Source organism: Hibiscus syriacus, unplaced genomic scaffold (assembly GCF_006381635.1).
Source record: "Hibiscus syriacus cultivar Baekdansim isolate YM2019G1 unplaced genomic scaffold, ASM638163v2 tig00111779_pilon, whole genome shotgun sequence".
Classification (NCBI taxonomy): domain Eukaryota; kingdom Viridiplantae; phylum Streptophyta; class Magnoliopsida; order Malvales; family Malvaceae; genus Hibiscus; species Hibiscus syriacus.
Window position 1 is genome coordinate 1,244,664 of NW_024063176.1, and position 264,494 is coordinate 1,509,157.

A 264,494-nucleotide genomic window follows, 5' to 3' on the forward strand; every position below is an offset into this window, starting at 1 on the left:
GCAAATAATCAAAAACAAAACCAAAACAAAACTACACTAATAATTTAGTGACTGAATATGTAGATTCTGTATTCTTCTTATCTTTAATTATTGTGTGCTAGAGAAATTCGCGCCTAAGCTGTTGGGGTGATTGTTTGATTGAAATGACTCAAATACCCTGCAAATTAATCGTGAATACAATGGGGTCTAATTCTAGTCTTAGTCCTTCTACTATTCTCAAGATGATATTTTAATTGTCTAATTAAACTTGACATAATTGGACCCATCCACTTTTATAATGTCAGTAATTAGTGGTGTTCAAATTTCTAATATTACTTCTTAAATTGTTATTGGTTGACATAAAATTTCTCATCCGTCTCTATTACTCATATAGCATGGTTTTCTCTTTTTTTCATAATTAGATTTTATATCGCATCTTTAACTGGCGTTTATTTGATCATCTTTTTATCCATCCCTTATATAGAGTATGACGGATTTCGACTTGATCCAACATTATAAGATCAATTAAAAAATTAAGTTCAGATCGAATTTAAATTTATGGTGAAAAATTCTGACTCGACCCATCCCCAAGATAAGAGTTTAATTTACTTCCATATATTTAGGGATGACCGTTACAATATCATTCTTTATTTTTTCAATTATATCCTTATTTTATCGAATAAAAATATATTTTTTATATTTGTGTTAGCTAAAAAAATTATACTTATAATTCAAATACACCATATGAAACATCTTCGAATCCAATGAGTTCCGAATGAAAAATAATGCTTCTCGGGTCGGGCCATCCCTACTCACACGTCACACAAGCTAGTTTTAGGTTTAATATAAAAAATGTCGAAATTATACATCTTTTCTCATTTAGAAACTTATTTTTTTGACAAATTTAAGTGTCTAACATTTTCAATGTTATCACTTAGGTGCCTCAGCCGTTACAAGCGTTAAAAAATCTCGTTAACCACTTAAAATGTCACACTTGACATCTTTATAAATTTTAATTTTTTATTTTAAAGGAAAAACTTAAAATTATTATTATTATTCAAAAAATTAAAAAACAAATTATAAAATATCAAAAAAAAATCCCTAAATCGTTAATCCTAAAGCATCTACCCCACTTATTGACCGTCCACCACCACTGCCGCCCCCCACCGACTGCCTTCTATCCATCCAGCAACAGCTATCGTGGCTTCAAACCCCTAAAATTCCTAAACTCAAACCCTAAGTCCCAAAATTCCAACACCCATCCATCACAACCGGTGAATGGATGGTCAGTGGGCTAATGGCCGAGAGGTGAGTCAATGATTGTTGACGGTGGTGGTGGTCCGCACCCAAATTGAAAATCTTGAGATATTTTATGAAAAATAGAAAAAAATCTATTTTTTTAAATATGAATTTTATTTTTTAAAAAATTAAATAAAAAAATAAACCATGTGTCAAATACTAATTGGTTAACTTATTTTTGACGAAATTTTTTAACGGTTGTTACGACGTAGGCTGATAATATTAGAAACATTAGACACTTAAATTAACTAAAAAAAAAGTTTAGATACTTACCTGAAAAGTGGTCTAATTTGGGCAATTCATTTTATATTAAGCCATAATTTTAATAAAAAAATGTTAGTTATTTAAAAAAAAAATATGAAAAGGAATAAGAAAATATCAATGGTCAGAAAGTCAATGTAGAAAAACAAGACGTAGAAGTCAAAATGTTCCCACGTGCATGAATATATTATAATATATTCTCATCTTTCATGTGATCCAGAGAAAAATGACAGTTATATTTTCCAATTATTTTTACCATTTTATTGAATCAAAAATGGATTTGATATATTTTGTAAAGAAATCATAAAAATGAATAATAATTGAGATTTTTAAAAAAGTTTTAAAATATGTAATTTAATAAATTTAAATTCTCTAATTTAGGTAATAAGATAAACATTAAGAAAATTGAAAATTAATAATACCACAAATTCAACGGCACACCAAAATTCACAATGTTTTATGAATGTTTCTAAAACTACACTTCAATTTTTAACGTTTGAAAATTTAAAATCCGTTAGAATTTTTAAATATCAATAATACTATAATTTTCTATAAGAGGGATTAATCCAAAAGCGAGACACAAGACCTGAACTCGATAATTTATGATCTGACCCGACATAATATAGTCGGAGTTCTTTTTAAAGTAATTCGAGTTCGGATTCTGTAGAATTTTTTAGATTATAAGTTCGAGTTGGATCGGGTTCTTGTTTAAGGTAAAAAATATCCGATCCAAAAAATAATGTAACTATATAATATATTTAGAAATAATTATAATAATTCTACTCTATATACTATTTCTTTTCAATTAAATACTTATTTTATTAAATAAAATTAAGAATTATATATATATATAGTTGTATCAAATCGGATCTAATTTGAGTTTTATCTCAAATGACGGATCGAGTTTTGAGTCGAATGAAGTTATCATAAACCTAGGTCATGTTGAGTTTTAAATGAAATGTGTATTTTTATCAAGTCGAATCGAGTTATCAAAAAATTCAATCCAACCCATTTCTATTTCTAACCATCACATCAAAATTTATAAGGTATGTGTACAAACCCATAAAAACTTTTGTAGGGTTTACATATGTATATCTATCCTAAAAATATTTATAGATCTATCATTATTCACAATTGTTTGATTCTTTACAATTTGTTTTCTTCCTGACAACTTCTTTTCCTTTATGCTAGTTCTCATACAGGACGATAAGTTTAGATAATTTCCAAATTCCTTATATTTTCCTGTAAAATTCGTCACCTTGAACCATCATCAGGTTTCCGAACCATCACCGACTAAACCCCACCATCATGTTCTTCGGATGCTTTATTGTAATGGCACAAACCATGTTCAGTAAATTACAAAATATTCGATTCGTTTGGCGTCACCGGAGCATCACTTCTGCTGACATCAAAGTCGGAGATCCACAGTCGATAGCTTTAATAACTTGACGGCAGCGTAATCTACATTGAATTATCATCTAAAAGTTGAACCTATAATCAACAATGGGCATCATCAGAAATAATAAATGCTTAAAAGGTTTCAAAACAGAAGATTGCAACAAAGTATATAACATATTAAACATAATTTTTTCAGTCTTAGTGACTTAATTGTTACAATCAATAAATTGATCAACCTAATTATAGCTAAATATAAGAATATATGTTTCATTTTTAGCGGTGACCTAAATGTGGCTTGGGAGTAAAAAGGGGATCGGGGGTCGCCGGAGGAGACCGGAAAAGGGAAGTGCAAGCGAGGGGAAAAATTAGATTCATCGTTATTTTTTTTTCTTTCATTGATTTTGGAATGGACGCATGTAGTTGTTTTATAGTATTTTGGTGCCCATTAGCCGGCAACAATTCTGTTACATGCTATAACTAATCTCTATTAAAGCCATGATATTAAACCAATTTTTTTGGTGCCTTGAGTTAGTTTTCGTTATATCTCCCTACCTTTTTATTGGACACAATCCTTAAAAGGTCAATTTAAGTTCGAATCGGATCAAATTCGTATTTAGAATGAAAAAAATATCAATCCGACTCGAGATGATGATATATATATTTTTTATAGTATATATTACCCCCCAAAATTCAAGTCAAGCTTCGAGTTAAGTGAAAATCCCTTTGACCTTTGGAGAGGAGAGGACAGAGAAGAGAGAAGAGGTATTATGCTCGTCAAAATCCCCTATTTATAAATTTTAGTGGTCATTAGATTGTTGACACATGCTAACATCTTAGCCATTTAACATTACAAATATCTAGTTTCTTCTAATAGATAATTTTAGACATAATATTAAATAATATAAATATCTAGATTATTTTATGGATATATCTACACATATACTCTTTCTATATTAATCTAAAATATTCCCAAGATCTATATCCTAAATGATAATTATATATTTACCTATAAGTTGTATTGGATTTCAACAACAATGTTCAATCAACCTTATCTTCAACTATTTAATCTTTTAGTCCCTAAATTTAATATGATCATGCTAAAATGCATTAAATACCTAATAAACTATCATATAACATGCTTAAAACAAAGTATAACATGTATCTAATCTATGTATATAACACATGTATCCATCATGTCTCATAATATACCATCATTAAAATGTATTTATCCATTTATTTTGAAATTCCATTCTCATTCCTATTTCATTTATGTCAATAATTTTGGGCATGCAATATTACTTATAGCTCTAGAAATTTGGGTGATAAATTTTATAATTGCGTCTATAGCAAAGTTAGATGATAGTACACTTGCTTTCGACTTTTTTCCGGTGGTACTCCTCATGCTTCTTCAGTGTTTTTTCTAGATCCTCCCTAAGCTTGTGAATTTCCTCATTTGATGCCTTTTGGGAAAACTTAACATGTATTTTAGCCTTTTTACATGCCACTTGCTCCTCTTTCAACTGCCGTCTAAACCTCGTAGTTGATTTCTTTATCTTTAACTCAACTATGAAAATACTATTATTCATTCATTTATGCTTACAATTTCATGAATAAATTATACACGTTAACAACAATTTATAAAAATGAGATGTAAAAATAGGTTAAATAAGCATCATCAAAATAAGATTTTTTTTTAAATTTTTCTTAATTTTGAATTTGAGTAAATTAATATTCCTTAATTTTTTTAAATTTTATATATAATTTATAAGGGTAAATTACAACTCTAGTATCTCAACTATCATTTTTGTTTTGTTTTAGTGACCCAACTATTATTTTTTTTCAAAATTATACATAATATTGCATTTTTATTTCATTTAAGTTATATGACGTTAAAAAATTAACAAAACTGTTGACGTTTTATTTCTTTTAAAAACTTTCAATGATGTCATAACATTACTTTTGAGTGGTATGTCAGCATCACCGTTAATTTTTTAAAAAATTATATATAATCAACATTGTAATCAACTGTCTATAACTATTTAATTTTGAAAATAATGGGAACTAAATTAATTCTCTCATTCTTTTTAAGGGAACCATTTAACAATTTAAAAGGGGCCTTAAGAAATTTGAAAAATAATGGCACACCAAAATTCACAACGTTTTATGAATGTTTCTAAAACTACACTTAAATTTTTAACGTTTGAAAATTTAATATCTGTTAGAATTTTTAAATAACAATAATACTATAATTTTCTATAACAGTGATTAATCCAGAAACGAGACACGAGATCCAAACTCAATAAGTTATGATCTGACCCGACATAATATAGTCAGAGTTCTTTATAAAGAAATTCGAGTTCGGATTCAGATCGGTTTTTAGAATATAAATTCGAGTTGGATCGGGTTCATGTTTAACGTAAAAAATATCTGATCCGAAAAATAATGTAATTATACAATATATTTAGGAATAATTACAATAATACCTCTCTTTGTATTATTTATTTTTGATTAAATCCTTATTTTATTAAATAAAATTAAGAATTATATATACATATATGTAGTTGTATCAAATCAAAATGAATATGAGTTTTATCTCAAATAACATATCAAGTTTTGAGTCGAATGAAGTAATCTTAAACCTAGGTCAAGTTGAGTTTTGAACGAAAGATGCACTTTTATCAAGTTGGGTCAAGTTAACCAATAATTCAATCCAACCCATATCCATCTCTAACCATCACCCCTACTCACATTCATCACATCAAATTTTATAAGGTATGTGTACACACCTATACGATACTTTTGTGTTGTAAACACATGTGTATATTCACCCTAAAAAATATTTATGACTTCATCATTATTCACAACTGTTTAATTCTTTACAAATTTTTTCTTTATGTTAACTTCTTTTCCTTTATGCTAATTCTCATATATGGCGTGAAGTTTAGATAATTTTCAACTTCCTTATTTTTTGCGTAAAATCCGTCACCTCAGGCCATCATCGGGTTTTCGGACTATCACCGACTAAAACCCACCATCATGTTCTTCGGATGCTTCATTGTAATGGCACAAACCATGTTCAGTAAATTACAAAATATTCGATTCGTTTGGCGTCACCGGAGCATCACTTCTGCTGACATCAAAGTCGGAGATCCGTGTCTTATGGCTCTAATATCTTGATGGCGGCGTAATCTACATTGAATTATCATCTAAAAGTTGAACCTATAATCAACAATGGGCATCATCAGAAATAATAAACGCTTAACTGGTTTCAAAATAGAAGATTGCAACAAAGTATATAACATATTAAATATAGAAAATATTAAAAATCACTAAATTATTAGTAAAATTATAAATGAATCATTTTAAATTAAGAAAGATTACAATCATACTTACAGGTTTTTCTGTCTTAGTGACGATTGTCACAATCAATAAATTGAACAACCTAATTATGACTAAAAAGTTAATATATGTTTCAATTTTAACGGCATAGTAACTTATTTGTAATTTTTTAAAATCTAATAACTCATTTGTAATCTTACAAAAAATGAGGGACTTACAGTGTATTCCACCCTTAATACAATCGAATAACCCAGCTATAGCCTATAGTGATACTCCTCTTCCTTGTTATTTTTTCTCGTTATAATCATATTATATATATATTTTAACAAGTTAATAATTTATTTTCTCAATTTCTCAAATTTAAGGAAAATATTAATTATAAAATTGTATCAATCCTGATATGTTAATAATTTGATTTATGCAAATTTTACATGTATTTGTATCATATTATATAATTATATTTTAAAATAGCCATTCAAAATAATTACAAGTGAACCGTTAATAAAAATTATTGGTATCTTTATATTTATCTTGTGGAAGTGCTAAAAAAATATGCTCATTTTTATCTTAATTTATATATATAATACGCAAGTAGTGACTTAGATTAGTTATTAAGATTATATTTATATTATTTTATCGACATTTTACTCTAAAGATTATCTTGAGATATTTTACATAATAATAATAATAATAATAATAATAATAATAATTTCTTTGTAATTTAGATTAAAAAATAAAAAAATGTTTTCATTAACATATTCCATGCATTCATACTACGAATAGTACTTTACCCGAAGTTTTAACTGGACACAATTATCATAAGGTTAAGTTCGAACCGGATAAGTATGAAATTCTCAATCCGACTCGAGACAATGATATACTTTTTTTTTTATATATTTAGTGATAACTACTATAATATCCATCTATATATTTTTTTAATTAAAATCTTATTTTATTAAATAAAAAAATCATTTATGTTTTTTAATTAAAATCTTATTTTATTAAATAAAAATAAAAATCATTTATATATGTCGAATATATGTTTTTACCAAAAATTCAAGTCGAACTTCGAGTTAAATGAAATCTCCTAAACTAATATTGGATTTCAATTGAAAGAAGGTTTGCTTCTCAAGTCAAACCTAGTTCAGATTATTGTCTAAATTAAGATTGCGTTTTACAAATCAATTATCACTTAAATTAACTTTGGGGGTTGTTATTATAGCTAATTGGTGTTGCGGAAGACGGCTATCGGATAGAGCAAAATCGCAACTGATAATTTGAGAAAATAAAAATGATGATAAAAAGAGACACAAAATTTACGTGGAAAACCCCTAAATAAAATAGGGTAAAAACCACGGGCAACGGTAGAAGAATTTCACTATGAGAAAATAGGAATTACAACTTCTCTCGATCTACCAAGGAGAAAACAATGATAATTCTCTCTTGATAAAAAAAAGGAGAAAACAACTCTCAAGAAACTCTTAAATTCTCTCTAGTATTGGAAGAAAGCTAGAATGCTTTGGGATGGTTTTGAAGCTAAATGAGCTAGGGTATTTATAGTTGAAACTTGAGGACTAATCTTGTAAATACCCTAAAGTTTAGGGACTCAATTTGGTAGTTATGCCTTTATTATTTCAACAATTTGCAGTTACTTTATTGACTCCACAATTCCACTTGCACACTTGCACATTCGGTGCATTAATGCACCGAATAATTGGTTAAATTTCAACAATCTCCCACTTGAAGATTTGATTGGAGCAATCATATCTTCACACCATTTTTTTACCTTGTACCATCATGTTGCTTACGTCTCTGACAGGCCACAAGAGGATCGACACCAGGTAAATTTATCAGCGTTGATCGCCTTCGTCATGAAATCTGCTATGTTGTCTTTGGTATGGATCTTCTGCATATCTACCGTCCCTTCTTCCACCTTTTCACGAATGAAATGGTACTGAACTCGTATGTGCTTTGTCCTTGAATGAAATGCTGGATTTCTTGCTAGATGCAAGGCACTTTGACTGTCACAAAACAGAGAGACATACTATTGATTGTGCCCAAGCTCCTCCAATAGCATCTTCAACCAAATTGTTTCTTTACTGGCTTGTGTAGCTGCTACATATTCTGCTTCTGTTGTGGATGTAGCCACAACTGACTGCAATTTTGAAACCCAGCTTACAGCTCCACCAGCAACTTTGAACACATATCCTGTAGTAGATTTGCTTTTATCCAAATCCCCTACATAGTCAGAATCGACATACCCATTTATAAGTAAGTTTGATCCTTCGTAACATAATGCAACATTTGAGGTCCCTTTGATGTATCTTAGGATCCTCTTTACAATATTCCAATGCTCTTTGCCTGGATTCTCCATGTACCGACTAATCACTCCCACTGCTTGTGCAATGTCTGGTCTTGTGCATATCATAGCAAACATTAAACTTCCCACTGCTGATGCATACGGCACTCGAGACATCTCCATCCTCTCTTCTTCACTGCTAGGACTCATACTGGAGGATAATTTGAAGTTAATAGGAAGAGGGGTAGAAATTGGCTTACAATCTTGTATGTTGAATCGTTACAAGATCTTCTTCAAATAATTCTTTTATGAAAGCCAAATCTTCCTATTACTTATGTCTCGGTGAATTTACATCCCTAGAATCTTGTTTGTCGATCCCAAGTCCTTCATTTAAAATTCCCTAGCCAATTGTGCCTTCAATTCTTCAATATGATCTTTGTTGGGTCCTGCAACCAACATGTCATCCACATACAACAACAATATAACAAAATCGTTATCACCAGACCTCTTGAAATAAGCACAAGGGTCAACATTAAGTCTGTTGTATCCAAGGCACATAATGAAGGAATCAAATCTCTTATACCAACACCTCGGCGCCTTCTTTAGACCGTACAGAGATTTGTTCAACCTGCAAACCAAGTTCTTCTTTTCTTTTTCTTCAAAACCTTCAGGCTGGAGCATATAAATTTCTTCTTCAACATTTCCATGAAGAAAAGCTGTTTTAACATCTAGCTGCTCTAGATGTAAGTCCAATGTAGCACACATTGCCAAAATTACTCGAACTGTTGTTAGTCGAACCACAGGAGAAAATATTTCATTGAAATCAATACCTTCTTTTTGAGCATATCCTTTGACCACCAGTCTTGTACGATACCTCTCAACTTGATCGTCACCATTTCGCTTGATTTTGAAGACCCATTTGTTACCAATTGGCTTCCTTCCTTATGGTAGTGGCACAAGGTCCCATGTATTATTTTTATGAAGGGCTTCGATTTCTTCTTGCATCGCCATCATCTACAGTGAAGCATCTGAGCTGTTTATTGCCTCCTGGTATGTTGATGGCTCACCGTCCTCTGTTAAAAGACAGTATGCAATATTACCTTCTATAACATAATCTGAGTGCCAATTGGGACGTCTTCTCACACGATCTGATTGACGAGTTGTTGGAGCTTCAGAATTCTCTGGTTCTTGTTCATCTTGTGTTAGTTCTGCTTCAGAATAATCTGTGTAGTCTCTGACTTTTCAGTGCTATCATCGTCTTATTTTCTTTGTAGCTTATCTTCTACAAAGATGACATCCCTACTGATGATCACTTTACGGGCAGTGGGATCCCATAAGCGATACCTCTTTACTCCATCAGCATACCCCAAGAATTTGCATTTCCTGGATTTTGGATCCAACTTTGAGATTTCTTGGGAGTTGTACATCACGTACACAATACTTCCAAATATATGGAGGTTTGAATAATCAGCTGGTTTACCAGTCCACATCTCTATTGGTGTCTTCAGCTCTATTGCAGTTGATGGAGCTCGATTCACCAAATAACAGGCGGTATTGACTGCTTCTGCCCAGAATGATTTTTCTAGGCCTGCATCCCTCAACATTGCTCTTGTTCTTTCTAACAAGGTTCCATTCATCCGCTCTGCCACTCCATTTTGTTGAGGAGTGTTCGCCACTGTGACCTGTCTTTTGATGTCTTCTTTCCTACAAAAGTCATCAAATTCTTCGCTTGTGTATTATCCTCCATTATCTGTTCTGAAACACTTGATCTTATTTCCAGAATCAAGTTCCACCCGCGCTTTGAAGATTTTGAAAGTGGAAAACACATCTGACTTCTTCTTAATAGGGTACACCCAACATCTTCTGGAGTAGTCATCAATAAATGAGACAAAGTATTTTGCTCCACCTAGGGATGTAACTGGTGCTTGCCATACGTCAGAGTGAACCAATTCTAGAACACTTTTGCCTCTAGAATTTGATGTGTTGAATTTCAACCGGTGCTGCTTACTTGTTATGCAATGCTCACACAAAGGAAGTGATACCTTTGTTAAGCCTGTAAGTAGATTTTGCTCCACAAGGACTTTCATTCCTTGTTCTGACATGTGTCCAAGTTTCTGATGCCATAGCATTGCCGAATCTGAACTACATGAGGCAACAGAGGCTTCTACTTCTACCAAAGTCTCTCCCTTCAGCATGTACAAGTTTGCAGCTATCTTTTCACCTTTCAGCACCACAAGCGCTCCACGGAACATCTTCATGATTCCTTTCCGTGTTTCAATCTTGCTTGCATTATTATCCAACAATCCGTAGAATAATAAATTTTTCTTCAGGCCTTTCACGTGCCGCACATCTCGAACAACTTTAATTGTTCCATCATACATCTTCAATTTGATGGTTCCCACGCCAATGATCTCTAAGGCATGATCATTGTAACTATACACAGATCCTCCTGAGACAGGTTCATAATGATGGAACCATTCTCTTCTTGAGGTTATGTGATATGTTGCTCCCGAATCAATGAGCCATATGTCTGCATATCTCTTTCTACCTTCCACGGTTGTTGACGCTTCACAAAATAGAGCATCTCCATCATCTGAAGTGTTTGCGGTATTGCCTTGTGGATTGGAGTTTTTATTTAGACTCCAACAATCCTTCTTCAAATGACCATTCTTTCCACAATTGTAACACTTTAAATTCTTCTTGCTCCTCGACTTCGATCTACCATATTTTTGACTGCTGCTTTGGCCACGTTCTGTTGATCTCCCTCTCATCGTTGTCATCGTTGTCAATGCTTCTGCTTGTTGCAGATTTACTTGCCTGTCTTCCTTGTTCTTGCGCCGATTTTCTTCTTGTAGAACAACAGCTGTAACGTCATCGAAGACTAGACTGGTGACATTACTATTTGTCAAGTTGATGATGAGTTGATCATACAAATCCGGTAGACTTTGAAGTAGAAGTTCAGCACGTTCTTGTTCTCCTATTTTACAGCTTAAGGATGTAAGTTGAGAAAATAAAGTGTTCAGCGTGTTTAAGTGCTCCGTCACTGAAGTAGATTCTGGCATCTGGAGAGTGTACAATTTCCTCTTAAGGAAAATTTTATTGTGCAATGATGTGGCCTCATACAATTTGGTGAGATGATCACATATCTCCTTAGATGTCTTCTTCTCCTCGATGCTTGACAATACTTCATCTGCTAATGCTAGATGAAAGTTTGCCATAGCATTCCCGTCCATTTCGATCCATTTGTTGTCATCTGTGAAATCCACCGGCCTTTCACTAATAGCTGCTAGACAACCGTCTTTCCTCAGGATGGCATTCATCTTCAATTTCCACAATGAGAAATTTCTCCTATTGAATTTTTCAATATCAAATTTCTTTGCCATAGCTTCTTTTACGGATAGCTCCCACTATTTCACTATCGTGAATAGTTCTCTAGAACCTTCAAAAAATGGGTAATAACTTCTTATTTTCTTATGTTGGATGATCCACCTTTTGGTGGCAACCACAAAGACAATAAGCAGATATTACACACTCAAATCTGGCTCGGATACCAATTGTTGCAGAAGAAGGCTATCGGATAGAGCAAAATCGCAACTGATAATTTGAGAAAATAGAAATGATGATAAAAAGAGACACAAAATTTACGTGGAAAACCCCTAAATAAAATAGGGTAAAAACCACGGGCAACGGTAGAAGAATTTCACTATGAGAAAATAGGAATTACAACTTCTCTCGATCTACCAAGGAGAAAACAATGATAATTCTCTCTTGATAAAAAAAGGGGAAAATAACTCTCAAGAAACTCTCTAAATTCTCTCTAGTATTTGAAGAAAGCTAGAATGCTTTGGGATGGTTTTGAAGCTAAATGAGCTAGGGTATTTATAGTTGAAACTTGAGGACTAATCTTATAAATATCCTAAAGTTTAGGGACTCAATTTGGTAGTTGTGCCTTTATTATTTCAACAATTTGAAGCTACTTTATTGACTCCACAATTCCACTTGCACATTCGGTGCATTAATGCACCGAATATTTGGTTAAATTTCAACAATTGGTATATCCATTCATTATTTAATTGCACTAATATCAATGGATAATATTCTAAATGATAAAATCCATTACCAGATTCTTTTTAAAAAATTAATACTCGAATCTTAATTTTTAAAATTAGATTTTCACCCTATAATAAATATGCAAAAAACGATAAATTATATTTGACCCTAGAAAATTAAATATTATTAAGACTTTTTCTCAAGTGAGAAAAACATAACATACTTCAACTTTGATATGTCATGTGAAAAGGCTAAACCTAAATTACTTAATTCTAAAATATCAATATTTAACAATAAATATTATCTTTGGCATCATTATTATATAAAAATAATAATTAACTAATTAATCTAAAATGTGCTCAAATTATGACACGGGATAAGATTCACTAACTCGTCAATTTTACATGAAAATGTACTAATTAGATAAATCTAAATAAATGGTTGAGATTAAAATTTTATTATTTCATTATTTTCATTGGATAATACTAATGCACACGGTTTTAATCTCAATCATTCATTTAGATTCATCTGATAGCTATATTTCGTGTAAAACTAATAAATTTTACAGTGTAAGTGAATTTCACCCCAAATGACATTATTATTATTATTTTACTTTTATCGGATAATTCAAGTAGAACTAGCAAAAAAGTTCAAGTTTTAAGTTTTGTCAAAGTTGGATATAAAAACATTACATCTAATAATATCCTACTACATCAAATGTTATGAAGAAAGCATTCATGTGAACTAATAATTTTACATATATGTTATATATAAGTTTTTTGAAACTTAACCTGAGTATGCACTCCTCACCCACTCCCCCCCGTTGTAAATCCCAAACAGAATAACACCCAGACAAATTCATTCCAACAAAAGAGCCTGAAAAGTCTAATAAGGTAAACGATAAGTCTCTTAAAGCCTAAAAGTAGAGTAAACACTTACACTAGAAGATCCTCCGTATCCGCCATAGGGTTGGGACGAAAGTGAAGATGTGCTGTTGCCCAACTGCGAAAACGGGGACCTATAACTCGAGTCTGTGTAGTTGCTCCTTGTAATTGGATACTGGTGAATGTTCATGAATTCCTGCATTAACCAAAAAATCATGAATCTTAATATCTAAATAAATCCATCTTCGTAAGTCGAACTTGTGTGAATGTTATAAACAATTATGTTTAATTTTTCTCAGGATTTCCTGTATCCAGAAAGTTCTAAGATCATATATCAAGAACACATGTCCAGGTGTGCATCAGACAGAGATGGCAAACACAAGTCCTTTAGTTTAAAAAAATGAAGCCTTTGAGTCATAGAAATCCATAGAGATCAAAAACCCATTGAAGAGAATATAAAGCAGACAACTTACAATTAAATTAAACAAATAGGTTATTTCTTACTTGAATCAGTTGTTGAGCCAACTGAACCAGCATCGAGGTGCCTTAAATTTCGACGGTTATTTCGTCAGATAACCCCCCACTTTCTAAATATATATAAAATTGAAAAAATAAAAATATATATATATATATATATATATATATATATATAAATCAGATGAAATGATGATTATTCTAAACCTAATCATTTAATATAAAGTGTAACACCCCACCTGTATCCAACTCGGATACGAGTCCGATGTGTCTCAATGACTTTTCAAATCATATACTTGTACAAGATAATGAAAATTCCAACTTTTATCAAATAAAACTGCGTAATTTATATAATTTCCACAAAAAGGTTTACAAAACTTATCAAATCTTTTATTTACATGCCAACTACATTCCATATAATAAAATATATATTAATCAAATACTTTTATGATCTTTGGAAAGGAGAAGCTGACCTGACTTGCCTATCTTTGCTCATCTTCTTGTTTCTCGAAACCTACGTGTGAAACACTCACACGCTAAGTCTATGACTTAGTGAGACATATAAAACATATAATGGAACTTTAATTACTTAACAATGTATGAACAATCCACATTTCATATAAGAATATTATACAAACATCATATAACAGTTCATATAACAAACTATATACATGCACATATATCATCATTATCCTAATCAAATCATTGTCATTATCGTTATCATTAATCCATTTAGGACATATAATCTTGTAGTTAACCTTTGTAAACTTTATACCATACATTTCACAAACAAAGCACATAACATCACACAAGGTTTCTTTATGTTATCTCTTTTATTGAGAACTAAAGATATGTAAGTACATTGAGATTGTGTAGAAATGTTGTCACCACAGGTCGTATAAATTCTCACTGAGGGTCATATAAAATTGTTCTGAAGAACCACGTAGAAATATCCCGAAAGACCAGATATATGTCCCGAAAGACCACATAAAATTCTCCTTAAGGACCATATATATATTCCAATGGACCAAATAGGTATACCGAATGACCGCATATATGTTCCAAATGATTACATATATGTCTCGAAGGACCACATAGTACCCTCGACTCTTGGCATGCCAATTATACCCTTAGCTCTCATCTCACATAACATGAGAATTATCATTATATTTGTCACATATTCACATATTCATATCACATAGGCATATAATCTCATAGCTTCTTATCATATAATTCACGTCACATGGCTTATATCTTGTGATCATGTAATCACATAACTTATTATCACATAGCTCATAGTCACATGACGTATCTCATAGACATGTATTTACATACTTTATAATAACATAGCTTATACCATTTCAAACATAGTCACATAGGTCAATATTTAGCTTATTTCACTTTTCATATATTCACATAGTTCATTATCACATAACATGTATCATATAGACTTGTATAACAATGTATATACATAATTACATATGCATGCACTCATGTACAAAAATAAATCATATTAATAATTGGAAATATACTCATCACAAGTCTTATTTCCTCCCAACATTATATACCCAATAGTATGCACTCACGTTAGCCTCACTAGTCCAAGTCATACACGTATCTCTTTCTTGTTCGATCTTATCTTGTTGACTCATCAGATACTCACTTTCGATCGATATCTACACAATTATACGACTTATATGAATATCGGAGTTCAATCGCTTATAACTAATCAATATAACTTAGGCTGAAAGAACCACTTATTTTACCATTTCAAGCTTAATAATATCGGTACTCTAACTATAGTATTGATACTACCCTCTTATGGTATCGATACCCCCTAGGTACCAATACTATTTTGACATTCTATATTTATAACTTGATAATGGTACCAATACTAAACACTTGGTATCGATACCCCCTTTAACCAATACCGATATTACTCTTTAGGTATCGATACCTCTTAAAGATTTCATCCGATTTAATCTTATAGTATCGATATTGTTCCTTCAGTATCGATACCCCAAGCTCAAAATCTACTCATTTTGCTTTGGAAGTATCGATACTTGATGAACAATACCAATACCCCATGCCCAGAACTTATTTATTTTGACCCGAAAATCAACCATACTCAGCTAAATTCCTTATTTTACTCTTCTTTCAAGCCCTTAAACTCAACCACACTTATTCAAATCAACTTATCTCACTTTAACTCATCTTAACATCCCATATTTAACTAGTACTCTTCGATTCAATAATCATGCCAATTAATCACTTATTAATCCACACTGTCATATAAGAATCAATATAAACCACAATGACATATTAACATGCAAACCTGTACACACCGTTTATATCTATTATAAGCCCATGCGCTCTATTGAGAACTTAAGGTATACGAGTACTATGAGGTTGTGCACACATATGCTGTCACCACAGCTCGTATAAAATCCACTAAGTGGCATATAAAATCTATGTCCCGAAGGACCTATCCATATGTTCCGAAGAACATATGTAACTGTCCATATGTCCCGAAAGACATAGGTAAATTATCCATATATCTCGAAAGACATAGGTAACCCTCAACTCTTGGCATGCCAACTATACCTATAGCTCTCATATCATATAATATGGGCATTCTCTTTCGTATCATTTCACATATTCGCATATACATTTCACTTTTCATATGATTTTATAATCATATGTCACTTAGCTTATAACACTTCTCTTGTGTTCATATGGCATGTATATCATTGTCATCTCTTGTTCACATATGATTCCCATACAACACAGATCACATAACACATTTATATCACATATTATGTAATATTCTTATGGAGCCTCATATTTCATTATCATATCTCTCATATCACATGGCTCTTAGTCATACTTTCATATGTTCATATAGTCACCTAGTTCATTTCACATAACCTCTTATGTTCATCTCATATAATATATAAACTCCTAGTTTCTTATCCAGTATAATATAATATGCGGGTAAAATCTCATAATCAAATAACATTTAATAAGTTTAGGCCATAATCCACTTAAGCATATCAACTTTCCTATATAACTTATTTGACACATTTGTATACTAATTTATGTCAGTATCTTTTAACTTATATTCTATTTTCCTTTTTCATTTAATCACTTAGACTTAATTCATATAATTTATACATTGTTATCATATAACTATTTATATATCCTTATCACACCAATTAACATATAACCTTTATTAATCTATCCATATGTTCATGCATACATAATAGTCATGTCAACCACATATACTAACATTTATATATTTATATAATCAAATATTGGAATTAGACTCAATGCGAGTCTTATTTCCATACACATCATTTACAATTAGTATGCACTCACCTTAGCCTTGTTTGAATTGAATCGATTTTAATTATTTGATTCTCAGGAAGAAATTTACGTTCAATATCTACATAATTATACATTGATATAAATATATCAGTATTCCACTTGATATACTCTAATCTTCCATCTCTTATACTAAAACAAAAGTTGATTTCATCTTTTATTTAAGGTATGCATCGGTACATTCCTTAACATGTGTATTGATCCACTAACTATGCATCGATACACAAATTACATTCGATGTATTCATTTTAAGGGGTACATCGATACACTTCCTGTGCATCAATACACACTGAATAATTTTTGAAAATTTACCCTTGATGCATCGGTACATGTTGAATGTGTACCGATGCACACTAGCACAAAATTCACATTTTCTGCACGAAAATCACTCAACTTAGCTCAACTGTGCCATATTTCAACCCATTTCATATCCCTAACTTACATGCTCTTACTTAAACCAATTAATACCCATTTATCACATCTTAAATCTCAAAATCTTATCCAACCTTGGAATTCAAAAAGTAAACTCAATTTTTCATCATGTTCTAAATCCACTTCTAACACCTCATATCTCTTAATTCATTCATTGACAAGTCAAATTTAATCTCCAATTCTTATTGTGAACTCTATTCCAAAATTCCATTCAATAGCTCCTAATCTTTAATCTCTCCTAACTTCAGCATCCTTTGATTTTAAGATAACTTAAGCCTTCCTTAGGTTTAGTTATCATCTAATGATCATAACCCAAACTTAAATTCAACAAGAAATTAACTAATCAGAAAACTCACCTTATCAAGCTTGAACTCACGACAGGAATAAGGAAGGAGAAAGAAAGCTCTGGAGGCTTGATGTTTTTCCTTCCCCTTTACACGTGGAACCATATATATATATATATATCCTCTCTCAATTAAATTATATTTCCTACCAAATGACCATTTTGTCCTTCAATTCTTCCCTATTTATAATTAAATCCTATACAACATTTTTCATATAAGTCCCCAAACTTTTCAATTTATATACTTTGACCAACAAATTCTGAAATATTTCAATTTAATCACTGACTTGATATTGATGATGTTACAAATTTCCCTCCTTAAGAAAATTCGTCCTCGAATTTTCACTGTATTAATATATTAAGCCATTGTCTACGCATCTCCTTTTCATATTCACATATTACCTCTTTAGTTGATCTCTCTGGTTATCATAACCTGACTTCCATTATTTTTTCCTTTATACATTCCCTACTCTTTTCATATCACTTATAATTATCCTTAAGCAACACTCTTATTGTAATTTCAATAGTTAATACTATGTACACTAACTTTTCCTTTGTAAAATCCTTATTCCAATCATAAGATACTTATCCCTTTCTATTATCTTAAAAAAAAATTAGCTGACCCTATTCCCATATATAATGGGGTGAGTGGGAGGTAAGGTAGTAGGCTGCCCCCAACGCCAGGTTGAGAACAGCTTCCGTGGAAGACCTCTGGCAGTCAAAATTATTAATTGCCTACCATGGGACTCGATCCCACGACCACAAGGTTAAGAACCTTGCGCTTTACCAACTGAGCTGGACGGGCAATTTTTTATTATCTTAAACTTTCATGTAAATCTTTAACTTCCGTCAAACATACAAATCCTTTAACTTTAATACATTCGCTATCACATTACTTTGTTATTAAACCTAATTCTCTAAAGCAAAACGTAAACCTTCGTCAAATCATCCACATATATATCCTTTCTAATCAAAATAACTCATCATTTATTTCCTTAACTTATTAAACCTTCATTTTTACTTATCCCTAATACTATTTCCTGGATTCACATTCAAATATTCCATCTACCTTTATCTTTTAAACTACTCACTAATATACACATTCTTAAACTCTTCCAAAACCATATTCTCATCACTTGCTCTTTTAATATTTTTCCTCATAACAACTATCCTCTAACACTGACATTTCTAATTCGTCTAAGCTGATTAGTTGTACCCCTTTCTAATTTACAATCATCATTTGCATACTAACTATATAACTAGTCCATTTCCAATATTACTTCCAATCCCTTGAAGAATAACTCCATTAGATTAACAGAGAATTCAATTCCCTAAATCCGAATATAACACCTCCAACATATCTTGTTTACTTTAGCACTGTGCCTTAATGGATTTGTTACTATAATATTACTACAATTGACTTCTAACTAAATTCTCAATTCTCTTTCCCATTCTCTACTCATATATGGGTATGCAAGCTCAAATCAACCAATAGCATAACATATTTACTGTACAATAAAAGATACTACTATTATCTCTGGATCATCACAGTCTTCATTGATCTTGAGATTATATACTCTAGCCGTAGAGCGTATTTCCTGTTGAGTAGAAGATTCTGTCTGATTTCTTCCTCTACTTCTACCCCGTCCTCTTTTAGATATCAAAACAGATTGTTCCGGCTGTACAGACTCTTTTGTTCCTAATTGAAAATCTCTCATGAAATGTCATGTTTCCCCACATCGGAAACAAGCTCCAGATTTAACTCTATATGTCCCACCATGATATCTTCCACAAATCTGACAATGTCTTTGTTGTGCTCTTTCATCACCAGACCTTACTGATTGAGTCTTCCAACTCTTATTTGATTTGATCCTCTAGCGGACGATGCCATCGATTTAGACCTTACTTAGGATCGAAATTCAGAATCTCTTCCTTTCTTGGGTGGTGCAGAACTTGATGAAGTCCCAATTCTTTTAGACGGTTGGGCTCTTTGCTCCCCAAATTATTCATTTTAAGCTATCTCTAGAGCTTTAGCACGATTGATCACCTCTTGAAATGAGGACATGTTTAACACGATTAACATTTCCTTAAGCTTTGGGCGCAAGCCCTCAATAAACCACTCACATGCATATTTTTCTGTAGGCAATATATCTGTTGCAAAGCGACTTAATTTATTGAACTCATACTCATACACGGTGCGATTCATTTGCTTCAGGTTCAGAAATTCTTGCTTCATTTGTTTGATAAATTGATCTCCTATGTACTTGTGCTTAAACTCATCAAGAAACAGAGACCATGTTACTTGATCACTGGTCATCCTCATAGTAACATTAGTTCACCAAATTCTTACTTTCCCACGAAGCAAGAAGACGACTCCGTCTAACTTCTCCACATCAGAACAGTGGAGTTCCTCTAACATGATCTTTACATTGTTGAGCCAAAGGTCCGCAGCAACAGGACCTTCCTCGACTTCACCTTTGAACTCTGGAGCTCCTAATCCCTTCAACTCCTTCGCAATATTCATTCTCGGAGTTAAAGTAGCAAGAGGTTGGAAATGCGCTAATACCGCGTCTAACGTCCTGAAGAACATATCTTGATTACTTACAGGCACTCCAGAAGGTGCATGTTCTTCACCTTGCCTGGCTAGGGTAAGTGAATTATTGCTCTCAGCTAATCTCTCATCTCCCGCTTCACTTCGGGAGCTATCTTGTCCGGACATCTAATAAGACATAACCAAATATCTCTATTAGCTAAACAACATACTCATTACTCTTATCAGATCAGAAGTTTTTACTACTATATTGGTAAGTACACTTTTTAAGACACTTTGGACTTCGGTTTATGCCGAGAATCGACTAAACCGTAGCTCTGATACCATTAAATATAACACCCCAACTCGTACCCGACTCGGATCATACGTAAATCTACATTTGTTTACATACCAACACCTTTAATACAACAAAATACCTACTGTGCAATTTATAACTTCTGATATGATCTCTTGAGAAGGTATGTTGTTCTGCCGGTCTCAAGTCTGGTCCTCGAGCTTCTTAGTACCTATGTGTAAAACACTTACACGTTAAGTCATAGACTTAGTGAGGCATAAACATATAATAAAGAATTTCTATAATCATAAACATATAATCTAGTATTTAATAATAATTGTGCATATTACCTTATAAATCCACACTGTCATATAGGAATCAATATAAACCACAATGACATATTAACATGCAAACCTGTACACACTCTCTACATCTTTTATAAGCCCATGCACTCTATTGAGAACTCAAGGTATACGAGTACTATGAGTGTAACATCCTCAATACCGGGTTAGTGATTGAAGTGTAAGATTTTTAAATTCAATGACCAAATTAAATAAATTAAAAAGTGAAGGAATTAATTAAAAGATGTTCGTGTAGGATGAATTAATAAGTGAATGAGAAGTAAAAGGGCAAAAGGGTCATTGAGCAAATAAAAGAATAAAATAATAATTAGTGGGTATTATAATACCCATGTGAATCATAATTGAGGAAATAAGTTTCCAGAGACTTATCTTATTCATCTTCTTCTTCTCCCAAGCGTGAAGCACCCAAGCCCAATGTAAGTTTGATTTCTTTTGATTAATCCTTCAAATTCAAGCATGGTTTTGATTAATGAAGCTTTAGGAAAGATGATGGATATGAAAAAGGTCATAAAAATCTCAAAGATTTGTAAGTTATGAAGGATTAAAGATAGGAAGTGGATAAGTGAAATTTTGAATAAGGATGTATAAATGGATTTAGAAGTTGAATTTAACTTGTCATAGGTGTGAATAAGAAGTTATAAGTGTTAAATCAAAGTTTGGATTACATGGAAAATTTAGTAAGATTCTTGGTTTTAAGAACTTGGATGAGATATGGGAGATAATAAGATGTTGAGATGATATAAGTTAATTAAAATGGTTGTAGATGAGTGTAGTAGCATAATAAGGATTTTATACATGAAAATTTAGGTGAAGTATTGATGAATTTCGGGTGAAAATAGTCTATATTAAGCCAAAAATGATTTGGTTAGTTTAAAGAAGACGGCCGAAAATTCTTATCATTGATTTATGAAAATTTCTTATTTTAATTTTATAATATCATTTATTTACAATTTGGTATTAAAATATACGAAAAAATGGAGTAACGTTTTCGGCAATTGTTAGCGACTTTGTCACAGTTTTCCTCGTATTTTACCAAAGTCATCATCATCTATCGACAAATTTACCAATCACTATAGAAACATCTCTATTTCCTTAATTATTTCAATGTCACTATCAAATCCTTAATTTATTTTTTCAGCATCCATTTCTCCTTAATTTTACCCCCCAAAAAATTATGTACCACGTTGAAAAAATAAATATAATTTAGGTGGTGATTTTTCAATTGAACTTTTATATTATCATAGTCACAAATTGAACTAGTGTTACTGGTAGTGTTTTTATTTTTTTAATTTTAAATAAAATAATTATAAATTATTCATCTAAAGATTAAATTCATGTTAAATAAAGTTATATATAAATATTTTATACTTCACTAATAATTACAATATATATATATATATATATTGATATTAAACCCATAATTATGATATGGTGGTAGACACTAAAAAGAACTCTATTATAAAGAATATATATTTATTTAGCCCATATGTTTAAAATTGTGCAACTTAATTGTGATTTTTATATTTGTTCTCTAAATTTATATCGCGAGTCAATTATATGACAAGTTTATATAATTAAATATAATAATTTATAATTGAATAATTAAATTAATTGATTATAATAATTAAATCATTATAATATTAAATCAACGTTATAATGTTGATTTAATATTATAATGATTTAATTATAATATTAATATAATAATGTTGATTTAATATTATAATGATTTATTATAATTAAATCAATTATAATATCAATCAACACTATTATATTAATAATATCCATTTTAAAATTACTTATGTAAATAGTAAATAGAAGTGTTTATTTTCGAATATCAGATATTATTTGACCTGAAATTTCAGATATCGAAAAGTTCAAATCACTAAAATTGTGATCAGTATTTGATAATAAAAAAATGAATGTATGATTTTTCAGATATTCAGAATTTTATATTAAATATCTAGATATTTGAATCCGAACATAAACTTAATTTGATAAAGAATTTAAATTTAAATTTTATATTTACCGACTGTATGCAAGATATAATAGATATTCTATACAAAATATAGATATAGGATTAGAGGTTTAGTGGGCTACTCACTTATGGAGTTGAAGGCGCTTAAATTCTAAAAGCATTATTAGAGTTTTGGATAATCTAAAATTAGAATTTAGACGAGATGTATCTAATTTAATTATCCAATTTTTATATTTAATTCAAAAATATATATCCAAAAACGAATCAAATATTTAAATTTTCAAATCATATCAATGAATCATTTAATCAAATGGGTCGAAACAAATTTTTTACACTTCCCTAATAATAATGGTAAAGTTAGTTTTTCAACAAACCACATGACGTATCTCTATAAAAAAAGTATTAATTTCTTAAATATTTTTTCAGATATTATTTGCAAAAATAAATTCAAAAACTAAAATTAACTTAATTACAAAATAATTAATAAATTAATTTTTTTAATAATCTGAAACAATTACAAAGATAATATCTATTTAGAACATTTCTTAGTAATTGACAACATACACTTTATAGATATAACTATTTAAATCTACGACAAAATTAATTTTAAATGATATAATATTTTTATCTTGGTTTTTTCATAGATTCTTATAATCTTAGGTAAAATACACAAATGGTATACCAGCTATGAGATGTTACGTTGTTGAGTTCCTTAATTATTAAAAATTATAAAATGATATCTCAACTATTAAAAGTTATAAAATAGTCACTCGACTATTTACATGTTTGAAACTCATCATTTTTCGTCAAAAAGTTGGCGGAAGCTAAGTTGTAAGTTAATATGTTGACTGAGATATGATAAAATATAATCCTAGAATCTTAAACGACTATCACATCTTAGTCAACACGTTAACGTTCAGCTCAGACGATCATCGATTTTTTAACGGAAAAGGATGAGTTTGGAACATATGAATAGTCATGTAATTATTTTATAACGTCTAATAGTCGAGAGACTCGACAAAGCAATGTCCTATAATTGAAGGATCATTTTGTAACTTTTAATAGTTGGGGACTCAATAAACAGCACACTATAGTCGGGGGACCATTCATGTACTTTATCCTATAACTTTTTGGCGGCCTAATGACGTGGAGGCCGGAAGTGTCTACTCCACTGACTCCGACGAAATAGATCCTTTTGACATCCCACGCAGGAATGTTGCCAGCGTTCGCCTTCGCCTCTGGACGGTAATCCCCCAATATCTCACTTGTGGAATTATCTTTGATTTTAGGGGTTCCTAAATATGAATCAAGAGGGACAGTGAACTGTTTTTTTTCTTCACTTGTTCCGTTTCATTTCAGAAATTTTAATTTTGTTCGTCCTGTTGATTTTTCTATTTGCTGTCTGTTTTGTTTTTTTGTTGGCTTATTAAAAGGCAAAAGAAAATGGTATATTAAACATTAGGGTAAAGTATAGTAATGGTCACTGAACATTTCTGAAACTTGCATTTAGGTCCCCCAACATTTAAAACTTGCAATACAGTCCCCCAACATTTATTCCGTTTGCAATATGGTCCTCAACTTAAACCACAGTTAGAAAATTAGGATAAATTATATAAACGGTCATTGAACTTTTCAGTCACTTGAATTTAGGTCCCCCAACTTTTAAAACTTGCAAAACAATCATCAATTTCATTCTAAACCCCAATTTCCAAAGTAATTCAATTTTATTCTAAACCCTAAATTCCAAAATACTTAAATTAAATTCAATTATGTCAAAGTTATTATTATTTAATTTCATCTTATTTCATGTGATACGTATTTTTTATATAAATATAATAGTATAATTCTTATCTGTTGAAGACATTTTTAATTAAAAAAAGTAGTTAGGATATAAAAGAGGTTGAAAATAATTCGAATTTTAAATTTATAAAATGTTATTTTGACGTATAAATAAAAGTGTAAACTACTCGGTTGACAACTTAACTATCTAGCCCTTTTTACTTTTGTCATCGATCTTTTAAATTTATCAATCATACCACATAATTATTTAACTGTTTCAACTAAGCCACTAGTCGTTACCAATTGATAAAAATGATGATGTGGCAGTTAAAAGGAATTGACATTATTATACATTCAGTCTTTATTATTTATATAATCAATTTGGTCCTAAATTAAATAAAATTTAATAAATTAATCATTTAATTAGGATCTGACATGTGTTAGCACATGATCATGACACGTGTCATTGGTGACACGTGTTACCACCTAATTATTTATATATGCTATCAATTTGGTCCTAAATTAAATAAAATTTAATAAATTAATCATTTAATCAGGATATGACATGTGTTAACACATGATCATGATATGTGTTATTGGTGACACATGTCACCTCCTAATTAGAAGAAAATTAAGTTACAAAGAAGTAAAATTTGGGTCTTGGGCAAACTCAAACCTGAGTCACGCAAATGAAAGATATAGGGTGGAGCCACTAAGCTAACACCATCGTTTGTGTTAAGAGATATACAATAATACATATACTAATAGTATGACCAATGCCAGAAAAAAAAAGAATATAATGTAAAATGGAAATAATGAGATTTGAACTTCGGCAAAAAATTTGAAAGCAATAAATGATGGGAAAATATTATATTTTTTACAATAAAAAATATTATATTTGATAAATTGTTTGATAGATTTAATATATTTTTTAAATATTAGTTGATACAATATTTTAAAAGAATAAATTTAAGATTTATATATTTTTAAACTAAATTTAATAATTATATTTTTCATATTTATAATTCATGATTATATATATAATCTTAAGTTGAGTATTTCTAATATAATTAATAATTTTAATTTCTTATTAAAAATAAAATATTCAAAAAATATAAATGATTCATACATTAATATATGAATATATTTTTTATTTATACATCTAAATATAAATATACATTTATATAAATATATTTTTATTCGTTGTGTCTGTGCCTTGAACTCTTTCTTCAAGCCTATATTACCTTAAATTGAAGTATTTTAGAATTTAATTGAAGTATTTTAGAATTTAGGGTTTAGAATAAAATTGAATTACTTTGGAAATTGGGGTTTAGAATGAAATTGATGACTGTTTTGCAAGTTTTAAAAGTTGGGGGACCGAAATTCAAGTGACTTAAAAGTTCAATGACCGTCTATATAATTTATCCTAATTTTCTAACTGTGGTTTAAGTTGGGTTCAGAAATGTTCAGTGACCATTACTATACTTTACCCTAAACATTATGATTGATTAAAATGTATCACCAACTTTAAACATTCGAAATGACTCAAACCAAAATCACCCTCTCTCTTTTTTCACTCTGAAGTAATGCTCCTATCCCAAAATTTTGTTCTCTGCTCTATTATGTTATGTTTGGGCTTCTCCTCTGTTTTTATTTTACTACTCTGAAGGTGATAATTCTCATAGGTACTGAAACTCAACAGTATTTGATTTCCTGTTTATCTTTTGTAGCAAGCTGCACTAGTGCTTAATGCATCTCGTAGGTTTAGATACACCTTAGACTTGAAAAAGGAAGAAGCGACGAGGCAGACTCAAAGGCGGATTAGAAGCCACGAGCAATGCATACGAGTGTGCTATACTGCTATCCTTGATTTTGGGTTTTCTCTCATTGGATTGAAGTTACATCTTTTTCCTCTTAACCTTCTGTTTTGCTATGCTAGGCTGCCTGGCTTTTCCACCATGCTGGGGTACGAGTATGCAGAAGGTTGGTCTTTAAGTTTACCTTGCTTTTTCCTCTTAAACTTTTGTTTTTGGCTATGCTAGGCTGCCGATCTTTTCCAACAAGTACTAAGACGGCCGGTCTTTAAGTTTACATTCAGAAGGAAAAAAAAAGGGTAATTTATCCTACTTATCCTATCCTTGGATTTGTGGAATAATGTTTAAGGATAATGCTTATATTTTACAACTTCGGTTTGATGTTTGGCCTTTTCTTTTTAACTTGGTTATACGGTGTTTGAGAGTCATTAGACAGATGCAGCATGTATTGATAAACTGAAATGATTATATGGTTGCAAATTTCACATCTTACAAAACTGCTCTATGGGTATTATATCTTTTAATGAATGTTTATGTGAAACAATCTTTTGGAGGAAACATTACTAACTGGTTATTATCATGCTACTTATCAGACCTTTCTTTACCCCTTACCCTTTCAATAAACGTCTCAACATTTGTTCAATACAAATGTACCAAGTCATTGATTACGTTGGTCTTTTTTTATCAAGTTGATTTTTTAGTAGTTGTACAATTAAATTCATACAGTTCACTGTTAGGTCTTTTGTCTTTTTTTTTTTTTTTTTTTTGCATGTATCCTGTCTCAGAAATTTGGTAAAGTGTTGAATCATATGTTCCATTCAATGGTTTCTTGTGCTGCAACTGCTTATAAAAGCTCAAGATTTCTTGTGCTACTTCCCAGCGCAGATTTTCCTATTGTACCAGAGCATCTAGCTTTGGTGACTAGAGAACACAATTTTGAAGCTCTGCAGGAATATGGAGGGGCAAATTCTTGAAAATAAAACTTGTTGCTATTATATTTTGGTGTTATTTTTTTCCAGATGACTGTGGTTGAAGCTTATGTCGGTGGAAGAAAAATTGATCCTCCAGACAGCAGTTCAGAGTTACCCGGTACAGTAACTTCATTGCTTACCGAGGACATTGCTGTGAATGCGAATGGAAGTGTCTTCACTCCAGAGGTATGTCTCAGTAACTTGCATTTTTCCTGAATTATGTTTATTAAGTTGTCTTTATTAAGTATCTTCTGTTTTCATTTTATTTTGTTTCATTAGGGAGGTGGAGATGTAGAGGTCTCTGGATCGCCAACAGAAAAAGCAATTCTTAATTGGGGAATGAAGGTTACATATCCAACTTTGTGTTATCTTCTTGTCCTTGCTTGTTTCTAATTGTACTAATCTTTATTCTTCGAATTTTAGTTTATGTTTTAACCCATTTGACTTCATTCCTTCACGTAGTCTGCTATCGAGATTTACTTCCAATTACAGATGCGCATATGAAGACTGCATATGAAGACTGTTCAACCATGTATTTATTTATACATGCATTGCAGTTTATCTTTATTTAAATTTTTTTGACTGCCGGAGGTCTTCCACGGAAGCTGCTCTCAACATGGCGTTGGGGGCAACCTACTACACTACCTCCCCCTTCCCATAGCATATGGGAATAGGATTTTGTTGTTGTTGTTGTTTATTCTTCGAATTTTGTAGCTTGGTATGGATTTTGATGTTGTTAGGTGTAGCTCGTCTATTCTACATGTATTCCCCTTCAACACAAAGAAAAAAAGAGGCGGTGTTGCAATAAGATTGGTAGTGTTACTATATTGTTAGCTTTAATGGGCAATTTTATTATTGTTGTCTGTATTTTGAATGTTGACTCCTTTTTGTGTTTGATTTTCAAGTAAGGATAAAATTAGAAATTCAATGATACGTGACCCTTCTTTTGGATGGATATTTGTTATCTTCCTTTAATATCTATTTGTACTCTTTTCTTTTGAGTTTTAATATGTGCATGCATATAGATTCAATTGGAGTTCCATTCAGATTGTTTATGTTGCTAGTTTTTATTTTTATTTGATTTATTCTTGTTTATTTATCTGGGTGGGAGGGGGTGGAGTTTCTGAAGCTCGGTTAGTGTGGTTTCAGTCGAGTTTATGGTAATTGTTTGAGAAGTCTCTGGGTAACTGGTGTCACAGCCCAATTTTTTAAAAGAAAATTAGAAATTTAATAAATGAATTAATTTGGTTAAAATTTGGGGACCAAAATATAGGATTTCAGAATTTATAGGCTTTTTAAGAAGTTGCAGGAAAATCCAGGGACGTTAACCCGAATTTACCCAATTTTGTTATCCAATGAAAAATAAACCCCTATCAGCAACCCAAATTAAAAGAACCAAAATTAAAATCTCTAATCCCTAATTCTCTTTCCCGCCAACCCTTTTTTGAAGCCACATTTCGTCGCCATCCAGCCATCCCAGCTTGAGCCATCGCCACCATTAGGCTCACTTCGAACGGTGTATCTTCGTCGTTTCTGGTCACGTCCGACGTTGTTTCGCCTCACCGCCGTCTCCACTGCACTCATCGGTGTCGTTCACTCAAACCCGACCAGTTTTGTTCAGCGTTGACTCACCGTCGCCGATCGCCGGCGTGGGTAAGTTACCAAATCGGTTTTTGGTAATTTGGTATGATTTAAGTGATATTGGATTAGATTTAGATGTATTTGAGGCCATGATAGTGTCGGGAGTGATCGGCCGGTGAAAATGGCCCCAGTCGTCGCCGCACACGCTGCCACGTGCCGGTAATGCGCGTTGGGGTCTTCGTCCGGTCTAGGAAATTTCTGGAACCGATTCGGGCAGAATCGACCCGCCTGCCCGACCCGTTGACTTTGGTCATAGTTTACCGTTGACTTTGACCGGTATAACCGTTGACTTTGATCGAAAAAGTTAAAATTTTCAAAAAGCTTTATTTTATGTTTTTAATGTCTTGAGCTTTGAAGTTCGTTTTGTCAAATTCAAACCCGAAAGCCTCCGAATTGACCCATAAACCCAAAAACTGCATATTTATTTAAGTGATTATATTCAATTAATTTAATCAAAGGGTCAAAGACTAATTATTGTTATCGTATATTTAAGGTACTCGGGGATATCCAGACCGTTCGACTACTCGACCCGGTTCCTCCCGATCCGCTCGTCCGCAAGAGGCTGTGAATACCCGTATAGTTCTACAACCCTGTTAGATATTCTATTTATAATATTAATCCGTATATGACCCTGTTCTGATATGGCTTAGGTTCCAATTTAGTCGAAGAGCCTAGTGAAGCCAGTGCTTGTTAGATCTTCCAGACTGATCCATTTTTGCGAGGTGTGTTCCTTGTGTGCAAAATAAATGTCTTAAATATCTGTTTGAAATCTCATGTGCACATGATTGTTTTCTCTGATTTGAAATATAATGTTTGATCTGATTTGACTATTGTATAATTTACACGATTTGAAGCCTGATTCTTGATTTACTGAGATTTAAAACATGATTGCTTGACTTATGATCTATGGTTATTGTTTTACTGAATTGATTATCTGTCTGAACTCTGATTTCCTGCTATCACTGGTTACTGTCTGAAAAATGTTTTCTTCAGGGTACTCTGGGATCTGGTATAAAGACTCTGGCAGGTTCAATCGCTACTGGTAATTCCTTGTATAGGTTCAGCACTGACTGGTAATTCCTTATGAACTTAGGACGACTCTTGGGTGAGCTTCTGGGCCTAGTTGTAAGACCTTATGGACCCTAAGGTACTCCCTTAAGGTGACTCCTCTACTGTGTGCATTGGGTAAGTCCTTATAGGCCTGAGGGCACTCCCCTTAGGTGGGCACCTACGTTTCGGCTAGGGTAAGACCTTATGGACCCAAGGTGCTCCCTTAGGTTGGCACCTACGCCCTTCGGACCTAGGGTAAGTCCTTATGGATGCACTTCTGGGGAACTGCATATAGTGTTCGGTTGGAGGGCAATAATGATGTTTTCACGATTTGAAACTAAATTGATTTTGGGAACTTTACCGATGTTTCATGATTTTATTGATGAACTGATTTTGAAATCTAAAATATATGTTTTATTTCTACACGGTTGGAACACACTAAGCCCCTAGCTCACTTTTCAAACTGTTTTACCCTTTTAGATATACTTGGATTGGCACTCCGTATCAGACACTTGGAGGATCGACACATTTAGTACAAATCCTTTTGTTGTAATGTTTCTATCTTCCAAACTGCTTTAAATTACAGTGACATGTGCCTTTATTTTGAACTATTTATCTTTTTATAATGTTTACTGCTTTTGCTACTAGTATTCAATTTATTGTGCTTCAGATTTATTAAATGTTTTATTTTACTTAGTCGTTTTTAGTTTTATATTTATGAGTTGGGTTTTTATGGTTATTTATTATACTTATATAATTGTTATTTGTAAAATGATTTTAAGAATCTTTAATGTAATCCGTTAGACTTAGTCGAAATTATAAGCTGGGTCTAGGGGGTTACAACTGGTGACCGTCAGGTGGCTTTTCTATCAGAAGTCGGTACAAACCATTCTGGTTTAGTACTGGACCAATCGATAGTGAATTGAAACATTACTAGTGTTAATGATAAAGACAGTTATAGGAAGGTTGGTGGCAACAGCTGCTGAAAAAAATAATTCATTTCTTATCTCGAAGGGTTATTTTATTTTATTTCAAAAAAGACTTAGGACTTCAGATTAAATTTGTTAAGAAAAATAATGCTGGATAGATATTCTTTCTAGATCTTTTCACCTTGTATATCAATATATCATATTAGTTAGAACAACATCAATTGTGTAAATGTAGAAAACACATTACAGGCTGTAACTGTATCTAAAAGTGTATTGGATCGGAAGATAATGGAGAATGCTTTAAGAAATAATTATTGATAACTCCGTAAAAAGGTCATATTTGAGACCTTTTCACTTAAGTTATTGATTGTCTAAAAGCCCATTTAGGATCATATAGATGCATTTAGGAGCATATAGTTGCATGTGGTAAAAAAATTTTTGTCGCGACATTTTATTTTGTAATCAGTGTTGCATTATGGGGAAGGTGTTTTGTTTAATGATGTGTAGGATTTGGGAACAAGGAAAAGCAAAAGGGAAATTCCATGAAATAAGGAGACTACTGAGCAAAATGCGATTGTCGCGACATCTCGGACGGCATTTCTGGGAAGAGAAAGTCAAAGAATATATTTTTAGTAAGAGCCATCTGTCATGGCATAAAAAGTGCTTTCTCCAATCAGCATTAAAAGAGGGGCCAGATACCATCTTTGCACCAACTCTTGCATAAAAGGAATGAACTTTAGGGTGCAAGGGTAATTTTAACACAAAACCCTAGGTTCATTCTCCCCTATAAATAGAAGAAGAAGCCTGACTTTTTAAGGAGATTTGGAGATTTTTAGACAGCCACCAAGAGCCTAAAAATTCTGAGAAAAAGTTCTCTTTTTCTCGTCAATCGTTTTTGTCGTGGCATTCCTCCATTGATAGGCTATAGGGAATAGCGAACTAGGCGTCCGAGATGAGCTAGATCACTGGGATTGTTTGTGGTGGCCGAGGGAAGCTCCGACAGTGCACGTCGAAGGCTTTTCCTCCTTCCCTTTGCTCTTTGCTTTCGTTATTTATTATTTGGGTTGTAAGGAACGAATTAACTTGCTTTGTGCTTGCTTATTTCGAACCCCATCATGAACTAATCCTATTTGGTGGGAGTTTATTTTGGATATTTAAGATTTGCTTTAATAAATGATTGTTTTTCTATGTTATAATCTGTTTTGCTTATGAATTTTAATGCCTTAAGGTTGTAGGAACTATGAGAGTAACCATTCCTTAGGTGATTACTTAGTGTTCGAGAGAATGCCTAAGTAGCATATCCTTAGTATTCGAGAGAAACTAGGGAGGAACCACATAAGCAAGGGGTTCTAGATAGTAACTAGGCCTAATCTACCTTAGAGATAAGGCTAGGATTTCATTCGATTAAAAGGAGTTGTGCATGAGCGATAGGTTAGATGTTAATGCTACCGCAAAAAGGTATTGCCGAGACATATCCTGTTATCTGGACCAATATGATCCCTGCAGTAGCTAACGCCAATCGGTTTTGCCAAGGCATCTTCAATCTGTCGAGTCCCTTAACTAGAGATAGCATAGGGAACCCTTAGTAAACTCTGTCGGGCAGTTAAGGCATAGAAGTAAAACCATTATGAGAAGTGGACTTAGATTTTCCTAGGTAACTCCCATCACTCATTCCCATAGTAGCTTGTCGTGTGAGGAGTCTAAAGTTCTTATAAGCAAATCCAATATTTACAGTTTATTTTGCCTTTATATTTTTATTTGATCGCACTACACACAATCCATTTTGCCACAACATATTCATCTGCTACCGCATTGCCATCGTTCCATTTCCATATCATCCATTCATTTTGCCACAACATTATCATTTGTATATATACCATCTCTAACTTTACTTAGGTGACAGAGTAAAGTCCTGTGACAAACTTATTTGATTTCCCCCAATCCCTATGGAGAACGATACTCACTCATCACTTTATTACTTGTTCGATTGTGTATACTTGCACACATATCCGCACCATTTATAGTACTCACAAACAGCGGACAATTTTTTGGCGCCGTTGCCAGGGATTGGCATCTGGAAGTTAAATTATTTTGTCATAGCATTATTATTTTACTTGTTTATTTATTTATTTAATTTTTTTAAATAGTTTTACTTTTTATTTTCCTTATCTTTTTCAGGTTTTTATGCGGTGTATGACTATAAGACATTTGGACGAGCCATTAGAACCGGTTGAACCTGAGATCGAGAGGCTCTTTAGGAGAAAAATACGTGATCAACGTGCAAATATGTATCAAATCAGAAATCAAGGCATTGGTCATGAGGATGATCAGAATGTCGGGGCAATTCCAAATGCTGGGAATGCAGCCAGACCTCGTGCCATTCGTGATCACTTAAACCCGATCTTAGATGATTTAAATCTTGGAATTGTGGCACCAGAAATTCAGGCAGCCCACTTCGAGCTTAAACCTGTCATGTTCAATATGCTGAACTCCATAGGGCAATTTGAGGGCATGCCAAATGAAGATACCAGGCATCACATTCGTAACTTCTTGGAGGTTTGTGATTCCTTTCGCCAACAAGGAGTGCACGAAGATGTCTTGAAATTAAAGCTATTTCCGTATTCTCTGCGTGACCGAGCAAGGTCTTGGTTGAGTGGCGTTCCAGCGGGTTCAATAGAGTTATGGACTGATCTGTGTAAAAAAAATTTGCTACGGTATAATCCTCCGAACATGAACACCCAACTGAGGAACGACATAGCTTCTTTTCATCAAGCTGATGACGAATCAATGTATGAGTGCTGGGATCGATACAAGGAATTGCTTCGCAAATGTTCAAATCATGGTTTTCAAGATTGGATGCAAGTGGTGATGTTCTACAATGGAGTTAATGCACCCACGAGGATGATGCTAGATGCCTCGGCAAATGGGGCGTTATTTGACAAATCACCAGCAGAGGCATTTGACATTTTGGATCGGATTGCCACCAACGATTATCAATTTCCATCCACAAGGCTTGGACTTGGGTGAAAATCTCATGGAGCTTTCGAGCTAGATTCCAAAGATACGGTGTCCGCCCAACTTGCTACTATCACGAACATGTTGAATAATTTGCAAAGGCCAAGTGAGGTGAGAGAAATGAAGGCAGCCCATTCAGCATGTTTATTATGCCACAACAATCACAATGAGAGTGACTGCCCGACTAATCAAGAATCCATCAATTATGTTGGCAACTTCAATCGAGGCAACAACAACCCCTATTCCAACACATATAATCCTGGATGGCGTCAACATCCAAACTTTTTATGGGGAAATCAAGGATCCAGCAATACTCATCAACCAGCTCAGCAATAGAATTTCAATGACTCTCAGGGATTTCAATCGAATATGCCATGGCATAATTCTCACAAAGGAGGGTCATCTTCATCAAACACCAGTTCTTTGGAAGCCACAATGCAAGAGTTTATTGCAACAACAAAGACAATGCTGCAAGATCATACGACCTCCATCAAAAATCAAGGAGCCCTGCTTCAGAGCCATAGTTCGTCATTAAGGGCGCTAGAGAGTCAGGTTGGTCAAATTGTCGCGGCATTACAAGAACGCAGACCAGGACATCTACCGAGTGACACTGAAGTCACAAAACCTCATGGCAAAGAACAGTGCAGTGTGTTAACTCTACGAAGTGGTACACAAATTAATGTTGAAGATAAGTTTGGGGGAAGACCAAAGGATGATTCACCCCCTGTAATCGTGCAAGTTGAGCAAGAAGTGCTGGAAGAAGCACCAGAGGAAGAGGACAAGGCTGAGGATTTATCAAGTAAAGAAACTGAAGGGGAAAATAAAAATGCCAAGGCAACTTCTGTTCGCACCCCGTCAGTACAGGAAGCCTGACCCCTATCTCTTTTTCCGCAAAGACTGAAGAAGCATAGCGAAGATATCCAGTTTAAGAAGTTCGTTGACATTCTGAGTCAACTTCAAATCAATATTCCTTTTTTGGAAGCCATTGAACAAATGCCAACTTATGCTAAATTTCTTAAGGAGATTGTTACTAAGAAAAGAAAGGCTGAGCAGTATGAGACAATTGCCACGACAAAAGAATTTTGCTCTTCCTTAAGCAAGCTGCCACCGAAGAGACATGATCCGGGCAGTTTTATCATCCCATGTTCGATAGGAGATAAATTTGTTGGGAAGGCACTATGTGACCTTGGCTCGAGTGTAAACTTGATGCTTAAATCAATTTTCGTAAAGCTTGGGATAGAAAATGCGAGACCCACATCTGTCATTTTGCAATTAGCCGATCGTTCACATGTGCGTCCTGAAGGGCGAGTTGAAGATGTCATCGTGCGGGTTGACAAATTCATTTTTCCTGTCGATTTTCTAATTCTGGACTGTGAGGTTGACGCCACAGCACCCATCATCTTGGGGAGACCCTTCCTAGCTACCGGTCGTATTCTCATCGACTGTGAGAGGGGCGAGCTGACTATACGAGTGGCCGATCAACATGTCACTATGAATGTCTTCCGATCTCTCAAGTACATGGATGATTCTGAAGAATGCCAGAGCATTTTAGAAGTGGATATAGTAATCACGAAAGAAGCAGATCAATTTTGCCAGGACAATTTCATTCAGCTGGAACCTGATGAGGGGCTAATCGAAGACTTAAAGGTTGGAGAACCTAATGATTTTTTATCCGAGTAACATAAGGCTAGCTTCCTCAAAGCTAACCTAGGTACGTGCTTTGAACCTCTTAATTTTGAAGAGTTTGTTCCTCCCAAGCCCTCATTACAACATGCTCCTACCCTAGAACTTAAGAATTTGCCACGACATCTTAAATATGCTTATCTGGGTAGTAATGAAACTTTACCTGTGATTATTTCCTCTGCCCTTACTCCTAACCAAGAATCTAGTTAGCTAAGTGTTTTGTCATAGCATAAACGAGCGTTAGGATGGACGATGATAGATCTGAAGGGAATAAGTCCAACAATCTGCATGTACAAAATCCTGCTGGAAGGATGTCACAGCAAATCCATAGAGCCACAACGCAGACTAAATCCAATCATGAAGCAAGTTGTGATGAAAGAGATTCTCAAATGGCTTGACGCTGGTGTAATATACCCTATTTCTGATAGTTCTTGGGTGAGTCCCGTTCAATGTGTGCCAAAGAAGGGAGGCATGACCGTGGTGACGTGTGAAGACAACGAGTTGATACCTACTCTCACGGTCACCGGGTGGCGGATTTGTATGGACTACCACAAGCTCAACAAGGCCACCAAGAAGGATCACTTCCCTTTGTCGTTCATCGATCAAATGCTGGATCGACTTACTGGCAAGGCATTTTATTGTTTCTTGGACGGATACTCGGGGTATAATCAGATTGCCATCGCATCGGAGGACCAAGAGAAGACAACATTCACGTGTCCTTATGGCACGTATGCTTTTCGAAGAATGCCTTTTGGACTCTGTAATGCCCCGACAACTTTTTAGCGTTGCATACAAGCCATATTTTTAGACATGGTTGAGGACTTTCTGAAATTTTTATGGATGATTTTTTCAGTTTTTGGAGATGATTCTCAAAAATGCCTCAGCAATTTGACGAAGGTACTGAAGTGATGCAAGGAGGCCGATCTCGTGCTGAACTGGGAAAAATACCACTTCATGGTGACCGAGGGCATTGTTCTTAGCCATAAAATTTCTGCAAAGGGCATTGAGGTGGACAAAGCAAAGATCGAGGTGATCGAGAAGTTACCCCCACCAAATTCTGTCAAGGGCATTCGGAGTTTCCTTGGACATGCTGGATTTTATCGAAGATTCATTAAGGACTTCTCCATAATATCCAAGCCCTTGTGCACCCTGCTACAACAGAACCAGTCGTTCGTTTTCGATCAGAAATGCCATGGAGCATTCAAAGAGCTGAAGCAAAGACTTACCTCTGCACCGATCGTGGTTCCCCCATATTGGACGGCACCGTTCGAATTGATGTGTGATGCAAGTGATTTTGCCGAGGGAGCTGTACTTGGGTAACGTAGAGGTAAAATTTTTCATGTTATATATTATGCTAGACGTACCTTGAATGAGGCACAATTGAACTATACTACCACTGAGAAAGAATTACTTGCCGTAGTATTTGCATTTGACAAGTTTAGGCCATATTTGATAGGGACCAAAGTCATTGTTCACACTGATCACTCAGCTATAAAATATTTAGTGAACAAGAAAGATGTCAAGCCTAGACTTATTAGGTGGATATTACTATTGCAGGAATTTGACTTAGAGGTAATAAATATGAAAGGTACTGAGAACCAGGTTGCAGATCATTTATCTAGGCTAGAGAACATTTCATAATGCCATGACATTTTCGATATTAAAGAAGAATTCCCTGATGAGAAAATTTTATATGCCATGGCAATTCTGTGGTACGCTGACCTTGTCAATTTTCTTGTTAGTGGTGTTTTTCCTTATGAACTAAACAACCAGGGCAAGAAGAAGTTTCTGCATGATGCCAAGTTCTATTTTTGGGACGAGTCGTACTTGTTCAAGCAATCTGCCAATCAAATGATTCAACGGTGTGTCCCCGAAGAGGAGCAACGTGATATCTTATATCATTGCCACACCGCAACCTGTGGAGGGCATTTTAGAAGTGCAAGGACTGTTGCAAAGGTCCTCCAATCAAGCTTCTATTGGCCATCACTATTTAAGGATGCCCACGCATTTTGTAAAGCGTGCGACAGATGTCAGCGCACTGGAAACATTTCCAGATGAAACGAAATGCCGCTGCAAAATATTTTGGAGATAAAACTCTTTGATGTTTGGGGCATTTATTTCATGAGAATGTTCCTATATTCTTTTGGAGACTTACACATTTTGCTTGATGTGGATTACGTCTCAAAGTGGGTTGAAGCGATTGCCACACCGAGGAATGACTCTAAGACGGTGCTCAAGTTCCTTCACAAGAACATCTTTACTCGATTTGGAGTACCGAGAGCCATCATCAGTGATGAGGGCACCCACTTTGATAACAAGCTAATTGCCAAGGCATTACAGAAATACGGAGTGCGACATAAAATTGCCACGGCATATCACCCACAAACAAATGGGCAAGCTGAAGTGTCCAACCGTGAAGTCAAGCAAATTCTCGAGAAGGTGGTGAACCCTCGAAGGAAAGACTAGTCCCCAAAACTTGATGAAGTGCTCTGGGCATACCGGACGGCATTTAAAACACCTTTGGGAATGTCGCCGTTCAAGATGGTATATGGAAAAGCTTGTCACCTGCAAGTTGAGCTAGAACACAAGGAATACTGGGCAATCAAGAAGCTAAACTTCGATGCGCAACTTGCTGGGGAAAAACGACTGCTCGATCTGAATAAAATGAAGGAGTTTCGAGCACAAGCATATGAAAATGCCAAGCTCTACAAGGAAAAAACCAAGAAGTGGCATGACAAAATACTTTTTCCTCGACATTTTAAGGTGGGTCAAAAAGTGTTGCTGTTTAACTCTAGGCTCAAACTCTTCCCGGGCAAATTAAAGTCACGTTGGTCGAGACCATTCGAAGTCCACCATGTTTACCCGTACGTCGCTGTTGATATCAAGAACATGGACGATAAGTCTATCTTTAAAGTCAATGGACAGCGCCTGAAGGCTTACCAAGGAGTCCCACCATTGCGTGACAAGACTGCACTTCTCTTGCATGAAGTTAATATTGGCCCAACATCTTAAGGATGCCGTGACATTTTAGTTTTGCTCATGTGCGTAAATAAATGGTTATTTTGTTACTATTTTTATTCAGTTTCCTTTTAATTTATTATTTTATTTTTCTTTGCAAGGTTAGGGTTCATCCAAATTTCAACCGTACCAGTATCAAATCATGAATAGTCCAGCTCTACACAATTTCAAAAGCGCACACGTCGTACGACCGCCGTACCACCACAAGCGTAAAGTCAAGGTATCTTGCATTGCATTGCATGTCATAACATGTAGTTTAATTTTCAATAGTTTTTTTAAGCATTGAGGACAATGCTTCTCTCAAGTTTGGGGGAGGTAGGTTTCTTAAACCATTGCATGATAGTATTAGTAGAATGAATATGTCATGACATTAGTAAGTGGTTGAATGGGTTTTCTGGAATAAATTAATGATGCCGATGATGATGAACTCTTGATGGATAGGATTGAATGTACATGACTGTTGAGGATGATAGAACCAACTCTAGGATTTGCTTCTTTGAAACCTTTGAATACACGATTGTATATTTTTCATGCTTAAGGAACTTGAATTTTTTTTATAAAAGAACTCTTGCATGTCTTGGCATAAACGATGAAAACCCCACTTTGTAAAAAAATGAAGCTGTGAATAAATGCTTCGGCATATCTGTAGAGGGACACTCCGCTATGCCATGGCATTTCCTGGAAACTACAAATAAATAAATGGCATCTATGGTATATGAGTGAATGAAAGTAGTCACGAGATGACTCTACCTGACTAGCTTGGGGGTAGAAGGTATGCTCCCTTTCACTTAGAGTGTGGAATGGTAGGTGTGATGGCCTAATGGGCTGACTCCTCTCGTAGTAGTGTTAAAAAAGGAAAAAGGAAAAGAAAACAATGTGGGAGTAAAAATTGTAAATGTCGTGGCAAAACAAGAAAACTTGCGTAGAAAATTTTTAGGTTTGTTAAGCATGGACTGGATACAAACACGCACATACCACACAAAGAATCTTGCCCTAGGGGACATTACTTGATTTCTCAAACTAGTCTAACATGTTGAAGCCAAATGTTCTGAGGGCTGAAATTCTATACCATATAACTATTCTGCTTCTGAACTTGCCAGTGTATTTTTATTTTGCTTAATACTATCCATTGCTTGAGGACAAGCAATAGCTTAAGTTTAGGAGTGTGATAACTCCATAAAAAGATCATATTTGAGACCTTTTCACTTAAGTTATTGATTGTCTAAAAGCCCATTTAGGATCATATAGATGCATTTAGGAGCATATAGTTGCATGTGGTGAAATTTTGTTTGTCGCGGTATTTTATTTTGTAATCAGTGTTGCATTATGGGGAAGGTGTTTTGTTTAATGATGTACAGGATTTGGGAGCAAGGAAAAGCAAAAGGGAAATGCCATGACATAAGGAGACTACTGAGCAAAATGTGATTGATGCGACATCTCGAACGACATTTCTGGGCAGAAAAAGTCAAAGAATATATTTTTAGTAAGAGCCATCTGTCATGGCATAAAAAGTGTTTTTGCAATCAGTATTAAAGGAGGGGCCAGTTACCATCCTTGCACCAACTCTCGCATAAAAGGAATGAACTTTAGGGTGCAAGGTTAATTTTAACACAAAACCCTAGGTTCATTCTCCCCTATAAATAGAAGAAGAAGCCTGACTTTTTAAGGAGATTTGGAGATTTTTAGACAGCCGCCAAGAGCCTAAAAATTCGGAGAAAAAGTTCTCTCTTTTTCTCGTCAATCGTTTTTGCCGTGGCATTCCTCCATTGACAGGCTATAGGGAGTGGCGAACTAGGCGTCCAAGAGGTCCTAGATTGCTGGGACTGTTCGTGGTGGCCGATGGAAGCTCCGGCAGTGCACGTCGAAGGCTTTTCCTCCTTCCCTTTGCTCTTTGCTTTCGTTATTTATTATTTGGGTTGTAAGGAACGGATTAACTTGCTTTGTGCTTGCTTATTTCGAACGCCACCATGAACTAATCCTATTTGGTGGGAGTTTATTTTGGATATTTAAGATTTGCTTTAATGAATGATTGTTTTTCTATATTATAATCTATTTTGCTTATTAATTTTAATGCCTTAAGGTTGTAGGAGCTATGAGAGTAGCCATTCCTTAGGTGATTACTTAGTGTTCGAGAGAATGCCTAAGTAGCATATCCTTAGTATTCGAGAGAAACTAGGGAGGAACCACATAAACAAGGGGTTCTAGATAGTAACTAGGCCTAATCCACCTTAGAGATAAGGCTAGGATTTCATTCGACTAAAATGAGTTGTGCATGAACGATAGGTTAGATGTTAATGCTGCCGCAAAAAGGTATTGTCGAGACATATCCTGTTATCTGGACCAATAGGATCCCTACAGTAGCTAACGCAAATCGGTTTTGCCAAGGCATCTTTAATCTGTCGAGTCCCTTAACTAGAGATATCATAGGGTACCCTTAGTAAACTCTGTCGGGCAGTTAAGGCATAGAAGTAAAACTATTCTGAGAAGTGGACTTAGATTTTCCTAGGTAACTCCCATCACTCATTCCCATAGTAGCTTGTCGTGTGAGGAGTCTAAAGTTCTTATAAGCAAATCCAATATTTACAGTTTATTTTGCCTTTACATTTTTATTTGATCGCACTACACACAATCCATTTTGCCACAACATATTCATCTGCTACCACATTGCCATCGTTCCATTTCCATATCATCCATTCATTTTGCCACAACATCATCATTTGTATATATACCATCTCTAACTTTACTTAGGTGACAGAGTAAAGTGTCGTGACAAACTTATTTGATTTCCCCAAATCCCTGTGGAGAACGATACTCACTCATCACTTTATTACTTGTTCGATTGTGTATACTTGCACACATATCCACACCATTTATAGTACTCACAAACAGCGGACAATTATACATATACTTTTTATATTCATAATACTTTCCTTCTAAGCCAATTAAAGGGTTTTTCTTATGATTCTACCATTTTTAGGGATTTATAAAGATGAGTGAGAGAGAGAATTTGAAAGAAAAGCTAGTTTTCGATGAGAGTTGGTCGGTTTTTGTCGATAATCTCAGTAGGAGGGTTTCTCGACGTACTTTAAGGGAAATATTCTTAGTACATGGTCCTATTATGAGAGTCTTTATTCCCAAAGAAACTAAAAATACAAAATACAAATTTTTCACCTTTGCTTTTGTTCATTTCAAGAGTGAGGTTGGTTTGAAGAGGGTTGTGGATGATTTGAATGGTATTGTAATAGATGAAAGGAAGATCACTGTTAGTGTGGCTAGATACAAGGATGGGCGTCCAAGGTTTGGGGGGAAGCATATTTATTCAAACAAGGTTTATAGTCAGAATAATGCAGAGTCCTCAACGTCAAAAACAGTAGGAAACTCTAACATAAGCATAAGGGATGACAAAACTTATAGAGATGATTTGATGTCACATAGAGATGCAATGGGAAAAAAAGGCATGCTTTCCGATGATCACCATAGGAGGAGTGTCAATAAAAATATTTTGGAAATGCATATTCCATCAGAAAGTTCAAGTTGGGCAAAGAGGTCTTTAACGAGGATTATCAGACATTCTTTTCATGTTGAGTTTATTCAGAATGAATTAGTTAAGGATGGCTTTGATGTCCAAATTGTTAGATGGGGATATGTATGGAACTCTTGCGCTATAGTTTTTAAAACTCACGAGGAGATGCTGGATATTTGGGAGAACAGGGAAGAGGCTTTTCTACAATGGTTTGATTGAGTGGAACCATTAATGAATGATGAGGGAGTTCCAATGGCTTTCTGTCTGGTGGAATTATTAGGGGTTCCTCTGTTATACTGGAATGAATCTTTCTTCGAGAAGACAGCTGGTAGATGGGGTAATGTGGTTGATATGCATGATGCAACAAGAAAAAATGAATACCTCACATTGGCAATAATTTTATTAAGGGTGGCTAGCCATTTTGATGTTCCAGATGTGATCACTCTTGGATCTTATGGAAGATCTTTTGATGTTAGTATCAAGGTCGGATCGGCAAACGAATACTCAAGTTCTTTCTTCAGCAATTTTCCGGTGAAAGGTTCCGATGGGGGATTTTTTGAGACGACGTCTGAGGAAGAGGATGACAGAATGTTGTCAGATAGTGGGGTAGGTGCAGCAGGTGAAGTAGGGAAATATCGTCTGACAGTGGACAATTGGATTGACCAGGGACTTTTTCCTAGTTCTGGAGGAGTTGGTGAAGATATACAGCTATCAAGACTTTCCTTAGAGAGGAAATATATTAAATGTGGGCTGCTAGAAAGTTAACATGTTGGGAGTATAAAAGTAGGAGAGTTTGTAGGTTTGGGGATAAGAAATTCAAATTTTTTGGATGTTGGATCTCAAGTTCAATCTGAGGATTCTGGGCAATCTGTGTAACATCCTCAATACCGGGTTATTGACCAAATTGAAATATTTCAGAATTTGTTGGTCAAAGTGAAATAGTTAAATAGTTTAATGATTTATTTGGGGATATTTCCTGAAAGTTTTTAGTAATTATCCAAATAATTAAAGGGCAAAATGGTCATTTGACAAGAAAGATATTTTTCCCTTATATGAATGAATCACGTGGGGGAAGAGTTATCTTCTTCTTTCTCTTCTTCATTTTTTTCTCCAACTGTGGAAGCTAGACAAAGGTAAGAGTTTTCTATTTTGTTGATTATTTGTTGAATTAAAGGTTGGGTTTTGATCATTAGATGATAATTAAGCTTAAGGAAAGCTTAATTTGTTCTAAAACAACAAGATGAAAGGTATAGGAGAGATTAAAGATTTTAAGTTCTTGAATGAAATCTTGAAATAAAGTTGATAAGTTGAATTTGACTTGTCATCTATGAGAATAATAAGTTAGAAGTGTTAAAATTAAGTTTGGATAATATGGAAAATTTGGTATGATTATTGATTTCTATATGGAGAATAGAATTTTGAGGTTTAAGATTAAATAAATGGATATAAATTAGTTTAAGTATGTATATTCAAGTTAAGAATATGAAAGGGGATGAAATATGAAGAATTGAAGTTGAAATATAGAATTTTTGTGAAATGAACAGTGATTTTTGGGCTTGAACGAAAATTTCAGATTGTGCAAGGGGAACAGATTCCCCCTGGGGGTATCGATTCCCCCTTAATGAAAAATAGAATTTTGGTTCATTAAACCAGCTTAAGTTATCAACATCAAGTCTCAGGTTTAGGCTTTTGATAGTTGTTTTGAAATGTTATATTTATGTAGATACTGAGCCTAAACAAGTTCTGGAATAATCAAAGGATTAAGATTGAATCAAAGCAAGGCTAAGGTGAGTTTAATTTAATTGTACTTATGCGATCGAAAACATTGGCTTGCGATAAGCCAGTGACGGAGTTACTATGGTAAGAAGTGACTCCTAAAATGTTATATGATTGATATGATTCTTATGAGTGCATTTTAGTTTATAAGATTATAAGGAATTGGACTTGTAATAAGTCTATTTCCAATAGTTATAGTGTATGGAGTATTGATTATAAGGATGTGAATGACATGAAATGTGTGTATACTTGATTATATGAACTGATATGTGCAATGTGATTTATGGGATATGCCATATGTGAAAATAAAATATGAACTATAGAAAATGATTATATGATGAATATATGAACATATGTGAACAAAATATAACATGCATGTTTACATGAACGCATGAGATATAATATAAGTTATATGATACGATTTATATGATTACATGCACATGTGATATATGTTATATGATATGAATCTATGTAACTACATGAGAAAGAATATATGTATATGAGAATACATAAGAACAAGGTATAAGCTATATGACATGTGAATATGAATCATATGGAAATGTTCTACGTGTAAGTGAACTATGTGCCAATATGAATATGTAATAAATATGAAAGATAATGCCCATGTTATGTGTAATGAGATCTAGAGGTATAGTTGGTATGCCAAGAGTAGAGAGTCTACGTGGTCCTTCGGGACAAATTCTACGTAGTCCTTCGGGACATATATGTATTCTTTGGAACATGTATGAGGTATTTTGAGATACCTACTTGATCCTTGGTATATGTATATGATTCTTAAAGAAGTTATATGTGGTCCATATGGACAATCTTATATGGCATTACGGTGCATTTCTACGCGGCACTTCAGTGTAAATTCAACGTGGCACTACGGTGTAAATTTATACGAGCTGTGGTGACAGCATAGTGCACAACCTCACAGTACCCACATACCTTGAGTTCTCAGTAATGTACATGGGCATATAACAGACATTAAAAGTATTTATAAGATTCATATGTGATAATGTGTGTATTCTTAAGTGAAATGTATTTGTTATATGAGATTGGTAATTATTTATGCAATGGTGTGATTTAGAGTTTACATTATATGCTAATATGGTATATAAAGAAATTAGTGATGATAAAATGAGAAATGATAAGCATGTTAATGATGTTATGTTACATAATATGTGCATGTATGTATATATTACAGAAAAGAATATATGCTTTGGTATGATAAGGTAATATCAATGTTCATGCATTATAGAAGTTACAATTAACATATAATTATGTTTTATATGTCTCACTAAGTCAACGACTTAGCTTGTGATTGTTTTACGCGTAGGTTTCGAGAAGAGGAATGTTGGTAAAAGTTATGCAAGACAGGTCAGTTTCTCCTCTCCAAAGAAAAGATCAGAAAAGAAATGTATAGTATGTATTTTGTAATAGGATAGTGGTTGGCATGTAAATAAAGGATTAAATCTGATATGTTCTAATTGGTTTTGAAAAGTCATATGATTGAGTTTTGTAATGTTTTAAATGCGTATATGTAATTGATAAATTTTATACGGATGAAAACTTAGGTTTTTATGAAGTTATACGTATTTTACGAAAGTACTGTAGCAGGGTATCAGTTCCCTGTAGCAGGGGAATCGGTTCTCCTCTGATATTCTGGAAAATTTTAACATTCGGGTACTGTTCATTATTGTTCATACGGTACTATTCACTGTTCATAAAGTATTTTTACTGTTAATAAAATATATATTTTCTTAAATTGGTTATAACAAACATGATTCAACAATATATTATTGTATTTTTCTTAAAAAGAGTTCAAATGTTCTGATAATTTGTAAGAATATCATTTTTAAAAGTCAATGTGACATCTCTGACTCGTATTCGGGTCAGCTACGGGTTGGGGTATTACAGTCTGGGTCCAAATGAATTATGATTTTACCTTCTGTGCCAGCATTTAAAATAAATAAGTTTGGGGAAATGTTTCATAATCTAGACTTAAAAGAGAAAGACAGTAAAAAGATTGAAGTTTTTGAAAAGAGCCCAATAGAAGTGCAGTTGGTTAATGCTGAGATAGAAGTAGAAAAAGAAGAATTAAGGCCGGTTGAATCAGTTACATCTGATTCATGGAATAATTCAAGGGGGAGACAGCTACACCGATCCAGAAGACAAATTAAATCAAAGAGTGATGTGTTAGAAACTAGAAGCATGGGCAGGTGTAAAAGGGTCTATAGAAGGTCGAGGGAAAGGAGATATTGGTATGAGGATTTGTTGAAGTTTACGCCTGTAGCTGATGGGGTCAGAGCTAGTTAGGAAAAGATTGATGCGGTTTTTAGTGCTAATAAACATCTTTGTTTACCACCAATTTTGATTGCAAATGGGAGCAAAGTTTCTAATATTGTCAGTGGTACAGTGGATGTGAGTGAGGATAGGGAGATTGATGGCTATTTTTCAGAAGGAGACTGTTTAAGATTCAAATCTGGCTTGTTAATTAGAAGGACAAAATGGAATTTATTACGGGATGCCCTTGAACAAGTAAGCATTGATACAGCCTCCTCTTCAACCTTCTCAGTTCTAATGGAAAAAGCTCTAGCTACTTGGGAGGTGAGTGAGCTTCTGGGGGTGTCTTTTAAGGAATGGAAAGAAGCATTTCTGGAGAAAACCATGCCTTTAGAGAAAAGTTTGAATGGGGTTAATTAAGGTGATGTTGGTAGAGGTTTTCAGTTTGTATTTTTCTCTTTTATGATGAAGTCAAAGTTAGTAATTTATTTATGGAATGTTAGGGGTTTAGGGAAAAAAGAAAAAAATGTTGTTCAGAATTTAGTTTTTAGTATATATCTCACTTTTCTTTGGCTGTAAGAAACCAAGTCAAAGAAAATCCATAGGTCTTTTTTTCAGAAGAAGTGGGATCAATAATCTAAAGGGTGTTTTAGAATCCCCTTCGATCGGATTATCAGGGGGTTTATTGTGCTGTTGGGACAACAATATTTTTGAGCTGGAAAAACAGTATGTTTGCAGGAGATTTATAGCAATTTTTGGTAAATTTCGGGATAATAATTACAGTTGCGATTTCATCAATGTTTATGGTCCATCAGTGGAGGAGGATAAACCTAGCTTCTTTGAAGAATTAAGCATGTTCCTTAGAGGGCAGAGTTATCCTCTTTGTGTGGGAGAGGATTTTAATGTTTATTTACAAGAATATGAGAAGGTGGGAAGAGGTCAAAATAGAAGTTCTATGGAGAAATTTAGTCAGTTTATCCTTCAAACTAGTCTAATTGATCTTCCTATGAATGGGGGTAGGTTTACTTGGTGTAACAACCAAGATAATCCCATTTTTGTAAGATTTGGATCGGTTTTTGGTCGAGAGTCAGTTCTTGGTTTCGTTTCCGGATATTATCCAGTCATTACTCCCTAGGTCTGCGTCGGATCATAATGCTATAGTTCTTGTGAATAAAGGTATTGAGTGGGGTCAAAAACCGTTCAGACTTTTCAAATATTTGATGGAGGATAAGGGTTTTGAGGATCTGGTTAAATCATCAATTCAGAATTGCAAGAAAGCTTATAAAAAGGTTGGTGTGTTCAGTTTACTAAGAAGTACAAAACATGCAATTAAAAAGTGGGCTAGGAAGATAGGTCAGTATCCAGCAACCATGATTTCTAAATTAGAGAAGAAAATTCAGCCGATAGAGGTTGATATTCAGCAACAGCAAGGTGTTATTGACAATGGAGTTTTAGCAGAATTGTGGAATCTTTATAAAATTCAGGAGCAGATTTGGTTTCAGTACTCTAGATCGAAATGGATAGAAGATGGGGATCGTAATAAAAAAAATTTTCATATGTGTGCTACAGTCAGAAAAAAGAGGAATGATCTGGTTTCTCTTAAATTTAGGGGTGATTCAGTTGAGGACCCGACAACTATTAAGGCCATAGTAAAAGATTATTTCTTTAAGATTTACAATGAGAGATCTACATCAGAAATTGATGATATAAGGCTGGATTTCTCCAGAATTACTGTGGAGCAGAGTTAGATATTAGAAAAGGAATTTTCTGAGGAGGAAGTTTGGGAAACTTTGAAGTCGTGTGACAGCAACAAGGCTCTAGGGCCTGATAGTTTAAATCTGAGATTTTTCAAGAGGTTTTGGCAGGTTCTTAAGGAAGATATTATGAAATTATTTCATAATTTCTACTTGGGGAAGGAATGGGAATATGGAATAAACTATACTTTTATCACTCTCATTCCAAAGAACTCTAACACTGGTGGCCTAGAAGATTTTAGACCTATTAGCTTAGTTGGTGGGCTATACAAGATCTTATCTAAGTGTCTATCGAGGAGACTTAGGAGCTGTATATCATATTTAATCAGCCCTTCTCAATTCTCTTTTATCCCCGTTCGACAAATTTTGGATTTCTCCTTAATATCTAATGAATGGATCGATTTTTGGAGGAAGAATGGATTAAAGGGCGGTGTTTTCAAAGTTGACTTCAGAAAGGCTTATGATACAATCGATTGGCCTATTTTGTTCAAAGTAATGAGGAAAATGGGCTTTGGTAATACATGGAGAGGTTGGATTTCGAAATGCATCACAACAACTACTGTTTCAGTATTGGTGAATGGGGTTTCATTTGAGGAATTCCCAATGGCTAACGGTCTTCTCCAAGGTTGTTCCTTGTCTCCTTTACTATTTAATATAGTGGGAGAACTTCTGAATTTATTGATTCTTAAGGCATTTTCAAAGGGGCTATTTTCAGGTCTGGTCATTAGCAGGGAGGAGGGGAATTTTAATTTAACTCATCTTCAATTTGCTGATGATCTCATTATATTCTGTGGTGCATCGAAAAAGCAGATTTTGAATGTGAAGAGGGTGTTCCGAGTGTTTGAAATTATGTCTGGTCTTCAGTTAAATTTGAAGAAGTGTAAATTGTTTGAGATTAACTCGAATGAAGAGGAAATTAAGGATTGGGTAGCTGCGATTGGATGTTCAGTGGGCAACTTTCCTTCAGAGTATTTGGAACTTCCCCTTAGAGCACACAAAAATTCTAACCAACTGTGGGATACAAAGTTTTAATAAAAGGTTAGCGGGTTGGAAATCATCCACTCTTTCAGTGGCAGGGAGGCTGGTTTTAATTAAATCAGTCCTATGTTCTCTCTCTACATGTTTTTTGTCATTGTTCAATGTCCCAGTTTCGGTCTACAAGTCCCTTAATTCAGTTATGTCTAATTTCTTATGGGGAGGAGGAAATGGGAAAAATAAGATTCATTGGGTGAGCTGGTCAGAGGTATGTAAACCAAAGATTGAAGGAGGATTGGGGATTCCTAATTTAAGTGTGGTAAATAGAGACTTATTAGAGAAATGGGCTTGGAGGTTTGCTAAGGAGAGGAATGTGGTTTGGGGGGAAATGATTTGTACTAAATACAAAATGGACCCATCTTTAATGCAGTTTGACAGTAATGTTTCCTCTAAGTTATCTTGGATTTGGAAAGCTATGGTGAGTAATCATTATAAAGAAGATTATGTTGGCTGTAAAATCAGGAGTAAATACAGTTATAAAATTGGTAATAGGAGAATTATTCGATTTTGGCAAGACGTTTGGGCTATGGATAATCCTTTAATGGTCATTTTCCCTAGATTGTTCGCTATTGTAGTAAATAAAGCTGGTAAATTATTCCAGTTTGGGGAATTTAGCACGTGGGGCTGGTTTTGGAATGTTCAATTGAGAAGGAATTTGAATGACTGGGAATATGAGCAATGGACAAATTTAATGGTTGTCATTTTGGTCTTCTCTATTTCTGATGACTCTGCTGATGGGCTGATTTGGAAGGGCTTTGGAGATGGGGTTTTCTCTGTTAAATCTTGTGCTAATTTATGTTATTCGGGGAGTTCAGATTCGGAAGAAGCTCATTTTTGGAAGACTGTTGTTTGGAGGGGTCTGCTGCCTCCAAGAGTGGAGACTTTTCTATGGCAAGTGATTTTGCAGAAACTGCCAGTGAAGACAGCTTTGGTTAAACGAGGAGTAAAGGGCATAGATGATATGTTATGTCCTTTATGTAAGTTAATGGAAGAGTCCTCCTCCCATTTATTATTTTCTTGTTCGGTTGTTTGGTCAATATGGAAAAATTTCATGTGCTACTGGAATATTCAGTCTGTTTTTCAAGTGGATGCTAAAAGTTTTCTTCTAGCCTGGGTAGAATTGAGGTCTAACTCTCTCATATGGTCATTTATTCCTGGAGTGGTTCTATGGACAATATGGAAAACTAGGAATTCTATTGTGTTTGAAGGAGGAAAGCTAGATCGAGCTGAAATTTTCTTTTTAGCAAGGTTCATGCTTGCTTCATGGTTTTTAGCAAAAAATTTCTCAGATTTATATCTCTAAGGATTGTCTTATTGTTGATCCTTCCTTAGGGGATTCTTGCTTATCTTATTCTAATCGGATTTTATCAAAGTTTCTGTGGTCCCCTCCTACCAAGGGATTTATTAAACTAAATGTGGATGCTGCTACTACTAGTGTTTGGAAGAGGAGTGGTTTAGGTGGTGTTCTTAAAGACGTATCTGGTTCGATCCTAGCATCTTTCAAAGAGTCTGCTGGTCCAGGGCCTCCTACATTGATAGAATCGAAAGCTATCCTAAAGGGTCTGGTTTTCTTTGAATCTATTCGACAGAGATATAAGGAACGTTTGATTATCGAGAGCGATAGTAGGGTGACTATCGACTGGGTTAAGGACGTTGTTCTATGTCCTGATGTTTATGTTCATATTGTTAAAGATATTATTCAAAAACTCGGAGATTGTGAAGGCGTCATTAGATGGGTTAATATGACTGCCAACCTAGAGGCAGATGCCCTAGCTAAGGCTGGTATTGGTTAATCCTCATGTTATTTTTAAAAGGATGTTTCCTTTTGGGTTTTTTATCTCCTTAAGGGAGTTAGGTGTTGTATTTCTATGTTGATATTGTTGTTAATGAAATCCTAGGACACTTTTTCCTCCTTCCGCTGATTAAGGAACTATTTCTCAAATTTATTAAATCATGAAGGGGGTTTTAATGAGGCCTAATATTCTCATCAAAAAAAATTCTACCATTTTTTATGATATTTTGTCTCCCAGCCGGACTCTAAAGTTCGTAATCACTGGAAAGGGGCTGCTGAAATAGTGTTAGCTGCATGCACTTGGTACATTGACACTAATGGTGAAACTGTAGCAGTGGACGAAGAAAAGGTTTGAGAAACTCTGTCTGTGGGGAAATGGTGTTGTTTTCCTTTTTCTTTAGTCACTTCCTTTTGGATCATGGTTACTGTATTGTTTTATTTCTTGAACCTTTTTTCTATATTTCAGCTATGTAGCTTATAATGCTTGTAATTTGATGCCGTTAGGATTGCGGTTGCTAACTTTTGGAGCATTTATGTTTCTTGAAATTCTCGACTTCAGGTGGCCCTTTTTGAAAAGGCAATTGAAACTATGTCTGCTGGTAGTATACGTTGTGTAGCTATTGCTTACAGATTATATGAAAGTGAAAATGTTCTAACTAATGAAGAGGAGCTTGCTCGATAGGCTCTACCTGAAAATGACCTTGTTTTATTGGTTGTTGTTGGTATAAAGGTATCTATGTCAGGCAATAATTATGCACTGTTTTCATGTCTTCATTTAGTTCATATTTTACTTATTATTTGCATGAGGAAAGAGGTTAGTAATGGTCCTTATTGTTTAAGGTAGTTTATGTTTACTTCAATGCTCATATATGGACAGATTAGACGATGTGATAGAAGCACCAACATTGCCTTATCATTCTCTACTGATTATCTTCTTGAAATGTTTGTCCATTGCCCTCGATATCATTCTTATTGTGTCTTCATTTTCTGCAGATCTTTTTCATTTCTCTCGATATATAAAGTACTTTTCCTTATAATAGTATGTTTCACTCTTTGTCGATTTTGCTTTTCAAGGAAAACACCCAAATTCGTTAGCAATTAATGAAGTCTTTATGCTATGTTCTGATCTTTACTACTCTCTGCAGCATCTTTTTTTATCATTGATTTTTCTATTTAAGATAATGCCATTTTTTTTCTCATTTATGGTATTTATTTCCTCAACCTGCCTTCATTTTTGAATTGTTTATGCAGATTTTTTCATTCCTCTTGATGTATGAAATAGCTTTCGCTAAAATAGTATGTTTCACCCTTTGCCAATTTTACCTTCAATGGAAAACACCCAAATTTGTTAGCAATTAACAAAGTCCTTATGCTATATTCTGTTCTTTACTACTCTCTGCAGCTTCTTTTTTCATCATTCTTTTCTTATTTAAGATAATGTCTTTTTTTCATTTATAGTATTTAGTTTCATACCCAACCAGTCTTCATCCTTGAATTGTAAATTTATGTCTTGTTGTTAGTGATGTGCTGTCTTCACCTGAGCTAGATTACAAATGCAAGTGTTAAATGAAATGGAAACAACTATGAGACCAACAATGCGTATGACTTTGAATGTTGGATGGCTAAGTATTAACATTCCCAAAAAATGAGCATGGTGGAGGAGGTGTAGTTAGGAATAAGTGCACAAGGAAGAAACAGTAGGTTGTATCCACTGCTGACCATATCAGGAAACAATTTTATTTTGTTGGAAACTGTAAAAAATGACTTTATCTTTATTGATCTTACTGAAGATATTTCTCTGAGTTGAGTTGGCCTCATATGATTCATTTAGCTAACCCTATATATCGACAAAGGCTTAGATTTTGTGGACTTGTAGCTTAAAGTGTATAAAATAGAGATATAAAACCTATGTTTTCTTTGTTCCAACTGTGAGATATTTTATGTTTTAGATTATTATTATTTAAATAATAGTGTTTTACCTTATCACTAACTCTAGTAGTCTACTTCGTAGATAAAGATAAATTTTAAATTATCTAGTTGATCATCACTAGTATAAAACAAAACCTCTGTTGTATCTTTTCCTCATTGATGTGAATACAAGTTTATTTCCAGAAAACTCTATTTCTACATTGTATCAGTTTAGGTTCTATCCTACCTTGTCTTCTCCCGACCATAATGGTCATTCCCACCTCTTCCGAGGTTCTTCCCGAGGCTCATCAGCTAAAGGTATTCAAACAGGTTTTTGGTCAATTCCAGTTTTCTTTTGAGCCCAAACACGTCTGTATTGTGCATGAAGGTATCCCTAATTTTACTCCATTATCTTCTTCGCTTGGTTTTGTTTCTTGGATTGTTGATTCAGGGGCTAACGATAATATGACGGACGATTTCACACTCTTTCAGATTTTTAATAAAGTTGTTTCCTCTTGTAGTGTCCAAACGACTGATGGTTCACTTTCGGCTATTGCGGGCAGTGGCTCTATTCGAATAAATCGACATATTGTTTTATCATTTGTTCTTTACGTTCTGAATTTCACTTGTAATCTTCTTTTGGTTAGTAAATTGTTTGCGGATTTTTCTTGAACTTCCCGTTTTAACTATGATCTTTGTGAATTTCAGGATTTGAGCTCGGGGATAGTAATTGGCAGTGCTAGGCGTCGTGGTGGACTTTACATCCTTAAAGCCCCTCCTCCAGTTCCAACCCAAACAACCTCTAGTATTGTGTCCTCTTTTGTTTCGATGTCTCCATATCCTACTGATGTGCATGTTGAGATTGTTTTATGGCATTTTAGGTTAGGTCATCCTAGTTTTATTTATCTCGCAAAGTTGTTTCCTAAACTCTTCACAAATAAAAATCCTGTTTTTTTTTGTGATATTGGTCATCTTGTCAAACACATTCGCAGTCCATATCATTCTCCATATCACTCTTCCCAACCTTTTTCAATTATATATAGTGACATTTGGGCTCCCTCTCGTGTCAAAACTTAAATGGAGTTCGTTGGTTAGTTTTTTTATTGATGACCATTTTCGTACTACATGGACTTTTTTCATGCAAGATAAATCTGAGGTTGGTAGCATTTTTAAGCACTTCCATAAAATGATTAAGAACAAATTTCATAGTTCTATTGTCATTTTTAAGTTTGATAATGGTAGTGAATACTTTTCTCGCTCGTTAGGGTCTTTCTTTTAGGAAAAAGGTATTGTCCATCTCACTTCTTGTGTCGATACACCTCAACAAAATAGGGTCACCGAATGTAAAAATCGATATCTTCTTGAGGTAACCCGGATACCTTTTTTTTCTACTAATGTTCCTAAATATCTTTAGGGTGAGGCTCTCTTAACTGCTACTTATTTCATTAATTGCATGCCCAGTAAAGCTCTTGGCTTTAAATGTCCTCGGGATATTTTTTTCCAATTTTTCCTTAATTTTAAACCATTCACTATTAGTGTTCATCTTCGTGTCTTTGGTTGTACTACTTTTGTTCATGATCATAACCACACTAAGTCTAAGCCTGATCCCCGGGCAATCCGGTGTGTTTTTGTTGGGTAGTATTCTCTTCAAAAGGGTTATCGGTGTTACTCCCCTTCTACTCAGAAATTGTTTACTTCTATAGATGTTACATTCCTTGAACATAAACATTTTTTCTCTAAGTATGAAATCTAGGGGGAGAGTGAGTGTGAATTTCATCTTTTACCGATTAATATTGAACTTGTAACACCACAACCCGTACCAGACCCGGATATGAGTCCGAGGTGTCACATTGACTTTTCAAACTTTGACTCTTGACAAAATTCAAAGAAAATTTAAAACTTTCCTTAGAGTAAAAGCAGTTTAGTTACATAATTTTACCACAATAAACAAAATCGATCAGAACATATTTAACTCAATCAATTAGTACATGCCAATTATATTCAAAATAACAAAAATCATTTAACTCATCTATTTTCTGATCTGAAATATTGTAAGGGAGATGCTGACTTGTATTGCTCCTCACAGCTTCCATATTCACTTTCTGTAACCTGCGTGTGAAACACTCACACGCTAAGTCGAGGACTTAGTGAGGCATAAAGAAAAACACATCTAATGGAATTCATACCCACTAATCATGCATGACTGTTTTATGCTATCAAATTATACAACTCATTTACATATACATCAACATATATTCATGTATATTATGTAACAGATACCATAACCCCTATCACACATATATCATATCATGCACACATCATATCACACATCATATACATATATCACATAGCATCTCATATCACCATGATATATATGCACTTCTACCATGTCACGAGAAATACACATATCATTATATCAAACTATGTTCTCTTTTCAAAGCCCATGTACACATGTGAGAACTATAGATATGTGAGTCTATAGAGGTTGTGCACTATACTGTCACCATAGCTCGTATAATTGCACCGAAGTGCCACATAGAATTGCACCGGAGTGCCGCGTAGAATTGCACCGTAGTGCCATATAATAATGTCCATAAGGACCACATATCATTCCTTAAGAATCATATACATAAACTAGGGATCAAGTATGTGTCTCACCAGACTTCACACATGTTCCAAAGAATACATATATGTCCCGAAGGACCACATATCATTCCTTAAGAATCATATACATATGCCAATGATCAAGTATGTGTCTCACCAGACTTCACACATGTTCCAAAGAATACATATATGTCCCGAAGGACCCCATATCATTCCTTAAGAATCATATACATATGCCAAGGATCAAGTATGTGTCTCACCAGACTTCACACATGTTCCAAAGAATATATATATGTCCCGAAGGACCACATAGACCCTCGACTCTTGGCATGCCAACTATACCCCTAGCTCTCAAGACACATAACATGGGCATTTTCTTTTATACTTATCATTTCACATAACACATAGTTCAATTACTCATAGAACATTTTCATATGAGTCACATTTACATGTCACATAGCTTATATACTTTCTCGCGTAGTTACATAGATCCATGTCATATAACATATATCCCAAAGTGCATATAATCACATATATCATATCATATAGCTTAGATCATTTCTCAGATATTCATATAAACATACATATCATATCTTGTTCACATATGATCATATATGCTTCATATAACACATAGAAACACCTAGAACACTTTCTCATAGCTTATATCAATTTTCAGAGTCATTTCATATTACCTGATGACATATATCATATAGATATATAATAACTGATATCATATTATCTACCTTATGCTCCATTTCTTTGTATTCCCTTTTTTATATCATCATACATTTATATATTCTTATATGCCCTATCAATATCCTATAAACTTACTCATATTCTCATATATCATATTTCAATATAATTTGTATAGTAATACTCTATAATTGTATCATATAATGATTTTACCCAAGTACTCCTTTATAAAGTTTATATTACATGTTCAATTAGTCTCATGCTATCTTATAAATAATTTCCACTTATTTTATATCATTTTCCTTTTCCACTCACATAAACCATCTATTTATTTAGTTCAATTTCTCATGACTTCCACAATACTCTTTAATAAAACTTTGTAGCTCTTCACTATAATACATAAACCATAGTTTCCTTTAATTTATCAATCTTCCCTATATAACTTATATATCCTTATTTATGCCCTCGAATTCATACTATTCTCTTAGAGTCTCCTAACATTTCTCGTATAATCACTTATACCATATCATATAACTTATACTTGATTATCTTATTCTCTCATGTTCATTTCATTTCTTATGACTCTATCATATAACTTATTCCATGTTCTTCCATTATTACATAATAAAGTAAATAAAGTCTTACATAAATCATATAGCATATACAAAGCATATCATTATCTTTAGTCATGCATACATACAATCAATGTAATACAGATAATCACATATAATTATAACCACACATAATCATGTCCATGACTTCATGCATATTACTCTAGGAAATAGACTCATCGCAAGTCTTATTTCCATTAAACACTACATATCACTAGTATGCACTCACCTTGGCCTCACTAGTCAATTCCAATCCCTTATCTTTCCCTTGATCGATCTTACTTGCCAAATGTTTCGGAATTGCTTTACGCGCAGAATCTACATAAATGTACATTTTGAGGCAATCATTAGATACCTACACCTTGTAGTTGGATACTAGCAACTTAAACGAACTTATTAAACCAATATTCACATTTTTCCTTTAGGGGGAATCGGTTCCCTACTAAGGGGGTATCGATTCCCTCATGACATTCTGGAAATTTTTGTTCGTTTGAAGGGGTATCGGTTCCCCTTGAATGGGTACCGATTCCCCTTGCCCAGAAATCATATTTTTAGCTCGAAAATCACTTCATTTTCAGCTCAACACTTCATACTTCACTCTCTTTAATATTCCTAATTTTCATACACATACTTAAACTCATTTCTACTCCATAATCACTTCTTTAAACTCAAAATTCTATCATTTACATGGCATTCAAGAATCACACTAAATTTCCAACATGTTCTAAAACCCATTCTATCACTTCATATCTCTTAATTTAACCATTGACAAGTCAAATTTAACTTCCAATTTAAGAAATGAACTTTATTCCAAGATTTCATTTATAAACTCTAAATCTTTAATCTCTCCTATCTCCACCATCCTTTGCTTTTAAGATGATTTAAGCTTTCCTTAAGCTTAGTTATCATCTAATAATTAAAACCCAACCTTAAAATCAACAATTCAATTATAAACAAAGAAACTTACCTTTGGCTCTTGGCTTCCACGTGAAGAAGAAGAAGAAAGGAGAAGAGAACTCTGGAGAATTCTCTCCCTTTCCACGTGCATTTATCCTTACCAATCCCATTTTTAATTCATTTCTTGGTCAATTGACCCTTTTGCCCTTTATTTCCTTTAATAATTACTAAATAACCTTCATCATATATATCCAATAATCATTGAACTATTTCATTCTTATACTTTAGTCGCCAAATTCTGAAACTTTACAATTTGGTCACTAACCCGGTATTGCGGATGTTACAGAACTACCCATCACCTTATCTCCCACTAAACCAACCAAAACTCAACCACCACTGAAATACCTACTCAAACACCACTTAACATCACTGCCATGCATGATACTAAAGACCTACACCAAACTGTTAACCTGATGGGTTCTCCTCGAACACCAAGTTCATCTATGTTACCTTTTATTTTCCAAACCGATCTTCTTACACACAAACGGTGATCCAAACATGTCTTACCAGTCCCCACACATCCTGTGCATTGCCAAGAACCGGAACCAGGTTTAAATTCCTTAGAAAGTGAAGAAGGTGATAAGCGTAAGTTAGATGTTTTGGTTGATAATAGTGAGTTACCGATTGCTCAAAGAAAGGGAGTACGACGGTGTACAACTCATCCTATTAATAAGTTTGTTGCTTATGGTAAAACTAATATCTGGTTTTAAGAATTTTACAAGCCCTGAGTGGAAGAAGGAGGTAAAAGAACAACTTTAGGCCCTTGAAAGCAACAAAATATGAGTTATTGTTGACCTTCCTAAAGCCAAGAAAATAGTTGGCTGCAAATGGGTTTTTACCGTGATATACAAGGCAAATGGCAGCGTTGAGCGGTATAAAGCTAGACTTGTGGCAAAGGGGGTTCACTCAGACTTATGGAGTAGACTATCAAGAGACTTTTGCTCTGGTTGCGAAACTCAATACTATAAGAGTACTATTATCCTTAGCAGTAAATGAGGATTGAATACTTTATCAGCTAGATGTCAAGAATGCATTCCTCAATGGTAATCTTGAAGAAGAGGTTTATATGCGAGATCTATCGGGAATACAGATGAAATCTGGAAATTAGCAAGTATGCAAGTTGTTGAAGTTTTTATATGGTCTTAAACGGTTTCCTCGGGCTCGATTTGATAGGTTCACGGAGGTAATTTTGCAAGACGACTATAAGTAATGCCAATCTAATCACACTCTATTTATAAAGACTGCTCCAAACAATTTTCCTGGTCCCCTCTCTTGCGAGTTAGAATAAAGCTAAACGTGGATGATGTTGTCAATAGTAATTGGGAGGCTAGTGGTTTTGGGTGTGATTTTAAGAGATGAGTATGGCACAGTGTTGGGTTATTTTCAAGAAGTTGATGGTTCGAATCCCTCTGCTTTTATGGAACTGAAGGCCATTAAACATGGTTTATTGTTCTTCGAATCTTCTAAATAGTGCTCTAAGGGACGATTGATTGTGAAGTGGATAAATGCCCTATCTTGTATGCCTCAATTTCGAAAGAAATTGCGGATAAGATTAGGAACTTGTAAGGCATTATCCGCTGGATAGCTAGGTCAGCTAACTTAGAGGCAGACGTTTTAGCAAAGTCTGGAATTGACTAAGTTAGGAAGTAGGGTTGGGGTTTTTCTTTCTCATTTTGTGGTTGTATCTATTGTGTTGAAAATTTTTTGTTGTAATTTTTGATTTTGTATTATTCTTTTATTAATAAAATTTAAGACAATCTTTTTCTTTTTTTTTTGTTGATTTCTGGTATATCTTATGGTGTTTTAGCAATCATGTAAAATATTTTTAACGAGGTCTTCACTTATATATATATTAAAAATCTTTATAATATGAAAATTATGTTCTTTACTTCCATCTATGACGGAATTAGGATCAAATATGGACAATCGCTAAAGTTTAAATAGATAGAGATTCATTAAATATTTAATCTAAAATATTGGAAGAAACCATGACTTAATTTGACACATTTTGACAGGTGTCGGAGCTCTTCGCAATCTCTATGTATCTCCATCCATGTGTCTATCCTAGATGTGTCAGTTTCAACCCGGACTCCGAAACTTGACAAAACTCGATTTAATCATAAAAGTCAATAGTTTGAATCCACTCACCCCCGAACTCGAAAATGTTTGATTATTTTGTGTTTTCACACAGATCTTTGAGGGAATCTGTTTCTTAGGATATTGAAACAAGCAAACTTGCCTATGAAGCGTGAACTGATGTGCTTCGCCATTTCCCCCCTGCATTTCGGAAACTGACGATGTTAACACAAATCTCAACATAGAACACAGAGAAGTTGATGACGATGCCGACTTCAATTTCTTCGGATTCTTTTATTCTTTCTATATTAGCCAAGTTGTGGTCAACATCTAATCCAAAGAGAAGTAGGATTTGGCTCCATTGGTACAATTTCAGTTTTAGCCCTTTCAAAATTTTACTACTTTAATTTAATCCTTTTAACCTTTTAGTTTACCAAATAAATTATATTTTTAGTCCCTATTAATAATTAACAATTCAATTTCAGACACTTTAAAACAAACAATTTTAGCTTTGTCCCTTTTTTTAATTTTATCTCATCCCAAAACAAAAATCTTGACTTCAGCTTTCTCGATATCATTGTTGTTGCACCAAACTAAACCCCATAAATTTCAAGAATTTAAGTTAGTTACTCAGTCATTAAGCTGGATGATACTTGAAAAGAACCTTCCCAAACAATCAACACTTCATATCTCCTTTATTTCAGGATTTTCTGGATAGTGTCGTCTTATGATCTCGTAGGGAACAAGAACTTTTGAATGAAGGACTCAATGAGACCTAACGAATAGTAGTGTCTAACTGAACAACTCGGTCACAAGTGATACGAGAACATGTGTCCTTGAGTATTTCTCCCAAGGAGACATTGTGTCATCGCTTGGTCCTAACATCCGCACACCTAGACCTCTCATAAACCTGGGAATATATCGCTTACACTAAGATAATTGCGTGCTAGGGAAAGTGAGGAGGTTCGAAAGCATGAAAATCCGAATCAAAATCAAATACTTGAAATGAATGTTTATCAAGTGATGTAGATTTTAGGTTACATAGAATGCAGTAAAATGTTGACATTTTAAAAGGAGATAATTCCATCTTTTTCCTTTTTAGTATATTACTTTTGAAATTATTCGAAGAATCAATTCCTTGTTCATATTCGTTGCTAAAGGATTAAGATTAAAGACTTTGGTGAACAAGAAGATTTGAATACTTTGTTGAATATACATATTTATGTCTAATGTAGGGACTAGGGAGGCCGAATAGAATCAAAACAAGAGAACAAAAAGATTACTTTATAGAATAATAAAAATAATTTCAAACTATTTGTTTTTAAGGGCCAGAATTGAATTTTCCCCTTTTTTAGAGGATAAAAAGTATATTGAAATTTTCAGGTTTAAGAGGGGCTAAAATTAGAGTTACACCCTTTAATCAATGGATGCAAGGCGCATCCCTGCCTCAACAATTCAATCGGTACCCTTGTTAGCTTTCCTTTCAACCGAACCAATAAATTTTTTTTATTATGTGACCAATTAGAATTCTCAACAATCAAATATTAGAATTTTTAGCATGAAGTAACTTACTTCAGTGGTTAAAGAAATTGTTATTATTCCTAAAGGTCATGAGTATGAGCACCAACGACTGTAAGGGTGACTGAGCGTTCATTGTCAAATGGTTGAGAATACTAAGAACATATACTACTTTATAATTACCTTTAGCTTAATCAAAAAGATATAATTTTTAAATTTATTGAACGTTCTAATAATATAAGAGTACTATTCTTTTGAAGTGTGTGTTCAGGGATGGACACATGATTTTATGTTTGAATGGGCGAACTTATAAAATTTTAAGTAAAGAATGACTTATAAAATTTTAGGGGAGAGCCAAAACATATTTTCAATAGAAAATATAAATAAAATATCTAAAATATATATGAATTTGAAATTTTTAGGGGACAACCGCCCCCATCCCTTCTAAGTTCATCCCTGTGTGTTTGTTATCAATAACTAAAAAATATTCTGAACATATAATATTCTATTTATCATGTAATTGATATCAAAGAACGTCTCGAAGAGACCTCACATAAATTTCTGGATCATATAATCTCCCCTCCTAAGTTATTTTATAAAAATAGAGAGATGAAATCTCAAATATTTCATAATAATTTTGTATAAAAAATAGTATTATATTATTAAAAATTTCGACCGATCACGCATTAGAAGATATCTCAAAGTATCAATCCTATTTTTCCTACCATAAAGCATGTGACGAGTAAAACCATTAGTGTTTTTTAGGAGTCCTCTATCTATATATTAATAATTAATAAAATTAATAATCAATTGATTTAGTGGAATTAGACACCAAATTCTTAAGTGAAACAAGAGATTCAAATTTTGATATCATAAATATAACAAATTCAATTAAGAAAATCATTCCATAATAAAATTCTATTATATTTAATATAATTAATCAATTAATAATCAATTGATTTAGTGGAATTAGACACCAAATTCTTAAGTGAAACAAGAGATTCAAATTTTGATATCATAAATATAACAAATTCAATTAAGAAAATCATTCCATAATAAAATTCTATTATATTTAATATAATTAATCAATTAATAGATTATATATTTACCATTAAACTAAAAATAACAATTATATTCGTAACAAAAAAAGAATAACAACTATAAAGAAAAGGTTATCAACACGTTTCCTTCTTGTAACCGATTGTGTTTTCTTCAAACAATATTTCATTAGACAAAACAAGAGACACGAAGCTTCGCGAGAACATGCCACGCCTTGCATTCTTTCCCTTGTTGCTTCCCAACACGACCCCACTACTTCTATCGGTTTCGCCGTTTAGTCAAATGGTACTAAATTCTTTTCTCGTTGTTTCTAATTCGAGTATAATATCTATAAAAAAATATTTAATTATTTATTATTAAATAATTAAATTATTTTAAATATATATTATCTTATAATTATCTCATACTAATACTAAAATAGATTATATTAAAAATTTTAATTTATTATCCAAATATCAGTTAAAAACTTCGTATATAAGCAATATAAGGTTTAAAAAATCAATGATTAAACATACCGATTTTGAGCTATCCAAATGTGAATTTTGAACTTGATCAAATCAAATGTTAATCTCGAAAATAATTTCATTAAGATGATATTTCAATAAAAAAAAGTTTCTAATTTTATTTGACTCGATCAATAATTATACATATACTAATTTTTTATGGTTAACTTAATAGATTTTTACAAAAAAAAAATATATTTATATTTTATTTTATTTTAGAACCAATTAACCGTCGTTATCGATAATAAAACGCATAATAAATATAATAAAAATAAACATTGGGAGGATTATTTTATGTGTGGCATGCTCGTTGGGCCACGACTACCATTCTTTTTTTAGCCCTTTAATGCGTCGGCATGGCCGAGACGTACTTAGAGACCAATGCGGCACGTCTTGTTGTCTCCACCGACCGTCGATTAATAGATTCTCAACCAGTGAGATCAAGGAGGTGAATGAGATATTTTAGATATTTTTAAATATTCATAGATATTTTTTTAGATATTTTAGATATTTTTCAGATATTTTTTATTGAAAATATGTTTTGACATTAAAATTTATAAGTTCGTTTCTTTTAAAATTTTAAAAATTCGTCCCATAAGATAAAATTCTACTTATATCTAGTATTTTATTTTTGGTAAGAATATGAAAACTACGTAATTACTTAATTTTAATTACCCTCTTCATACAAGAGATGGCTTATGTTACAGTAACACTAACACGTTATATTTAAATGAAAGAGAAAGAAATCACGAGCTAAATATATGAAAAATCATACAAATTTTATCTAAAATAAATAAGTACGTGCGACTCGTATTAAAGACAAATAATTGTATAAGTATGAGTCATGGCATACTATAATTCGTATGTATTAATCTTAAATTCAATCATCAATAAATATATGCTCAAGATATTATATTTAAACATTTGAAAATCCACATATTTAAACAATGTTTGTTCAAATATACAAGTTTTCAAGTGATTAAATATAATTTTTTAAATATTTTTTATTGATTGATTTAATATAAGGTTAATACACGTGTGTTACCACTCGACTGGTGCAATTACATATCTTTAACATGCATCACACATGTTTATTCTTTTTTAGATAGAATTCATATAATTTTCTTTCATATTCTAATTTGCATCTTTTTTCATTTTAGTTCAACTTTAAGTGTTCTGGTCTTTTTGTAAAAACGTCGTGTAGAAAAAAAAATCTTACAAAAATCCCTTTACGTTTACGTGTACGTTTATTACAATGAAAGTTATTTTAAATGGGGTATATTTTAGTAAAATGCCCATTTAGAGATAGTAAGGTGCTGGTTGGATTAAATTTTTAATCATTTTGACTCGATTAATATAATCTTTTTTTATTTTAAATTCGAATTGAATTTAAGGAAAATTCATTTGAATTGATTTCGATCTGAATTTTAAGGTAAAATCTTGTATTTGATTTGATCTGGCCGATCCGATAAACATATATAAATTTATTTTATTTGATAAAATAGAAACCTAAAAAAAATCATAAAGAAATATGTATTATAACGATTATCCTAAATTTTACTATTATGCCAGTCAAATCAAAGATTTATCATCTTAAGTTTTACTTGTAAAAAGAAAAAGAATATTAAATTTATAAGAATTATTATTATTATTTTATTTAACATATTAAATTTAAATTATTTCTATAATAAATACACATATTTATAATTTAAATTTCTGTATTTTAAATATATTTCATATAAATTTTTTATCGCTTCAGATCTAAACCCTTGAAGGAGTATATATATTTCCATTATGACTTGATGTGTTATAAAGAAAAAAGCAGATCCAATTCGCTGGAGAATTGGAGGATAAGAATCAATTATAAAAGGGTAAACTACGTTAAAGTCTATTGAACTTACTAAAATGATCGTTTCGGTCACTAAATTTTAAGAAAATATTGTATATATTATTAAATTTATTGAAAGATTATAAAATAATAACTACTTTTTTTAACTGTTATAATCTGATAATTTTACAAATAATTCGATAAAAAAATTATAGTCGTATTGTAACTTTTGAAAATTTAGTGACCAAAATGATCTTCTGAGAATATTTAAGTGACCTATTGTGTACTTTATACATTATAAAATAATATGTATATTTGTTTCCAGCGTACAAGTTTTGTTTGTAATTAATGGAGAGCAACCGTTGCATTCAAATTTCAAATTAACATCCAGAGAAAGCAACCAGAGAAGCATTACGTGAGAGGATAAAGAAAGAAAGCAGAAACTGAAAACAAATTGCTTTCGGCGGTTTCTTACAGAGAAGAAAGCCAGAAAATAGTAAGGCAGAGGTACAGTTTTAGATTTTGATAAAACGAAATCACCATTTTCAATACCTTTTTTATTATTTGTTTTTCCGTGTTCGATGATATGAAACGACCGTGCATGGTGCTACGGCTGATGCGTCGGCCTCGTCTGTCTCGTCGGTCGGTTTGTCGTTTTGTTTCTTTCGACTTTTGATTGTGCTTAATAAAAAAAAGAAGCGTCGGTTAAAGTTTTTTTTATATATTATAAAACGGTTCTCTGTGCATAAATCGGAGTCCGGAGATTGCCTTTGTTAATTTGTCAGGATATCAGGTGATTATTATTCTAATATATTTTATTTTAAATAAATTTTAATCTTAGTTTTTAGCATTTATTTGTATAATTAATGTTCATATAAGTGTGAACTTGGTTTCTTCGTCAGTGACAATTTTTTTCGGGAAGAAAGAGTGGAAAATGATATAAAATTTTAAAAAAACATTAATCACTTAGCTTATTTTTTTTTCAAAGAGCCATCACATCAGTTGCCGGAAGTGCTAAAACGTAGAAATTAAGTTTAGTGGCTGAGTGGAGTAAGTTTTCTGAAATAGATTTTCTGCTAATCAGTTTTGAACTTTTGAAAAAGAAATTTCAAATATCCATCTATTTTCAGAGAGAGAAAGGGAAAAAAAGCAAAGAAAAAGTTAAAAAAGAGTGGAAAATTCGATACTGCAGCTTGAGAAAATAGAAGAAAGTTGATGTTGAATGAAAAATATTAGTAGTTTTTCTGAGAAATAGAGTGACTGTGCCATCTCTCCCGATACATAAACAGAGTGATGAGTAGCATATTCAAGGGGTCGCCGTACCGGCGGCCTAATGACGTGGAGGCCGGAAGCAGCCGCTCCGCTCACTCCGACGACGAAGATCATGAGCTTTCCCCTGATCCTTTTTACATCCCGAGCACTAAAAATGCTCCTATCGACCGCCTCCGCCGCTGGAGGGTAATGCCCTAATCTCTCTCTCTCTCTCTCTCTTAAATATTATTTGATATATTCAGTGCCTTTGTTATTTTTATTTTATATGCTGAATCTAGTATATTATTTTATGGCTTTGATATTGACGGTTTAGGTTACTAATTTTAGGAGGATTAGAGACAAACAGTTATATCGAGGGTTAATCGTGTATTATATTTAGGGTTCCTGCAAATGAATCGAGAGGACACTGAACTGCTATTTTTCTTATTGTTTTTTTACCCTACCGTTGAATTTCTTTCATTTCTGTTCCTATCCCGTCATGTTTTTCTCTTTCATTTTGGAAATTTTAATTGTCATCTCCATTCCTGTTCAAGAAAATATAGACCGGTCTCACCTGTCTACAATTACAGAGCAGTGTTTTAATTGCTTCGCTGGCTTGCTCTCGACTTGTTTTGCTTTTCTATTTGCTTTCTGTTTTTCCCCCTTTTTTTTGCTTATTTTAAAAGCAAAAGGAAACCATATAAACCATTATGGTTGATTAATATGCATCACCAACTTGTAACATAATTATTCAAAAATTTTGTATTTTGTTCTTTTTATTATTATTTAATTTAAAAATATTTGTTACTTCTGTATACAAACAAATCTTTTAGTCTTTCCTAAGTAAACACGTGTGACTTGTTCGCTTGAACATGGTTGTCAAATACCTTAAACTCTCTAGTTCCTAGTGGTTGTTGTGACTTGGTGGCTTGGGCATGGTTGCTTTTCCTGTTATTTTTATTCCGAGTATTTTTGGATCTCTGCAATGTTGAATAAAACCCAAATAACATGCTCAAACTCTCCTAATGTGATCAAGAAATGTTAACAGTATAAACCCACCCAATTTGAACCAAAATGACATGAACTTGAATCAACCAAAATCCAAAATTACCAGGCATCATGAACAATAAAAACATGCCCCATTTAAACCAGAATCAACTTGAACTAACTAGAATCCAAACTTACCTAAACAACCTCAACGTCATAAATCCACCCAGTTTGAACCAGAAACAATCTGAACTCTAATTAACTAGAATGCAGAATTATCTAAACCTGATCAAACAAGACAAAGTAAAACTCACTAGTATGGACTTAAAAAGATGAGAACATGATTTGAACCGTAATAACATCCAAATTGACTTGAACCAAGATGAGCCTAAAATTTCTGCAACCTGAATTAATGATCTCATCCAGATCCAACTAGATCTGCCCACTTGCAACCCTAGGTGTCATATATGTTTTGTTTTCTCTGTTCTTTATGATGTTTGGGCTTCTCCACTTTTTCTTTACTATTGAGAAGGTGATAATTCTCATAGGTAATGAATAGTTTTTGACTTCCTTTTTTTTTTCTTTTGTAGCAAGCTGCACTAGTGCTCAATGCATCTCGTCGATTTAGATACACCTTAGACTTGAAAAAGGAAGAAGAGAAGAAACAGATTTTAAGCAAGATTAGAGCACATGCGCAAGCTATACGAGTATGTCATCCTTGATTATATTGTTCTCTCATTGGATGAAGTTGTGTCTTTATCCTTGTAACCTTTTGTTTTTGGCTATGTTAGGCTGCATATCTTTTCAAACAAGCTGGGGAACAAGAAAATGGTAATTTATTTATTCTACTTATATCCTTAGCATTGTAGAATAATGTTTAAGGATAGTAGTTATGTTTTACTACTTCGGTTTAATGTTCAATCCTTTACATGTTTCTATGTTTTTGGCAGTTCTGTTCGAATTATACTTGGTTATATGTTGTCTTTGCTCTTTAGTCTTCACTATCTTGCTTTACCTCACATGTATCTCTCATATGCATGAACTTTTTCTACCTTTTCTTTTTAATTTAGCAATATAGCATTTCAGAGTCATTAGACAGAAGCAGCATGTATTGATAAATTGAAATGATTGTATAGTTGCGAATTTCACATCTTAGAAAAACCGCTCTATGGGTATTATATCTCTAATGAATGTTTATGTGAAATAATCAATGGGAGAAAACATTACTAACTAGTTATTATCATTGCTGCTGGTCAAACATTTGTTTTGTTCAGTGCTAATAAGCAAATCCATTGGGTTACGCTGATTTGTTTTTATCAACTTGAGCTTTTTCTTAGCAGTAAAATTAAATTGATATGGCTCTGTTAGGTCAGTTTTATTATTTTCTTGCTTGTATCCGTTTCAAAAACTTGGTAGAATGTTGTTTTCTGTTCTACACAATGGTTCTTGTGCTGCAACTGCTTATATAAGCTCAGCATTTCTATGTAGATGTTCATCGAAGTTCTTTGTTTTGTAGGAGCAAAAATCGCACAACCAATTCCCTGCGGTGATTTTTCAATTGGACCAGAGCAACTTGCTTCAGTGTCTAGGGATCACAATTTTAATGCTCTGCAGGAATATGGAGGAGTAAGTTTGTGTAAATAGAACTTGTTGATATTATGTTTTGTTGCTTTTTCCACTTATTTAGGTTTTGTGTTTCTAATTCAGGTTCATGGGCTATCAGAATCTCTAAAAACAAATTTGGAGAAAGGTATTCCTGGGGATGACTCTGATTTATTGAAACGGAGGAATGCATTTGGTTCAAACACATATCCTCGGAAAAAAGGGAGGAGTTTTTGGGTGCGTATTTAGATATCTTGGTTTCATTTTCTCTTTCTATATTCCATCTTTGTTGTTTTTCTGGTTCCCCCGGCTTGTTCATATAATGTTCTTAAAAAAACTTCATTTGTTTTTGGTTCTGAGTAGAATATTATGCTAATCTCTTATTTCTTACACACAGAGGTTTGTTTGGGAAGCATGCCAAGATCTTACTTTGATGATTTTGATGGTAGCTGCTGTGGCATCTCTGGCTTTGGGTATAAAGACAGAGGTGAGCTTTTCTGTGTATGGTCAATTAGATTTACTTTATTATCAAAAAACACTTTATATAAGTAATACAAATAGAAGGACCATCTTATGTTTCTTAAAATCATACAGGAGGATGATAGTCATTGTTTGTGTAATGCTGGTCTTTTGTGACATTGCTTTAAAGATTTGGATTATCTTGGTCTTGGACGTACTAGCATTCTACAATTAGAATGTCGCAGGGATTGGATTATATGTTCTTAAATAGTTATTAACATGAGGTCCAGTAGCACAGCATTGCTAGAACTTTCTTTCAGTTGTGGTATATGATGGTCAACTGTACATTTTTCCCTGCACTGTAGAACTAACATCAGTTCTTGAGCGTGATCAATAATTATTGTAAGAGTGCTTTTTCTGAAGTACATTATTTTTTCTTCAAGTCTTTCTTTTTTCTAAGCCTTTAGGCTTCGTAAATAAGACTTTTCAGTTTTCATCCACTATGTTGCATTCTTCATTTACAGGGCATAAAGGAAGGCTGGTATGATGGAGGTAGCATAGCGTTCGCAGTGTTGCTTGTTATTGTTGTGACAGGTGCTGAACTGTTTGTTTAATGTTTTGCATAGTTTGTGGATATTTTCTCCCGTTTTCCCTTATTAATATGAGTTTTTAAATTTGCAGCTATCAGTGACTATAAACAATCTCTTCAGTTCCAAAAACTAGATGAAGAGAAGAAAAACATACATTTGGAGGTTGGTAACGACTGTTTAACCACTGAATTGAGTATAACAATATGCTTCTGGAATTTATGCTTGAATGCAACCTGTCAGGTTGTTAGAGGAGGCAGAAGAGTTGAAATTTCAATATACGATATTGTTGTTGGTGATGTTGTACCCCTTAACATTGGTGATCAGGTATGTGGCTTTATCATGTTCTTTTTATCGTCTTTTGAATGCATTATTTGTCTGATTTTCTGAATCTTCTCTTAGGTCCCTGCTGATGGAATTCTAATCTCTGGTCATTCACTTGCAATAGATGAATCCAGCATGACAGGGGAGAGTGATATTGTAAGCTTTACTACCCATGCTATTCAATGAAACTCATAACTTCTTTATTTTTTGAAATAATGGAACTATTATTTCATCTTGATATAGGTTCACAAAGATGCCAAGCAACCTTTTTAATGTCTGGCTGCAAAGTGGCAGATGGAAGTGGGACTATGCTGGTAATCTTTACTCCTTTATCTTATCGTTAAATCATTATATTGTGTTTTTTACAGTAATCAGCCTGTTCCAGTTCCCATATACACTTGCACACTGGATCTTAAAGTTATTAAACTTAATTCCATAAATTCATCTGTTTTTTCAACTAACTGTATTTATGTATTTGAGGACATCGGCCCTCTTCTTGATAATTGGTTTCCACGTTTTAATCATAAACATTTAGGTTGTAGTTTTCACGTCTTCTTTAGAAGCAAATGTATGTTCAAGCAGATGAACTATATTTGGCTATTGACATTTAGAAGTTCGCCATTATTGTTCTCTCTCTCTCTCTCTCTCTCTCTCTCTCTGCTTTCGTTCCTTTTTTTTAATGAGACCTAACTTTTATAAAAAAAAATCCTTTTTTTTAATTGTGCAGTGAAACCTTGTATCTGTTTATAGCTCAACTATAATATCTTTGTTTAAATTCTTAGGTAACAGGAGTTGGGATTAATACTGAGTGGGGTTTGCTCATGTCTAATCTTTCAGAAGACAATGGTGAAGAAACGCCATTGCAGGTTTCCTTTTCCCCATGACAGCAAATGATGAAATTTTTAGGCTTTTCTTGTTATCTTTACCTCAATTAAATTTTTAGGTGCGTTTGAATGGGGTGGCGACTTTCATTGGTTTTGTTGGACTCAGTGTTGCTTTTGCTGTCTTGGTTGTTCTCTTAGTTAGGTAACTTTTGGCTTAACGACAATATCTTTTGCTTCCCCCACTTTATGTTTTTCAGTCGCTCTGCTATTTGATCTGTTCTTAATTTTTTTTTTTGGATAGTGTTCTTAGAGTTCTTTGAATGATTTAGGTACTTCACTGGCCATAGCCAAGACCCATATGGAAGAACAGAGTTTGTTGCAGGCAAAACTAGTGTGGGTCATGCTGTAGATGGAGCAATTAAGATCGTCACTGTTGCAGTATGTGCTCCTTATCTATTGCCCTTTGTCCCATTGCATGTCTCATGTGCACATTTAAGGGGATATTTGTTTTTGTATGTATAACATTTTGAACTTTGTAGGTCACAATTGTAGTTGTTGCAGTACCCGAAGGGCTTCCTTTAGCTGTCACCTTAACGTAAGTTTGCTTTCTATGTATAAGTTTTTTGAAATCCAGAACACTCGTGGTCCCTAGTTGGAAATTTTACTAGATATCTTGATATCGGGTTGCAATTTATATAGAGGCCACATTTAATTTCTTGCCATATTATCTCTTACATTTTTATTTGTGTCTGTCTTTTCTCCTCGTTGTTTTTAGTTAAGTTGCGGTAATGCTTTTTAGTTACTCTTGTTGTATCCGTTCCAACTGCTTGCGTCTCGTCTCATATGGCAGATGCTGCAGTTTATGAAGTGTAATTGTTTACATAATTGTAAAAAAATATGTTCATATACATAAGTCTGGTTCATCTGTTCCCTTTTGTTTTTCAATATAATAGCTGTTTATATGATTATGATGCAGCCTTGCTTACTCAATGAAGAAAATGATGGCAGATAAAGCTCTGGTATGTATAATGGGTGATTTTTATGTATTTTTTAGACATTGATGTGAAATTAATTCTTGGGAACATATTTTTTCATGCTGCTTAATATAAGTTGGAACTGCAGGTGCGCAGACTTTCTGCTTGTGAGACCATGGGTTCTGCAACAACAATTTGCAGTGATAAGACTGGAACCTTGACATTGAATCAGGCAAGTTAGGATATGTTTTCGTTAGACACAAGGAATTTATGGGGTCTTGTTTTTCTTTGTTGTTGAACTACTTTAAGAATATGAGAACATCATTCCTTTTGATAAAATTGCTTTTAAATATTAAAAAAATTAATAACATGTATAAATTGATGTCAGCATGTGGGACTCTAAAATCTAAACCTATTTGCTGAATAAAAAGGTGCTCTAGTAATTTACAAGCATAGTGCTGATACTGTGCGGAATATTAATTTTCTATTGTATGTTTTTTGTCCTAATTTTAAATTATTGAACAATTATTGAAGTCATTACGGTGTCAAGTTACTTCAATTCATATTGAATAAAAAATACTTAACTAAATTTGCTTGCCGGGTTTGCCTTAAAACATTAGACAACATGTAGAATTAATTATAGTAAATATATGCCAAAACGTAAATGATTGCTAAACAGACAGGTGCCATTAGGTGGGATAGGATGTTAGGAGAATCACCACGGTAAAATCTCTCTCTATGTATGTTTATCAATGGATAATGTTTATTTTCTGCACAGATGACTGTGGTTGAAGCTTATGTTGGTGGAAGGAAAATTGATCCTCCAGACAGCAATTCAGGGTTACCCGACACACTAACTTCATTGCTTATTGAGAGCATTGCTGTGAATGCGAATGGCAGTGTCTTCACCCCAGAGGTATGAATCAGTAACTGCATTTTTCCTGAATTATGTTTTTTAAGTTGTCTATTGAATGTCTTCTGTTTTCACTTTATTTTTCTTTAGGGAGGCGGAGATGTAGAGATCTCTGGATCACCAACAGAAAAAGCAATTCTTAATTGGGGAATGAAGGTTACATATCCAACCTCGTGTCATATTCTTTTCCTTGATTGTTTCTAATTTTACTAACATTTAGTCTTTGAATCTTGTAGCTTGGTATGGATTTTGATGCTGTTAGGTCTAGCTCGTCTATTCTACATGTTTTCCCCTTCAACTCAGAGAAAAAACGAGGCGGTGTTGCAATACGTTTGGTATTGTTACCAATTGCTATCCCAATTTTATTATTTTTGTCTGTATTTTATGTTGACCCCTTTTTATTCTAGTGGAGTATCTGTTGCTCGGTTGCTGTGGTTTCATTTGAGTTTATGATAAGCCTATCTATACTTTAGATGAGATAAGACTTAGACTACTTCTAAACTACCGACTCCTAAATACAATAATTAATAGCAATTAACAGTAGATATTTACACATTCCAATCTACAATGATCATTATTTGAGAAGTTTCTGGGTAACTGGTGACACATTTAGGTGGCTTTTCTATTAGAAGTCTGGGCAAATTTCAGGATTAGTAATCGGTTGTGAATCCTAACAGTAATAGTTGAACCTGGTGTAATGTTAATGATAAAGACATATAGGAAGATTAGTGGCTACAGCTGATGAAAAAAGTAACTCCTTTTTCACTTTGAAGGCATATTTTATTTTTAAAAAAAACTTGCGAATTCTAGAAGGAATAATAGACCAGTATTATTTTTTTCTTAACAAATTACTTGGAACAACATCAATCGTGTAATTGTATATGAAATATTCTTTCATCATTCCTGGCTGCAACTGTATCTAAAAATGTATTGGGTTGAACTTGAAAGATTATGATGTTTTCTTTAAGAGATAATTATAGACATATTTTTATTCATAATATCTTCCTTCTAATCTAATAATGTGCTTTTCTTCTGATACTACCACCTTTTATGATATTTGGTCTCCCAGCCAGGTTCTGAAGTTCGTATTCACTGGAAAGGGGCTGCGGAAATAGTGTTAGCTGCATGCACTTCGTACCTTAACACTAATGGTGAAACTATATCGATGGACGAAGAAAAGGTTTGAGAAACTTTGCTTGTGGGGATAACAGTGTTCTCCTTTTTTATTTAGTCACTACCTTAAGCTATGTAGTTTATAATGCTTGTAATTTTATTTGGTTAGGATTGCAGTTGCTAACCGTTGAAGAATTTGTATTTCTTGAAATTCTTGTCTTCAGGTGGCCTTTTTTGAGAAGGCTATTGAAACTATGGCTGCTGGTAGTTTGCGCTGTGTTGCTATTGCTTACAGATCATATGAAGGTGAAAAGGTTCCAACTAATGAAGAAGAGCTTGCTCAATGGGCTGTACCTGAAAATGACCTTGTTTTTTTGGCTGTTGTTGGTATAAAGGTATCTATCCAGGGGAATAATTATGTACTGTTTTCGTGTCCTCATCTTAGTCCATATTTTATTTTTCATTTGCATATGGGTAAGAGCTTTAGCCATGTCATGGTCCTTGTTGTTCGAGTTACTTTATGCTTACTTCAATGCACATATGGAGGACAATTTTATTTGCAATTAAGGAATTCCTTATGCCGATCTTCACTAATCACTACTTTCTGCAGCTTTCTTTTTCACCATTCTTTTCTCTATTTAAAATAATTTTCATCCCAATGTTTGAAATTTGAAGCTGATTCATAAAATCAATGTTTTCTTTGTTTCAACATTCATGTCCTGATATGAATTTAGTTTTTGCATGATTTGTAAAATGCTCTTTACTTTGAGAATTTATGCAGGATCCTTGTCGGCCTAGTGTAAAAGAATCAGTGCAGTTATGCCAAAAGGCTGGCGTAAAGGTATAATTTTTTACATGCTATAACAAATCACTATTAAAACCATGATATGAAACCAATTTTTTTTGGTGCCTTGAGTTAGTTTTTATTATATCTCCCTACCTTCTATGAGATCTGATTATTATACAGTATAGTCATTTTGCTTTCAATGACATTATATCTTGTATTTTTCATTTTGCTTACATGGGGATTATCTGTCTCTTTGTGCTCTCCTTTCATCTTTAAAGCTGATATGATGTTGGAGGTTGATTATGTTAATACGAGTAATTTAGAGGTTTTCAATCTGTGTCATAGGTACGCATGGTCACTGGTGACAATCTTAAAACAGCAAGGGCAATTGCTTTAGAGTGTGGAATACTAACGCCAGATGCGGATGCTTCTGACTCTAATCTCATTGAGGGGAAAGTTTTCCGTTCTCTAACTGATTCACAAAGGGAAGAAGTTGCTGAGAAATTATCTGTATGTTCTGCTTCTGCATTCATTTTTTGGAATTGTCTTGTGGTCTAAAAGCTTGAACAGAAAATCTAAACTAATTATGTTATTGATACATAGGTGATGGGACGATCAGCGCCGAACGATAAGCTTCTGCTTGTGCAAGCATTAAGGAGGAGGGGACATGTTGTTGCTGTAACTGGAGATGGCACCAATGATGCTCCTGCTCTACACGAGGTCCGACATTCTGTCTTCTTTTTCTCGGTCATCCAGATAAATTATTAACAACAGAATCTTTAAAGTACTGTTTTGTTAATATGTCATTCTAGGATCTTCTACTTTTTATCTTTTAAAAAAGAAATTTAAGTCGAAATTATATAGGCCAGTCCATTCCACCAGTGCAATGCAAATTATATAAAATTTTAATTACCAAAAGATGGTTTACACCAGCTTTATTTAACATGATTGCACGCGATTATCATTGAAGTGCTGAATTTGTAGTCTCTGGATTACAGGCTGACATTGGTCTTGCAATGGGTATTCAAGGGACCGAAGTTGCAAAAGAGAGTTCAGATATATCATTTTAGATGATAACTTTGCTACAGTTGTGAAGGTATTATATTCCTTCTCATTGTAATTACTTATCATCAATGTTAAAAGTTTCTCTTCTTAAATCAACATAATAATGAATCTCATGAATTTTAGGTTGTCAGATGGGGTAGATCTGTGTATGCAAATATCCAAAAGTTCATCCAGTTTCAACTTACAGTTAATGTCGCAGCTCTTGTTATAAATGTTGTAGCCGCTGTTTCGTCTGGTGATGTTCCACTGAATGCCGTGCAGGTTTGTCTACTGTGTGCTTATATGCAGTACTTCTATCAACTCTTACAAATATTCAAGCATAATTTTCTTTCACTCTGTGCAGCTTCTGTGGGTCAATCTTATAATGGATACTCTTGGAGCATTAGCATTAGCTACTGAACCTCCAACCGACCACTTGATGCACCGAACACCTGTAGGTCGAAGGTATACGATTTGAATTAAATCTTGATTCTTAACCTACCTTAGCAGGTGCCAAGCAAATCTCGTCTTTAGGGCTAGTACATAGCATTTGTATTATTTTGTCTATATTTTAGTTCAAGGTTTATGTTAAAATTGATGGTTTGTTTTTCAGGGAACCTCTTATAACTAATATCATGTGGAGGAACTTGCTTATACAGGTAAGCTTTGATATAATACTGATTTCTAGATGTTACTATTTTGGCAATTTTATTTAATTCCCTTGCTCTCTGGGTTACTGTGGCTCATGGCAAAGGATGGTGATTTCACTAAGCTGGTATTGTCAATGGAAATTTCAGGCTGTATATCAAGTGACGGTCCTGCTCATTCTCAATTTTGACGGCAAGAAGATATTGCGCCTGGAACATGATAGCAGTGAACATGCTACCAGAGAGAAGAATACACTGATATTCAATGCATTTGTCATTTGTCAAGTAAGCAACCACTACTCAAATAAGAAGTTAACCGAATTTAATACTGCTTAGAGGGATTATGGTTTTTGCATGCTGCTAGAACTTATCGTCAACCCACATAAACACTATTGTTAGTGTTAGAATAGAAAATCTTGTGTTCAATATTCCGGTAATGACGGCTATATTGTTATTTTTATTCGGGCGATCTTCTTTGTGGTCTTTTAGTGACCCAAATGAGCTTGAACTTGAATATGCAAATAAATATAATGGATTGGTGGAAATAATACTTGTGTCAATTGCAGATCTTTAATGAGTTCAATGCTCGTAAGCCTGATGAAGTGAACATTTTCAGAGGACTAGGTAAAAACTATCTGTTCATTGGAATTGTGGCAATAACCGTAATACTTCAGGTGAGATTTGTTTGCCAGAAATCAATCTAATCGGCATTTGTTTTCTAGATTTTTCTTGGTTCTACATTCTTCTTTTTGTTGTTGTCCAGGCTATTATTGTCGAGTTCCTCGGGAAGTTTGCCAAAACCGTGCAGCTTAGCTGGCAGTTGTGGCTGGTATCGATTGCTATTGGTTTTATCAGGTTAATAGCTTTTAAAGTTTAAAATTTGATTACATTCTTCACAGTTCATCATCTAATTACTGTTTTCGTTTTCAAATCAGTTGGCCACTTGCTCTCATTGGGAAGTTTATACCTGTTCCAGAGACATCGGTCAGCAAGTACTTTTCGAGAATGTTTAAATGTCGAAGAAATGAGAGTAAGAATCCAAAAACCTGATCCAACTCAATTTATAACCATGGTTGAAAGTTGAAACGACTCGAATTCAAATGAAAAACCGACCTGAAATTTGCCTCTATTGGAGATTATGGTATATTCCTATTCGAGATCATTTGATTATATGCATTAGTTGTCTGATTATTTTTGGTTTTTCACTCAGATCTTTCAGGTAGCCAAAAGCATGACGATTCCAAAGCTGCATCTTAAAGATACGGAAACAAACTTGTCTATAAAGTGTGTACTTCGCCGTTCCCCCCCTGCTTTTCGGGACTGGCAATATTAACACAAATCTGAACATAGAACATGAAGAAGTCGAAGGTAGTGCGGCTTCGAATGTGTTTCGTACTTTTTTCGTTTAATTTCGTAGCAGGTGTAGTGTGCTTTTTAATACATCAAATATCTTAGTTAGAGCTGGTGAATGTTTATATATATCCCTTTTCAAAATCATTTTGATTCTTTTATTGTTTTAAAAGGGTAAAAAGAAAAGAAGTATAGATGTGGTGCTGATTTGCTTAAATTCATTTTTGTCTTGGAATTGTTGCTTGGGATGAGTTTTACTTTTGGATATTGAAAATGTCATTTTTTAAACAAAATTGGTAAAGGGAGTGATTTGGGCTTCAAGTTCGACTTCCACTTTAGTCTCTATTATTTTAATTTAAAAAAATTAAATTTATAATGTGCTTTTGAATAATTTGTGTTTGGGTTATTTCTCCCGAATTTTTGTTGGTTTTGTTTTTTTATTAATTTTTTAGTAACATATATGCCAACTCAGATTTTGATTACACTTTTATTCTTCCTCGACATTTTATTTTAAGACAATTTTTAATAGATAAAAATTATTAGATAACATAAGATTAATGCTCTAAAACGAGAGATGTTTTAACAAACTAAAACGATGGTTAAAATGTCTTAAAAAAAGTAATAGACATGTTAAATGTTTTTTTGTCTTAAAATAAAATATTATAGATAAATTATTCAACAAATAGAATAAAAAGCATTATGATCATTTTAATGGGGTCAATTTTAGGATTATGCCAGCTCGTTATCCTGTCACCATTGTTAATCCAACAACTATTTACCTAGCTGGACACAACCCACTTTATCACCACCTTCGACATCAACTGCCACCGTCTTTGGTGAAACACTTTCAACAAAACCTAGAAACTAAGATCAAATATCCATCGCCAATCTAAAACGAAAAAGGAAGGACTCAAACCCAAGGAATTAGAAACAAAAGAGAATCAAGATGGGTGAAAACAAGAAGCAAAAGAAAAAGAAGAAGAAATACTTATGTTTGTGATTATTTTGGGTTCTCAAAGTTCTTGAGGTTTGTTGGTCGAACCCAACGGTGAGGCGATGAAGGAGATAGAGAAGAAGCATAGCTTTCGGAATTGGTTCAACGTTAGATACATACAAATTAAGATGTATTTGATTAAATAAACATTAAATTCGCATTTAGGAGGACAAATCAATTCTGGTGAAAATTTTGGGGAGTCATTTTGACAGAATATTTTTCAATCATAACGGTGGGTTATCGAAGGAAGGCCGGGGACAATGGAGGCTTTTATCATAATTTATTTTTCAATCATAAATTAAGATGTAATATAAGAAACGATGGAGGCTTTTATCATTTTTAGTACTAATTTTGTTCTTTTGCCTTTGTTTTGTACATATTGGTGTGTTTTTCTTCTTGTTAGGGTTAACCATTAAGGTATGCTTTTTTAGTTTAAGTATATACTTGTTGAGTTTTCAGTCGTTGAATTTGAGTGCAAAGAGTGCGGGTGCAGTAAACAAATGGGGGTCGCATTTTGAGTCATAAAAGTTGCGGAAATCAGTACGCTAACTCAAAGATCTCTTGTGACGATTTCTTCTTAAGTTCTCTAGAAAAGTTTCTCCGATTTAACCAATCATTCAATCTTCGCTGACGTGAACTTCCTACACGTACCCAAGCTAAACTATGTTGTGTTTTACCATCCAGAAGTAGAAGACTGCCACGTCAGTTACACAACTTGTGAATGTGAATTTTTTTATTGTTTTAAAATTGCCACGTAATACTGTCGTTAATGGATTAACAGAAGTTAATGGCCCATGGACTTAAACAGGATGAACCGGTAATGTTAGGGACCAAACACACTTAATTAAAAAATTGGTGACTAAAGTCCGTCAGGCCGAAAATAAATGGGACTATTGGCATAGTTTACCCATTTAGTTTTTCTAATATAATATTGTTTTGGTTTCATTTGTCGTATCATATAGTCATTAACTATTTATATAATCGAGTGACCAAAATAAAGATATTTCAAAAGTTTAATAATTAATCAAAAAATTTAAATTTTAATGACTAAAATAAAAAAGAGAAAAAATTGAGTGATGAAATTTATAATTGACCCATTTTATTATATCTATATTATAAGAAAATAAATAACCAATTGTGTTATATTTTCATTTTTATTTACTTAACGTATTTTCAATTTCTAGAAAATAAGAAATAAGAAATATATTTTAAAATTGAAAAAAAATGAAGTTAGCTAATCTTTTCGAAAACCAAATGAGCCTAAACTCGTAAAAAAAAGTAGGGTAAAGTATACAAATGGTCATTAAACTTTTCAAATGCTTGCATTTAGGTCTCTCAACTTTTAAAAATTGCAATACAATCACCAAACATTTATTTCGTTTGCAATATGATCCCCGACGTAACGGTCATTTTACTGTCGTTAGGGTAAATTATATAAATGGTCACTGAGTTTTTCAAGCGCTTGCATTTAGGTCCCCAACTTTTAAAACTTGCAACACAATCATCAATTACATTCTAAACCCCAAATTCCAAAATGCTTCAATTATATTTTAAACCTCAAATTCCAAAATACTTCAATTACATGGTCAATCCCAAATTCATAATCTATTCTCGAAATCTGTCATAACAAATTGAACTTGAAACAACAACCCTAAACCCTCAAAACATAACCCTAAATGCTAAATTTCTCCACCAATTAACCCAATATAATCAACAACATTTAGTTCATTTTGGGTCCATAACAATAAGTGATTATGTTGGGTTTAGGATTTAAAAGTTAGATTTAACCAACTATAAGTGAACAATACTCAATTAGATTCGAAAAAATTAATTTTCGACTTGATTCAAAAAATTTGATACAAATTGACTTTGAGTTGTAATTTCATTAACTCAACTTTAAAAAAAATTAAGTTAAAATCGAGTTGTAAAATACAACTTGAATATCTCAAAATTTTTAGTAATTAGTGGATTAATTTTTAAGTTTGAGTCAAGTCCCTTGACTTGTATGATATATGTATACCACACATGGAAAAAATATGAAGAAATATATGCATTGCATATGGTTAAAAAACTATTTAAATTAGAATCAATAATATTATAGTATTATAAATATTTATAATTAAATTTAAATAGAAACTCGAAAATTCAATTCGACTTGATTTAAATTTTATAAACTCAAATCGAAATTTTTTGAGTCAATTATTTTATAAACTAAACTGAATTAGAATCAAATAATATTATAATATGATAAATATTTATAATTAAATTTAAACATAAACTCGAAAATTCAATTCAATTCGACTTGATTTAAATTTTAAAAACTCAACTTGAAAAAAATTCGAGTAAACTATTTTATAAACTGAATTGAGTATTTAGGTCCAACATAACCCTAAACCCAACATAATCACTTATTCTTCACTTATAGTTGGTTATTTTTTTTAAACGGTTATGTTTTGAGGGTTTGTGGTTGCTACTTCAAGTTCAATTTGTTATGGCAGATTTTGAGAATGGATTATGAATTTGGGATTGAGCATGTAATTGAAGTATTTTGGAATTTGAGGTTTATTATATAATTGAAGCATTTTGGAATTTGGGGTTTAGAATGTAATTAATGACTGTGTTGCAAGTTTTAAAAGTTGGGGATCTAAATGCAAGCGCCTGAAAAGTTTAGTTGACCATTTATATAATTTACCCTAATGATAATGAAACGACCGTTACGTCGGGACCATATTGCAAACGAACTAAATTTTGGTGAATGTATTGCATGTTTTAAAAGTTGGGGACCTAAATGCAAGCATTTGAAAAGTTCAATGACCATTTGTATATTTTACCCATAAAAGTAAGACAACTAAAATATAAATATGTAAAGAATAAAAGACTTTTAGTGTATTTTAACCAATGATTTGATTAAACTTTCAACGGTTAATCGGTTTATTAATAATACAAACACGCAACTCACCATTTAGAATTCAATTTTGAAAATTGCGGGAACAAAATAACTAACTTTGATTGTCAAAAATCAAAGTTAATGATCTAATCAACAAGAGACTGATCAATCGGGTTCTGCATATCTCTGATCATTGTTGATGGTGACGGTGAATGACCGGTGATTATCGATTACGTTAACAAATGTTCGAGTTTCTTTTTGAAGAACCGGTGCCACTTCCAGTTATGGCGGCGCTGGTCTCCATTTTTACCGTTCTCCGCTTCTCTTCTCCGCGCTGCGCTTGCATCGTCGTCAACTCAGTCACCAAGTCGACGTCGGAACCGCAAAATGCCTCAACCGGGAGCGCGATGGGCTCTCCTTTTGACCTCCTTGATTTTGGTGATAATCGTTCACTGCCTTTCCTCGTCGCCGTATTCCACTACAGCCGCCGTGGAGAAAGGTCCGTGTTTGGATTTTTATATGGTTTTGCTTTCCATTATTAATCTCGTTTTGCTTTACTTGGCGCTCAAACAGCGTAGCTTACGGAAATCTTTGTTCTTCTACTGATTCTGTGAAATGGTAGATCTTAGGATTCATCATCAAATCTATAGGTTTTCGTTATAATATTTATTATGTTTGTAGCTATACATTTGAATGTTACGTTAAGGTTTGAGCCTAATTTTATGTTGGTTTAAAATTATCATATAGAAATTTTATTTAGATTTATATTGATATTGATCTCGATATATTTAGATTATTGATTTAATTATAAGTTATATTGATTATTTTTATAATTATATTGATAGCACTTTAAAATGTTTTAGAATCAATTATTAGTTGGTCTAACGAGATAAGATGATAAGTCTTTTAAATAATATCAAAAATTCGAATTTAACATTATGAATAGAGAAAACTTAAATTGAAACGATCATACGTTTCTATAGGCCAAAAACTAAGATATCATCCTTCTTATTATGGGGTGACGGAAGAATCATACCATTAGAACTTTTTTTTTTCATGCTTATTGTAATAAATATGTTTTTCCTATCTTTCCTAAAGGAAGAACATAATTTCCCCCTCTTTTTTACAGGATCGAGAGATTAGATCTAGCTGTAAAAAGAATGTTAAAATTCATTTTCTGATTCAAATTAGATAATTAATATATTGAATACTTATAATTCATATATGTTTGTTCCAAATCTCTTTACTTTTGGGCATTTATAATTTAGTCTATTTATCAATTTATAAAAAATTATTTTTTTATATTTAAAAATAAACTGAAATGTTAATATCAGATTCTTTTATCAAATGCAAGTCCTGTACATTGTTATATTTTGTTACATGGCTTTCAACTAAGTTCCCTTTTATTTCAAAATATCACATCAAAAAATTGAATAAAAAAATTAATGATATTAACAATTAGATTTGAATTTCTAAATTTAAAAAGTAGAGGACTAAGTTTTTAAAAATAAAATAGGGGGACCAATTCCAAATGAGTATAGGGACTCAAAGCATATTTTAGCCGTAAAAGAATCAAATCATTGAAAGGAAAAAATAATTATTAATTTCAAATAAATTTAATAAAAAATTAACGTTATTAAACAATTAGACTTAAATTTGTAAATCTAAAAACAATAGAGGACTAAATTTTTAAGAATAAAAATAAGAGGACAAAATTCCAAACAAAGAGTATAGGGACTCAAAGCATATTTTTTCCATAAATGAATCAAATAAATTAAAAGAAAAAAAGTAAATCAATAATAATTTCAGTGGGATTTGGGGAAATCATCTTCTACCTTTAATCCTTCAATCCTCTCCGTGGCCATTTTCAAATCTAATCTCTTCTCCACATCCGATTCACAGCAGCTCAACCCAATCCTCAACAACTCAGCAATCAACTCTCTATCACCATCACTGATTCCCCCAATTTCTTTGTCCAAAATCAAATCAATTTTCGACCCATAATCATCAGGATCATCGCCCACGATGGATTTCACAAACACCGCCAAATCCTGATCGTCTTTTCCTTTTCCCTTCTGCAAGAAATTAGAAGGGAATTTGGCTGTTAAAACCTCGAGGATCAACACCCCGAGGCTCCACACGTCGGTTTTCTTTGTGATTCTTCCGGATTTGATGTGTTCTGGTGATTTGTAAGCCACCATGAGTTCTTGAGCGTTTTCTTGGTTGATCACCGGGATGAGACTGTAATCGGTGAGGAGGGGTTGAAGCGATTGGTTGAGGAGGACGTTTGAGGATTTGAGGTGACCGTGCGGTGCGATCAAATGTGGTAACTCTTTGTAGAGGTGGTCGAGGCCTTTGGCCACTCCTTCACTATGCTCAGTCGTGTTGGCCAATCGAGTGGCGGCCGCCGCAGAGCCTGGTGACCTGCAAAACAAAAAGGCTATTAGATTGTGAACTAGTAGCAAAATTCAGAGTTAATTGCCCAAAACTATAAACATTTTAAATTGACCTTCAAACTATGACTCTTATTTTAAATTGATCTCTAATATTTTAAACATTTCAATTAGATATAGCAATAAGATGTGGCGGGTTTTTGGCCGCTCCGACCAAAAATTTAGGAATCTCGACAAATCGACCTCGATTTCGAAATACCCTAACCTTAAACCCCAATTTCATCTCTAAATTATATATATATATATATATATATATATATATATATATATATATATATCATGTTTCTTGTTAATAGAACTATTAATTGTCAAGTAAATACTAATGTGCATATATAATATTATGTGTGACATAATATAATTAATATTGTATCATAAACCCTTAAATCAGTATTTATAATAAATTGAAAAGTTCTTTAGTGTTTATTTTATTTCTCTCAATTTATTTATATTTCTTTCTATGTTAAAAGTTAAATAATTATTTTATTTAAACAACATTAATCCTCGTTTATGCTACATGATACCATTACATAATACACATAAGTATTTATATAACAACTAATAAAATTTATAACGATTTTATTAACAAGACATGACTAGCTTATAGTAATAGTTTGAAGATGAAATTTGATTGTTCATATCTTTAGGGACCAATTAAGAATGAGTGTCATAGTTTAAGAATGAATTTGGAATGTTTAAAGTGTAGGGACCAATTTAAAATGAAAATCATAGTTTAAGAATGAAGTTAGAATGTTCAAAATTTTAGAGATTAATATAGAATGAAGATTATAATTTGGGGATGTGGTGTGCAATTAATTATAAAATTAATGATTTTCAAGTAATGAGTTACTAACAATGGAGATGAACGGCCAAGCTTCCAGTGTGAACAAAATCAGAGACAAGAAGCTTCTCCTCCCTCCTATAGAAGTAAGCAATTATGGGAAGCAAGTTCTCGTGTCTTAATCTCCCCAAGATTTGCATATGTCCATGGAAATCATCTTTCGCGGCGTTGTTCATCTGCTGGAACCTCTTCACCACCATCGTCGGCCCCCTCGGTGTCGCCGCCTTGTACGAAGACCCGAAGCTTCCACTCCCCAACACCTCCGCCGACGATTTTAGCAACTCCATCAGATCAAACTTCTCTCTATCGTCCATCAAGAAACAAAGTTTTACCGAGTCCGTTCTCTTCTTAAATTTCGGGGGTGGAGCCTCCACCGATGACGGGGGTTGGGCTCTGTTCTGTCCGAGTAAGAGGAGGATGAGTGAGGAGAATATGAATAATGCCCCGGCTAAGAAAATGATGATAATAAGCCATATTGAAGATGACGTCTTGGGGTCGAGTGTGGTGGCCGGCTCGGAGGAAGGGACGGTGGGGCTGGGGGAAGGGGAAGGGGAAGGAGGGTTGCATTTTGTCTTCAACGGTGCTCCACAGAGACCTTTATTGCCTGCATATAACCAAAGAAAATGGCAGGGTTTCTAAACTACATAAATAAGTTGTCGTGCCATTATTATCATGTGGTTTGAGACGAAACATATACATTAATACATTATTACGAGTCTTATCTTCAAATATGGAAAGATATGAGGTGGGGAGGGTCGTTTTTTTGTCCGAACGATCCTTATCATTTGCCTAACGATGTTCTATCTACACCGAATTTATTTTGAATTTTAAGTAAAAATTATGGATGGTTATGAGTTGGGCTATGATTGTTGGTTCATCTAAATCTAATCTAAGTGTAACATGTACCCAATTTGATACAAATATTGAATTTTAGGTGGTGTATCGTTTGTACAATTGAACTTTTAATTATAACACCGAACTTTGATTTTGACTTCAATTATATCACTAGACTGTTAGATTTTAACGGCACGATAACATGGACGAATCTTTTCGTCACTGTGTTTACATGGACAAAACAACGTCATTTTGACACGGCTACAAATGCCTAAAACGATGTCGGTTTAAGCATTGGATTCTAAGGTGTATCAATGTTGCCACTAAACTTTAAAAGGTTTAATTTTTGGCACTAAACTTCTTCGCCTGTCATTGTTGCCTCTCGTAGCAAGATTAATATCAAAATTTTCGGATTTCAGCCATCTTTCTTCACCGAAGATTAATTTTTCACGAAACTCACTCAGTATCAACAAAAATCTATTTAAAGGTTCGACATGTTAATACTCCGATCTCCTCTTATGGACGTTTGACGAAACTAGTTTTGAAATATGTTGTTTGTCTTCTCGAAATAATGTTTCTCAATGTTTAGATTCCAAACCCCTCAAATCTAAGAAAGTACCTAGAGCCCTAAAAATTATGGATTTTTGTTTAATTTCATATATTTTGAGTGAGTTTCGGTAACGAATGATTAATATATATTAGTAATGATCTTGTTACAAAAGACATCCGATGACAGACAATGATTAACTAACGGTGGCAGTCGGAAAAGTCTAATGCCAAAAAGTGAATTGTTTAAAAGCTTAGTGGCAAAGTTGATCCAACCCTAAAGTTTAGTACCTAAAACGACGTCGCTGTAGGAATCAATAGTCGCACTAAATCGATGTTGTTTTGTCCATGTCATCACACCATATAGATTTTAACGGTCCAATGACATAATTGACGTTAAAATCAAAGCTTAGTGCTATAATTGAAGAAATTGAAAAATCAATAGTATAAATGATACACTACCTAAAATTCAATTATATCTGTTGTAGTTTAACCTATATATAAATCTCATTTTTATTAGGAAAAATAGAGACCTAATTGTAAAAAAATATATAGAGAGAATGATTTTATAGTAATTATAATAATTATTTGAGTTAGGTTGAGTTGAATGTTTTTTTTACTTTAAATCTAACTTTGCTTTAATCCCAACTCTTTGCTTCATATAATCTACTGAATTAAAAAAAAAAACCTTATAAATAAAGTCAAAAGTGGAGTGTTTTGAAAGTCTCTATGTAAAACTCGTCCTCCTTCCCCAATTATGATTGTTGATTCAACTCATATTCTATGTAATTCATGTTAGTGCATGACGAACATTTATATGAATTCAATCACTCACCCGAGAACATGGTGCTATCCATCTTTCTAAGCTTGTCAGGTATAGGACCCTCCAATTCATTATCGGAGAGATTCACCACTCGTAGGTTCGTCTGTTGAAAATCCGGTATCCGACCCGAAAATCCATTCCGATCTAATTTAAGCTCCTTAAGCTTAGGAAGACCTAACGTCGATGAAGGAATCTCACCCGTAAACCTATTTTCCGATAGATACAGCTTCATCATCTTAATCAAACCTTGGAATGCATTCGCCGGAATCTCACCGGAAAATCGATTCTTCGACAAATAAAGCGATTTCAAGGTTGTAATTTTTCTAAAATCCGGCATGGAACCCTCGAAATTATTGTTCATAAAACTTAGGGATTTCAAGTTTTGAAACCCGGACAATGCACCGACGTCAATGGTGCCCGATAGTCCCATACCCTCGAGTTTCAGACCCAAAACGGAGCTGTTCAAGCAAACGACGCCGACCCAACTCGAGCGGTGGGCAACGCACGGCGGCTTGTTGTTGTTTTCCCAATCTAATCTCTTGGCGTTGGTTAAAGAAGATTTGAATTTCAAAAGGGTTCCGGATTCGGATAACGAATGAGAAGAAGAAACGAAAAGCATTGATAATAGTATAAGTTGAAGGTGGAAGGTGGTTGTCATGGTGGAGGCACGGTGATGGAGGGCGGCGCATGCGCGCCCTTCGCCAGGAACAGGCAATGCGGAAGAATGGTGGGATTTCGAGCTATGGGGATGGAACCAAAAGGGGGGAAATGGAGAATCGGTGGGATTTGGATGGCTTTGAAAGAGCTGAAAGATTAAACAGCTAAGAATAGATGGGAGTTGTTAAAAGGGTGTTTTTCAATGAAAGGCTCTGCATGTGTTACGTTCTTCATGACGTCAACGTCTTCGTCTTCGTCTTCATCCGTCATTTCCCTCATGGTAAAATCAGTTAAAAGTCACTCGGTTATGACGAAAACGATAGTTTTCGGTATTAAATTTTAGAAAATTATAAAGTGATCATTATAAATTTTAGAGTAAACTACCTATTTTGTCACACGTCTATTACTTAATTTCCATTTAGTCACTCAACTATTATATTTTTTTAAATCATACAAATGTTACATTTTGGTTATGTTTCGATCACACATTGTTAAAGAATTAATGATGATGTTCACGTGTAACTATAAGGTAATGCAAAGTCATTATTAAAAATAATTAACAATATCACATCAAAATTACCGTTAATTTTTAACGACGAGTGACTGAAATAAAATCAAAACTTAACGTTAGATATATTTAAAAAAATAATTAGATGATTAAAACAAAAACTAAGTACTAGGTGATCAAGTAAGTATTTATTCAAATTTTTAAAGCAATTATTAGAGAGATGAATCCATTTGGTACACAATAGGTGGAGTTTGGTTCGCATGAATCTCTTGAAATTAAGGGGAATTGAAATCCAATTCTACCACTTTCCCATGTTTGGTTTAAGTTTTCAAATGGATTAGAATCCCTCATGACTTCAACTTTCCATCAAATGAGGGAAAGTGAATTCTATTAATTCTATAATGGAATTCAATTCCCTTGTTGGAAGGAATTGAAATTTGATCATACTACCCTTATCAATCTTTTGGTAACTTATTCATATATTGAATAAAAATATTTTTTATTATTTCGGGTCGGGTCGGGTTTCTAATTCATATATTCGGGTCGGGTCCAGTTTGGGTTTAGGAAATACCCGACCCGAAAATGTATATAATTTTACCTTATATATTTAGGAATAATTACAATAATACCCCTCTATATATAATTCTTTTCCAATTAAGTCACTGCTTTTATTGAATAAATAATTTTTTTATTTCGGATCGGATTTCTAATTCATATATTTGGGTCGGGTCGGTGAAACTTTATTTTGGTCAGGTCGGGTCGGGTTTTTTAAGTGTGATATTCGGGTCGGGTCGGATTCGGGTTTAGAGTGAAAAATACCCGACCCGTCCCAAAAATATATAATTTTACCTTATATATTAGGAATAATTACAATAATACCCCTCTATATATATATATATTTTTTTCAATTAAGTCACTATTTTTATTGAATAAAAATATTTTTTTATTATTTCGGGTCGGGTCGGGTTTCTAATTCATATATTCGGGTCGGGTCGGGTGAAACTTTATTTTGGTCGGGTCGGGTCTCGGATGGAGGTTCCCTTGTTCTCGGGTCGGGTCGGGTAGACCAAAACCCAACCCGACCCAAAAATATATAATTTTACCTTATATATTTAGGAATAATTACAATAATACCCCTCTGTATATAATTTTTTTCAATTAAGTCACTATTTTTATTGAATAAAATAATTTTTTATTATTTCGGGTCGGGTCAGGTCAGGTTTCTAATTCATATATTCAGGTCGGGTCGGGTGAAACTTTATTTTGGTCGGGTCGGGTCTCGGATGGAGGTTCCCTTGTTCTCAGGTCGGGTCGAGAATACTAAAAACCCGACCCAACCCGACCTATGGTCATCCCTAATTGGGATGATTTTAACTTATGATGTTTATTAGCATATTTTTATAATTTATTGAAATGAATAATCAATCAATAAAATTAAAATTTAATATTTAATATTTTTAAAATTTTTATAATATATTGCTACATGTAATTTTATAAAACAAACTAAAATTAAGCAAAAAAAACAAGAAGGACAATCCCGTCATTTTACATTATTGAAATCAATTCATCTAACATGTCTGCGAACCAAACAGAATATGGAATTGGATTCCAATTCAATTTGCTGTCAACCAAACAGAATATGGAATTGGATTCCAATTCAATTTCCTGCCAACCAAACAGAATATGGAATTTAATTTCAATTCTTGACAGATTCTAATCCCTTCACAGATTCCAATTCCCTCATAAACATTCTAGCGAATCAAATGCCACCTAAGGGTTGTAACGCCCCTGATCCCATAATTTTTTTTCATTCAATTTATATAAAATGTAAATTTTATACGATTATTATAAATTACCCCTACTTAAAAAAATTATACTTTACCTTTATTGAATTGGAATCCTTGAAAAAGAAATCAATTAAACCTATGATTCTTTTTACACCCAATTGAGTTTAATACTGGAAAACTAAATCAATTAAATAATTAAATTTAAAAATTATTAATTAATTAAGTTTTTTAATCGATTTTGATTGTTAAATCTTAATAATTTTTCTGAAATATAATTATTGTATGACACATTATGATTCTATCATATTGAATTTTTAATATTTCAAAAAATTCTAAAAAGTTATTATATTTTTAAAATAATTCTTAAAAAATAATTAATAGAATTTTAAAAACATCATTCATATGTGACACTAATTGATTTAAAGAAATCGATAGATTTTATGATCAATATTAGTTAAAGAGGTTTTTATTTTAGATTCAAAGAGATACTTTTAAATTTGGGTGAAATTAATTTTAAATAATGTATATTTGGATCAAGTCGAGTTAAATTTAATTCTTTTGGATTAAATTTTAGAGTAGAAGACAAATTAAAATATTTAATTTCCGTATCGAATTTAGACAGACAAAAAAGCTGAGCTGATCCAACTCATGACCATACATGGGAAGCACACACTATGAACGGATGAATCATTAAAAAAAAAAATCAGAGTTATTGTAATTATTTGTTTGTCTTGAATCAATCAATTATTCGAATTTAATCAATTCTGATTCTCAGTGAAGATAAATTCACTTGCGTTTTCGTACCAAGTAAATCCGCTTGCCTCTATTCAACCCGCTAGCCGATGGTAGGAGGTGAACCAAGACAAGTCGAGATGGGCGGGTGCCGATGAAATGTTTTAATCACTGCTTCTGCAACTTAGTTGTTTCTTCATATTCATGTATCCTCACACTCCATACAGGCATTGTTTGTTATCATTAACTGCCATTATTTTGAGCTTTCTTGGTCACATTACCTTAAAACAATCATACAAGGAAACAAATAAAAGGAAAATATATTTGTTTTAGAAGTTGAAAGCTTGTGTTTGAGGTTTGAACTTTGATGCCTTTTCTTTTGACTACTTTTTTCATGCTTAAAATTGGAGTCGAAGACGTCGACAACTGTCATCGATTTCAGACAAAATCATTGTATGTCGTCGCGACTTCGATATCCCCTATCGCAAGATGACTTTGCCTCAAATTTTTTTTTATCATAAGGTGATTTTGTCAAATTGATCAACATCTAGAGACGATTCTGGAGTTATTCCCACACCTGTGTATATACATCGCAGATGTTGAAATTGAGCGGAGTCATCACAATATCATTTAGCAAAGGATACCCAACGCCTTTACTAGATTTGTTTCATTTTAGTTTAATTAATTGGGCGAAGTTGTTTTTTAAGCCCACATATATTTTTGCGGCGAAGTCTCAACGCTCTTAGGATATTCTCATTTTGAACATACTAATAACATTATAAAACGAAAAGTATCATATTATATTAAATTAAAATAAAGGGTAAAGATAAATGTTCTCATGATTATAGGACGGTTCTTTGTTAAGTCCATTGATTATTACAAGTCACAAAATGATTCTATGATTATAGGGTATTATTTTATTGAGTCCTTTGACAATTAAAAGTTATAAATAGTCACTCGACTATTAATATATTCTAAACTAGTCATTTTATATTAAAATTTGACGACAGTTTGAGCTGAATGTTAATCAGCTGACTGAGATATGCTAAAATCTGATACCAGAATCTCAAACGACTATCATATCTCGGTTAATATGTTAACGTCCAGCTCAGGCGACCGTCAAATTTTTACCAAAAAAGATGAGTTTAGAACATATGAATAGTTGGATGACCATTTTGTAATTTTTAATAGTCGAGATACTGAACAAAGCAACGCCATATAATCAAAGGATCATTTTGTAACTTTTAATAGTTGGGGACTTAAAAAGCAATACCCTATAACTAGGAGACCATTTGTGTATTTTACCCTAAAATAAAAAGATTAAATCTCAATTTCTTTATAGTATAAAGACTAAAAGCGAAATTAGACCTGACAAAGCCATGTCGATTTCGTAATATCGGAAACGTTAATGTCTGAATGTGCAAAGCCAACAGTCGGCCGCTGCTGATATACAGAATTCCATATCTTTTTCTTGCAGAAGAAACTGATTAGATCCAGCAACAAATAAAGTTATATATAAACAGGTATTATATTGTTTGCCTTCGACGATTCAAAGAACAATTGTACTGTTTAAAGCTTTTACCTATGAATCTAGCGTTTTGTCGAACAATTTTTCATTAATTTATTGCGTTTATTGTCGTTTTGTTTCTTGAATTTGATCTTTTGCCTTGGGTTTTGAATTCTTTTGAATTTGGTTTATTAGTTTTTAAGATTTTGAAAGGAAGTGGAGCAAATGAGTTCGTCTCTGGCCGACGCTTTTCCAGCAATGCGGGTAATGTTCCCAGCTAACTACTTTAAAATCAAATTGAAATCTTGCGGAAGAAGTTTCTGCATTGAATGGATTTCTTAATATATCTTTGAAACCAATTCGCCATTATGTATTGACAGGAAACTTTGCTGGAGTTTCGTGCTGGTAAAATGTTGTTGGAAGGGAAAAGGGTTGTACCTGATACGCGTAAAGGACTCATTCGCATGGCTAGGGTATTATTTGATCTTTTGGATATGTGTTTAGATGGTGAAATTTGATATTCTTCAGAGTGTCTCTTTTAACAATTTTTTTTTATCTGGAACTGTTGAAAGCTTACCGCCTTTCTGTTCCAGGGTGAGGAGGGACTGGTTCATTTTCAGTGGCTTGATCGGACTCAAAATGTTATTAAAGATGTATCCCGCTTACTATAGTTTGCTTTGTTGCTTAACTTTATATATATATATATATATATATATATATATATATATATAAAAGAAAATAACTTGAGTGACCGAAAATGCCTTATAATATATGATTTTAACCAATTTTTTTTGGGTTTGTAAAATTAACCAACGAATTCGCAACACGAAATCCAAATTCGCAACATAGTTTTCAAATTCGCAACAAGAGTTTGCCAAATTCAGTTTTTAAATTCGCAACTCGAATTTGCCAATTTCGCAACTCAATTTTCGAATTCGTAATTTGAATATAGATTTCGCAACTTGAAAATCGAATTCGCAACTCGAAATTCAAATTCGCAACTCGAAACTCAATTCACAACTCGAGAATCGAATTCGCAACTCGAATTTCGAATTCGCAACTTAAATTTCATTTTCGAGTTGCGATTTTCATTTTCGAGTTGCGATTTCCGTGTTGCGAATTCGACTTCTGTGTTGCGAATTCCAAATTCGAGTTGCGAATTCGGAAACTTTGTTGCGAAATTGGCTTTCGTGTTGCGAATTCGAAATTGAGTTGCGAATTTGGCACTCCACCTCTGAGCCTTTTCTGCATTTTCTTTGACACTCCACCTCTGCGCCTTTTCTATCCTACCATGCTTGGGGTTGGATGATATTTTGAAGCCAGATTTAATAATTCCATTGATCGAGTCATTGTCATTGGAAGAGCGATTAGCATCATATATGCCTGAGGTATAGAATTGTTTCATTGTTCAGTTTTCTTTCTATAGTTTTATGTTCTCCGGATTTGAAGTTATTGACGTTTCAGGGTCAGTGGATACCGGAGGATTTGCTAGAGTTGCTCCAGAGCTCTCCTTTCCGTTAACAAGTAGATTCATATACATATGTGAGGAATTAGAACCCATCCTATTATTTGTTTGTTATTTCACATGGCACTATTCAATTTCACAAGGTGGGTTTCTCCCTGTTATAGGTACTTCGAACCGGACAGATAGATTTGTCTCAGTTCGGTATGGATCCAAGTAAATGTGAGTAGTCTGCGGTTCCAATTATGTATACATTTGATAGTGATGTTAGTACGGACGATGCGATGGTGCTTCATGGTTAATTTATTTGACCACCAATTCGTTTTCCTTTGCAGACACGTTCACTGTTTTATCTTTCTTCGAGGCACTTGAAGATACTGTCTCAAAAACGTCGGGGTCCGGAGAAACACAGCAAGATGGCAAAGATGTAATACCTTAATCATGTAACCGTAACGACCCCATGGTCATGGATGAGAGTAAGTGATGGAGATAACTTCATCCGTTACCGTTCCCCCTCACCCTCTTTGTTTTATCGTAGGGGAGGAGAAATGTTGATCCCTGTTTTAATTTAGTCTTCACGGTTTAGAGAGTATTCCGCGAAAAAGCCGAAAAAAGGCAATGAAGAATAGAAATGGCTTTTACTGTTGTTCAAACTTTAAGCTATTGTATCATACAAACCCAGATTGAGGATTAAGTGGATAATTTATTGGTTTTTAAGGACCATTTTTAGCACCTTCTGAACATATACAGAACGCATTGAATTGGTGAAAAAACATGTGAAGATTGAGTGTATGTTTTGTTGGATTTTGTTGCCATTTGGAATCCCTATTGGATTTCTGTGTTTTATTGCTATGGTTATGCTTTTTATTAGACCTATCAATTAGGTGGATTGAGTTGGTTTTCACCATATCGGTTAACGTCCAGTAAATTTTTAACATAAAATGATAAGTTTATAATATATGAATAGTTGTATATCATTTTGTAACTTTTAATAATTTGAGGAATCAATAGAAAAAGACCATATGGGGGTTATTTTATAATTTTTAATAGTTTATTTAATAAGTAGTGTCCTATAATCGGGAATTATTTTTGCATTTTACCCAAAATATGTTAAAATTAGAGATTAGTGTAAAATATATATGAATGTACTATACAAGTTGTTATGTCAAATTTATTAAATTTTAATATTTTAATCAATATTTTTCATTGAAAAAGTTTAAGGCTAAATTTAATATAAAAAATAAAAATTAAGCATAATTTATGGTTTAATTATAGTGTTTTTCTTATGACGTACCAGTATGTCCAATGAACATGAACTAACAGTTGTCTAATGGGTAATCAGAGTCCCTAATGAATTCACTTGGTCCATTGCATCCATCAGTGGAAGTGGTCACTGCTTCGGCATATTCACTGCCGTAGTATCGCAAAAAGCTCAACGATTCGATTCTGGGCCGTCCCGCTGGAAGACTTCCTTCCAACATGCGGACCACATACGACATAGTCGGCCTCCGAGACGGCTCCATCTGCAGGCAACATAAGGCCACTCGCACGAGCCTCTCAACTTCCTCGCTCTTCGCTCTTCCTTCCAACCTCGGATCCACAAGCTCCATATATCTCTTCTGCTCATGCATTTCCAATGCCAGTAATGGAAAGTAAAGTCTCTGGAGTTTCGGAGTCGATAACGGCGAACAATGTGAACCTGTGGTTCGTGGTTGTATTGAGAAATTCCTTCCTCCTCTCACGATTTCGAGTAAAACCATCCCATAACTGAAGACGTCGCTCTTGTCGGAAATACCAGAGCTTGTTAGCCATTCGGGAGCGAGATATCCTCGTGTTCCCCTCAATGTCGTAAGCAGGTTCGACTGTTCAGGAGATAGAAGCTTCGAAATCCCGAAGTCCAACATCTTCACTTGTAAATTTTGGTTTGAATGTACATCAACGTGTAGCAGAATGTTTTCTGGTTTCACATCACAATGGATGATCTTGTGTTGGCACCCACTGTGCAAATAAGCAAGTGCCCGTGCCGTTCCGATAGCAATTTCCGATCTTTCTTTCCATTCGAGAACCGGTGATTCATTGTCGAACATAACACGGTCCAATGACCCCTTGTTCATGTATTCGAGTACTAAAAATCGTTGCTTGCCTTTCAAGCAAAATCCTTTCAGCTTAACAAGATCGACATGGTGAATGTTTCCTATGATGGCAATCTCAGTGCAAAAATCTTTCTTTCCTTCAACTCCCAAATTGGTGATCTTCTTCACTGCCACCACGGATTCGTTCGGTAAAACACCTTTATAAACGGTTCCGAAGCCACCGCTACCGATTTGTGCCTTGAAGTTGTCGGTTGCAGTTGCAAGTTCCTCGTATTCAAACTTCACTGGTAAATCTGCAATAGATAATAAATCGATCTCATCCGAAACCGAGTTCTTAGAACCTAATCTTACTACTGCAGCCCCAGCATGCCTTTTTCTTCTTCTCCGCCATAAGAATCCTACAACAATGACAATTAGTACAAAAACCCCTGATGAAGTTAGTAAGACCAAACCTGTAACCGATAATTTACGAAGAGCACCGGTCTTAGAACTCGGGTTTACATTAGAAGCTTGAGTCATGGTCTTTATGTAGCCTGAAAAAGCATCATGCCCTAGACCAAAGATGCTAGAAAAGATGGATCCGACATTGTTCCGAACGTGATAACAGGAACCAGAGGAATTTCCGTAGAGTACGCCTAAGCAAGAACAATTCTGAGAGCATAGCAGTTGGCAGTAGGATACATTGATCTGTCGAATTAGGGGCTCGACAAAATTTGTTGAGAAATAGTCGATGGCATCCCCGGTTTTCATATAGGAAATCTGATCACTGGTTTCATTACCATAAATATTACTTGTATTGCAAGCTTCAGGCAAAGTGTAAGACGGATTGATCGGCACGCAACCGTGGATTCTGTTATGGAAACCGGATGGACACGAACACGTTCCGGCAATGTCACATAAACCGAGTCTCCCACAAATGGATGGAATTCTGCAGTCTTCAGCTGGAAGTTGTAAGTTCCGAACCAATTCGTTGTTCCCATCAAAGCTGCTGATTATGAACTTCCCATTGGATCCCAACTTGGCAAACACGAAACCCGATCCTATAACATCAATAGGAGTCAATGTCACCATGAAGACAACCGTCGAACCGTTGTCTCCGAACCAAAACATACCACTTCCGTTCACCAACACGAAAGCCGCCGGCACATTCGAGTCGGTGAATGCCTGATCGTCCATCGAAAACCGCCAATAAGTCATCCCATTCCACTGCAAAACATCATCAAATCCGGTGAGCAAAACCCGGTATTCACCGGTAAACAAGTCTACTCAGATGGGCAATCTTTGCCCCATCACAAGAGTGTCAGTAGGGTAATCAAAGCTTTCCCACAACGAAGCGTTTCTTCCATCGAGCAGAACGAGATTGCCGGAGTCATCAAGTTGAAGGAACGCAACCGGAGAATTGAAGCAAGAACGAGATTACCGTACACCCATTCATCGTTGTCTATCAATGGACTAACCACCACTATTGTCGTCTTCTCAAATCCCTAAATTACCAACCCAAACTTAAATACCTAAAATTTCAAAAACTTAATCCTTAAACTCTAATTAATAATCATCGTCGGCTGCCAGTGGTAAGTTTGGTGTCGTGCATGGCTCTGGAGTCTCCCAATTTTTTTGCTTTCAATTTTAGTTTGAGGTTGGATGTGGAGTTTCAATCACTCATTCATGTTTGTGTAAAGTCGGTCGATGATGTTGCTTTTTCCTATTTCAATTTTACTTTTTCTATTTCGACCCGATATTAAAAAAACCTTTAAAAAATAACTACCCATATGATCTAACGACAACCACGATGACAAAGATAGAGACGGTTGATAAAGGTGGCAATGGTGGCTGTGGTCGTAATCGGCAATAGAGGTAAGGTTAGGGTTAGGATTAAAGATTTGGTGATTTTTTTTTTAATAATTTAAGAAAAATTAAATTTTTTTAAATATAATAATATTTTAAAAAAAATTAAAGTAATTTTTTTAAAAACATCACGTAATATATGTCATTTAACGGTTTTTTAATAACAATTACGACAAAAAAAATTAAAATTATACTATTTGTAACATTAAACATCTAGATTGACAAAAAAAAATTTATACACAACTTTAAAAAAATAGTATAGTTTAGATAAACTTTTTATATTAAACCTTAAAAAAACCTTCAAACTTATTTAATATATATATATATATATATATATATGAAAAACTAAACTCCCAAAAATGTTAATTTCAAACACATCATTATCATTATACCTAAACGAAAAAAATGTATAATTGGGAGAGTTTTTTTATTGAGAGTTAAATAAACAAAGGGGTTGAAGGTAAAGCAGAGGAAGATTCTAGGTTTAGCTTAAGAACCCATAATAACATTGAAAGAAGCTTCCAGAAATCAATTTTGATTTAAACTATAGTAAGTCTTGTCCATTCTTCGATTCTCTCTCAGATTAATCAATATTCATCGATCATATCTACAATAAAATTCAGGCGCCAAGTTGATTGGATCCGTACAGTTAGCTTAAAAAGAGATGGAGAATGGGGGAGCGGAGAAGAGCAATGGGCAGGCGGCTGCAGCAGCGTCGTACACTTATTGGGTTCGAGAAACGACGGCGGACGCCGCTCCCCTCCCTCTTCCCAAGAAACTCACCGCTCAAGACTTGCTTTCGAATCAATCTCAGCCTGCGACTCTTGGTTCTGCTTGGAATAAGGTGCTTTGTTTCCCTTCAATTCGTTTTATTCTTTTTCGTACATTTTTATTTGTGTTTTTATGTTTATACATGATCTGATCTAGCCGATTAAGTCTTAGTTCCATTGTCATCGTTGCTTTTGTAACATCTGTAGAATGTGTGGTTCAAGCGAACATTAGCTTCCGATCCAGAGTTGACTCGATACTAAAAACTTGACTTTGGACTCGAACAACTCATAATTTTTATTAATTAGTGAATTGATTTTGAAGTTCGAGTCAGAGTGTTGAACATGAATGAATATCGCACATGAAAAGAATCTGGAAAATATATATATATATATATATTATATAGTTGTAAAAGTCTGTTCGAATTGGAATCAATTAGTATAGTAACATTATAAATATTTACCATAAAATTTAAATAGAAATTAGAACAACTCGACTAAAATTTCATGCTAGGTTTGAGTTCTAAAACATCACTCAACTTGATTAAATTAAAATTTTTTACTCCACTCGATCAAATAATCATCCCTAATTGTAATCTATGGTTTTATTAGGGGGTATTTTCAAAATTTCCTGCAATTTGACAACCTGGTTTAATTTCTGCTACTTGTTACTCGCAGGCTGGAACTTGGGAGGAGAAAAACCTTAATAACTGGGCTACACAAAGATTAAAGGTCTTTATACAAAACTCTGCTTTCTTTTATACACAATGCGTGTGTATGTATATCTATATTTAAAGCTTCAAACGTACTGAAAACCCAATTTTATTTTCCAGGAATTGCTTAAATCAATGGGCACATTGGACTTGTCTCGCGGAAAGGCGGAAATTTCTGATGTAACCAAGTGTGTTGGTGATGTCAGTTTTTTAACTTCATTTTTTCCGGTCTTATAATGTTATTTGACACCATTGATGTAGCTGAACTAAACTGCATCTATGGCTGTGCATACAGATAACAATCTTATTTTCTGGTGAATATTACCGATTGTGTAGGCATTTTTGGTGACTGTACGAAACAAGAAGCGAGTAGGCTATACATATGAGTTGACATTGAAAGTTGATGGTAAGTTGGGTCTATATGTGGTGTTACCCTTTATACTTTCTAAGCTTATTTATCGTTTTGCTCTGATCAAATTGGGACTGAACCAATATCAGGCGAGTGGCATATACAAGAGGAGAAAAAATCTGTTAAGGGCCATATTGATATCCTGGAATTCTCATTTGGCGAGCTCGATGACTTGCAGGTACGATTGAGTTGTGTGTTAGTGATATCTATTTGGTGCAGAAGAGTTACTAGGATAAACTTGTTGAATATATCTAGGCATAAATTCTATGACATGTTATGATGCATGGGCCTAAGGTACAAAGTACAAACACGATGACTTCTAGTGCTAGGATTGTGGTTGGTGTAGAATATGTCTTGATTACTATTTATTTAGCTGATGTTTGACTTCCAAAATTTGGATTCTCTACTTGATTTTGGTTGAAGAAAAGCAAGTAGAACACAGTTTAAACCCCAAAATAACATGAACAAATAACATGGACAATATATAAATGGTGGAATTTGTCGGAAGCTATATAACACGAATTATTAACGTGATAAAATTTATAGAATATATTACTATGACACTGTTATAGCTTAATTTATTTTCAATTTTGCCCTTATGCTTTTTTTGAGCTAAATTTGACCCTCAATCTTAAATAAAGTCAAATCACATTTTTAACAAAAATGTTGACTAAAATATTGATGTTTTAACAATTTGGAAGTGACAACTCATATGGCACTCCACAAGGACTTCATGCTGACATAGAACTATATGTGTTATATGCCACGTCAACAAATAATTTAAAATTATAAAATTTTCAGAAAAATTATTATGAGTTCCAAAAAAGAATCTATGAAGTATACATGGAGTAACATGTGAGACTCCGTGTCAACTGCGTTAAAATTTTAACATTATAATCAGTATTTCTGTTTAACAATAGCGACTCAACTCTTTTTTTAAAGGCCGAGGGCCTAATTTGACTCTTTTTGAAAGGTTTAGAGCCAAGAATAACTCAAAAACAGAATAAGGGCCAAAATGACAAAAAATATAAATGTTGAGGGCTAAGCTTATTTTTTTGTCTTAAATTTTTTATGGGTTAAGGTTCAAATTGACACAGGACCTTGTCTTCTTGGTTCAAATCGGTTAAAAACCCCCAAAGCATCAATTCGAACCAAGAAGTTCAGATACCAAATCAAATTGAACCTTGAAATTATTTTCAAGTACCAAAATGTATTTTTATCCCCAAAAGAACTAGAATGGAATAAGAATACATGATTTTTATATCTAGGTTTAAGTAAAACGCATGATATTTAAAACGCTAAACCTAACCATAGGGGAGTAAAATTATTTTTACATCCCATAGTTACAAGTGAGGCATTGGTAAGCTATCGACTTTTTTTGAACCATGATGAGAGGTTGGCAAAAATGATTGAAGCTACTAAACAAATGTTCTATATGTTTTCTTTTTGCACAACCATAGATGGAAGTGAAGCTAAGTGAAGAGAAGGATTTCGTGCAGCAAGATGAGCTGCAAATTATCCAGGACTTGAAGAAACTATTTCTGCTGCCCGTCCGGGAGAAATTGCTTAAATTTGAGCAGGAACTCAAAGATAGGTAGCAAGATTCGTCTTTCGTTTCATTTAAACTTTGGTTTTTGATGAAATTCATTACTAGACTGGAACTGTATTCTATATGTCCTGTAAGCCACTACTTTTAATGGAACTTTAAGTAGTGGGAGATAAGATTGTTAAGGAGGCAAAGGGTTCCACAGATATATGCTTAAATGTGAACTACTATTGTTGAGACAGTGCTTGATTGCCTGCCTGCAATTGTAACACTTAAATTCAATCTTCCATTAGGGGGAAAAATGTAGTGCACGGTCCTTCATAACTAGTGTTAATTTTCTATATGATTTATATTTCAAATGGTTTGGTTGCTTATAGCAGGTTGATCAAGATTATGAGTACATGGATTCAGAATGAGAAATTAAGGTTCAAAGTCTAAGAATGCCATATTTTGAAGTTTTTATTAGCTCATATGAACTGTTACATCCCTTGACTGGAAATTGTCACTCTCTTCTTGTAGCGTAAGGCAGCTCCTGGATTTCTTTCGTACATTGAACTTGAAGGTTTTAGATCTTTCCAATAACATGAACGGGAAGAATTTCGGGTGTTAAACCTTTATCATAAATTTCTGACCACTTTGGAGCAATTTTCCAGAAAAGAGTATGGAATGGTTGACCTTCATTCCTCTCAACTTGCTTGAATCTTGTTATCTTCAGAACTCGAGTTTTAAAGTAGTAATCGGTTGCTTATGCAAAATTGGACAGGTGCTAAATGTTATATCGGTCTTTGCCTCCGTAATCATCACGTAACAACCTATGTATACACTTGACAAAAGAACGGTCAAAACATTTATCCTTAAGTGTACGATTGGTCCGAGGAAAAGATTATTGTCAAGAAAAATAATTTTTTTCGAAATTGTATTTTTATGTTTGGTCCACGGAAAAGATTATTCTCCTTGGTAATACTATTTTCTCGATAGTATAATTTTTTTTGGCTAAAATGATGCAATATTATTATCTTCAAATTTTTAGTAATTACACAATTTCTATAATTTTGGACAAGAATATCCTTAGACTAATGAATTATTTTTATAATAATCATTATCAATTTTTATTTTTTGTGTTTTACTCAAAATTATAAATATAATAATACTATACAAAGATTTTGATTTACTAAAATATTAATAAATTTGAGAATTAAAAATATGTTATATTTTTAATATTCAATATATTTATTATTTATAATTTTTGGGGATGAAAAAAATAATATTATTGTAAACATGTAATTATTTAAAATAATATTTAATTTTAAGTTATTAAAAAACAAATTTTATATATTGAAAAAATATCTTTATCCACTCAATATCATAATATTATTTTTTTATATTATATTATATTTTATATAAATAAATATAATATGAATATTATTTAAATATAAATTTAATATACTAATTATATTAATTATATATTAAATGTATTTTTTTATCAAAAGTTAGATGATATAACGATTAAAATATTTTTATGAAATTTCATTCAAATATTTATAAATTAATATTAAAGATTAACCTTAAAAAACATATATCACAAGGATAATTTCGTAAAATATATATCCAAGTAATATTATATTCTTCCAACCAAATAATGTAATCTTACATTTCTGTTAAACAAACCAAAGAAGTTAATATAACATTCCTATAATATTATTATATTCTAATAATATTATTCTCATAGATAATTTTACATTTCGTGAACCAAACGTCACTTAAAAGCGGTGTATGTTGCACCTCTTCAAAAAGTTACAAGAACGTGCACCTAAGTAGGCTTTTGATTCCTCACTTCGCCTGTGTTATTGGAGGCGTTTTTTATATGCCTAGGTAGATGCACATAGTCGGATTTAAATTCGATTTGGATCGGATATAAATTGATCCGGTTTTTTCACTAAGTCAAAAAATCAGTTTATAAAAAAATCGATTCGGATCATAACCGGTTTGGAGGGTCGGATGATGTAACCGGTGTAACCGGTTTCGGTTTGAAAAAAACCAGTTTTTTTAAAAAACCGGTTTTTAATCAGGTAAAAAATCCTGTCATCTAATTTTTTAAACCTCAGACCGGATTTTTAAACCCTAGACCGGATTTTTTTCCGGATAAAAAATCAGTTTTTTATCCGGTTTTTTTCAAACCGGTTTTTAATCCGGTAAAAAATCCGGTCGTCCAATTTTTTCCCAAACCGGTTATACTATCTGGTTTTAAAATATCCGATCCGGTTTAAAAAAAACCGGTTTTTCCCAAATCCGATTTCGTATATTTTTTACGCAAAATCAGATATCCTAGGTGTCTTGTGCTTTAGGCATATTTAGGTGCATTTTTTAAAACTAAGATTGAATCGACTTAAAAATAATTATATAATTGACCATTATATATTTATTGATAATTGTTATAATATCATTTTATTTATATTTATTAATAAAGTCTTTATTTTATTAAATCAAACTAAATAATTATATATATTTATATCGGGTGGATTTGAGGGTAAGTGTACACTTAAAATTCAGATAAGATATTGGGATGAGTAAAACTTCTTTAAATTTGAATCGAGTTGAATAAAAAATAAAGAGATATTTCATTCGAGTCAGGTTTATGTGAACCAACAATCCATCCCAACCTGACGCTATCTAATCAGATGGTTTGAATTTTATCATCCTATGTCGAGTCGAAATGAGACAAAAGACCGCCAGCCGCATCCCATCCCATGATCACCAGACCATATTAATATACCTCTCAATTATTCAATCTCGGCATTCTCGTCTTATGAGTCACTGTCACCCCCGGCATTGCACCATTTTTCTACCTTTTTTTTAAAAATAAAAACATAGTCAATGGCCGTTTGTTCATGTATTGCAAGGAGAATCCCAATCAAAAGGTTATGAATCTGCCCCCCTTTGGCCTTTAGAATCTCCGCCTACTCTAAATATTTGATTATATAATAATTAAGACAACCCACAAACTGTTTGTGAAATTCCTGGGAAACTTCATTTCCAATGCCTCTTACCCCCATCGGTGAAATCAGCAGCCGTGTGCAGCTGCACCAGCTAATTATTTCTTTATTCAAATCCCCCAAACACGACATTCATCAAAGGCTGTATATGCAGTAACGTTATCCTGAACCCCATAGCAGAAGCTGAAGAATCTCTGTGGTTTCTCCCTGAAATTAAGCTTTCAACTTCAAAGGTATGATTTCCTCTCTTCATATATTAAAGGAACTTATGTTCCTCGAACTCTTCATTTTTCATGTTTGACACTTAGATATGGAGATATGACCTCTAGGATACTTTAAATATAAAGAAAAACTTTGAAAAATCTAGCCAAACATTTGTCGGATGCATACCTCTGTCCGACACTTGTACGGGTTTAACAGTTTTCAAGTCCTGGGAGTCTAAGAACAACATATCACTTTTCTGCAAATTCAAGTCCTTGTATTTTGTTTTGGTTTGCAGCAATGCAAACTAGTTACCATTGACCCTATTCTATTGATAAGTTCTCCAGCAGTGAGCCAATGGGGCTTTATTCAGCATATGAAAACTCACCAACTCCTAATTTTCTGCCTCAATACCAACAACCAGAAGCCCCTGCACAACCACCACCACAAGCATCGATGTCCCAGCCCCATGTTGTTCCTTGGATTTCTTATAACACAAGTCATAAGACCAATAGGTTTGATACCGGTTCAAACTCGTCAATGTTATTAAGTTCATATACTGGAAACTGCAATGGAAACCGAAGATATTGTCAAAAAGTTCCAAATTGTGGTCAACTCATTCATTCGGAGTCTGCTCTCGACTGCTCATCTCTTTCAGTGGAAAAAGATGATTTCATTGCCTTTGGTCATGTCCCAGCACCAAGTCCCCAAGGTTCAGTCTATGCAAAGCAGAATTTGACATTGAAAGAGCAGCTGCAACTTCAATATTTGTCAAAAGAGCTCGAGATCGAAGACGAAAATCTTGGTCTTGATCAGGTGAGTATATATGTATACTGTCATGTTGCATTGATTTTTCAAATATAGATTGATCATCAAGCGCTTGTTCGAATTTTGACTTCCAATCTTAATTAGGAAACTCATGGTGCTCCACAAATTTCTTCAGTTCCAGGGATTCATCAGTTGGGATGTAAAAGAAAGCTTCTTTCTTCAGCTGTTAATATGGATGGTTGTAATACACATTTAATGAATCAACATCCCAATGTCGTAGCTGCAAATAAACAAAGAATAAGGTGGATACCTGAGCTCCATGAACTTTTCTTAAATGCAGTGGATCGACTTGGTGGCCCTGAAAGTGAGATTAAACCGTCTTCCGATTGATCATCACAAGCAAAACTCTGGGTGTTTATTTGTTTTTAAAACCTAACAAATTTTTCTATGAAATCACAGGTGCCACACCAAAGAATATTTTGAATCTTATGAATGTTGAGGGTTTGAATATCTATCATGTCAAGAGCCATCTGCAGGTAATTTTGAGGTATATTCGATGGGATCTTCGTGAAAATGTGTATGCTTATGTATGTATGTATATATATGAGTTGATCATATAAAACTCATCCCTGTATATTTTACTTGCAGAAGTATCGACTCGCCAAGGATATTACAGAGCTAAAGCACGGTAAAAACCCAACTTCTCTACGAAGAAAAGTTTAAGTTCCGATCACGATTACACGAGTAAACTGCACTTACCCATTTTACACTTTTTAGATAAAAGTTCCAAATTTGAAGAAAAGAAGGCTACTTTAATCCAAAGTGATGGCAATATAGAAAGGTGATACAAATTCAACCTAAACTGTTTCGAGTCATTGATTCATGCACAGATTAAGCTCTGATCATCTTTCCAATGGTATATATAGAGATATGAGCAATAACATGCAAGTGGTAGAGACTTTGCAAATGCAAGTTCAAGTTCAGAAGCTGTTGCATGAGCAGCTAAGGGTGTGTTAACGTTTCGTTCTGTCGTATTCGATTGTTATAGTCGGCTCTGAGTCTCTTCTTTTATAAGTATATGTGTCCAATATTCTTGTTCGACCTATTCCCAAGCACGAGCATCAAGTAAACACATTTGACCTTTTGCTTTTTGGGGTTTGATAGGTGCAAAGGGAGCTTCAGCTGCAAATAGAGCATCAAGGACAGCTTTTGAAAAAGCTTATGGATGAACGTCTTAAATCTGGATCAGCTTCAGCTAATAAGAAAACATCATCTCCAAATGATAAACCCGTTTTGTCTTCACCAGACACTGCCAGCCTTCTCCAGAAATCCAGATCGGTTAAGTCCATTATTGACTGTTCTTCAACTTGTTCACCAAATCACAATACCTCTCAAACTACTGAATCCAAACACGGTCGAAAGCAGCATAGAGGAGAAAGCAGCACAAAACCAACATCCGAAACCAAGTAGGAGTTTAAATTGTTTTTGTTCTGCTAAAAATATTTGTCATAATTGAAAAAGGTTCAACTTCTGTTGAAGTTAATGGCAGACTATGTCGCCAAATATTTCTGTCAATAAATATTCGAAGAATCGAACGAAAACCAACCTATGGTTTCATTGATACCAAGTAAAAAGCATACCAAAACTTTCATATGGTTCTTAAACTTAAAGTATATATATCAACGGAACACAATATCAAACAATAACAACAACTTCACAAGGACGCCCGGGCGCTACTACATCGAACCACCTTTAGTTTTTTTCTTGCGTGACCCTTTCAAGGAGGCCTTAGTTTTAGCCCATTCTTTTAATGAAGCAGAGCTTCTCATAAATGAACAAGTTTCCCCTGTGCTAGTATCTACACCGAAACCTTTGTCTGGTTCGGAGTTGCTTAAATTCTCAACTGCCAGATCAGAAGCATCCTTATCGGCATTGATGGTTTGATGATTGCTTTTCAGAATACTCTCAACAGAGTCTCTTTCTTTTCCGACACCTGAAGCTGTATATTGCTCAGTTATGTTGCTAAGATTTCCGGCAGCAGACAGCAGAGCATCCTCGCCAACGGGCTTTGCAACCTCGTCTAATGCAGTAGTGCCTGGCAAAATTTCTGAGATACTATAAGAATTGCTCTTATTACTTACCAGTTGAATCCAGGAGGACTTGTGGAGCCATGCAGAACCTCTTCCTGCGTTATGTGAACCCGTGGTAGGTTGGTTTGGTTGAGCTTCATCAACCACATTCGCTATTTCCGTTTTGCTTGACATGCCTTCCACGTTTTCAGATGTCAACAGCTTCTCATTCTTGCTATCAAGAGAGTTGTTCACTTTGGGACCATAAAAAATATGCTGCTTTTCCTCGGTGGTGTCGACATTTTGCAGAACGTTGGAGAGACTGAAAGCACTATCATTTTTATCTCCAACAAGTGCCTTCCATGAAGACTTCTGAGACCACAAACTAGTACTTGATTGGGCAACAAAGGGTCCCTTCTCAGCAGGTACAATAGAGACAACTTCATTTTCATTCCTTTCCTCGGAAGAAATTGGTTTCATCTTCTTTTTAGGAAGTAAATGATCTTTTTCCTCATTGTGATCATCCTCAGCTGATCTATCTTCAGAAGTTCGCGCCTCGCCAGATTTGAACTTCTATACGTCATCACAAAAATATGAACTAATTAGGACCTGAACCTGATATTAGTATATAAGAAACAAACAACTTCTATGTGCCAATTGAAAAAGAGGGCAACCATTTTCGATGATACCTTAGCACACTTCATACTTCCTGACAAACTCGCCCCTTTATTTCCTGCAGATGCCACATTAATTACGATGTCGTCTTCATCAGTTTCATTCTCCTCAAAATTTGCTTCACTCTCATCAGACTGTGAATTCCTTCCCACTAGAGGTGAAACAGAAACAATTTCATGTTTATTGTCTTTATTTGGTAGTGGTTTCCTCCTCTTCTTTTCAGGATGCAAAGTACTCTTCTTCTGCAAATTGCCTGGATTCGGAATCACTCCATCCTTCGAAATTCTGTTTTCACCGAGTCTAGTTTTCTGTGTGTTTAATACAGCAAGAGAATAAAATTAATTACAAGGATAACAAAACACCAATAGACCATGAAAACTTCGCAATAAAATTGTACCTCGGTGGAAATTTTTTCCGGCTCCCTGGTCCTAGCTGTTCGGTTATTAGCATTAGAAACAACATTAATTATGATATCATCATCATCATCATCGTCATTTTCCTCCACATCAGACAGCAAATCCTTTACTGGTTCAATGACATCATCTCTTTCCTTTGCTATGGCAGCCCTGCTAGTGTTGGAAACATTTTCCCTCTCAAAGAGCTTGTTCATTACCGAGCTCATCATACTAAGCTCTTCCTCATTCATGGCACCACCAATTTCTTCATGATGTTGAACGACTTTTGGTTTCGTAGCATCAAAACGACCAGAATGCTCTTCACAATCACAAAAATGAATCGGGAGGGCAGAGGTTTGAACACGTTGGAAACTATACCTATGCTTTCCAGTCCCGCTAAATGGCAACGATTTGACCTGCACAACAGACAAGCTTCTCATGCTCTCTAGGGTTTTTCTAGAAGCTAACAATACCCAATAATATAAAAAAGACCAATGTTACTCGGATTTGGATGTGAGTGTCCGATATGGACATCTGTCCAAACGCCGGTATCTTGTGAGTTCATGATTTGTACAGTTTCAGCTGAAGCTAACAATTCCAAGTAACATAACAATGACCAATATTATTCGAATTTGGATGTTAGTATGAAAACACACACACACACACATATATATATCATGATGTCTGTGGTTTCATCTGAAGCTAACAATTCCAAGTAACATAACAAAGATCGATATTACTTGAATTTGGATGTTAGTGTTCAATATGAATACACACACACACACATATATATATTCAGTTGAAGATAACAATTCCAAGTAACATAACAAAGGCCGATATTACTCGAATTTCGATGTTAGTGTTCGATATGAATACACACACGCAAATTATACCAGAAAATGTTTTAATGAAAGCCAATTGTAGCGAAACAAACACTCTTATATTTAAAGGAAAATAAATCTAACCTTTGATAATCTAGGAAAGAAGATCCGAAGCTGGTTGTTTTGGGAACCTTGAACCTTGTTTTTCCCGTTGGGGCTATCTGAAGAAGATTGCTTGGCTTGATGGGTTCCTTCTTCAGCTTCAGCTTCAGCTTCATCTTGTGTCTCCTCCCATTCCCGTTTCATGCGAGCAAGAAAGTGCTCTTTGGCCTTTTCGAGCTTCAGCTTGCCGCCTTTCCAAGCGCACCCATTATACTGTATAAATTGCAGACACACACAAAAAACAAATTAAGCAATAAATTTCTGAATCAGTAACCTAGAAATTACAATTTAAAAAGATTTCCCACCATGCTAAAAAGCTTGGAGATTGAGTTGGAAGAAGAGGGGAGTATGTCGACGTAAGCGAAACTGCGGCCTTTGGTCCTTACGATGTCCACTCCTTCCACCGTTCCCACGGCGGAGAATATTTTCCGCAGATCATCGCTGCTGACGCTCTGCCCCAAACCTCCCACATGTATTCTTGTTCTACTCGTGGCTGCGGAGCTGCCGCCATTGCCGTCTCTGTTATTCTAGTTCATTAGTTTCGCTACTAAAGAGCATATTTTTGGGTATTTCAGGGCTTATGGGCCTCAAACCTTTTGTGTTTGGGCTTCCCAACTAAATATAAAAAAGGGAATGATAATGATATTAATTTAATTACATATTAATTGAATTATTCTTTGATAAATTTAAAATTTAATTATAAAAAAAATTAGTGTTGAATTTTTAAAGTTTAATTAATATTTATAAAATTATTTGATAGGTTAGTAAAAATAAATTATTAAATATATTTTTTGTTCAATAAGAATAAAGATAAAGTATATTATAGGACACTCAATTATGTAAACATAATTTTTTTTATTTGTGATCTTTCAACTGTTACAAAATGATAAGTGATTGTTTTAAACGATTACAAAAGAATCCCTTGTAACGTTAAAATAATAATAAATTTTAATGAGTTTAAAGATCATTTTACAATAGTTTTTTTTAACATTTTTTAACTAGAGGGAATTTTACTTCTTGAATTCACATCTAGGGGAGAGGGGGTGTTAACAGAGAATTTTTAACAACTTGTTCTAGATATTGTTGACACCATTTTACAATAGGTTGATAAGTTCTAAAATCATTTTATAATAGTTAGATAAATTTTAATGAGTATTTTATAATCGTTGATCTTATTAAAAAAAGTCAAATATTTCATTTCATTAAACGAACTAATTTTAATACCTGTGTTTTTTATATTTTAATTAGGTCACTACACTAATTGTTAAGAGATTAAAAGTGTCATAAAAAAACACACAAAAAAAAGTGAGAACATCTCAACTTGCTCTGATTTCCTTAGCTCCATTTGAACCAAAACGGGCCCAACTCGTCATTAAAAAAGAAAATTGTCACCTTTTAAGTTGCTTTACACAAGAATAAAAAATAAAAAAGATCATTTATCATGAACCAGAAAGAAAAGTAGGTGAAAAAGGGAACAATTAACTTTTTCACCAATAATCAATTAATATAGTGAGATGAGATATTGGATCTCGTTAGAAGTTCAGATTCTAATATTATGAATGAAGTAAATTAAGTTGAAAGTGTTGTCTCATAATGTACATATGAAGTACACGATCTAGATTATTTCTTCGATTAGGTATTTTTCAATGTGAAAATTTCTCATTTTGCATACTCCACACTTGATATGCATTTTGAGTAAAATTTCAAAAACATGCAAGTCATATTAAGTTCGATAAATGCTCGGCCGCAATACAATTCTCCAATATATAATACCAACTAAACTACTCATATGGACAACTTTTGAGTGAAAAAGCTAAATCAAGAACAAATATAATCTCTAGTTACAACTTTTGGACAAGCCAAGCCGAAGTTCAGATAAATCAAATATATACATATAGATGCCTAGACAAAAAATGGTTCCTGATATTTTTTTTTCAATCCGATTTGGGATCATAGCTGTTCGTATGGTAGATGAAATCAAATTAAAGTTCTTTGGAATCGAATGAATTACTATATAACTCATTATGTGCCAGTCTCAACAGACATAAGGAAGTGGTTTACTTTTTAGGGACTGTATTTGGAATACTTATTTCTTGGTTATCAGGCGTTACAGTTGGTACATTTGGCAATGGTTTATCCATAAGAGTTTCATCTGGTGTTGGTTTGTCGCTGGCAGATGTGGCTGGATTGCTTTCTAATAAAGCGATCATATGTTGATTTCTCCCTGATGTGGTATTAGGAGCTTTATCACCTGAAGCAGGTTCACTTGCTTTTGATATAGGTGGTGGTGCTTCTATTAGCGTGCCGAGTGTTGCAGTTGATGCATCAAGAGGTGGCTCTCTAATTGATGTGTCTGATGTTGCTGCTGGTGCACCAGGACGCGCTTAACATATAGGTGTACCTGGTGTTGCAGTTGTTGCACCAGGAGGTGGTGATCCTATAGGTTTTTCTGATGTTGCAGTCGTTGCACCAAGAGATGTTTTTCGTATTGGTGTGCCTGATGTTGCAGCCATTACACCAGGAGATGGTGCTCGTATTAGCGTGCCTGATGTTGTAGCCGATGCACTGGGAGATGATGCTCCAATAGGCATTCATGGTGTTACAACTGGTGCATTGGGAGGTGATGCTCCTATTCACATGCCAGGTGGTGCTTCTATTGGCTTGTCTTGTTTTGCAGTTGGTGCACCGATAGGCGGTGCTCCTATTGGATTGCATGATGTAATATCCAGTGCATAGGGAGGTGGTGCTCCTATTGGCTTGCTTGATATAGCATCTAGTGTATCGGGAGGTGGTGCACTAGTTTGTATGCCTGGTATTGCAGCTGGAGGTGATGCTCTTATTAGTTTTCCTGGTGTAGCATCTAATTTTGTGGGAGGTGGTGCTTCTGTTTACACGTTTGGTGTTGCAGCAAGAGGTAATGCTCCTATTGGCTTTTCGGGTAGATGATCTCGTACATCGGAAGGTTGTGCTCCTCTTGGCATGCCTGGTGTTGCAGCTGAAGGTGGTAAACTGAATAATATGGTAAACTGAATATTCTCAATAAAATAGGCTTGAGTGTGAATGTTGAACATGTGCATGTAAGAAAGTATTGGAAATAGCACCAACGTACACTAAGGCATGTCAACTCTCCATGATTTGCAAGGCGAAGAGCAAGTCCTCTTAAATCATGACTCGGTAAAGCTCATTTCACTGAACCCGCAGTGGCTAACCTTTTAAGAGCTTCGCGAGCAATGTCAACCTGAGCTGTAGCATCGACTGCATCGATAAGGTCCATAAACTCCTAGGCGAATTTTACGATTCCTTGAACAGACTCGACCAAATTTTCCTTCTTAGCGGTTAGATTAAGGATATCTTTCATATCAAGCCCTGGATTATCCTGTCTTATGTCCCTGCAGTTGCTCATTTTAAGAAGACATTGAAGAGCTCTTTTCAAATCATTACTCTTCATGGCTAAATCAAACTCCAACCTGTAAATATGGAATACCAATGAAATTGAAGAAAACGAGGATCAAACTGCAATGTAAGAATAACATATGGTTCTTGCTGTACTTTAATCAACACAAACACTGACAACAATGTATTATACTTATCGAGAGTGATTCATCCATGTAAACTCGAACAATTATAGTTGTTTGAGCATAAACTTTCTTGAGCAGACAGAGGGACTGCTACAGGTTAAGTTACAGACAGCCACACACAAAAGGTAGCGGATATTAAAGCAATCCAGAATGCAAAGGCATGCATGTATGCGTAAGAGAGCGAGAAATCTTAACATTGATTTTTTTTTCAACTGAAAGAAAAGTTCATTACAAAGTAAAAAGTAAAAAAATCTCACCATAACCATAAAAAGACCGAGCAAAAAATAGGTAAGGCGAACCTCTTAGATATGCCAGGTAAATGAAGTGCTTCAGTGGCATATCCCATTCCGAGTAAAAATTGTGCTAAATCATCATGATGTTCCCTGGCAAGCCGAATTGCCCTGCAAAGGAAAATAATGAGATTGCACAAAATTTCTGATTTGAAATAGAAAAGATTTTTTTTTTTGTGTGTACCATTTCACTGCACTAACGGCATCTCCATAAGCACGAGGCACCGACAACGAATGCCTGGATGACTTAGGGACAAGGCATGCACAGTCACATACCTATAAAGAAATAGTAGAGTGATTAATTCTTTAGCAAGACATTGCATATCTCAAAGTAGCGAAACATGCTACCTATCAATGAGCCAGAGAACTCCATCTCTAATACCAACCACAATTAATGGTCTGACTGGTCGCTTTTGCTCAGTTGAAAAATGAGTAACTGCTACTGTGACCCCTCCACCACCAACAACTATCTCATTAACCTTTTTTTCTTCTATGGCATCCCCCAAAACGTTAAGTTGCTTTGGAGACGACAAAAAAGCTGGCACAGAAGGAGCGTGCTGGAAAGAAGCTAATCGAACCACTTGACAAGTAAACACAATGATACAAGATAGAGACCCTTATTCAAGTTGTATATGTAACACCCCAATTTAAGGGTTAAATTTAAAAAATTATAAAGTGGTGAATTTAATTGGGATTTTGGAAGGAAATTGAGGATTAAATTGAAAAATTTCAAAGTTGGCATACCATTTTAAGAAGTACAGAAAGTTTAATGACTAAACTCATGGTTTCCCAATTTTTATTATAAGTTGAATTATAAACTCTCCCGTGCGCAGGTTCAGTAGAAATTTTTTTCCAGTTTTCCCTCTCCAACAACCCTCCTTCCAACTCCGATCAACTCGCCGTCTGACCTCCGATCGACGAACCGAAATAACCATCGTGTTCGTTGTCGACCAAGGAACAAATCTCCTCAAACCTTTCGTCGTGAATCATCACCGTTCGTCGTTAATTTTAGTCAGAAATATCATCGGTAATAACTCGATTTCAGTTGGTTTTTCGTCGATTCACGACAATTCAGTCATCCGTTTACAACACCTCCTGCACCATCGTGTTCCTTGCATCGTTCCGAGTCCACCGGTGTTCTCCGTTTCTCCGTCGTCGCCGGCACGTAGAGGGGTGAGACCGTCAAAGTTTCTGACGTTTCGGAATCGAGCTCTTCGCCGTTTAAAATTGTGAACCGAGTTTGGTAAGTGTCTCAAAATGTCTTAAAATAATTTTTAGGAATTTTTCCGAGAATTTTCCGACACCGTGTTACTGTTCACGCGCCCCACGCGCCAACCCTGAGAGTGAGCATTGTCTGGTTGTAATTAATTTCTGTTTGGGTGTTATTTATGTAAATTTCAGGTGTTAGTTTCGTAAATATTTACAGAATGTGGCTGATTTTGTAATTAATTTCTGTTATGGTGATATTTGTGTAAAATGGTCGACTGTTGAACGTTGACCGGCGTTGACCACAGTTGACCAGAACATTGACCGAGCATTAAACGACTTTTGATTTTGACCGCGTATACCTATCATGACGTTTTTCGATGTTCCAAATCCGATTCTGTAGTCTGTTTTTCGAAATTCAGACTCGAATGCCTCGAAATTGCCAGTCAAACCCGTTTACCTTGATTTTGACCAAAAATTTCAAATTTTCGAAAAGTCATATTTTATGCTTTCGTCGTCGTGAATCCGAATCCGAAGTCTGTTTCGCCAAATTCAAACCCAGTAAGCTATTTTCACTAATTTATCATCCGATTCGATCCGTTTTTCAAAAGTAAGCTCCGTTTTTTATGTAATTTCTGTTGATATGGATCCGAGGAAATATTGGAAAATGATTTCAAGATCGAGGGCGTTCGAATGGAATTTAATGGTCGATCAGTATTACACGGAAATCGAGATAATACTTTACTACCTCTTTATGCTTTATGGAACATGTGAATATTGGTAAATGCATGAATGTAACTGTTTGGTCTAATATGTGTAATTAATGAAGTTATACACTTGATTCTAATATAGTAAAAACTCGGTATCTGAATATGGCTCAGATGACTATTATAAAAATTGGAGGACAGTTGGAATTAAATTTCAAGTTATGGAATTAAGTGATAAAGGAATCAACCATGGATATGTAGATTATAATTTATCTCATTAAAGGTACTTGGATAAATTATGAGAATATTTCGATTTGGTAAAATTATGAAAATACCCTTATATTGTAGGATGACAAGAATTGTCTCTGGAAGATGGTTAATAACTCTGAAAAGACATATTGATCCAATATAATTACAGATGTGCATAAGAAATGATAGTTTTGTTTAGAAAATTTGGATAACTGGTTTTTAACGCCAAAAAGGACTTGCGCAAGATGTTAGAAGTTTGTTAAGGAATAATTTCAAGATAAGAGAATGTTCGGGAAAGCAATTGACCATATGATCTTTAAATTATAATTATTTTTGTTAAGAGATAATATCTGGTTAGGAAATTACGAAAATACCCCTGAGAGGTAAAATAGTCCGAGTTGACCCTGAATGAGAAACTACTTTGAGGATTTGTACTTAACTCGATTAAGTACAAATTTGATTGATAAGATCCTGACTTAGTGCAGAAAAATTCATGATATTTCGTTTGTAAAATCTGATAAGGCACTTTACTCGAAAATATTCGAGTTATAAGTAAATACATGAAGAATGATTTATCAATTGTGCTCTTTTATCAGAATTGTTTGAAATGACTGAAGTAAATGATAAGATTAAATTAAATAATAAGATCGGATGGAAGGAAAATATTGAAATACCGTAGATCTATAAAATGACCAAAATACCCCTATAATGGAAATGACTCAAGAATATCACCAAGCTCATGAATGATTGGATATCTTCGCGCTCTGAAATAAATGGAATAAAACAGAGTACCATAATTACCAAAATACCCTTATGGCCTAGACTAAGTAGATGTTTTAAATTAATTAAGGAATCCAAGTAAATATGGGTGTTGTACTACCCTTAAAAGTTACGGAACACAACTTAAATGAGTCGATCAACCTTAATGATATGTTAGTACCTGAACGACATATATATTATTTGAACGCGTGTTCGTCTTCTCAAGTTTGGTTCGATGATAATTTTGGAAATATTCTACTCAACAACTCTAGATCGCATTCAATACTAAGAATTTTCTATTTGTTCGACAAATCAACACGAAGACCGAACTGAACAAAAAGGAAGTACAATACGTATCCGAAATTCAGAAATGTCTGGAATTACTCTGGAAAATTCCGAAGTAGTTGGAATAGACTTGACTGCTAAATGAACTAGGTAACCTCAAGGATTGAGGATTAAGTAAGAGATTGGAATAAGCCTGAAAACTCGGATGAACTTATGTGATGTATCATCCCTATGGATTATGGACCATAAATCATGTACGTCGGTATTTCCTGATATAGTTGACACATGGAAATGAAATGAAGACCATTAGAATATATGTTAGTCTCCTTAAGATCTGTTCAGTGATGACTCAGAAGGGGATCTATTGATAAGAATATTCTGGGAAATATTCATCTGGAGTTGTTCGATAATTTGATCAATCAACATAGATTGTAAAGGCCCTGAATCTTCGTTATTCCTTATCAGCTCAAATCACTCTAGTCATGTATGAAAACGTAAGTAACTCATATGTAAAGGATTTTGAATCCCTTCGGATTACGTAGAGCTTCCAATAAATGTCCGAATAAGATAATCATGATAAGCATATTATGAATAATTGATGATTTTGTCAGTTAACAAACTCTTCTAATAGTGATTCTAATTTTCGGCATTCTATCGGTAAACTGAAGATTTGTGTTTCTCTGCTCGATAAGATTATCATGTATCTCTAAATAATATCTGGAAACTCTAGTGTGTTCCCTACTTATATGAATATTTTATCTGATTTCTGATTTGAATTCTGTTTTGTCATCTGATCTGAAATCTGTTCTTATTCCTAACCTGGATTCTGTTATGATATCTGATCTGAATTATGTTTTGATTTTTGATATCTCCGTTTACCGACGGAGAAATGTTTTATCTGAGGGTTTATTGTTGGAGGAAGATTATTTGCAGACTCCTCGGCTTTGTGCTCAGGGTCTAAATGGCATGTGCGGTTGGGTGTATAGTTATGGGGAACCTATACATTTATGATGTGAACGGATTGGGGTATATATATATATGTTTTAAAAGATCTGTATTTTTTTACTGGTTTTACGGGAACACACTAGAAAACCTATTATGATCTCCGGAACCTAGACATCCGAAATATTTTCATCTGAAATGAATACTATCTGTTACTACCTGCGATATCAATGGACCTCAACTCAGCCTAAAAATCTGTAGATATATGAACCAATAAGAAAATGTATGTTTATCTGTATCTGCAAGTTCTTCAGCATCATCTGGTCGTTCTGTATTTCTGAGCTTTCCGAAGCTCACTCTATTACTCAATATTGCAGGTTAAAAGAATTGTACCAGTACAATTATCGACATCAGTAAGGGAGTTCTTCCAGTGTTGTTGCAGAGTATGGTACATGTGATTAGGGGGCAAGTAATTGTATTTTGTTTTAATATTTGAGTCTGAAAATTTGTTTTATTTATGTATACTGATAAATCATTTTATAAGTTACATGTTTTAATAAAAGTTTAAATTTTCCGCTATTTTTACAATGGGTCGCTCCGGTAGCCCTAATGTGACACTCCAGATCGGATGGAGTTTATATTTAGTGGTATCAGAGCTATGGTTGAGTCAAATTTTTTTTCAAGATAGACCGACCGGTCGATTTTCTAAACGATGTCTGATCAATATATACCCCTAGACTAGAATCGTACCTCTCTGAGCTGGAACTCCAGGACTGAGTCTCTATCTGTAACGAGTAAACCGAAGTTTCTATTCGTTAAGGCTATACTTGTACAAAAAAAAATACCAGTAATATCTATATAAACGTAGTGATGTACCTAATGAGCCATGTGAGAGTTATTTATCTGAAAAATTCTGACTCGACTCCGGAAATGAAATTGGGGTATGCTACTGCTCTATGAGTCTATTCTCATGACAAAGACTGAATTGATTACTCAAGGAAATTTTCATTCGGATTCTTTTATTGAAATAAGGAAAAGTTATGATAAGAATGTATACTCAACAGGTTAAGGATTAGTGGATGATCTGTACTTTTGTAAAAGCTACTTAAAGATATGAGAGAACTAATGGAAGTTTTATTTCTGCAATAATGTGACAAGAATTAATTTCGAGGAAGAAATTCTTTTAAGGAGGGGAGAATTGTAACACTCGAATTTAAGGGCTAAATTTAAGAAATTATAAAGTGGTGAATTTCGAGAGTATGCATCGTCTGGTTGTAATTAATTTCTGTTTGGGTGTTATTTGTGTAAAATTCGGGTATTCGTTTCGTAAATATTTATAGAAGGTGGCTGATTTTGTAATTAATTTCTGTTAGGGCGATATTTGTGTAAAATGGTCGACTGCTGACAGTTGACCGACGTTGACCACAATTGACCAGAACTTTGACCGAACATTAAACGACCTTTGACTTTGACCGAGTATACTTATCCTACCATTTTTCGACGTTCCAAATCCGATTCCGTAGTCCGTTTTTTAAAATTCGGACCCAAAGGCCTCCAAATTGCCAGTCAAACACGTTAACTATGATTTTGACCGAAAGTTTCAAATTTTTGAAAATACATATTTTATGCTTTTAACGTCCTAAATCCGAATTCGAAGTCCGTTTCGCTAAATTCAAACCCGATAAGCTGTTTTTCAATGATTTATAATCTAATTTGGTCTATTTTTCAGAATTAAGCTCCATTTTTTATGTAATTTATGTTGATATGTATCCGAGGAAATATTGGAAAATGATTTCAAGATCGAGGGCGTTCGAATGGAATTTAATGGTCGATCAGTATTGCATGGAAATCGAGGTAATACTTTACTACCTCTTTATGCTTTATGGAGCATGTGAATATTGGTAAATGCATGAATGGAAATGTTTGGTCTAATATGTATAATTAATGAAATTCTACACTTGATTCTAATATAGTAAAAACTCGGTATCTAAATATGGCTCAGATGACTATTATAAGAATTAGAGGACAGTTGGAATTAAATTTCAAGTTCTGGAATTAAGTGATAAAGGAATCACCCATGAATTTGTAGATTATAATTTATCTCATTAAAGGTACTTGAAGAATAAATTATGAGAATATTTCGATTTGGTAAAATTATGAAAATACCCTTATATTGTTGGATGACAAGAATTGTCTCTGGAAGATGGTTAATAACTCTGAAAAGACATATTGATCCGATATAATTACAGATGTGCATAAGAAATGATAGTTTTGTTTAAAAAATTTGGATAACTGATTTTTAATGCAAAAAAGGGTTTGCGCAAGATGCTAGAAGTTTGTTAAGGAATAATTTCAAGATCAGAGAATGTTCGGGAAAGCAATTAACCATATGATCTTTAAATTATAATTATTTTCGTTAAGAGCTAATATAGAAATTATATGGTTAGGAAATTATGAAAATACCCCTGAGAGGTAAAATAGTTTGAGTTGGCCCTGAATGAGAAACTACTTTGAGCATTTGTACTTAACTCGATTAAGTACGAATTTGATTGTTAAGATCCTGACTTAGTGCAGAAAAATTCCTGATATTCCGTTTGTAAAATCGGAGAAGGCACTTTACTCGAAAATATTCGAGTTATAAGTAAATACCTGAAGAATGATTTATCAATGGTGCTCTTTTGTCAGAATTGTTTGAAAGGACTGAAGTAAATGATAAGATTAAATTAAATAATAAGATCGGATGGAAGGAAAAGATTGAAATACCGTATATCTATAAAATGACCAAAATACCCCTGTAATGGAAATAACTCAAGAATATCACCAAGCTCAGGAATGATTGGATATCTTCGAGCTCTGAAATGAATGGAATAAAACGGATCACCATAATTACCAAAATACCCTTATGGCCTAGACTAAGTAGATGTTTTAAATTAATTAAGGAATCCAAGTATATATGGGTGTTGTACTACCCTTAAAAGTTATGGAACATAACTTAAGTGAGCCGATCAACCTTAATGATATGTCAGTACCTGAACGACATAGATATTATTCGAACGCGTGTTCGTCTTCTCAAATTTGGTTCGATGATAATTTTGGAAATATTCAGCTCAGTAACTCTAGATCGCATTCAGTACTAAGAATTTTCTATTTGTTCGACAAATCAACCACGAAGACCGAACTGAACTGAAATGAAGTACAATATGTATCCGAAATTCAGAAATGTCTGGAATTACTCTGGAAAATTCCGAAGTAGTTGGAATAGACTTGACTACTAAATGAACTAGGTAACCTCAAGGACTGAGGATTAAGTAAGAGATTGGAATAAGCGTGAAAACTCGGATGAACTTACGTGATGTATCATCCCTATGGATTATGAACCACAAATCAAGTACGTTGGTATTTTCTGATATAGTTGACACATGGAAATGAAATAAAGACCATTAGAATATCTGTTAGTCTCCTTAAGATATGTTCAGTGATAACTCAGAAGGTGATCTATGGATAAGAATATTTGGTATTAAAGAGTAAATACTCTGGAAGGTTAATGAATTTGACAAGTTGACAAGTATTAGTTCTGGGAGCTATCCATATGGAGTTGTTCGATAATTTGATCAATCAACATAGATTGTAAAGGCCCTGAATCTTCGTTATTCCTTATCAACTCAAATCACTCTAGTCATGTATGAAAATATAAGTAACTCATATGTAAAGGATTTTGAATACCCTTCGGATTACGTAGAGCTTCCGATAAATGTCCGAATAAGATAATCATGATAAGCATATTATGAATAATTGATGATTTTGTCAGTTAACAAACTCTTCTAATAGTGATTCTAAGTTTCAGCATTCTATCGGTAAACTGAAAATTTGTGTTTCTCTGCCCGTTAAGATTATCATGTATCTCTAAATAATATCTGGAAACTCTAGTGTGTTCCCTACTTATATGAATATTTTATCTGATTTCTGATTTGAATTCTGTTTTGACATTTGATCTGAAATCTGTTCTGATTCCTAACCTAGATTCTGTCTGATATCTGATCTGAATTAAGTTTTGATTTTTGATATCTCCGTTTACCGACGGAGAAATGTTTTATCTGGGGGTTTATTGTTGGAGGAAGATTATTTGCAGACTCCTCGGCTTTGTGCTCAAGGTCTAAATGGCATGTGCGGTTGGGTGTATGGTTCTGGGAAACCTACACATTTATGATGTGAACGGATGAGGGTATATATATATGTGTGTTTTAAAAGATCTGTATCTTTTTACTGGTTTTACGGGAACACACTAGAAAACCTATTCTGATCTCCGGAACCAAGACATCCGAAATATTTCCGTCTGAAATGAATACTATCTGTTACTACCTGCGATATCAATGGACCTCAACTCAGCCTAAAAATCTGTATATATCTGAACCAATAAGGAAATATATGTTTATATGTATCTGCAAGTTCTTTAGCATCATCTGGTAGTTCTGTATTACTAAGCTTTCCGAAGCTCACTCTATTACTCAACATTGCAGGTTAAAAGAATTGTACCAGTACAACTATCGACATCAGTAAAGGAGTTTTTCCGGCGTTGTTGCAGAGTATGGTACATGTGATTAGGGGGCATATAATTGCATTTTGTTTTAATAATTAAGTCTGAAAATCTATTTTATTTTTGTATACTGATAAATCATTTTATAAGTTACATGTTTTAATAAAAGTTTAAATTTTCTGTTATTTTTACAGTGGGTCGCTCTGGTGGCCCTAGTGTGACACTCCAGATCGGATCGGGTTATCCCCATCGGTATAAGGGGGTTGCATTTAGTGGTATCAGAGCTATGATTGAGTAAATTTTTTTTTCAAGCTAGACCGGTCGATCGAATTTCTAAACGATGTCTGATCAGTACATGCCCCTAGACTAGAATTGTACCTCTCTGAGCCGAAACTCTAGGGCTGAGTCCCTATCTGTAACGAGTAAACCGAAGTTTCTATCAGTTAAGGCTATACTTGTAAAAAAAATACCAGTAACATCTGTCTAAACGCTATGAAGTACCTCACGAGCCATGTGAGAGTTATTTATCTGAAAAATTCTGACTCGACTCTGGAAATGAAATTGGGGTATGCTACTGCTCTATGAGCCTATTCTCATGACAAAGACTGAATTGATTACTCAAGAAATTTTTTATTCGGGTTCTTTTTTTGAAATGAGAAAAAGTTATGATAAGAATGTATGCTTAGCTGGTTAACGATTAGTGGATGATCCGTACTTTTGTAAAAGCTACTTAAAGATATGAGAGAACTAATGGAAGTTTTATTTCTGCAATAATATGACATGAATGAATTTTGAGGACAAAAATCTTTTAAGGAGGAGATAATTGTAACACCTCAATTTAAGGGCTAAATTTAAGAAATTATAAAGTGGTGAATTTAATTGGGATTTTGTAAGGAAATTGAGGATTAAATTGAAAATTTTCAAAGTTGGCAGACCATTTTAAGAAGTACAGGAAATTAAGTGACTAAACTCATGGTTTACCCATTTTTATTATGAGTTGAATTATAAACTCCCCCGTGCGCAGGTTCAGCATAAAAAAATTTCCAGTTTTCCCTCTCCAACAACCCTCCTTCCAACTCTGATCTACTCGCCGTCTAACCTCCGATCGACGAACCGAAACCACCATCGTGTTCTTTATCGACCGAGGAACAAAATCTCTCAAACCTTTTTTCGTGAATCGTCACCGTTCATCGTTAATTTCAGTCGAAAGTATCGTCGATAATAACTCGATTTCAGTTGTTTTCTTGTCGATTCACGACGATTCGGTCATTCGTTTACGACACCTCCTGCACCATCGTGTTCCTTGCATCTTTCCGAGTCCACCAGTGTTCTCCGTTTCTCCATCATCACCGACGCGTGGAGGGGTGAGACCGTCAAGTTTTCGACGTTTCAGAATTGAGCTCTTCGCCGTTCAAAATTGTGAACCGAGCTTGGTAAGAGTCTCAAAATGCCTTAAAATAATTTTTAGGAATTTTTCTGAGAATTTTTCGACACCGTGTTACTGTTCACGTGCCCCACGCACCACCCCCGAGAGTGAGCATCGTCTGGTTGTAATTAATTTCTGTTTGGGTGTTATTTGTGTAAAATTCAAGTATTCATTTCGTAAATATTTATAGAAGGTGGCTGATTTTGTAATTAATTTATGTTAGGGTGATATTTGTGTAAAATGGTCGACTATTGACAGTTGACCGACGTTGACCACAATTGACCAGAACTTTGACCGGGCATTAAACGACCTTTGACTTTGACCGAGTATACCTATCCTGACGTTTTTCGACGTTCCAAATCCGATTCCGTAGTCCGTTTTTCAAAATTCAGACCCAAAGGCCTCCAAATTGCCAGTCAAACACGTTGACTATGATTTTGACTGAAAATTTCAAATTTTTAAAAGACATATTTTATGCTTTTGACGTCCTGAATCTGAATCCGAAGTTCGTTTCGCTAAATTCAAACCCGGTAAGCTGTTTTTCACTGATATATCATCTGATTCGATCTTTTTTTTTCCAGAATTAAGCTCCGTTTTTTATGTAATTTCTGTTAATATGTATCCGAGGAAATATTGGAAAATGATTTCAAGATCAAGGGCGTTCGAATGGAATTTAATGGTCGATCAATATTGCATGGAAATCGAGGTAATACTTTACTACCTCTTTATGCTTTATGGAACATGTGAATATTGGTAAATGCATGAATGGAAATGTTTGGTCTAATATGTATAATTAATGAAGTTCTACACTTGATTCTAATATAGTAAAAACTCGGTATCTAAATATGGCTCAGATGACTATTATAAGAATTCGAGGACAGTTGGAATTAAATTTCAAGTTCTGGAATTAAGTGATAAAGGAATCACCCATGAATTTGTAGATTATAATTTATCTCATTAAAGGTACTTGAAGGATAAATTATGAGAATATTTCGATTTGGTAAAATTACAAAAATACCCTTATATTGTAGGATGACAAGAATTGTCTCTGGGAGATGGTTAATAACTCTGAAAAGACATATTGATCCGATATAATTACAGATGTGCATAACAAATGATAGTTTTGTTTAGAAATTTTGGATAACTGATTTTTAACGCCAAAAAGGGTTTGCGTAAGATGCTAGAAGTTTGTTAAGGAATAATTTCAAGATCAGAGAATGTTCGGGAAAGTAATTAACCATAGGATCTTTAAATTATAATTATTTTCGTTAAGAGCAAATATCGAAATTATATGGTTAGGAAATTACGAAAATGCCCCTGAGAGGTTAAATAGTCCGAGTTGACCCTGAATGAGAAACTACTTTGAGGATTTGTACTTAACTCGATTAAGTACGAATTTGATCGTTAAGATCCTGACTTAGTGCAGAAAAATTCCTGATATTCTATTTGTAAAATCGGAGAAGGCACTTTACTCGAAAATATTTGAGTTATAAGTAAATATCTGAAGAATGATTTATCAATGGTGCACTTTTGTCAGAATTGTTTGAAAGGACTGAAGTAAATGAAAAGATTAAATTAAATAATAAGACTGGATGGAAGGAAAAGAATGAAATATCGTATATCTGTAACATGACCAAAATACCCCTGTAATGGAAATAACTCAAGAATATCACCAAGCTCAGGAATGATTGGATATCTTCGAGCTCTGAAATGAATAGAATAAAATGGATCACCATAATTACCAAAATACCCTTATGGCCTAGACTAAGTAGATGTTTTAAATTAATTAAGGAATCCAAGTATATATGGGTGTTCTACTACCCTTAAAAGTTATGGAACATAACTTAAATGAGCCGATCAACCTTAGTGATATGTCAGTACCTGAACGATATAGATATTATTCGAACGTGTGTTCGTCTTCTCAAGTTTGGTTCGATGATAATTTTGAAAATATTCAGCTCAGCAACTCTAGATCGCATTCAGTACTAAGAATTTTCTATTTGTTCGACAAATCAACCACGAAGACCGAACTGAACTGAAATGAAGTACAATATGTATCCGAAATTCAGAAATGTCAGGAATTACTCTGGAAAATTCTGACGTAGTTGGAATAGACTTGACTACTAAATGAACTAGGTAACCTCAAGGACTAAGGATTAAGTAAGAGATTGGAATAAGCCTGAAAACTCGGATGAACTTACGTGATGTATCATCCCTATGGATTATGAACCATAAATTAAGTACGTTGGTATTTCCTGATATAGTTGACACATGGAAATGAAATAAATACCATTAGAATATCTGTTAGTCTCCTTAAGATATGTTCAGTGATAACTCAGAAGGTGATCTATGGATAAGAATATTTGGTATTAAAGAGTAAATACTCTGGAAGGTTAATGAATTTGACAAGTTGACAAGTATTAGTTCTGGGAGCTATTCATCTGGAGTTGTTCGATAATTTGATCAATCAACATAGATTGTAAAGGCCCTGAATCTTCGTTATTCCTTATCAGCTCAAATCACTCTAGTCATGTATGAAAACATAAGTAACTCATATGTAAAGGATTTTGAATACCCTTCGGATTACGTAGAGCTTCTGATAAATGTCCGAATAAGATAATCATGATAAGCATATTATGAATAATTGATGAATTTGTCAGTTAACAAACTCTTCTAATAGTGATTCTAATTTTCGGCATTATATCGATAAACTGAAGATTTGTGTTTCTCTGCCAGATAAGATTATCATGTATCTCTAAATAATATCTATAAACTCTAGTGTGTTCCCTACTTATATGAATAGTTTATCTGATTTCTGATTTCAATTCTGTTTTGACATCTAATCTGAAATCTACTCTGATTCCTAATCTGGATTTTGTTCTGATATCTAATATGAATTATGTTTTGATTTTTGATATCTCTGTTTACTGACGGAGAAATGTTTTATTTGGGGGTTTATTGTTGGAGGAAGATTATTTGCAGACTCCTCGGCTTTGTGCTCAGGGTCTAAATGGCATGTGCGGTTGGGTGTATGGTTATGGGAAACCTACACATTTATGATGTGAACGGATAAGGGTATATATATATATATATGTGTGTTTTAAAAGATCGATATCTTTTTACTGGTTTTACGGGAACACGCTAGAAAACCTATTCTGATCTCCGGAACCTAGACATCCGAAATATTTCCATCTGAAATGAATATTATCTGTTACTACCTGCGATATCAATGAACCTCAAATTAGCCTAAAAATCTTTATATATCTGAACCAATAAGGAAATATATGTTTATCTGTATCTGCAAGTTCTTCAACATTATCTGGTAGTTCTGTATTTCTAAGCTTTCTGAAGCTCACTCTATTACTCAACATTGCAGGTTAAAAGAATTGTACCAGTACAGCTATCGACATCAGTAAGGGAGTTCTTTCGACGTTGTTGCAGAGTATGATACATGTGATTAGGGGGCATATAATTATATTTTGTTTTAATATTTGAGTCTGAAAATCTGTTTTATTTCTGTATACTGATAAATCATTTTATAAATTACATGTTTTAATAAAAGTTTAAATTTTCTGTTATTTTTACAGTGGGTCGCTCTGGTGGCCCTAGTGTGATACTCCAGATCGGATCGGGTTATCCCCATCAGTCTGAAGGGGTTGCATTTAGTGGTATCAGAGCTATGGTTGAGTAAAAAAAATTTCAAGCTAGACCGGCCGATCAAATTTCTAAACGATGTCTGATCAGTACATCCCTCTAGACTAGAATTGTACCTCTCTGAGTAGAAACTCTAGGGCTGAGTCCCTATCTGTAACGAGGAAACCTAAGTTTCTATCAATTAAGGCTATACTTGTACAAAAAAATACCAGTAACATCTGTCTAAACGCTATGAAGTACCTCACAAGCCATGTGAGAGTTATTTATCTGAAAAATTCTGACTCGACTCTGGAAATGAAATTGGGGTATGCTACTGCTCTATGAGCCTATTCTCATGACAAAGACTGAATTGATTACTCAAGAAAATTTTTGTTCGGGTTCTTTTTTTGAAATGAGGAAAAGTTATGATAAGAATGTATGCTCAGCTGGTTAAGGATTAGTGGAGGATACGTACTTTTGTAAAAGCTACTTAAAGATATGAGAGAACTAATGAAAGTTTTATTTCTGTAATAATGTGACATGAATGAATTTCGAGTACGAAATTCTTTTAAGGAGGGGATAATTGTAACACCCCAATTTAAGGGCTAAATTTAAGAAATTATAAAGTGGTGAATTTAATTGGGATTTTGTAAGGAAATTAAGGATTAAATTGAAAATTTTCAAAGTTGGAAGACCATTTTAAGAAGTGCAAGAAGTTAATTGACTAAATTCATGGTTTACCCATTTTTATTATGAGTTGAATTATAAACTCCCACGTGCGCAGGTTCAGCAGAAAAAAATTTCAGATTTTCCTCTCCAACAACCCTCCTTCCAACTCCGATCTACTCGCCGTCTAACCTCCGATCGACGAACCGAAACCGCCATCGTGTTCTTTGTTGACCGAGGAACAAAATCCCTCAAACCTTTTTTCGTGAATCATCACTGTTTATTGTTAATTTCAGTCGGAAGTATCGTCGATAATAACTCGATTTCAGTTGGTTTTTCGTCGATTCAGGACGATTCGGTCATCCGTTTACGACACCTCATGCACCATCGTGTTCCTTGCATCTTTCCGAGTCCACCAGTGTTCTCTATTTCACCGTCGTCGCCAACGCATGGAGGGGTGAGACCGTCAAAGTTTCCGACGTTTCGGAATTGAGCTCTTCGCCGTTCAAAATTGTGAACCGAGCTTGGTAAGTGTCTCAAAATGACTTAAAATAATTTTTAGGAATTTTTCTGAGAATTTTCCGACACCGTGTTACTGTTCACGCGCGCCACCCCCGAGAGTGATCATCGTCTGGTTGTAATTAATTTCTGTTTGGGTGTTATTTGTGTAAAATTCGGGTATTCGTTTTGTAAATATTTATAGAAGGTGGCTGATTTTGTAATTAATTTCTGTTAGGGTGATACTTGTGTAAAATGGTCGACTGTTGACAGTTGACCGGTGTTGACCGCAATTGACCAGAACTTTGACCGGGTAATAAACGACCTTTGACTTTGACCGAGTATACCTATCCTGACGTTTTTCGACGTTCCAAATCCGATTCTGTAATCTGTTTTTCAAAATTCGGACCCAAAGGCCTCCAAATTACGAAATTATATGGTTAGGAAATTACGAAAATGCCCCTGAGAGGTTAAATAGTCCGAGTTGACCCTGAATGAGAAACTACTTTGAGGATTTGTACTTAACTCGATTAAGTACGAATTTGATTGTTAAGATCCTGACTTAGTGCAGAAAAATTCCTGATATTCCGTTTGTAAAATCGGAGAAGGCACTTTACTCGAAAATATTCGAGTTATAAGTAAATACCTGAAGAATGATTTATCAATGGTGCTCTTTTGTCAGAATTGTTTGAAAGAACTGAAGTAAATGATAAAATTAAATTAAATAATAAGACCAGATGGAAGGAAAAGATTGAAATACCGTATATCTGTAAAATTACCAAAATACCCCTGTAATGGAAATAACTCAAGAATATCACCAAGCTCAGGAATGATTGGATATCTTCGAGCTCTGAAATGAATGGAATAAAACGGATCACCATAATTACCAAAATACCCTTATGGCCTAGACTAAGTAGATGTTTTAAATTAATTAAGGAATCCAAGTATATATGGGTGTTGTACTCCCTTAAAAGTTATGGAACATAACTTAAGTGAGCCGATCAACCTTAATGATATGTCAGTACCTGAACGACATAGATATTATTCGAACGCGTGTTCGTCTTCTCAAGTTTGGTTCGATGATAATTTTGGAAATATTCAGCTCAGCAACTCTAGATCGCATTCAGTTCTAAGAATTTTCTATTTGTTCAACAAATCAACCACGAAGACCGAACTGAACAGAAATGAAGTACAATATGTATCCGAAATTCAGAAATGTCCGGAATTACTCTGGAAAATTCTGACGTAGTTGGAATAGACTTGACTACTAAATGAACTAGGTAACCTCAAGGACTAAGGATTAAGTAAGAGATTGGAATAAGCCTGAAAACTTGGATGAACTTACGTGGTGTATCATCCCTATGGATTATGAACCACAAATCAAGTACATTGGTATTTCCTGATATAGTTGACACATGGAAATGAAATAAAGACCATTAGAATATCTATTAGTCTCCTTAAGATATGTTCAGTGATAACTCAGATGATGATCTATGGATAAGAATATATGGTATTAAAGAGTAAATACTCTAGAAGGTTAATGAATTTGACAAGTTGACAAGTATTAGTTCTGGGAGCTATTCATCTGGAGTTGTTCGATAATTTGATCAATCAATATAGATTGTAAAGGCCTTGAATCTTCGTTATTCCTTATCAGCTCAAATCACTCTAGTCATGTATGAAAACATAAGTAACTCATGTAAAGGATTTTGAAAACCCTTCGGATTACGTAGAGCTTCCGATAAATGTCCGAATAAGATAACCATGATAAGCATATTATGAATAATTGATGATTTTGTCAGTTAACAAACTCTTCTAATAGTGATTCTATTTTTTGGCATTCTATCGGTAAACTGAAGATTTGTGTTTCTCTGCCCGATAAGATTATTATGTGTCTCTAAATAATATCTAGAAACTCTAGTGTGTTCCCTACTTATATGAATATTTTATCTGATTTCTGATTTGAATTCTGTTTTGACATCTGATCTGAAATCTGTTCTGATTCCTAACCTGGATTTTGTTTTGATATCTAATCTGAATTATGTTTTGATTTTTGATATCTCTGTTTACTGATGGAGAAATGTTTTATTTGGGGGTTTATTGTTGGAGGAAGATTATTTGCAGACTCCTCGGCTTTGTGCTCAGGGTCTAAATGGCATGTGCGGTTGGGTGTATGGTTATGGGAAACCTACATATTTATGATGTGAACGGATATATATATATATATATATATATATATATGTTTTAAAAGATCTGTATCTTTTTACTGGTTTTACGGGAACACACTAGAAAACCTATTCCGATCACTGGAACCTAGACATTCGAATATTTCCATCTGAAATGAATACTATCTGTTACTACCTGCGATATCAATGGACCTCAACTCAACCTAAAAATCTGTATATATCTGAACCAATAAGGAAATATATGTTTATCTGTATCTGGAAGTTCTTCAGCATCATCTGGTAGTTCTGTATTACTAAGCTTTCCGAAGCCCACTCTATTACTCAACATTGCAGGTTAAAAGAATTGTACCAGTACAACTATCGACATCAGTAAGGGAGTTCTTTCGGCGTTGTTGCAGAGTATGATACATGTGATTAGGGGGCATGTAATTGTATTTTGTTTTAATATTTGAGTCTGAAAATCTGTTTTATTTATGTATACTGATAAATCATTTTATAAGTTACATGTTTTAATAAAAGTTTAAATTTTCTGTTATTTTTACAGTGGGTCGCTCTGGTGGCCCTAGTGTGACACTCTAGATCGGAACGGGTTATCCCCATCGGTCTGAGGGGGTTGCATTTAGTGGTATCAGAGCTATGGTTGAGTAAATTTTTTTTTCAAGCTAGACCGGTCGATCGAATTTCTAAACTATGTCTGATCAGTACATGCCCCTAGACTAGAATTGTAGCTCTCTGAGCCGAAACTCTAGGGCTGAGTCCCTATCTGTAACGAGTAAACCGAAGTTTCTATCAGTTAAGGCTATACTTGTACAAAAAAAATACCAGTAACATCTGTCTAAACGCTATAAAGTACCTCGCGAGCCATGTGAGAGTTATTTATCTGAAAAATTTTGACTCGACTCTGGAAATGAAATTGGGGTATGCTACTGCTCTATGAGCCTATTCTCATGACAAAGACTGAATTGATTACTCAAGAAAATTTTTGTTCGGGTTCTTTTTTTGAAATGAGGAAAAGTTATGATAAGAATGTATGCTCAGCTGGTTAAGGATTAGTGGAGGATACGTACTTTTGTAAAAGCTACTTAAAGATATGAGAGAACTAATGGAAGTTTTATTTCTGTAATAATGTGACATGAATGAATTTCGAGTACGAAATTCTTTTAAGGAGGGGATAATTGTAACACCCCAATTTAAGGGCTAAATTTAAGAAATTATAAAGTGGTGAATTTAATTGGGATTTTGTAAGGAAATTAAGGATTAAATTGAAAATTTTCAAAGTTGGAAGACCATTTTAAGAAGTACAAGAAGTTAATTGACTAAATTCATGGTTTACCCATTTTTATTATGAGTTGAATTATAAACTCCCCTGTGCACAGGTTCAGCAGAAAAAAAATTTCAGTTTTCCCTCTCCAACAACCCTCTTTCCAACTCCGATCTACTCGCCGTCTAACCTCCGATCGACGAACCGAAACCGTCATCGTGTTCTTTTTCGACCGAGGAACAAAATCCCTCAAACCTTTTTTCGTGAATCATCACTGTTTATCGTTAATTTCAGTCGGAAGTATCGTCGATAATAACTCGATTTCAGTTGGTTTTTCGTCGATTCAGGACGATTCGATCATCCGTTTACGACACCTCATACACCATCGTGTTCCTTGCATCTTTCCGAGTCCACCAGTGTTCTCCATTTCACCGTCGTCGCCAATGCGTGGAGGGGTGAGACCGTCAAAGTTTCTGACGTTTCGGAATTGAGCTCTTCGCCGTTCAAAATTGTGAACCGAGCTTGGTAAGTGTCTCAAAATGCCTTAAAATAATTTTTAGGAATTTTTCTGAGAATTTTCCGACACCGTGTTACTGTTCACGCCCGCCACCCCCGAGAGTGAGCATCGTCTGGTTGTAATTAATTTCTGTTTGGGTGTTATTTGTGTAAAATTCGGGTATTCGTTTCGTAAATATTTATAGAAGGTGGCTGATTTTGTAATTAATTTCTGTTGGGGTGATATTTGTGTAAAATGGTCGACTGTTGACAGTTGACCGGTGTTGACCGCAATTGACCAGAACTTTGATCGGGTATTAAACGACCTTTGACTTTGACCGAGTATACCTATCCTGACGTTTTTCGACGTTCCAAATCCGATTATGTAATCTGTTTTTCAAAATTCGGACCCAAAGGCCTCCAAATTGCCAGTCAAACACGTTGGCTATGATTTTGACCGAAAATTTCAAATTTTTGAAAATACATATTTTATGCTTTTGACGTCCTGAATCCGAATCCGAAGTCCGTTTCGTTAAATTCAAACCCGATAAGCTATTTTTCACTGATTTATCATCTGATTCGATCTGTTTTTCAGAATTAAGCTCCGTTTTTTATGTAATTTCTGTTGATATGTATCCGAGGAAATATTTGAAAATGATTTCAAGATCGAGGGCATTCGAATGGAATTTAATGGTCGATCAGTATTGCATGGAAATCGAGGTATTACTTTACTACCTCTTTATGCTTTATGGAACATGTGAATATTGGTAAATGCTTGAATGGAAATGTTTGGCCTAATATGTATAATTAATGAAGTTCTACACTTGATTCTAATATAGTAAAAACTCGGTATCTGAATATGGCTCAGATGACTATTATAAGAATTGGAGGATAGTTGGAATTAAATTACAAGTTCTGGAATTAAGTGATAAAGGAATCGCCCATGAATTTTTAGATTATAATTTATCTCATTAATGGTACTTGAAGGATAAATTATGAGAAATTTCGATTTGGTAAAATTACGAAAATACCCTTATATTGTAGGATGACAAGAATTGTCTCTGGAAGATGGTTAATAACTCTGAAAAGACATATTGATCCGATATAATTACAGATGTGCATAAGAAATGATAGTTTTGTTTAGAAAATTTGGATAACTGATTTTTAACGCCAAAAAGGGTTTGCGCAAGATGCTAGAAGTTTGTTAAGGAATAATTTCAAGATCAGAGAATGTTCGAGAAAGTAATTAACCATAGGATCTTTAAATTATAATTATTTTCGTTAAGAGCTAATATCAAAATTATATGGTTAGGAAATTACGAAAATGCTCCTGAGAGGTAAAATAGTCCGAGTTGACCCTGAATGAGAAACTACTTTGAGGATTTGTACTTAACTCGATTAAGTACGAATTTGATTGTTAAGATCCTGACTTAGTGCAGAAAAATTCCTGATATTCCGTTTGTAAAATCGGAGAAGGCACTTTACTCGAAAATATTCGAGTTATAAGTAAATACCTGAAGAATGATTTATCAATGGTGCTCTTTTGTCAGAATTGTTTGAAAGGACTGAAGTAAATGATAAAATTAAATTAAATAATAAGACCAGATGGAAGGAAAAGATTGAAATACCGTATATCTGTAAAATGACCAAAATACCCCTGTAATGGAAATAACTCAAGATTATCAACAAGCTCAGGAATGATTGGATATCTTCGAGCTCTGAAATGAATGGAATAAAACGGATCACTATAATTACCAAAATACCCTTATGGCCTAGACTAAGTAGATGTTTTAAATTAATTAAGGAATCTAAGTATATATGGGTGTTGTACTCCCTTAAAAGTTATGGAACATAACTTAAGTGAGCCGATCAACCTTAATGATATGTCAGTACCTGAACGACATAGATATTATTCGAACGCGTGTTCGTCTTCTCAAGTTTGGTTCGATGATAATTTTGGAAATATTCAGCTCAGCAACTCTAGATCGCATTCAGTTCTAAGAATTTTCTATTTGTTCAACAAATCAACCACGAAGACCGAACTGAACAGAAATGAAGTACAATATGTATCCGAAATTCAGAAATGTCCGAAATTACTCCGGAAAATTCTGACGTAGTTGGAATAGACTTGACTACTAAATGAACTAGGTAACCTCAAGGACTGAGGATTAAGTAAGAGATTGGAATAAGCCTGAAAACTTGGATGAACTTACGTGATGTATCATCCCTATGGATTATGAACCACAAATCAAGTACGTTGGTATTTCCTGATATAATTGACACATGGAAATGAAATAAAGACCATTAGAATATCTATTAGTCTCCTTAAGATATGTTCAGTGATAACTCAGATGGTGATCTATGGATAAGAATATATGGTATTAAAGAGTAAATACTCTGGAAGGTTAATGAATTTGACAAGTTGACAAGTATTAGTTCTGGGAGCTATTCATCTGGAGTTGTTCGATAATTTGATCAATCAACATAGATTGTAAAGGCCCTGAATCTTCGTTATTCCTTATCAGCTCAAATCACTCTAGTCATGTATGAAAACATAAGTAACTCATATGTAAAGGATTTTGAAAACCCTTTGGATTACGTAGAGCTTCCGATAAATGTCCGAATAAGATAATCATGAAAAGCATATTATGAATAATTGATGATTTTGTCAGTTAACAAACTCTTCTAATAGTGATTCTATTTTTGGCATTCTATCGGTAAACTGAAGATTTGTGTTTCTCTGCCCGATAAGATTATTATGTGTCTCTAAATAATATCTAGAAACTCTAGTGTGTTCCCTACTTATATGAATATTTTATCTGATTTCTGATTTGAATTCTGTTTTGACATCTGATCTGAAATCTGTTCTGATTCCTAACCTGGATTTTGTTTTGATATATAATCTGAATTATGTTTTGATTTTTGATATCTCTGTTTACTGATGGAGAAATGTTTTATTTGGGGGTTTATTGTTGGAGAAAGATTATTTGCAGACTCCTCGGCTTTGTGCTCAGGGTCTAAATGGCATGTGCGGTTGGGTGTATGGTTATGGGAAACCTACATATTTATGATGTGAACGGATGAGGGTATATATATATATATATATATATATATATATGTTTTAAAAGATCTGTATCTTTTTACTGGTTTTACGGGAACACACTAGAAAACCTATTCCGATCTCTGGAACCTAGACATTCGAATATTTCAATCTGAAATGAATACTATCTGTTACTACCTGCGATATCAATGGACCTCAACTCAACCTAAAAATCTGTATATATCTGAACCAATAAGGAAATATATGTTTATCTGTATCTGGAAGTTCTTCAGCATCATCTGGTAGTTCTGTATTACTAAGCTTTCCGAAGCCCACTCTATTACTCAACATTGCAGGTTAAAAGAATTGTACCAGTACAACTATCGACATCAGTAAGGGAGTTCTTTCGGCGTTGTTGCAAAGTATGATACATGTGATTAGGGGGCATGTAATTGTATTTTGTTTTAATATTTGAGTCTGAAAATCTGTTTTATTTATGTATACAGATAAATCATTTTATAAGTTACATGTTTTAATAAAAGTTTAAATTTTCTGTTATTTTTACAGTGGGTCGCTCTGGTGGCCCTAGTGTGACACTCTAGATCGGATCGGGTTATCCCCATCGGTCTGAGGAGGTTGCATTTAGTGGTATCAGAGCTATGGTTGAGTAAATTTTTTTTTTCAAGCTAGACCGGTCGATCGAATTTCTAAACGATGTCTGATCAGTACATGCCCCTAGACTAGAATTGTACCTCTCTGAGCCGAAACTCTAGGGCTGAGTCCCTATCTGTAACGAGTAAACCGAAGTTTCTATCAGTTAAGGCTATACTTGTACAAAAAAAAATACCAGTAACATCTGTCTAAACGCTATAAAGTACCTCACGAGCCATGTGAAAGTTATTTATCTGAAAAATTCTGACTCGACTCTGGAAATGAAATTGGGGTATGCTACTGCTCTATGAGCCTATTCTCATGAAAAAGACTGAATTGATTACTCAAGAAGTTTTTGTTCGGGTTCTTTTTTTTGATATGAGGAAAATTTATGATAAGAATGTATGCTCAGCTGGTTAAGGATTAGTGGAGGATCCGTACTTTTGTAAAAGCTACTTAAAGATATGAGAGAACTAATGGAAGTTTTATTTCTGCAATAATGTGACATGAATGAATTTCGAGGACGAAATTCTTTTAAGGAGGGGATAATTGTAACACCCCAATTTAAGGGCTAAATTTAAGAAATTATAAAGTGGTGAATTTAATTAGGATTTTGTAAGGAAATTGAGGATTAAATTGAAATTTTTCAAAGTTGGCAGACCATTTTAAGAAGTGCAGGAAGTTCAGTGACTAAACTCATGGTTTACCCATTTTTATTATGAGTTGAATTATAAACTCTCCCGTGCACAGGTTCAACAACAAAAAAATTTCCAGTTTTCCCTCTCCAACAACCCTCCTTCCAACTCCGATCTACTCGTCGTCCGACCTTCGATCGACGAACCGAAACCACCATCGTGTTCGTTGTCGACCGAGGAACAAAATCCCTCAAACCTTTCGTCGTGAATCATCGCCGTTCGTCGTTAATTTCAGTCGAAAGTATCGTCGGTAATAACTCGATTTCAGTTGGTTTTTCGTCGATTCACAACGATTCGGTCATTCGTTTACGACACCTCCTACACCATTGTGTTCCTTGCATCATTCCGAGTCCACCGGTTTTCTCCGTCTCTCCATCGTCACCGGCGCGTAGAGGGGTGAGACCGTCAAAGTTTCTGATGTTTTGGAATCGAGATCTTCGCCATTCCAAATTGTGAACCGAGCTTCGTAAGTGTCTCAAAATGCCTTAAAATAATTTTTAGGAATTTTTCTGAGAATTTTCCGACACCGTGTTACAAATCACGCGTCCCACGCGCCACCCCCGAGAATAGGCATCGTCTGGTTGTAATTAATTTCTGTTTGGGTGCTATTTGTGTAAAATTCGGGTGTTAGTTTCGTAAATATTTATAGAAGGTGGCTGATTTTGTAATTAATTTCCATTAGGGTGATATTTGTGTAAAATGGTCGACTGTTGACCGTTGACCGACGTTGACCAGAACTTTTACCGGCTTTGACCGGACATTAAACGACCTTTGACTTTGACCGATTATACCTATCCTGACGTTTTTCGACGTTCCAAATCCGATTCCGTAGTCCGTTTTTCGAAATTCGGACACGAAGGCCTCGAAATTGCCAGTCAAACCCGTTGAATTTGATTTTGACCTAAAATTTCAAATTTTCAAAAAGTTATATTTTATGCTTTCGACGTCCTGAATCCGAATCCGAAGTCCGTTTCACCAAATTCAAACCCAGTAAGCTGTTTTTCATTGATTTATCATCCGATTCGATCCGTTTTTCAGAATTAAGCTCTGTTTTTTTATGTAATTTCTATTGATATGTATCCAAGGAAATATTGGAAAATGATTTCAAGATCGAGGGCGTTCGAATGGAATTTAATGGTCGATCAGTATTACACAAAAATCGAGGTAATATTTTACTACATCTTTATGCTTTATGGAACATGTGAATATTGGTAAATGCATGAATGTAAATGTTTGGTCTAATATGTGTGATTAATGAAGTTCTACACTTGTTTCTATTATAGTAAAAACTTGGTATCTGAATATGGTTCAGATGACTATTATAAGAATTGAAGGACAGTTGGAATTAAATTTCAAGTTCTGGAATTAAGTGATAAAGGAATCACCCATGAATTTGTAGATTATAATTTATCTCATTAAAGGTACTTGAAGGATAAATTATGAGAATATTTCGATTAGGTAAAATTACGAAAATACCCTTATATTGTAGGATGAAAAGAATTGTCTCTGGAAGATGGTTAATAACTCTAAAAAGACATATTGATCCGATATAATTACATATGTGCATAAGAAATGATAGTTTTGTTTAGAAAATTTGGATAACTGGTTTTTAACGCCAAAAATGGTTTGCGCAAGATGCTAGAAGTTTGTTAAGGAATAATTTCAAGATCAGAGAATGTTCGGGAAAGCAATTAACCATAGGATATTTAAATAATAATTATTTTCGTTAAGAGCTAATATCGAAATTATATGGTTATGAAATTACGAAAATACCCCTGAGAGATAAAATAGTTCGAGTTGACCCTGAATGAGAAACTACTTTGAGGATTTGTACTTAACTCGATTAAGTACGAATTTGATTGTTAAGATCCTGACTTAGTGCAGAAAAATTCCGGATATTCCGTTTGTAAAATCGGAGAAGGCACTTTACTCGAAAATATTCGAGTTATAAGTAAATACCTGAAGAATGATTTATCAATGGTGCACTTTTTCCAGAATTATTTGAAAGGACTGAAGTAAATGATAAGATTAAATTAAATAATAAGACCAGATGGAAGGAAAAGATTGAAATATCGTATATCTGTAAAATGACCAAAATACCCCTGTAATGGAAATAACTCAAGAATATCACCAAGCTCGGGAATGATTGGATATCTTCGAGCTTTGAAATGAATAGAATAAAACGGATCACCATAATTACCAAAATACCCTTATGGCCTAGACTAAGTAGATGTTTTAAATTAATTAAGGAATCCAAGTATATATGGGTGTTGTACTACCCTTAAAAGTTATGGAACATAACTTAAGTGAGCCGATCAACCTTAATGATATGTCAGTACCTGAACGACATAGATATTATTTGAACGCGTGTTCGTCTTCTCAAGTTTGGTTCAATGATAATTTTGGAAATATTCAGCTCAACAACTCTAGATCGCATTCAGTACTAAGAATTTTCCATTTGTTCGACAAATCAACCACGAAGACCGAACTGAACTGAAAGAAAGTACAATATGTATCCGAAATTCAGAAATGTCCGGAATTACTCTGGAAAATTCTGACGTAGTTGAAATAGACTTGAATGCTAAATGAACTAGGTAACCTCAATGACTGAGGATTAAGTAAGAGATTGGAATAAGCCTGAAAACTCGGATGAACTTACGTGATGTATCATCCCTATGGATTATGAACCACAAATCAAGTACGTTGGTATTTCCTGATATAGTTGACACATGGAAATGAAATAAAGACCATTAGAATATCTGTTAGTCTCCTTAAGATATGTTCAGTGATAACTCAGAAGGTGATCTATGAATAAGAATATTTGATATTAAAGAGTAAATACTCTGGAAGGTTAATGAATTTGAAAAATTGACAAGTATTAGTTCTGGGAGCTATTCATCTGGAGTTTTTCGATAATTTGATCAATCAACATAGATTGTAAAGGCCCTGAATCTTCGTTATTCCTTATCAGCTCAAATCACTCTAGTCATGTATGAAAACATAAGTAACTCATATGTAAAGGATTTTGAATACCCTTCGGATTACGTAGAGCTTCCGATAAATGTCCGAATAAGATAATCATGATAAGCATATTATGAATAATTGATGATTTTGTCAGTTAACAAACACTTCTAATAGTGATTCTAATTTTCAGTATTCTATCGGTAAACTAAAGATTTGTGTTTCTCTGCCCGATAAGATTATCATGTATCTCTAAATAATATCTGGAAACTCTAGTGTGTTCTCTACTTATATGAATATTTTATCTGATTTCTGATTTGAATTCTGTTTTGACATTTGATCTGAAATCTGTTCTGATTCCTAACCTGGATTCTGTTCTGATATCTGATCTGAATTATGTTTTGATTTTTGATATCTCCGTTTACCGACGGAGAAATATTTTATCTGGGGGTTTATTGTTGGAGGAAGATTATTTGCAGACTCATCGACTTTGTGCTCAGGGTCTAAATGGCATGTGCGATTAGGTGTATGGTTCTGGGGAACCTACACATTTATGATGTGAACGGATGGAGGTATATATATATATATATGTTTTAAAAGATCTGTATCTTTTTACTTGTTTTACGGGAACACACTAAAAAACCTATTCTGGTCTCCGGAACCTAGACATCCGAAATATTTTCATCTGAAATGAATACTATCTGTTACTACCTGCGATATCAATGGACCTCAACTCAGCCTAAAAATCTGTAGATATCTGAACCAATAAGGAAATGTATGTTTATCTGTATCTTCAAGTTCTTCAGCATCATCTGGTAGTTCTGTATTACTGAGCTTTCCGAAATTCACTCTATTACTCAATATTGCAGGTTAAAAGAATTGTACCAGTACAGCTATCGACATCATTAAGGGAGTTCTTCCGGCGTTGTTGCAGAGTATGGTACATGTGATTAGGGGGCATGTAATTGTATTTTGTTTTAATATTTGAGTCTGAAAATATGTATTATTTTTGTATACTGATAAATCATTTTATAAATTACATGTTTTAATAAAAGTTTAAATTTTCCGCTATTTTTACAGTGGGTCGTTCCGATGGTCCTAATGTGACCCTCCAGATCGGATCGGGTTATCCGCATCGATCTGAGAGGGTTACAGTATACGATAAGGCATACTGCACTGAATCATCTACAATCTTCAGCCCATAAGAGGAAGTAATTACAGCAAACGAAGCCAACTGAGTGCTAGCTATTAGAGTGCATTTCTGTTCTTCACTTCCATTTTCAACTAAAAGTTGCACGCCAATAATATTATTTAATTTTGTATTTACTTAAATAGAGATTTTCTTTTACAACAAAGAATAGCTATAAATATTTTTTAATAAAAAAATTAAGAAACCAAAGGACAATTAAAGTCGAGCATACTTCTCCGCACCTTTTGCCTTGAAAGAATTCACATAGGCGCAAAAAGCATGTGCCTCATCAAAGGTGCCTTGTCTGAAGGGGAAAAGCCACTTTGCTCGTTTACGTTGTGCCATAGTGCCTTGGCATATGCCTCGACAATACTGACAGGGAGTGCACAAAGCACAATCTAAACTAATGACAACCAACACAAAATTTATAAACAAGTTATATAAGAATTCTGACCTGTAACATAGGTGGTCTCGGTGTTATTTTTTTATCTTTAGCAGTTTGGGGACCATTTACAAAGATAAGAGCCAACTCTCCATGAGCCGCGACTGCTCTTGCTTGTGCCTCTTTTATTTTCATCTCTTCTTTTCTCTTTCTTGTTTCTATGTCAATAGGTGCAACTCCAGTATCCACAAGGACGCATCTGAAAATGCATCATATTTGATATGCACTGCAGAATTACTACTCTGTCTGTCCAGCATTCCAGAAACTGGTAAAAACGAGGAATAGGGGCATCAACCATCATGAAATTGAGCATTATGAATAGAGCTTTTGATGCCTTAAGTGACATAAATGCTCTAATGGGAATCGATTTCATTATATTGCTTAAAGAAGGAAAGAAGGGGATAATTATTCAGCAAAGCAATGTAAATCTCAACTAGACAAGTAAAGTTCCATAAACTTAATCGTCCTTTAATCATTTCCATTTCGAAGAGGCTATAACAGGCATAAATCATTTTTCATTAAAAAACGGATTTACGAAAATGAGGAAAATAAAAAAGTGGAGAAAACCAAGAATTCCAACTAAAATATAAATAAAGATTCTGAAAGTAACTGCATCTTACTCGATTGTAGTTGGTGTAGCCACAAATAATTGTCTCTTTTGCAAAACTGCTCCAGTGGCATAAGCAATTGCAATATCTCCAAGGTATCTAAACTGGGGGCGCAATGTACAGATGACAATATAATGCTGATAAGAAAAAGCACAGTACTCAACGGTTTGGTCCCAAGCAATCCATTGTGGCTGAGTGAGAAGATTACCAACTGGTTGAGAAGTTTCCCAACAGCATATTATCAATTCAATCAATTATTATGCTACATGTTATCTTTGTCTTCTTATGGTCAAACTAAAATATGCACAAAAATACAGTGAATATTAGGCAACATAAACACTATTTCTGTTAAAAGTCAAATAATTTAGGCACCAAATTAGGCATCAAATGGTGCTTTGTCAAAGTCAAAAATTAGGCACCTAATTTTTGTTGAAATTGGGTAATGGGATAATTAATTTTAGTCATTGTAATTTAGGGTATTTATAAGATTAGTCCTTAAGTTTCAACTATAAATACCCTAGCTCATTTAGCTTTAAAATCATCCCAAAGCATTCTAGCTTTCTTCTAATACTAGAAAGAATTTAGAGAGTTTCTTGAGAGTTGTTTTCTCCTTTTTATCAAGAGAAAATTATCATTGTTTTCTCCTTGGTAGATCGAGAGAGGTTGTAATTCCTATTTTTTCATAGTGAAATTCTTCTACCGTTGCCCGTGGTTTTTACCCTAAATTGTTTTAGGGGTTTTCCACGTAAATTTTGTGTCTCTTTTATCTTTATTTTTATTTTCTCAAATTATCAGTTGCGATTTTGCTCTATCCGATAGCCGTCTTCCGCAACAATTGGTATCAGAGCCAGATTTGAGTGTGTAATATCTGCTTATTGTCTTTGTGGTTGCCACCAAAAGTTGGATCCTCTAACATAAGAAAGTAAGAAGGTATTACCCATTCTTTGAAGGTTCCAGAGAACTATTCACGATAGTGAAATAGTGGGAGCTATCCGTAAAAGAAACTATGGCAACGAAATTTGATATTGAAAAATTTAATGGGAGAAATTTCTCATTGTGGAAATTGAAGATGAATGTCATTCTAAGGAAAGACGGGTGTCTAGCGGCTATCAATGAAAGGCCGGTGGATTTCACAGATAACATCAAATGGAACGAGATGGACGGGAATGCTATGGCAAACTTTCATCTAGCATTAGCAGATGAAGTATTGTCAAGCATCGAGGAGAAGAAGACATCTAAGGAGATATAGGATCATCTCACCAAATTGTACGAGGCCACATCGCTGCACAATAAAATTTTCCTTAAGAGGAAATTGTACACTCTCCGTATGCCAGAATCTACTTCAGTGACGGAGCACTTAAATACACTGAACACCTCATTTTCTCAGCTTACATCCTTAAGCTGTAAAATAGAAGAACAAGAACGTGCTGAACTTCTACTTCAAAGTCTACTGGATTCGTATGATCAACTCATCATCAACTTGACAAACAGTAATGTCACTAGTCTAGTCTTTGATGATGTTGCAGCTGCTGTTCTACAAGAAGAAAATATGCGCAAGAACAAGGAAGACAGACAAGTAAATCTGTAACAAGAAGAAGTGTTGACAACGATGACAACGATGAGAGGGAGATCAACAGAACGTGGCCAAAGCAGCAGTCACAAACATGGTAGATCGAAGTCGAGGAGCAAGAAGAATTTAAAGTGTTACAACTGTGGAAAGAAGGGTCATTTGAAGAAGGATTGTTGGAGTCTAAATAAAAACTCCAATCCACAAGGCAATACCGCAAACACTTCAGATGATGGAGATGCTCTATGCTGTGAAGCGTCAACCACCATGGAAGGAAGAAAACGATTTGCAGATATATGACTCATTGATTTGGGAGCAACATATCACATGACCTCAAGAAGAGAATGGTTCCATCATTATGAACTTGTCTTAGGAGGATCTGTTTATAGTTGCAATGAGCATGCCTTAGAGATCGTTGGCGTGGGAACCATCAAATTGAAGATGTATGACGGAACAATTAAAGTTGTTCGAGATGTGCGGCACGTGAAAGGCCTGAAGAAAAATTTATTATCATACGGATTGTTGGATAATAATGCAAGCAAGATTGAAACACGGAAATGAATCATGAAGGTGTTTCGTGGAGCGCTTGTGGCGCTGAAAGGCGAAAAAATAGCTGCAAACTTGTACATGCTGAAGGGAGAGACTTTGGTAGAAGCAAAAGCCTCTGTTGCCTCATGTAGTTCAGATTCGGCAATGCTATGGCATCAGAAACTTGGACACATGTCAGAACAAGGAATGAAAGTCCTTGTGGAGCAAAAGCTACTTCTAGGCTTAACAAATGTATCACTTCCTTTGTGTGAGCATTGCATAACAAGTAAGCAGCACCGGTTGAAATTCAACACATCAAATTCTAGAGGCAAAAGTGTTCTAGAATTAGTTCCCTCTGACGTATGGCAAGCACCAGTAACGTCCCTAGGTGGAGCAAAATACTTTGTCTCATTTATTGATGACTACTCCAGGAGATGTTGGGTGCACCCTATTAAGAAGAAGTCAGACGTATTTTCAACTTTCAAAAACTTCAAAGCGCGGGTGGAACTTGATTCTGGAAATAAGATCAAGTGTTTCAGAACAGATAATGGAGGAGAATACACAAGCGAAGAATTTGATGACTTTTGCAGGAAAGAAGACATCAAAAGACAGTTCACAGTGGCGAACACTCCTCAACAAAATGGAGTGGCAGAGCGGATGAACAGAACCTTGTTAGAAAGAACAAGAGCAATGTTGAGGGATGCAGGCCTAGAAAAATCATTCTGGGCAGAAGCAGTCAATACCGCCTGTTATTTGGTGAATCGAGCTCCATAAACTGCAATAGAGCTGAAGACACCAATGGAGATGTGGACTGGAAAACCAGCTGATTATTCAAACCTCCATATATTTGGAAGTATAGTGTACGTGATGTACAACTCCCAAGAAATTTCAAAGTTGGATCCAAAATCCAGAAAATGCAAATTCTTGGGGTATGCTGATGGAGTAAAGGGGTATCGCTTGTGGGATCCCACTGCCCGCAAAGTGATCATTAGTAGAGATGTTATCTTTGTAGAAGATAAACTACAAAGAAAAGAAGACGATGATAGCGCTGAAAAGTCAGAGACTACTCAGATACATGTGGAAAAAGAGTTTGAAGAAGAAGATTCTTCTGAAGCAGAACCAGCACATGATGAACAAGAACCAGAGAGTTCTGATGCTCCAACAACTCGTCAATTAGATCGTGTGAGAAGACGTCCCAATTGGCACTCAGATTATGTTATAGAATGTAATATTGCATACTACCTTTTAACAGAGGACAGTGAGCCATCAACATACCAGGAGGCAATAAACAGCTCAGATGCTTCACTGTGGATGATGGCGATGCAAGAAGAAATCGAAGCCCTTCATAAAAATAATACATGGGATCATGTGCCACTACCACAAGGAAGGAAGCCAATTGGTAACAAATGGGTCTTCAAAATCAAGCGAAATGGTGACGATCAAGTTGAGAGGTATCGTGCAAGACTGGTGGTCAAAGGATATGCTCAAAAATAAGGTATTGATTTCAATGAAATATTTTCTCATGTGATTCGACTAACAACAGTTCGAGTAGTTTTGGCAATATATGCTACATTGAACTTACATCTAGAGCAGCTAGATGTTAAAACAACTTTTCTTCATGGAAATCTTGAAGAAGAAATTTATATGCTCCAGCCTGAAGGTTTTGAAGAAAAAGAAAAGAAGAACTTGGTTTGCAGGTTGAACAAATATCTATACGGACTAAAGCAGGCGCCAAGGTGTTGGTATAAGAGATTTGATTCCTTCATTATGTGCCTTGGATACAACAGACTTAATGCAGACCCTTGTGCTTATTTCAAGAGGTCTGGTGATAACAATTTTGTTATATTACTGTTGTATATAGATGACATGTTGGTTGCAGGACCCAACAAAGATTATATTAAAGAATTGAAGGCACAACTGGCTAGGGAATTTGAAATGAAGGACTTGGGATCAGCAAACAAGATTCTAGGGATGCAAATTCACCGAGACAGAAGTAATAGGAAGATTTGGCTTTCACAAAAGAATTACTTGAAGAAGATCTTGTCACGATTCAGCATGCAAGATTGTAAGCCAATTTCTACCCTCTTTCTATTAACTTCAAATTATCCTCCAGTATGAGTCATAGTAATGAAGAAGAGAGGATGGAGATGTCTCGAGTACCGTATGCATCAGCAGTGGGAAGTTTAATGTTCGCTATGATATGCACAAGACCAGACATTGCACAAGCAGTGGGAGTGGTTAGTTGGTACATGGCGAATCCAGGCAAAGAGCATTGGAATACAGTGAAGAGGATCCTGAGATACATCAAAGGAACCTCAAATGTTGCATTATATTACGGAGGATCAAACTTACTAATAAATGGTTATGTAGATTCTGACTATGCAGGGGATTTGGATGAAAGCAAATCTACTACAGGATATGTGTTCAAAGTTGCTGGTGGAGCTGTAAGCTGGGTTTCAAAATTGCAGTCAGTTGTGGCTACGTCCACAACAGAGGCAGAATATGTAGCAGCTACACAAGCCAGTAAAGAAGCAATTTGGTTGAAGATGCTATTGGAGGAGCTTAGGCACAATCAAGAGTATGTCTCTATGTTTTGTGACAGTCAAAGCGACTTGCATCTAGCAAGGAATCCAACATTTCATTCAAAGACAAAACACATACGAGTTCAGTACCATTTCATTCGTAAAAAGGTTGAAGAAGGGACAGTAGATATACAGAAGATTCATACCAAAGACAACATAGCAGATTTCATGATGAAGGCGATCAACACTGATAAATTTACCTGGTGCCGATCCTCTTGCAGCCTGGCGAAAATATAAGCAACATAAAGGTACAAGGTAGAAATAATGGTGTGAAGATATGATTATTCAAATCAAATCTTCAAGTGTGAGATTGTTAAAAGTCAAATAATTTAGGCACCAAATTAAGCACCAAATGGTGCTTTGTCAAAGTCAAAAATTAGGCACCTAATTTTTGTTGAAATTGGGTAATGAGATAATTAATTTTAGTCATTGTAATTTAGGGTATTTATAAGATTAGTCCTTAAGTTTCAACTATAAATACCCTAGCTCATTTAGCTTCAAAATCATCCCAAAGCATTCTAGCTTTCTTTCAATACTAGAGAGAATTTAGAGAGTTTCTTGAGAGTTGTTTTCTCCTTTTTATCAAGAGAGAATTATCATTGTTTTTTCCTTGGTAGATCGAGAGAGATTGTAATTCCTATTTTCTTATAGTGAAATTCTTCTATCGTTGCCCGTGGTTTTTACCCTAAATTTTTTAGGGGTTTTCCACGTAAATTTTGTGTCTCTTTTATCTTCATTTTTATTTTCTCAAATTATCAGTTGCGATTTTACTCTATCCGATAGCCGTCTTCCGCAACAATTTCAACTTTCAACCTTAAGCAAAACTTCTACTTAAAGGAATTTTCTTAAGTCAGTTTTGATTATTTGTTATCTTGGTTTTGAAGTTCTCAAATAAGTATACGATTAAGAGCTATGAGCAAAAGCACATCAATCATATCAATATATGGAGGAAAATCTAATAAAGTTTAGCAATTTTGTGAAGCAAACCTATTGGCGTCGATTATTTGCACCTGAAAAACTGAAAGTTTTGAGGCACTGCCTTAGCGGTAGATCTCTGAGAAGAAAATCCATCATCATAAGAACCACTACTTCCATATCCTGACGATAGCAGAGTGAATTGTTGAAGAACCAGGGGTAACTGTACGAGGTATTCGATAGGCAATACCAAACAGTGCCTCTCCATACGGGCCAGTGACCTGGTAGAGAAATTTACAAGTTACGAGAGGAGTCTAACCGTGTGCAATTCAGAAAAAAAATGGAGGGTACTGAGAAACACATCTAAATCTAACAATATGAAATCCTATCAGTGCTATTTAATGATGGAAGTATAATTCTTTCAGTAAATCTTTGAAAATTGTGGAAATAGCTGGCAGCAGCGAGAAATATCATCTATCCAGTGTTTCTTCCCTCATTAAAAGAAAACAAAATAATTTTGTTGAAAGAAACATAATCTGTATAAAAAAAAGTATTCACTTCTCGGCAAATCATCTCTCATATTTGAAGAGCTGATGCATCCCGAATGAATCTGATTCTACTGAAATGAACTAACAGATGAATTAAGCAAGGAAATTAAGATACCGGCTCACTGCAGGTACCTATGGACCTCCTTAATATGTTCGACGTTCCATCATCCAGCAAAATGCGAACTTGAACATTAGCAAAAGCAGAGTTAGCTGCTGCTGCTGCCTGAGCTGCCGCCACCGCTGCAGCTGCTTCTTTAGCTTTTCTTGATGAACTTCCCTTGTGAATAATGGTCATTCTCGGAGGTACTGTGGACTCTAATATAGCAAATCTGTCAGAGCATGTATCCCAAGCCAGAAGCTTAGCACTTCCTGAATCAACAATGGACCAACCGCTGACCTTGTAGATTGAGAAATGAAGAATATCAGGCCACACAATTGCAACATACCTGCACAGAAGTTCTTCGGTAAGATTGTAAGAATGATGCCTCAATTTAAAGTAGAATGGTTCAAGGACAGCATATTCCAGCTGAAATTTCTCCCGACACTCTTTAACCTGAAAGGTACAAGAGCATAGTGTTCTAATCTGAGAGGAAAGAAAAAGAGGAACTAACTATTCAAATTGCAGATGAAATAGCATGTACACAGAGGCAAAATTTTGATGTATGTCCACATCCAAAAAATCATCTACCACCCTATTGTTGAAACAGGCACTCAGTTAAGCAACAAATCCAGAAGAGGATTTCTCATTCAGTTGAAGTGAAAGGAAAGAGAACAGAGAGCAAAGGAAATGGGGATATTTGAGCCATACAGAGCAATAGGATACATAACCTGCGGAGTTCCCTTCTCCGTTCAGCGATTGGGCACCGAAACTTTCGTCACTGTCACCGTTGGCAAAGCTTTTCAGATTTACAACGTCAGTACCAATCTTTCCTTCTTCTTTGTTTTTTCTTTCAACAATGTGAAGTTATTCATCTCCTCACTTTCAGCTTCCTTTTGCAGTGCTCCAAGTTCAATCTGGTGCTTATTGGTGAGATTTTTTCTTTTTCTTTTTTAATTTCAGCTTTTGGTTAAAAGCTGGTTTTCTCCTAATGCTGTTATGTAGGTCCTCAATTACCCAAGAAGATTCGAGCTCTTGCTTCGTACCGTGATTACACGTTTGCCGCCTACGGGACTGATATTGGTGTATTTAAACGAGCTCACCAGATTTATCTTTAGTCTTTTGTTTATTTCTCACTGTCTTGTATTATTTATGTAGACCTAGTTTTTACCCTTAAAATTTTGTTCTTTTGGATTTTGGTGGTAAGATTAATTCATGTGCAGGTAGCAAATTGGCGCAGGCACAGTGCTAAAGTCAACTTATTGCTTTTATTCGGGGATCACATTCTAGGTGTAGACGCTGATGGCAGTGTTTTCATATGGTCGTTTAAAGGAATTGATGATAATCTTGCTCCAATTGGACATATCAAGATAGATGCCAAATTCACTCCTACTTGTATAATGCATCCAGAACTTACTTAAACAAGGTAACATTCCCCGCTTTGTTGCTAATATGGTACTAGGTGAATTTTAAATGTTATGATAAAATGGACATGTAGAACTAAGAAGAGTTTGAACAGGTTCTTATTGGGAGCCAGGAAAGTCCTTTGCAGCTTTGGAACATCAGCACAAAAAAGAAACTTTATGAATTCAAGGGATGGAATTCCGGTGTCTGCAGTTGTGTTTCATCACCTGCACTAGATTTTATTGCTGTTGGTTGTGCTGATGGAACAATTCATGTTCACAATATACGTTATGACGAAGAAGTTGTAACATTTAAACATTCTGCAAGAGGCACTGCCACTGCCTTATCTTTCAGCACAGGTATTTTCATTATGGACCTTTTTTGAGCGCCTTTCCTGATCTTGGGCTTGCTTTTTCTGTTGATATGTTGGAATTTGCTTAGGCTGCAGTAGGGGTAATTGAGCCAAGCCAGCACATGGCAGAATTGAACTTGGTCAAGCATTATTTTCTTCTGCTTGGGTGTGTCACAAAAAATAATCCAGCTACTCAAGCTGAAGTCACTTAGACTCAATAACTTCAATTTTAAACAGTGGTAGATGTGTACAGTAGGGCTTTTGCCTGGCATTTTCTATTAGAGAAATACCTGTTTACTCAAGCCCATCACCGTGCATATTTATACTGATGTCTGTTCTATATTCTGCAGATGGACAGCCCCTTCTAGCATCCGGAGGTTCTTCTGGCGTGATAAGCATATGGAATCTTGAGAAGAAAAGGCTTCAAACAGTCATAAGAGAGGCTCATTGAATTCAATTATTTCACTTCACTTTTTTGCTAATGAGCCTGTATTAATGAGTTCATCAGCTGACAACTCAATTAAGGTAATGATTAATGTACTTTTAATCTTTTTCCCTCTCTAGTTATTTGATTAAATTTTATGTCTATGAAGTTTTAAGTGGTTAAAGTGAGTGAACATGCTGCATATGCATTTAGTTGTGTAATATCACAAGTGATAATAAAAATATTTGAGGTTTGAAACTATCTTGTATCATATTCAATGTTTCAGAACTATGGCATGAATATTGTTGGGATTTATTTGAAATTTGACCTTACACTAATCTATCCTATGCATATCGCCAAGTCTGATTCTTCCCCTTCCTAACCAAGAGGTTCTGTGCATGCTTGCTATATTCTTTTTCCCCCTCTTTTCAGGTCAGTGTGGTCTTTGCACTGTGGTCTATGCTGCACATGCTCATTTCTGATATTGGGAAATGCACTTCTGATATTTTATTTTTTTGCCTTTGCAGATGTGGATATTTGACACAAGTGATGGAGATCCTCGTCTCTTGCGGTTTCGAAGTGGACACAGTGCTCCTTCACTTTGCATCAGGTAATGGCACTCCATGAATTTCATCCATGTGCAACTTTCTACGTATTCATTTCACCCCTAATATCTTTAACAATTAAAAGTGTATTAGAATGTTATTGCGAATAAGGTTAATACAATTCAAGAACGGTACCTGCTAAATTATCTTGCAGTACTTCGCCATATGACCTCTTAAATTTTAATATTAAATTATCTAGCCCGCACTTCAGTTATTTCAAAACTTTTCTCTGGGAGATCATTTGCACGTGAAATACCTAATTGGAATTTTACCTACTTTGGTAGGTTCTATGCCAATGGAAGGCATATCCTGTCTGCTGGCCAAGACCGTGCTTTTCGCCTTTTCTCTACCATCCAGGTTTGGCATCTATAATCAGGAGTTTTCTCTTCATGAATTTTGATATGCACGATGTTTCTGATTGACCATTGTTTGAACTTATATTCACCTCAGTGGGACCTTTTTTTTACAAGTTTGCAGTTTCTGAGTGTTGTTTGGTGGCAATGATATATTTTTTTTATAAGAAGTGGAGGCCTCGTTAAAACTCCCTTCATGATTATTAAAACACCCTAAGGTGTTCCATAATCAGCGGGAGGAGGAAAAAAGTGCCTCAAATTTTATTAATAAAAGATCAGTACATAGTATGTGAATACAACCAAGCTCACCCCCCTTACAAAAGAAAATCCGTAAACCAAAAGAAAAACATCCCAAACACCAACTCCCAATCTTAGCCAATACCAGACTTTGCTAAACCGTCTGCCTCAACATTTGCTGGCCTAGTTACCCAACGAATAAAACCCTCTAATTTTCTTAACCTATCAGCAATTTCCTTAGAAATAATAACATACAAACTTGAACGTTTATCCAAATTCTTAATCCACTCCACTGACGACTTACTATCACTCTCGATGATCAAACGTTTCTTGTAACACCACCGAGAAGATTCAAAGAAAATTAAACCCTGTTTAATAGCCTTTAATTCCATTAAAGAAGGAGGTCCCGGACCAGCAGCTTCTTGAAAAGAACCTAGAACCGAGCCAGCTTCATCTCTTAAAATCCCGTCTAATCCACTTGTCTTCCAATCACCATTGACAGAAGCATCCACATTCAACTTTAGAAAACCCTTAGGGGGAGGGGACCAAGAAATCTGTTTAATTATCTGGTTCTTTGGAGCCGTACAAATATCTCCAAGAGAGGGATCATTGATGAGGGAATCCTTTGAGATGGAGACGTTGAATTTAGATAAAGCAATGATGTATTTAATCAGATAACACATACCCCTTGATCTCATTATAATGTTCCATGCTTGTTTAGTACAACGTTCAGTTCTTTCTGATTGATAAAATTGTCTGAGCTAGATCTGGACTTGAATGTGATATAAGCCTTTTTTTCTGATTCTAAGACCTGATAAAATCCTTTATTTATCTAATCTGTAATTTGAAAAGAGCTTTGGTTCCTGGGTATACTACTTACAGTTTGTTCTTATTCTCACCCTCCATCCATGGATTTCTATATATACATTCTACATCACAATTAATATAATTTTCTAGTTGGTCAAAACTTGTCAACTCTGTTGTGATAAGGATCAGCAAAGCAGAGAGCTGTCGCAAACATATCGAAGCGAGCCAAGAAACTAAGAATGAAGGTATGGCTGGGATGAAATGTTGATACTTTTCTGGCTAAATTAGCATGGACACCTCAATACTTTTATATGCAGATATTACTAATTTCTTCTGCAACTGTTCCAATTTTTGTTGAGTGATCTCTTTCTTCAGCTTGGTTTCATATTTTTCAATTTCAGGAGGAACTAAAATTAAAGCCTGTTATCACATTTGATTGTGGTATGATCTGCTATATGCTCTTTTATCATTTAAATATGTTTTTTTATGTCAAAGTGATCCAAGTTTTGCTGTTGCGCTCTCTCTTTCATTAAAAAAAGCTGAAATCAGGGAACGGGATTGGTGCAATGTGGTTACATGCCATATGGATACCGAACAGGCATATGTGTGGAGACTTCAAAATTTTGTGATTGGTGAGCATATTCTGAGACCATGTCCTGAAAGTCCCACACCTGTGAAGGTTATGCTCAATCTAATTCCTACCATTTAGTATTTGTTTATTTCCATAAGTTTTATGCATTGATATTTCTATTTTCCTGCTCCAAATGCAGTGAATACATTCAATGCTCTTGTATTTATAGAATATAGCCTAGACGGTGTAATTATTCCTCTTCATTTAAAACGTTAATTAAACCATTCATAGATGAGAAAGCCCTGCTATGAACTAGTTTTTCTTCAACTATATGAATTGTAACTGATGATTTTTTTCTTCTGGTTACAGGCCTGTGCAATCAGTGCGTGTGGTAACTTTGCTGTTCTAGGGACAACAGGTGGTTGGATTGAGAGATTCAATCTTCAATCTGGAAGAAGTCGAGGTAGTTATCTGGACAGGCCAAGAGAAAGTGCTCATGATGGAGAAGTTGTTGGAGTTGCATGTGATTCTTCAAATACCTTGATGATAAGTGCAGGGCAGGGTTTCAAAAACAGGTCCGCGACCGTGATTTCGGCCGCGATATAGCGGTTTCGCCGTCGTCCGAGTTACCCGCGACGGCCGCAATAGCGTCCGCGACGGCCACAATCACGGTAAATTCGAAATAACCGAAAACGCGACCTCGACCGCGATTTGAAACCCTGGTGCAGGGTATCATGGAGACATTACGGTATATTCTTTCCCTGATACTCCTGTTTTCCTATTCTTAAGTCTTAACACAGACTTCTAAGAGTAACATGTGATTATAGCTTTCAACATTCCTCTGTTGGGTATAGCTGCAAATACCTTGTTAAATCATTCCACCTTGATTTGTGCTTTACGTCAAAATATATTCCAGCCAGTAGTGAGAAGGGCTGATGATAACTTAATTAATAATACTTACTTTTAAGCATGGTGAACAAAGTGAAGATTTTTATTGATTTTCTCCGGTGTGTAAGTTGATAAATTGATTTGATTCTTTGTGTAGGTATGGGATTTCAAGGGACGTGACGTAAAATCTAGATGGGAAATTGGATGTACTGTAGTTAAGATTGTTTACAATCGCCTTAATGGTGAGTGCTTCTTTTGGTATTTGTTGTTATCAGCCTTGAACCTTGGCTTTCTCTCTCTCTCTCTCTCTGTCTGTCATTGAGCATGTACTCATGCTTCTCTATGGTATCTCCGTGTCTGCTTTTCTTAGACTTTTAGTGTTTTCAAACATATATTTATCTACTGTTTTTATTTTTTTTACCGTATTTGGCAGGTCTTTTGGCCACAGTAACAGATGATTTGGTTATACGTGTGTATGATGTTGTGGCATCAAGAATGGTTCGTAAATTTGAAGGCCATACAGACCGTATTACTGATTTATGTTTCAGTGAGGATGGCAAATGGCTTCTATCATCCAGAATGGATGGGAGCCTGAGAATTTGGGATATTATCTTAGCAAGACAAATTGATGCTGTACATGTCGATGTAGCTATCTCAGCATTGTCCTTGTCACCAAATATGGATGTTTTAGCAACTACCCATGTTGATCAGAACGGGGTTTATCTGTGGTAAGTGTTCAATTGTCTCACCTTTACCTCATGGGCCAAAGAAGTTTAGCTATTAGGTCTAATTATCTTTGTGATCTTCTATTCACTCTAAATAGCTGGAGAACTTAAAGGCGAAACTTAATTTGATTAATTACTTCTTTGTAAACAACACGAATGACAATTTTCATAGCTGGAACATGGCTACAATAAATCTCATGTATTTCGGTCATTCAGTGTACAACAGGCAGGTTTACATGTAACTGCAATTTGGTTTTAATTCCTTGTAAGAAAAACTAATTGGATGCAATCTTAATCAGGGTTAACCGGTCAATCTTCTCTGGAGCTTCAAATGTGGATTCTTTTGCAAGTGGAAAGGAAGTTGTAAATGTCAGATTGCCATCCATCTCATCTATGGATGGACCACAAACTGAGGATTCTGATGAACCCGTTACGGACAACTCAGTTCCAAAAGATGCTTCTGTCTCTGCAACATTCATTAAGCAGATTCCAGAGCTAGTTACTCTCTCACTACTGCCAAAAAGCCAATGGCAAAGCTTGATTAATTTAGACATTATAAAGGTCGCTATTTACTGTCGCTTTTATTTCAAGCAGTTAGGTTGAGTTTCTGCAAAGATCGACTCCATAATTGCATTATAATTGCAGGTTCGCAACAAACCAATTGAGCCTTCCAAGAAACCCGAGAAGGCTCCTTTCTTCCTGCCTGCTCCATCTTTTTCTGGGGAGATATTATTTATGCCTAGTGAAGCTAATGGGAATAATGATGCAAAAGGCAATGAAACGGAAAATAATGATAGGAAACTTGACATGCCACCATCCGCATTTTTGCAACATCTTCAGTCCTCTGCGGAGATAAAAAACTGTAAGTTCCATTCTGAACTTTATCGAATATCCGTGGTAAACGCCTTTGCAGCTAATATTTGTGTGCCTTAACATGTTGCAGTTTCTGCATTTACTGATTATATTAAATGCTTGTCTCCTTCGGCTTTGGACATGGAGCTTCGGATGCTTCAGATCATTGACGATGAGAATGTGGAAGAGCTTGATAGGAAACCTGAGATGGTCTCAATCGAACTGTTATTGGATTATTTTGTTTCTGAGCTATTCTACAGGAACAACTTTGAGTTCATACAAGCTGTTATCATGTTATTTCTGAAGGTATTGTTCTCGTACCTTATTTTAAGGAATTTCATTTTATGGTTAACGATGCTTTTTGCAATAGACCTTCGGATTTGTAGATGTCCCAATTCTGACCCGAACCCAATAGAACCAGCCAATTCTCCAGAACTCAAACTCAATCCACAACCTATCTTTGCCCCATATGAAGTCAACAGCCCAAACTTATCCAACATAACTCGAATATGTCCCGAAAAAGAAATGATTTGAATCTAGAATGACCTAAACCTGGAATAATCCAAAACCAAAATGATCCAAACTAAAACCATCGAAAATTACAAGCCTCAGGAAAATCTTAAGAGACTTTGATCCTTGATTAATATATTTTGATTGACAATTGGCTGTGTATCTTCTCTAGTGTTCTGCCTTGTTTTCTTCTGTTATTTGCAAGTGCTTATTAATGGTGGCTTTTCATTGATGTAATTGTCCATCATATTTGTTCAGATTCATGGCGAAATTACAACAAAAGGCAAAGAAGCTCCTTGAAATCCAATCGGACGTATGGCAGAAGATCGATACGATGTTCCAACAAACAAGATGCATGATCATAAATATTTTTTTAGTTATAAACGTTCTTATTTATTCGCATTACGTAAGTTCTGAATTATTTGTTGGATGTAAAAAACTTTTAAACTGTTATAAATATATAATTTTTAAGCCTTGATATAAAAAGAATCTCAAACTATTACTCTTTTTCCATTTAAGTGTCTAATTTTCCCCTAATCAATATGGGTATCTAACGTTGTAAACGTTACTATTTTAAGTATTTAATGACGGACATTAAAAATAATATATTGATATAAGCTAGGATATATTGAGAGAGTGGCCACACCCTTTCAAAATTTTAAATTTTTATATAATTTAAATATTTTCTTTGTTTTTTTGTTAATGACTTAGTTTCACATCTTTATATTTTTTAATAAATATTACATTTTAAGTTTGTATTCTTGACATAAAATTAAGGTTTAATATAAGAATAAGTGTTCAAATTATGTATCGAAAAATATTTTAGTGTTTAAAGATTTTTTTTGTTAAAAATAATTGTCTAACGTTTTCTCCATTACCATTTTAGGTGTCCAGGTGTTAACCGTCGTTAAATATCTTCGTTAAATGACACATGTCACGTTTTGGTAATTTTGAGAATTTTTATTTAAAATAAAAAATATATTTATTATAAAAACTTATTTTTTTTTCAAATCTTAAAAAAATTAAACTTTAATTTTAATCCATTTGCCACCGTCATTAATCGGCCAAAAACCAAACGACGTGTGGTCGAATTGAAAATTTTCAAATAAAGTTTGAATCTTAAAACATAACATGTCAATTCGACTAACTCCAGTTTTTTTATTTTATTTGATTTGATCAAATACTCACCCTTATTATTAACAATCACTCATAGCTACAGTTTCATTGGTTAAATGATAATCTTTCGTCATTTCACCCATTAAGAGGGTCATCATTTTTCTCTGAGAGTCAGTGGAGGATGCATGTATACTCTAAGGTAGGCATGAGCCCATCTTAAAATCTGAATTTCTTTATATTTGTAATTAATTTTACAGTATGTAATTACCTTGAAATTTTATTGATGTCTATCTTATACAAAAAATAATAATAATTAATACATATATGTTTATCATAAAATTTATTTGTAATCTGCAACTGTCGAGAACTCCCCATTACTCGAGTCTCTCATTACATATCTAATGACTATAAATTTAAATTAAAGAAGAGGAACTATATCACCAACATTTATAACCATTATCCCTTCCGTTAAACATCAACATCATATAATATCTAACTTAGTCAATATTTAACTAACCTATACAACAACAGGGATTTAATTGACTATTTAGCTTTGTTAAGCCAACAAAATTCCGGTACTTAAAGTTCAATTAATAACAATTTAATTAGATATAAATGAAAGAGAGGAAATGGTACTTAGACAATTAAATTAACAAGTTATGACCAACAATAAGTTGGTCTAGTGAGATGAGTCACTAGATTCTTTAAGCAATGTCAAAAGTTCGAATTATGGCGTTTGCAAATTGAGCAAATTATGTTGGGAGGGTCGTCCTCGCCTCGGCAATATCCAATCTGATAGTTGATCGATAGATCGGATATAGATGATTAATTAAAAAAAATTAATAAGTTATGGTTTACTTCCGGTATTTAAAATTCAATTATTAATCAATTGTGATTGGTAGATAAGTTTACAACTTGATTGACTTTGTGTGAATGTTGTAAATTTTGTTCAATCGAAACGGTGATTAGAGTACGATTGTTAAATTCAAATTCATTATAAACGTAAATCTTTTGTTATATAGTTATCAAGTTATATTCTAAATTTGTCCCAAACATTTAAGCATTCCAAATTCATCCTCGATTATGACTATCATTTTAAATTTGTCCTCAAATTTTTGAATGTTTCAATAACTTCCCCAAAATCATCGAGAGTTCGGGGATAAATTGAAATATTTAAAAGTTTAAGGATTAAAATAGATTGAAGGTCACATAGTTTGGAGATTAATTTAAAATAATTTTTATAATTTAGAGTTTGAAGGCATATAGTGTAATTAACTCTAATATCTTTTAGTTGTTCAACCCCTTGTAATTTTCATACTTTTAAATTTTATTTTCAGAAATCTAGTCCCTTCACTTTTTATATTTAAAATTTTAAATATGATTGTCAACATCATTAATCCTTTTGTTAAATTCTCTGGAGCGACAATTCGAATTAAAAGAAAAATAAAATAACTTGATAACTATATAACAAAAGATTTACGTTTATAATGAATTTGAATTTAACAATCGTACTCTAATCACCGTTTCGATTGAACAAAATTTGCAACATTCACACAAAGTCAATCAAGTTGTAAATTTATCTACCAATCACAATTGATTAATAATTGAACTTTAAATATCTGAATTGTTCGAATGGATAAGGGATAATGGTTATAAATGTTGACTAAGTTAGATATTATATGATGTTGATGTTTAACGGAAGGGATAATGGTTATAAATGTTGGTGATATAGTTCCTCTTCTTTAATTTAAATTTATAGTCATTAGATATGTAATGAGAGACTCGAGTAATGGGGAGTTCTCGACAGTTGCAGATTACAAATAAATTTTATGATAAACATATATGTATTAATTATTATTATTTTTTGTATAAGATAGACATCAATAAAATTTCAAGGTAATTACATACTGTAAAATTAATTACAAATATAAAGAAATTCAGATTTTAAGATGGGCACATGCTCACATTAGAGTATACATGCATCCTCCACGGACTCTCAGAGAAGAATGATGACCCTCTTAACGGGTGAGAGGACGAAAGATTATCATTTAACTAATGAAATTGTAGCTCTAAGTGATTGTTAATGATAAAGGTGAGTATTCGATCGAATCAAATTGAATAAAAAAATTGGAGTTAGTCGAGTTGATTTGTTTTGTTTTAAGATTCAAACTTTATTTGAAAAAATTCAATTCGACCACACGTTGTTTGGTGTTCGGCCACATGTCGTTTAGTGTTCAGCCAATTAATGGCGTTGTTGGCGGCCAACGGTGGCAAAGGGATTAAAGTTTTAAAAGTTTTGGGTTTTTTAAGATTTGAAAAAAAAATTAAGTTTTTATAATAAATATATTTTTTATTTTAAATAAAAATTATCAAAACGTGACATGTATCATTTAACGAAGATATTTAACGACGGTTAACGCCTGGGCACCTAAAATGGTAATGGAGAAAACGTTAGACACCTATTTTTAATAAAAAAATCTTTAAGCACTAAAACATTTTTCGATACATAATTTAAACACTTATTCTTATATTAAACCTTAATTTTATATCAAGAATACAAACTTGAAATGTAATATTTATTTAAAAAAATAAAGATGTGAAATTAAGTCATTAATAAAAAAAACAAAGAAAATATTTATATTATATAAGAATTTAAAATTTTGAAAGGGTGTGGCCATACTCTCTCAGTCTATCCTTGCTTATATTAATATATTATTTTTAATGTCCGTCATAGATTAAATACTTAAAATAGTAACGTTTACAACGTTAGATACCCATATTGATCGAAAAAAATTAAACAATTAAATGGAAAAAAGAGTAATAGTTTGAGATTCTTTTTATATCAAGGCTTAAGAATTCTATATTTATAACTGTTTAAAAGTTTTTTACATCCAACAAATAATTCATAACTTACGTAATGCGAATCATTTGATAAAATAATTAAAATACAATTTAAAAATATATTAATATAATTTTCATATCAATTAAAAAACTATATTAATATAATTTTCATATGAATATGTTAAAATTTATATAAAGTAAATATTATATTATTAAAGATTCTTTAAAAATATAATTATAAATAATAGGGAAAAAAATAAATTACGAGATTTATTTCAGGGCCGTGGTTATGGTTCGATGACAGCAAGCGCGGAGGAAAACGACGAAGATATATCTTTCTCTCTCTATTAAAATATTTTTGAATTCTGAATTACTATATAAATACATAGTAAGACTGTCTACTTGCAGTGTGCAGTTCTCATTTCAGCTGAAAAACTGCGACGGCATGCAATTGGCATTCTCTTCGAATCTGCTCAACGCTGCTTTTTGATTTGAATTCCGACTAGGTTTTATACAGAACCGGTGAAGTGAAAAATGTGGAAGCTGAAATTCGCCGAGGGAGGGAATCCATGGCTGAGATCGGTGAACAATCACGTGGGGAGACAGATTTGGGACTTCGATCCCAACCTTGGATCGCCGGAGGAGTTATTGGAGGTCGAGAAAGCTCGCCTCGACTTCACCAACGACCGATTGAAAAAGAAGCACAGCTCAGATCTACTTATGCGCTTGCAGGTATTTCCATACATATTCTTCGTTATATTTTGCTTATGTATTTCTCATTGCGTTCCATTGTCGTTAATTCCATTAAGACAATAATAGTAAAGTGGTAGGTGGTAGGTGGCAGTGGCATTTTGAAATTCAGCAGTTTCTAATTCATTGCCCCACTTGCTTTTTTTGCTATATTTGGGTAATAACTCATGTTTTGATAATAGTTTTTTTATCCAGTATAGAAGCATTCAAATTGCTACTAAATATCGGTCTGCGAAAGCAGTCTATTGAAACATGGCAGTATTAAGCTTCAAATCGTTACAAAGTACAGTGTTAATAGTGTCTGCTTTGATTTTTCCAAGATCACACTCTCGTTAATCTTTCCAAGCAGCCTGCATATGATTGTTATCAGTGCCTTTCCTTTGATGTGGGAAATGACCCAGCGTAATTCCTCCTAAATCTTGATAAACTACCACTTTTACGAAACCGTTTTTTCAGAACTAGCTTCATGTCGTCTCAATTGGTTATCAGATAGGTTTAAACTTTGAAATTAAGATTTGCTGCTAGTAGCGATGAGTATTTGAAGCTTCTGGGGCTGGACGAAATTTGTGGGAAATGGATAGACAGCTTGTTTAAGCACAGTAAAAAAAACTGAAATAATTACACGGAGTACAATTCAACAAGAGCTGATGAATATGTGGTAAGGTTATTGTCAGCATGGGAGCTTTTGGATAGGAACTTTTCTTTATGAATGGTGCGGTTAATGCAATTTTAATGTTTAAATATCATCTGTGATCTGTGTCTTTTGCTTTCAGTTTTAAGGTAGAAACTTTTCATAGCTTTCCTGATTCTGTACTGTTATTTGGATTATTGAACTTTCTTCTTTTATTTACAAAGTACGCTTAATGTTCTCTAGTTATTCATTTTATTATTTAATCTCTTTCCTCCCATAATACAGTTTTCCAAGGAGAACCCAGTACCTGAAGTTTTGCCTCAGGTCAAAGTTGAGGAAGCGGAAAATGTTACGGAATGGATGGTCACCAATACTTTACGAAGAGCTATAAATTTCCATTCATCTCTCCAGGCCCATGATGGGCATTGGCCAGGTGATTATGGAGGTCCAATGTTTCTTATGCCCGGTTTGGTAAGTGATGATTTTTTTTATGGAAGGCGTTCTGGATGACATCAGTTTCACTTATATTGTCTTACGTGGGTGGCCTAAAGGTTTTCATTTACCTTATCAAAATCTTGTTACTAAAATAAATATCATAATTTTAAAATAAATAATTATGTAGTATTCGTATATATTTTTGTTTTGTTCATGCGATGCATCAGGTAATTACTCTGTCGATCACTGGGGCATTGAATGCAGTCTTATCAGAAGAGCATAAGAAGGAGATGCGTCGCTACCTTTATAATCATCAGGCAATTTAAATATCTTTTATGTTGCTCTTTTAGCAAGTTTAATAGCTCCTCAAGTTTTTTTTTATTCCGAGTGTTATGCATCTTTTTCTTCTTGCCCTTGGGCTGTAAAGTTTGTGAACTATGGTTACGCATATGCAATTGCAGAACGAAGATGGGGGATGGGGCTTACACATTGAGGGCCCAAGTACAATGTTTGGTTCTGCCTTGACTTATGTCACTCTAAGATTGCTTGGTAAAGGACCTAATGATGGGGAGGGGGCAGTGGAGAGAGGAAGAGATTGGATTTTGAACCATGGTGGTGCTACTGAAATAACATCATGGGGGAAGATGTGGCTTTCAGTTCAGAACCTAACCCTTTTTATGTTGGTTTCAGTGTTTGATTTAGTGTTCTTGATCTTCACACGAGCATCAGTTTAATAATAGTTGCATGCATTGTTTGGTGGCAACAGGTGCTTGGAGCCTTTGAATGGTGTGGCAATAATCCCTTGCCCCCTGAGATATGGCTTCTCCCTTATATGCTACCATTTCATCCAGGTTCTTGTCCCTTCATTTCCATTTAGAAACTTTGTTGAATTTGCATTCGGACAAGTTCTCTCCCAAAGAGAATAAAAGAATTAAGTTTTTTCCCCTCGGCAACAGGTAGGATGTGGTGTCACTGCCGGATGGTCTATTTGCCTATGTCTTATTTATATGGAAAGAGGTTTGTTGGCCCTATCACACCAACAGTTTTGGCTTTGAGGAAGGAGATTTTTACTAGTTCATACCATGAAATAGATTGGAATCGAGCACGAAATGCTTGTGCAAAGGTTAGTGAAATTGAGAGTTTAGATAAATGATGTGCCTCTAACATTTATATACTTCTATAAATGATTTTAGATGGCCATACGGTAATCAGAGCAAAACCAACTTAAGCTCTTTTCTATGTTAAGCTTTCAATCCGGAATCAATTGGTAATATTTAGATTGCCATACCCTAATCTAAGCCCATAACTGATTTTAAACTTAGCCATTGCTGACTGATGACACCGGTTAACGAGAATCATAGGGACCATAGGTTTTTCTCATTAGTTCTTTCCATAGATTGTTGAACAGTTCACTCTTGGTGTTCTTGTAGATTTTCATTTAACATCAAGAACCTTTCACTTTTTCTTGCAGGAAGATTTGTACTACCCTCACCCATTGCTGCAGGATATTCTTTGGGCATCACTTCACAAGATCGTTGAACCTATCCTAATGTGTTGGCCCGGAAAGAAGTTGAGAGAAAAGGCTCTCCAAACTGCAATTGAGCACGTACACTATGAAGACGAGAATACTCGTTACACCTGCATTGGTCCCGTAAACAAGGTGTGCAGGGAAAACAAACTCCTAAATCTCAAAAAGTAAATAAAAATAAAAAGCTATGCATGTTTCTTTGGTTATTATACAGGATTTTTGCATTTATCTGGCGTGTCCAAGTCTTTCAAAATTCAGATTACTATGCAGTTTGTATTCATTTTTTTTCTCAACTCTGATATTTGCCATAACGCATGTGATGTGATTACTCTGTACCGAATGCATCCCATGCAATTATTCTGTAATTTTTATTTGCTTAGCTAATTATATTTTTTGCTTTGGGAAAATATATTTTGCTGATAATAGGTGTTAAACATGCTTTGCTGTTGGGTGGAAGACCCAAATTCAGAGGCGTTCAAGTTGCATCTTCCAAGACTTTATGATTATCTATGGGTTGCTGAAGATGGCATGAAAATGCAGGTGAGTATACCTTCTCATCCTTTATGTTAGTTGATAATAGCCTTGACCATCAGTCAAAAAAGAAAATTTATTTACCAGATTTGTGGTATTAAGGTATTTTTAACTGATAAGACAATATTAGTGAATAGCTGCTGCTGCTAAACTTGAATCGTTGATATCTGAAGGTGGCTTCCGTTTCATTTGGAAAACATAACTTCTGCTTTATAAATGATGTTCTACTAATCCATGCACTGTAGTTGTGCCTATCTTTTGGGTTTTACATTTTTACTGCATTTGCAATATCTTAATGACCATTTTTCTGTGGGTATAATGAACTTGTTGCAGGGTTACAATGGAAGTCAACTATGGGACACTGCCTTTGCAGTTCAAGCAATTATTTCAACCAACCTTACTGAAGAGTACAGTTCAACTTTGAGGAAAGCAAACATGTACTTAAGGAACACACAGGTGGTTTGTGTTTCAGAAACACATTGGAGTTTATTCATTGGGAAGACTGCTTGCTATTGAATGTTTTATATGTTTTTTTCATTATTTTGAAGGTTCAAGAAGATTGCCCTGGGGACCTCAACTTTTGGTACCGTCACATTTCCAAAGGTGCTTGGCCTTTTTCAACTGCAGATCACGGATGGCCTATTTCAGATTGCACAGCAGAGGGATTAAAAGTAAGTAGTTCTGAATTCAGAGAATTTTCCTTATGTTTTCTTAACATTTTACCCTCCTCCAGGCTGTTCTTTTATTATCAAAAATATCCCCAGAGATTGTTGGAGAACCATTAGAGGCAAATTGGTTATATGATGCCGTAAATGTTATCCTTTCACTTCAGGTAATTCATTTTCTGGTTATGATAAACTGAATCCATATATCTATAGACACACGTGCAACATTAGTAAATATATTGTTAATACCAGGTAACCATAGTCCACAATAGATTATCATATTATATTTTAAACCATGAAAACCCTCCTCTGACCTCACCATTGGTCATTCAAAATCTTGTTTTATCTTGAGATCGGTGTTGTCAATGAGCTCAGATTGTTGCTAATATTTATTCGATTTTGTTTCCATATCTTTGCAGAATGCAGATGGTGGCTTTGCAACGTATGAGCTCACAAGATCATACCCTTGGTTGGAGGTATCCCTTGTTACTCTGTTCATGCCACTGCTTTTCAACAGTAGTTTTAGTTAATTTTACATTTGTGTAACATCAAACCTTAATTATCTAAAACCTGAAACTAAATAGTTTGATGTGGTAAGCTGTAGACATATAATGGCTTACCATATTGTTTTATGTTTACAGCTGATCAATCCTGCTGAAACATTTGGTGATATTGTTATTGATTATCCGTAAGATTCCAGCGTTTGAGTTAAACTCTCTGTATTTTTCTTTTTTATTTTTTTTCTTGAAGTATGTAGTTTAATATCAATTATGATGGCTGTTCAGTTATGTTGAATGTACGTCAGCTGCAATTCAAGCTTTGGCAGCTTTCAGAAAGTCACATCCTGAACATCGTCGACATGAAGTCGACCAATGTATCCAAAAGGCAACCAAGTACATCGAAAGCATACAAGCCTCGGATGGCTCATGGTTTGGCCCTTTATTTAGAACCAATTTTTATAAGAAGTTTTTGTTGTTAGTCTGTGACTTCTGTCTATAGCTAAAATTATTGAAGTATTACAAGCCTCATACAGCACATGGAACTCCTGCCGGTGTCATTAGTACCTGAATTTTCTTCTTAAAACAACTAAAATGCTTCAATCCTGTCTTTTTTCCTAGTTTTGAACTTAATTCGAGTTGTTTATGCTATCCAATTAGGTACGGCTCTTGGGGTGTTTGCTTCACCTATGGTACATGGTTTGGGGTGAAAGGATTGGTGGCTGCTGGAAAGAGCTTCAATAACTCTTCTAGCATACAGAAGGCCTGCAATTTTCTGCTGTCCAAACAGCTTCCCTCAGGTGGCTGGGGAGAAAGTTATCTTTCATGTCAAAACAAGGTCAGGTTTATTAACCTGCCATGTAACAGTTATTAATTTCTACTCGATTATATACAGAACATCTAAATTATATAATCTCAGTTCTAATCTAGGTGGACTTTGTATATATTCGTAGAATATACCTAATACGGGTATTTGGGTATTGCCTAACACTTGTATATTGTATAATCTCATTAGTTGACTGTATAATATTCACACATCTCGAACTCCATTATGTTTGGGTATATTGTTTACAATGAATTAAATGCTCCCCTGTACAGGTTTACTCAAATATTGAGGGAAACAAACCGCATATGGTAAACACCGGCTGGGCTATGCTGGCTTTAATCAATGCCGGGCAGGTAAAACGTCATTCTCTATTGCAGTAGCTTCTAAATGTTGAGATTGGACTATGCTGCTACGGAGGTCATCGTCTTCTTGAGTAGCACTTCTTTTTGCCATGATAGTTGCTCTTTGATAATATGGAAGTGGAACCTTTCCTACGTATTCATAACAGAAAATCATGAAAAGTTGAATTATATTAACTCGATAATTTATGTGCCTGCATGTGTTTGTGTGGAAAATGTTTCAGATTGAGAGAAACCGAATGTAAACACGCATCTCTGTCGCTTTAGAAGTTTCTATATATTTTCAGGGTTTCATTGTTTCTATTTTAAACTTATTCAAACAGGCTGAGAGAGATGCGACACCACTGCACAAAGGAGCTAGATATTTGATAAATTCCCAAATGGAGAATGGGGATTTTCCGCAACAGGTAAGTTTTTCCAACGACGCCGGTGCGGGAAACTTTCATCTTAAAATGATGCATATTCTTTGATTGAAATTCGTAAACTCATTACATGCAGGAAGTCATGGGAGTGTTTAACCGGAATTGCATGATCAGTTACTCCGCTTATCGCAACATTTTCCCTATTTGGGCATTAGGCGAGTATCGTACTCGAGTATTGCAGCCGGACCGGAAAACATCGTAGGACAGCGGTTATAACTTTCGATGTTGCTTTGGCTACTACTATACGTTCACCTTGTTAACTAATACTTCCTTTTAGTTTATGGACAATGCATAAGACCCATGCAGTGATAATGCATCATGTACAAAGTCGAAACTATCTTATGAGTGAGAAGGGATATGCCTCAATTTTTTCTTTTTAGGTTTCCCATACTTTCGAAAACTAAGAATATTAAATTTTATTTCTCCAATTTTTTAGATCAAATTACTTTTAAGGTCCTTCTTATTTTTTAAACTAATCAAGTATTGAGCTCATGCTTATTTTAAAATTAAATTCCATCCTTATTCTTTCTATTTAAATATTAATTAAATTCTTATTAATTTTAAAATTAAACAAACTAAGTGTCATACTCATTTTTTAATAGTTTGAGGTGATTATAAGGTAATATTTATTTATAAGTCCCTAAATAATTTTTTTCTAATTAAATGAATAATTATGTTTTTTTAATTAATCATTGGTATCTGATTTATTGATCGACTAATCTAGATTGGGTACTACAGAGACAAGGATGACCCACCCAACTCAATTTACTTCATTCGCAAACGACAGGGTTTGAACCCTTAACTTTACCTAAGGAATCTAGTGCTTCATCTTATTAAATCAACTGATTGTTGATAAAGAATTATAGTTTATTGATAATGTCTGAGACCCATGCAGTGATAATGCATCATATACAAAGTCGAAACTATTTTATTAGTGAGAAAGGATATGCCTCAATTTTTTTTAAGTCAAATTATTTTTTAGGTTTTTCATACTTCCGAAACTAAGAATATTAAATTTTATTTCTCCAGTTTTTAGATCAAATTACTTTTAAGGCCCTTCTTAATTTTGAAACTTATCAAGTATTGAGCTCATACTTATTTTAAAATTAAATAAATTAAATTACATCCTTATTTTTTCTATTTAAATATTAATTAAATTCTCATTAATTTTAAAATTAAACAAATTGAATCATAACCTATAGACAAAATAAGTTTCATACTCACCAATGTAATATTTATTCATAGCTTTCTTAATCTATTGACAACACACACCTTACAGATGTAACTGCTCGAACCTAAGAGCTATAAGGAGAATAGTATTCCCTTAGGTCACTTGATGGCTTCAAAACACTACTCATTTAAAATAAAGTTTAAAATAGAATTGTGCAGTGGTGGGCGATAAATGACCCGTTACAAACCCCCCACCTTAGGAGTAAAGCTATAAATGAGATAAGACAAATTATATATTATTTGAGTTTAACTCAGTCAATGCTTGATTTTAGTAAATTTGACTCGAGTTTGAATTTGGTTCAAAATAAATTACTTTATATCTGACTTGAAAAATTCACGAATAATTTGAAAGAATACTCTATTAAAATTTTAATATAATAAAAACTTGAAAAGCTCGCGCCTGATTGCACATGCTAATTTTGTTCACGTCATGCTTCAAAAAGTGGCTTCACCAACATAATGAAAACTCCATTGTTATCATCTTCGTGATCACTCAATTTTGATGCCAAAACACCCATTGTTTCATGACAAGTTATGTTATTCATCAATATTTAAAATGTAAAAGGTAAAAAGAAAAGAATAATCAGGTAAATGAGTTTATAAACGAGTCGGTAAATGAATTTATTCATAAACATATATAAATGAATCGAACACACCAATGTTCGTGTTCTTTTGTTTATTAAATGAATATAAAATATTTATTCATACTCTATTATTTAACTCAATAAACAAACATAAACGAACGTTATATAAATATTTTAGAAATGATTCATCGAATGTTCTCTTCATTTCATTTACACCCCTTTGTGTACCTTCATCGTTTTATTGGCTATCCATTTGACATGGTTGAAACAGTTTTACAGGAAGCACCATAGCTTGTAACATGAATTTGCAAAAAGAAATAAAATAAAATATAACATTTCATTCATTTACCTAGTTAAAAATAGTATCACAAAATGGAAAATAAGCACCGTTTTCACTTTTCAATTCCATTCTAATTAGAATAGTGAAAATCTTTGTGAATGTGGGAAAACATGAACCTTTTCTTAGGGAAAAAGAATCCATGTCCTATCAAACTACAAGACCTTAGTTCAAATAGAAGACGGGAAGAGACATATTTCAAATATTCACTCAACAAAACAGTCATTGTAGTATAGTTAAGATCCAATTGAGATTTACATAAAAATTTATAAATTATCCACTAAGAGAGACAGTATGGTAGGATTCAAAATTAAACTTACAATTTCAAATTCCTGAATCTCAACTCTTTGTGTCAGCACTCATTAGCCTTAGTTTTAATTATTTAACACAAAAAATAATTATTTTTAAACGTTTTTATACTCGATAAATATAAAAAAGCTCATTTTACATTACCAACACGAATATGTGTGAACACATATATATATGCCGCAATAAGGGTCATAAATGTTTATTTTGTCCTTGTTGAAAATAAATGTTTTCACATATATAAATGACTAAATGGGCAGATATATATAGGTACACGCGCGGGAATGTTCCTAATCTAAATTTGGATTTTTCTTTATATTACGCGTAAAGATAAACACAATCATAAAATTACTTTTCAATATTGATGTAAATAACCACTTTAATTTTTATTCTCTTTTTAAAACATTTTATTCTTTTAATGTTTTAATTTTTTGTTAAAACATATTTTATAGGACAAAAATCGTTAATTGATTAACAATTAATCAATATTATTAAAGAAACACAAAATATATTATTATTTTGAATGATGTGACATATGTCACATCATTAATGACAATATATATTTATATAATTATTGGATGATATGACACAAATTATATCATTATTTTGAGTAATGTGATATATTTTACATTATCATTTTGAGTGACATAATACATATTATATTATCATTTTAAAAGATATAATAAATGTTACGTTATAAATTGAATAATGTGAAAATATCACATCAATAATATGAATTAATCTTTTATTAACTAATAATTTTTCTCTAATAAAATCTGTTTTGACTCAAAATTAAAATATTGAGAGATAAAATACTAATAATATATATATATTACTGCAAAAGTTAAAAGCAATTTTATGGTTATGCCTATTCTTTTCCAATTTCAACTTTTACCAGTATATTGTGAAAGCGTTAAATATAGTTACAGGTTAGTAGTTAGCGGTATTGATGTAAGCATGAATCTCAACTTTCACGTGTCTTGTTTTCTTCTTACACGGTAGCAGTGTAATTTCCCTCTATAAATCATCCAGACATGGCTACTGAACTCACCTCATGCATACAAGAAAATCAAAAACACAAATCAGAGAAAATATAGTAGAGAGTGATGGTTTGCTCCGTCGTAACCGGTTGGAAAAAACTAAGCGGCGATAAGAACTGGGAGGGTCTCCTTCAACCTCTAAGCCCCGATCTCCGCCGCTACTTAATCCACTGTGCTCAAAGTGCCGGAGCCGTCGGAGACCTCTTCAATGGCGAAACCCACGAACCCGACGCCACAAAACAAGATTTCTTCTCCAAGGCTGGTCTTGTAAAAGGAAACCCATACAAGTACGATGTTACACACTTCCTTTACGCCGGCTGCGACCAAGTTGAGCCGTCGTGGTTCGGGTATGTGGCGGTGGCCACCGATGAAGGAAAGCATGTCCTTGGCCGGAGGGACATTTTGATCGCTTGGAGAGGAACCGCAACATGGTCGGAATGGCTCAACGATGCCCATTTATTATACAAAGAGACGCTTCGGACCTATTCCCCACTGCCAGAGAACACAAGGCTACCGTTCACTCGGGTTTCCACTCTCTCTATACCGGTACCAGATCGGATTCTCCTCATACCAAAACTAGTGCCAGACAGCAGGTTCGTACCTACATATACATATATACATACATACATACATATATATACTTAGATCCACTTGAGTAAAAAAATAAATGATTGAGATTCAAACATTTAATCTCAGTATTGATTTTTCCTTATCAACGATTCTAAAAAATATCTTAAAAGATTTTACAAAAGTTTTACATTAGATGTAAGTAGATCATATATATATATATAAACTTCGTATTTTAAGTTGAATTTGATCAAATTGAGTTGAGATTTTTCCGCTTGATGAGGTGGGTAGAAACTATTTTGTCCTACTTTATTATGGGTAATTATACGTTACATATATCACATCATCATTTTAGACATATTATATGTGTCAGCATTACATTATCATTTTGGGCATATGACATCAATTACATCATCACTTGTGTAAATGTGGTTTGTATTGCATCATCACTTTGTATACGAGGTATGTATCATATCATCACTTTAAACATAAGTCTTGTCACAACAACGTAGAGTGTCAAATTTTAGTTAACTAACAATTTTCATCCAATCAAAAGTTATTTTATCCTAAGATAAAACATTAAGGGTCAAAGTACTTTGAAAAAAAGAATAAGGACTAAAGTGAATATTTTATTAAACATCATATATTTTTTTAGCATTATACCAAAAATCAATGTATAAAACATTATAACTACGGTATTAAACTAAATCTCACTTTAATATTTTGTTATTAAATTGATTGAATTAGTATTTTATTAAGTAATTTTTCTATTTAGATAACAAAATATGTAAAATATAAAAATTATGTTTAATCGAATTAGTTCGGATTTAGATTAAAATTCGAATAAAATTTTCAGGTCAGATTCATAATTATATTTTGAGTCAGATGTCAGACCGGATTGAGTCAATTTAAACCCCATCCTAACCTCTCCGGTTGCACCAATAACTAATTCCTTGTTGCCTTGCTTCCTCCAGGTCCTGGACGCGGTAAAGGAGCTTGTGAACAAGTACAAAGATGAGGAAACAAGCATAACAGTCACGGGCTTTAGCTTGGGTGCAGCACTCGCAATGCTAACCGCAATGGACATAGTTGCCAATGGATATAACAAGCCCACCCAAGGCAACCCGGTCATGGTCACGGCCTTCACTTTCGGCGGTCCGCGTGTTGGAAACGCTGGTTTGGCAGACGTATTTGATACACTCGGTGATCACCTCCATCTTCTTCGTATCAAAAACGAAAAGGATTTCATTCCTACTCTTCCACCAGGGATATTCTCATACGCTGAATTCGGAATTAAGTTGATCGTTAACTCTTATAAGTCGGAGTACTTGAAGTGGAAGGGACCCTTCGGCTACTATGCTGTTTTGCTAGATGAACATGAACATGAACTTAACGACATAGGCTCTCTAGACGAAGTCGAACCTGAATACGAACCTAAACGCAAACGTGTACGAAGTGAATTGAGTTCGCTATATGAAGATGAATATGAACCTAAACGCCGGCGTGTTGGAGGAGCCCTGCCGCAATATTATAGTTGTCACAACATGGACGTGTATGCTCATGGAGTTGCAATCAAAGACATCGATAAGAACACTCCTGCAGATAAACTAGATTACGATATAGCACTCGTGAACAAATATTTAGACCGTGTGAAGAACGAGTATAAGATTCCTCCGAATTGGTGGGTCGGTGACAACCGCAAGAAGATGTTTCAATTGCAGAATGGCCGATGGGTGGTTGTTTGAATCTGGAAGGCGTTGCTTGGCTTGGTTAAAAAGCATTCTATAATACATATTATGATATAAATAAGCTTAGCTCTTAAGTAGAGCTTGGTGTTTCCCTAGTTGAGATTCACTTACCTCTTAGTATATGTCCTGAACTTGGTACGGAGCGCAATAAAGCACCTTATGTTCGGGGTATGCATGTTGTAAAACTTGTTTTTGCAATGTAATAAAAGACGTACCATTGGTACGGTGTCTTCAATTATATTCACCTTTATGCATGATTTCTCTTGCTGTTATCGGATTCAATTTCGAGATTCAATGATTTAAATCGGTTGAAATAAAGGAATTAAAATTAAAAATTGTATAGTCCGATAAGATTGATTCGATTTAGACTTAATTTTAAGGAAAATATATGATATGTAATAATTAATTATCTTTTATATTTGAAGGACCATTATTATAATGTTTTTCTCTATATTTTTTCAATTAACTCTCATTTTTATCAAATAAAAATATGATTTTTTTGGTACTAATATCGGATCGATTTAAGTGTGGATTTCAATTCTAAAATTCGAGTCAAATTTAGATCGAATTTTTTTCTAAACTCGAATTAAATATTAAATGGAGTGTATAATACTCAAATATGATTCTAAGTCAATCAAAAATTTAACTCGATCCTACCCATGACTACCTCTAAATATATGAAAATGTTACTCGATCATATATTATATATAATAAAATAATATATTAATTTGATATCGTAATATATTTTAAGAAATTTAAATAATTAATTAAAGAGACATGTAAATTAAGACTGTTTATGGGGGGGATTACTATTAGTGTATTAAATAATAAACCATTTATATTAATTACTTGAAAAAGTATTTAAAATTAATACTTCATACATCACAATATTAAAAAGAGAAAATCGCCTCAGTGACCAAAAATAACTTATAATATTAAAACCGTTGCGATTTTATTTTCAACGTTGCGATTCTCTTCTAAATCGCGTTGCGATTCTCTTCTAAATCGCGTTGCGAATCTCTCAATCGCGTTGCGATTCTCTTAATCGCGTTGCGATTCTATAAATCGCATTGCGATTCTATCAATCGCATTGCGATTCTATCAATCGCATTGCGATTCTCTTCTAAATCGCGTTGCGAATCTCTCAATCGCATTGCGATTCTATCAATCGCATTGCGATTCTATCAATCGCATTGCGATTCTATCAATCGCATTGCGATTTTCTTCTAAATCGCGTTGCGAACTTGGAAGCTCGCGTTGCGATTTTCTTTTGACCGTTGCGATTTTCTTTTTTACGTTGCGATTTTCTAAATCGCAACGCGATTTTGATATCGCGTTGCGATTTTATTGGTCATTTTGGCAAATCCAAAAAAAGTTGGTTAAAATCGTATATTATAAGGTATTTTTGGTCACTGAGGCGATTTTCTCTATTAAAAAATATTATTAAAATTACTTTATTATTTATTTTATAATATCATTTAAAATAAAATAAATTTTGTAACTCTTTTCACTTTTGTCCTTTCTGAAATATAATTATTTAATTTATAAGTCATTTTTAATTAGTTCTTTTTAATTTTGACTCTTTTAAAATTTTATAGTTCTATCTTGATGTTTCTTATATTAAATTTATTATTTGATTTATCGATGTATGTACATATATTATTTCGGGAAATGTGTATAATTAGCAATGCATATTCATGTAATAAATAAGAATATTAAAATTTTAGATTAAATTTTAAAATTCGCTAATGAATTTATCGATTGAAATTAGAGACAAATCGAGTTGATATTAGGGTAATTACCCTTGTAGATTTTTATATAATATATTTTATATGATTTCCTAATCTATTTCTCTTAAAATTTTATGATTTCGTACCTTCTATATTTTTAATATAATTTATTAAAAATTATATTTATATAAAATTTCCTACCCATTCCTACTTAAACTATCTTAATTTAAAACCATTCTTTTACTAAATTTTTCAAAAACAATATTAAATTAACGAGGACAATTTAGAACACACATACAATATCCACAAAATAATATAAAATAATATATTCTAACCAATAGAAATCCAATTGCAAAGATAAAAATGACATTTTGATAATCTGTCAGCTACCATGTTTGATCACAGCTTTATTTCATAAATGAAGACAAATTTTACAATGACAATGAAACCATTACAAGTACTGATGTGTCTGAAACTGATTCTGAAATATAACTATAAACTACAAATCTCTATGCTTGGAAATATCAATGTGAAACAATTTTATTGTTGTAACCATTTTGGCTGACTTACATTTATTACATTTAGGGACGTATTTAAAAATATTTTCGAGTATATATATGTATATATATATATATATATATATATATATATATATATACATAATTTTTTATAGGGATAGACTCAAATAAAATTTTAAAATATGTATAATCAATAAAATAATTAATTAATTGAAAAATTTTAAATTTAAAAATAAATCATTCTAAATAATATGTGGATCCATCCCTACCCATATAAAGTGACATGACTTTTTATAAAATATAAAACGTAGGAATAGTTATCAATCTTTTAATAGATGTAATTAAATCATAAAATATATATTTTTATTTAAATAAAATTAAGATTTCAGTTAAAAATTATTTTTAGTGAATAAAAATTAAAATTGAGTTCGAGTACCTATTATGTGTGGAAAAGATTAATATTCCTACAATACTCATAAAACCGATGCTTACTTGATAGTAGTTTTTTTTTATTCCAATACAAAAAAAAATTAGTTGACCCTATTTTCATCTGTAATGGGGTAAGGGGGGTATGGTAGTAGGTTATCCCCAACACTAGGATAAGAACAACTTCCGTGGAAGACCTTCGATAATTATAAATTACCTACCGTGAGACTCAATCTCATGACCACAAGGTTAAGAGCATTGCGCTCTACCAACTGAGCTGGACGAACAATTATTCCAGTACAATAACACTATTTAATATAGGTTTAAATTAAGATGAATTCTCGAATTATCCAAAATAATATTAAACTATAATTTTCTCTAAGATGAAAGGCCCGACAACCTTTTTCTTATTTTTTATTTTATTTTGTATTTTTATTGTAACAATGTATTATGTAAAATAAGTTAATAATATTAATAAATCTGGACGAAATCATTATGTTTCACATATTTTCCTATTTTTGTATCTATATGTTTTTCTAATATTTTATACAATTAAATATTCAGTAAATTACAAATTTAGTAATTGAAATTTACACTTTTTCATATTTCACTCATTGTACTTTAAAACTTTTCAATTTCCTCATTGAACTTAATTCATTAGGTTTTTTGGCCACTTAGTCGTTTTTTCACTAATGGCTTTATAAATGAGTTGTTATATAGATGTAAAACTATGTCTTTTGGTGATTTTTTTTAAAGGTGTCATTTTAATACCATTAACTATTTAACTATAGAATTACTAAAAAAAATCTAATGTATTAAGTTCAATGATGAAATTAAAAACTTTAAAAGTCCAACAAGCAAAATAAAAGAGAGGGTTGAGAGCATTTTAAGAGACAAAACAAAAAAAATTGAAAAAACAAGGTGGCTTGTGTTACTCAAAGTGGTAAAAAGAATGAATATATGTTAAAGAAATTGGTAAATTAATGCCTAGACCCTTCCAGCTTTAGCATGTTTTTATAAAATGGTCACCGCTCATTCTTTATTTTTAATTGTTTGATATTTGGCATCATATTTACAATACTTTCAATTTAGTCACTGATTTAGTTTATTCATACCTTAATTGTTTTAATTTCGACAACTTGTTTTACATTCCTCTCAATTTAGTCACTGACTTGACATTTTTCTTGATTTATTTGTTTTAATTCCGGCATGTTATTTTCATTTCTTTTAATTTGGTCACTAACTTGCATTTAATTTTATTCTAACATTCAAATCGACCTTGTGGCGACGCAATCCAGGGTGTGAGCCGCATTATTATGGTTTGTACTCGATTAATTTCTAACAAATAACTTTTACTGACTTCTAACTTACTAATTTCTAACTTTTAACCTCTAATTTTTAATTTTATATTCGAATCATGGTACGACCTTGCAACGACCCGTCCCGGGATACGACTAGCATTATTTACGATTCGAGTTAAATATTAAAATTAACACTAACTTTTTATTTTTGTTATTTAATTTTTATGCACCTTTAAATTTGTGCCATTTATTTTTCCTTTATTTTACTTTAATCCTTAAAATTCTAGCACTTTAATTCAGCATTTTAATTTTCAAGCCCTTGAATTTCCAGCACTTACTTTTCTATATTTTCATTTATGCCTTTTAATTTGCATTTCATCTTATTTTGGTCCTCACTATCACTCGTGGTCTATTTATTTCCACGTACCTATAGTTTTATTGTTTATATTTTAGTCTTATTTATTATTTTTCATGTTTATATGGTATTTCAATCTTGACTGTTAGTTTATAGAATATTCATGTTAGTCTCTTATTTATGTTAATAGAGAACCGATGCTTGATTTATATTTTGGATTTGAAATCGAACTTGCTTACCTTTATTATCACTACTCTAGTTAGAAAATAGGAATCTTTGTAGATTTATAGCATGTTTGGTCCCTTACATTTTCTCTTATGTTCGATTAGATCTTTAACTAAAGTTTATTGACTTAGCTATTTAATTATTGTTTCTTTTAATTTATTCACTATGGTCACTACCCCCTTAAACATATTTCTTCATATTATATATATGTGTGTGTTTGTGTATTATTATTTGAACTTTATTTTATTATAAGTCATAATATTTTTCTTACTTATACGAAAGATAAATTTTTTTGTGAAGGAAATCTATGAAGACATCTCACAACTACAAGGGAAGCATGTCTTCGATGATTTTTCGCATAAAAGTCCTTTTATATTCAATTGATTTTTACTTTGTCATGTTGATACTATACCTTTTTTTAAAAAAATTAAATGTATTATCAATAAAAAATTTAAAAAAAAATACCGTTTTGTAAGGGGATCCATGAAAAATTCTTCCAACTACAAGAGAAATACATTTTCAAATATTGTTCGTACAAAATAGTTAAGGTAAATAAATAACTTTTTTTAATGTTAGATATTAATTATTCATAAAAGTCGTCGTGTGATGGGAGACTTCTTTAGTGTAAAGTCGTCGTCTCCTTACTATTGACTTATTTATTTATTTATAACTCACCTTCTCATGACAATGATTTTTCCTCGTATATAGAATAATAATAGTTGTTATTATTATTACTATGAAGTAATTATTTATATATTATTTATTAATTGATTAATTTAAATTTAGTATTTTTAGAGGTTTATTATGTGATAATCTTCTTGATCTAATTTGCTGCATTTATAGGATACGGACATATGTTCTTATTTAATAGATCTATTATCTCATCTTACTAAATCAATTGGTTATTAGTTAAACAATTATTATTAAACTAGTAGTTCTACAAATTAAATTGAAAATCAACTATTTAACTAGTTCTACCTCCGATATACTTTTTATAATATTGACGACAATTATTTATGAGTCGAATTAGATGATATTTAAATCGAGTTAATGAAAGAAAAAAAAATCTACTTTATGCTTATCCAAACCCATTCCCACCCGGAATATGAACCTAAAGTCTATAGATATGTTTTCAATATTTATCATTCACCTAATCCTTTTTCTTATTTTAAGGAAAATATTAAAGTCCAAACGTTGTTGGATCAATTTATTGACTTCTATCTTTTACTTTCACTCAAATAGTTTTATATCAATGATCTATCTGTTTTGTTGTGTGTGGTTGGAATTTGTTATAGATATTATTGCAACTTTAATATTTATTTATATTTTAATCAATTTATTTACTTTTGAATATTATAATTTTTTAGGGTAAATTATATTTGTGGCAGCTCAATTATGAGATATTTTAATATAATTATCGATCTTCTAATTTTATCAATCAAATTATTTAACTATTTAAATGATATAAATCAAGCTACTTATTATTAACATTTGATGGAGAAACTAACATGACAATTAACAGAATTGATATGATTATACATTTGGTCATCATTACTTAACTAGTGACACATATCACCATCTGATACGATGATTAATTTATTAAATTAAATTAAAATTAAAACTAAATTAATAAAAATACATTTAACTATACATTATGTCTTCATTAATTAGTTACAAATTTTAATAATTATCCTATATTATTATTTTAAAACCTCATATTTTGTACTAGTTAGCTTATTTTATTTCTAAATTAAATATATTTTATAATAAAAATAAACTAAGCTATTGGTGTAAATATCTATTATTTAATATATATATATATATATATTATGCATATTTACGGTTAAGTATGTAAATAATAAATGCCAAAGTCAACATCAAATTTAAAAATACATAGTTTCACGTAATATCTATTTATTATAGAATAATCGCTTTGACCTCTATTCTTTTCTCGAAGCATTTTGGTCTCGCAATATTTCATTTTGGATAAAATATTCTCTGATTGGATGAAAACTGTTAGTTGACTAACGATCGATGTTTGTTGCTCGCATGTCACATGCCACATGTACGTAAGTGATGATGTGTCACGTGCTATGTCATCATTTACATACATGTGGCATGTGATACATCATCGCTTTGAACACGTGGCATGTGATACATCATCACTTTAAACACATGATATGTGTCACATCATCTTTTACGTACACGTGGTACGTGACACAACATCATTTATGTACACATGGCACGTGACACATCATCTCTTATGTACATGTAGCATGTGACACGTCATCACTCATTTACGTAATATATGTGCCTATGTCATCATTTAGACACATAATATTTGTCATATTGGACAAATAATTATTTTATATCAAAATAAAATACGAGAAATTAAAATAATCTTAAAAAAATTTAAAAGTGAATAAAATAAGTCACTTGCCTTGTTTTTTAAAATGGGAGAATACTTGGCCTATATAAAGCTCCCAACCATGGTTACTCGAGTCGTCTCAGGCACACAACAAAACTTATAAAATGGGAAAAGAAGGGAGAAAAAGAATGGTGGACAACTACATACCAAGCAATTGGAGAAAACTGAGCGGCGAGAACAACTGGGAAGGTCTCCTTCAACCTCTAGATTCTCATCTTCGCCGCTAGATCATTCACTACGGCCAAAGGGCTGGAGCTGCGGTAGACATTTTCAACAGTAACACCTATGGACCTAACGCCTCCGAAGAAAACTTCTTCACCAGGGCATGTCTCGTAAAAGGAAACCCATTCGAGTACGACGTGCGCCGCTTCATCTATGCAGGCTCAAAACATGTAAAGCCCGCATGGATCGGTTATGTGGCGGTGGCCACCAACAAAGAGACGCGCGTTCTGGGCAGGAGAGACGTCTTGGTTGCTTGGAGAGGAACCAAAACAGCCTCGGAATGGGGCAATAACTTCCGAGTTTTTCCACTAGTATCGGGTTCAGACCTATTCCCGGGTCAGAGTGAAGTTAAGATGCACAAGGGCTTCTACTCTCTTTATACTGGAACAATACCAGTTTCTACTCATGATAAAATTAGTGCCAGAAAGCAGGTATCTACTCTCTTTATACTGGAACAATACCAGTTTCTACTCATGATAAAATTAGTGCCAGAAAGCAGGTATCTTCTTGTATACTGTTATACCTCTTTTGAATCTCTTGTACTCCCCAGAATCTCTTCTACTCCCCATATCAAAACATCTAAAGAATTCTTTCATTAGAAACCTCTCGAAAGATCTCGAGCACCTAGAACCTTATACCTCTAGGATTTCCTTCGACTAAAAGGAGTAGTGCACGATCGATAGGTTAGATGTTAATGCTGCCGCAAAAAGGTATTACCGAGACATATCCTGTTATCTGGACCAATAGGATCCCTACAGTAACTAACGCCAACCGGTTTTGCCAATGCATCTTCAATCTGTCGAGTCCCTTACTAGAGATAACATAAGACACCCTTAGTCAACTCTGTCGGACTGAGAAGGCATTGAAGTAAGACCATTCTAAGAAGTAGACTTAAATTTCCTAAGTAACTCCTATCACTCATTCTCATAGTAGCTTGTCGTGTGAGGAGTCTAAAGTCCCTATAAGCAAATCTAGTATTTACAGTTTATTTTGCCTTTATATTTTTATTTGTTTTCACTCAGCACAATTCAATTTGCCATAACATCTCAATCTGCTACCATATTACCATCAGACAATTTCCACAACATCCATTCATTTTGCCACATCATTTTCATTTGCAAATAACATCACTAACTTTACTTAGGTGACATAGTAAAGCGCTTTGACCGAACTTATCAATTTCCTCCAATCCCTGTGGAGACGATACTCACTCATCACTGTATTACTTGTTCGATTGTGTATACTTGCACATAATTCTGCATCCATAATTAGTACTCACTAATAGCGGACAATCCTCCTTATGATGTGTTTCAAGAGTCAAATTTGAACAAAAATTTTTCTCCTAATTAATCTCTATTGAGTTTGGCATATTTACATCTACATTCTCCAAAGATGTTAGATTATCTTTTCAAAGATGAAAGCTTTATTGGATTTCTACAAAAGTCCAGGCGAAGAAAGCCGGTGTTATCAAAGACAAAATGGGGCAACAAGGTTATAATTCTGACTGCAACAAGAGTTCCATAAATGAAACATTTCTTTTGAGACTTTAATGAAACAAAGAATATATAAAGATGCAATTTGATCAGATGGCTTTTCAGAAATACAAAGCTTGATAGCATAAATTGCTACACTGATATCTGAAGTAAACCTTGGAAAGGAATGATCAAGTGGAATAAGATAAAATTCGCCACTTTCGAGTCAAATGAATATTGAATCAACATTTATGCATTCATAAGAACATCATTTGCATAAAAGATCATGCATTACATTGATACATTTGATTGCATTTACATTTTCACATGAGGATACAAGAACAAAATACCTTACAAATGGAAGGTAGAATTCAAATCCCAAATGCATGATTCATATTAGGAGAGGCAAACATCTGAAGAATAGATGGACACAATCCACAGAAAAAACATTATTTTTGGGGCATGTTACCCAACTAACAAGTTATTTCGAAAAATGAGAAAAAGATTTCCAAAGTTTCTCATTTAATTTGAAAATGAAATTGTCGAATAGTAAGAAAGCGATTTCCAAAGTTTCTTACTTAGTAAACTATTTCCTGAATCAGTTAGTCCTTCGGGCCATCAGTAAGTCTTTCGAGCATGATGCTTAAATACTTCGGGTCATCTGTAAGCCTTTTGAGCAGTATGATAAATCCTTCAGGCCATCCATAAGACCTTCATTCAGGATGTTTTCAAATAAGATTTTAGATTCTAAGCCTGATTTTCAGGGGTTTCTTGATGATTATCTCTAAAGAATTTTTAAAAGAAAGCTAAGCCTAATTTTAAGGGGTTCCTTGACAACTAAGAAATTAATCTTGATTTTCAAGAGTTTCTTGATTCGTAAATCCTTTGGGTCATCTGTAAGTCTTTCGAGCATGATGCTTAAATCTTTCGGGTCATCTGTAAGCCTTTCGAGCCAGATGATAAGTCCTTTGGGCCACCCGTCAAACCTTTGGGTAGGATGTTTACCTATGATTTTCACATGAAAATGAGAAAACAATTTTCAAAGTTTCTCATTTAATGTTCAAGAAAATGAAAATTTTGAAAAGTAAGAAGTTTCTTACCTAGTAAATTATTTCGCACAAATTTGTAAATCCTTCGGGTCATCAATAAGTCTTTCAAGCATGATGCTTAAATCCTTCGGATCATCTGTAAGCCTTTCGAGCTAGATGATAAGTCCTTAGGGCCATCCGTCAAACCTTTGGGTAGGATGTTTACATATGATTTTCGCATGAAAATGAGAAAGACATTTTCAAAGCTTCTCATTTAATGTTCAAGAAAATGAAATTTTTGAAAAGTAATAAGTTTTTTTTACCTAGTAAATTATTTCCCACAAATTTGTAAATCCTTCGGGTCATCTGTCAGTCTTTCGAGCCAGATGTTTAAATCCTTAGGGTCATCTATTAGTCTTTCGAGCAAGATGAATAAGTCCTTAGGGCCATTTGTAAGACCTTCAGGCAGGATGTTTTTACTCTTTATTGATTTCCTAATAAAGAGTGGACAAAAACTTATTGTCTTTTTGTCTTTACCCTATTCTTGTTGGCACAAGAATGAACAAAGAGGGGCAGCTGTCGACACTAGTTTTTGTCCCGTTCCCGATACTAATTATATTTATTATTATTATTACTACTATTATTATAATAATTATATTATTATTACAAATAATACAATAAAAATAAAGACCCAATTAAAACAAAATACGGAGGCCCACTTACAAGTCCAACCCTAACAGCCGCCGCCTCCAGTGACACCTCACCACCGCCGCTGTCACCATCAGATCTCACTAGAAGAATCCAAAGGGTGAAGGAGAACCGCACACCTCACTCCCTATGGTGAGTCACAATCGTAGATCCAGTGACTCACCAAAATGAACGGTTGTCTGAGGCCTATAAAAAGCCGAACCTACTAGAGCAAAGGAGGACAGAGAGAACACAACGACAAGAACGGGAAGAGAGCAAGCAACACCAAACGAGCATCAAACAAACCGAAGGGAGAAGAAAGGAGAGGAGATCTTATATTCGTCGAAGCCCAAACATCGTCAGAAAAGTTGTTTTACCGAAGGTAAAATCTTAGATCTAGGCCGTTTTGAAGTTTTTTAGGAAAAAATGAGGGTCGTTTCGGGTATTTCGATCTACGATTTGAGCTATTTTGATTTTTTCCAACCGTGAATAATGATCGGAATAGTAACCAATGGTAGTGAATAGTGACCTGTGGTGGCCGGAATATTGACCGGCCGGTGGTCAGACGGTGAACGGAGCTCCCTTCGGTGAGGGAGTTTAGAGAGAAGTGAGAGCTTCTCTCTCCTTAGAGAGAGAAGCAAAAGTGAGAAAATGAGAAGAATTGGCCATCTTCATTTTGAGCCAAATTTGGGGTATTTATACACTCCTCAAAACTACGTCGTTTTGAGGAGGGAGTATGTGTGCAATTTCAGGATTGATAAATCACGTCTATGGTCCCTGTATTCTGTAATCTTCTATTATAGTCACCGAAATCAGGTTTCTATATCTTTTAATTTTGTCTTCACATCTTATTTATTTTTATTTTAGTCACTACCCGTATATTTACATATATTTAAATAATATTTTAGGATTATTTACACTTTTAATATACATATTTTATAATATTTTGTATATTGACCAATAATTTATATATTTTTTAATTTAATCCTATATTATTATTTTGGTTATTATTTAATTGCAACTTTATTTTATATTTATTATTACCTTTTATGTTTAAATATTTTAAAACTAATACTTATCTATTACCTTTTATTTTAGTTGCATATGTATCCTAATAATATATACTAGTGTTTAAAATGAAATAAAATAAAGAATAATTAAAAATAGTAATAAAGACATAAAATGCTACCATTATTAATAGTAATAATAAAAAATTAAAAAGGTAGAGCATTATAATTATGGATGCTCCACTTTAAAATTTTTGTTTTAATATAAGATAGAGCACTAACTTTTGTCCATAAATTTGGCCATATTTTAATACTAATCCCACGTTTCTTTCTTAATTTTAATGTTTCGATTTATTTTTTATTTTTTTCTTGAAACATGTATTTTATTATCTTAATTTTAATATTTTTAATATTTTCATATTATTAGAGGATTATTTACAACTATAGTACTTTGCATATTAAGTAGTTATAATAGTAACCTTAATTTTTATATTTTCTTGATTAAATCATTAAAATTGTTATATGTAATTGGGTTATATTATTTTGTACAATAAGTCATAAAATATTTTCTTAACTGATTAGGAAAGTATTTTAAATGATTTGTTGGTATAAAATAATATCCTTACTATTTTTATGGGATCATAAATTGAAATTAAATACAAATTTGTTAATTTATTGCAAAGATATTAATTAATAAACAAATGTACTAATTTTGGGCGTTGTGGGGGTGTTAATCCTTCCCACACATAACTGACTCCTGAACTCATTTTCTGGTAAGCATACCCTTTTTGTGTTATTTTAATATTATTTTTATAAATTTTATTAAAATAACATAACATTTTTTTTGACCAATCACACCTCAATAGAATGATTGGTGACGACTCTACAAATTGTGTTTTATCTTATGTAAGAAGAAAAAACTTACTTTTTTGAGATGAGATTTAGAAAGCAACGGCACTTGTTTTCACCGGGCGAAATACCATCTCGACAGTTACAATAGATTTAGAATTTATTGTATAAATATGATGAGTTTTATAAAATATAATAATTAAATTTGAGCTCACGAAATTCATCGTGTAGACACTACAAATTTCTGTTAATTTTAATATTTTGTAAAACTATAATGTAAACCTGATGAGTTTCAAATTTATTATAGTAAATAATTTCGATCCTAAATTAATTTTCAACTCTTGTATTTTCAAAAAAAAAAAAAAAGTGGGGCTATAATATTTGGCAAATTTATTGTGTAAGCTGTGTTGATGTAAGCATGAATCTCAGCTTACACGTGTCTTGTTTTCTTGGGTCGTATTTTTTTAATTCGATTTCATGTCAAGTTCGGTTTTAAAGTGAAAAATACTTGATCCGACCAAATACGAAAAATAAAATAATTATATCTTATATATTTAAAGATAACTACGATAAAATTGATCTCTATATTATTTTTTAATTAGATTCATATTTTTATCGAATGAAATTAATATTTTTTTATAAATATTTTGTGTTTGATCGGATCAAATCAGATTTAGATTTTATTTTAAAAAGATGGATCAAGTTCGGGTTAGATTAACTCACCCTAAACCTAAATTAAATCAAATTTTAAGTAGAGAATATATATTTTCCAGATCTAGTTATGTTGGTCGGAAATTTGGTCCGTGTCCATCCTTATATATATATATATATATATAAACTTTGGATTTTGAGTTGGGTTTGATACGATTAAGTCGTTTTTTTAACTTGGTCGGCTGGAATATTTGGCAAATTTATTGTGTAAGCTGTGTTGATGTAAGCATGAATCTCAGCTTACACGTGTCTTGTTTTCTTCTTACACAGTAGCAGTGCAATTCCACTATATAAACCACCCAGCCCTGGCTACTCATGCATACAAGAAAATAAAAAAAAAACCAAATCAGATAAAATAGAATCGAGAGTGATGGTTTGCTCCGTCGTAACCGGTTGGAAAAAATTGAGCGGCGAGAAGAAATGGGAAGGTCTCCTTCAACCTCTAAACCCCGATCTCCGCCCCTACTTAATCCACAACGCTCAAAGTGCTGGAGCCGCCGGAGACCTCTTCAATTGCAAAACCCACGAATCCGACGCCACAGAACAAGACTTCTTCTCCAAGGCTTGTCTTGTAAAAGGAAACCCATACAAGTACGATGTTACACACTTCCTTTAAGCCGGCTGCGACCTTGTTGAGCCGTCGTGGTTCGGGTATGTGGCGGTGGCCACCGATGAAGGAAAGCATGTCCTCGGCCGGAGGGACATTCTGATCGCTTGGAGAGGAACCGCAACGTCGTGGGAATGGCTCAACGATTTCGTTTTTATTATACAAAGAGACGCTTCGGACCTATTCCCCACTGCCAGAGAACACAAGGCTACCGTTCACTGGGGCTTTCACTCTCTCTATACCGGTACAAGATCGGATTCTCCTCATACCAAAACTAGTGCCAGACAGCAGGTACGTATAGGATGGTAACGATAGCCGAACTCGACGTGTTTCGACTTGATCTGGTCTTATTGGCACATATTTTTTAATTCGATTTCATGTCAAGTTCGGTTTTAAGGTGAAAAATCTCTAATTCGACCAAATGCGAAAAATAAAATAATTATGCCATATATATTTAAAGATAAATACGATAAAATTCCTTTTTCTATTATTTTTAATTAGATTCATATTTTTATCGAATAAAATTAATATTTTTTATAAATATATTTGTGTTTGGTTAAATCAGATTTAGATTTTATTTCAAAAAGACGGGTCAAGTTCGGGTCGGATTAACTCACCCAAATCGGGTTAGGTTTGTCAGAAATTTAGTCCGTGTCCATCCCTAAATATATATATATATATATATATATATATATATATATATATACTTTGGATTTTGAGTTGGGTTTGATACGATTAAGTCGTTTTTTTAACTTGGTCGGTTGGATTTGGATTTAGAAAGAATCCACCATATCCTAGCCTATTTGGGAATAATTACAAAAATATTTTTCATATATTAGTTAGGTTTATAATACTTTTATCTAAATCTAATGGGTTTCGACCCGACTTTATAGAGTCAATTCTTTTTAATTTGAAAATTTGAGTTTGTCTTGGATGAGATTTTTTTTTGAAGGTGTGGTGAGATTGAATTAGGATTTAGGGTGAAAAATCTCCTACATGAAATGATAATATAATTATTCTTTATATATTTAAGATTAATTACAATAATATCTCTTTATATTTTCTCAACTAAATTGTTTATTTTATCTTTTATTTTATATATGTGTATGTTGAGTCGAGTGCGGATCTTACTTCAAATATCAGGTCAATAAAATCTCCAACATGTTTTAAAAATTCAACCCGACCTAACCTACTCATACATATCCCTAATCAAAACTCCATCTTAATCGGCCCGGTTGCCATCGTTTTGTATATACTTGTTTTGTACCACATTTCTTTACCAATAATTGTTGCCTTGCTTTCTCCAGGTCTTGGACGCGGTAAAGGAGCTTGTGAACAAGTACAAAGATGAGGAAACAAGCATAACAGTGACGGGCTTTAGCTTGGGTGCAGCACTCGCAACACTAACCGCAATGGACATAGTTGCCAATGGATATAACAAGCCCACCCAAGGCGACCCGGTCATGGTCACGGCCTTCGCGTACGGTGGTCCTCGTGTTGGAAACGCCGGTTTGGCAGACGTATTCCATACACTCGGTGATCACCTCCATCTTCTTCGTATCAAAAACGAAAAGGATTCCATTCCTACTCTTCCACCATGGTTTTTCTCGTACGCTGAATTCGGAATTAAGTTGATCGTTGACACTAACGAGTCAAAGTACTTAAAGAAGAGAATCTTCGGCTCCTATGCTGTTTTCCTAGATGAACATGAACTTAACGACATAGGCTCTCTAGACGAAGTCGAACTTGAATACGAACCTAAACGCAAACGTGTACGAAGTGAATTGAGTTCTCTAGATGAAGATGAATATGAACCTAAACGCCGACGTGTTCGAGGAATCCTGGCGGATGATTATAGTTGTCACAACATGGACGTGTATGCTCATGGAGTTGCAATTAAAGACGTCGATAAGAACATTCCGGCAGATAAACTTGATTACGATATAGCACTCGTGAACAAATATTTAGACCGTGTGAAGAACGAGTATAAGATTCCTCCGAACTGGTGGGTCGGCGACAACCGCAAGAAGATGTTTCAATTGCAGAATGGCCGATGGGTGGTTATTTGAATCTGGAAGGCGTTGCTTGGCTTGGTTAAAAAGCATTCTATAATACATATTATGATATAAATAAGCTTAGCTCTTAAGTAGAGCTTGGTGTTTCCCTAGTTGAGATTCACTTACCTCTTAGTATATGTCCTGAACTTGGTACGGAGTGCAATAAAGCACCTTATGTTCGGGGTATGCATGTTGTAAAACTTGTTTTTGCAATGTAATAAAAGACCATTGGTACGGTGTCTTCAATTCTATTCACCTTTATGCACGATTTCTCTTGCTGTTATCGGATTCAATTTCGAGATTCAATGATTTAATCGGTTGAAATAAAAAGAATTAAAATTAAAAATTGTATAGTCCGATAAGATTGATTCGGTTTAGACTTAATTTTAAGGTGAAAATATATGATATGTAATAATTAATTATCTTTTATATTTGAAGGACCATTATTATAATGTTTTTCGCTATAATTTTTTCAATTAACTCTCATTTTTATCAAATAAAAATATGATTTTTGTACTTATATCGGGTCGATTTAAGTGTAGATTTTAATTTTAAAATTCGAATCGATTTTAGATCGAAATAATTTTTTCTAATCTCAAATTAAATATTAAATGGAGTGTATAATACTCAAATTTGATTCTAAGTCAATCAAAAATTTAATTCGATCCTACCATGACTACCTCTAAATATATGAAAATGTTACTCGATCATATATTAAATATAATAAAATAGTATATTAATTTGTTATCATAATATATTTTAAGAAATTTAAATAATTAATTAAAGAGACATGTAAATTAAGACTGTTTATGGGGGGATTACTATTAGTGTATTAAATAATAAACCATTTATATTAATTACTTGAAAAAAGTATTTAAAATTAATACTTCATACATCACAATATTAAAAAATATTATTAAATTTAATTTATTATTTATTTTATAATATCATTTAAAATAAATTAAATTTTTGTAACTCTTTTCACTTTTGTCCCTTCTGAAATCTAATTATTTAATTTATAAGTCATTTTGAAATAGTTCTTTTTAATTTTGACTCTTTTAAAATTTTATAGTTCTATGTTGATCTTTCTTTTATTAAATTTATTATTTGATTTATCGATGTGTGTATATATTAGCAATGCATATTCATGCAATAAATAAGAATATTAAAATTTTAGATTGAATTTTAAAATTCACTAATGAATTTATCTATTGAGATTAGAGATGAATCGAGTTGATATTAGGGTAATAACCCTTGTAGATTTTTATATAATATATTTTATATGATTACCTAATCTATTTCTCTTAATTTTGTACCTTCTATATTTCTAATATAATTTATTAAAAAATTATATTGATATAAAATTTCCTACCCATCCCTACTTAAACTATGTTAATTTAAAACTATTTTTACTAAAATTTTCAAAAATAATATAGAATGGTATATTCTAGAAATCCAATTGCAAAGATAAAATGGACATTTTGATAATCTGTCAGCATGATCACAGCTTTATTTCATAAATGAAGACAAATTTTACAATGACAATGAAACCATTACAAGTACTGATGTGTCTGAAACTGATTCTGAAATATAACTATAAACTACAAATCTCTATGCTTGAAATATCAATGTGAAACAATTTTATTGTTGTAACCCATGGCTTACTTACATTTATTACATTTAGGGACGGATTTAAAAATATTTTCGAATATACATATATATACATATTTTTTATAGGAATAGACTCAAATAAAATTTTAAATATGTTTAATCAATAAAATAAATAATTAATAGAAAAAAATTTGATATTTAAAAAGAAATCATTCTAAATAAGACGTGATACCCATATAAAGTGACATAACTTTTTGTAAAATATAGAAAGTAATAATAGTTATCAATCTTTTAAAAGATGTAATTAAATCACAAAAAATATATTTTTATTTAATTAAAATTAAGATTTCAGTTAAACTTTGTTTTTAGTAAATAAAAATTAAAATTGAGTTCGAGTGTCGATTATGTGTGGAAAAGATTAATATTCCTACAATACTCATAAAACCGATGCTTACTTGATAGCAATTTTTCTATTGATAAAATAACTTCAGTGATTGAAAATGCCTTATAATATACGATTTTAACCAACTTTTTTTGGATTTGCGAAAATGACCAACAAATTCACAACGCAAACTCCAATTTCGCAACACAGGTTCCAAATTCGCAACGCGATTTTCCAAATTCGCTACGTGAATATGTAAATCGCAACGATAATATGTAAATCGCAACGTGAAGAGGTAAATCGCAACGCGAATATGTAAATTAGCAACGCGATTTTCAAATCCGCAACGCCAACTACCGATATAGGTAAACAGTACTATCGTAACACGATTTTCAAATTCGCAACGCTAATTACCGATATAGGTAAACACAATTATCGCAACGTGATTTTCGTTTTCGCAACGCGAATTTCGCAAATCGAATTCGCCAATTTCGCAACTTAATTGCCGACATAGGTAAACACGGTAGAAAAAATCCGGACAAAAATTCGAATTCACCAATTTGAAAACTGAGTTGCGAATTTGACAAATTCGTGTTGCGAAATGTAAAATCTCGCCTCTTAAAGAAAAAATCATTTCGACAGTTCGTTTGTTTGGTTAAAGTTAAACGAACGGACATGAACATACCCTCGTTCGTTTTTGTTCAATTCATTTACTAAATTCGCAACTCAGTTTTCAAATTGGCGAATTCAATTTGTGAAAATAAAGTTGCGAATTTGAAAATCACGTTGCGATAGTAGTGTTTACCTATGTCGGTAATTAGCGTTGCGAATTTGAAAATCGCGTTGCGAATTTGAAAATTGCGTTGCGATAGTACTGTTTACCTATATCGGTAATTAGCGTTGCGAATTTGAAAATCGCGTTGCGATAGTACTGTTTACCTATATCGGTAATTAGCGTTGCGGATTTGAAAATCGCGTTGCGAATTTACATATTTGCGTTGCGATTTACATATTCGTATTGCGATTTACATATTATCTTTTCGATTTACTTATTCGCGTTGCGATTTTGGAACCTGTATTGCGAAATTGGAGTTTGCGTTGCAAATTTGTTGGTCATTTTCGCAAATCCAAAACAAATTTATTAAAATAGTATATTATAAGGTATTTTCGATCACTGAAGTTATTTTCTCTTTTTCTATTCCAGTACAATAACACTATTTAATGTAGGTTTAAATTAAGATGAAAATCTCGAATTATCCAAAATAATATTAAATTCTAAATTTCTTTAAGATGAAAGGCCCAACAACCTTTTTCTTATTTTTTTTCTTTTCTTTTATTTTGTATTTTTATTGTAATAATATAATATGTAAAATAAGTCAATAATATTAATAAATTCGGACGAAACTGAATGTCTATCATTATGTTTCACATTTTTCCTATTTTTGTATCTATATGTTTTTCTAATATTTTATACAATTAAATATTCAATAAATTACAAATTTAGTAATTTAACTTTACTCACTCTCCTAATTCACTCAGTGTATCTTAAAACTTTTCAATTTCCTCACTAAACTTAATACATTAGGTTTTTTGGTCACTCAGCCGTTTTTTCACTAATAGCGTTATAAAGGAGTTGTTATATAGATGCAAAAGGATGTCTTTTGGCGATTTTTTTTAAACGGTGTCATTTTAACGCCGTTAACTATTTAACGGTAGAATTACAAAAAAATATAACGTATTAAGTTAAATAAAGAAATTGAAAACTTTAAAAGTTAAACGAGCAAAATAGAAGAGGGGATGAGAGCATTTTAAGAGACAAAACAAAAAAAAAAGATGAAAAAACAAGGTGGCTAGTGTTACTCTCACGCTTAGACCCTCCCAATTTTACAGTGTTTTTATAAAATGGTCACTACTCATCCTTTATTTGTTTGATATTTGGCATCATTTTTGCAATACTTTCAAATTAGTCACTGGTTTAGTTTATTCATGCCGTAATTGTTTTAATTTCGATAACTTGTTTTACATTCCTCTCAATTTAGTTACTGACTTGACATTTTTCTTGATATATTTGTTTTAATTCCAGCATGTTATTTTAATTTCTTTTAAATTGGTCACTGACTTGCATTTAATTTTATTCTAACATTTGAATCGACCTTGTGGCGACCCGATCCGGGGTGTGACCCACATTAGTATGGTCCGAACTCGATTAAGTTATAACAACTAACTTTACGACTTCTAACTACTGAACTATTTTACGGTACGAGTTAAATATTTACGGTACGAGTTAAATATTAAAATTAACACTAACTTTTTATTTCTGTTATTTAATTTTTATGCACCTTTAAATTTGTTTCATTTATTTTTCCTTTATTTTACTTTAATCCTTAAAATTCTAGCACTTTAATTCAGTATTTTATTTTTCAGGCCCTTGAATTTCCTGTTTTTTATTTAGTCCTTTTAATTTCCAACACTTTCTATAATTTTATTTATGCCTTTTAATTTACATTTCATCTTATTTTGGTCCTCACTATCACTTGTGGTCTATTTATTTCCAGTACCTATAGTTTTATTGTTTATATTTTAGTCATATTTATTATTTTTCATGTTTATATGGTATTTCAATCTTGGTTGTTAGTTTATAGAATATTCATGTTAGTCCCTTATTTATGTTAATAGAGAACTGATGCTTGATTTATATTTTGGATTTGAAATCGAACTTGCTTACCTTTATTATCACTACCTCTAGTTAGAAAATAGGAATCTTTGTAGATTTATAGCATGGTTGGTCCCTTACATTTTCTCTTATGTTCGATTAAATCTTTAACTAAAGTTTTATTGACTTAGTTGTTTAATTATTGTTTCTTTTAATTTATTCACCATGGTCACTACCCCTTTAAAGATATTTCTTCATTTTATTTACATGTATTATTACTTGAACTTTATTTTATTTAAGTCATAATATTTTTCTTACATATACGAAAGACAAATTTTGTTATAAGGAAAATCTATGAAGACATCTCAACTATAAGGGAAGCGTGTCTTCGAGGATTTTTCGCATAAAAATCCTTTTATATTCAATTGATTTTTACTTTGTCATGTTGATACTATACCTTTTTTAAAATTAAATGTATTATCAATAAAATTTAAAAAGAAGCACTGTTTTGTGAGGGGAATTTATGAAAAAATCTCCCAACTACAAGATAAATACATTTACAAATATTATTAGTACAAAATGGTGTAATTTATCTTTTAAAAATAATAATAATCTTTTAGGATAAATAAATAGTTTTTATTGTTAAATATTAATTATTCATAAAAGTCGTCGTGTGATGGGAGACTTCTTTAGTGTAAAGTCGTCTTCTCCTTACTATTGGCTTATTTATTTATTTAGAAGTCACCTTCTCATGACAATGATTTTCCCTTGTATATACAATAATAATACTGATAATAATTGTTATTATTATTACTATAAATTAATTATTTATATCTTATCTATTAATTAATTACTTTAAATTTAGCATTTTAGAGGTCTATATGTGACAATCTTTTAATTTAATTTGCTCTATTTATAATATTAGAATACGAACACACATTATTAATTAATGAATCTATTGTTTCGTCCCACTAAATCAATTGGTTGTAAGTTAAACAATTATTATTAAACTAGTAGTTCTACAAATTAAATCGAAAATCAACGATTTAACTAGTTCTACCTCTAATATACTTTTTATAATATTGACGACAAAATTATTTATGAGTCGAATTAGATGATATTCAAATCGAGTTAATAAAAAAATCTACTTTATGCTTATCTAAACCCATCCCCACCCGGAATATGAACCTAAAGTCTATAGATATGTTTTCAATATTTATCATTCACCTAATCCTTTTTCTTATTTTAAGGAAAATATTAAAGTGCAAACGATGTAATGATCTATTTGTTTTGTTGTGTGTGGTTGGACTTTGTTATAGATATTATTGCAACTTTAATATTTATTCATATTTTAATCAATTTATTTACTTTTGAATAATATAAATTTGTCAACTCTTATTTAGAAAATGACAAAGTGATAATATTTTTATGCAATTGTTTTTTAAAAAATTTAAAAAAATGCATCTTTCATGACGATATGGATTTTTATTCATTTGTTATAATATTAATGATATGTAAAATAATCAACTTCAAAAACTAAAAATACATTTTTATGACGATGTATATTTTTATTCATCTGTTATAATCGTTATAATATTAACCATATGCGAAAAGGGACATTTAACTAAAAATAATTTGGCATAAAAAATTATAAATTTTTTAGGGTAAATTATATTTGTGGCCGCTCAATTATGAGATATTTTAATCTAATTATCGATCTTTTAATTTTATCAATCAAATTATCTAATTATTTAAATGATATCAATCAAACTACTTATCGTTAACATTTGATGGAGAAGCTAACATGACAGTTAACATAATTGATATGATTATATATTTGGTCCTCTTTACTTAACTAGTGAAACATATCACCATCTAATAAGAGGATTAAATTTATTAAATTAAATTAAAATTAAAACTAAATTGATAAAATACATTTAACTACACATTAGGTCTTCATTAATTAGTTACAAATTTTAATAATTATCCTATATTATTATTTTAAAACCTCATATTTTGTACTAGTTAGCTTATTTTATTTCTAAATTAAATATATTTTATAATAAAAATAAACTAAACTATTGATGTAAATATCTTTTATTTAATATATATATATATATATATATGCATATTTATGGTTAAGTATGTAAATAATAAATGCCAAAGTCAACATCAAATTTAAAAATACATAGTTTCACGTACTATCTATGTATTATAAACATATAATTTAAATATAATTATGTTTTTGAGAATAATAAGATCAAATATATAGAGATGTATTATACGAATTAGTGACGAATATAGAAATATTTTGTTAAGATGAGTACATATATGTAAACGACATAAAATTTGTGAGTGGGTGGACAAATAAAATTTTAAGATGAACACTCTCAATAAAATAGAAAACTAACCGAAAAATCAAATTATATGAAAATAGTGGATATGTCACTGATAAATATGACTTTCTTAATCCAATTTTCTCTATCCATGATGTGAAAATTCAAATCTTAAAAGGAAAAAAACACTTTATCCCACTATATCAAATGAGTTATAACTATCGTTTTCTTTATTATGGTCTAGTCTTAGTATGTTTTGCTATTGTGTTCGTGAACTTTGAGAAAGGTATGTCGTGTATCCATTAAGATTGGGTTTATGAGTGTTTCAAGTAAGGGAAATTATTTTATACATAGGATGTGCAAATTTTATATAACTTTATCTATTTTGATACCATGTGTCTTATTAAGATTAAGATCTAGGGATGTAAGTTTTAGAGTTTATAACTTAATTACTTAGTTTAGGATTTAAGAATTAGAGTTTTAGATCAAAAATAAAAAAATATTTAATTTTGATTCGATTTCAAATATTTTTTTAATTTTTAAATATATTATAAAAACAATTAAAAACAATTTTGTAAATATATCAAGACAAAACAGATGGATTTGGTCCAAACTCACCTTAAAAAATTTAACAAAAAAATTCTAGTAACATATTTCAAAATCCAATTTTAAATAGAATAAAATCATCATAGAACGATTTCGGTTTTTTAGGTATAATGTTAAAATTCACCTCTAACAACAACAACAACAATAACAACAACAACAAAACCCTATTCCCATATGCAATGGGATAAGGAGAGGTAGGGTAGTAGGTTGCCCCCAACGCCAGGTTGAGAGCAGTTTCTGTGGAAGACCTCCGGCAGTCAGAAAATTAGTAAAGACAAAATACAATGCATGTATTGTAACATCCCAAAACTAGAGCAAGTGACTAAAATTGGAAGTTTTGAAAATTTGAAGTCTAATTTCGAAAGATCTGAAAATTCAGAGACTTAATTAGGAATATTTTGAGGATTGTTTGATAAATATGTAAGGAAGTACGGGTAAATTGGTCTTTGCAAAGAAAGATTTTTATTATCTTTTTATAAAAGAGATAACCACGTGTAAATGGAAAAGAAAATTCTGGAGAGATGGAGTTCAATTTCTTCTTCTTCCCGTGTCTTCATGTATAAAGTGAGTTGGATTTAATTTGCTTGTTTCTTCAATCTTATGGTTTCTTTTGATTCTTGAGTGATAAGAAAGAGTAAGGGAAGATTTATGGTGACCTAAAACTCCAAACTGAACAAGTTATAAGAGATTAAGAAAAAGGAGTTTTTAAGTGAATTATTGAAATAGAAGGAGTTAACAGAATTTGAAGTTAAATTTGACTTGTCAAAGGGTTAATTAAGAAGTTATAGGTGATAGAATTGAATTAAGAACACATGGAAAATTTGATGAAATTCTTTTATTCAAGAACTATGGTGAATTATGAGGGATAGTGAAGTGTTATAGTGTTATAAGAAGGTTTACATATGTATAGATAAGTTTTAAGGCATAAGGAGGGGTTAATAAGTAGAATTTGAGGGCAAAGTAAGAATTTTCGGGCTCAAATGGAATTTCTGGGTTATGTGCATCGATGCATCTTCAATGTGTATCGATGCACTCTCAAATAAATGAATATCGAATGCAATTAGTGCATCGATGTACCCCCTTCAGATTGAAACATCGAAGGTGATTTATGTACCGATGCATGGGTAGTGCATCGATGCACATGTTAAGGGATGCATCAATACACTGTAGAATGTACCGATGCACTTCAAGGGAAAATAGAATTAGACCTTTCTTTTGGTCTAAGAAATGATAGATTAGAATATATCAATTGGATACTGATATGTATCAATGTATGATTATATAGATATAGGACACAAACAAGTTCCAGGATGACTATCAAGTTAAGATTCGATCGAAAGAAAGTAATCATAAATGGGATTGGAACTTAGTGAGGCCAAGGTGAGTACATCTTATTTTATAGAATGATATGGAAATTGGACTTGTGATAAGTCTATTTCCGATAGTTAAAGTGCATGAAGTCTTGATTATAAGTAGGTGAATGACATGAAATGTATGTATGTTTGATTATATGAGTGGATATGTTTTTGTATGTGCTATTTGTGATTATATGTATTACATGATTTGTATGTGTGCATGACTATATAATGGTGATACGAACCTATATGCTAAGCCCTATAGAAACTATGATATATGAGTTATAAAATGAAGAACTATAGAATCCCTATGAGAAGGATTATAGAAGTTATATGGAACTGAATTAAATAAATAGAATAATCTAGTATTTAAATATTGTGAGATAAGTGATATAAGTCATATGTTATTGTAAAGGTTAGTATTATAAATCATGTAAATTGATAAAAGGGAAATGAGATAAGATAAGTAGCAATTACCTATAAGATTCAAATAAGGTTATTTGAATATGCAGCATAAACTATATATGGGTAAATTAGATATTCTATGATTTACGCATGAAATGAACATAAGATATAGTCAGATGAAATTATTATGTGATATGAGTATATGAATATGTTAGAGAAGTAATATAGGAAGGTCGATATGTTGAATGAAACTATGATCTAAAACTGTTAGGTTTTTATATGATATGAAGTATAGTATTAAAGTACTTGAAATCATGTGAGGATGATATAGAAATTAGAAATATAAATTATATGACATTAATGTATCAATTATAGGAAAATGAGTACATGATGTTGTAATAAATTATAGAAATTGGGGTAATGAAATTATATGAATAAGTGAAAGAGCAAACTAAGTTAAGCGACATTGACCTAAACTATATTATGAATTAGTGGTATAAGAATATGATATAAAATATGCAATAAAAATCTATGTGTTAAATGATAAATATAACTTATTAGAAAAAAATATAAGACATGAGACTATGAGTATTGAATACGTATCTATGTGATATGACCTATGAGATCATATGAAATATTATATGACTATGTGATTATATGAAAAAGAATACAATTATATGTGATAAGCTCTGTGATATGTGAATCATATGAAAATGTTCTACACGTAAGTGAACTATGTGTCTATATGTATATGTGATATGTGATTTATATGATAATGAGACTATGTGTATATGTGAATGTATGATAACATAAATATTAATCCCATGTTATGTGACATGAGAGCTAGACGTATAGTTGGCATGCCAAGAGTCGAGGGTATACGCGGTCCTTCGGAACATATATGTATTCTTTGGAGCATGTGTGAGGTCTTTTGAGACACATACTTGATCTTTGGCATATGTATATGATTCTTAAGGAATTTTCTACGTGGTCCTTAGGGACAATCTTATATAGCACTATAGTGCAATTCTACGCGGCACTACGGTGCAATTCTACGTGGCACTTTGGTGCATTTATACGAGCTGTGGTGACAGCATTAGTGCACAACCTCTATAGACTCACATATCTATAGTTCTCACATGTGTACATGGGCTAATAAAGGGATAACTTTGAATACAACGTATGTAATATATATGTATATGATGTGTAATATGAATTGTATGATATGATATATGTGTGTTATGGATGATTGAATCTGTTACATGATATACATGAATGTATGTTAATGTATATGTATATGTGAATGAATATAAATGGCTTATAGGATGATATAAGAATCTGTTATGAGATATAGAATATGAATGTAAGAGACTATAGGAGTAAAGAGATAAGAGATGTAAAGGATAATAATATAAGAGTATGATAAATACGTAAATGATGACATGTGTATATAAGTAAATGATTTATAAAAGAATATATGAGATGATATGAAGTGTATATATATATATATATATGTGTGTGTGTATTATGCTTGTATATAATATGTTAGTAGAAATTGTTCATGCATGATCACGCATTAGAGTTCTATTATATGTTTTATGCCTCACTAAGTCATCGACTTATCATGTGAGTTTTTCACACGCAGATTACAGAAGGTGAATATAGAAGCTGAGAGGAGCAAGACAGGTCAGTATCTTCCTTACAAAGTTCATATCAGAAAAGAAATGTTTGATATGTATTTTATTCTTTTAGATGCATTTGACATGTAATATAAACGATTTCAATTGTATATGCTCTGATAAGTGTAAAAACTTTTATTTTGAAATAGTATGAAGTTTTCTTTAACGGGGATTTTTTTATTATTTTGAACAAGTAAAGGTTTAAAAGTTAATGTGACACCTCGGACTCGGATCCGGGTCGTATACGGGTTGGGGGTGTTACATGTATAAATAAATAAATAAATACATAGTTGAACAGTCTTCATATGCGCGTCTGTAATGGGAAGTAATCCCTGCAAATAAATCCCTGCGTAAAAATCTCTGCATATAGACAGAAACGTAAATCCCGGCTAAATTTAAAATGAGGAAACATGAAGAGAATGATACACCGTAGTCAGCGATAGCAGTGTACGCGAAGGAATAAAGTCAAATGGGTTAAAACCTAAACTAAGACAATACTACTCCGCTACCCTAGTTCTAAGCCTTCATAAATTCAATGATAAAAACGTATAAAAAGCAGAAGTCATTTGATAAAATAATCACTTTGTCCTCCATTCTTTTCTCTAAGCATTTTGGTTTCGCAATATTTCATTTTGGATAAAATATTCCCTGATTGAATGAAAACTGTTAGTTAACTAACGGTCGACGCTTGTTGCTCACATGTCACATGTACGTAAGTGATGACGTGTCACGTGCTATGTCATCATTTACATACATGTGGCATGTGACACATCATCACTTTGAACACATGGCATGTGATACACCATCACTTTAAACACATGGTATGTGCCACATCATCTTTTACATACACATGGCATGAGACACGTCATCACTTATGTACACGCAATACGTGACACAACATCACTTATGTACACATGGCACGTGACACATCATCTCTTATGTACATGTAGCATTCGACACGTCATCACTCATATACGAATGGTATGTGCCTATGTCATCATTTAGACATATAATATTTGTCACATTGGACAAATTAATAACTATTTTATCTCAAAATAAAATGCTAGAAATTAAAATACTCTTAAAAAAAAGTTTTAAAAGTGAATAAAAAAAGTCACTTGCCTTGTTTTTTAAAATGGGAGAATACTTGGCCTATATAAAGCTCCCAACCATGGTTACTCGAGTCGTCTCAGGCACACAACAAAACTTAGAAAATCAGAAAAGAAGGGAGAAAAAGAGTGATGGACAACTACATAGCAAGCAATTGGAGAAAACTGAGCGGCGAGAACAACTGGGAAGGTCTCCTTCAACCTCTAGATTCTCATCTTCGCCGCTATATCATTCACTACGGCCAAAGGGCTGGAGCTGCGGTAGACCTTTTCAACAGTGACACCTATAAACCTAACGCCTCCGAAGAAAACTTCTTCACCAGGGCATGTCTCGTGAAAGGAAACCCATTCGAGTACGACGTGCGCCGCTTCATCTATGCTGGCTCAAAACATGTAAAGCCAGCATGGATCGGATATGTAGCGGTGGCCACCAACAAAGGGACGCGCGTTCTGGGAAGGAGAGACATCTTGGTTGCTTGGAGAGGAACCAAAACAGCCTCGGAGTGGGGCAATAACTTCCAATTTTTTCCACGAGTATCGGGTTCAGACCTATTCCCGGGTCAGACTGCAGTTATGATGCACAAGGGTTTCTACTCTCTTTATACTGGAAAAATACCAGTTTCTACTCGTGATAAAATTAGTGCCAGAAAGCAGGTATCTTCTTGTATACTATTATACCTCTTTTGAATCTCTTCTACTCCCCATATCAAAACATCTAAAGAATTCTTTCATTAGAAACCTCTCGAAAGATCTCGAGAACCTAGAGCCTTATACCTCTTAGGAAATCACAACTCTTTGACATAAAATTTTAATAAGAACAAGATTTTAGGTTAAGGGACAAATTTATAAAACTTTAGAAAAAGAGAAATTTATAAATTTTAAGAAGGGTGAAAACATATTATTAATTGAAAATATAAAGAAAATATATTAATTTAAAATTTTAAGGTGAGGCAATTGTCTCTCTAAATGAAAAAAATCAATCGATAGTTTATCACAAACAGACTTGTCTATCATACCAACTTATAAATAGTCACCATTGACTTCCACCATACACCTTCACATTAATATTAAGGATCATTATAAAATTGTTTGATAAAGACCGGGAGAGGGTATCAATATCTCATATTCTCACATCCATCTTTTCTCCTTAAAAAAAAAAGAGAAAACGTCGACATATAGGAAAATTAATAGGAAAATAACTATTGATCTCTTGTTACCTTGCTATTTATATACACAGGTCCTGGACGCGATAAAGGAACTCGTGGAGGAGTACAAAAATGAAGAAAAAAGCGTAACAGTAACAGGCTTTAGCTTAGGTGCAGCACTTGCAACGCTGACTGCAATGGACATAATTACCAATGGATATAACAAGACCATCACAGGTGAGCCGTTCATGGTCACAGCGTTTACGTTTGGCGGTCCACGCGTTGGAAACGATGGTTTCGCAAGTGTATTCGATACACTCGGTCTTCGTCTTCTTCGTATCAAAAATGAAAAAGATTTCATCCCCAGTATTCCACTGGTACCATACAAGAGCGTTGGAAATAAGTTGGCTGTTAACACCTCGGTCTCAGATTACTTAAACCGCAAGGTTTTTTGCGGGGCATTGTTTTCACAACAACAACAACAACAAGATGACACTTGGCGTCGGCTATCTATTGTATTGTTGGTGGTGCTCATGATTTTTGAACCCGATTGGTCACCTCCCCGTTGGTTCTTAATAATGATAATAATAATAATAATTATAAATTGGCTGAACAAAGAAAGAAAGTATTGTGGCGATGGAGGTGAATTTAACCGCATGGACTATGAAGATGAAGATGAAGATTTAGATCCACAAGAACTTATGATCATAGGCTCTGAAGATGGAGGTGTACGTAAAATCAACTGCATGGTCTCTCATGCAGATGCTACTTCACTTAACGTCAAGACCAGCAAGCTCGGAGAAAACTACAGTTGTCACAACATGGATGTATATCTGCATGGAGTTGCCATCAAAGACATCGACTACACCACCACGGCGGATGAACTAGATCATGATATAGCACTCGTGAACAAATATTTCAACCGTGTGCTTCCCAGGTACAAAATTCCTCCAAATTGGTGGAAAGGCGAGAATCGCAGAAAGATGGTTCAATTAAAGAATGGTCGTTGGAAGGTCAGGTCGGGTCAGACTTAAGCTATGAATTTAGGGTTTCTCTAACTCAAACTTGTATATGAAGTTCATAGTTAAGCTACATTAATAAAACTTGTTATGTAATGTATTAAAAGAACTTATGTTTGATGTTTTCAATTATATTCAAGTTTGATCTCTTTTATTTTATGTATTTATTGGTTCATTGCCTCATTCTAATCATCAATTCAATTTTAGAATTCTTTAATAAGTATCAACAATAAGGGATTAATCTAGGACGTCTTTTGGATTAGAAGTAAATTATTAATTTTCTTAGGATTAAAATATAATTTTATCATTTTTTTAACTTATAACATTATAATTTTTAGAAGTGTTAAAATTTTTATACTTATTACGAATATTGACACTTAATTATAGGTGATTAGGATGAACTATAGTTAGTTTAGAATAATTTTTCCTATAAATTTTGGATTTTATGTCATCTCTCCATATCCATATAGCATTTGATTATCTTGTTAATCTATGTTTTCTTTGGACCCTCGGACAACAGACACTCACAATCACTGAAGACAAATTGTGATTGAGTTGTGGTGATGTCAATTTGTCGATGAGTCATCATTGTGTTATGCATTTTTATGTTAATGGTGTTTATCTTTCATCCTCGACAAATGATTTTTATTTACATCTATCATTGGTTTAGATTATTTGGTTGTGCGGTCGGATTTTGTTATAGATATTATTAGAACGTTTATATTAATTACATCTTTTTCAATTTATTTACTTTTAAATAATATAATTTTGTCCAACTCTTACTTCGAAAATGACAAAGTGACAAAATTTTTATGTAATTGTTTTTTAAAATTAAAAAATGCATCTCTCATGACGATGTGTCTTTTTATTCGTTTGTTATTATATTAGTCGTATGCAAAGTTTTGGGTTTAAGCTACTCAAGTATAAGACCGAGTTGAATTGAATTTAATCTATGAATTTAGGGTTTCTCTAACTCAAATTTGTATGGGAAGTTTAGACTTAATCTATATTAAAACTTATGTAATGTATTAAAAGAATTTGTGTTGATGTTTTCAATTATATTTAAGTTTCTATGGACCAAACGGCCTCAGTAGTTAAAGGATTATTGTTATTTCTTGAGACAAATGCAGCGGTGATTGAGTGTTCATTTCAAATGGTCGAGAGTCTTTGAATGGATAATACATTGTATTCACTCTAATCTAATAAAAAATTATATTCAGTTTGCTCTCTTTAATTTATTTATTGGTTCATGTCTCATTTTAATTATTAATTCGATTTCTGAATTCATTTTCAAGTATCAACAATTAGGGATTAATTTAGGAAATTTTTTGGATTAGAAGTAAATTATTGTTTTTTAAGGGTTAAAATATAATTTTATTATTGTTTTAACTTAACTATATATAGATTATTAGGATGAACTAAACTTGGTTTATAGTAATTTTTTCTATATCTTTTGGGCTATAGTTTTAAAACTTATCAAGATTATTGAAATTTTTTCTTAAAAAGATTGAAACTTTAACTAAAGGGGTTGGTTCAAGTGGTAAGTAGTTTAATATCACGTAAACAAAGTCTTGAGTTTGAGTTCTTGTGTATGCAAAAACTCTCTGTTGGGAGACTCACCTCCCAAAGTTAGATGTACGACCCGGGTCAGTTCTGATTAGTCGAGGCGAAGTCTTGAAACTAGAAGAACAACAAAAAAAATTGAAACTTTCAAGTAATTTCTATATTTTGTGTCAATTTTAAATATTTTTAATATATATTTTTTAAATTCTCCCTCAAAATTATAAAAAAGATGACCTCTAAACTTTTTTACAAAGCCCCTCTCAAATTGTTTTCCCAATATCCACCGTTGACAAATAGGATAGTTTACCCAAACGAAGATTCGAGCGCAAACACAAGACAATCAAAGGCATTAATCGGAAATAGGAATGAGCACGGGACTTGATCAATGCTTTCTGTAGACATCCGTTTTTGTCCGGGTATTTTCTATTTAATTTTCTATTTATTATTATTATTATTATTATTTAATATATATTTACATTTTGCAGGCCAATTCCCGAAGCCCAATTACAGCTCAAGCCCAACAAACCCATCATCTCCAAAATAGATTACAACCCAACAATTGGCTTGGCCCAAAGACCAGAAGCCCACTGGTAACCCGAATCGACCCAAACCCAGACCCGAATCAGACCCGACCTGAGCACATATGACAACCCAACTAGGGTTTTCTCTCATGCTCCAGTCGCGTCGCCATCAACCCTCTAACTTCCCACTGCCGAGCCATCGAGTCGTGTCCAACATCAGCTCTGAATCTGCCGATTGTTCCCACATGCGCCACAGTGATCAATCCATCAAATAGCAACCCCATCAGTCCTAAATCAAACCAAATCAGAACAACAGTAAACCTAATATTAAAACCCATTTAAAAAAAAGTCCTAAATCTCTAAATATCCGGTTTTTGGTACTAACCCGAGCCTAGAAATCATTCCTACCGAATAGAGATGATGATTCTCATCCAAGTACCATAAAAAACATACATGCAATGACAAAAGAGGGAAACCGAGAGTTTTTTTTAGAGTCAAACCCTCAATATCATTCGAACCAAACACCAAGAGAGGACCAAAAAAAGAAATCGTAGAGAGAGATCATACTGAGGAGGTGGGTTTATCGGAGGCCGTGGAAGCACGACGGTCATTGTGTTTTCAGTTTCTTTCGAAAGGTAAGTAGTTGGATCTAGGGGATTTGGGCCATTTTTAGGTTAAGTTGGCTTGGGATCTAGGTTGAGGGTGATGAAAGGAGGGTTTTAGGGTATTCGGGGTCTTACTGATAACCGTGTGCTGCCGTGGCTTGGGATCTAGGTTGAGGGTGATGAAAGGAGGGTTTTAGGGTTTTAGGGTCTCACCGACAATCGTGCGTCGCCGTGAGCGTCGTCGGCGACGACTATCTCATCTTCCCCGACGAGATGAAAACCAGAGAGTTTAAGAACTCTCCCTCCCTCTGTTTTTGAGAAAGTGACCAAATGAGGGGGGATAATAGGAAACAAAGCCCATTTTTGGGTTTATATAGTTCACGCAGAACGACGTCGTTCTGGGGGGACCTTATGCGTGTTTTCGGAGTGTGGGTTAACTACACGTTAGGTCCCCAATACTTTGTAACCGCGTGTTTCAACCATTAAATGAAGTTCTAATTTCTTTGATTTCGAGCCTTACTTATGTTTTAGTCCTGTTATTACCTGCTATTATATTCTGGTTATTATTTGATTTTGGTCATAATATTTGCTATTATTTCATTTTTGTCCCTGTGTTATATTTGGTTTAATTATGATTCGGCCTTCATGTTTGTGATTCATGGCATTTTAGTCCTAAGTTTCATTGTTGGGTTATTTTCATTCCTAGTGTCTTAATTTGTTTAAAATATAGATTAGGGCTCTGGTATGTTCATATTTTCTGATTAGGTCCTTTAAATTTTTGTTTTTCAGTTTGAACCCTTCAAATGTCTGTATTTTTTATTTTAGCCACTTTAGTTTCGGTTTATTTATTTTAGTCCTTAACTTTCTGTTTTTACTATTTATACCCTTTAAGTTTTTGTTTTGTTGTTTTAGCCATGTAAATTTCTATTTTTTTCCATTTTAGTCCCCTAGGTTCCTATTTTTACTATTTTAGTCTCTAAGTTTTTATTTTTGCCATTTTAGTCCCTTTAGTTTCTTTTTTTTATTAATTTAGTCCTTCAAATTTATGTTAATTTTATTTTAGTCTTGTAAATATTTGTATTTTAATGATTTCATTTTAGTTTGTAATGTTTACTTATTTTTATGCTAGTTATTTATGTATGAATGTATTTTACTTATTTTTATGGTTATGTGTATTATGTAAATAATATTTTCAATTCTATTTAATAAGATCATGTTATTTTGTATTTTAATTACATTTATTTCCATTGTATTTTATCCGTGGTTGAAATAGTCGAATCGTTTCAAGGACACGTATTCGTAAAATGAGCGTGGAAAGTACCACTTAGTCGAAGTGGTGCGATCCTGTACGACATTTTAACGACATAGTAACTTGAAATAAATCGAGTTTATGTTACTAATTAATTTATTTTAATGATGCAATGTGTGTTATTTTAATTCACAATTTATTTCATTGTATGCAAAATGCAAATAATCAATTTTCATTTGTATTTAATTCATATTTATTAATGAGGGAATATTCTTTTATTGATAAAAAATAGTTCGAGTTAGCTTTTCCGATGGAAGATTGTTAATTTCGAGATTTCTTTTCAATGTCAAAGAATTTTATCTAATTAATTAATTCGAAACAAATTAATTAACTTTAATAAATGGATCGCATTTTAACTTTATATTCATTTCATCATTTCCACCATGTACGACAACGTGTAAGAGATACAGTACCAATTTTGGGCGCTATGGGATGTTAATCCTTCCCCACGCGTAATCGACTCCCGAACTCGTTTTAAATGAATCTTTGTAAACGCAAACCATTTTTGTCTTAAAAAATGATTTTTCTTAAAATTGTTTTTAAAAGACATTTTAGATATTCGACCTACCTAACACAAAGGTCGATGGCGACTCTTTTTCAATTTAATTCAAATCAATCCAAAATTCCCAATTTTTCCAAATTAAAGTCATAATTATTTTTTAAAATAATATTTAATTGTTCTACCTAAAAATGGTTATGACAGCTTGGCGACTCTACTGGGGACTTTTTAGAGAGTCAAGTTGTAGGTCGCTTACACATTGTCGTTGTGGTCGAAATTATGAGTTCGAGTCTTTAGTTAATTTATAATTCGTTTATTGAAGTTTTTGATTGCTTTATTTTTTAACTTTCATATTAACATTTGAATTTTTGCTTTCAGATCGATCCAAGTTTTTGTCGAGTTTTATCTCTTTTTCGTTTTTGAGTCAAATGTAGGTACGTTCCTTTTCACATACATCACGAACATTTGCATAACATAAGCTCTAGACACGAGCTTCGATTCAAATTAGTCGGGGTGAATGCTTTACTCTCGTAAGAATTTATTCTTCGTATGAGTTTTAGCAAATAACCCATGAGATACATACCTTATACCTTCGTAGGAATTTATTCCTCGTATGGGTATAAGGAAGTGAATCCCCTCGAATTGAACTCGTTCCGTTCGAAACCTGTAACAGGTAAGGATCGAGGGTTTGGCAACCCAAGGGGACACCGACATCAAGGACAATTCGAGTTCCTTTTTCCTGTTAGAGCCAAAGTGTCACAACCCAATATGTGGTTAGGTTTCTTACGGTTTAAAATGTGAAATGATATAAAATTGGTTGGAAAATAATTGTTTTATTAGATCATTATTTTATTAAACAAATGGAGGATAATGAATTAGGTAGAATGTGGACAAGTTGTTGGGTGAAATATGATTAAAATAAGGATAATGGCATTCCATGATTGAAAAAAAAAACATTTTTCAAGCTTTGAAAGTTGAAACCCAGAAGAATTCTATAATCAAAACCGAAGGAAGTGGTAACCTGTTTCACCTTCACCCCTGTTCAACAGTCGCATCTTATTCAGAGGAGACCCAGAAATTTTGAGGCTTTGTTTTAGATTCTCTCTTGAATTTTGATTCTTTTGGGTGGAGTTTTTGAGAGGATGATAAAGTGGTGGTGGGTTTTAGCTTTCCAATTGGACGAGTTATTTGTTAGCAATTGTTCATCTTTTATATGGGTTCTACGTAAATAGCACCGCCGTTGCCGTGGACCTCCCTCAGGCTCTGAGTGATCAGATTTTCAAGGCTAATGCAAGCTTAAGAGCTGAAAAAAAAAAGATCCCTCTACGACCAACGTTGATGATCTGCCTCCTATTGTTTTGGTTTATGGCATTTTTGGATTTGGCAAAGGAAAATTTGGAAGTTTTTCATATTTTGAAGGGGTTGAAAAGAAAGATGAGAGGGTTGTTATGCCAGATTTGGGGTCTCTTACAAGCATATATGATAGGGCTCATGAATTGTTCTATTATCTAAAAGGTGGGAGAGTTGATTACGGTGAAGAACATAGCAAGGCTTGTGGCCACTCTCAGTTTGAACGACTTTATGAACAAGCTGAGAAATTGCTGAAACCCAGTTGTGTTGTGAAATACTGCTTTTATTTTGAGTACTTAGTGTTGTTTCAATGGGGGATGTTATCGAGGATTCAAAAATAGAGCCAAAAGAAGTGGATGTGAAGATGAAAGAGAATTCTTGTAGCTCTGTTAAGCTCGACCATGAGGTGTATAGGTAACTCGTCGAGATGGGGAAGCGGGATTTGGTGAGAGTAAGCGATGATGGAGATGACCAGCGGAATACTACAAGTGATGAGGAGTTTAAGGTGATTCGAACCAAGTATGTTGGTTCTCGGACGACGACCAGTGACGACGGTTGATGCGATGATCATCGACATTCAACTACCTATCGACGAGGCTCCCTTGTTCATCTGCAGAATACGGCTTGAAGCTTTGAATATTAAGTAAGGGAATTGAAAAGAAATGAAGCAATGAAAGAATTCACGTGTTTTTGGGAGTTGATGATAAAGTGTGAAGGGTAAATCGCAACGTGAGTCCTCCATGTGTGGTGAGAATCAACCTTGTCATCTAGTTTTCATATAGTTATGAATGTTGCTTAATGGTTTTAATAAAACTATTTTGGTCACTACCCTTGGTGGCTAATTATTAAATTGACCCCATAAAGTATTAATTTTGTCAATTAGGAACCCTCTTTTATAAAAAGGAATTCTAATAAGTTATTTTTATGGCGAGGGAAATTTATTTGGATTCAAATTCAAAATTTGTTCGAGGGGAAAGGAAGAAGTCCGAAGGGTGATTGATGTAGCTCAGTAATCGAGGTAATACTTTACTACCTCTTTATGCTTTATGGAACATGTGAAAATGGGTAAATGCATGAATAAGATAATGTTGGTCTCATTTGGGTAGTTAATGAATTTCTACACTCGATCCGAACACAGTAGGAATTTGGTAACTGATTATGGTTCAAATAACTTTTATAAGAAATTGAGGAATTGTTAGAATTAAATTACAAGTTTATGATTAGTGATAAAGAAATCAGCCATGAATTTGTAACTTATATTTTATATCATCAAAGGTCAAATGTTAAAGGTACTTGGATGGGAAATTATGAGAATACTCCGGTAGGGTAAAATTACGAAAATACCCTTAAGTTGTAAGATGTCAAGAATGTCCCTAGAAGTTGATTAATAACTTTGAAAGGATATAACTACATATGTGCATAAGAAATGCTAGTTTGCTTAGAAAATTTGGATAATCGGTTTTCAACCCCAAGAGGGTTTATGCACGATACTAGAAGTATGTTAAGGAATCATTTCAAGATTTGAGAATGTTCTGAAAAGAAATTAACCATAGGATCTTTGAATTATAGTTATTTTCTTAAAGAGTTAATACTGAAATTTTCTAGTAAAAATATTACGAAAATGCCCTTGAGAGGTAAAATAGTTTGAATTGACCCCGAATGAGAAAGTACTTTGAGGATTCATATTTAACTCGATTATGTACGGATTTGGTTGTTAAGATCTTGACTTAGTGAAGAAAAATTCTTGATATTCCGTTGGTCAAAATCTGAGAAGGTACTTGACCCAAAAATATCCAAGTTTTTAGTAAATACCTGAAGATTAGATTATCGGGGGTGTTCTTTTGTCAAAATTGTTCGAATGGACTGATATAAATGATAAGTTTGAATTCAATAATAAGATCGGACGGAAGAAAATGATTGTAATACGTTGGATCTGTAAAATGACCAGAATACCTATAATGGAAATAACCCAAGAATATCACCAAGCTCAAGAATGATTGGATATCTTCAAGCTCTGAAATAAATGGAATAAAACTGAGCACTAGAATTACCAAAATACCCTTATGGCCTAGACTAAGTAAATGTTTTGGATTAATTAAGGAATCCAAGTAAATATGGGTATTGTATTACCCTTAAAAGTTATAGATCACAAATTAAGTGAGTTGATCACCCTTAATGATATGTCAGTACCTGATCTCCACGGATATTACTTGAATGAGTGTTCATCTATTCAAGTTTGGCTCGATGATAATTTTTTGAAGTATTCCGCTCAGCTCAACTCTAGATCGCGTTAAGCACTAAGAATTAGATATTTGTTCGACAAATCAACCACGAAGACCGAACTAAACAGAAGTACAATATGTATCCGAAATTTATAGACGTCCAAATTAATTTGGAAAACTCTGAAGTAACTGGAATGGATTTGACTACTAAGTGAAATAATTAACCTTAATAACTAAGATTTTAATAAGTGATTTGGATGAGTCTAGAAACGTAAATGAACATACACGATGTATTGTTCTTCTGGATCATGAACTATAAATCAAGCAAGTCAGTATTTCATGATATGATGGAAGCGTAAAAATGAAATTAAGACATTGGAAGATCTATTCAGTGATGATTCTGAAGATGATCTATGTATAAGCATTTTTGGTATTAAAGTGTAAATACCCTAGAAGGACAACGAAATGACCAGTCGATAAGTATTAGTTCTGGGAACTATTCATCTATGAGTTGTTCGATAATCTGATCAATCGACATAGATTGTAAATGTCCTGAACCTTCAATTCTTCCTTATCAGCTCAAGTTATATTCTGAATAACTGATAATTTCGTTAGTTATTGAACTATTCCTCTAGTGATTCTAAAATTCTGACATTCTATCGGTAAACTGAAGATCCTTGTTTCTTTGCACAATAAGATTATCCAGTATCTCTGAAGAATATCTGATAAATATTCTGATCCTCTAGTATGTTCCACATATACTACATGATAGTTTTTATACATTTCAAATGAGTTTAACGAAAGTATTGATTTATTGGTTTATGAACCATGGCAACATGGTATGTGATCTCCGATTACGGTTTTCATCGAAAAGTATGAATTATACATGATTTATGAAATAATTGAATTTACTGGTTTATAAATTATGGTTACCTGAAATGTGTTATCTGGTTTCCTGTTTTCACTGGAAAATATGAATTGTTCCTGATTTATGGAATCATGGAATTTAGTAGGTGTGCAGGTGGGTGTAAGGTTCTGTGGAACCTATACATTACGGAGTGTTGGTTGGAGGGAATAATATGTTTTTTAATAAACGTTTTATGGGAGGGTATTGTTGGAGGAAGTTATCGTTACTACAGGCTCCTCTGCTTTGTGCTCAGGGTAAGTCCTTATTTGGTGTGTAGGTGTGTGTATGGTTTTGGGGAACCTACACATTATGGAGAGTTTGGTTGGAGGGATTAATATGGTTTTTGAATAAAAATATGTTTTTAAACTACTACTGTTTAAAAAGAAAAGATTTGTATCTCTTCACTGATTTTATGGGAACACACTAGATAACATATTCTGATCTCCTGAACCTAGACATCCAAAATATTTATCTAAACTGAAAACTCATTTTCTGTTACCACCTGAAATATCAGTAGGAGCTTCGCTCAGCATAAAAATCTATAGATATCTGAACCAATAAGGAAATATATATTTATATGTATCTGCACGTTCTTCAGCATCATCTGGTAGTTCTGTATTACTGAGCTTTTCGAAGCTCACTCTATTACTCAACATTTCAGGTTAAAAGAATTATACCAGTGCAACTATCGTCATCAGTATAGGAGTTCTTCCAGCGTTGTTTTCAGAGAATGATACATGTGATTAGGGGGCATGTAATTGTATTTTGTTTTATATACGAGTATTAAAATATGTTTTATTTCTGCATAATGATAAATTATTTTATAAGTTACATGTTTTAATAAAAGTTTTAAATTTTTCGCTATTTTTACAGTGGGTCACTCCGGTGGCCCTAATGTGACACTCCAGATCGGATCGGGCTAACCGCATCAGTCTGAGGGGGTTACATTTAGTGGTATCAGAGCTATGGTTTGAGTGAAAAATTTTCCAAAAAGACCGGTCGGTCGAATTTCAAAAAGATGTTTGATCAGTACATGCCCCTAGACTACAATCGTATCTATCTGAGCCGGAACTCCAAGGTCGAGTCCCTATCTGTAACGAGTAAACCGAAGTTTCTATCCGTTAAAACTCTACCTTTGCAAAAAGGAATACTAACAACTTTTATTTGAATTTTGTGAAGTACCTCCTGAGCCATGTGAGTTACTAATAGGAGAAATTTCGATCCAACTCCAGAAATGAAATTGGGATACAAGCCTAATTTCGTAACCAAGGCTAGATTATTTCCACAATGATGAATTTGTTATGATTCTTTTATTGGAATAAGAGAGAGAGTTCTGATGAGAATGTATGCTCAGCTAGTTAAGGATTAGTAAAGAACCTGTACTTTTGTAAAAGCAACTGAAAGATATGAAAGAACTGATAGAAGTTTCATTTATGTAATTATGTGACATGAATGAATTTCGAGGACGAATTTTTTTTAAGGAGGGGAGAATTATCACAACTCAATATGTGGTTAGGTTTCTTGCGGTTTAAAATGTGAAATGATATAAATTTGGTTGGAAAATAATTGTTTTATTAGATCATTATTTTATTAAACAAATGGAGGATAATGAATTAGGTAGAATGTGGACAAGTTGTTGGGTGAAATATGATTAAAATAAGGATAATGGCATTCCATGATTGAAAAAAACATTTTTCAAGCTTTGAAAGTTGAAACCCAGAAGAATTCTATAATCAAAATCGAAGGAAGTGATAACCTGTTTCACCTTCACCCCTGTTCAACGGTCGCATCTTATTCAGAGGAGACCCAGAAATTTTGAGGCTTTTTTTAGATTCTCTCTTGAATTTTGATTCTTTTGGGTGGAGTTTTTGAGAGGATGATAAAGTGGTGGTGGGTTTTAACTTTCCAATTGGACGAGTTATTTGTTAGCAATTATTCATCTTTTATATGGGTTCTACGTATATAGCACCGCCATTGCCGTGGACCTCCATCAGGCTCTGAGTGATCAGATTTCAAGACTAATGCAAGCTTAGTGCTGGAAAAAAAACAAGATCCCTCTACGACCAACGTTGATGATTTGCCCCCTATTGTTTTGGTTTATGGCATTTTTGGATTTGGCAAAGGAAAATTTGGAAGTTTTTCATATTTTGGAGGGGCTAAAAAGAAAGATGAGAGGGTTGTTATGCCAGATTTGGGGTCTCTTACAAGCATATATGATAGGGCTCATGAATTGTTCTATTATCTAAAAGGTGGGAGAGTTGATTACGGTGAAGAACATAGCAAGGCTTGTGGCCACTCTCAGTTCGAACAACTTTATGAACAAGCTAAGAAATTGCTGAAACCCAGTTGTGTTGTGAAATACTGCTTTTATTTTGAGTACTTAGTGTTGTTTCAATGGGGGATGTTATCGAGGATTCAAAAATAGAGCCAAAAGAAGTGGATGTGAAGATGAAAGAGAATTCTTGTAGCTCTGTTAAGCTCGACCATGAGGTGTATAGGCAACTTGTCGAGATGGGGAAGCGAGATTTGGTGAGAGTAAGCGGTGATGGAGATAACCAGCGGAATACTACAAGTGATGAGGAGTTTGAGGCGATTCGAACCATGTATGTTGGTTCTCGGACGATGACCAGTGACGACGGTTGATGCGATGGTCATCGGCATTCAACTACCTATCGACGAGGCTCCCTTGTTCATCTGTAGAATACGGCTTGAAGCTTTGAATATTAAGTAAGGGAATTGAAAAGAAATGAAGCAATGAAAGAATTCACGTGTTTTTGGGAGTTGATGATAAAGGGTGAAGGGTAAATCGCAACGTGAGTCCTCCATGTGTGGTGAGAATCAACCTTGTCATCTAGTTTTCATATAGTTATGAATATTGCTTAATGGTTTTAAAAAAATTATTTTGGTCACTACCCTTGGTGGCTAATTATTAAATTGACCCCATAAAGTATTAATTTTGTCAATTAGGAACCCTCTTTTATAAAAAGGAATTCTAATAAGTTATTTTTATGGCGAGGGAAATTTATTTGGATTCAAATTCAAAATTTGTTCGAGGGCGAAAGGAAGAAGTTCGAAGGGTGATTGATGTAGCTCAGTAATCGAGGTAATGTTTTTCTATCTCTTTATGCTTTATGGAACATGTGAATATTGGTAAATGCATGAATAAGATAATGTTAGTCTCATTTGGGTAGTTAATGAATTTCTACACTCGATCCGAACACAGTAGGAATTTGGTAACTGATTATGGTTCAGAGAACTTTTATAAAAAAATTGAGGAATTGTTAGAATTAAACTACAAGTTTATGATTAGTGATAAAAAAATCAGCCATGAATTTGTAACTTATATTTTATATCATCAAAGGTCAAATGTTAAAGGTACTTGGATGGGAAATTATGAGAATACTCCGGTAGGGTAAAATTACGAAAATACCCTTAAGTTGTAAGATGTCAAGAATGTCCCTAGAAGTTGATTAATAACTTTGAAAGGATATAACTACATATGTGCATAAGAAATGCTAGTTTGCTTAGAAAATTTGGATAATCGGTTTTCAACCCCAAGAGGGTTTATGCACGATACTAGAAGTATGTTAAGGAATCATTTCAAGATTTGAGAATGTTCTGAAAAGAAATTAACCATAGGATCTTTGAATTATAGTTATTTTCTTAAAGAGTTAATACTGAAATTATCTAGTAAAAATATTACGAAAATGCCCTTGAGAGGTAAAATAGTTTGAATTGACCCCGAATGAGAAAGTACTTTGAGGATTCATATTTAACTCGATTATGTACGGATTTGGTTGTTAAGATCTTGACTTAGTGAAGAAAAATTCTTGATATTCCGTTGGTCAAAATCTGAGAAGGTACTTGACCCAAAAATATCCAAGTTTTTAGTAAATACCTGAAGATTAGATTATCGGGGGTGTTCTTTTGTCAAAATTGTTCGAATGGACTGATATAAATGATAAGTTTGAATTCAATAATAAGATCGGACGGAAGAAAATGATTGTAATACGTTGGATCTGTAAAATGACCAGAATACCTATAATGGAAATAACCCAAGAATATCACCAAGCTCAAGAATGATTGGATATCTTCAAGCTCTGAAATAAATGGAATAAAACTGAGCACTAGAATTACCAAAATACCCTTATGGCCTAGACTAAGTAAATGTTTTGGATTAATTAAGGAATCCAAGTAAATATGGGTATTGTATTACCCTTAAAAGTTATAGATCACAAATTAAGTGAGTTGATCACCCTTAATGATATGTCAGTACCTGATCTGCACGGATATTACTTGAATGAGTGTTCATCTATTCAAGTTTGGCTCGATGATAATTTTTGGAAGTATTCCGCTCAGCTCAACTCTAGATCGCGTTAAGCACTAAGAATTAGATATTTGTTCGACAAATCAACCACGAAGACCGAACTAAACAGAAGTACAATATGTATCCGAAATTTATAGACGTCCAAATTAATTTGGAAAACTCTGAAGTAACTGGAATGGATTTGACTACTAAGTGAAATAATTAACCTTAATAACTAAGATTTTAATAAGTGATTTGGATGAGTCTAGAAACGTAAATGAACATACACGATGTATTGTTCTTCTGGATCATGAACTAAAATCAAGCAAGTCAGTATTTCATGATATATGGAAGCGTAAAAATGAAATAAGACATTGGAAGATCTATTCAGTGATGATTCTGAAGATGATCTATGTATAAGCATTTTTGGTATTAAAGTGTAAATACCCTAGAAGGACAACGAAATGACCAGTCGATAAGTATTAGTTCTGGGAACTATTCATCTATGAGTTGTTCGATAATCTGATCAATCGACATAGATTGTAAATGTCTTGAACCTTCAATTCTTCCTTATCAGCTCAAGTTATATTCTGAATAACTGATTCCGTTAGTTATTGAACTATTCCTCTAGTGATTCTAAATTCTTACATTCTATCGGTAAACTGAAGATCCTTGTTTCTTTGCACAATAAGATTATCCAGTATCTCTGAAGAATATCTGATAAATATTCTGATCCTCTAGTATGTTCCACATATACTACATGATAGTTTTATACATTTCAAATGAGTTTAACGAAAGTATTGATTTATTGGTTTATGAACCATGGCAACATGGTATGTGATCTCCGATTACAGTTTTCATCGAAAAGTATGAATTATACATGATTTATGAAATAATGAATTTACTGGTTTATATTATGGTTACCTGAAATGTGTTATCTGGTTTCCTGTTTTCACTGGAAAATGAATTGTTCCTGATTTATGGAATCATGGAATTTAGTAGGTGTGCAGTGGGTGTAAGGTTCTGTGGAACCTATACATTACGGAGTGTTGGTTGGAGGGAATAATATGTTTTTTAATAAACGTTTTATGGGAGGGTATTGTTGGAGGAAGTTATCGTTACTACAGGCTCCTCTGCTTTGTGCTCAGGGTAAGTCCTTATTTGGTGTGTAGGTGTGCGTATGGTTTTGGGGAACCTACACATTATGGAGAGTTTGGTTGGAGGGATTAATATGGTTTTTGAATAAAAATATGTTTTTAAACTACTACTGTTTAAAAAGAAAAGATTTGTATCTCTTCACTGATTTTATGGGAACACACTAGATAACATATTCTGATCTCCTGAACCTAGATATTTATCTAAACTGAAAACTCATTTTCCGTTACCATCTGAAATATCAGTAGGAGCTTCGCTCAGCATAAAAATCTATAGATATCTGAACCAATAAGGAAATATATTTTATATGTATCTGCACGTTCTCAGCATCATCTGGTAGTTCTGTATTACTGAGCTTTCGAAGCTCACTCTATTACTCAACATTTCAGGTTAAAAGAATTATACCAGTGCAACTATCGTCATCAGTATGGGAGTTCTTCCGCGTTGTTTCAGAGAATGATACATGTGATTAGGGGGCATGTAATTGTATTTTGTTTTATACGAGTATTAAAATATGTTTTATTTCTGCATAATGATAAATTATTTTATAAGTTACATGTTTTAATAAAAGTTTTAAATTTTTCGCTATTTTTACAGTGGGTCACTCCGTGGCCCTAATGTGACACTCCAGATCGGATCGGGCTAACCGCATCAGTCTGAGGGGGTTACATTTAGTGTATCAGAGCTATGTTTGAGTGAAAAATTTTCCAAATAGACCGGTCGGTCGAATTTCAAAAAGATGTTTGATCAGTACATGCCCCTAGACTACAATCGTATCTATCTGAGCCGGAACTCCAAGGTCGAGTCCCTATCTGTAACGAGTAAACCGAAGTTTCTATCCGTTAAAACTCTACCTTTGCAAAAAGGAATACTAACAACTTTTATTTGAATTTTGTGAAGTACCTCCTGAGCCATGTGAGTTACTAATAGGAGAAATTTCGATCCAACTCCAGAAATGAAATTGGGATACAAGCCTAATTTCGTAACCAAGGCTAGATTATTTCCACAATGATGAATTTGTTATGATTCTTTTATTGGAATAAGAGAGAGAGTTCTGATGAGAATGTATGCTCAGCTAGTTAAGGATTAGTAAAGAACCTGTACTTTTGTAAAAGCAACTGAAAGATATGAAAGAACTGATAGAAGTTTCATTTATGTAATTATGTGACATGAATGAATTTCGAGGACGAATTTTTTTAAGGAGGGGAGAATTACCACAACTCAATATGTGGTTAGGTTTCTTGCGGTTTAAAATGTGAAATGATATAAATTTGGTTGGAAAATAATTGTTTTATTAGATCATTATTTATTAAACAAATGGAGGATAATGAATTAGGTAGAATGTGGACAAGTTGTTGGGTGAAATATGATTAAAATAAGGATAATGGCATTCCATTGAAAAAAACATTTTTCAAGCTTTGAAAGTTGAAACCCAGAAGAATTCTATAATCAAAATCGAAGAAGTGATAACCTGTTTCACCTTCACCCCTGTTCAACGTCGCATCTTATTCAGAGGAGACCCAGAAATTTTGAGGCTTTTTTTAGATTCTCTCTTGAATTTTGATTCTTTTGGGTGGAGTTTTTGAGAGGATGATAAAGTGGTGGTGGGTTTTAACTTTCCAATTGGACGAGTTATTTGTTAGCAATTATTCATCTTTTATATGGGTTCTACGTATATAGCACCGCCATTGCCGTGGACCTCCATCAGGCTCTGAGTGATCAGATTTCAAGACTAATGCAAGCTTAGTGCTGGAAAAAAAACAAGATCCCTCTACGACCAACGTTGATGATTTGCCCCCTATTGTTTTGGTTTATGGCATTTTTGGATTTGGCAAAGGAAAATTTGGAAGTTTTTCATATTTTGGAGGGGCTAAAAAGAAAGATGAGAGGGTTGTTATGCCAGATTTGGGGTCTCTTACAAGCATATATGATAGGGCTCATGAATTGTTCTATTATCTAAAAGGTGGGAGTTGATTACGGTGAAGAACATAGCAAGGCTTGTGGCCACTCTCAGTTCGAACAACTTTATGAACAAGCTAAGAAATTGCTGAAACCCAGTTGTGTTGAAATACTGCTTTTATTTGAGTACTTAGTGTTGTTTCAATGGGGGATGTTATCGAGGATTCAAAATAGAGCCAAAAGAAGTGGATGTGAAGATGAAAGAGAATTCTTGTAGCTCTGTTAAGCTCGACCATGAGGTGTATAGGCAACTTGTCGAGATGGGAAGCGAGATTTGGTGAGAGTAAGCGGTGATGGAGATAACCAGCGGAATACTACAAGTGATGAGGAGTTTGAGGCGATTCGAACCATGTATGTTGGTTCTCGGACGATGACCAGTGACGACGGTTGATGCGATGGTCATCGGCATTCAACTACCTATCGACGAGGCTCCCTTGTTCATCTGTAGAATACGGCTTGAAGCTTTGAATATTAAGTAAGGGAATTGAAAAGAAATGAAGCAATGAAAGAATTCACGTGTTTTTGGGAGTTGATGATAAAGGGTGAAGGGTAAATCGCAACGTGAGTCCTCCATGTGTGGTGAGAATCAACCTTGTCATCTAGTTTTCATATAGTTATGAATATTGCTTAATGGTTTTAAAAAAATTATTTTGGTCACTACCCTTGGTGGCTAATTATTAAATTGACCCCATAAAGTATTAATTTTGTCAATTAGGAACCCTCTTTTATAAAAAGGAATTCTAATAAGTTATTTTTATGGCGAGGGAAATTTATTTGGATTCAAATTCAAAATTTGTTCGAGGGCGAAAGGAAGAAGTTCGAAGGGTGATTGATGTAGCTCAGTAATCGAGGTAATGTTTTTCTATCTCTTTATGCTTTATGGAACATGTGAATATTGGTAAATGCATGAATAAGATAATGTTAGTCTCATTTGGGTAGTTAATGAATTTCTACACTCGATCCGAACACAGTAGGAATTTGGTAACTGATTATGGTTCAGAGAACTTTTATAAAAAATTGAGGAATTGTTAGAATTAAACTACAAGTTTATGATTAGTGATAAAAAAATCAGCCATGAATTTGTAACTTATATTTTATATCATCAAATGTCAAATGTTAAAGGTACTTGGATGGGAAATTATGAGAATACTCCGGTATGGTAAAATTACGAAAATACCCTTAAGTTGTAATATGTCAAGAATTGTCCCTGGAAGTTGATTAATAACTCTGAAAGGATATAACTACAGATGTGCATAAGAAATGCCAGTTTGCTTAGAAAATTTGGATAATCGGTTTTCAACCCCAAGAGGGTTTATGCACGATACTAGAAGTCTGTTAAGGAATCATTTCAAGATTTGAGAATGTTCTGAAAAGAAATTAACCATAGGATATTTGAATTATAGTTATTTTCTTAAAGAGTTAATATTGAAATTATCTAGTAAGGAAATTACGAAAATGCCTTTGAGAGGTAAAATAGTCTGAAGTGACCCCGAATAAGAAAATACTTTGAGGATTCATATTTAACTCGATTATATACGGATTTGGTTGTTAAGATCTTAACTTAGTGAAGAAAAATTCCTGATATTCCGTTGGTCAAAATCTAAGAAGGTACTTGACCCAAAAATATCCAAGTTTTTAGTAAATACCTGAAGATTAGATTATCGGGGGTGTTCTTTTGTCAAAATTGTTCGAATGGACTGATATAAATGATAAGTTTGAATTCAATAATAAGATCGGACGGAAGAAAATGATTGTAATACGTTGGATCTGTAAAATGACCAGAATACCTATAATGGAAATAACCCAAGAATATCACCAAGCTCAAGAATGATTGGATATCTTCAAGCTCTGAAATAAATGGAATAAAACTGAGCACCAGAATTACCAAAATACCCTTATGGCCTAGACTAAGTAAATGTTTTGGATTAATTAAGGAATCCAAGTAAATATGGGTATTGTATTACCCTTAAAAGTTATGGATCACAAATTAAGTGAGTTGATCAACCTTAATGATATGTCAGTACCTGATCTGCACGGATATTACTTGAATGAGTGTTCATCTATTCAAGTTTGGCTCGATGATAATTTTTGGAAGTATTCTGCTCAAATCAACTCTAGATCGCGTTAAGCACTAAGAATTGGATATTTGTTCGATAAATCAACCACGAAGACCGAACTGGACACAAGTACAATATGTATCCGAAATTTAGAGACGTCCAAATTAATTTGGAAAACTCTGAAGTAACTGGAATGGATTTGACTACTAAGTGAAATAATTAACCTCAATAACTACGATTTTAATAAGTGATTTGGATGAGTCTAGAAACATAAATGAACATACACGATGTACTGTTCTTCTGGATCATGAACTACAAATCAAGCACGTCAGTATTTCATGATATAGTGGAAGCGTAAAAATGAAATAAAGACATTGGAAGATCTATTCAGTGATGATTCCGAAAATGATCTATCTATAAGTATTTTTGGTATTAAAGTGTAAATACCCTAGAAGGACAACGAAATGACCAGTCGATAAGTATTAGTTCTGGGAACTATTCATCTATGAGTTGTTCGATAATCCAATCAATCGACATAGATTATAAATGTCCTGAACCTTCAATTCTTCCTTATCAGCTCAAGTTATATTCTGAATAACTGATTCCGTTAGTTATTGAACTATTCCTATAGTGATTCTAAATTCTTACATTCTATCGGTAAACTGAAGATCCTTGTTTCTTTGCACAATAAGATTATCCAGTATCTCTGTAGAATATCTGATAAATATTCTTATCCTCTAGTGTTTTCCACATGTACTACATGACAGTTTTATATGTTTCAAATGAGTTTAACAAAAGTATTGATTTATTGGTTTATGAACCATGGCAATATGGTATGTGATCTCCGATTACGGTTTTCATCGAAAAGTATGAATTGTACATGATTTATGAAATAATGGAATTTACTGGTTTATGATTTATGGTTACCTGAAATGTGTTATCTGGTTTCCTGTTTTCACTGGAAAATATGAATTGTTCATGATTTATGGAATCATGGAATTTAGTAGGTGTGCATGTGGGTGTAAGGTTCTGTGGAACCTACACATTACGGAGTGTTGGTTGAAGGGAATAATATGATTTTTAATAAACGTTTTATGGGAGGGTGTTGTTGGAGGAAGTTATCGTTACTGCAGGCTCCTCTTCTTTGTGCTCAGGGTAAGTCCTTATTTGGTGTGTAGGTGGGTGTATGATTTTGGGGAACCTACACATTATGGAGAGTTTGGTTGGAGGGATTAATATGGTTTTTGAATAAAAATATGTTTTTAAACTACTACTGTTTAAAAAGAAAATATTTGCATCTCTTCACTGATTTTATGGGAACACACTAGATAACCTATTCTGATCTCCTGAACCTAGATATTTATCTAAACTGAAAACTCATTTTCCGTTACCACCTGAAATATCAGTAGGATCTTCGTTCAGCATAAAAATCTATAGATATCTGAACCAATAAGGAAATATATGTTTATATGTATATGCATGTTCCTCAGCATCATCTGGTAGTTCTGTATTACTGAGCTTTCCGAAGCTCACTCTATTACTCAACATTTCAGGTTAAAAGAATTGTACCAGTGCAACTATTGTCATCAGTATGGGAGTTCTTCCGGCGTTGCTTTCAGAGAATGGTACATGTGATTAGGGGGCATGTAATTGTATTTTGTTTTATATACGAGTCTGAAAATATGTTTTATTTCTGCATAATGATAAATTATTTTATAAGTTACATGTTTTAATAAAAGATTTAAATTTTTCGCTATTTTTACAGTGGGTCGCTCCGGTGGCCCTAATGTGACACTCCAGATCGGATCGGGCTAATCGCGTTGGTCTGAGGGGGTTACACAAAGCCATGCATATAGTGAACCGTAGAGCGATCACCCTAGGTATAGATATATCGAACCTCTGTCCGTCAATAGGTACCCAAAATAGGTGTACACAAAGGAGGAGCGTTTCTGAACGTTTCCTTTTGTTTAAAATTCTGTTAAATAAATGCACGCGAACTAGATACCATACGGTTAGGATCATTTCCTTGAAAATAATCATTTTGGGTAGATAGCATGTCCGGGTAGGAATGTTATTTATTTAAAGCATGTTCTGGTAAATATCATGATGGGGTAGGTGTTATATTCATCTTTGAATAACATTGTTACCTGCATTGATTGTCTTACATGTATTAACTAATTTATTTTCCTTTGTTTGTGTAAACTAACATATTTCTTTTCTTTTGTTTATATCATTTTTCATCATTTGTGCATTGCATTGCATCATCATAATGCAAAAGTGTTGATCCGTAAGGGGATATTCGAGAGAAAATTTTCACAAGAAGAGGTGAAAATTTTCAATCAAGCAGTCGTGTTTACAGGCATGCACCGAGGGTTAAAAGAAGCTCAAAATACAAGAATGAGGTTTGTTCGAAGATCGTGCATTATTTGGGACTAAAATGATGATCTACTAATTTAAGGAGTAATCCAACAGTGGAGTTTTATCTACAATCATGTCATCGCTAGTCATCAAAGAGTAACACAATGGCTTCAGCACCGTCGAGGCATTAATGATTTAGTTTATAGAGCATTGAGGGGCATCAGTTCAAAATACAAAGATCCAAGATGAAGTAGTGAGCTCGAAGATCGTGCAACATTTAAGACTGAAGTCCGAGGATTAATCCAGCAGTAGATTCTTATCTACGATCGTTCCAACGTTATTCATCAAAGAGTGATGCACCGACTTCAGCATCGCCAGGGCATTAACAGAGTCAGTTTACAAAATGCTTGAGGGGCATCATTTTCAAGGACGAAGATCCAAGATGAAGAAGCGACCCATTTCAGATTCAACATCTAAGCAAGGGCATGTCTGTGAAGTGGAATGTCTTGTAATGTGAAAGTTTTTATCTCTGGTAAAAATTGTTCTACGATATTCATCGTTGAGATCAATTTTTTTGCATTTGCATCTGTATCTTTGTATTTTGCACCTGCATTTTATTTTCACATACATCATTTATAAAAACAATAGAGGATTCGATGAAGTGATCCTAACCATGAGACACCATATTGAGAATAAAAGAAAAAAGAAGCTGAAATCAGTACGATGAGAGCTTGTTCAGCTAGTTGTAAGACTGAGCCTTCCAAGATGATATGAGAAATAGTCCATATATCCTGAGGGCTATGATGTTGATCCAGTATGCAATCACCACCTAAGAAGCTCTGGATATTCTGCTGAAAACTGCAAGGCATTGAAGATCAAAATCCAGAATCTGATTCATTCAGGGGCATCCTAATGCTAAGCGAGAGAAGTCATTGTATCTACCATTTTCATCTAGAGAGATTATTTTATTTGACTCATTTTTTATATGTCTTTAATATTTTCTTAATTTTTTTAATCTTAATGATTGAACTTATGCTACCTTCTAAGGTTGAGTAATTGAATAAGTTTTAATCATTAGTTCTTCGAATATCAAATGAATTACGGATTCTTTTAATTCTTCAAGAATTATAGATTTTTGATATATGGAAAGATTAGACCTATTTTATTCGGTCTAAACCAAAATAAAATCTCTCGATTTTTACCCAAAATCATTCATGGTCACTACTAAATAACCAAATTTTGACATTTATTCTCTTTGAGACCTTGAAATATTCTTTTTTACCATGAAATATTGCCCTTATCTTTTTTATACACGGAAATTCATACCCATATCATATCTTTGAGCCAATAAAGTCACTATCATTTTTTTCTACCAATAGGACCTACAAACATTGAGTACAAGATGTTCGCTTGAACATGATCCTTCCTAAAAGAAGACAACATGGGGCATCTCGCATCATTTTTCTAAAGATGAGCTTGTACAATTGAGACATGCTGAGAGCAAGAAGCAGAAAAAGAGAATTAATTCAAAATAATTCTATCATTCATTAATTACATTTTTTCATGTGAATCAAAATTATTCCTGAGTATTTATCCCCCTGGGGATACCTCTTCTGTAAAGTCTTATGTGTATGAAATGATGAACGTAATTCTTTCATATATCCCTTCATAAATGGAGAAAATATATCCCTTGTGTCCCCTTTGAGCCTAAATCATGTTTTCTTCTGATTCAACCCTAGCCAAGGATCACCCTCCACACTGGGGGGCAAGTTGGAGGAAATTTGCTCGCATGAGTGAAGACATTGATTCAGATGAGATACCAAAAGGTGAACCAAATACAGAGTGCAAAGATCATATCAAAGCGAAGAGAATAGAAAAAGAAAGAAAAAAGAAAAAGAAAAAAAGAAAAGAAAAGCAAAAAGAAAAACAAAGAAAATAGCAAAGAATAAAAAAATGACAAAGAGCACAGACAATGAGTCCCTCGACTCAAATGACGCATCAAGCTTTAAACTGTGAGATTGATCAACCACAATCACTCCAGAATCACTTCACTCGAAGATCATTGAACATCAAGAGAAAATAAAGAACTCATACGAGCATATTAAAATTGAGCAAGACAAGATTAAAGGTATTAGAATGAATTGATCCTTGGTTTAACTATCCTTAAACACTTGTTTGAGCCTATTTATCCATTTCTTTCATAACCGCGAACCATGGCCTACATTACGTTCCTTAAAAGTCCATTCTAATCATACATGGATTTCTAAACAGAAAAAATTATCTTCAGATTTCATCCCGCCCATCAGGATTAATCTTTTATTTAAAAAAATGTTTTCTAAAAACTTTAATGCATGATAGAGAAAAATAACAAAGGGGGGTTCAAGATGTAAATTCTGAGTAACGTCTTGAAACCAAATGAGGATTCGAGTTGAAAATCTAAAAAGGCGGCTCGAATATGATGACTAATGCATAGGAGGCGATCGCGCAAGTGTAACATCCCAAAATACGGGTTAGTGATTAAATTGTAAAGTTTCAAAATTTGGTGATTAAAGTAAGATGATTGAATAGTTCAATAATTTGTTCGAAAATATTTCCTAAAAGTTTATAGTAATTATCCAAAGAATTAAAGGGCAAAATAGTCATTTAGCATGAAAGATATTTTTCCCCAATAATATGAATGAATCGCGTGGGGGGTGGGGGGAAGAGTTATCTGAAAAATCTTTCTTCTTTCTTTCTTCTTCTCCCAACCGTAGAAGCTAGGCAAAGGTAAGGGTTTTCTGATTTGTTGATTATTTGTTAAATTAAAGGTTAGGTTTTGATCATTATATGATAACTAAGCTTAAGGAAAGCTTAAGTTGTCTTATAATCAAAAGATGAAGAAGTTATAATAGATTTAAGAAAACGAGTTTTTATATGAAATCATGGAAAAGAGTTTATAAGTTGAATTTGAAGTTAAATTTGACTTGTCATCATTCTAATTAAGGAATATGAAGTATTAGAATTGTATTTAGAACATATTGAAATTTGAGTATGATTCTTGAATTACATATGAAGGATAGGATTTTGAAGTTATAGATGATTTTCATGGATATAAGTTGGTTTAAGTAATGGTAGTTGAGTTTAATGACATGATAGGGGTTTAAAATAGAAGAGTTAAGTGAAGAATTGATGATTTTCGGGGTTAAAATACAATTTCTAGGTAGAGGGAACCGATACCCTATAAAGGGAATCGATTCCCCCTCTTGGACGAAAATTCCAGTATGTGCAGGGGGAACAGATTCCCCCCTAAATGAAAAAAATAGAATTTGATTCATTAAACTGATTTAAGTTATTAACATCAAGTTTAAAGTTTAGGCTTCTGATAGTTGTTTTGAAATGATATATTTATGTAGATATTGAGCCTAAACAAGTTCCGGAATAATCAAAGGATTATAATCGAATCAAAGCAAGGCTAAGGTGAGTGAAATTTTAATTGTACTTATATTATTGAACGAACATTGGCTTGCGATGAGCCAATGAAGTTACTACAGTAAGAAGTGACTCCTAAAATGTTATTTGATATGTGATTCTTATATGTACATGAATACATGATATGCATAAACATAAGAGCATGAAACATAAGATATATGATATGATATACATGATTATATGCATATGTGATATATGCTATGAGATATGACCAATGTGAAATGAAATAAGCTATGTGAATATATGAAATGACATATGAATATGTAATATGTGATATGATATGAAATATATAGTTACACATACATGTGGTATGTGACAGAAGAGAAAGAATAAGTGATGAGAAATATATTCATAATAAATTCCCATAGTATATGATACGAGAGCTATAGGTATAGTTGGCATGCCAAGAGTCGAGGGTATTGTAGTCCTTCGGGACGTAGTGGTCCTACGGGATATATATAACAGTCCTTCGGGATGAATACTGAACAAATGTTCGGTGCCCCATGAGGGAATTTATACGAGCTGTGGTGACAACATTAGTGCACAACCTCAATGTACTCACATACCTCTATTCTCAATAATATACATGGGCAACAACAACAACAACAACAGCAATTAAAATATAAATTAAAGTGAAAGTGATGCAAAAAGGTAAGTTTCATGTGTGCATGACTTGATTATATATGTCATAGGAAATATATCCATGCATATTGAAATATCATGATCAAATAGTAAGAATGCATATTCATGAATCTACTGTTACATGTTTATTTATTGCCTCACTAAGTCTATGACTTAGAGTGTAAGTGATTTACACGTAGGTACCAAGAAACGTGAAGAGCAAGAATAGAAGTAGCAAGGACAATATTATTACTAGAAGATCAGATCAGAAGTAATCGACAAAGTATGTATTTTGTTGTGTATAGTGTGTTGGCATGTAATAAGTCGTTAATTATGAGTACTCTGATCAAGTTTGTATTTTGTGGTCACTTTTATGTAAATTAAAGTATTTTGTTTTAAACAAGTTTTAAATTCCCCGGGGTTTTTCTTTAAGTGTCAATGTTTGAAAAGTCAATGTGACACCTCAGACTCGTATTCGGGTCGGGTACGGGTTGGGGTGTTACAGTTAATGGCATCAGAGCTAAGGTTTAGTCGATTCTCGGCATAAACCGGAGTCTAGAGTGTTTTATAAGGTATATATGCCAACAAAATAGTGAAAACTTCTGATCTGATGGAATAGTAAGTGTACTGTCTTTCTAATAGAATTAAAATATTATGTTATATTAGATATATGATCATAAGAGTTTCTAAAGTGAAATACAAGGTGATGGACCTGAAGGTAATAGCATTCACCTGCCCTGGCCAGGCAGGGAGAAGAGCGAAAACCTCAGGGAATGCCTATATAAGATTAGAGAGTGATTCATGATGTTGAATGATATTATGATGTGTTTTAATTTTATACTTCTATAATTCATAGAATTAATGTATTGAAAAGAGTTGAGAACACCCGAGTTTAAGGGTGAATTTGAGAAATGTTCCATTGTTATGGAAATTTGATTAAATGGTAGGAAGATAATATTAGAAAATTTTCATTTCTCCAAAGTGGAGAAGTTAAATTGAGTAGTTTTATTACTACGTAGGTAAGCTAGAAGTACGGTGAATAAATGTCACCATAAGAATGTTAAAATATCAAGTGACGTGGTTATCAATTGTAGAAGAATTTATGAATAAGTACATGAATGATCAGTTCATAAAATAAATGAAGATCGAATATATGAGATTAACAAAGAAGTTACACATGCATGTGTATGAGTATAAGTTTAATAAGTTAAACAGATTTATTGTTGTGTTAATTTTGATTAGGAAGGATAAGGAAGAACATGTGATTGGTTATTTAGGACTTGTGCCTTAAATTAAAAGAGTGTTACTGGTTTTGGAATTGTCCTCAATTCAAGAAATGATTAATCACGTTAAAATTCTATAGAGAGCTAAGAATAAAAGAATTGAAGAGCAAAAATTTCAGACGATTAAGAGAATTAGTGTTTAATAGAGTTAAGCACCATTAAAGAAAGATAGAGATTCTGGCTTTCAACTTCAAACCAGATATTAATTAGTTGTATTCTCCTCCACAGAATCAAATCAGATGAGAGTCAGACAGAATAAAGAACTAGGGTCTGATATTTGAAGATTAAATAAGGGGTTAATTGATGATAAGTCAGGGTTAAAGATAACCTTTGTGAATTGGGTTAAAAGCTCCGTTAGAAGTTATGAAAATTGAAGCAAGAAAATTATTTTAAAGGGATATAAATGAGTTTAAGTATGTGTGTGTAAGATAAGGATTTGAATGTTCAAAAGAAGATATAGAGTAATAGAAAAGTTTGAGAATGAGTAAGTCGGTGAACAATTTATAAGATAAAGGAAGTTATAATGTTCGATTTTAATCAGAGAAATAATATTGCGTGTGAGTAAAAGTCCAAGTTTGAAAAGTTGAGTAAGATATCATTGGAATATATATATATATATATATATATAATAATTTGATTGAAAATATGGTATATGATTGAGTGGATAAGGGTTGTACCCTAGATTAAAAATTAAAGATTTCGTTTAAAAAATTAAGGTGCTATTAAATAATGTTAAAGGATATTCACTATCATAAAATAGAGAATTTATATAAGATAATTTAGTTGCTATGCAGTTGAGCTAAAATATGGTAAATAAATGTTGTAATGGGAATAATGGAAGATTTATTGATGTGAATATTGTTTCGGAAAAAGTTTAAGAAATAGATATGTCAGTAATTATTTTATAAGATGGAAGATGTTGAAATGTTGAGAGTGAACAAATAAAATTTCATGATACATGAGAATGAATATGGATTTGAATATGGTTAGGTATTTGGATCATATATATATATGATTAAGGCAATGAGAAGAGTATTTACAGGTTTTAAAAGGCGCTATGGGGAATAAAAATAATGCAAGTATAAGAAAGGATAAAGTTATGTAAAAATAATGTTAAATATTAAGGTTATGAAAATGTGATAAATATTAGTAATCAAATATAAGTATAAGTGTTATTATGATGTTTTTCATATAGATATGAAAAACGTAATGGAGTAAAAAAATGAATGAAATGATTAAGATTGCAAGGAGATTTTGATTTGTGAAGGAATAAAGAGATAAGGAAATTAAATGATAGAGTTTAAAGGTTTAAGAAAGAAAAGGGTTATGATGAGGTGTAAAGTATAAGTTTTGTATAAAAGTATGAATTTTTCAATTCTAAGTGGAAAGGATAAAGAGTTCTGAATTTTGTATCAGAATTTCAGTAGAGACTAAATTTGGAGGTTTATGAAGAAACTGATTAAGTTAGTATCCTTTATCATACTGAGGTAAATATTCTTGGATAAGTATGTAAGGTTATATGAAAAGATTGTTGGATTTTGTAAATAGTATGTCTTAATTATATCTGATGAAGATTTAAGATTATCTCAAAGTTGTGGAAATCTTTGAAAAGGTCTTAGGAATTTAAATTAATTGTAGCATTGATATCTATGCATAGACAAATAGTGAGTTTAACAGATTATTCATACTTTAAAAAGGGTATGTATGATTGAGTTCAAATAATCATGGGAAAATTATTTACCTTTAGTAGAATTTGTCTATAATAATAATTATCAATTGAGCATTAAGATGACTCTGTATGAAGTTTTATTTGGGAGAAAATGTCGGACATCATTAATTTGGTTCAAGTTAGAGGATCAGAATTTTATTTTCCATGATTTATTGAAAGTGGTTGAGGATAAAGTAAAGATAATTTAAGATAATTTCAAGATGGCATCTAATCGACAGAAGTATTAGGCAGACTTGAGGCAGGAATAAATTAAATTTTATGAAGACGATAAAGTTTTCTTAAAGTATCGTATTAGAAAAAAAATTAATTATGCAAAGGGGAGCGTATAATAGAGTTTAAAAGATCGAAAAAAGAATGTCAGACTAAGTTAACCAAGTGTAACATGTATTGGTTTAAAGTTGTGTTTCTTAGCCATGTAAATATAGAAAAAGAGATAAGGATTCATTTATATGTATGAAGGAAACTTGAGATATATTTGAATGATTGCATAAGAATAATGTTTGGTTTATGTTGTAAGTCATTAGAGATGGATAAAAGAAATCAACGGACTCATGATGTTGAGTGATAAGGATTGAGATTACCGTATGGATGGAACCTTATTATTTCCATGATGAGCGACATTATATTTATACGAATTTATAAAGATTAAAAGGGGTAGAATCGAATGAGTGAAAAGATAGAAATGAATGTAATTCCTTGTTGATTGAAAATAAGTTTAGTAATTGCAACCACGAAGGGAAAGTTAAAGATTTAAAGTCAGATAATGTTGTCACAGGAAGAGTTATTATTGAGTTTGTTTAATGAGTAGTAGGTTTGCAAGTAAAGAAAGATATCAAAATAGTTTTTTTGTGACATTGTGTAAAAGAAATGCTGGAAACTATTAAGTTAGTTGAATAGAAATATTGAGATTTTGTATGGACGAATTGGATCAAAAAAGTTGAAGAAAAGTAAAAAAAATAAGATAGTGGATAGTTAACAGAAGTTCTATATATATATTTAAAGAAACAAAAATGGAATTTCTAGATAAGTGATAAAGTATTTGTTAATATCTTGTTCCGAATAAGATTCTCTGTATAGTATAGCTCAGTCCTACATTCATTAGACCTTATGGATCTTTAAAAGAGGTGGATTTGTAGTATAATATGGAAGTGCAAATATGATATAAGTAGATAGTTCCCCTATACTTGTACAGTGAAAATTCGAGGACGAATTTTCTTTAGGGGGAGAGATTTGTAACATCCCAAAATACGGGTTAGTGATTAAATTGTAAAGTTTCAGAATTTGGTGATTAAAGTAAGATGATTGAATAGTTCAATGATTTTTTCGGAAATATTTCCTAAAAGTTTATAGTAATTATCCAAAGAATTAAAGGGCAAAATGGTCATTTAGCATGAAAGATATTTTTCCCCAATAATATGAATGAATCACGTGGGGGGTGGGGGAGAGTTATCTGAAAACTCTTTCTTCTTCCTTTCTTCTTCTCCCAACCGTAGAAGCTAGGCAAAGGTAAGGGCTTTCTGATTTGTTGATTATTTGTTAAATTAAAGGTTAGGTTTTGATCATTATATGATAACTAAGCTTAAGGAAAGCTTAAGTTGTCTTATAATCAAAAGATGAAGAAGTTATAATAGATTTAAGAAAATGAGTTTTTATATGAAATCATGGAAAAGAGTTTATAAGTTGAATTTGAAGTTAAATTTGACTTGTCATCATGCTAATTAAGGAATATGAAGTATTAGAATTGTATTTAGAACATATTGAAATTTGAGTATGATTCTTGAATTACATATGAAGGATAGGATTTTGAAGTTATAGATGATTTTCATGGATATAAGTTTGTTTAAGTAATGGTAGTTGAGTTTAATGACATGATAGGGGTTTAAAATAGAAGAATTAAGTGAATAATTGATGATTTTCCGGGTTAAAATACAATTTCTGGGTAAAGGGAACCGATACCCTATGAAGGGAATCGATTCCCCCTCTTGGACAAAAATTCCAGTATGTGCAGGGGGAACAGATTCCCCCTGGAGGGGGTATCGATTCCCCCCTAAATGAAAAAAATGGAATTTGATTCATTAAACCGATTTAAGTTATTAACATCAAGTTTAAAGTTTAGGCTTCTGATAGTTGTTTTGAAATGATATATTTATGTAGATATTGAGCCTAAACTAGTTCCGGAATAATCAAAGGATTATAATCGAATCAAAGCAAGGCTAAGGTGAGTGAAATTTTAATTGTACTTATATTATTGAATGAACATTGGCTTGCGATGAGCCAATGATGGAGTTACTACGGTAAGAAGTGACTCCTAAAATGTTATTTGATATGTGATTCTTATATGTACATGAATACATGATATGCATAAACATAAGAGCATGAAACATAAGATATATGATATGATATACATGATTATATTCATATGTGATATATGCTATGAGATATGACCAATGTGAAATGAAATAAGCTATGTGAATATATGAAATGATATATGAATATGCAATATGTGATATGATATGAAATATATAGTTACACATACATGTGGTATGTGACAGAAGAGAAAGAATAAGTGATGAGAAATATATTCATAATAAATGTCCATAGTATATGATACGAGAGCTATAGGTATAGTTGGCATGACAAGAGTCGAGGGTATTGTAGTCCTTCGGGACGTAGTGGTCCTACGGGATATATATAACAGTCCTTCGGGACGAATACTGAACAAATGTTCGGTGCCCCATGAGGGAATTTATACGAGCTGTGGTGACAGCATTAGTGCATAACCTCAATGTACTCACATACCTCTATTCTCAATAATATACATGGGCAATAATAATAACAACAACAACAACAATTGAAATATAAATTAAAGTGAAAGAGATGCAAAATGGTAAGTTTCATGTGTGCATGACTTGATTATATATGTCATAGGAAATATATCCATGCATATTGAAATATCATGATCAAATAGTAAGAATGCATATTCATGAATCTACTGTTACATGTTTATTTATTGCCTCACTAAGTCTATGACTTAGCGTGTAAGTGATTTACACGTAGGTACCAAGAAACGTGAAGAGCAAGAATAGAAGTAGCAAGGACAGTATTATTACTAGAAGATCAGATCAGAAGTAATCGACAAAGTATATATTTTGTTGTGTATAGAGTGTTGGCATGTAATAAGTCGTTAATTATGAGTACTCTGATCAAGTTTGTATTTTGTGGTCTCTTTTATGTAAATTAAAGTATTTTGTTTTAAACAAGTTTTAAATTTCCCGGGGTTTTTCTTTAAGTGTCAATGTTTGAAAAGTCAATGTGACACCTCAGACTTGTATTCGAGTCGGGTACGGGTTGGGGTGATACAACAAGTCCCTTGATAAGGCATCGCACAACTTGAATAAGATCATGAGAGCTGGGAGTCGGAGAACACTTCCAATAAATGAGTACAGAAGCTACTTCATCCGATCAGAGAACAACAAATAAATGAGAGCACCATACGTTTAACCAAACACAACAACATGAGACTTTTTTATCCTTTTCTTACTTAACCATTTCAAAAATAGTAATAATTTTGACACTTGTCAAATAACTATAATTTATTGAAGGATTAACAGAGTAATTAATTCTTTGATATCCAATGAACTCTTGTTTTATGATTTGTCAATTGTGAAACCTTGAAAGGAGCAATATTTTCAAAACTTTTGATTAAACATTTTTCAAAACTCTTTTAATTGCATACTTTTGAAAATACAAGAAGAAGAAAAACGTTTTTCAAACAAGATAATCTCTCTGGAGGAATATATTAGAATTAAACGAATATCCCTCTGAAGTTCAAGATTAAAGCTGGGGCAAGAAAAGACAAATTTATGGGGCAAATTTTGATGGGGCATGGAAAACAAATTGTCTCAGGTTGAGGTTTGCAAGAGTACACCATAGTGGAAATGTAGACAAGCTGAATCAATTATAGAGTGAAGACTGCTCTCGTACCTATTTTCCTTCCAGATCGAGAAAATCATACATATGTTCATACATACATACATACATACATACATACATACATACATACATACATACATACATACATACATACATACATACATACATACATACATACATACATACATACATACATACATACATACATACATACATACATACATACATACATACATACATACATACATACATACATACATGCATGCATGCATACATACATACATACATACATACATACATACATACATACATACATACATACATACATACATACATACATACATACATACATACATACATACATACATACATACATACATACATACATACATACATACATACATACATACATACATACATACATACATACATACATACATACATACATACATACATACATGATACATAAAATTTGCATCAAACATTTATCATCATGTGTATTAAAAACATTTTTCGCCTCACTTGAGGACAAATCAAATGAATTTCATCTTGACATCCATCATAACATCCAAGATAGTCAATCAAAAATACATCATTTTGATCTCTCAGGAAATCAAAGCTCGGAAATGACCAGATGTATTTAACTTGAAGAAGCAATTATTTGACTTCCTGAAGTCAACAATCAAGACATTTCCTCAACATGCAGAAACAAGTAGACTTTCTATCGCCTTAGATGGTGTTTTTTTCTTGAAACAAAATTTTGTCTCGCTTGAGACATTTTTCCACAAATTTTGAGAATTTTAAAACAAATTTTGTCTCGCTTGAGACAATTTATATCAAAGCAAATTTCGTCTCACTTGAGACATTTTTTCTCTAAGATACAAATTTAAATTTATTGTACTTGTAACAAAATTCTTTCTCGCTTGAGACATTTCCCATAAATTTTGAGAATTTAAAAAAAAAAATTGTCTCATTTAAGACAATTTCTCTTAAAACAAACTTCGTCTTGCTTGAGACATTTTTTCCTTTGATATACAAATTTCGAATTTGATTCACTTGAAACAAAAATTAATCTCACTTGAGATTGTTATTTCTTTCAAAACAAATTTCGTCTCGTTTGAGGCATTTTTCCTTTGAGAATGCAAATTTCGAATTTGTTTCACATTAAACAAAGTTGATCTCACTTGATATCGTTTTCTCAAAAACAAACTTTATCTCGCTTGAGACAATTTCTCTAAAAATAATTTTTGTCTCGTTTGAGACAATTTCTCTAAAAACAAATGTTGTCTCACTTGAGACAAATTTCCAAATTATGAATTTGTTTCACTGGAAACAAACATCATCTTTAAGTCATTTCTTTTGAAACAAAGGATCTTTGAGCATGTTTCACTTGAAACAAAATGAAAAAAATCTTAGAGTATGTTTCTTTGATAACAAAATTTTGACTCTTTTGAGAAAGTTTTTTTTGAAAAATCTTTGAGTTTGTTTCTTTGGAAACAACATTTACCATCTGTGAGCATGTTTCCCTTGGAAAAAAACCCATATTTGATTATTTTTCTTTTGAAACAAAGTTTTGTCTCTCTTGAGAAAGTTTTTCGTAAAAAAAAATCTTTGAGTTTGTTTCTTAAAAAAAATCATCTTTGAGTCTATTTCTATTAAAACAAATTTTTGTCTCTCTTGAGATAGTTTCTAATGAAAAATCAACCTTTGAGATTGTTTCCTTTGAAACAAATTTGGTCTTACTTAAGATGTAATTTGTCTTTGAGTATGTTTCTTTTGAAACAAAATATTATCTCTTCAAGACAATTTCTTTTGAGAAAAAATCTTCGAGTTTGTTTCCTTTGAAACAAAATTTTGCCTCTCGAGACAATTTCTTTTGAAAATACCCACCGTTTCTATTAAAACAAATTTTTCTCCCTTGAGACAGTTTCTCTAGAAATACAAAATCTTTGAGTTGTTTCTCCTGAAATAAAACTATCTTTGAGTCATTTCCCTTTAAACAAATTTTGTCTCTTGAAACATTTTCCCTTAAAACAATATCATTTTTGAGTTTGTTTCTCTAGAAACAAGGTTTTCTCCCTTAAAACAATTTCTTTTGAATGAAAATCTTTAAGTCTGTTTCTTTGGAAACAAAATTTTGTCTCACTAAGATATAATTTTCTGAAAAACAAAGTTTTGTCTCTTATGACGATGTCTTTTGAAAAAATCATTGAATCTGTTTCTTTGGAAACAAAATTTTGTTTCTCTCGAGACAGTTTCTTTGAGAAAAATCTTTGATTTTGTTTCTTTGGAAAACAAAATTTACCATCTTTGAGTTTGTTTCCCTTGAAATAAAACAAACAAAATCTTTGAGTATGTTTTTCTTGAAACAAAAACATTTTGAGTTTGTCTCTCTCGAAACACCGATCTTTGAGAACGTTTCCCTTAAACACAAATTTTATCTCGCTTGAGACAATTTCCTTTAAACGTCATCTTTGAGTTGTTGAGTTTGTTTCCCATGAAACAAAACAAAAAAAAATCTTTGAGTATGTTTTTCTTGAAACAAAAACATTTTGAGTTTGTTTCTCTCGAAACACCGATCTTTGAGAACGTTTCCTTTAAATACAAATTTTGTCTCGCTTGAGACAGTTTCTTTTAAACATCATCTTTGAGTTGTTTCCCTTGAAATGAATTTTGTCGTTTTTGAGACAGTTGCTTTTGAAACACATCACCTTTAAGTTTGTTTTTCTTGAAACAAATTTTTGAGTCTGTTTCTTTTGAAACAAATCTTTGAGTCAGTTTCCCTTGAAACCTTAATTCCTAAAGATAACCAGAACTCTTTATCACGTATGAGCCGTGTCATCCCCCGACCAGATCTCCTCATTGCGTAGGAGCCGTGTCACCCCTAGATAACTAGTCGTCCTCACGTGCAGGAACCGAGTTATCACCCTTCCTAAAGATGACCAGAACTCTTCATCACGTATGAGCCGTGTCATCCCCTGACCAGATCTTCTCATCGCGTAGGAGTCGTGTCACCCCTAGATAACCAGCCATCCTCATCACGTAGGAACCGAGTTATCTCCCTTCCTAAAGATGGCCATAACTCTTCATCACGTATAAGCTGTGTCATCCCCTGACCATATCTCCTCATCACGTAGGAGCTGTGTCAACCATAGATAACCAGCCGTCCTCATCGCGTAGGAACCGAGTTATCACCCTTCCTAAAGATGGCCAAGAACTCTTCATCACATATGAGCAGTGTCATCCCCTGACCAGATCTCATCATCACGTAAGAGCCGAGTCACCCTTAGACGACCAGATCTCTTCATCGCGGATCAGCTGTGTCGTCCCCAACAACCAACATTATCCAATTTCTAAGTTTAAAAGGGAGAGAACCAGACAAAAACGTGATGTATTTTCGTCTTTGCCCTATTCTTGTTAACACAAGAATGTGCAAAGAGGGGCAGCTGTAGACACCCGTTTTTGTTCGGGTTTTTTATATTTAATTTCCTATTTATTTATTTATTATTATTATTATTATTATTATTAATATATATTTACATTTTGCAGGCCAATTCCCGAAGCCCAATTACAGCTCAAGCCCAACAAACCCAGCATCTCCAAAATAGATTACAACCCAACAATTGGCTTGGCCCAAAGACCAAAAGCCCACTGGTAACCCGAATCGACCCAAACCCAGACCCGGATCAGACCCGACCCGAGCACATATGATAACCCAACTAGGGTTTTCTCTCATGCTTTAGTCGTGCCGCCTTCAACCCTCTAGCTTCCCACTGCCGAGCCATCGAGTCGTCACCAACATCAGCTCTGAATACGCCGATTGTTCCCACATGCTCCACATTGATCAATCCATCAAACAGCAACCCCATCAGTCCTAAATCAAACCAAATCAGAACAACAGTAAACCTAATCTGAAAACCCATTTAAAAAAAAGTCCTAAATCTCTAAATATCCAGCTTTTGGTACTAACCCGAGCCTAGGAACATCATTCCTACCGAATAGAGATGATGATTCTCATCCACGCACCATAAAAAACATACATGCAATCACAAAGGAGGAAAAAGAAAGAAAATGAGGGAAATCGAGAGTTTTTTTTAGAGTCAAACCCTCAATATCATTCGAACCAAACACCAAGAGATGACAAAAAAAAGAAATCAGAGAGGAGAGAGATCTTACCGAAGAGGTGGGTTCATCGGAGGCCGTGGAAGCACGACAGTCGTCGTTTTTTCAGTTTCTTTCGAAAGGTAAGCAGTTGGATCTAGAGGATTTGGTCCATTTTTAGGTTAAGTTGGCTTGGGATCTAGGTTGAGGGTGATAAAATGAGGGTTTTAGGGTATTTGGGGTCTCGTCGGCAACCGTGCGCCGCCGTGAGCGCCGCCGGCGATGGCTATCTCATCTTCCCCGACGAGATGAAAACCAGAGAGTTTAAGAACTCTCCCTCCCTCTGTTTTTGAGAAAGTGACCAAATGAGGGGGATAATGGGAAGCAAAGCCCATTTTGGGTTTATATAGTTCACGCAGAACGACGTCGTTCTGGGGGGACCTTATGCGTGTTTTCGGAGTGTGGGTTAACTACACGTTAGGTCCCCAATACTTTGTAATCGCGTGTTTCAACCATTAAATAAAGTTCTAATTTCTTTGATTTCGAGCCTTTATTTTTCATTACTTATGTTTTAGTCATGTTATTACCTGCTATGCTATTCTGGTTATTATATGATTTTGGTCATAATATTTGCTATTATTTCATTTTCGTCCCAGTTCTATATTTGGTTTAATTATGATTCGGACTTCATGTTTTTGATTCATGGCATTTTAGTCCTAAGTTTCATTGTTGGGTTATTTTCATTCCTAGTGTCTGAATTTGTTTAAAATAAAGATTAGGGCTCTGGTATGTTCATATTTTCTGATTAGGTCCTTTAAATTTCTGTTTTTCAGTTTGAACCCTTCAAATGTCTATATTTTCTATTTTAGCCACTTTAGTTTCTATTTTATTTATTTTAGTCCTTAACTTTCTGTTTTTACTATTTATACCCTTTAAGTTTCGTTTTGCTGTTTTAGCCATGTAAATTTCTGTTTTTGTCATATTAGTCCTCTAGGTTTCTATTTTTATTATTTTAGTCCCTAAGTTTTTATTTTTACCATTTTAGTCCCTTTAGTTTCTTTTTTTATTATTTTAGTCCTTCAAATTTATGTTAATTTTATTTTAGTCTTGTAAATATTTATATTTTAATGATTTCATTTTAGTTTGTAATGTTTACTTATTTTTATGCTAGTTATTTATGTATGAATGTATTTTACATATTTTTATGGTTATGTGTATTATGTAAATAATATTTTCAATTCTATTTAATAAGATCATGTTATTTTGTATTTTAATTACATTTATTTCCATTGTATTTTATCTGTGGTTGAAATAGTCGAATCGTTTCAAGGACACGTATTCGTAAAATGGGCGTGGAAAGTACTACTTAGTCGAAGTGGTGCGATCATGTACGACATTTTAACGACATAGTAACTTGAAATAAAATCGAGTTTATGTTACTAATTAATTTATTTTAATGATGCAATGTGTGTTATTTTAATTCACAATTTATTTCATTGTATGCAAAATGCAAATAATCAAGTTTCATTTGTATTTAATTCATATTTATTAATGAGGAATATTCTTTTATTGATAAGAAATAGTTCAAGTTAGCTTTCCCGATGGAAGATTGCTAATTTCGATTTCTTTTCGATGCCAAAGAATTTTATCTAATTAATTAATTCGAAGCAAATTAATTAACTTTAATAAATGGATCGCATTTTAACTTTATATTCATTTCATCATTTCCACCATGTACGACAATGTGTAAGAGATACAATACCAATTTTGGGCGCTATGGGATGTTAATCCTTCCTCACGCGTAATCGACTCCCGAACTCGTTTTAAATGAATCTTTGTAAAACGCAGACCATTTTTGTCTTAAAAAATGATTTTTCTTAAAATTGTTTTTAAAAGAAATTTTTAGGTATTCGACCTACCTAACCCAAATGTCAATGGCGACTCTTTTTCAATTTAATTCAAATCAATCCAAAATTCTCAATTTTTCCAAATTAAAGTCATAACTGTTTTTTAAAATAATATTTAATTGTTCTACCTAAAAATGGTTATGACACTTTCGATTGTACAAGTTTGACGAACTTGTCGGGTCGAGTTTTTAGAGTATAAATTTATGTCAAGTTAATTATGATAAAAGAATATATATAATCTAAAAAATAATATGATTATATTTTATATATTTGGGGATAATTATAATAATATTCATTCAAATACATCTTTATTTTATCGAATAAAATTAAAAAATAAGTATTTATGTCGAATTAAGTTAGATATATGTTTTATTTCAAAAGACGGGTTTAATTTTGAGTTGGATGAAATCATCTTGAACCCCAAACAAATAAAATTTCTAGTGAAAAAGACATTTTTATATGGTAAGATAAAGGGGAAATTCTACCGTGCTACAACTTTAATATGCGGCTAAGGAAATGCGCTACCGGTTTTCTTATTATTTTTTTAACATTTCCGATAAAAAATTATCTAAAATATTATTATTTATACCTAAAACATTAATGTTTTAACATTTCTGGTAAATTACTCAATAATAACAAAACGATAGAAAAAAATAATGTTTTAGGTAGCGTTTTACCAGATATGTTAACAAAACTGGTAAAGCGCCCAATAATAACAAAATCGGTATAAATAATAATGTTTTAGGTACTTTTTTACCGGAAATGTTAAAAAATAATAACAAAACCGGTAGCGTATTTCCTTAGTTGTATATTAAGATTGTCGCATGTGAGACTTTTTCAAGATGAAGTCATTCTGAATCGAAGACAAATCTAGTTTCTGATGAAAAATGCATTTTTGTCCAGTCGGATTGAATGGACCGAAATCCGACTCAACCCGACCCATATTAATCCCTAATCGGAAATATGTATTTCCAAAGAACACGTGGCGGAAATCAGAAGGTCGCAGTGAAAGCGCCCCCAAAATTCGAAAAATCAAAGAGCAAGCGCGAAAACTGAAGCAAAGAACCACAACGCACGGAAACGCTCATTTGCAATTTGTGCAGATAAACGAGTAAGCTTTCTTCTTCGAAATTACTGCTCTTAATTCACTCTGAGATTCGTGCATGTTTCCGTTTATTTTTTTAATAAAATAATGTATATTTTTTGAAATTATAAATTTGATCTTGCATCTCTTTTTCTTATTTTTTCCAGTTTAATAAGCTTTGAAGCATCTTCGTTCGTTGATGTGCTGCTCTCTTGGGAGTAAGTTGCTACGAACTTCAATTTTTTTGTTGCAGTAAAATGATGTTGATTTTGTCTTTTCAGCTTTGAGTATCCAACATTTCGTTGTTAAGTAAGCTACTGAGCTGGTTTCCTTTATCCCAACATTTTATGAAGTTTCTGTTTGTTTATCAAGAAAATCTAAGAAGAAAAGGAGAAAATAAATGGAAAATTTGAAATTTGTCTTTTCTGGATTTCATTTTGAGCTAAGATCTTGTATTGTATAGTTAAGTTTTTTTTAAAATAAAAAGGGTTTCATTTTTTCCGATATTCACGAAGATCTTACTATTTTAATTAAAATGGAATGGGAAATGGTGCTTACTTTTCAGGATTTTCCATTTTGTGATATTATTTCTTACTAGGTAAATGAATGAAATCTTACATTTTATTTTATTATTTTTGTTGGTGCACATGGAACCGAAAGGTGTTGAAGAAAAAATAATAATTAAGTCAAGAATTGTAGGCACCGAATGGTAGGTGCAGAATTTGTTGATTTTTCAACAATGGTAGAACCTCAATTTTAGCCATTGTAAGTTATAGTATTTACAAATTAGTCCTTAAGCTTCAACTATAAATACCCTAGCTCATTTAGCTTCAAAACCATCCCAAATCATTCTAGTTTTCTCTCAATACTATAGAATTTAGAGAGTTTTTTTAGAGTTGTTTTCTCCTTTTTTATCAAGAGAGAATTATCATTGTTTTCTCCTTGGTAGATCAAGAGAAGTTGTAATTCCTATTTTCTCATAGTGAAATTCTTCTACCGTTGCCCGTGGTTTTTACCCTATATTATTTAGGGGTTTTCCACGTAAATTTTGTGTCTCTTTTTATCTTCATTTTTATTTTCTCAAATTATCAGTTTCGATTTTGCTCTATCCGATAGTCGTCTTCTGTAACAATTGGTATCAGAGCCAGATTTGAGTGTGTAATATCTGCTTATTGTCTTTGTGGTTGCCACCAACAGGTGGATCCTCCAACATAAGAAAGTAAGAAGTTATTACTCAATCTTTGAAGGTTTAGAGAACTATTCACGATAGTGAAATAGTGGGAGTTATGCGTAAAAGAAGCTATGGCAACGAAATGTGATTTTGAAAAATTCAATGGGAGAAATTTATCATTGTGGAAATTGAATATGAATGGCATCCTGAGGAAAGACGGTTGTCTAGCAGCTATCAGTGAAAGGCCGGTGGATTTCACAGATGACAACAAATTGATCGAAATGAACGGGAATGCTATGGCAAACTTTCATCTAGCATTAACAAATGAAGTATTGTCAAGCATCGAGGAGGAGAAGACAGCTAAGGAGATATGGGATCATCTCACCAAAATTGTACGAGGCCACATCGCTGCACAATAAAATTTTCCTTAAGAGAAAATTGTACACTCTCCGTATGCCAGAATCTACTTCAGTGACGGATCACTTAAATACACTGAACACTTTATTTTCTCAGCTTACATCCTTAAGCTGTAAAATATGAGAACAAGAACGTGATGAATTTCTACTTCAAAGTCTACCGGATTCGTATGATTAACTCATCATCAACTTGACAAACAGTAATGTCACTAGTTTAGTCTTCAATGACGTTGCAGCTGCTGTTCTACAAGAAGAAAATCAGCGCAAGAACAAGAAAGACAGACAAGTAAATCTGCAACAAGCAGAAGCATTGACAACGATGACAACGATGAGAGGGAGATCAACAGAACGTGGCCAAAGCAGCAGCCACAAACATGGTAGATCAAAGTCGAGGAGCAAGGATAATTTAAAGTGCTACAACTGTGGAAAGAAGGGTCACTTGAAGAAGGATTGTTGGAGTCTAAATAAAAACTCCAACCCACAAGGCAATACCGCAAACACTTCAGATAATGGAGATGCTCTATGTTGTGAAGCGTCAACCACCGTGGAAGACAGAAAAAGATTTACAGATATATGGCTCATTGATTCGGGAGCAACATATCACATGACCTCAAGAAGAGAATTGTTTCATCATTATGAACTTGTCTCAGAAGGATCTATGTATAGTTGCAATGATCATGCCTTAGAGATCATAGGTGTGGGAACCATCAAATTGAAGATGTATGATAGAACAATTAAAGTTGTTTGAGATGTGCGGCACGTGAAAGGCCTGAAGAAAAAATTATTATCTTACGGATTGTTGGATAATAATGCAAATAAGATTAAAACACGGAAAGGAATCATGAAGGTGTTCCGTGGAGCGCCTGTGGTGCTGAAAGGCGAAAAGATAGCTGAAAACTTGTACATGCTGAAGGGAGAAACTTTGCTAGAAGCAGAAGCCTCTGTTGCCTCATGTAGTTCAGATTCTGCAATACTATGGCATCAGAAACTTGGACACATGTCAGAACAAGGAATGAAAGTCCTTGTGGAGAAAAAGCTACTTCTAGGCTTAACAAATGTATCACTTCCTTTGTGTGAGCATTACATAACAAGTAAGCAGCACCGGTTGAAATTCAACACGTCAAATTCTAGAGCCAAAAGTGTTCTAGAATTGGTTCACTCTGATGTATGGCAAGCACCAGTTATATCCCTAGGCGGAGCAAAATACTTTGTCTAATTTATTGATGACTACTCCAGGAGATGTTGGGTGTACCCTATTAAGAAGAAGTCAGATGTGTTTTCCACTTTCAAAAACTTCAAAGCGTGGGTGGAACTTGATTCTGGAAATAAGATCAAGTGTTTCAGAACATATAATGGAGGAGAATACACAAGTGAAGAATTTGATGACTTTTGCAGGAAAAAATGCATCAAAAGACAGTTTACAGTGACAAACACTCCTCAACAAAATGGAGTGGTAGAGTGGATGAACAGAACCTTGTTAGAAAGAACAAGAGCAATGTTGAGGGATGCAGGCCTAGAAAAATCATTCTGGGCAGAAGCAGTCAATACCGCTTGTTATTTGGTGAATCAAGCTCCATCAACTGTAATAGAGCTGAAGACACCAATGGAGATGTGGACTGGTAAACCAGCTGATTATTCAAACCTCCATATTTGGAAGTATTGTGTACGTGATGTACAACTCCCAAGAATTTCAAAGCTAGATCCAAAATCCAGGAAATGTAAATTCTTGGGGTATGTTGATGGTGTAAAGGGGTATCGTTTGTGGGATCTTACTGCCCGCAAAGTGATCATTAGCAGAGATGTTATCTTTGTAGAAGATAAGCTACGAAGAAAAGAAGATGATGTTAGCGCTGAAATGTTAGAGACTACACAGATACATGTGGAAAAGGAGTTTGAACAAGGAGAATCTTCTGAAGCAGAACCAGCACATGATGAACAAAACCAGAGAGTTCTGAAGCTCCAACAACTCGTCAATCAGATCGTGTGAGAAGACGTCCCAATTGGCACTCAAATTAAGGTAATATTACATACTGACTTTTAACAAATGATGGTGAGCCATCAACATTCCAGGAGGCAATAAACAGCTCAGATGCTTCACTGTGGATGATGGCGATGCAAGAAGAAATTGAAGCCATTCATAAAAATAATACATGGGACCTTGTGCCACTACCACAAGGAAGGAAGCCAATTGGTAACAAATGGATCTTCAAAATCAAGCGAAATGGTGATGATCAAGTTGAGAGGTATCGTGCAAGACTGGTGGTCAAAGAATATGCTCAAAAAGAAGGTATTGATTTCAATGAAATATTTTCTCCTGTGGTTCGACTAACAACAGTTCGAGTAGTTTTGGCAATGTGAGCTACATTGAACTTACATCTAGAGCAACTAGATGTTAAAACAGCTTTTCTTCATGGAAATCTTGAAGAAGATATTTATATGCTCCAGCCTGAAGGTTTTGAAGAAAAAGAAAAGAAGAACTTGGTTTGCAGGTTGAACAAATCTCTGTACGGTCTAAAGCAGGCGCCGAGGTGTTGGTATAAGAGATTTGATTCCTTCATTATGTGACTTGGATACAACAAACTTAATGCAGACCCTTGTGCTTATTTCAAGAGGTCTGGTGATAACGATTTTGTTATATTATTGTTGTATATGGATGACATGTTAGTTGTAGGACCCAACAAAGATCATATTGAAGAATTGAAGGCACAACTGGCTAGGGAATTTGAAATGAAGGACTTGAGATCAGCAAACAAGATTCTAGGGATGCAAATTCACCGAGGCAGAAGTAATAGGAAGATTTGGCTTTCACAAAAGAATTAATTGAAGAAGATCTTGTCACGATTCAGCATGCAAGATTGTAAGCCAATTTCTACCCCTCTTCCTATTAACTTCAAATTATCCTTCAGTATAAGTCCTAGCAGTGAAGATGAGAGGATGGAGATGTCTCGAGTACCGTATGCATCAGCAGTGGGAAGTTTAATGTTCGCTATGATATGCACAAGACCAGACATTGCACAAGAAGTGGGAGTGGTTAGTCGGTACATGGCGAATCCAGGCAAAGAGCATTGGAATACAGTGAATAGGATCCTGAGATATATCAAAGGGACCTCAAATGTTGCATTATGTTACGGAGGATCAAACTTACTAATCAATGGGTATATCGATTATGACTATGCAGGGGATTTGGATAAAAGCAAATCTACTACAGGATATGTGTTTAAAGTTGTTGGTGGAACTGTAAGCTGGGTTTCAAAATTGCAGTCAATTGTGGCTACATCCACAACAGAAGCAGAATATGTAGCAGCTACACAAGCCAGTAAAGAAGCAATTTGGTTGAATATGTTATTGGATGAGCTTGGGCACAATCAAGAGTATGTCTCTTTGTTTTGTGACAGTCAAAGCGCCTTGCATTTAGCAAGGAATCCTGCATTTAGCAAGGAATCCAGCATTTCATTCAAGGACAAAGAACATACGAGTTCATTACCATTTCATTCGTGAAAAGGTAGAAGAATGGACGGTAGATATGCAGAAGATCCATACCAAAGACAACATAGCAGATTTCATGACAAAGGCGATCAATGCTGATAAATTTACTTGGTGTAGATCCTCGTGTTGTCTTTCAGAAACATAAGCAACATGATGGTATAAGGTAGAAAGAATTATGTGAAGATATGATTGTTTCAATCAAATCTTCAAGTGGGAGATTGTTGGTGCACATGGCACCGAAAGGTGTTGAAGAAAAAATAATTAAGTCAAGAATTGTAGGCACCGAATGGCAGGTGCATAATTTGTTGATTTTCAACAATGGTAGAACCTCAATTTTAGCCATTGTAAGTTAGGGTATTTATAAATTAGTTCTTAAGCTTCAACTATAAATACCCTAGCTCATTTAGCTTCAAAACCATCCCAAATCATTCTAGCTTTCTCCCAATACTAGAGAATTTAGAGAGTTTTTTTAGAGTTGTTTTCTCCTTTTTATCAATAGAGAATTATCATTGTTTTCTCCTTGATAAATCGAGAGAAGTTGTAATTCCTATTTTCTCATAGTGAAATTCTTCTACCGTTGCCCGTAGTTTTTACCCTATATTATTTAGGAATTTTTCACGTAAATTTGTGTCTCTTTTTATCTTCATTTTATTTTTTCAAATTATCAATTACGATTTTACTCTATCCGATAGCCGTCCTCCGCAACCGTTTTTGCAAATTCATATTACAAGCTATGGTGCTTCCTGTAAAACTCTTTTAACCCTGTGAAAATAGGTGGATAGCCAATAACATCATGAAGGCACAAATGCAAAGGAAAGCCAAAGGACCCTCCAAGGTCAATTCACAACAGGTAGCTTTTGAGCTAAAGAGTAAGGTGAATATTGCGCTGAACAAGTTAGCAGGTATAGATACGTATCAAATAGGAGCTGATGAGCTTGAGAAAACAGCAGAATGTTTAACCCCAGATAAGATTTCCCCATTTTTGTCTTGTATGTTGGATACTGATTCAGAGCGGAAAAGTGCCGTTAGAAGGGAGTCCATCAGGTTGATGGCTACATTAGCTAGATTTCATCGGGGCCTAATTGTTCCATATCTAAGGAAGGTGGTTGCTACCATCGTTAAGAGACTTCAGGACCCAGACTCGGTTGTAAGGGATACTTGTCATGAAACAATGGGCGTTTTGGCTTCAAAATTGAGTGATCACGAAGATGATAATAATGGGGTTTTTATTATGTTGGCAAAGCCACTTTTGAAGCATTAGGTGAACAAAATAAGCATGTGCAATCAGGAGCAGCTTTGTGCTTGGCCAGAGTCATCGACAATACCCATGATCCTCCAGCTTCAATTTTGCAGCGGATGTTGACTCGAACTACAAAATTGCTCAAGAATCCACACTTAATGGCGAAATCATCAGTAATTGAGTTAAACAAAAGCATTATTCAGGTCAGTGTTAGGTCGGATGTGTAAGAAATGACACATAAGTTGTTGCTGTTTCAATCCTTGGCAATTCATGGAGCAGGTTTTATCTGCTGCTCCTTCATTATCAATGTTTTCTGTTGATTGTTTGCTTAATTTATGGTAAAAATTGCATTTACTTGTTCATTCCAGGTAGGGGGTGCTACAACACAAAGTCTTCTGGCTGCAGCGATGACTAGCATTCAAGAAGCTCTTAAAAACAGTGACTGGACAACACGTAAAGTTGCTTTTATAGCATTGGGGGAGATTGCTTCTATGGTGCATCTTTTTTGGGACCTTTCAGGGCTTCCAGCATCCGTTCCCTTGAGTCATGTCGTTTTGACAAGGTTAGAATTTGTTAGGGATTTTGACTTTAGAGAATTTGCTTATAATGGTTGTACCATATTATTAGGTTTTGTCTCTTATAGGTCAAACCAGTTAGGGACACAGTACTGCATGCCCTTCAATGCTGGAGAAGCATTCCTGTGCCTGATACATCTGAACCTTCCGAGGCTGGATCTTATGTACAAGGTTTAGTTGCTGGTGCTCTTTACTCTTATTTTGTACTGAACAAAACCATTTGAAATTTGTTTCACACATCATGTTTGGTTTAGGTGGCATTTGATTGTAATAAAACTGGCCTCATTAAATAGCTTCTCTAGCCGGATTAGAAATCTAATTTTGACTGCATATGTTATGGACTTATGGTGATATTTTGTCTACCTTACTAGTCTCTTCCCTCTTCTTAATTCTCCTATTTATTTATTTTACTTTCTGCAGAAAACTTCTGTGGAGGTGATTACAGTGATATCACCATTAACAATGACTCTGGTTGGAAAGATGCCTCGGAGAAGAAAGTTACTACAAACTCAGCTATAAGAAGGGTGCCTCTGTCTGCTAGAAAGACGTCTCAGAATTATTTTCAAGACCCTCAGCATTGCAAAGATGATGGTTGGCATGTTGAAATTTCTGTTTCAGAGAATCATAATGTTTCTTTACCGGATGTTCAGAATGAAGAATCTGAAGGGAGTACTGTTGCCAAGACATTGGATAGAATGATGCCCGGCACTACAAGTACACAAGATCTAGGATATGAGTTTGTCCCTTTGGATGACAAACAAGAATGTTCTTCGGTGTCCAACCTTCTCAGTGATAACTTGGGCCTAAGTTTGTAACTGTTTCTCATGACCATATTGCCAAGGGACAATGGCAGAAGTCCATGAGACGAAACCAGAGGATTGCAGGTGAAGAAATTAGTAATGAGGAGGAAGATGGTGTGTGCTCTGGAAAAATTAGTGACTGCAGAGTCTTGATTCAGAAGTCAATGAATCAAGTCCAGAAACCGTCTCAATATTTTGTTCACGGATTGAGAATAATATTGTTGGCATTCAGAAACAACTTTTGGAGATTGACAGCAAGCAGTCCAACTTGATGGATCTTTTCCAGGTAAATCTCGATAGCTAAATGATATGCGTGCAATACTTTATGCATTCTAATGCCATTCTAAACCATAGGATGGCCTTTCAGTGTTGAGGATTTATTCTTTTGCATAAAATGCTTGTCACATTTAAATTTCATCACCATGAAGCACCAACCTTGGTATATTTTCCAGTTTTGAGGAATACAAAGTTTAAATCTCGAGTTTCTGAGTCATTCTATTATGTCTATTTTCTATTTACTTTCTCTCTCTCTCTCAATTTCATATTTATTGGGCAGCTTCATTAGATAATATCATGAGGGCAAATTTGGCACAACGGAGAATAGGAAAGGATGATTTCTTGTTTGTTGCTCATTGTGTCTAGTGTTTCTTTACAGCTGGCAAGTTAGACGCGTTAGATTTTATGAGTAATATAATTATATATCCTATGGAGAGGGAGGAGATTTGACTATCCTAATTTTTTGTTATACATGCGCCAAAATAAGATGCTCAAAATAAAAGGCGTTTACTCATTTTAATGCTAAACATGTTAGCTTTAGTCTTTTAAGGGAAGATTCTGGAAGTTAGATTAATTATTTATATGGATATGGTTGCAAAATCCTATAGAGAGGGAGAACATGGATAAGCATATGTGGATAGGACTGTTAAAAGTTCGATGATAACATTTTTGTGCGTACAACCACAATAAGATAAACAAACATAATTAACCCATTGATGTTGTCTCATCCTATTCTGTCCTCGTTAATCCTAGGCACCAATGCAAACCGAGTGATATATCTTATTGTGTTGAAGTCTTGTGTTTTCGATTTTCTATTTTACCTTTGAAAAAAGTATTCTTCCAGTAGTATTTGCTTGACAGCCGATATTAACTTTTCTCTTTCCAATTATGAATTATATTTTCTTTTAGGTATTTCATCTGGTATAATGTATAGCATGTCCATGCTACAGTCGAAGGTCTTAAGTTTAGACCATGTAGTAGAACAAATGGCACAAGACCTCCCGCAGAGTGGAAAGCATCCTGATTTAGTGAATTCCAGACTTGAGAAGCAGCGGGCTGGTGCTTCATTTTCGAGACTGCCTTCTTATACTCCAAGGCCTTCTGTAGATATTCATAACAGACAATCTTCTTTGCTGTCAGTGAAGAATTCTGATGTTTGGGAGGAAAAAGCACTTGGTAGAAACAAGTCACCCAGTTGTACGAAGCAGGGTATGGAGATATGAACTAATCATACTGTACAAATTTGTAGAAATTCGGAGAATGATGTGCCCAAAAGCTCTGGGCAGGGAGCACAAGTCATTGACCAGATCAGAAAAAATGAAGATGTCTCTACTTGATCTTCTGTTCCAACTATGAGTGGCAGAAAGAAGTATCCTGACAACAAAGATGGCCTATGGCAACATGTGAAAAGTCTTCTGTGCCAAGGTGACTTAGACTCCGCATATGCTAAAGCTCTCTCTTTGGTGATGAACTTGTCCTCATTGAGCTTCTTGATAGAACTGGTCCTGTTCTAGAAAGATTATCCCAAAAGAATGTCTACAATCTTCTCAGAATTTTGGCATCATACCTCCTGGAACAGAGATTTATGAACTGTGTTATTCAATGGTTGCAGCAGGCAAGTTACCGATCATACTTTTAGCTTATTATCATACTCCTGGTATACATGATTTATATATCACAATTTAGGGGATGATAGATTTCTATCTGTTTCCTTCAGATATATATATTAGAACACAAAGATATTACCTTTGAATTGATATTGATAAAGATATTCATGCATGTTTCCCGATCAGTATTGCCGAGCACTCTTGCCCAACATATCTTGCTTTTCCAGTTGATTACCGAAGCATTGTTAACTGTGTATGGCTGTCAAGGCTGAGTACTTGATGTTCATGGTTGTTGTCTATTTTCTCTCTAAAGTACCATCATTTTTTTAATTGTTCCTCTAATTTTTCCTTGTTTTTTCCAGAAATACTATTTGTGGAGCTTCAAACTTCAATTTTAAACAAGTTCCTTCTCTTGGTTTAATATTAAACTTATTACCTGACAAAAAATTTCTCTTGATGTCTCAAACCAATTACAATGAGCTGAATTGCAGTAAGAAATACTATGAACCATCAAAGATGATTTTAATAATTTTGAGAGTTCAAATCAACATACTCTGAAAAATCGTAAAAGCTGTCTGATAGATAAGTGCTCTAGTTCTTTGATATGATTTGAATTATCTTATCTCGAGCCTGGTAGTTGTTCATCGCTCATTTTTTATATGAAATCTCCGTGTTTTCAAGCAATAGTTTAACCATCTGTAATCTATGTTTTTTAGGTGGTTGATTTGAGTGCTATCCATGGACCAAGTCTCTTAATTCCCTCTGCTAAAGTGAGAAGGGAGATTTTATCTGGAATGCAGGAGGCAATGAACATGGAGCATTCTAACCCTGCTGAAAGAAGATCGGTTACTCAGCTGGGAATAAGGTTCCACCGAGAATGGGGTAAGGAAATATGATTTCATTTATCACCCTGGCTAGAGTAGTGATAATAGCTTCCAAGTTTTTCAATGTACTCCAGCATCCTCCTCCCTTGCAGGACTAATGAGAAAAAATGTATCACGGGAAAGATTCGAGAGGACTGGTAGTTTTCGTAGGTTGGTAAAATCACTAAGTTTATAACTCTGCTTAATCTTGAATTGTTTATCCTCTAGTAAACTTGAAATTTAGGATCATCTGTTGTCAAGTTATGTCGGGTCAATGAACTCGGATTTGGTAGTGGAAAATTTTGGGAAGGAAATTTCTAGTTCAGATTCCACTTCTGAAAAATGGATTTAAAAAAAAAAAAATTGAATTAAATGGCCTTTATTGGATGGATTAGATCTTGGATAAATCTTTTGTAACTATCAATCAGACTTGATGTTTGTTCTGGTACTCAATCACCTCTTTTACTAACTTCCCTTTAAGAATTAGTCTATATCATTTGCATTGCCAACTGAACTAGTACACCATTTTTTCTGCTTTTCTCAACGGGAAAATGCTTATAGTTATGAACTGGTTGAACGGGAAATTCTGCACTGATTCGGACCATCAGAAGAACTGCACCAGGCAAAACACGTTTCTTCGCTTGTTGTCCCAAGAGGTCCATTCTATGAAGTACTCTAAAATCCATCTGTTCAGGTACTTTCTGCCTTTTACTACAGTACTGCACGAGGACTGTTCGACTTGTTTACTTTTTCTTATTAGGTCGTAGTTTGTTAAAGATGCTTCAGCAAGGTTCAAATGACATAATGCATTGCCATCTACTTGACTCATTGCTGGTGCATGTATATCTTTTTCCAAAGAGCTAAATTGCCCTTGTTAAGATAACTCTTAGATTAGTATAAGTGGAAGATGTTAGTGTATATGATAGAGAGCCAAACAAATTTATCACTTGATAAAGTGATACAAAGATCCATTTGCCTACGGCTTATGAACCCTAAAGTTCTTTCAAAGACCTAGGACCTCCTAAACCCATGGCCAAAGATTAGAACCTGATTCTTTTTTGATCTCCCAATCCAGCCGTTGGATCATGGCCAAACTTGAACTGTTGCTTTCCCTCTAAAGTCTAAACTAACATCTTGACCATTCAGACTCCGCAGTAATTACAGATATCATTAGCTATTAATCGGATGAAGTCGTGAAGATTTATACTACTTTACATGGGAGGGTAGACATTACAGTTATGAAATCCAACAAGCATTGAAATCAAATCTTCGAACATAGTCCCTAGTCGAATGCATTACTGTAAAATATTGATAATGTGCATCAACTAGTATATATGCTAAATCATTTTTCTTGTGAAAAAATAGGTGAGCAAAATATAAAAGAAAAAAAGAATCATTTATTTCTTGAATTTGATACAAGAAGTTAAGGAAAAAAAAAACAATACAGATAATAAAATAATAATAAAAAAATGTTTGGATGCAAAACTTACAAGTGCAGCAGCCATGTCAGCAGAAAGTGACCGACCATTTGCGGCCTGTACCTGCTTACCAATCTTCCCCACCGTTTCCAAAAGAAAAATGCTTGAAAGGATGAAGCTAATGGGAAAAGATCCAGGCACCATTTGAGAACCAGCCGACATATTCCACTGGGAAAGGTTGAAACCAAACTTTATGCATCCTCAAACAACTCTTTAGTTGGACACTTTGGCCACTTTTCCAACACTATCTTCAGCGTCAAAATCCGAAGGCTCAGAAAGTTTAGTTTCTATGGGAGATTCGCTTTGGCTTCTTCGTCTTGCAGGTTCTATTCTTTGTTTGCACCTGTCTTTGTGAGTTGCACTTCTCGTGGGATTTCTCTATCTTACGGGAGTCCGGGGGGACTTGTTGGGAGCTTTGTCGTGGCTGACATCTTCTGCCTGATGTTTCTCGAGAAATTCGACAACTTGGCTCATCACAGGTCGGCCTTTTGGGTTTTCGCTGAGGCATAAATAAGCCAAATGGGCTACCTTCATTGCAATTCTAGGTGAGTATTGACCTTCCATGTTAGGGTCTAAGATCTTAATAAGTTTGTTGTTATGGTTCAAAAGTGGTCGAGCCCAATCGACCAGGTTTTGTCCTCGGCTAAGCCCCCCCTTGTCCATTACTCTTCTCCCAAGTAGCATCTCTAATAACACTACTCCAAACCCGTAAACATCGCTCATTGCTGTTAAATGGCCTGTTCATTTCAATACTGCAACTTGGTTATATATTGACACTTCTGAATTATGTGGATGGTTTAATCCTCTGGGAAAAAAGCATTATGTTACTAACCAGTCCAAATATTCAGGAGCAGCGTAACCCTGTGTTCCCATCACTCGTGTTGAAACATGGGTTTGGTCTACCATTGGTCCATCCTTTGCAAGTCCGAAATCCGACAGCTTTGCATTGAAGTCCTACATGTTTACAATCAAGCAAGCCGTTTAGCCCGTTTAGCAAGTCCGAAATATGGATAGAGCATTCTCGTGTCTGACACTCACAATCAAGTACGAGTTGAAACTAATGAAAGTGATTAACAAAGGGAAACGATGAGTAACCTCATCGAGCAAGATGTTGGCCGTCTTGAAGTCGCGGTATATGACGGGTGTTTCGGCACCATGAAGGAAAGCAAGCCCTTTTGCCGCTTCTAAAGCGATCTTCATTCTTTTTGACCAAGTTAAAGTACAATCAGATCCTAACAACCAACCATAATAAATAGGGTGAATAACAAAATGCTTTCAACCTTGGTATAATGGAAAACATCTCTTTTGATATGTATGCATAATGCATATGCCTTTTAGCTTATGTTTCCTAGTTCTCTTCGTTTTTTTGGACTCGGTGCGAGTATTGGAGATGCTATGTATTGATATGCTTAGTCTTTTCTATGTGTTTGGGGGTATGTTTCATGCTCATTCGTATGTGTCAGACATTGATATTTCAAAAAATTAAGTCGAAAAATAGGCACTTTGTACTTAATTAGGTAAATCACGTTTATATCTAAACTATTGTTTTTGTTCCATTTTAGTACCCAAACTTTATTTCTTTTCAAAACTATACCTAACGTTTAGTTTAGCTTTCATTTTGGTACCCGCTATTAAAAACTTAACGGTAATGTTAACATGTCACACCATAAGATAAGTATATCATATAAATATATATAATATATATATATATATATATATATATATATGTCATGTCAGTTTTGTTAATATTTTAACAGTTTTGGTATGGTTTTGAAAAGAAAAAAAAGTCTGGGTACTAAAACGAAACAAAATTAATAGTTTAGGTACTAAACGTGTAGTTTACCCGAGTTAATATTACTAACCAGTCACAAAATAAGAGGAATGACCATTATAAATGGATGTATTGTTGGAGGAAGATATGGACATGTACTTAAATTGGAGTACATTGTATTCTCTACAACTTACTGCGGAAGAGATGTCTTTCGACGATCCCACTTGCCATGTATTCATAAACAAGCAACCGATGGTCATCTTCACAACAATAGCCGATGAGCTTCACAAGATTTGGATGCCTGAGCTGCCCTAAGTAGATCACTTCAGCCTGCAAAACAAATTTGTGCAGTCATATCTATGTTTACTTCAATCCACAAAATGGTTCGAATAAATAATCCAAAACGATCAAATCATACTCGAATTCGTAATGACAAAGTTCAAAATGACCCAGACAAAAAAATGGTTTGAATATGAAATTGAACCAATGTCAAAACTAACCCTAACTCAAATTTTAAAACCAGATCTGAAACCAATCTGACCCATCCAATTGACATAGTTAAATCCATAAATTTGAGAAAAATAGCAATGCATTACCTTATGTGACTCGAGCTGAGGTGAGAGTGTTAGATATTGAGTTATGTATCTAAACCAAATGTTTAATTGACTAAAAATTTCAGATAAAGTACTTCGGGGTCGTTGCACTATACTCAACCGATCATTTTGGTCACAAAATTTTCAGAAATTATAAAATGATCATTAAATGTTATCCAACTGTTACAAAATAGTCTCAATTTTTTTTGAATTATTACAAAACGATTGTTAAATTTATTCGAAATTTACAGTTATTATAACATCATAATGACCGTTTTGTAATAGTTTGATAAATTAACAACTATTGTATATCTTTTGAAAGTTCAATGATTAAAACGATCATTTGAGCAAACTTCAATGACCTCTGGTGTACTTTACCCAAAAAAAAATCCATGCATTAGTTTGTTAGTATCGGACATAATACTTCAAAACAATTGAAAAGGTAAAATAACATGAAATCTAAGGAATTAACTAATGCTTAAATTATAGTTCTTGTTCTATATCCTATGTAAACAAGTATTCAAAATACATGAACAAATTTGAAAATAAAAAATACCAGACATTCATGCCCCAGTCCGAGTAACATAGAATGAAACTTTTCGAGATATTCGTATATGTATATATACCACAAATAAAACAATGACCGCAGATTAAAAGAATTAGTTTAGAAGATGCAAAGAGATTTACCAGCCATTCTTTATCCCCTTGGAAGCCATCAGGATTAAGCTCTTTAACGGAGACTGCTGTAGATGGGAAACCGGTCCTCACATTCTCGTCTATGACTCCTTTATAAACGACCCCAAACCCCCCTTCGCCGACTATATGGTCTGGCCGGAATTCCTTCGTAGCCAACTTTGTCTCCTCATATGTGAATACGCTGACATTGCTGTAACTAGGATTCTGCCGTAGATCTTTGAGATCCTTGACGGATGTCAAAGGAAAGACGGTTTGAGTTTTGGTTTCATTTGATCTCTGCGTTTCTGGGTTTCTTTCTGTTGGACATGCAGTGGTATTAACTATTAAGTCCTCAGTTTGAAATTGTTGATTAAAGAAATGTTCTACAAGCTAAAGGCATTCAATCTCTTTAAATATTAAAAGATTGAAGCATGAAACCGATACAATTGTAACCGCAAGTGCTTAATCAAGGCCTTCTGGATCTGGAGATAATGATATTGGAAACATCGAAATTCATCATCATTCAACAATTCTATACAGTGTTCAAACAATAGCTCACACAAGGCACAATCGGAAGTCAGTCCCGGTTCACTAGTTCTAGGTTGTTCAAACTCTACTCAATCGATTAATTCTCAGAACTCATATAGTTTTCTAAGAATGAAACCGATACGATCATATTCAAGAGCGGTTAACTAAAGCACCGGTGCACTGATGAATCGACAAATTCACAACAAATGGCCAAAAGATTTGAGAACAATGCTGAAAAAACATCAAGAAAATGGAAATGAAAATTACACTAACCTGGACTCCTCTTGAGAGATTTGCCATGTTTACGTTGTTGGCACGGCGTTTTCCCACCGGTGCTACAACAAAGCCCCATTAATGAAAGAAACCACACCCTGAAAATCAATCTGAATTCGGATTTTAGCTCCCCAAAGCTTGAATATCGACATATATATATATGTATATATTTCACGTGATATTATTATATACATATACATGTAGGTCGTTGCCAAGGAGCTGAACCGAGCCAAAGATGGAACCATAAAAAAGAAAACACATCCAAAGATTAAAAGGGGGAAGGAAAATATCGACAATGTCTTCCGGATCGAATCCACGATGGGATTAACTGTTCCTTTTTTCCTTTGGGTTTTTTGCTTTTTCAGAGGCGCTGTCGCCATTAACGGCAAGCAAAGCGTGGCGATGCGCCATTTACTCGTTCCAATCTAAATTCGGTGCGTGGGAGAATTTTTATTCCTATTTTATCCATTTTTTTTTTAGGATTTGGATCAAATTTCTTATTTGGGAAATTCATTTGGTTAAACAATAAAAAGTTCATTAACATGAGCTGTATCGAGTAAGAATGAAAGAGGAAATTCTTAAAAATCTCGATTTCGGACACGAAGTCTACTTAAATATCAAATCGTTAAATTTTTTAATAAATATTATCTTATAATTATCTCAGATTAATAAAAAAAACATGAATTAATCGTCGGTGATAAGGATGTCATATCGTAAAAATTGAAAAAACTTTAATTGAAGTCATAAATGTTAAGAAAAACTTTCATCTCAATTATAAACCATTAACAATAATTGGCATGATATGTCCACATGTTATCATGACAATTACAATTTACAATAATATAAAAGAATCTTTTTAGTCCTTAAGTTTATAGTTATTATAAATATGACATCCATTCTTTGAAAATAATTAAAAAAATCATCAATTAAATTAATAATGTGAAAGAACCTTTTTAGTCCCTAAGTTTATAGTTTCAACCCGTTTTGATATGATAAGGTAAGATTTTTTTAATAAAATTTGAATAATTGGTTAAGTCAAATCAAGTTTTTTCAATTTGATTAGATCGGATCAGGTTTAAAGATAACTCGTCTCACCTTGACATAAGATAATTCTAAAATTACCATTTTGTGTATGTATATATTAATGGTTAGATTTTGATTAAAAAGTATATGTAAAAAAATAGTAAATAAGGTATTAAATTAAAATTCACTTTAATTCTATGTTATTAAATCTAATGAATTGATATTTTATTTAAATATTTTTTTTATTTTAATAAAAAAATATGTGGAAAAATTATATTAAATCGAATCATAGTCAGGTTTTTAGTTAAAATGTCGGGACAAATTCAGGTCACATAAAATATTTTTAAACTCATATCGAATCACGGTTAGATTTTATTATTATAGTGTCGGATCAGGTTCAAGTCAGTCAAAAATTCTTTTTGATTCGACCCATTATCATCCTTGATAATGAGACAATTAACATCATTTAAACATTGTTTGTGATATTTTGATTGTACAAATAATTTATCAGATGATAATCCATAAAATAAACAAACATACATTTAAAATATATTGATTTTAAAAACATTACAAGCTCAAAAGTATGAGAAATAAAAAAAAACTAAAAAAGAAAATATGCAAATAAAGTTGCTTAATCAACATTGATACATAGAAAACAAAGTGATTTTGTGAATAATGAAGTTAAAAGCTATAACCTAAGATTTGTGAGGGTAAAGGAGAACCGGAAGACCCTTCGCAGGCATAGGCATGGGATCAACAATGATCTTCTCATCACCCACCAACTTCTTCCATTTAAACCTTCTCACGATGTTATGCATGAAGACGAGCATCTCGAGCCGAGCGTATTCCTTCCCGGGACACATTCGAGGACCGCCGCCGAACGGGACGAACGTGTAGGGTGCCGGTCCTTTTCCTTCGAATCTCGTCGGATCGAATTTTAACGGGTCCGAAAAGCATTCTGGGTTTCTGTGAGTCGAATTCGCGCTCCAATACAACTGTACAGAGATCGTAAAACGGGTTAAATTTATAATCGAATTCGGGTAAAACAAAATTGTACGAACGAAAGTAAACATGGGACTCACTTTCCAACCCTTTGGGATGGAGAAGCCATTGAAGATGAAATCATTGATGGCTTCCCTAAAGGCACCTTGTAATGGTGGGGCAAGTCTCAGCACCTCACAAGCAACGTTCCATGAATATTTCATCTTTTGAATGTCATCCCAACTTAATTTTTCACCTGGAGCTTTTGATTTTGCTATCTCCATTTGTTCTGTAATTCAAAGAAACGAAATTAAATCATCAATATAAAACCACGATGTATTTAAGAAGTATTTAAATCGGAACAATATAAACTTTGATCTGATATTTTTAATTTCAAAATTAAGTGGGACCTAAAAACTAATTGGACCCAATAAAAATGAAGGGCAAGACTTACTTTTCTTAGTTTTAAAAGTACAAAGACTCGAGAGTCGAGACTATTCGAGTCTTAATTTTCTTAATTTTCTAATATTTCTTAAATTAAAGTTAAATTAAAATTATATTTAAATTAATCGAATTCATATAAATTTGACAGATCTAATTCTAAAATTTTAGTACTATTTAAGCCGTTGTCGCCGGCTAAATGACACCATATACAAGAAAACGGTGACCGGCTAAACAAGAAAGATACGCATGCATGCAAATATATACAATATGATATTTGAAAATGACATTTTTTTTTACTTTGGAAGTATAAATCAACTTTTGCCTTAAACTTTAACTAAATGAAAATAGATTATTGAGATTAATTTTTTTTATTTTTTCATTTTTTATTATTAATATCAATCATCTATTTTTAATTATTCAAATGTTCTAAATATGTGTAAAACTGAAAAATTTTACGTTTTGTAATTGGATTCTATCCCTATAGAGATGGATTGAGAGGATGTTGAGGAATGGTCGTCTTTAGAAAAAAGTAATATATTCAAATTTCGGTTAATTTGACTCGAAAAGTATATTTCTTCCACTCGAATTCAACTCAACTCGGTCTACCATAAATATATATAAAATTGTTATTTTTATTCGAAATAATAGAGATCTAATTTAAAATATATATAAATAGGATATTATAACAATTATATCTAAATATATATAAGAAAATTGTACTATTATTTTGAGTAGAGTCAAATTGGAGATTTTTCACCCTAATTTCAAACTTGATTTGATCTCACCCTTTATATAACCTGACCCAAACCCAGATTATTAAAAAGGTTAACTCTATCTATCGGGTTAGATCAAAACTCATTAGATTCATATCAAATTATCATCCCTAGTCACATTTCTAAAAAATTTAAATTCATAAAATTTAGATATTTTCTTTCAAATTTTTTTATTAATGATCTAATTATATAGTCTTAGAATTTTATAATTCCGTATTCTAAAATTTTAATATAACTTTTTAAAAATTATATTCATAACGTAAAACCTTACGTTTTTCGTTAATAAATGAATTAATTAATTAATGTTTGAGTAGGATAATTTAAGTATTATTATTCAACTTAGGCAGTTGGTGAATGGTGAGTTAATTTCTTGATGTTTTGCCCTTTTTTTATAAAAACAATTCGTGATAATAAAGATTTTGTTTTTTACACCAAATTAATAAAAAAAAATTATTCACTTTGATCAACAAAGTAAAATTAATGGATTTGAAAGAAAAAAATCAAATTCTTTAAAAGATTGGTCATCTCACTTAAGAAGTAAGTCTATCTTTTTCAAAGACTTGCACGACTTTTATTTATTTATTTATTTATTTCATACTAATTTCTCGACTATACCAAGGAATTTGATTATTCAATGAATATGTATTTTAATTTTTAATTACTTAAAATATAATTATTTTGATTTTTAATAATAATAATAGAGAAAGAAAACATATAATAATACCTTTGTAAACCAGTTCATATATGTGAGGAAGCTCCGCAAGATATTTAACGATGAAAGTGCAAGCAGCACTGGCAGTATCATGGCCGCCGATCAACAACCCCAGAATCTTGTCGGCAACATCCATCTCCGTCATGAACTGGTCGCTCTCGTCGGTCGTCAACAACATGTGCGACAATATATCTTGCGTCGGCGACGCCTTTCCCTCGGCGAGGTCGACTTTCCTTTGCTTGATGATCTCAAGAGCTCTTTCCGAATGAAATTCGACGCCTTTATAGCTCGGTTAAACGGCGTTCCGGGGAGGTCAATCGGTAGCGAAATGATTCCGGCAGCCAATAACTGGAACGGCGCTTCGAATTTCGAAACGTGGCTTGGATCTTCGATGCTTAAAAACAACCGGCAAGCTATGAAGAAAGTGTATCGTTTTGCTAATGGGAAGACGATGACTCGGTTTTTTTTTCCCATTGTGAAGCAAGTGTTCGTCGGCAATGGCGTCCATTATTCCGATGTACCTCTGCAAGGCCTCGGGTTTCAAGAACTGGGGGAGGAGTTTCCTCATCTTCTTCGACTCTTCTTTCGACGACGTTTGCAACGAGGAAGGGAAGATTTTATCGACGGAACTTGGCCACCACGCCGTAACGAGCTTGTTCTCGTTGGAGAACAAGAATTTGTTCCCCGCCACGCCGCAGGACGGCGGCTGGCTCGCCAAGGATGTGGTTTTGAAGATTTGGGATGAGTATTTGGCATGCGATCGAATATGAATTTCTCCGGATGGCCTTTCCATCCGGTGGAGAGGAACTCGAGGGTCTCGCCGATGAATGGCAACCGGGACGGCCGGGAGGGAGGTTGACGGCGGAATAATTGGAGCGGTGCTTGTAGAAAAGGACGAAGAAGGAGAGGGTTACGAAGGAGACGAAGAGTAGCAAAAGGGTGATGTAGAAATGCTCCATGCTTTGCCCTTTGGGTGTTAATGTGGGAGTTTGCAAAGAATACGGGGAAATTTATAGTGTGCATCTCTTCACCACTTGCTATTTTTTTTAATATATTTTTAAGTGGTAATATTTTCTATATAATATTACAATAAAATTACTTTAATAATATGTTGGGAAAAAATTTGTTCACCTGGGTGTAAAAAAAAACTTTTTCAATTAAGATGTTTATTAAATTACATGTTGAAAGTCGCACGATAATTATAGAAACTATTGATTATCTATGTTATTGTGGTATGTACAAAATTTAAAGAAGACATTGTACTTTATACTTACAAAAATCATTTATATTTCATACGACTTTAAATTATATCTTTTGAAAAAATTTTACGATATTTAGAAGATGTTGTTTAAATATTTTTTTCACTAATTGATGAATTTTTTAAAAATTATTTATTACAAATATTAAATACAATAATAATATTATTTATCATAAAACTTAATATTATTATTTTTAATATTAAAAATAATTTATTTATTATTAAAATATATTTTATAATTTTATTAATAAAAATAAATTGGATATTTTATTGAAATAAAAATATTATAAATTATATTAATTATTTATTAAATTAATAATGTTATTATATTTTAAAAATATTAAATAGTATATTTTAAATATGTTATTAAAATATTATTATATAATATTAAATATATAAATAATATTATTCATTATTAATAATTTAATAATATTATTTCTATGAAATTAATAAATAATATAAATTTTTTAAATAATTTATTATATATTATTAAAATAAAAATATATTATATTATTATTATAATTGATTATTTTATTATAATATTAAAATATATATTATATTATTATAAATATTAATAAATATATTTTAAATATCTTAATAATTAATATTTTGATTAAATGATATTAAAATATTTATTAATATTAAATTATAAAATAAAATTATTTTAAGTATTATTTTTGAAGTGAAAAGTTCGAAAATGACTTCGAAAATCAACGTAAGTAATTTTCCAAAACACAAGAAAATTTGTTGACCATAAATATTTTACGTTGACTAACCGTTTTTCTCCAACCAATCACTGAAAAATGAGAAAACATTTTACGTGAAACAAACGGACCCTTATCGTAGGGGTAGTTCTGCTGTGCGGCGCCTAAAAAACGACTAAATATACGGCGTGACCGGTTAAACAAGTGACCGGTTAAAATTTAGACCGGTTATGTTATATTATTTAACCGGAAATATTATCAAGTATAATAACATATTAGGTAACGCTTATATAATGTAATAGATAGCGCTTATATAATAAAATAGGTATTTAACCGGAAATATTATCAAATACAATAACATATTAGGTAGCGCTTATATAATGTAACAGGTAGCGCTTATATTGACATGTTTTATAAGTAAACCGGTATATTTATACCGGTAACATTGCAAATTTACCTATTACATTAAAATTATCGGTTTCGATATTTTTTAGATCGATACTTTTTATAAATGTATCGACACTATATGTGTTCACCTTTTGTCATTTATAGACCGGTTTTGTCATATTTTTACATGTTATATTGTTATGGATCGATACATTTTTATAAAGTATCGACACTTTATTGGCGTTATAACTTCTTCTTTTTTAAATTCTAAAAGTGTCGATACGTATAATAAATTATCGACACTTTCAACATAACCGGGTAGCGCTTTACCTGTTTTGTCATTTCGAGACCGGTTTTGTCATATTTTTACCTGTTATATTGTTATGGATCGATACATTTTTATAAAGTATCGACACTTTATTGGCACTATAACTTCTTCTCTTTTAAAAAATGTAACATTTACATGATATGTTGAAAGTCTCCATACTTTTTATAAAAAGGATCAATACTTTTTTAAAGTTATGTAATTTATGTTTCAATCCTTTTTTAATAGTGTTTCATGTTTTTCACCTACAATATTAATTTAATAATTTCATTTACACAAAAATTATTTGATTGTTTTGATATTTTATAAATATTATTTAGAATTTAAATTTAACAATTTAACCAAAGATAATAATACATAAGTAATATATTGTTTATTGTTTTAAATTTAATAATAATATATACGTAAATAAAATAAATCATTAGATAGTATAATTACTAAATTGATATCTTAAAACTCACTCAAAAGATAACCTTAAATTAATGTTTTCCACAGTGAAATAAGTATGGACACTTTTATAAAAAAGATAGATACTTTACAATATAACGCTACCTATTACATTATATAAGCGCTACCTATTACATTATATAAGCGCTACCTATTACATCATATTTTTATCTATTATATTATACAGTATCGATCATTTTTATAAAAAGGGTCGATACTTTCAACATATTAGGTAACATTATGATAAAAAAGGTAAAATTTACCTGATATGTTGAAAGTGTCCATATTTTTTATAAAAATGATCTATACTTTTTTTAAAGTTATGTAATTTATGTTTCAATTTTTTTTAATAGTGTTTCATGTTTTCCACCTACAATATTAATTTAATAATTTCATTTACACAAAAAAATTATTTGATTGTTTTGATATTTTATAAAATATTATTTAGAATTTAAATTTAACAATATTAACCAAAGATAATAATAAATATGTAATATATATGTTTATTGTTTTTAATTTAATATAATATATACCGTAACATAAAAAATAAATCATTAGACGCGTATAATTACTAAATTGATATATCTTAAAACTCACTCAAAAGATAACCTTAAATTAATGTTTTATACAATGAAATAAGTATGAACACTTTTATAAAAATGATAGATACTT

At 33.4% G+C, this 264,494-nt stretch overlaps 10 protein-coding genes, 2 long non-coding RNA genes and 9 pseudogenes across 16 annotated transcripts; 12 read left to right on the top strand and 9 right to left on the bottom strand.

Annotated features, from left to right (window-relative positions):
• Window positions 1-6,117: 6,117 nt before the first annotated feature.
• LOC120170298 lies at window positions 6,118-14,041 on the bottom strand. The gene is made up of 3 exons (XR_005520758.1): window positions 14,014-14,041; window positions 13,565-13,705; window positions 6,118-6,156 (listed from the first exon to the last, which is right to left on the bottom strand). It is a non-coding gene; the product is annotated as an uncharacterized LOC120170298 (long non-coding RNA).
• Window positions 14,042-24,517: 10,476 nt separating this feature from the next.
• LOC120170381 (calcium-transporting ATPase 10, plasma membrane-type-like) lies at window positions 24,518-52,055 on the top strand. The gene is made up of 11 exons (XM_039178327.1): window positions 24,518-24,549; window positions 24,738-24,750; window positions 26,814-26,930; window positions 27,023-27,055; window positions 27,126-27,146; window positions 27,683-27,814; window positions 27,917-28,054; window positions 28,148-28,213; window positions 28,583-28,681; window positions 51,612-51,722; window positions 51,933-52,055. Exons 1-11 carry the CDS (start codon window positions 24,518-24,520, stop codon window positions 52,053-52,055), a joined length of 885 nt encoding a protein of 294 aa, XP_039034258.1.
• A 14,049-nt stretch (window positions 52,056-66,104) lies between these two features.
• LOC120170305 lies at window positions 66,105-78,136 on the top strand (annotated as a pseudogene).
• LOC120170308 lies at window positions 76,308-91,421 on the bottom strand. The gene is made up of 3 exons (XR_005520759.1): window positions 91,300-91,421; window positions 78,327-78,334; window positions 76,308-76,318 (listed from the first exon to the last, which is right to left on the bottom strand). It is a non-coding gene; the product is annotated as an uncharacterized LOC120170308 (long non-coding RNA).
• On the bottom strand, window positions 83,650-88,099 carry LOC120170307 (annotated as a pseudogene).
• Window positions 91,422-92,696: 1,275 nt separating the features above from the next.
• LOC120170382 lies at window positions 92,697-94,798 on the top strand (annotated as a pseudogene).
• On the top strand, window positions 92,850-101,689 carry LOC120170306. 3 transcript variants are annotated; one of them, XM_039178267.1, is made up of 7 exons: window positions 92,850-92,865; window positions 98,569-98,802; window positions 99,404-99,457; window positions 99,559-99,639; window positions 99,775-99,844; window positions 99,937-100,025; window positions 101,308-101,689. In XM_039178267.1, exons 2-7 carry the CDS (start codon window positions 98,623-98,625, stop codon window positions 101,443-101,445), a joined length of 612 nt encoding a protein of 203 aa, XP_039034198.1. In that variant the 5' UTR covers window positions 92,850-92,865; window positions 98,569-98,622; the 3' UTR covers window positions 101,446-101,689. The 3 variants fall into 3 exon arrangements, with proteins under 3 accessions (XP_039034198.1, XP_039034199.1, XP_039034197.1); XM_039178266.1 differs by lacking the exon at window positions 92,850-92,865 and having other exon boundaries at window positions 98,512-98,802; XM_039178268.1 differs by lacking the exons at window positions 92,850-92,865; window positions 99,404-99,457 and having other exon boundaries at window positions 98,505-98,802.
• Window positions 95,337-97,514, bottom strand: LOC120170383 (annotated as a pseudogene).
• Window positions 101,690-104,944: 3,255 nt separating the features above from the next.
• Window positions 104,945-106,825, top strand: LOC120170384 (myb family transcription factor PHL6-like). The gene is made up of 7 exons (XM_039178329.1): window positions 104,945-105,403; window positions 105,500-105,719; window positions 105,815-105,891; window positions 106,004-106,043; window positions 106,133-106,196; window positions 106,282-106,363; window positions 106,520-106,825. Exons 1-7 carry the CDS (start codon window positions 104,945-104,947, stop codon window positions 106,823-106,825), a joined length of 1,248 nt encoding a protein of 415 aa, XP_039034260.1.
• A 127-nt stretch (window positions 106,826-106,952) lies between these two features.
• On the bottom strand, window positions 106,953-110,028 carry LOC120170441. Of its 3 annotated transcripts, XM_039178373.1 has the most exons (6): window positions 109,783-110,028; window positions 109,460-109,690; window positions 108,497-108,910; window positions 108,353-108,407; window positions 108,099-108,250; window positions 106,953-107,997 (listed from the first exon to the last, which is right to left on the bottom strand). In XM_039178373.1, the coding sequence occupies exons 1-6, from the start codon at window positions 109,783-109,785 to the stop codon at window positions 107,092-107,094; spliced, it is 1,761 nt and encodes a 586-aa protein (XP_039034304.1). In that variant the 5' UTR covers window positions 109,786-110,028; the 3' UTR covers window positions 106,953-107,091. The 3 variants fall into 3 exon arrangements, with proteins under 3 accessions (XP_039034304.1, XP_039034303.1, XP_039034302.1); XM_039178372.1 differs by having other exon boundaries at window positions 108,114-108,407; window positions 109,783-110,027; XM_039178371.1 differs by having other exon boundaries at window positions 108,099-108,407; window positions 109,783-110,027.
• LOC120170387 lies at window positions 109,865-112,423 on the top strand. Its single transcript, XM_039178330.1, has 5 exons — window positions 109,865-109,949; window positions 111,582-111,638; window positions 111,717-111,845; window positions 111,891-112,153; window positions 112,214-112,423. Exons 1-5 carry the CDS (start codon window positions 109,865-109,867, stop codon window positions 112,421-112,423), a joined length of 744 nt encoding a protein of 247 aa, XP_039034261.1.
• A 334-nt stretch (window positions 112,424-112,757) lies between these two features.
• On the bottom strand, window positions 112,758-148,490 carry LOC120170388. The gene is made up of 12 exons (XM_039178331.1): window positions 148,483-148,490; window positions 148,034-148,364; window positions 147,466-147,593; window positions 146,656-146,677; window positions 141,791-141,915; window positions 141,183-141,369; window positions 140,971-141,100; window positions 140,693-140,823; window positions 113,732-113,902; window positions 113,530-113,621; window positions 113,355-113,456; window positions 112,758-112,944 (listed from the first exon to the last, which is right to left on the bottom strand). Exons 1-12 carry the CDS (start codon window positions 148,488-148,490, stop codon window positions 112,758-112,760), a joined length of 1,614 nt encoding a protein of 537 aa, XP_039034262.1.
• Window positions 148,491-148,654: 164 nt separating this feature from the next.
• Window positions 148,655-160,195, top strand: LOC120170389 (annotated as a pseudogene).
• LOC120170352 (cycloartenol synthase 2-like) lies at window positions 160,144-166,649 on the top strand. The gene is made up of 19 exons (XM_039178310.1): window positions 160,144-160,202; window positions 160,233-160,432; window positions 161,367-161,552; window positions 161,744-161,833; window positions 161,978-162,172; window positions 162,283-162,367; window positions 162,473-162,639; window positions 162,988-163,176; window positions 163,471-163,584; window positions 163,909-164,031; window positions 164,124-164,246; window positions 164,309-164,407; window positions 164,660-164,716; window positions 164,882-164,928; window positions 165,026-165,169; window positions 165,398-165,575; window positions 165,836-165,916; window positions 166,246-166,329; window positions 166,421-166,649. The coding sequence occupies exons 2-19, from the start codon at window positions 160,235-160,237 to the stop codon at window positions 166,544-166,546; spliced, it is 2,286 nt and encodes a 761-aa protein (XP_039034241.1). The 5' UTR covers window positions 160,144-160,202; window positions 160,233-160,234; the 3' UTR covers window positions 166,547-166,649.
• A 3,201-nt stretch (window positions 166,650-169,850) lies between these two features.
• On the top strand, window positions 169,851-172,319 carry LOC120170284 (annotated as a pseudogene).
• Window positions 172,320-185,460: 13,141 nt separating this feature from the next.
• On the top strand, window positions 185,461-187,931 carry LOC120170351 (annotated as a pseudogene).
• Window positions 187,932-200,012: 12,081 nt separating this feature from the next.
• Window positions 200,013-202,094, top strand: LOC120170390 (phospholipase A1-IIbeta-like). Its single transcript, XM_039178332.1, has 2 exons — window positions 200,013-200,569; window positions 201,153-202,094. Exons 1-2 carry the CDS (start codon window positions 200,048-200,050, stop codon window positions 202,092-202,094), a joined length of 1,464 nt encoding a protein of 487 aa, XP_039034263.1. The 5' UTR covers window positions 200,013-200,047.
• A 44,775-nt stretch (window positions 202,095-246,869) lies between these two features.
• LOC120170299 lies at window positions 246,870-252,374 on the top strand (annotated as a pseudogene).
• Window positions 252,375-253,314: 940 nt separating this feature from the next.
• Window positions 253,315-254,177, bottom strand: LOC120170281 (probable serine/threonine-protein kinase PBL17). Its single transcript, XM_039178255.1, has 3 exons — window positions 254,024-254,177; window positions 253,761-253,882; window positions 253,315-253,665 (listed from the first exon to the last, which is right to left on the bottom strand). Exons 1-3 carry the CDS (start codon window positions 254,126-254,128, stop codon window positions 253,572-253,574), a joined length of 321 nt encoding a protein of 106 aa, XP_039034186.1. The 5' UTR covers window positions 254,129-254,177; the 3' UTR covers window positions 253,315-253,571.
• A 705-nt stretch (window positions 254,178-254,882) lies between these two features.
• Window positions 254,883-257,179, bottom strand: LOC120170391 (probable serine/threonine-protein kinase PBL17). The gene is made up of 4 exons (XM_039178333.1): window positions 257,098-257,179; window positions 256,769-256,830; window positions 255,980-256,357; window positions 254,883-255,029 (listed from the first exon to the last, which is right to left on the bottom strand). The coding sequence occupies exons 1-4, from the start codon at window positions 257,177-257,179 to the stop codon at window positions 254,883-254,885; spliced, it is 669 nt and encodes a 222-aa protein (XP_039034264.1).
• A 1,224-nt stretch (window positions 257,180-258,403) lies between these two features.
• On the bottom strand, window positions 258,404-261,667 carry LOC120170280 (annotated as a pseudogene).
• Between the last annotated feature and the right edge of the window lie 2,827 nt (window positions 261,668-264,494).

Coding starts and splice junctions, on each gene's coding strand:
- LOC120170388 (XM_039178331.1), bottom strand. Junction 113,622..113,731: donor CAGTCAGACCATTAATTGTG/GTTGGTATTAGA, acceptor ATTTCTTTATAG/GTATGTGACTGTGCATGCCT. Junction 113,457..113,529: donor GCCGTTAGTGCAGTGAAATG/GTACACACAAAA, acceptor TTTCCTTTGCAG/GGCAATTCGGCTTGCCAGGG.
- LOC120170390 (XM_039178332.1), top strand. CDS start 200,048: ATGGACAACTACATAGCAAGCAATTGGAGAAAACTGAGCGGCGAGAAC. Junction 200,570..201,152: donor AAATTAGTGCCAGAAAGCAG/GTATCTTCTTGT, acceptor TTATATACACAG/GTCCTGGACGCGATAAAGGA.
- LOC120170306 (XM_039178267.1), top strand. CDS start 98,623: ATGGAGAATGGGGGAGCGGAGAAGAGCAATGGGCAGGCGGCTGCAGCA. Junction 99,640..99,774: donor TAACCAAGTGTGTTGGTGAT/GTCAGTTTTTTA, acceptor CCGATTGTGTAG/GCATTTTTGGTGACTGTACG. Junction 99,845..99,936: donor GTTGACATTGAAAGTTGATG/GTAAGTTGGGTC, acceptor AACCAATATCAG/GCGAGTGGCATATACAAGAG.
- LOC120170381 (XM_039178327.1), top strand. CDS start 24,518: ATGTTGCCAGCGTTCGCCTTCGCCTCTGGACG. Junction 27,056..27,125: donor TCCACCATGCTGGGGTACGA/GTATGCAGAAGG, acceptor TGGCTATGCTAG/GCTGCCGATCTTTTCCAACA. Junction 28,214..28,582: donor TTCTTAATTGGGGAATGAAG/GTTACATATCCA, acceptor CGAATTTTGTAG/CTTGGTATGGATTTTGATGT.
- LOC120170384 (XM_039178329.1), top strand. CDS start 104,945: ATGGGGCTTTATTCAGCATATGAAAACTCACCAACTCCTAATTTTCTG. Junction 105,720..105,814: donor TCGACTTGGTGGCCCTGAAA/GTGAGATTAAAC, acceptor ATGAAATCACAG/GTGCCACACCAAAGAATATT. Junction 105,892..106,003: donor ATGTCAAGAGCCATCTGCAG/GTAATTTTGAGG, acceptor TTTTACTTGCAG/AAGTATCGACTCGCCAAGGA.
- LOC120170387 (XM_039178330.1), top strand. CDS start 109,865: ATGTCCACTCCTTCCACCGTTCCCACGGCGGAGAATATTTTCCGCAGA. Junction 109,950..111,581: donor CTGCCCCAAACCTCCCACAT/GTATTCTTGTTC, acceptor CTTGGTTATCAG/GCGTTACAGTTGGTACATTT. Junction 112,154..112,213: donor TTGGCTTGTCTTGTTTTGCA/GTTGGTGCACCG, acceptor TCCAGTGCATAG/GGAGGTGGTGCTCCTATTGG.
- LOC120170391 (XM_039178333.1), bottom strand. CDS start 257,179: ATGGCGCATCGCCACGCTTTGCTTGCCGTTAATGGCGACAGCGCCTCT. Junction 256,831..257,097: donor CCCAAAGGAAAAAAGGAACA/GTTAATCCCATC, acceptor GCTTTGTTGTAG/CACCGGTGGGAAAACGCCGT. Junction 256,358..256,768: donor ATCTCTCAAGAGGAGTCCAG/GTTAGTGTAATT, acceptor GAATGCCTTTAG/CTTGTAGAACATTTCTTTAA.
- LOC120170281 (XM_039178255.1), bottom strand. CDS start 254,128: ATGAAGATCGCTTTAGAAGCGGCAAAAGGGCTTGCTTTCCTTCATGGT. Junction 253,883..254,023: donor CCAACATCTTGCTCGATGAG/GTTACTCATCGT, acceptor GTAAACATGTAG/GACTTCAATGCAAAGCTGTC. Junction 253,666..253,760: donor GCTCCTGAATATTTGGACTG/GTTAGTAACATA, acceptor TGAAATGAACAG/GCCATTTAACAGCAATGAGC.
- LOC120170441 (XM_039178371.1), bottom strand. Junction 108,408..108,496: donor CGGAAAAAATTTCCACCGAG/GTACAATTTTAT, acceptor TTAAACACACAG/AAAACTAGACTCGGTGAAAA. Junction 107,998..108,098: donor CTAAGGTATCATCGAAAATG/GTTGCCCTCTTT, acceptor GATGACGTATAG/AAGTTCAAATCTGGCGAGGC.
- LOC120170352 (XM_039178310.1), top strand. CDS start 160,235: ATGTGGAAGCTGAAATTCGCCGAGGGAGGGAATCCATGGCTGAGATCG. Junction 164,032..164,123: donor TGTACTTAAGGAACACACAG/GTGGTTTGTGTT, acceptor ATTATTTTGAAG/GTTCAAGAAGATTGCCCTGG. Junction 166,330..166,420: donor ATGGGGATTTTCCGCAACAG/GTAAGTTTTTCC, acceptor CATTACATGCAG/GAAGTCATGGGAGTGTTTAA.